Source organism: Dromiciops gliroides, chromosome 3 (assembly GCF_019393635.1).
Source record: "Dromiciops gliroides isolate mDroGli1 chromosome 3, mDroGli1.pri, whole genome shotgun sequence".
Lineage (NCBI taxonomy): Eukaryota > Metazoa > Chordata > Mammalia > Microbiotheria > Microbiotheriidae > Dromiciops > Dromiciops gliroides.
The window spans coordinates 451174011-451462368 of NC_057863.1; the positions used below are offsets into that span (position 1 = coordinate 451174011).

Below are 288358 nucleotides of genomic sequence, written 5' to 3' on the forward strand. Positions count from 1 at the left end.
CGGAACTGGTATTTCAGACTAGAACACAGCAGGAAAAAAAAAAAAAGTCTAGCAGCTGGACAGGGCAGCTAGCCCACAGCTGGCAGAGCTATGGAAGGACACCACCCTCCTCCCAGTTACAGGGTCTCAACTAAGGCATCAAGGCTTATGCCAAGGACCTGAAGGGCCCAAAAGAACACCACTTTTTCAGCTGACAAAGCAAGGGGCCAGTTCTAAGCTCCTTCTTCCCAAGGAGAGCTGGACTGGCTCCCAGGGAGGAGGAGAAGTTTTTTGATCAGCCGGGCCTGAACTAGGGACTAGAAGGAAGGTGCACCCACCCACCAGAGGGTTTTGCTCCGGCCCCAGGTGCGAGAATCGGAAGAAACACCTCCCTCCCCCACCCGGGGTCTTCCAGGAACCTCAGCTCTTACTCCTGACCTCCCCTCCTCCCTCTTCTCTCCTAGACCACGTGCTGGAGGAAGGCTCTGCAGCAGCCGCCCGGGCGGAGCTGCAGCGCCCACTCCGCCCACTCCCCGCCTTTCCCCGGTCCTGGCCGCCCACCTTGCCGCTCCGCCCCTTCGTCCGCCTCCGCCTCCCCAGGCAGCCCAGCCTCGAGCCTGCACCTCCCGCCCGGCCCGGCGAGGCTCCTGGTGAGCTCAGCCACCGCACCTGCCAAGCCCAGGGAGAGCCCAGCCGGGGTCGCCCCGGCTCCCTTTCTCCCTCTCTCTCCTCTCTGCAGGGTTTCTCATGACGCCTGAGCTTAGCCCCTCCACCTGCCAAGCATGACCACTTCCCTGCAAGATGGGCAAAGCGCCCCGGGGAAAGCGGCTGCCCGGGGCTTGGGGCTGGCCCAGGTGTGCAGTGCTGCCCAGGGGAGGGGCGACGCCAGCTCCCTGGCAGCGCGCCCTCCGGGGCTGCCCTGTCGGACGCTCCTGCCCCCTCTGGAGGGCGCCCATTTTTGTGCTGCAGACAGGTAGGTGGCTTCCGGGGAGGGGGAACTGGGCAGCGTCCCAGGGTGGGAACTGACCAGGGGTGAGGAGGACGGTCCTGGTGGGGAAGTGTGGGCTAGAACTCTGGCCAAGTTTGGGAAAAGTATCACAAGACAATCCCCCTTCTAGCTCACTCCTGGGATCGGTAGGACATTGCGATCTCACTGTGCCTTCTCATAAATAGCATTGTCCATTCATTGAGAGCTGCTTCTCTTTCTCCCTCCTGACACCCGCCTCTTCTCATTAGTGTAACCAGAAGGCAACGAAGACTCCAGGTTGATTTTTTTTTCCTTCGAGGCCCTGCAATTTCTTAATAAACACTCTTGGTTTCTTTAAACTAGCATAAATGAAACCTCGCCTCCCACACAGACATTACCGGTACCTAGCCAGAAAAAGCAATGCTCTGGATGGATATTTGATCAGTTTTGCTTCCCGCAGGCATAGGATGGAGTTGTTTAAAATATTCTCCAATCTTTATGCCATTCAGCATCAAGTACATTTGTAGTTGACTGTCTCTAAAGTAGGGCATTCCTTAGGAGAGAAAAGGCTGCAAAGGTATAAAGCCTACAAATCAAACCTATTATTGACCTCCTTCAACCCAGATGGCTCAGGTACAGCTTCTTCATTTATTTATTTATTTTTAGATTCAGAGAATTCCAAACTCTAGCAAAGTTACATTACTTTTCAGTATACCACAGTGTACATTTATACTAGCAAGTTCCATTAACTTAACTGCTTTCAAAGACTCAGTACTAGTTGCTGTTTTGTAGCTTAAGGATTTGAGAAGTCAACAGACTGTGTGTGGGCAACGTTTTTGAATGAAATTTGAAGTGAGATGAACCGCAGCTATAATTAATAAATATAACTTTCAAAATGTGATTACTAAAGTATAATAGAACAGGTTTCTCTAAATGCAGTAAAGATTCCCTTGGTTTCATTGAAGCTTTAAAAGGACTTTTTTTGTTTGTTTGCTTAGAGCAGTTTCCATAATAACCGCTTCTACAATTTTGGTCTACGTATTTTTGCTTCAGAAAAATTACCCCAAACTGCTGTTTACCCACATGCCTGATGGTTTGTGGAAGGTCAAAAGTGTAAAGGATATTACAAAAAGTTTAAGTTTCTTAAAATATTTTTAAAAATTTAATCCACAGAAAGTACACCAGAAAGCCTTTCAGGGTACTTTATATAATATTAGGTCTGTCACAGTACTGTTTGGCCTTAACAGTTTTAGATTCTGACAGCAATTATATTTTGCATTCTGTTTTATGTAAATTATATCCTATGTTCTGTTGGTTGCAGGAGAAAAAAGAAAGATCTCAATGTTCTAGAAATGCCATCTATTCCAAATCCTTTCCCTGAGCTTTGTTGTTCTCCATTTACATCTGTGTTTTCAGCAAGCCTATTTCCCAAAGCAAATTCAAGGAAAAAACAGGTATGAGTTTTTAGTTTTATTGTTATAACTCTTAGGATCGACAAAATCACATAACATCTTAAAAGACACATTCAATCTTCTGATTTAGGTTTTTGTGTCTGTGGATTATTTAACATGAATCATGAAAAAGAGGCTGACTTTCCTTATAGTATTAGCTTCGTGGCCAAAAAATTCCCCCCCAAAATATATGTGAGATCAATATGTATTTATAACAAATTGTTTTAAATGTAATATATTTAATAATAAAACCATATATATGTACTATGTATAAATATAATAACATATTTCCCTTTTCTCCCTTTTCAACAAGCATTTATTAAGCATGCAAAGCCCAAAATGCAGTGGTACCTGCAGCCAGAAGCTTATATTCCATTTGGGGATGGCAAGGGAGAAAGAGGCTTACAAGTATACACAAGTAAGCAAATGTAAAATATATGCAAAGTAATATGAATAATTTCAAGAGGGAGAAAGTGCTAATAATTGGCATGGGTGGTCAGAAGAACAAAATCTTTATGTAGGAGGTGGTACCTGCCTTGAAGGGAGTTGACCCTTCAAGGTGGAGATAAGTAGGGAGTACACTCTAGACTAAGAAGTCTTGATCCTTCGTCACCTTTGTCAGGCTTCTTTAATACTTGAGAACCTCCCTGTCCCCCATTACCTTTGTCACCATTTAGTAATTCAGTGGCAAAGTCAAGTGGGTTCCAAATCCCTTCCATTTTTCCCTCTTCAGCATTTTGAGTTCTTGAGGAAGGCTGTTTGGAGTGAAAACCTAGAAGCCTCTGGCTGCAGAGGGGAATGGTGGATGAGGAATTGAAAGGTGATATTTAGGCATTTAGGATTTATTCCTTTTCAAGGCATATAGTAGGTGCTTGATAAATGCTTGCTGATTTGAATTTCACAGTTCAGCTTTGGCCTTATGCATATGTATTTTGTGGGGAAGAAGGATTAATCAGCTTTACATCTCATTTTACTGATGACTCTTTCCACAGGCTTGGGGGTACATTGGGAATCAACAGGTTTCTACCCTTGGGCTTCTAGCCCAAGGAAGATAGGAAAGAAATAAAAAGTGTGAAAGGGGAGAGGAGAGATATTAGTTGGGGAGAAAAATTTGGGCTTAGTATCTGGAAAAAAACTTCCTAACAATTAGAGTTCTTCAAAAGTGCAGTGGGAGGGGGCAGCTTAGGTGGCACAGTGGAGAAAGCACCAGCCATGGATTCAGGAGTACCTGAATTCGAATCTGGCCTCAGACACTTGACACTTACTAGCTGTGTGACCCTGGGCAAGTCACTTAACCCCCATTGTCTCCCCCCCCCCCAAAAAAAAAAGTGCAGTGGGTTGCCTTGATCGATGATGAGTTCTCCCCTCCTTGGAGATCTTCAAGCAAAGGTTGGATGACTACTGTTTGGGCATTTATGGTGGCAAGTCCTGCTGAGTATTGGTTGAATTAGATGGTTGCTGAGATCCTTTTCAACTCTCAAATTTTATGATTCTGGTAGCAACAGAAGGGGGAATGCCAGCTAGCTTCCCTTCCCACTGGTAGGCATCTAACTGCTTTACTTCAACTCTTTCAGTACTCTGGTAAGGGCAGGTTATATTTCCTTCCAACGTCCATGTCAGCAGCTCAGTGCTATTTGAAAACAGAAAAACAGGAGTCTTTTGTTGGAAGGGGGGGGCGCAACATATTTTATTTTTCAGGAAATGCTTCCTTCTTAAGATTTCTATGTGTCTGTGCATATATTAGTATGTTGATATTGAGCAATTACTAGGGTATGGTTATTGGGGCTTCTCCCAGGGTGCCAACATGGGGGGTGTGGTTTTCAGTTCTTCTCCATGGCTATCTGGAGACCCTTGACCCTCAGTGAAATTGTGCTTTGTGTTCCTTACCAGTAGGACCTGCTCTCTTATTTGTTCCTAGTCCTAGTGTCCCTTTGACATGCAAGATGACACTGTTTCCCTTTCATGGCCCTATCCTGCTTCCTCCCCAAGCCATGAAAGGTGCAGTTGACTTTCTTTAGGGGATAAGCCTGTGCCCTTTTCTAGAACAAACACTTCCATGATTGAATTGTTGGACTGTGTTTTATACCAGTCCAAAAAGTATGGGTTCACTAAAATGTCTGGACCAAATTTTGACTTAGAAAACCACACAACACTATCTCTGTTCTACTGTATTTTAATTTACATGGTTAAATATTCCCCAAATACATTAGAATCTGCTTCAGGCTACACTTGGCCATGTGTTTGACACCTCAGTTCTATACTATCTTTTGCTGTGGTATACAGTGCTCCCTCACCTCCTTGGTGCTGCCACTCTCCCATCCTCATTTCCACCATTGTTCCCCAAGATCTTTATTCAGGAAGGAATTTCTAGTTGGCTATGTGTATATGTAGAGCCTGACTTGTGATTTATTAGGAAATTCCTTTTATCAATATAGATATACTGCTAGATACTATGACTTATTGAGTTACTTTGAGCACTTAAAGATTAAGAGACTTGTCCAGGCTCATATGACCAGTATATGTCAGAGTTGGGATTTGAACCAGGGTCTTCCTGGATTCAAGGCCAATTCTCTCTACTATGCCACACTGCTGCCTGTATAGTATGTAGGTAGAAAAGGCCAAAGTAATAGGCTATGACCCTATAATGATTCATTCACAGTAACTTAGAGGAGGAGTAGAGGAGAACAGGAAGGCATATGTAGCAATATTCCAAGGAATAATATCCTTTGATCAGTGTGAATTATATCAGGAAAAGGGATTTTCAAGCTCTTTGAAATTCCTGAGTAACTTGTTCATTTCCTAGATAATGGAAATCATTATCTTGAAGTAGGAAGTGGCAGTTGGAGGTGAGGATGAATACTACAGAATGTGAAATGGGGTCTTTTCTGGATTGGCATCCATGCTTTTTAGAGGAAAACTTAATATTAAATGGGAACTATGTGTCTTTAAATGGAAGATAGTAGTATGGAACAAGAAAAACTTTGTGCCTGGAGGTATGGTTCAGAATTAAGGAAAATGGATCCCAAAGAGATGGGTGGCTGTGAGGAAATGACTAGGTTTTGGTGTGCTGGGTGTTTTTGAAAAGGTTGGGGGAGAGGGCAATGAATATTAGATCACATTGCATTCTAGACTGAAGAATGTTCATTTGGGGTTTGTTTATATCTTAGGATGAGAAGAGGACTAGGTTAATGTTTGGATCCACAGGCAAGATATGTCTACTACAAATAGATGTCTTGAGTGGAGGATATTTCTAAGTGACAATCTCTGAGGCAATAGTGGTGGAGATGTCATGGGGGACAGTGACTAACTTATATTGTTTTTTTTTTTTATCTGAGTATTATGTCCAGTCAGAGGAGCATCTATGCCTGACAATTATTAAAGTGAGAAGTATTGCATTGAGGGGAGAAGGCCATATCTGTTGGTGTACTTGTTTCCCAAAGCAGTGAAAAGAACAAGTAGACTGAGACTGAGGAAACCTAGGTATGAGTTTGAGCTTTGCAACTGAGAAAAAAATTATTTAACTTTTCTGGGTCTTCTTTGAAGGAGAAAGGGTTTGGCCTGGATGACCTTTAAGGTTTGCTACAGCTCTGAGAGACAGTTCCTAGGGCTGAAAATGGGTGGATTTTAAGTGTAGGCCATTGTCCCTATCTATAAAAACTTATTTGGGGAAGGATGAAATGTTTGGGTTTTTTTTTTGTTTTTTGCAAAAGGGAAGAATGTTTCTACTGTCTTCATACTTGTTTCTTGCTTTGGTACTCTTCCCAGCCTCTGTGGACCATCTAATCAGGCAACTGGTTTCTGCAAAGATGTCCTTATTATTCAATGATCAGAGAGAATTCTCTTGGTCTGGACTAACATGCACTAGTCCTGAACATAGATCAATCCTGGAAGATGACTACTTGTACACTGTAAGCTTCATTAAGGCAAGCACCTGTCTCTTCATACATTTTTTCTCTCTCCAGTATAACTTAGTATTCCATATAGCATAGGTGCTGAAAAATAGTTTAATTTATATTTTTACATATTTTAATTCAAATACACACACATATAGTTATCAATATTTTGACATATGTATATATATGCATATATGTATATATGCACATATGCCTCTGTGTTTATATATATGTGTGTGTGTGTGTGTGTGTATTATGGGTAGAAAGAGGAGGAACTAAAAATTGATGGGGAGAGGCACAGCTAGATGGCACAGTAGATAACACGCTGGCCCTGGATTCAGGAGGACCTGAGTTCAAATTTGGCATCAGACACTTAGCACTTACTAGCTGTGTGACCCTGGGCAAGCCACTTAACTCCAATTGACTCACAAAAAAATTGATGGGGAGATAAGATTTCTTTTTTTTTCCTTCTTGATTCCATTTTTTTCCCTTGACCTTACATGTATAAGTTTTTTTTTAAAAATGTTTTTATGTGATCATTTCTTTGAAATTGGTTGACACATGGAAACAAGAATATGACAATATAACTCTTTAATGTTTACATGGTCTTTTTTCATGCCTTATTTTGTTTGAGTTGCAAAACAACCCTGTGAAGTAGATTCACCAAAGGTATTATTAGCCTGATTTTATTGGTAAGGAAACTGAGGCCCATGGTCACATAAGCAGTTAATGTCAAAGGCAGGCTTTATGATATCAAGTCTGCTATTCTTTTATCACACAGCCTTTCACAGGAAGAGAAGACCTTTCTCTCTCTCTCTCTCTCTCTCTCTCTCTCTCTCTCTCTCTCTCTCTCTCACCTAGGATGGTGTCAGCCATAGGTTCTTGAAATCTACATCTTTGGATTGCAGTATCTTCCAACCATTATCCAATTGGAAAGAAGTCAAGTATAGCCCTACAAGTGTCTGTCCTTTAAGGATCTGCATAGTATGGTTAGGATGCTATCATTTGATCACCACGTGATGAACTTTTAAAACCATTACAATTCATGAAGCTCCTCTGTTAAGGGATAGAGGAAATGGGATGTGTATTGGTGGAAGGAGTACCCATATGTATGACTTATATAGAGTCTTGCAGTATTGAAGTGTTTGTGTATAAAAATTTGTCTTAACTAGAATATCTATATAGTGTTATCCTTAGATTTTTTTTTGGTCAAGGCATTTGATTTTGTTAAATATGTGATATAAATAACTCAGGATGAAAGGTTCTTCTTATTTATATTTATAGTTGAAACACAAGAGAACAAATGTATGATTCTGTTGTGTTTGTTCTCTCATTTTCTATGTAATCACTAGTGTCTTTTTTTTTTTTGAGAAGGTAAATTCATTTAAATAAATATTAACTTAGGGCTTAAAATGTCCAAGACATTGTAGGCATTTTTCTAGGCATTTTCAACATAGCAAATTTTGAAGGATTCAACAGAAGATTTAACAGAAAGAGTTAAAAACTTGTTTGGCCATTCAAAACCATAGTCAAAATAATTTTACAGACCATAAGTATTTTTTTTTTTTTACAGTTTGAGATGCCTGCATAATGCATGAGAGGCAAAGCGTATTGAAGCCACAAATAGGACATGTTTCATCTTCCTTAACAAATAAAATACCCAAGTGTACAACATTACTGGTCTTTCTTTTTTATTAAAAAAAAAAGAGAAACTGGATTCTTTTCTCACTTTCTCTTTTTTATTATGCCAACAAAAAATATATTTCCTAGGCAAGTCCGCTCATGCTCCTCTATAATGTTTGTTTGAAGATTGCCTTTCATTATTTAGTAGATGTTTGTGAAAAGTTGTATACAAATGGTGTGTTTTGTAAGTTGACCAATATAACTCATTTATAGAGTAATTGCATATAGCCTTTATTTTATTTTTTCTGACCTTCATTTTACAATAACCCCTAATAATTCATTCCCTGGTGGGAAGAGAATAGAAATGTAAATAAAACTAACTATTGAATGTTCTACTATTCTGTTAGGTGGGGAGCCTGTAACTGAAAGACAAATCTGACCCTTGGTTTGGCTTTGTCTGATTCATGAAGTTATGTTGTACTTGTCCTAACAAGCACTCATTCTCAAGAATTTTCTAGGAGTTTGTGACCCTTGTATAGTTTTTTTTTTTAAAAAGGTTGTTCATCCCTAACTTTAAGTGACCTAATATGAATCCTTGTGAAGAATCATCTTTGTTCTCCAGATGTTTTTGATTGTGTACCCCATCACCAAGAAATTTTGAGTATATGCCTCTAATATATGCATATTTATCTCATATATGTACTATTTTATTGATACACATTATAAAATATATAAAGGAAAGTTTAAACAATGAGATAAAGATAAAAAACTTAAAATTTTATTTTATAAATAGTACAAAAACCCTTTTGGCTCTAAGACCAATGTAATTCATTATATTTTAAAAATTCGATGTGTGTCCTGAGGATAGAGTGAACTTTTAAATAATAATTGTTAGTAATTATTTAGTTTATTTGATCAATGTATGTAGCCAAGCTGGGAAATTTCTTCCTCCTCTCCCTCTTCCTCCCCCCTCTCCCCTTCTCCTTTTCTTCCCCCTCTTCCACTTCTTCCCCTTCCCTTTCCTCCTCCCCTTTCTCCCCCCTTTCCTCTTCTTCTTACTTTTTTTTTTGGAAATACTTTTTTTTAAATTGGAAAACAGAAAATAACTACAGTTAATTATTAGGTCATAACTGTTAACTTCACAGGTTTTTAGGAGTCATAGTTTTCTGTGTGTAATATATAATGGAACAACAATAAGCAAAAGTGAATTTTGACAACAATGAACAAAATGTCTCCGATTTCAACTGAACAGAAACTTTCCAGTATAAATCCACCCCCACCTTTTCTTTATGTGGTTCTGCTGAGTGAATGCTATCAGATCTTCATCTCCTCTTCATGTTTGGATATTTTAATTGTATTTTTGTACGAGTGTGAGGAACCGTGAGAAGGTGAGTTTGGCTGGACCACGGAGTTCAGGGAAGGAAGTATGCAAAATAAAGTCTAGAAAATGAGGTTAGGGACATAATGTAAAGGACTTTAATGTAAAACGGAGTTTATATTTAATCCAAGGCAATAGGAGGCCACTGGAGTTTGAGAAGTTTAATTGAGTTTCTACTGGGGAGGGACATGATTTAGGAAAATCACTGTGGCAGATGTGTGTAGGATGGACTGGAGTGGATTTCAGGCAGAGACAAGAAGTCGTCGGCCATTGCAGCAGTACATATGGTGGTGAGGACCTGAACTTGGATAATGGCTGTGTGAGAGGTGAGAAGGGGATAGGAGGTGCCAGATATTGTAGAGATAGAAATGACCAGATTGGACAATTGCTTCAATATGTGGGGCAAGAGAAAGTGAAGATTCTAGGATGACTCTCAGGGTAACGTGGGTGACTGGAAGGATGGTGGTACTCTGAACAGAAACAAAGAAGTTTGGAAGAAGGGGGGCATATTAAGGAGGTAGATAATGCCATATGATCTATGATGCAGATTACATCTGTATCTGTGTTTGCTTGTCCCATGTGATTTACTCTGTGCCAGCCAAAATGAAAAGGGAGGGAATGAGGTACAGAGTGCACTCTCAGAAGAGTGAGTGCCTTTTGCAACATGAGGTGATCTTGGTAGGTGGCAATTTGCTGGGGGGACTGGAATTTTTCTAAGGAAACATGTGCAGTTGCTGCTATGAGTGCCCACATAGTGGTAAGGTTATCAATGTCCCAAGGGGGCACAGTGGCAGTAATGGTGGTGGTGATGGTGAAAGTGGGAGAGTATTGGACTGGCCCCATGATTGGCAATGGTAGGTGTATATTTAGAAAATGTATTTTGTGTAAAGATGATGCAAATATTAGTTATTTTATTTCTTGACATTTTCTAAATTGTTTCCATGAAATATTTTGTGTAAAGATGATGCAAATTTTAGTTATTCCAGAATAGGAAATACTCAACATATACACTGGTTATGTTCTGTTCATTTTAAAAGTATGTACATTGTTTGGTACTTGAACACATTTTCCCTTACAATGTTATAAATAGTGGTTAGATTCCCAGGCTATCCCCCACAGAAGCCTATTTAAAACATAGTACCATACATTTTCAATGAAAAATAGTAGACAGTAATACTGTTGCAGTACTAGCAAATGAACAAAAGAACAAAAATATATAAGAAATTTTCAATTTTCATGAATGCTGGTGCCTGAGGAATATAGCAGGTTTAATGAGAGAAGAATGAAGTTACAAAAGGAGACCTTTATTGAAGTTTTAAAGGGAACTTCTAAGTTTCTTGCAGAAGTTTAGGATTTAAAAAAATTTATTCTGAATTAATACATCAAAATGAGTATTTCCATATACACAGCAGAACACAAAAGAATGTCCTTTTGTTTTTGTTTCCTCATTAAAAAAAGTTTATCAAGTCCCATCACTACTGCCAACCCTCCCTTCTTTTTCTTTTCATCAGACCTGTAGAACAGAATCAGTCTACCTACATGTCATATGTTTTTCTTCATTAACTCTTTCAATAACTTTTGAAGACATTAAGATTCTGAAAGGACACTTTTTTTCCCTCCTCTTGCAGAATATTAGCCATACATCATGCTTTGGCTCCTACCATTTGCTGAAATTAATTTACTGGACTTTAGTGTTTGTATTTCCAAGTACCTACTCAGCTCTGGACCTTTCATCAGAAATACTTGAAAATCTTTTATTTCATTAAAAGCTCCTCACCCCCTTATTTATTTATTTATCTATCTATCTATCTATCTATCTATCTATCTATCTATCTATCTATCTATCTATCTATCTATCTATCTATCTATCTATCTTTAAGTGAGGCAATTGGGGTTAAGTGACTTGCCCAGGGTCACATAGCTAGTAAGTGTTAGGTGTCTGAGGCTGTATTTGAACTCAGGTACTCCTGACTCCAAGGCTGGTGCTCTATCCACTGCACCACCTAGCTGCCCTCTCACCCCCCCTTTTTAAGGTATAGGATATACTATAGCTTTCTGAGGTAAGTTATTCTTGGTTGTAAGCCTCTTTATTTTGCTTTTTGCAATCTTGTATGCTGAGATCCCCTTTCATTTACAGTAAAAACTACTAGATCTTGTGTGAATCTGATGTGGTTCCTTGGAACTTCATTAAGGGTGCTTGAAGTCTTTTTCTTTCATGTGGGGACTCTGGATTTTGGCTATGATATTTCTGGGATTTTTCCTTTTGGGAGTACCTTTCAGGAGGTGATCAAAAGATTCTTTGTTTCTTTACTTTGCATTCTGATTTTAACAGTTCAGAGCAGTTTTTATTATACACCAGGCTTTTTTTAAAAGTCATGATTTTTTAGGGAATTCAATGATTTCTTTTTTTTGTTGTTTGTTTTTTGTTTGTTTGTTTGTTTTATTTTTGCAGGGCAATGAGGGTTAAGTGACTTGCCCAGGGTCACACAGCTAGTTAAGTGTCAAGTGTCTGAGGCTGGATTTGAACTCAGGTCCTCCTGAATCCAAGGCTAGTGCCCTATCCACTGCACCACCTAGCTGCCCCTCAATGATTTCTTAAAAATTAAATTGTCTCAATCATGATTCGGTCTTGTGCCAATTTTGAGTTTTTCTGGAGTAGTCATGTAGAAGCTTGGAGGTTTGCTTCCATTCCGCCAGCCATCTTGGCTAGAATTTTTAGTAGTTTAAAAGTTCATGACACTGATTTTTATCTAATTTACCTTGTAATTCATGGATATCCTGTAGGAATGTTGTTTTTAGGATGACCAGTTATGATTATAATTATTTTTTTGGCTCACTGATGGAGTGAGGTGGGGATTGAAGAAGAAAAGAGAGGTTTATGAGGTAAGACGGAAGAACAGGAGAAATAAACTTTAAAATTATGTTTGTGTTTAAAGGGGTGGCTCAGCTAGAATCAACTGAGTATGATGAGGCACTCTGAGATGTTGGATTACTTCCTCACGATTGCCACCGGGTGGCACTACTCTTCCATGACAGCTTGGATGTCATCAGACTTGATGACAGATTTGCAGCTGGAAGCGACCTCATTGGTCCTTTTGTGGTTCAAATCCTTCAGTTTTAGGGACAAAGAAACTGAGGCACAGAGATCACAAAAGCTAACATGGGCAGAAAGTGTGAAAGTCAGCATTTGAGTTAAAGTTCTTAGACTATACAGTTTCATACAAAGGTTACTTTTGGGAGGAGGTTTTGAAGCAGCTTTGATGTGTCTGAACTTTGGAAAGAACCATTTGTATATATGAATAATTTATACGCTTGGGGAATTAACTGGATGATGCTAAAGGTATAGCTTTCAGCACAAGATACCTATACTTTTTCTTTTTTGGGGGAGAGCAGAGCAATGAGGGTTAAGTGACTTGCCCAAGGTCACACAGCTAGTAAGTGTCTGAGGTCATATTTGAACTCAGGTGCTCCTGAATCTAGGGCCAGTGCTTTATCCACTGTGCTACCTAGCTGCTCCTATATCCCTGTACTTTTAATATTATCTCATTATGTGTTTAATATCTAGTTAATTAATTTGATCCATATTTAATAAGAAATGCTTATTGCGCCCTTAGAAATAACAAATTAACATTAAGTTAATTTCAAATGAATTATATTTGGTAAATTATATTTATACCTTTGCAAATTAAAAAAAAACTGAAATATTGAGATTTCCAAAAAAATTGTGAATACAAATACTTGGTATAGTATATTTACTTAAACATGAACTTTATTTTCTATTTCTTTGAGATATAATAAAAGAATAGCCTTCCATTTTTCTTGAGGTTATTATCTATCTTTGGAGAAGGACTTGGCGGTTGGGGAAGAGTAGGTTGAGTTGTTGTGCTTTAATCTAAATAGGACAGAGATAGGGGCTGAACCTGTGATTTCATTGATATAGGGAAGACACCGTTTACCAATGCAGGTTAGCACGTTCTTTGCAACTTATAGACTTAAAGTTGCCTAGAGCAAAGCTTCTTAAATACCCATATGGGATCGTGTAACTGAATGTGGGAGGTCATAAAAATTTGGTAACAGTAAAAGGTTGTGTATATGCATTTTATATACAGATATACTCAGGGTTGCGTAAAAATTTCTTGGGTGAAAAGGGGTCACGAATGGAAAACGTTTAAGAATCCATGGCCTAGAGAACTGAGAGGTTAAATAACTTACCTACAATCACAGGGGAAGTATGAAAGACTGGGCTCACACTCAGATCTTCCTGTCTCTGAGGCCAGATCTTTATCCACTCTGCCATGCTGGCTCTCTTCAGTATTAGTAGGAACCTTCAAAAATTTAAAATACCCCAGTGTATCTGTGATTTAATTAATGAAGGTATATTCTCCAACAATGAAAATTGCAGCTCATTCTTGTCCTCCCATAAATTTACGAAGTTTTCTTGACATTTTAAGGAGTGGGCAAGATATCCATCGGTTATTTCTTTCTTTCTTTTCTTTTTTCTTTTCTTTTCTTTTTTTTGCTATGTGACCAACCCCATATGTTTTCCAATCATACATTTTTTATATCATTTGTATCATTACTTCTGCAGAATTCTTTGTTTGTAATATGTTTTATCTTACTCGCACCCACGGTGCACAGCTCCAATATGCACTTTCAAAGCAACTCCCACAGATTTCTAGTATACTTTTAAAATTAAATTAGGATCCCTCAATTAATTTTAAAAGTGTGCCAGAAATCTGTGGGAGTTGCCTTGAAAAATGCAGATTGAATAGCAATGAAGATGCTGTTGTAAAGCATCTGAATGTACCTGAGAACAGGGGAGGAAGAGCTGGATTTGGCTACCTCTGCTCTGCCCTCTAAAGAAGGGATAAGTAGAAGAGGAACCTAGTCCAGGAGAAGGGGAGAGGTGGTATTGTGAGATGGACTGGAGAAAGGGGATTGAGAAAGAAGTTTGAATAGCAGAGGCTTCGTGGCACCATGCAGGAGAGGAGATGGATGACAAAATGGCAGATCTGCTGTGTGAGGGTCTGAGACTGAACCTATTCGAATAGCTTAGAAAGAGGTGGAAGAAAAGAATACTGATGATGTGTTAAGTTAAAGAGTTTCCACTAAAGCTTTACTTTGATGCCTCCATACATTATAGAAGAGACCCTGAATTTTTGAAGGCTATAACAGTGAGAGTACCAGCTTTGGTAGATTCTTGCAAACTGTGAAAACTGAGTAGGGGCCAGTTAGAGACTGTATATCTTTCTGAGGAGGACCAAATTATCTAAGGACCAGGCTAACCATTAACTAACCATCAGGCTAAGAGAAGGTCCATCAATAATGAATGCATTAATGTGCATGGATTTTTTTCTTTGGGGGGAGTTAGACCCACCCATTAAATTGTTTGATAAAGTATAAAATTGCATTTTGAATGATTGAAATTTCTTGTGCCCACCTGGATGAAATTATGTATCTTCTAAGGATTATGAATAAAAATGGCCAGCATTAATAAAGTGCCTTAAAGCTTGCAGAGTAGTTTACATTTATTATTTCATTCAGTCCTCACTATATCTCCAGGAGGCAGGTGCTATCATTATCTTCATTTTACAGATGAAAAAGCTGACACAAATGGTGGTTAAATGACTTAGCCAGGGTCAGGTTTCTGAGAAAGGATTTGAATTTAGAACTTCCTTATTCCAAGTCTGGTACTTTATCCACTATGTGTTTCCTATTTTGGAGAAAAGGGAAAATCTATGTTGTAGGCTAGTGAGAGAAGGATGAGTGAGAAGATAGGATTTCTTAGGGTAAGAGATAGGGAATTTCACTTTCGTGTGAAGGAGAGAGAGAGAGAGATAATGGAAGTACAGTTTTGACCAGAAGCCAGAGGACCAATGTAGAAGAAATCCCTCCTCTTCTCTAACTAAGAACAGACATTTATTAAGCACATGATATATGCGGAACATTCTTCTGGTTGCTGGGAGAAGTACACGTTTAGACAAAACATGGCCTCTGACTTTGGGGAACTGGTGGACTTGGCACCAGATGAGGTGGGATGACAGGTGAACTGAAGAGAGTGAGGATGGCTTTCACCAAGGTGAGATTTTCTAATGCTGTTTTAAACCTTGAGTTAAATGGACTGAATACTAGGAATCTATGTTGAACCCTGGAGATAATCTTTCATTTTTTGTGTGAAGGACAATAATGGACAAGGTTAGAGATAACAGTAATTTGAGGAGAGGGAGTGGTGAAGAGTCCAGGGATCCCAGGTTGTTCATCTGTATAAGGAATTCCATCCTTTTTATGGTGAACAATCCCTAAGAATGATATTAGGGAATCCTAAAATGAGAGACAAGAGAATCACCAGGATGTGGAGGGGTAGATTCTTTCTCTACTCTCCTCCCTGCCTCCTCTGTCACAGATATTTAACTTTCCCCTGCCCCAAACCATAGAGAATAATAGTATAAGGTTTGGCATATGTCATTACCTCCCATGGACAATAGAAGTCCCTCTTCACTTTGTGTTTGAGAGGATTGACAACATCTATCAAGATCTGTGTACTTAATTTTTTTTGTGTGTGTGTATGTGGGGAGCAGTGAGGGTTAAGTGACTTGCCCAGAGTCACACAGCTAGTAAGTGTCAAGTGTCTGAGGTTGGATTTGAACTCAGGTCCTCCTGAATCCAGGGCTGCTGCTTTATCCACTGCGCCACCTAGCTGCCCCCCTTAATTTTTAAAAATTACAGATTCTGCACACAGTTTTGACATGTTTTGGTTTTACCTTACAAATATTTCTAGATTACCCACACCCCATGAGAGCTCTCCTAAATAAAATAAAGCAAGCAAAACTTACAATACAATGACTTCAGATGAAAGTGCATGCAACATTCCACACCTGTAGCACTCACCTCTGTTTTTAATGTATTTTTTTAAGAAACAGAAATTTATTTTTTCCCTTATCATCAATATTCCCTAATATCATTGAATAAAAGACAAGAGAAAAGCAAAGCAAATGCTTTTTAAACAAATATCTATAGTCAAGCAAAAGAAAATCCCCCATTGACAGTATCCCAAATAGGTATGTCTCATTTTGCATCCTAAATCTATCAGGTCTCTCTCAGGAGATATATCTCATATTTCCTTTTTAGTTCTCTGGAATTATAGATGGTCATTTCATTGATCATAGTTCTTAGCTATTTAAAAGTTGTTTGTTTTTAGTGTTGTTATTGTGTAAATTTTTTGCAAGGTTCTCATTTAATTCTTTATCAGTTTATAAAAGCCTTCAAAATTGTTCATTTTTATAAGACTGATGGTATAGTATAAATTGTTTGTCAGGTCCAGCTCGCTTCACTCTGTATCAGTTTAGACAAATATTTTTTTACCTCTCTCTGAAATTATTTATTTCCTTAGGTTTTTTTTTTACAGCTTAATAGTATTCATTCACATTCATATACCACAATTATTCAACTATTCCTCAATTAATGATGAATCCTTTTTTTTTTCTTTTGCTGTCACAAAAAGAACTGCTATAAATATTATTGCTCCCATGGGACCTTTTCCTTTTCCTTTGTTCTCTTTTGGGTAAAGGCCTAGTAATGATAGAGCTGGGATAAAAGTCATATGCCATTTAGTAACTTTTTTGTGTAAAATTTCAACTTGTTTTCCAGAATGGTTATATCCATTTGCAGATTCACCAGCAATGCTTTAATGTGTTTGTTTTTCCATAGTCCTGACAACATTTGTCATTTTCCTTGTTAATCTGATGGGTGTGATATGGTACTGCAGAATTGTTTTAATTTGCATTTCTCTAATTAGTAATGATTTGGAACATTTTTCATATGACTATAAAATAGCCTATCCTTTCTTTCCTTCAGAACTGTCTTTTCATCTCCTTAGAATAGCTCTTATTCTGAAAAATTTGAGTCAATTCTTTAGTATATGTCTTTGAAGTGATACTTTTATCAGAGAAATTTGTTATAAGGTTTTTTTCTAGTTAACTTTTTTGTATTCTTAAAACAATTTGACACTAAAATAGATTGATCACTGGAACATTATGTATACAACATACAGAAGCAAATTGTATCTAGCAGATAGAGAAATGTAGGGAAAAATTACCTGTCAGATCTATAGATATAATAAAAACTCATGGTGAGACAAATTTTAGAGGATCAGAGAAGATAGAATGGATAATTTTGATTGCATAAAAATAAAAAGGTTTTGCACAAACAAATCTGATAAAGCTAAGATTAAAAGAGAGACAATCAACATGTACTTAATTGTCATGACTCTACATATTTTTCAATTTTGGGAAAAGATAGTGGTGAACCAGAAGGATGAACCTTAGGAGTTGAGAGGAATTGGCTAATTGTCAAGTAAGCGAGGAGCTTCTGTATTGTGTAAAGTAGGACTGTTTATCCCATCAGATTGTAAGCTCTTTGAAGGGAGTCACTGTCTTTTGCCTCTTTTTGTATCATTAGTGCTTAGCACAGTGCCAGGCACATAGTCTGCACTTAATAAACATTTATCCCTTAATTGATTAGTTTTTCAGATGTATACTCAGATATTAGGATTTTGCTATTGATGTACACATGTTGGATGGAATAAAAAAGGAACATTAAGTGGAGAAGATATGTATGAGCATCGTTAACAACAAAGGCTCTGTGTGAGCCTAAAACACTTGGCAGGCACTAGTAGATGAACACTGTTAATTTAATGTGTGGGAGAAACACTTAAGTTCACTAAAAAGGAACTGTATTAAATTGAAGACTATGCCAAAGATTTTTGGAATATAAGTGCTTTTAATAAAATTATTTATATATTTTAAATAAATGTTAATAAATGCTTTCTTAGATATCATTTGTTTAGTGGAGTTCAGAGCACTTCAGTCATTATTGATGTAGAACTGTCTGGTCTCATCAACTATATTGTGGGTGAGAGTGAGGACCTGAGTTCAAATTCTTTCTCAGACACTTATTATCTCTAAAACTATGGGCAAGTCACTTATCCTTTCTTAGCCTTGGTTTTCTCATCTGTAAAATGGGGATAATAATAGCCCCTACCTCATAGGTTATTGTTAGAACCAAGTGAGATAACATATAAAACACTTTGTAAGCCTCAAACTTCTGTATAAGTACTAGTAATTACTATAGCAGATTATTTTAGAAAAAGAAGTGTGCTTTGATATGATCAAAGTGCCTAGCATGGTGTTGGGAACATAATTGGTGTTCTTCAAGACACTTGATGAGTGGGTTAATGAATGAAGTGTGTAACTTACATCTTTGGCTACAGATAATATCTTTGCTATCCTTAGTAGGAGTCTTTTTTCCCCCCAATATGAGTCTTAGATAATATTGTAGCACTTGATCTTTTTTTCTTTTCTTTTGGACTTTTATTTTCATTTAAATTTTTTTCCAATTACATGTGAAGAGTTTTTTGGCTTCCAAATTTTTCTGCCACTCACCGTCTCCCCACTAAGGCTAGCAAACAATCTGATATAGGTTATACATTACAACCACGTTAAACATATTTCCACATTAGCCATGTTGTAAGAGAAGAATCAGAACAAAAGGGAAAAAAAACACAAGAAAGAATAAACAAGAACAAGAACAAAAAAAACCCAACAAAAGTGAAAATAGTAGGCTTCAGTCTTCATTCAGTCTTCATAGTTCTTTTTCTCAATGTGGAGAGCATTTTTTACCATAAGTCTTTTGGCATTGTCTTGGATCATCGTATTGCTTAGAAGAGTTAAGTCTATCACAGTTGATCATCACACAATGTTGTTGATACTGTGTAAAGTGTTCTCTTGGTTCTGCTCATTTCACTCAGCATCAATTCATCTAAGTTTTCCAGGTTTTTCTGAAATTCATCTGCTTATCATTTCTTACAGCACAATAGTATTCCATTATATTCATATACCACAACTTATTTAGCCATTCCCCAATTGATGGGCATCCCCTCAATTTCCAATTCTTTGCTACTACAAAAAGAGCAGCTATAAATATTTTTGTACATATAGGTCATTTTTCCTTTTTATGATCTCTTTGGGATATAGACCTAGTAGTGGTATTGCAGCAATTGATCTTTTTTTTTTTTTTTTTTGGTAAGGCAATTGGGGTTAAGTGACCTGCCTAGGTCACACAGCTGGTAAGTGTTAAGTGTCTGAGGCCAGATTTGAACTCAGATCCTCCTGACTCCAGGGCCGGTGTTCTATCCACTGTACCACCTAGCTGCCCCAGCATTTGATCATAATCAAATAGTTAAAAGTCCATTTTGTGATGATTGTAGTGACACTACCAATAATTGGGACCTTATTTTATCAAAATAGTACATTCGTTCCTTCTAAATTGGGGCCATCAATGAAGCATTTACCTATGTTGTAGAGCCCAACTGTTTTTTACATAAAAAGAGTTAAAATATTCTTAATTATTTCAAGAGCAACACACAAATCCTCCCCCTTTGCTTTTCCTATTTAAAATAAATTTTATATAATTTTAAAAAATGGTCTACAGGCTTAAATTTAAAAACTTGTGAGCCATTTGGAGCCTAGACTCAGTTGAACAGTAAGGAACCCATTACAGGAGTATTTGATGGGGGAATTGAGGAAGAAAGAGTGTTTGTTTTCTATGTGGAAATCTCCAGAGTTTCTCGGCTACACCCATTGGCCGAGTCCCAGATAAGGGCCATTGTAGGGTATTATAAATAAAAAAGAAGGATAACACTAAGGTTTGTGGGAAATATTGGGGATTTATAGACGTTGTTTAAGTGAGGAAGCAAAATTATGGGACACTAAAGAAAAACTATGAATATTGGTTCAGATCTCTAGAAGTGTAGCTTGGATTATCAGTTGCTGATAGAGATATTTGTCAGAAACAAGCTTGATTGCTAAGGAACCACTATTAACATTTATCCTAACTTTGGACTACTCAATCTCAGAATGAATTCTCTTATTTTCAATAATTCCCTTATTTGCTTTTCATTTCATTGTGAACATTATAAAAATTTATCAATTCATGCATTTTGATTTTAAAGTCTATATTTATATGAGGCTGCAGTATTGACAAACACTTATCAATTAGCCTACATTTTCAGCTTATGGAATATTACTTCGATTCTTGGGAAAATGAACACTGCTTGTAAAATATGGTTCAAACAAAAAGGATAGTGGTGGCATTCTCTCTGTATCAGCACAACTCTGGTCACTGTCATTTCCCTTTGGAGGTGTTGTGCTTTATGTTAGAGTATTTTCCCCGTGCATTTCCAGAGGAGTTAAGATCAGTCAATATATTCTGCAGATATGTCACTTGGAATCCTCAAGCATTGGGAACATGTGTTTTGTTTAAAAGAGACTCATTTGTATATGATACTTAGGCTGAACCCTGAAAAACTCTATTATATTCAGGTTTTAAGGTTGTAGGGTTATTTAAATCCTAGGTTTGAAGCAGAAAAGTCTAGAGAAATGTCTCAGTACAAATATATCGCCACTTTTTCAGTTTAAGTCATTCAAGATAGGGTGTGCTTCCTCTTTCTGGGCTAGGGGAACAGGTTACAATATCCATCACAGCTGGCATAGCCCCTTTAACATTTCCCTTCTGGTCTATAAAAGAGAAAGGATTTTTCATACATTTGACTCCAAACCCACATCTCTGGCATCTAGTCAAAACTCTACTTATAAAGAAGGTCCTATGGTTCTATGAAATTCTGTTTTTAAGAATGTCATATCATTCCAGTCCTAGTTACTTTCCCACTAAGCAAGCCCCTGGATCCTGATCCCTTATCTATGTTAGGGAAATATCCCAGAACAATGAGATTTCTTAACTTGGGAGTAGGTCAGTGAGTTTTATGGCTTGTCATAAAGTTCACTGACCCAAAGGGCAATTTAGAGACACATGTTGGGCATAAGAAGGTTGCAGCATATTACTGAAGATGATTTGTGTACAAGAAGGGGTATAAATATGTCACCTGGAGGATCCATGCTCTGAAAAGGAGGTAGGCTGGCCATGTAGTGAAATTGAGAGAGAATAGATGGATGATTCATATGCTGCATTGGTATCCACATATTAAAAGACATAGAGGAAGACTTAGCAAAATTTGGAGTAGACAGCCTATGGAATGCTTGTGGAAAGAAATTAGAGTCTCAAAGGATCAGAAAGCATGGAGAAATTATTATTTGTACTAGTGGAGAGAGCACATACAATGATAAAGTAATGGGTCCATTGAAGATTAAGGTCTTGATGCTTTTGACCAAAACATGAGGACAAACATAAGACCATAGGATTTTAAATATACTTTTATTTTTATTTTTTGTTTTTTTTTTTTTTGGTGAGGCAATTGGGGTTAAGTGACTTGCCCAGGGTCACACAGCTAATAAGTATCAAGTGTCTGAGGCCGGATTTGATCTCAGGTACTCCTGAATCCAGTGCTTTATCCACTGCACCACCTAGCTGCCCCAGATTTTTAATATTCTTAAGGAGGATCTAGAGCAGGATTTCTCAACCTTTTTTTTTATCTTGACTCTTTTGTTAGTCTCTACAGACCCCTTCTCAGGATAATGTTTTTAAATGCATTGAATAAAATATTACAAAATAAACCAATTGTATTGAAATATAATTATTGAAATATTTTTTAAGGAGGTTCGCAGATCCTGTGTTAAGAACTCCGGCTCCAGAGGTAGTATGGCAGAAAGTGAATGAAAGAATGAAAAAAAGTTTGTTAAGCATTTCCTATGTATAAAACACTGTACTAAGTGTTAGGGATATAAATAGAAAAGAAAGACACAATCCCTGCTCTCAAGGATCCTCCATTCTAATAGGGAAAATTACATATAAAGGAGGTTTCAGATATTAAATCAGATTAAAAGGCCCAGTGGTATTTAGGGTCCTGCCAAATCAACAAACATTTATTAAGCTTGTTGCTTATTAACAGGCAAGATTCTGGGGATAATAATAAAAGCAAAAAGAAAGATAATCACTTCCATGAAAGAGTTTACCTTCTTTTTTTTTTAAATTAAATTTGTTTATTTATTTTGCAGGGCAATGATGGTTAAGTGACTTGCCCAGGGTCACACAAATAGTAAGTGTCAAGTGTCTGAGGCTGGATTTGAACTCAGTTCCTGCTGAATCCAGGCCCGGTGCTTTATCCACTGCACCACCTAGCTGCCCCTAGAGTTTACTCTCTAATTAAACGATACTTAAGAGGAAGCTGAAACTGGAGGAGAGGAAGTAGGACTCTTTCAGGGCCACATTGAATAAAGAAGTCTGGAGAGTCAGGAGTGGGGACCTTGAGTAGAATAAAGGACTGAACATAGCAGCTAAGCAGATGGTAATACATTTTCTTGACTTTACCTGATAAAACCACATTTATTTCTGATGTTTGAACCATTATCAGGATCAAGGCCTAGTGGATATAGTGTTGAACTTATATTTAGGAAGACCTGGCTTCAAATCCTGTATCTAACTTAAGGTATATAATTTTGAGCAAGTCAATAAACCTCTTTGTGTCTTACACAAGTCCCTAGGACTGACTCACTAAATCATAGATGGTTATGATTTGATGGAGAGTCCCACATTTTGATAAAATTAGGGTATTTGATCAAGGGAATTAGTAACTTTACTGGAGGGTATACATGTGAATAATGATCCTTACCCATTTTCCATTTGTCCTAGGAAAGGATGGGAGAGAACATACTTTATTCAACCAAGTAAAGCACCCAAAGTAATTATTTAAACTTTATGTACTCCCAATTTAATGGTCCTTGGATTAGCAAAACTAATTGCCTGCCATGGAAGTGGATATTTGTTAAAGGATTTGTTCTAAAAGCAATGTGATCACTTATCAGGCCAAATACCATTAGATGAAATCTTGTGTCAGAAGTTTCAGCACACATTAGAGAAAATAATACTTTCCTTAGCACAAAATCAGAATATTGAGGTTCTATTTGTTATATTTACAGTTGGAGTTTATTTCCACTATGGCATCTTGAAGATGATCAAGCTATCTTGTTACTGATAATAAGATTTATTGTCATTTAATTTGAGAAAAGTATAATTCTTTATAATGTTTTAGGATATAAACTGAATGGACTAGGAATCTAAAGGAGAATATAGTTGACATAGTACTATAAAACTAGGGAGGATTATTTAAGGATGTAACAAAGGTTTCACATTCATGTACATAATTAGTTTTGTGTTTGTACTTGCTTTGATTTTATTTAAAAATGTCTCATGATTAAATGGTAACAGTTGCCTTATTCATGTAATTTTGTTTGAATTAGAAAAAATTTCACTTATTTAAAGAGGAAAGTAGTTATGGATTGATAAGTATTGTGTTTCCTGGGTTACTATAACTTTTCCCTAAGTAAAAGTTCATCTTTTTTCAACATTAATAGCCTTTCTGTGATTCTGTATGGCTGAAAAAATATGAAGCACGGTCTCTACAGAATTCAAGTTTTGGGGCAGTTAGGTGGTGCAGTAGATAGAGAACCGGCCCTGGATTCAGGAGGACCTGTGTTCAAATCCGACCTTAGACACATGACACTTATTAGCTGTGTGACCCTGGGCAGGTCACTTAACTCTCATTGCCCTGAAAAAAAAAAAGAAAGTTTTGAATCACTCCTTTGGCAGTTGAAAGATATGTGATAAATTTAAGTGGGCTACAATATACTAACAGTATCATAACTCAGAAGAAGTGACAGTAAGGATATTTTCAGAGATGTGTATGACCAGAAAGAGGAGGTGAGTTGGGTATGCTGTGTGAGCAAGGGATAACCAATGGAAAGATTACATGCTTGATTAGTATCTACCCAATGTCAAAGCATCTAGAGAAAGCCCCTCAGTATGTTTGGTGTGTCATGGAAGATGGGGGAACATGGATAAGAGTTGCACAGGTAGAGAAGGCCTGAATGGAGTGTAATCTGTACCCTTAGAGGGAGTCCCCTCATCAGAGATCCCTTGAAGTATTAAGTTAGGAGGTAGGGTCTGCATCTTATTCATATCCTATAAAGTGTTTAGTAAAGGAGGATGTTTAACATGAAAAATAAAATAATTAGGTTATATTTGAAAGTGACTCATGGAAGAGACTATGTGTTCAATAACAAAAATATTCTGTGAACTCCATGCTTTCACTATTAATTGATCTAGGTTTGTGGGTTTTTTTGCCATTAAAACTGTTAAATGATTGAAATATCTGACTGGACTGAGTGAGATAAAAATTTTATTGGAATCTAAGAATAAACCTAAAGTGAAGGTCATTGTAGTTTTATCACTCAGTGAACTGTGGATCAAAATATTTTGGAAAAAAATTATCTTGAATTTGTTTACTCCCTTTTCTTTGGGTAATTCCATGAGTTTTTCTTACTTTTTAGTTGGTTTTGTTACTTAACATCATATTAAAAATAAGACTACTTCTCAGATTCCCTAGAAGAATGGTTCTATACTCCACTCCTGGTGATCTTTTAGACTTGGCAGTAATACATCTTGTCAGATTGCACACACTAAATCACACAATAGATTTCTTTTTTAAAACAGAACAATATATTTATTTAACATACAGGTCTAAAATATGCATTGATGTTTTTACATCATAGTCATTTCTGGATATACTCATCCCACCTCACCCTACCCACTCACAACTGACACAGGCAGCATCTCACAAATTATATAATATTCCACACCCCTAGACCTCTACCATTTCAAGGAAAGGACTCTGGTGGATCCCCTTGCTTCATCTCTAGGCTAATGACTGATCATTATAACCACATATATTTCAGGTTTGTTTTATTGTCCCTTTCATGTACATTATTGTAGTGAATATAATGTTTTTATGCTTCTGTACCACTTTGCATCAGTTCATGCAAGACTTTCAACGTTTTTCTGAAATCTTCATAGTCAAAATTTCTCAAATACTCAAATAGAACACTGATCTCACTACTCCTGCTCTGCTTCTTTTGTGGTTACTTTTTTTGGCTTTACAAGGGTACCAGTGGAACATTGGCTGTCTACTTATCATCCTTCAATCTTGCCCAGTGACTATCCCATCTTCGCTTTAAGTCATATAATTCTTTGATACAGATTGAAACAACTTGAGATTCTACTTCACATCAGTCATATTGGAAAAATGACAAAAAAGAAAAAAGAAAATGACAATTGTTGGAAGACATGTGGAATGGGCATGAATTTGGTGGAGCTGTGAATTGGTTCAATGGTTTTGGAAAGAAATTTGGAACTATACTCCATCCCCATGCCCCCCAAAAGAATCACTAAACTCTCCATACCTTTTGATCCCTTAATACTGCTAATAGGCATAATATCCAAATAAGACAAGGAGGGGAAGACCCATATGTACTTATGCTAATTGCTTAGCTTATTAGCATCAGAGCTGATACTATATCCTAGGTCTTCTAATTTTCAGTCTACATGTTGTTTTTCTGAATCTTTCCCAAGCTTCCCTTACCAGATCTTCTATTAATGTGGACCAGAATATGGCACTGAGGGTCCACATTAAGGTCTGGCCTGGTTGTCTCTCTAAAATGGAAGGGTGTGGAAAAATGTAAGAAATATAACAGAAGGAGCAGAATAGGGGTGGTGACCAAGTCTAAGGTATGATTTTTCACTCGTGGTCTATAAAATGCAGCAAAGTGAAGTACTAAGAAGGGATCAGACTGATAATATAAATTAATTAGCGAATAAATCACTGTAGTACAGAGAACATGGGCAGTTCAACATCACCAGGATCTTTCCATGGAGTTAACAAGAAGCAAGGTTATGCTTTTTAAAAAATCCAGATATTATAAGAGCTATCTTCTTTTCAAGTGCATCTCTTCTAAGCAAGATTGGTGAGATTTATTTTTCACTCATAGCACTTGTATTGGGCATTAATGACACCCTGTACTGTATTATAGTTATGTCCTGTGTTATCTCCTCTATTGAATGGCAGTTAAGTTCCTTAAAGATAGGGGAAGACTATGCCTTATTCATTTTCATAATTACCACAGTATTTGAAATTAAGCTTTCTACACAGTAAGTACCTTATTTTTAAAAATGAATCATTCAGTATTTCTTCACTGGTTTATTTAAAAAAATAATATATTTTATTTTTCCCCATGTACATGTTAAAACATTTTTAAAAACTTTTAAAATAAAGTTGTGAGTTAAAAATTCTATCCCTCCCTCCTTTCCTCATTCCCCTTTCCCCTTCCTGAGATGGTAAGCAATCACATATTGATTATACATGTGCAATCATGTAAAACATTTCCATATTAGTTATTTTGTTCAAGAAGACTTAAATAAAAGATAAAGAATGAGTGAAAAATAACACGCTCCAGTCTGTATTCAAACAATATTAGTTCTTTTTCTGGAGGCAGATAATATGCTTAATCTTTAGTCCTTCGGAATTATTTTAGATCATTGTATTGCTGAGAATAGCTAGGTCATTCACAGTTCTTCATCAAACAACATTGCTGTTAATGTGTACAATGTATTCCTGGTTCTGTTCACTTCACTTTGCATCAATTCATGTAAGTCCAGCTTTTTCTGAAATCATCTTGCTTGCCATTTCTTATAGCGCAATAATATCCCATCACAATCATATACCATAGCTTATTTCACCATTCCCCAATTGATGGGCATTCCTTAGAGTTCCAATTTTTAGCCATCACAAAAAGAGCTGCTACACTGTCTGATTTTTAAATAGCATTCATTGGATTTTGCAGGTGTACTATGATTTAATTTTTAAAAAAGTTTACTTTTTAAAAACATTGTTTTAAAATTTATTATTTAGTTTTAATTTTACTATTTACAATAAAGTAGGATTCAGTTAAAGTGAGTGAAATAGTAAAAGAAACTTTTTGTAAGATAGTCTTCCCAACTGTGTTATCAAGTGGTATAGACTCAGTGATAATTATCCTTATTTAATTGAAGGAAATATAATTTATGTACTATAATAGATAAACTCTATGAAAGATAATTTTTTCTTCCTAGGTACTGTTTAGTTCTGGTCATTGTGACCAGGTGAATGGTGCTTTTTGTTACTGAATGAGCAGGCTCTGAGGGGAAGTTCTCTTCTACAGCAGGTAACTGAGTGACACAATAGTAATACATCTATTCTCTCATTTTTAAAAGAAAAAATAAAAATCTTTATTAAAAACAAAAGCATAAATCTATACTATAATGTTTAGATATGAAAAGAAACATAATATGAAAATAACTTTAAAATATGTTTTGCTGCTTTTATTTTTACACCAGCATCATTTCCTAATACTCCATCTCCTAATGGGATCCTTCCCTGTAACAAAGGAATATGTTTAAGCAAAACCCAAAAGTAGAATGACAATATTCAATTTCACATCACCTTATTTGGTAAATTTTCATTTTTCCTATTATTTAGTAATAGATTCCTTTTTGAGATGTCCTAAAAATTAATACCTGAATGACTTTAGAATTGTTACACATAACATAGACTTGCCTCTGCATATATTTTATCAAGTCTAGCCATTTTACGTTTTCTTGAGTGGTGTATCCCTTTCTAATATAGCATATTGGATCCTGATGTGTAACAAATGTAGTGGTTTAACCATCATCAATTATGAGGAAAACAACTATACAAACTCTGGCAGAGCTGTTCAATTTCACATCTTTTTGTTTTCTTCTTTCTAATTTTAACTATAAATGTGCTTGAAATGATCTGGCTCAGCTATATTTCATGCCCAGCTTCCTCAAAGGTCATTTTCCTCTCAACTCCTTTAAGTTGTCCTGTGAGGTAATATTTTTTATTGCTTTTGTTGTAATTTTTTATCATGTTTTGCTGAAGAATTTTTTTTTGACATGGCAAAGAGATCAGTTCTTTTTTTCTGGGTGTGACAATTTGGGTGGTCTTTTGGATTCACATTAATTATTTTATACTGATAAGGTTTTCTGAAAAATGGTAATAATTGGCCAAAGTCTTTTATACACTACTCATTTCTTAGATTTAGTAGCTTGTTTAAAAGTTCATTTTGGAGTTGATGTATTTGCATGTAGTATCTTCTCATTTTCATCACTCTTTTTAATGTAGTATTTATTTTAATGTTTGTTTTAATCAATGATCTGACTGCACAAGGGTAGCTTGGTTCCAAAATGACTTCCGTCTTGATAACCAAATTGTTTTTTGCTTGTTAAAGTACAGTCAATTTAATTTTTTTGTGATGATTTTTGGTGCTCATTTTTTTTTGATATCTTCTGACACTCTTTTTGAAGAACATATCCATGGAGAGAATCAAGAGAGACAAAACTGGTATGTTGGAAGAAGGGAGGGGATGAAGGGAACATTGGTCCATAGCCTAGTCAGCCCACTTTAGGTTGCCCTCATCTCCCCTCATTGCCATTTGCATAGTACCTAAAAACAGGATTAGGTGAGGTATGAACACTTTCCTTATCAGAATATTCTTCCCTTATCAAAATATTACCCAAGCATTTTAGAAGCAGGGGAGGGGATAGGGTCTCTGGGTATTGGTGACAGTACAATGGGAGACTCATCTCAGGGGAGATGATGGAGGATGTAGTGGATAAGGAGTTCAATTAATAGAAGAATGAAAACAGAAAACAAAGAACAGAACTGATGCAGATCTGGCTTCTGGGGTGTTTTGGCATTGCCATGGCTTAGAGGAAGAGAGTGTCACAGTGATAACAAAAACATTAAAAATAATATATTCAATATTTATTGAAAGCATTTGAGTTTGAGAAATCTCTTAGGTAACTTTTTTTGTTTTATATATATATATAATATATATATAATATATATATACACAAACACACATGTGTAATATATGTGTATAGATCCACATTCACAATGAAAGAAACATGATTTTCTTTAATGTTTATATATATATATATATATACATATACACATATACATATACACACATACATACATATCAACTTGGTGACACAGTGGATAGAGCGCCAGGCCTGATGTCAGGAAGACTCATCTTCCTAAGTTCAAATCTGGCTTTAGACACTTAATAGTTGCGTGACCCTAACCAAATCACTTAACCCTGTTTGCCTCAGTTTTTCATCTGTAAAATAAGTTGGAGAAGGAAGGTAAACCATTATAGTATCTTTGCCAAGAAAACCCCATTTTGGGGTCACAAAGAGTTGGACATGACTGAAAACTGAACAGCAACCATAAATATATGTACGTGTGTATGCACATACAGGTACATACATATATATATATATATACATATTATATGTATTTGTGTCTATACATATATGCAACACAGTCCTATTCTCCTTATGCATCATATTCAAACCAAGTCCCTTTAGTCCTCAGTATTTGTTAACAGCTTACTAGGTGCTAGACACTATGTATTAAGAGTGGAAATACAAGGAAAAAGAAAGACAGTTCTTGCCCTCAGGAAGCTTATATTCTAATGAGGAAGGGAGTTGAAAAGTGGGATGCAGGAGAGGGAGAAAGTACTGTTTGTTCTTAGGGGCATGGTGGAGAAAGGAGCAGAGCTTTGAGAAGGTTAAAGACACTGTTAGCCTGGGCACTCTTCATGAAGTGGAGGTTCTGAGAGGAACAGACCAATGAGAGTAAGCAGCCACAGTGGTGACTTTCCAGGATGAGATGGCTGCTGTGGCATGATGGAGGAAGTCTAGTTAGGAGGGGAGCCCAGAAAGGAAATGCTTTAGAGCTGTGGACCCATTATGTGAATGACCTGAATTGTGATAAAATTTCAAGTGTTTTGCTTTCCCCCTTTTGTACTAGATTTTTGATTTTTTACATATCGGTAACTCTTGGTATGGAAAACTCCCTCCATAGATACAGTTCAACAACTGTTCCTTAAGTTATACCTTCAGAGAGGTGAGTGGGGCACAAAGGACTTAAAGTGATTTGCTTAGCTAGTTTGTGTCAGAAGCCATCCATCATGTCACATTGTTGCTTAAAAATAATTTTTGCAATATTTGAAATAAGTAGATTTAAATATATTCTATAATTAGTAAACAATAGCATGTTAAATAAAGGTTATGAATTCCTAGAGACTAGAAGACGGTATTGCTTTATTTTTGTTTTGTTCGCAGTTAGTGTAATGCTGATAATGCAAAATGAGGATTTTCAATTTGCTTTACTGTTCATTTAAAAATAACTAAGCAGGTAAGGGTAGTACAAATGCAGTTGTTCTCTCCCCTATGTCTCCACTCCCCAAAAGGCTACCCTACACCTCTAGCAGTGTTGTTCTTCAAAGAAGCACATATAAGTTCCTGTAAATGGGATTATACATAGGTTTTTGATATCACAATGGTTGGGACTTTTAAAATTGAATTCTTAAAGAGAAGTAGGTAGAAAGAATATTAGATTTGGAATCAGGAAGACCTGATTTCACACTCTAATTTAGACACAACTCATTTCAGCCTCAGGTTCCTTATTTGTAAAATGGGGATGCATATATCTAGCATGGATCTCATGGGGTTGAAGATTAAAAGAGATAACATTAAAGTACTCTACAAGGTGTCTCAAAAGTCTTAATGCAATTTAAAGCTTTACCAGTCTAGGGAATATGTTACTGAAAATCTACAAAAGAATCCAATAAACATTTATTAAGCACCTACTATGTGGCATGCATTGTACTAAGCACTAGGGATACAATTAAAAGAAAGATAGTACCTGCCCTTTAGGAATTTACAATCTAATATAGGGCTGGGGGGGAGGGGCGGGGGAAGGAGAGACAAAACACAAAAAGAGGCAGGAAATGGTGAAGATTGTGGAGGGAGACACCAGGGAGTACACAGCATGGGAGTCTCTTATTCCTTGGAGTTGTAATCAACAGAGCAGCAGATGCAAAGTGGAATGAGCAGTCTAGTTTCTGCCCTTTATAAAGGAAGGCAATGGGAGGAGTTTGGTACTTTTTACCCTCCAGCCCTCCAACCAGAGGGGAGTTTGGATTTATAGCTTCCTTTTTTCATTTTCTTTTTCCTTCCTTCCTTCCTTCTCTCTCCCTTCCTCCCTCACCCCCCTCTATAAAATAACACAGGCTGTATTTAAAAATAAGTGAATGTCTCTTTCAAGTCTCTGTCTCATCCCATACTGGTACTTTTTTTTTTTTTTGGTGAGGCAGTTGGGGTTAAGTGACTTGCCCAGGGTCACACAGGTAGTAAGTGTTAAGTGTCTGAGGCTGCATTTGAACTCAGGTCCTTCTGAATCAGGGCTGGTGCTTTATCCACTGCACCACCTAGCTGCCCCCATACTGCTACTTTTTAATGTCGTGTCACTAGTTTCTGTCTCACCTCTGACTCTTAGAATGCTTACTTGCTCAAAGCATAGCTCAAAATTGACTTTGAACTTGAGGTCTTTTCCATTACCCCTTTGTTGCTACTACATCCCTCCAAAAATTCACATACGTGTATACATATATGTGGATATGTGTACGTATGCATTTATACATATTACACACATATTTCCCCCCCCCCCAGCATCTAGGGTAGTCTCTGGCATATAGTAGAGGATAGAGATCAGACCTTTGTTTATATTGGCAAAGGGAACTCATGAAGGAGTAATGTTTTTCTACCAGTGCCAGTCTGTATCTCCTCTGAAACTTACTGACTTAAGAGAGTAACCTAGAGCACTGAGAGGTTTCTTTGCCCATGTGAGACAGCCAGTATGTTTCAGAGGCAAAATTTTAATCTAGTTCTTCTGGTACCAAGGCTTTATATGTTGCCTGTGCCATTCTACATTTTATGGTACACAGTAGGTCCTTAATAAATGCTTGTTGATTTGAGTAACATTTTAGGGAGATACTCTAGTTGCAAGCATACTGTAACTATGAATGCAAATTTTGAATGAGATTGTTACTTAAAATCTAGGTTTAAGAAGATAGTAGTGAAATAGTGATAAAGATTGGGCTCAGAGACCATGATCTGTAATCATTTATCAGGCTTTAAAGGTGTGACAAATAATATTTAAAAGTGGATAATAAAATCCCCTAGACTAGAGTGAGGCTGAGAATAATGAATAGAGTGTTGACTTTGGTGACAGGAGGACTTAGGGTCAAATACTACCTATGACACTTACTAGCTATGTGGCCCTGGACAAGTCACTTAAACTCTATGTCCCTTAGACAACTCCCTAGGACTAATTTACTCAGGCTGAAAAAAATCACAGATCTTTTGCATTTTGTTATTAAACTCTCTCATGACCTTTTCCCACAGTTGTTTTACTTGGGGATAATGAGTTTACCTCTCGATAGGACAGCCATTATTTGAGTAGTGTAGATATTGTGGTTCCTTGCCAAATAGGGCCAAGGGACCTATTTCTCCAGAGGTATTTTATGATAAGGTAGACCGACGTCAGTCATCCTGGAATGGGTTAGATACTGCTTAGAATATTAGAGAATGGATATGGGAATTGAATGAGATTGCCAGACTTATGGAATGCGTTTACCTGCTTTTTTTCCCCTGTGAGAAAGGCAATAAAATGATTTTTATTATATTTCTCCTGATACATTAGGCTGATTCTAAAGAAAATAAAGCAATTTTTTCTAGGTCTTGAGAGCCTCTATATGCTTAGTTAAATGCGTCATTTTATTGTTAGGTATAGGTTAGATCAATGTCAGTAATTCGAACATCTTTGCTGCTTATATAAAAGTGATTTCATTTTGTGCGATACATGCTGAACAAATACTCTTGGGCCACCTCTCTGATGAGTGTGACTCCATGTCTGCATTATAAAATAAGGGGAATAACACTGGAAATAATGAGATACTGCTTGCAGAATAATGTGGATGCTTATATTTGGGGCATATTTCTCAACTTTGTCTTCAGTGCATATGTATGTAAAATTTAAAAAGTATGCTTTCTTTTGGAATCCTTCTTTGCTCTCCCCCTCTCCCCACCAATTGATCTTCTATTAATGTGACATGAGTGTCTTGTTTGATGCTATTGAACAATGACAGGGCTATGTCATGATATAGAAGTGTGGTTAACTTACTAGTAGTAAGGGAAATAATCTGTCATTAGTTGTTTTAGTCTCTTCTAGTCTGATTAAATACAGTTAGGTCTTTTGTAGTTTATTTCAGGGATTAAAGACTAGAATCTGTGAAAAGTTTATTTTATTCAGCTGCCTTTTTGATGAAAAATCTGTTGCATTTTAAAAACTCAAACAGAATAATTTGCACTGAGTGACAGCTCTTGCTTTGCTCAAGGATAAGACAAAAATTGTACTGAAGAAGTTCAAGGTAATTTTCAAGTTTAATGTTTCCTTGTTCTTGATTTGAAGTGTAAAAATAAGATGCCAAGAAGTCCCAAGGTGAAGAACATTTTATTCCACAAAAATGTTATCTTTGTGTATTTATCAGTTTTTTCTTTTTTCTTTTCTAAACTATTTGCTATTTTTATCTGGTTAGACCAAATGTACTTTAAATAACTCCAGGAGTCATCAGGGAGAACAACATAGTTATGAGAGAACCCTAGATAAATATTTCTTTGGAAACTCTAAGTAATCTGAAAGAAAACCTTTTATAAAAGATAATTTCAGGAATTTGGTTAACTTTTGGTTATGTACAGACTGACATTAAATGTTGGATCATTGACTTAAAATGATTAGATTGATTCTCTCTCTTTTGTTGATATTAAGGTTCAAGGTCTTTTAGCATTGAAAGGAAAAAAAATTTTCACAATTTTAGTATGTCTTCTGTATTCAGCGGTTCTGGGTAGTTTTCTTGTATTATTTCTTAGACTATGGAGTTTAGGTTTTTTGACTTGTCATGTTCTGGGATTCTTAAGTTCTTTTATACATCCTGTCTTTCAGGTCAATGTGTTTTGCTTGCATAGAGATCATGTATTCTTTTCACATTACTACTTTTTGCTTTTCTTCTGGATTGTTCTTCAGTAATCTTGTATTCCCAGTTTGTGCATCTTTCATTTTTTTTGGAGAGACTTGCCATGACGGATTTGAGAATTTCTATTCTGCTAATCATTTATGCTGTAAACCCTATGCATCTTGCTATTTGTTCCTTCTTTCAAGATTCTGATTTCTTTCTTTTACAGTTCCAGATGATGCTGCCCTAGTTTCATGCTCTCTTGGGATTCCACAGGTTTCTGTAGGTTTAATTTCCTTTGTCTTGTAATATTTATTTTGAGAAGCTTGAAAGTCTTGGCACTCATCTTCCCTTCCAATTTTAGTATCTTCTTTGTTGATCTATCTGCTTATGCTCTAGGTTTTTTTAACTAAACTTCCTCCTCTTCATGTCTTTTGTGGGTTTACTCTCTGGGGTTGGACTTCAAAGCTGTCCCAGCCTGCTCTCACTTTGTGGAATTTTTCGCTGTCCTTAGTCACTGTCCCAAGTATTTTGGGGGTGGGGTGGGACCTGGGGGGAGGTTTAAGACTGGTCCCAGATGGATTCTAGTCCCCTTTCCTTCAGACTTAGCGTAGCCCTGCAGGCTAACCCCCTTTTCCAGTTCCCTCTGACATTTAGTTCTTTGACTGGGCTGAGTCAACATCTGTTGCTTTTCATGGGAGATTGAGAGAGGATAGAGTGGGTGCTCTGTGCATAATTTCTGCTGTCTTTGGGTTTCCTAAGGGCTACTGCAGGCAATAGGAAACTCAATTCCTCTTGTACTGCCCCCCTCCCCCCGCCCAATCTTGTTCTTAGGAGCTGGAAAGAATTGAAGTCTGCTGCAGTTAACTGGAGGGAGTACAGGGTGTTCTAGTAGAGACTGTAGCTGAAGGGAAATCCCTTTTTAAACCCCAAAATAAAAGCCAGTGGGTTAGCTGTTGTACCTTACTAGAGTGTGGAGGCTGATGAGGAATCCTTATTAAGGATTAGCATTGTCTTCTTTTTTTTTTTTTTTTTTTTTTTAGTGAGGCAATTGGGGTTAAGTGACTTGCCCAGGGTCACACAGCTAGTAAGTGTCAAGTGTCTGAGGCCGGACTTGAACCCAGGTACTCCTGACTCCAGGGCCAGCGCTCCATCCACTGCGCCACCTAGCTGCCCCAGCATTGTCTTCTAATAAGGGAATTATCTTGTTGGGTTTCTTGCTTTTTTGTTTTATGGAAATAAACTAGCATATAATTCCTCTTTTTGGTGTTTTTTGAGAGTGGTAACAAGAAAATGTCTAGTCTTCCATCTTGTTTGTCATGGGACTCAGAAGAAGAATCTTAATATGTCAATAGAAAAAGAGCCAGATATTGTGTGATTGTTTAGTTTATATTAACCCTAATTTTTTTTACAAACTTGATGGAAGGTAACCGCTAATGCATCAAGTACTACACTGCCTAAAAACTTATGTTGAGAATTACTATACATAATATGGAATTGGAAATTTATAATGCACTCTAATTTTGAAGATCCCTTAGAAGTCCCCAAACAAATTTAGTCATATCTAGGCCAATATTGGTCACTAGTTCCCTAAAACATGACTATAGGGAGAAGTAAATTCTATAGCAACAGGGTTATAAATGGATTAGATGTTCCTGGACAATACAGGAACATAATACACATAATATAATCATAAAGATCAAATTGCATATATTTTATATAATGGTACTACAAACTCCCCTTCAACTCAGACCACTCCCTATGACTTTTCCTTTCCATAGAGACTTGGAACATTTTCAAATAGGAGCTTTGGGATAGGTAGGAAGGGGCAGATGATGGGAAAAATACTTTGGAAACAATGTAATTCAGTATAACCTTAAGCTATTATGATGATTATTATTATCTGATCTTCCCTCAATCATCAAATATTTATTAGGTGTCTACTATGGGTTAGCGGATATAAGTACAAAGAATGAAATAATACCTCTCTGCAATGATCTCCCATTATAATGGGGAAAACAGCAAGTACATATAAAATATGTTCAGCATAAATATGAAATTAATACACTCCCTCCTCTCCCTCTTAGAGAGAGGGCACAAGTAGTTGAGGGAGTCAAGAAAAGTTTCACATAGAAGATGGTGCCTGAGTTTTATCTTAAAGCAAAACAGGGATTCTGAGGCAGAGGCAAGGAAGGAGCACAATCCAGCCACAGAGAATGGCTAGTACAAACACATGGAAATAGGAAAAGGAATACCTGGAGTGAGGAACAGGGAAAGCCAATTTGACTGGATCTCAGTGTGCAGGACAGAGAATAATATTCAATGACGCTGGAAAGGTCAGTTGCATCCAGGTTGCATAGGGACTTAAAATCTGAAGAAATTATATTCTCATCTATTATTTATTATTATTATATTCATTCATTCATTCATCAATCCATTTATTTCTTTGTTTTTTATTTATTCTCTCTCTCTCTCTCTCTCTCTCTCTCTCTCTCTCTCTCTCTCTCTCTCTCTCTCTCTCTCTCTCTCTCTCTCTCCAATGAGGGCCAAGTGACTTGCCCAGGATCACACAGCCAGCAAGTGTCAAGTGTCTGAAGCTGGACCTGAACTCAGGTCCTCTTGAATCCAGGGCTGGTGCTCCATCCACTGCACCACCTAACTGCCCCCATATTTATTTTCTTTGATGCTTTTTTTTTTTTTGCAGTACTGTCATTTCCTTGCTAACTAGCCCTTCTTTCTAACAAAAAGTTAAGTAAAACTATTAACACAGCCACCATATATTCATGTATGTATATGTAAACACAATGACATATTAATTTATATATGTGTATACACAATACATACATACATGTATACATATGTATGTATTGCTAAGGATAGGCACTAATATTGAGGGGAACCAGGAAAAGCTTCTTGCAGAAGGTAAAATTTTAGTCAGACCAAACCAGGAAATCCAGGAGGTAGAAATGAGGGAGAACATTTTTGGCATGGGGGATATCCAGAAAAAATGCATAGATTCAGGGGTGTCTTGTGCAAAGTTGAGCAAAGAGGCCAGAGCCAGTGAATTATAGGATATGTAGAGGGGAGAAGACTAGAAAGGCAAGAAGGGGTGCCATTACAAAACACTTAATTTTTTTAATAGTAAATATTTTTATTTAAAGTTTTGAGTTCCAAATTCTATCCCTCTTTCCCCACTCCCTGAAGCAGTAAGTAATCAGATATATGTTATACATGTCCAATTATGTAAAAACAAAACACTTTAAAAGCCAAACAGATGAAGGTCATTTTGATAGTTGAGTGGTGGATGAAGGGAGAAAGGGGAAGGGAATAAGCATTTATGTGGTGTCAACTATGTGCCAAGTACTGTGCTAAGCATTTTACAGATACAATTTCATTTGATTTTCACATCAACCCTACAAGGTTGGTGCTGCTATTATTTCCATTTTACAATTGAAGAACAGATGTGAAATGACTTACTCATGGTCACACAAATAGTAAGTATATGAGCCAAATTTGAAGTCAGGTCTTCCTGACTCCAGGTCCAGCACTCCATCCACTGTACCACTACCTGCCTCAAATGGAGTGGCATGGGAAGAGACTTGGGATATGGAGGCCAACCAGAGGTCTGTTGTTTTCTATTCATTTCTTAAGTATGATCAGAAAAACACTAGGTAGTATTTGCATGGGAAATTTTAATAGGTGAGATATGGGAGGAAGATACCTACCCTTCTTCATGGACTAGAGATGTCTAGAATAGATCCCAAAGCCAGCTAACGATCTGGGCCAATGTGAAAGAAACAACTTTGTTTTAATAAATTCCAGAAATACATCTTCAGAGGAAGAAGCTTACTGATAAGTAACTGGGATTTCATCCATCCTCCACCTACATATATGACTGTTTAATTATGTCCACATGGGCTTTTTCTAAGCTTTTTGTTGTGGCCACTGGCAGGAATAGCCTAGAAGACCAGATGGTTTATTAGTGTGATTGATTAAAAAGATTCTTTGGTTCCCATCTAATTTAATAGTATTCCTTAGTCTGTTCAAGGGAATCTAAGGAAAGAAAGCATAATATGGATAAAAATAAGGCATACTAACAAAATTTCTACTTTGCCCCCTTGCCATTGGGCATTGTGATTAGTTTTCTATCAATGAGAAAAACATCAAAGCAACCCTTCCAATTGAATAATGAAAATCATTTTCAAATCACCAAAATCTTTATCAAGGTTTTCTGACAATAAAAGTACTATTAACTCTAGAGTATTTTTAAAAAGAATAAACTTGTTAGTATTTGAGATTTTGGAGTATTAGCTGAGTTGGATAGGTACCAACTATTTATTTCACTTGTCTAAAGTCTTGAGTAATGTTTTGGCTACTCTTGTGAAGAGAGCCCTGGCCGGAGAGGGATCTGAGGGATTCCTTAGGCTTTGCCTTTGGGTCCAAGAAGCAGATCTGCCATTATTAGTGCAGAAGTCTCCCAACAATCTAAAAACAATTTTCAATGTTGCCATGAACCCAACTGAATTCTTATCTTGCCTCTTTTTAGTGCTGCCTGGTGGTGATGTCATTGCACTTTTTCTTGGCTCAGACTGGTTTTGTTCTTCCTTCTCTGCATCTTCACACTTTAAAAATAAAATCTTAGCTATAGTTATGTCTCAGCTAACCAAATGTTTGATACAATGGAAAATATAAGTGATGTTTAAAATACAATTGTTTTTTAAATAATAATGTAATAGGAGACTGGCTAATCCTCACATTTTTATTTCTGATTTTATGGACTTTGCTACCATGCCTTTGGAATTGTCTCACTCTGAAACTTCCATCAGCATTTAGAGCCTTCTTGCTCAGAAGCATCCTTTTGGCCTTGCAATCGCCTTACCTTGGAATGCCTCTCACCTTATTGACCCCCTATTTCCATTGATTAGGTCCTCAAAAGACCTCCTACATTTTGGGAAATGGCTCAGGTTGGCCAACATTAATTTCCCTTCTGGCTCTACTATGGACTTTCTAGACTTTGTCAGCATGCTTTAAGAACCAATACCTTCCCTTCCCTTTCTTTCCCACAATTTTCACTTCCATATTGTGTGGTATCTTCCTCCATTAGAGAGTAAGTCCCTTGATGCCAGGGACTGACTTTCTTTTTGCTTATATTTTATACCTAGTACTTATTCCAGTACCTGAAACATAGTAAGTGATTACTAAAAGCTTGTTGTTTTAGCAGCATTGATGAACCTATTTTGGTACCTGGCACATTAGAGCCAGTTAATAAATTCTTGCCCGTTGATGGACTGATTGAATATTTCATCATAAATCTGTTTTACCTTCCCTTTTAATGAGAAAAACTATTAAAATGCACACACACACACACACACACACACACACACACAGCAACAGCATTTGACGACAGATGCTGCATTCTAAAGCTAGTTTCCCAACTCTCTACTAAGAAGAGGGCAGTGTTTTATCACCAGCTTTCTAGACCAAGCTTGATTATTACAGTTAGAGTACAACTGAAAATAAAATGTTATTTTTACTTACATTATTGTAGTCATTATGTATCATTTTCCCTAGTTTTTGCTTACGTTCTGCACTGGTTCATATTAATCTTATATTATTCAGGGGGCAGCTAGGTGGCGCAGTAGATAAAGCACTGGCTCTGGATTCAAGAGGACCTAAGCTCAAATCCAGCCTTAGCCACTTGACACTTAGTAGCTGTGTGACCCAGGGCAAGTCACTTAACCCTCATTGCCCCAAAACAAACAAACCAAAAATAAAAATCTTATTTTATTCTGAATTCCTGGTATTCATCTTTTCTTACAATGTAATAGGGATAGGGCCTAGATCTATGGTTTCACAGCAATAGAGAACTCTTAGTTGAAGAAACTTCCTTTAATGATGCAGTTTGCTACCTTTTTTACAACTTATGATTCTAGAGAGTTGTCAGAGACACTGAGAGGTTAAGTCAATTGTACAGAGCCACATAGCCACTATGTGTAAGAGGCCGGACTTCTATGCTGCCTCAAGAGATAGCAGCAAAGAGCAAGAGGCTCTTATAATAAGCTTCTCCTCTCTCTAACTCTACGTGTAAGGCAATAGCTGTCAGTGAAGTTCTTGGCCAATGAAACCAATTCTCTCTCTCTCACCAATAAGGAATCACTTAACTAAAGCCTTCTATCACCTGACTGCTTCAAACTGTCGCAGTTCAGACAGAGCAGTTTTTCAGCCTTTCTAATAAGGCATTTTCTTCTCTTCAGATTCCTTTGCCTGGTTTTTATCCCTATAATGACTTTAATGAGTCTCATGACTCTCTTTTAGCTAAAAAAGCCACAATTCCCCAAATTTTCTCTATTGAATCAATTGGCTTTAGTGTTTGTTTTCTCATTAAAAAAACAAAACAAATAAAACCTTAGTTTGACCTATAATAGATAAATGTAAAAACATTGAGGTACCATAATGCCCTACAGCTGAAGTTTTCAAGGTGTTCTTCCTAATCCCTTGGTGTCCTTGAAACAATTTCTTTATACTTATATTTCTCCAGTTTTCAATAAATGAAAAGATCATCAGACTCTTTAAAATGTCTAACTGTTCCCACACAAGTGTACTATCATTCTACATTGTTTACAATGTGATTTAAGCCTTTCTGTTTACATCATATTTCATTTTCTATCTGCATCAACAATACCTTATCTCTTTTGACAGTTAACATACACCTTTTCCTTTATTTACACAAAAAGTATCTTTCAGCACTAAACTGTTGCAGTTATCTTAAAGGGACAATGTAACTTGTACTTGTGATTTATAGTCCTGGAATACTACCTGGAGTACTGAAAAGTTAAGTGGCTTGCCCAGGTTCACACAACCACTGGAGGTAAGAATTGAACCCAGGTCTTCTTGACTTCAAGATTGGCTTTGTATCCAACATAACAAATTGCTTTTCAAACAGTTTTAACATCATAGAGATATTTGATGCAATTTTTTCCCTCATGCACTAGTTTCTTATTCTGGCTCAAATTGATTTTAATGCAAATATGTTTAAATTTTAAGTAATCAAAATTCCATTTCTTATTTTTATGATTTCTTCCCTATTCCTTTTTAACTGTTTTTCCCCCTGTAGCATAGCTATGAAAGGTGCCTCTTTCATACCTGTTCTATTTTATGCAATTTTTATACTTAGATCATTTATCCATTTGGAGATTATTGTAGTATATAGTATAAAATGTTGTTCTCAACCTAATTTCTGCCAACTACTTTCTCAAATCTTCTTAAAAGTTCTTGTTGAATAAAAAAATATATATCTGTATATGTAGATATCTGTGTGTGTATATCTGTGTGTATGTATATCTGTGTGTGGGTATACAAACATATACCCACACACATAGATACATTGATAATCTTTCCCTCAATAGTTCACATTCTTGGGATTGTCATATGCTATACATATGTATTCATCTGTTACTAGGTCTTGCTTATCTAATTTTGAGAGTCACCATAGGAAATAGGGCACTATACTTGGAGTCAGGAAAACATAGGTTTGAACACCACCTGAGACACTGACTGTGGGACTTTGGGGAAGTCATTTAACTTTTTTCGTACTCAATTTTTTATCTCTAAAATGGTGACAATAACAGCATCTACTTGAGATGATTATTATAAAGGTCAAATGAGGTTTTTTTTTTAATACACACATGTGAAGTGCTTTGCAAATATGAAAGTAACATCTATGTTGATTAGTCTAGTATTTTCTACTTAAATCATCATGTATTAAATCTAATATTAATACCTTTACTTTCTTCCTCTTGCCTTATTGCTATAGCTAGCATTTCTAAAACCATATCAAAAAGTGGTGAGGAAAGGTTATACCCTTGCTTTAATCACTGTTCTTATTTTAAAAAGCCTAATGTTTCACTATTATTGATATTACACTTCCTGTCTATCTGTTAATGATACAGAGTTTTCCCACTCCACTCAACAGTTTCTAGTATGTAGCACAGTTCCTGGCACATAGTAGGTGCTTGATAAAGATTATTCACTTGAAATTGATTTTCATGCAGAGTCCTTCTTAATGATTCTATCTCTTTCTTGTTTAGTTAAGGATTTTTCTTTACCAGTAATTGTGAAAGGTACTTTCTCCTGATCTCTAATTTTTATGATCTCCAATTTATATTTATGTTTGTATACACATAAGCATAGATAGGTAGTAAGTATGCAGGTATGCATATTTTATTTGTGAGAGGTAAACTAGCCTATCCAGAGTAGTGGATAGACTGACACCCTCTTTTGGATGACCCTGTGATCCTAGGCAAGTTATTTAACCTTTCAGTTCCCCTGAAGACTAACTTGCAGGGTAGTTGTAGAATTGTACTAGGAGAGGAAGTTTCTTCATTGGAAGTTATCTACATCATTGAAATCATAGGTTCTGTCTAAAAATCATCTGTTAAAGATATATTAAGCATCTTTGCCTTTGTTCATTTATTTGATTTCTTGGTGCCTCAGGACAGAGAAATATATTTAATTTTTAATATTCCCATTCAGAAGCGATGTCATAAATCTTTAAGGTCTAAATTCTTCAATAGTTTTCTTTCAGTTCTATAGTCTCCTTTCATTTATCTTTCTGTTAGATTTATCCAGCTTTGATAGAAGACTGAGTCAAGATATGGAGATGTGAGACTGGACTATATATGCTTGGGGAGTTGTTTAGTTTTGCTGTAGAATGGAGGGAAGTATATGAAATATATCTAATATATTACATTTTAAAGGGGGAATAAAAAGATGTGAGACTCCCCTTTTTCAAAAGGAATTTACAGTTGAGTAGCTGGGATAAAATAGTATATAGCCACATTAGAAAGCATGTGATGAGACACACATGAATAATTTCATACTCTTGTATTGTAAAAGGTGGATTATATTGAATAGGTATGTCATTACAAGACTATAAGTGTGAATAGCTGAGTATTATTATATCAAAAAATCTTCTAAAATGACAATTTTTTATTGTCTGAGGACCCTGTAAGATGCTGAGTTCCACGTATAGTTTAATGCCTCTCTGCATTTAAGAAACACATCACAAAAGCCCCAAATAGCACCTTGTGTATTTGTTAATAATTATAAAAAATTTAAAAATTAAAATATATCTTCTAGAATGCCAGGGATATATATTTGCAAAAGAATGATTTAAGTAATAATGACAATAAAATATTCTGGAATCTTATCTTTAAAAAATAAGGTCAGACTTAGTAAGGCAAAAAGTATACATAGAAACAAAGTACATCCAGGGGCCAACTTATAGGTGTGAACGACAAGGTTATTCCTTACAGGTTTTCCATCAGTGGAAGATGTTGGGATATAATAGTTCTCCCATTTCATATTGAGACTTTAGATGTCTCAAGCATTTATCAAAGCACTGATCTGGTTAGGAGCAGGTCTAATGCCAGTAACCTTTTAGTTCAGGTGAAAAGTGGGGTCGAAATGAGACACTCAGAAGTCCCTGAGCAGTTAACAAAAGTTTTTCTGCCGTGGTGACTTATGTAGTCTCTCCACTTTTATAGATGAGTAAGGTATACACAACTAACTGAAAGTCTTACAGAGTTGCCTTGGACACTGAGGGGTCAAGTGATTTACCCATGTTAACTCAGCTAGTATTTTTCATAGGCAGGACCCAAACCTTGATGTTTCTGATGAAGGGGCTGGCTACCATCCACTCCACTATGCTGCCTCTTAACTGTCAGCATTTTTTATTACTAGCAGCAGTAATACTTATCATCAATCTTTCTACATATGTATCTGTTTTAACTTCTTTCAGTAAATCACTGTGTTGAACATTTATATTTTTCTTCTTTTTAGAATTAGAAGCTACTTTAGAGAAAGTAGTCATATGATCATAGATGTATTTTTAGAGCCAAAAGGGTCTTTAGAGGAGTCCAACACCCTCATTTTATAGTTAAAGAAGCCAAGTCTCAGAGAAATTAAATGATTTGCCTGAGGTCACACAGGTAGTTGACAGCAGTATAAGCACTTGAACCCATGGCTCTTGTGTCAAAAAGCCAGTGTTCCTTCATTGACTTAAATGTGATAAACCTTAATTTAAGCTTGATGTTATTGAGAGATATAGAATAGAATTTATAGTAAATTAATTTCCATGTAGCTTAGGTTAGGTTACCATTCTTCTCAACTTGCTACTTGACTGATTACCTTATTCATTATCATTGCAGGTTCAAAGGCAATAAACAGCTATGATATTCCTCATAGTAAAATAGCAATTTCTTGATTAACTTGAGAAGGGGCTAGAATTTAAGAATACTTCAATGGACCAAGCTTCATCATTTGATGCTATGCATTTTTTAAAAAAAATCCATAAGGAAAAGAAAATAGAGATGATGGAAGTTGTATTTCAAAACAAAATTATATTTTTTGCATCAATTGATGAGCCTGTTCCTTCTATTGTTAGCTCTGATCCTTGCTCAATGCTCATAAGCTTCTACCCCCAATATGTGTACATATCTCTGTCCATAATATCAACTTCCATTCACTTAGGATTAAATAAACATCAGGGTTACTGGATATCCCATTTAATAGCAATACAACAAACACTAAAGCAGAGACATAGATAATTATTTACAGTGTATCACCAATGAGAAAGGTAACCAAAGTTACCTCTAACTAGTACTGCTATTTCTGACTACTTCTAAGTTCTGGAAAAATAATCCCATCATTTAGGTTTCTTAGAATAACAGCCAAAGTATCTCAAGATAAAGTTTCTTCTCAAGATTAATGTAAATTCATAATCTTAGGAAAGAATTCTTAGTCCTTTTCTAATCCTTTACTTTACCCAATAATCATCACAGTTAACTGTCTAGAATAACAGTTTTTATTTATTTATTTATTTATTTATTTTTTTAGTGAGGCAATTGGGGTTAAGTGACTTGCCCAGGGTCACACAGGTAGTAAGCGTTAAGTGTCTGAGGCCGGATTTGAACTCAGGTACTCCTGACTCCAGGGCTGGTGCTCTATCCACTGTGCCACCTAGCTACCCTAGAATAACAGTTAAATTAACAAATTCTAAAGATTTTCTTTCCCATCACCAAAGAGAGAGAATCATGGGAAGTAAAATGGAAAATTTTGAGTATATGAAGTTTAAAAGTTTTTCAGAAACAAAACCAATGCAGCCAAAATTAAAAAGAAAGCAGAAAACTGGGAGGGGAAATCTACAGCAAGTTTATCAGATAAAGGCCTCATTTGTGAAATATATAAGTAATGGAAACAAATTTATAAAAATAAGAGCCATTCTGCAGTTGATAAATGTTGAATAGATATGAGCAGGCAATTTTCAGAAGCAGAAATCAAAGCTATCAGTAGTCACATTAAAAAATGCTGTAAACCACTATTGATTAGAGAAATTCAAATTAAAACAACTCTGAAGTACTACCCTTCACACCTATCAGATTGGCTAACACAACAGAAAAGGAAGATGATAAATTCTGGAGGGAATGTGAAAAAATAGAGATACTAATGCAGTATAGAGTTGTAAATGGATCTAATCATTCTGGAGAACATTTTAGAATTATGTCCTAAGGGCTATAAAACTGTACATACCCTTTAATCCAGTAATACCACTATTAAGTCTGTATTCCAAGTTGATTAAAGTGAAAAAAAGGAGTTCTACATACAAAAATATTTATAGCATCTTTTTATGTGGTGGTAAGAATTGGAAATGGAGAAGATGCCCATCAGTTGTGGAATAGCTGAAAAAGGTGTGGTATATGATTATGATGGAATATTATTGTGCTATAAGAAATGATGAGCAGGATAGGTTCAGAAATGCCTTTGAAGAATTTTATAACTTGATGCAATGTCAAGTAAGTGGAACCAAGAGAACATTGTACACAGTAATAACAGTTTTGTACAAGGATCAGCTGTGAATTCTGATCAGTACAATGATCCAAGACAATTACAAAAGACTTATGATGAAAAAATGCTGTTCACCTCCAGAGAGAAAACTGATGAACTCTGAATGCATATCAAAGCATATTTTTTCACTTTATTTTTCTTGCTCTTTTCCCTTACATTTCTAATATGAAAATATATTTTGTATGACTTCATATATATAATTGATATCATATTGCTTGCCTTCTCAATGTGTAGGAGAGGTGCTGGATGAAGGAAAATAATATATTTTTTAAATGAATGTTAAAAATAAATAAGCAAAAAAAAAATTAAGCAATGGGGAAGGGAAAGATTTTCTTCCATGACATATAGTAGCACTGTCCATAGTCCCTGTGCAAAGGACTCTTGTGAGCTGGTGTTATAGATGTATTTCTGGAAAAAAAATTACGTGAAAAGAGTTAGGAATAACCAGTGGATACCCCTTATGGTTTGTTAATATCCATTCAGAGATGAGAAAGCTTCATCTTTCTCCTGGTTCTCCTGTGTAGGATTTATAGGAAGATAAGGACAAGAGTCATAGAGGAAGAGCAAGGAATCAATAGGTTTGATTTGTATTGTTGAAGAACCTAAATTCATGAGATCACAGATTCACTCAACCAGTAAAATGATAAAACTATACTTTAAAAAAACGAACAGATTGGCCTTTGAATAAATTTCAAATCTTGAGACTATATATGCAATGTTATTTCCTATCATCTCAGTTCTTGTAATAAGGCTAAAGAACTTTCCTGACATTCTCTCTGTCCCCCTCTCCTCCAACTCTTGCTGTTTGAAGACATAGAAAGTAACCAATGTATATTTGGAATCCAGATAGATACATTTTATGATATTAAAAATATCCCTCTATGCTTATACTTTATACAATTTTATTTTGTTTTTGTTTGTTTTAGCATAAATGAGTATCAAAGTACTTTGTCAAAGACTTTTCCCACATCTATCAAGATAATTATGTGGTTTGGGAAATTTTTGTTTTTAATATGATTATGTTTGAAAACTGTCTTTACATGTAACTGGAAAATAAAATACTTTTATGATTTAAAAAAAATTTAAAATATCATAGTAAAATAATATGACTATGTTGACTCTTTTCCTAATATTGACCCATTCTTGAACCCCTGTTATAAATTCAGCTTAGTTATGATGATTTCTTTGATGAATTGCTTTACAATGATAGGGTTTTCTTTACAGTTTTAGAATCAACATTCATTAGTGATACTGATCTATTATTTTCCTGTGCTTTATCATTCCCTGGTATTAGGTATTAGGACTATCTTGGTCTCATAAAAAGAATCTAGTGGGTAGCTTTCTTTCTCAACTTTTGGGAATAATTTGTGTGCTATGGGTAGTAATTATTCTTTAAAAGTTTGATAGAATTCTCTTGTGAATCTATCAGGATAAGTTTTTTCTTTGATTATTCCTTTTCTCTTTAGTTTTATTTCCTTTTCTGAAATTAGATTATTAATAATAATATTTTATTTTGTGATAGTCTGGATATTTTATATTTTTGAAAGTATTCCTCTTTTGTATTCTGTTTTGTCAACGTATATATGTGTGTTCTGATTTTTATTTTAAACAATTTTATTTCATTTTAAACAATTCTGGCTTTGTTGTGATTTTGCATTGCTATTTTGTTGATTTGTTGTTATGTTCTCTTTTTAATCACATTGGCTGAGTTTATTAGTATTTTCAAAGAACCATCTTTTTTGTTTTTCACTTCTAAAGGTTTTTGGTTTCTATATTTCACCCTTCATTTATATTTCTTCTTTGTGGTTAGTTTGGTTTGTTTACTTGTTGGCTTTTTAATTTTAAAAAACTGCTTATTCAGTTCATTAATTGTAATTTTTCCTATTTTGTTAATGTATGTTTTTAGGGAAACAATTATTCCACTGAGGACTGCTTTAGCTGCATCCCAGAAATTTTGGTATGTTGTTTCATCCTTATCATTTTCTTTTATATAATTATTAATTGATTCTATGATTTGTTCTTTGACCCACTCATTATTTGGAATTTCATTGCTTAGCTTTCATTTTTATCTGTCTTTTGTTTGTGCTTTATGGATTGATTATTATTTTATTTATATTATGGTCTATAAAGGACATATTTACTATTTTTGTTTTTTTAAAAACCATGCTGACAATGTCTGTGCTCTTAAAATCAATCATTATTTAAAAAATCATTTAAAAATAAAACAAAATAAAACACTTTCAAGTGGTGCTGAGAATTATGTGTCGTCCTTTGGTGGGCAGCTAGGTAGCACAGTGGATAGAGCACTGGCCTTGGAATCAGGAGAACCCGAGTTCAAATGTCACCTCAGACACTTACTGGCTGTGCGACCCTGGACAAGTCACTGAGCCCCAATTGCCTTAAAAAACAAACAAACAAAACAAACAAACAAACATTCGAAGCCATTTCCAGTTGTCCTGATATATATCTTGCCACTGGACCCAGATGGCTTTGGACAAGGTTGGTGACTTTGCACAGCCCTCTCTCATTTAAATCCAATTCAGTGCAAGTCATGTTGATGTCATGGTTCTCTTCCAGAATGAAAGACAAACAGCAATTCTTTAGCAGTCCTATTTAGAAGATTTACTCAGCCTTTTATCTGTAGTTTCTCCAGCAATTAATTTAGTTCTGTATTTCCCCTTTTGTTTATGTTTTTGTTATACATATCCAAAACTGAGAGAAGGGTATTGAAATCCTGGTACTATGGTGTTACTGCCTCTATTTCCTTATAATTCATTTAAATTTTCCTTTATGAATTTAAATGCTAAAGCATTTGGAGCACATAATTTTAATATTGACATTGTTTTGTTGACTATGGTTTTATTTAGCATAATATGGTGTCCTTGTTTATCTTTTTAAGTTTTGAATATTTGTTTTTGTTTTGTTTGATGGTATGATTACAACCCTTGGTTTTTTAAAATCATTTGATACATAGTAAAATTTTTCAGTCTCTCATTTTTTTCCAGTGTATGTCTTTCTTTTTAAAAATGCATTTCTTGAAAGCACTAAATTGTAGGGCTTTGTTTTCCTCTCCAATCTTTCACTCTTTTTTATTTTGTTGGATTGTTTTAATTCATTTACATTTAAAGTAATGAAAGTTAAACTTTATTCCCCATTTTTTCTATTTTCAAAATTAGAATTATTTTTCGCTGTAAACACAGTACTGTTTCTTTAATTTAGTGTAATATAGTTTAAGGCAACCCTGGTTCCATTGGCTCTCTTCCCCTCATTTTCTTTCTTTCTTTTTTCTTTTTTTTTTTTTTTTAGTGAGGCAATTGGGGTTAAGTGACTTGCCCAGGGTCACACAGCTAGTAAGTGTTAAGTGTCTGGGGCCGGATTTGAACTCAGGTACTCCTGAATCCAGGGCCAATGCTCTATCCACTGCGCCATTTAGCTGCCCCTCTTCCCCTTATTTTCAAGCCTTCTTCCCACCTTCTATTTGTTACTTCTTTCCCTTGTTTTGCCTAATTTTTTAGTTCTTTTTTTTTCTTTCCTGCTTTTATCTAGTTATTTAATTTCCCCCCTTTTTTCCTTTCAGTTAAAAGTAGTTAAGTAAATCTTCTCCTTCCCTCCTCCTTGTTTTTTAAAAAAAATTTACAATTTCATTTCTTTATCTTTTTCTAAAAATGATTTCTTTGCCTCATTCTCTTCATTATTTATTGTCCCTTTTTGTCTATTTTGCCCTTTGGGGTTCATAGCCATTATATTTATTTAGTCACTTTTGAGTCTCTATATTCCTCCTGGAGTTAAAGTTTCTAGGGTACTCATTTTGGGCCCCTTCTAAAATTTTTCTATGTTATTGCCTTGTAGATATTGTTGACTCCACCCTTTTAAGGCCTTTTTTTTCTGTTGTGCTTTACTCTTTAAAATACCCATTCCTGTAAATGGAAGAACAGGAATTTTCTACGTCCCTGATTGTCTAATTCGTTATTGACTGTCCTTCCTGTGGTAATTTTTCCCTAGTTGCCTTAAAATCTCTTCCTTGAGTCCATGTCCTTACAATCTTCACCCAGGAGCTTTGATTCCTCTTCTCCCAAGGCAGTATGAGTAGTCTTTCTAAGCATCATACCTTTGCAGAATATAACCATTTTATGGCCCTGACTTCCTTTTTTTTGTTTAGTTTAGTTTAGTTTTTTTTTTTACTGAGGCAATTGGGGTTAAGTGACTTGCCCAGGGTCACACAGCTAGTAAGTGTTAAGTGTCTGAGGCCGGATTTGAACTCGGGTACTCCTGACTCCAGGGCCGGTGCTCTATCCACTGCGCCACCTAGCTGCCCCCTGATTTCCTTTTAGAGAATATCTCTTTCCTCCCATAGGAACATTAATCACTGGCACCCTCTCCCACTGCTGATTCAAGATTTTCTCGTTTCTTTTCCTTTTTTTCTGTCCCTCCCTTTACCTCTTTACCTATTGTTATACAGGCTCTCTTCTTCCAGAGAGAATCCAGGAGTTATTTTTCCTTCGTTGTTGACTTTCACTTAATTAGAGTACCTCACATATGTTCCTCTTCTTTTTCCTCTTAATTTTATACACCCTACCATTCTATATTTTAGTCCCATAAATACCTGATTCACCTATAGATGGGGTGTTGTAAGTCTTAGTACATGATATTGCTTGCAGAATTTGTTTTTGTCAGTGAGATTGTTAAATATAACAACTATGGGTGTTGGAATTTGCAGCATGGAATTTTTTCTGCAGAAATATTTGTGGATTATTTCAGTTGCCAATTTGTCTTCTGTATTCAGAAAGTTTGGGACATTTTCTTTTTTCTTATATTATGGTGTTCAGATTTCTTGACTTGTCATGCTCTTCTGGGAGACCTATAATCTTTAAATTGTCTCTCTGCATGCTGTCTTAGTGATCAATACGTTCTACTTATATATTTTAATGTAATTTTTTTTTGCTTCTCTTCTTCCACATTGTTCTTCACTTTGTTTATTTGTATCCCAATCAATTATTCTCTGTTATTTCTTTGGTGACACTTGCCACTATGGACCCAAGTTTTTCTATTCTGTCAGTTATTTTTGATAAGGATACCATAAATTCAAGCTTTCACAATTCTTATATCTCTTTTAAACCATCTAGTAACATCCTGCTGTGGTTTTATACTTTCTTGGGAATACATGGGGTTCTCTGCCTCATTAAGTGTTGATTCATTTTCCTTTGTCTGGGATCAGCTGATTTGGAATCTACATTCCCTTCTGTTATTAATAGTTTCCTTTTTGGTTTATCTGCTTATGCTAAAGGTCTTTAATTGTGTTTTCTCACTCCTGAAATATTTGACAATTTCAGTCTTTTTTTTTCTTATATATCACTCTCTTACTTCTTTCTCTTCCAGTGTCGTTTCCCTAGCAGCTTGACTTCAAAGCCATCTCAAGCTACTATTATTCTGCGCAATTCATAATTCACCATCCTTAGTATCTCCTCTGAGTGATTTCTGAGAGGACAGAACTGACCTTAGCTGGATGCTGGGCTCCCCCTCCCCCCAGGCTTAGTGGAGGGCCATACAACCACACACATATGCCCTGCTCTAGTTCCATTTTTATTTTAATTAGAAATATATTTTGTCATAGTGTTGCCAACTGCTGTTCCAGCCTGAGCAAGCTTTTACCATTTGGATTTCCATGGCACTGGGAAGATAGGATGGTCGTGTAGAGTTGCTTTCTCTTGTAAACTGTGGGTAGGCTTGTGCAGCTCTGCTACTGGAGTGTAGTGAGTGAGGGACTCCAAATTAGTTGCCTTCTCTGTTAGTTGATGGGCCTTTATTGGGCTCATCAAAAATGATATTTTTACTTCATTTGATTTCTTGGTGTTCTAGACCATGGAGACAACTAGAATTGCTCATCTCTTCTGTATATTCCTATTTTGAACAGATTTGAGAGGTTGTGCATATCAGGGGAAATATCTAGTTCTCCATCTTGTTGGTCATGTTTAAATATTGGGGATCAATAAAATCTAGGCTTTAAAAAGTAGAATCTGATTTTTAGCATTTTATAGAGAGAGAATTTTATAGGGGTCTAGTTAGATTTGCAGATGCCATAACCAGGAGCCCACCACTAGCTTTTGCGCATCAGACAACATCTGCTACTACCATTATCTCCAATGCTATCCTTAGCCTGGTCAACCCTATCATATACTTCAACATCATCATTTATAACAAGCTCTTGGGATGAGTTATTTCTAAACTATTTGCAGATATGCTTCCAACAACTGTAGGAAGCTCTGGTGCTTTAGAGCAAAGACTGGCAAACTTAATCTGCTCTGCTTCCCATTTTTATATAGCCCACAAGCTAAGAATAATTTTCTGTATGGACTTGGCCCTTGAGCCATAATTTGCCAATCTCTGATCTAGAAGGAAGGGATTTGTTTATTAAGGATTCTACTTTAGCAGAATCATTTCTGATTTTACATGCCACAGTGGTAACTTCATATGTCATAATGGTATGTGGAGAAATTTGCTTCGTCCTGAAGGACACTGGTACTGCTCTTTTCCATGGTAGATGCCAGAACCAATCCAAATGGCTCCCAGTTTTTCACTTGTATTTCTAATACTTATTTGTTTGATGGCAAGCATGTAGTCTGACCACAGAAAATAAGTCATAAGCATTGTAAAATTCTTGAGGCATTTCAGATCTCAGAATCTCAATACCAGCAAGAAGGTCACCTTTGTTGATTGTGAACAACTCTTCAAGTTTGAGGGGATTTTTTTTTTTGCATTTTTTGTCTCAGCCTCCTAATCATAACTTTTTTGTTGGAGAGTCCACCCAGCTCCCCTAAGATCTAGTGTGTTGTTGTTATACTTAGTAATCCTTATGCTCTCTCTTGCTGTAGTTCTCTTTGAATTTATTTCATTTTCCCTTTCACATGAAGAATTAATTTTATTATAATGAAAAGTGCTAGAATGGCAAGAACAAAGAGCTAAATTTATTATTATGAAATATAACTAAACCACAAAAAAGGGATCTACCCCAACTAAATTGGCTATCTTATTTTGTCTCTCTTGTGGTGTATCTTATTTCCTATCTTTTATTAAAATACTTAAGGAACATGCAAAATTATTTAACTTAAGATATGTTACCAATCAAAGATATATAAAATTGTTATTATGGTTTCCAATTATATAATAAAATCATAACCTTTTAGGAAAAATGTATAATCATTGCCAATAGGTAAGACTCAATGTTCCATTCTTTGCTTTGCAAGGTGGTGATGGTTGTAAAAATAGACTCAATACTAGGGTAAATCATTAAAAGATAAATTTCACACATTAGTCCAAGAGAATTTTTTGATTTCCTTATATATGACATAGTTCTAGGTACTGTTAGCCATTGTCCTGAAGTTGCTTATGTTTATAGGAAAGTAAGATGGACACAAATAACTATACTGGTTAGAATACAAATGCCATAAAAGAAAGGTGATTTCTGATGAATGGGATCATGGAAGGCCTTATAGAAAGAGTAGCATTTAAACTGGGCCTGGAGTTTTTGTAAATATTCCAGAAGCTTATGTGTCAAGAACTATATTACCTGTGGGTGACCAAAACATCAAAACCATATAAACTCTGGGAAAGTAGGAAAGAAACAAGTGTTTATTAAGAGCTTAGCATGTGTGACTGTGACTGTGCTAGTTACATTACAAATACCATCTCATTTGATATTTCTAACAACTTTGAGAGGTATCTCCAATTTACAGTTGAGGAAACTGAGACAGACAGAGGTTAACTGATTTACCAATGGTCACATAGCTGGTAAGTGTCTGAGGCCAAATTTGAATACAGATCTTCCTGACTCCAGATCCAGTGATTTAGCCTGGGAAACATTAACCTGTCACACTTGCAAAAATAATAAACTTTACTTTGTTTTTTATTTTTCTGTATGCTTGCTCTACTTTCCTTATTTTCCCTAGTAGAATAGGAAGTCCTTGAGGGTTAAGAACTATTATTTAATTAATGAAGGTTTTATGTAGTATCTGCTGAACAACTAAAATAATTAACAATTCAAGAACATTGTTTTGCAACAACAATTATACATTTGTTGAAGGAAAATATAGGGAAATTTGTTATTTTTCCTTAAATAAAACAATTTGCTGTCTGTTGTTTTTGGTACCATTTGTTGTCCTGAGAGAATATGCCAAGTATCCTCATGACTAACTTGCTGTATTAGAGCTGCTTTCCTTCCCAGTGACTGCAGACATTAGTATCAGTTATCTCTTTAAAATTAAGTAATCAAATTATTCACCTTTCTACTATACCTGCCAAATTAATCTACAAAAAGAATGTTTAAATCACCCAAAAATGTGTAGTTTGTCCAGTGTGTGTCAGTTTCAAAGAAGACATTAAGCTTACCTATTTAACTCATGCATTAAAAAATAACTTAGGTTTATAGAATTTGGAGCAGGAAAACACCTTAAAGATCATCAATTCTTAAGCCATCCCCTAATTTTACAGATGAGAAAATTGAGGCCCTAAGAGTTTTTGACTTTCCCAAAGCCACCTAGGTAATAAGTGGCTGAACAAGAATCAGAACCCAGGACTTTGGACTTCATATCAAATGCCCTCTTGATATGCCTCTTAGGACCTGCAGTGTGCAAGGAACTATAAAGAAACACACTATGGTTTCTGCCCTCAAAGAATTTACAGTTTCCTAAGGGATATAAGATCAATACAAATAACTTTCATAAACACAGAACATCATAAATGTCTATTAAAGAAGCACAAAGTTATTTCCTAGTTCAGAGGAAGAACTCTTTTGACCAGTAGAATCAAAGTGCTATTTGAGCCTTCAAAGATGAATAGGATTCAATAGGGAGAGATAATAGGATGAAGATATTTTAGATATGGGGACAATGTTGTGTGTGTGTGTGTGTGTGTGTGTGCATGTATGCATGCAGGCAGACAAAGCCTTGTCCTTGTCCTTGAATATGAGAGGAGGAGAAATGTGAGAAATACTTTGAAGATCTGGCTAAAAAGTTTGAACTTCAGTCCTGTCAGTCAATAGGGAGACACTGAACATTTTTGGAGAGTGGAGTTATATAATTGTAATGATGCATTAGAAAGTGTAACTTGGCAGAGATGTTTTGGAGAGATTAGATTTAGGGTGAGGTCAGAGGTGGGAATTTAAATGTGGAGTCTTTTAACAATAATCTAAGTGAGAAGTAATGAATGCCTGGGGTGGGGTGATGTTACTGGGTTAAGGCATATAATGAGAAGATAGATGGGAAAGAAATTGTGATGATATTAAGACTTAATGACTAAAGAACATGTCTTTGGGAAAAACAGGAAAAATATACCTCAGGAAAAGGAGTTGCTTATTAATAATTTATGATGAGTCTCAAATAGCAATTTAAATAAAATTAACTCAATTTTTACTGTAGGGGATCAAGGAGGAGTAAAAAAATTAAAATAGTTTAATGACCATTTATACCAAACAAATGAATCCTAGAAAATTGTACCTATTGAAAAAAATCACAAAATTTATATCTTAAAATAATTTTAGTATATTTTCCCCTCACCACTACCTCAAGACAGACATATGTGAAAGTTAAATAAATAAAGGATGTCTGTATAGTCTGGATTTAGGTATGTTTTTATGTTAGAATGTGCGGTTTGAGAAATTATTTTTGTCTAGTTCATTGATATGGGCACCTGAAGGATTTTGTATTGTTAAATTCAGATGAAACAAAAATACCTGGAGGGGGTGAAGGAGGAGTGTGGAATGACTTTTATGGCCCAAAGATTCCATTTAACTTTTTAATGAAACAAAAATGTCTATCCAGACTTCTGAACTTGAGAAAAATTACCTCAGAGAGAAGAGAAATCAAACAGAAGCCAAAGGCTAGAGGAAGAGAAAGTTACAAGGGGTTTTGAAAGTTGACTAGTTTAGGTTAGCAAAGAGAAAACCCTTCTTGTACATCTAAGAAAGAGATCCAACTTGAGATTTACTATGTTGTAAATAGTTGAGAATGAATTTGAAAAGAATCTTGCTTGTATGTGAGACTTCATATTTTGTTTCTTTAGTTGATGTCAAATAAGTCATGCTTAAAACTTTCATATTTGTATTTAGCAATTTTGACAAAAAGAAATCTACTTTTGATTTTTAAAACATTGTGATTTGTGATTTTGTATTCAATCTTAGTTCCTTAAATTTTATAATGGCATTTCCAATCACCAGTCCCTAGACTGCTATACATCTAATTAAAATTTATACTATTTTACCGAACCTTTGTTATTAAAGATACATATCTTGATTAATGGATATTTGATCTCTCACTAGCTTCCACCATTAACTGTTATTGAGTCATTTGAGTTGTATCTGATTCTTCGTGATGCCATTTGGGGTTTTCTTCACAAAGGTACTGGAGTTGTTTACCATTTCCTTTTCCAGTTCATTTTACAGATGAGGAACTGAGGCAAATAGGGTTAAGTGGCTTGCCCAGGGTCACATAGCTAATAAGTGCCTGAGTCTGGATTTGAACTCATGAACATGAGTTTTCCTGATTTCAAATTCAGTACTCTATCCATGTCACCACCTCTATGCTCCACCACTTGTAAAACCTAATTTCATTCAACAAGCATTTATTAAATTCTTACTGTGTGCAAGGCAGTTTTCTAGGCACTGAGAATATAGAGGGAAAAAAAAAAGTTCCTGCCCTCAATGAGATTACACCGTGGGATATAATAGATAAGTTAAATACAAAGTGATTCGACAAGGGAGCAAACACTAACACCTGGGGGGATTGAGGAAGATACCCTTATTTTCTCATCCTGTGGGATTCTTGACCATGCCCTTGTATGAATCCTGCAGAAAAGATTCTCAGCACACTACAGATTCTCCTTAAAATCTTTTAATATTTCATGTAAAACTTGGACATTGCATGTTTTCCTTTCAATAAGTCACTGGGCAAATTCTTCTTCAGGTGATAGACATCCTTGCTGTATTTTACTGAAAAATAGAGCCACATCAAGGGCAAGGACTTTATTTTTGTGCTTGTGTCTCTGGGGCCTAGCACAATGCTTTGCTTGCACATAAGTAAGTGCTTACTTTTAATTGATTTTAACAGAATCAAATCATGTATCTTAACAATAGTCACATAGGCTATCTGCCCATAGGATGGAAATAGGATAGGATAGGATGGAAATGCAGATTTTTAGCTTGATATTCTGTTCCCTATATATTTTAGAAATGAGGCCTTTGTCAGAAATAGTGGCTGTAAAAATTGTTTCCCAGCTTTCTGCCTCCTTTCTAATTTTGGCTGCATTGCTTCTGTTTGTACAAAACCTTTTTAATTTAATGTAATCAGTCATCCATCTTCCATTTCATAATATTCTCTGTCTCTTGTTTGGACATAAATTATTTTCTTCTTCATAGATCTGAGAGGTAAACTACTCCTTCCTTTCCTAATTTATCTATGGTATCACCTTTTATGTCAAAATCGTGTACCCATTTTGACCTTATTTTGTTATACAGTGTAAGATGTTCATCTATGTCTAGTTTCTGCCATACTATCTTCCAGTTTTCCCAGCAGTTTTTGTCAAATACTGAGTTTCTATCCCAGAAGCTAGAGTCTTTGGGTTTATCAAACAGTAGATTACTATAGTTATTTATTACTGTGCCTCCTGTCCCTAACCTATTCCATTGATCCACCACATTATTTCTTAGCCAGTACCAAATAGTTTTGATGATTGCCGCTTTATAGTATAGCGTCAGATTTGGTATGGCTAGCCTACCTTCCTATGTATTTTTTTCATTAGTTCCCTTGATATTCTTGACTTTTTGTTCTTCCAGATGAATTATTATTTTTGTAACCATATAAAATATTTTTTAGGTAGTCTGATTGGTATGGCACTAAATAAGTAAATTAATTTAGGTAGAATTGTCATTTTTATTATATTAGCTCGGCCTATCCATGAGCAATTGATAGTTTTCCAATTATATAGATCTGATTTGATTTGTGTGAAAAGTGTTTTGTAGTTGTGTTCATAGAGTTCCTGGGTTTGTCTTGGCAGGTAGACTCCCAAGTATTTTATATTGTCTAGCGTTACTTTAAATGGAATTTCTCTTTCTATATCTTACTGCTGAACTTTGTTGGTCATGTATAGAAATGCTGATGATTTATGTGGATTTATTTTATATCCTGCAACTTTGCTAAAGTTGTTAATTGTTTCAAGTAGTTTTTAGTTGATTTTATTTTTTTTTAGTTGATTATTTAGGATTCTCTAAGTATACCATCATATCATCTGCAAAGAGTGAAAGTTTTGTTTTCTCCTTGCCTATTCCAATTCCTTTAATTCCTTTTTCTTTTATTGCTAAAGCTAACATTACTAGTATGATATTAAATAATAGAAGTGATAATGGACATCCCTGTTTCACCCCTAATCTTATTGGGAATGCCTCTAATTTATCCCCATTACATATAATGTTTGCTGATGGTTTTAGGTAGATACTGCTTATTATTTTAAAGAAAGCTCCACCTATTCCTATGCCCTCTAGTGTTTTTAATAGGAATGAGTGTTGTGTTTTGTCAAATGCTTTCTCTGCTTCTATTAAGATAATCATATAATTTTGGTTAGTTTTATTGATGTGGTTGATTATGTTGATAGTTTTCCTAATGTTGAACCAGCCTTGCATTCCTGGTGTAAATCCTACATGGTCATAGTGTATTATCCTGGTTATCACTTGCTCTCCTTCCTAATATTTTATTTTATTTTTTATTTTTTGGCAGGACAATGGGGGTTAAGTGACTTGCCCAGGGTCACACAGCTAGGAAGTATCAAGTGTCTGAGGCCTGATTTGAACTCAGGTCCTCCTGAATACAGGGCTGGTGCTTTATCCACTGTGTCACCTAGCTGCCCCCTTTATTTAATATTTTTGCATTGATATTCATTAGGGAAATTGGTCTGTAATTTTCTTTCTCTATTTTGGCTCTGCCTGGTTTAGGCATCAATACCATATTTGTATCATAAAAGGAATTTGGCAGGACTCCAATAGGTGAACTATTTTCCCAAATAATTTGAATAATATTGGAATTAATTTTTCTTTAAATGTTTGGTAGAATTCACTTGTAAACCCATCTGGTCCTAGAGATTTTTTCTTTAGGGAGTTCATTGATGGCTTTTTGCAATTTCTTTTTCTAAAATGGGCCTATTTAAGGATTTTATTTCCTCTTCAGTTTACCTGGGTGATTTGTATTTTTGTAAATATTTTTCCATTTCATTTAGATTGTCAAATTTATTGGCATATGGTTGGGCAAAATAGCTCCTAATTATTGTTTTAATTTCCACTTCATTGGTGGCGAATTCACCCTTTTCATTTTTGATACTAGTAATTGGTTTTCTTCCTTCTTTTTTAAAATCAAATTAACCAAAAGTTTATCTATTTTATTGATTTCTTCATAAAACCAGCTCTTAGTTTTATTGACTAATTCTATAGTTTTCTTGCTTTCAATTTTATTTATTTCTCCTTTTATTTTCAGGATTTCTAATTTAGTATTTAATTGGGAATTTTAAATTTGTTCTTTTTCTAGCTTTTTTAGTTGCATGCCCAATTCACTGATCTCCTCTTTCTCTTTTTTTTTCATGTAAGCATTTAGAACACTGCTTTGGTTGCATCCCATGGGTTTTGGTATGTTGTCTTATTATTGGCATTCTCTTGGATGTAGTTATTGATTGTTTCTATGATTTGTTGTTTGACCCACTCCTTTTTTTTAATAGAATTTTATTTTCCAAAATATATATAAAAACAAAATTTTAACATCAATTTAAAAAAAACCTTTGTGTTCCAACTTCTCTTCCCCCCTCCATTCCACCCCCCACCCACAAGAACTCAAGCAATTCAAAATAAGTTATACATGAATAGTCATGGAAAAATTCCCATATTAGCTAGTTGTGAGAGAAAACAGTCAAAAAAAACCAAAACTTCAGATTAAGGAATTGTCAAAGAGGAAATGAAAAAAAAAATTTTTTAAATGTGTTTCCATCTGTTTTCAGATACTATCAGTTCTTTCTCTGCAGATGAGCTGCAATCTTCATAAGTCTTCCAGGGTTATATTGGATCATTGCCTTGCTTAAAATAACCACATGCTTCCCAGCAGATCATCCCCACTACTGCTATTATTTTGTATATAGTACATTTCACTCTGCTTCAGTTCATGTAGGTCTTTCCAGGTTTTTCTGATAGTATCCTGTTCATCATAACCTTTATATAGTACCTTAAGCTTGACAGAAAACTTTCTTCATAAAAGCCCAGCAAAGTAGGTACCATACGTTTTGCCATTATAATCAATCATCATAACTATTTCCCTCCATCCCACTCCCTTCCCATGACATTTACTCTTCTTTTTACCCATTCCTCCTCAGAGGTGTTTTACTTCTGACTATCCTCTCCCTCCCTCTGCACTCCCTTTTTTTGCCCTTCCTTCCTTATCCTCTTCCCCTCCTATTTTCCTGCAGGGTTAAATAGATTGCTCCTCCCAATTGGGTATGAATACTATTCCCTCCATGAGCCCACTCAGATGAGATCAAGGTCCCTGAGCTAATTCTGTGTTCTAAATTTTTCTTCCTCCCTCCCTCCTCAACCCTCCATATGAGATCAAACAATTCAATATGTCATACTGGTGCAGTAATGCAGAACATTTTCAATTCTCCTTGAAAGTGTTTTGCTTTTTACTACTCTCTTCCCCAGTATGCCCTTTCCTCCTTCCCTTTCTCTTCCCCCCCCCACCCCACCTTTTCTCCCTCCCCCTCCGCTTCAGGGCAAAAATGTATTACTATACCTACTTGAGTATGTATGTTAGTCCTTCTTTGAGCCAATTCTGATGATATTAAGGTTCACTCACTCCTCAACTCCTTCCCCCTCTTCTACTCTCCTCCATAAGCTTTCTTCTTGTTTCCTTCTTGTGAACTACCTCTCCCCAGACCATCTCTCCTCTTCTCCCTCCCCCAGTTTATTCCTCCTACACCTCAACCCTATTTTAATGATGTCATCATGGATAGGTGGCACGGTGGAAAAAGCACCAGCCCTGGACCCAGGAGGCCCCAAGCCCAAATCCAGCCCCAGACATAAGACACCCCACCCTGTCTGCCCTACAAAGAACAAAACATAAATGCTTTACAGATATCATCCCTTCATATTCAGTTCAGCCCTGTCTTCTGTGAATTTCTTATTGAGATAGTTCTTATGTTTTCAAAGTATTATCTTCCCATGTAGGAATGTAAACAGTTTGATCTTTTAATATCCCTCATGAAGTCTTTTTCCTGTTTACCTTTTTATGCTTCTCCAGGATCTTGTATTTGAAAGTCAAATTTTCTATTCAGTTCAGGTCTTTTCATCACAAATGCTTGGAAGACTTCTTTCTCATTGAAATCCCATTTTTTCCTCTAAAAGATTATACTCAGTTTTTCTGGGTACGTGAATTTTGGCTGAAGTCCCAGTTCCTTTGCCCTCTGGAATATCATATTCCATGCCCTTTGGTCCTTTAACGTAGAAGCTGCTAGATCTTGCTTTATCCTTATTGGAGCTCCACAGTATTTGAATTCATTTTTTCTAGCTGCTTACAGTATTTTCTCCTTTACTTTGGAGTTTTGGAATTTGGCTATCATATTCCTAGAGGTTTTTCCTTTTGGGATCTCTTTCAGGAGGTGATCAGTGGATTCTTTTTCTACATCTTTTTTCTATTTCTCCTACTTTCTCTTCAAAGTCCCTTTTGAGAGCTTCTGTGGCCTGAGACCAGTTCATATTTTTCTTGGAAGCTTTGGATATTGGAACTTTGACCCTGTTATCTTCTTCTTCTGAGGTTGTATTGTGGTCTACTTTATCCCCAAAGAAGTTTTCAATGGTCTTCTGCTTTCTCTGCCTACTCATCCTGGCTTACTGTTTCTTGGCTTTTAATTCCTTCTTAAGTGTGGTGCTGCTTCCAGGACACACTGTTCAAGCTACAGTGTGGCCTGAGGGATGGTTGGGCTTCTTCTCAGCCTGCCTGGCCTTGTTTTCATTTGATTTTAAACTCTCCACTGTGGGGTGGTGGGGGTGGTGGGGCTGCTTCTTGCTCTACTCCTGTTCTCAGCTTCAGAGGGTCCCAGGTGTTTTGGGTTGAGGGAGGGCAGGCTTTAATCTCACCTGGCCTGTTCTCAGGTCCGGAGATAACCTCAGGCCTACTTTACTAAGCAACCAACCGCGCTCAGTTCCAGAAGATGCTGGTGCTACAGCCGATTCAGAGGCACTGGGGCAAATTCCTCTGGCAGGGGTGTGGTGTGTTGGCCCCATTGTGGGGTTAGGCTTTATTCATGGCCCAGCAGGACCCCCTGAAATCTATCTATAGCTGGAGAAAACTCTCAACCCGTATTTTTGTGTGTTTTTCTGCCCCAAGGGTTCTTTTATTGCTATTTTTGGGGTGATTGTATCAGGAGGCCTGTGGGTTTAATGTCTTTCCTTCACCCTCTTGGTTCTGCCCCCCCACTCATTCTTTAGGATGAGATTATTTAGTTTCCAATTAATTTTCAGTCAGCCTTTCCATGGCTCTTTATTACATGTAATTTTTATTGCATTATGATCTGAGAAAGATGTATTTACTATTTCTGCCTTTCTATATTTGACTATGAGGTTTTTGTACCCTAATATATTGTCAATTTTTGAATATGTGCTATGTACCACTGAGATAAAGGTATATTCCTTTCTATTCCCATTCATTTTTATCCAGATAGCTATCATATCTAACTTTTCTAACATTCTATTCACCTCTTTAACTTCTTTCTTATTTATTTTGAGAGGTGAAGGTTCAGATCTCCCACTAGTAGTTTTGCTGTCTATTTCATTTCCTCTTGTAACTCATTTAACTTCTCTAAGAATTTGGATGCTATACCACTTGGTGCATACATGTTTAGTATTGATATTAATTCATTATCTAACATACCTTTTAGCAAGATGTAGTTTCCTTCCTTATCTCTTTTAATTAGATCTACTTTTGCTTTTGCTTTGTCTGAGATAAGGATTTCTATCCCTATTTTTTGATTTCAGCTGAAGCATAATAAATTCTTCTCCAACCTTTTACCTTTACTCTGTGTGTATCTATCTGCTTCAAATGTGTTTCTTGTAAGCAACATATTGTAGGATTCTGATTTTTAATCCATTCTGCTATTTGCTTCCCTTTTATGGGAGAGTTCATCCCATTCACATTCACAGTTAAGATTACTAACTGTTTATTTCCCTCCGTCCTCTTTTCTCCTTTGTTTGTACTCTTTTCCCCCCTTCTTTCACCCTGTGAAAATATTTTATTAACTAGGCCTAATTTGAGGGCTAATTCTACTGGAGGACTAATCTGGGGACTTTTGGCTATTTGGCTATCTGACTGCTGTTAATTTAATATGGGCCATTTATAAAGTTCCACCACACAGGATTAAGAGGCCTCTTAACCAAATAATCAAAGCAGAGCTTATTTATGAGATACTATTTAAAATTATGAATACAGGGAAATAAAATGTACAACCTGACTGCTTTCCTGAGGTCTCTTTCCACTTCCACCGCTGTGCTTCGAACTTTTTTAATACAATAAGGGCCTTAGCCGCCTCTCGCCTCAGGGTATTTTTACTTGCTCAGCTACTTTCACTGACTCTGTCTGTACCCTTTCACTTTGTAAATCCCTCTGCTTCTAACTTTCCTCTCCTTACTGCCACTGCTGAACCCCTGTGTTTCTCTCTCACCGACCTTCTATCTGTCTGTCTGTCCCGTCAGTCTGCCCTTTGGCCTCTCTTTTCCCTGCTCCTAGTCCTTCTCATCTTCTCCTGTGTCCTTGTAGCTCCGTCTCTAGTCTGCCACTCTACAACCTTTCTAATCTCATCAGCTGCCACTTGACCTCTTCTCCACCTCATCTCATCCATCCGAACCCCTTGCTGTCTCACTCCCAGGTCTATATATACCTTTTCTTCTCTCCACTCAAATCTCGGGGCTTCCTGCACCCCCACAGACCAAGCTAATCCTCCAGCCAGGGCTGCGGCTGGTGGGGGGGGGGTGCGCTCCAGTCTCATGTGCCTCAGCACAGGCTATCCGGGATCTTTTGGATAGCTCCGCTCAGGTCAGAGGGAGCTGGGGCTTCCCCCTCCCCGCCCCAGCTGTCTGACCTGGTGTCTTGTACAGCCCACGGGGCTTTTTGGCTCAGCTGAAGCAGAGGGGGAGGGGCACTAGCACCTCCCACACAGAAGAGACCCTGAGGGCCTAAGGCTTTCTAATCTCAGCCTAAAGGAAGGGTCCCCAAATCAAAATAAATTTCCACAACCCTATTCCTCCTGACCAATGTTTTGCTTCTGACCACTGCCTTCCTCAATCTGCCCTCCCTTTTATCAGCTGCCCTTCCTTTTCTTTCCCCTTTTTTGCCCTGCTTCTGCCCTCCATTTTATCAATACCACCCTTACCCCTTCCCCTTTTGCTTTCTTAAATAGTAAGCTAAGTTTCTTTATACAAATGGAAGGATGTGTTATTCCCTTCCTGAACTAAATCTGATGAGAGTAAGGTTGTAACAATGCTCACCCCTCTCTTTCCCTCTATTGTAATGGGTTCTTTTTGTGCCTCTTCATATGATGTAATTAACCCCATTACACCTCCCCCTTCCTCTCCTCCCCTTAGTCTCCCTTTATTCTTCCCTTAAGTTTCTTTATATTATCACATCAAAGTCAATTTAATAACAGTACCTTAATAGAGAGACAGATCCCTAGAGTTAAAAGTATTTTCATTCTTCATAGGGATGTAAATGGTTTAACTTCATTGAACAACCTTCCTCTGCGCCCCCCTCCCCTTGTGAGTTTTGTATTTGGAGATCAAATTTTCTGTTTAGTTCTGATCTTTTTTTCAGGAAACTTTGAAAGTCCCCTATTTTACTAAATGTTCATCTTTTTCCCTGAAAAGGAGTGATCAGTTTTACTGGGTAGTTGATTCTTGGTTGTAATCCAAGCTCCTTTGCCTTCCTGAATATCATATTCCAAGCCTTGCAGCCCTTTAATGTTGAAGCTGCCAGGTCCTGTGCAATCCTGAATGTGGCTCTATGATATTTAAATTGTTTGTTTCCTTCCTTCCTTCCTTCCTTCCTTCCTTCCTTCCTTCCTTCCTTCCTTCCTTCCTTCCTTCCTTCCTTCCTTCCTTCCTTCCTTCCTTCCTTCCTTCCTTCCTTCCTTCCTTCCTTCCTTCCTTCCTTCCTTCCTTCCTTCCTTTCTTTCTTTCTTTCTTTCTTTCTTTTTGTTTTTAGTGAGGCAATTGGGGTTAAGTGACTTGCCCAGGTTCCACAGCTAGTAAGTGTTATGTGTCTGAGGCCGGATTTGAACTCAGGTACTCCTGACTCCAGGGCTGGTGCTCTATCCACTGCGCCATCTAGCTGCCCCTAAATTGTTTCTTTCTGACTGCTTGGAGTATTGTCTCTTTCACCTGATAATTCTGGAATTTGGCTATAATATTCCTTGAAGTTTTCCTTTTGGGGTCTCTTTCAGGAGGTGATTAGTGGATTCTTTCACTGATGATTTTATCCTCTGATTCTACAATATCAGGGCAGTCCTCCTTGATAATTTCCTGGAATATGGTGTCTCGACTCTTTTCTTGATCATGGCTTTCAGGTAGTCCAATAATTTTTAAATTATCTCTCCTGAATTTATTTTCCAGGTCAGTTATTTTTCCAATGAGGTATTTCACATTTTCTTCTATTTTTTCAGTCTTTTGATTCTGCTTGACAGATTCTTGGTGTCTCATGGAGTCATTAGCTTCCATTTGCCCAATTTTAATTTGTAGAACACTATTTTCCTCAGTTATCTTTTTCACCTCCTTTTCCATTTGGCCAAATTTATTTTTAAGGAATTGTTTTCTTCAGTCAATTTTTGTGCTTCTTTTCCCAATGTAACTCATTGCTCTCATTTGTTTTTCCATTTTTCTTCTACCTCCCTCATTTGGTTTTTAAAAGCTTTTCTGAGTTCTTCAAAGAAGGCTGTTTGGTCTTGAAACAGGAACATCTTCCCCTTGAGTCTTCACTTGTAGGTATTTTGAAAAACTCATCTGAGTTTGTGTTTTCGTATTCCCTTTCACCATAGAAGCTGTTAATGGTAAGGGTCCTTTTTTGTTTCTTACTCATATTGTAGCCTATTTTTAAAAAAAAATTATATTTTTTTAGTGAGGCAATTGGGGTTAAGTGACTTGCCCAGGGTCACACAGCTAGTAAGTTTTAAGTGTCTGAGGACGGATTTGAACTCAGGTAATCCTGACTCCAGGGCCGGTGCTCTATCCACTGTGCCACCTAACTGCCCCTGTAGCCTATTTTTAAACTTATAAGGTTGAAGACTAATTTGGGGGTACAGGGGTCACTGTTGCATGCTTCTTACAGCTCTTGGGTGCATCACTCTTGGCTGCATCAAGCTGTGCTGAGCTACTTTCACCCAGGTGAGATAGACCTTTCCTGAAGTCTTCTCAATTATCTGAAGTGAGAGGATTGTGTCTCTCTTTTTGTAGCTTCTGTGGTTCCAGAATCTGTGTATAGGCTTGATTTAATGCTGTTTTTGAGGGACACACGGGAGAGAGAGAGCTTAGGTAACTTCCTGGCTTTTCTCTGCCATCATTTAGCTTGATATTCTGGAATTTCAATCATGAAGCCCCAGCCTGACTTCCAATCCTTTTCTCATGTTAATTTTACTGTCATACTCAACATTGTAGTCAAGAACAGCTATTCACTTTTTTTCACATGTACTGAGATATTTTTTAGTCCATGACTCTCCTTATGTATCTGTATTGATTTCAAGGCCAAATAAAGGCAATATTTTATATCTGTTCCAATCACTTTCAGCTTATTAGATAAGTAGAAGCCCTTTGATTTAATTTTTTTTTCACGTTGTCATCTAACTCATTACATTTTTCTGAAAATTTAATAAGCACAGCCTTCTTTTAATTTTATCCAAATCATTGGTAAAAAAACAGATTCCTGGGCCCACTCCTCTAGAGAGCTCCCCCAGTTCATTCAAACCCTTTCACATCCCTGTACTTGATCCGAGCATCTAGCATCAATTACAGACTCCTATGGCCGGCACCTGGTAAGGGCTTAGTTAACACTTTCTTGCTTAATTGATCACATGTACTCTGCAATGCAGCCAAGCTGGCTAATTTGCTCTATCTGTTAGAGGACATTCCATCTGTCATCCTGTGCCAGGAATGCTCTCCCCCCTCACCTCTTCCTCTTGAGACCCCTAGGTCCCAGACAAGTACCTCTTTCAAGAGGCCTTTCTTAATCCCACCTCAGTTGTTAGTAGTCCTTTTTCCATTTTTGGATAATGGGACACTTGCCAATTTCTAGCCCTGAAACCTCTGTCCTGTTCCCTGAGGTTTTTTCAGAGATCACTTAGAGTGATTAGAGATTTATGTCTGGGACCTGATAAGTTGAACTCCTTGAGTACAGCTAGGTCTTTTTTATTCCTGCTTACCCTGAGTTTCAATTTCTTGTCCAATATTGTTATATCCAAAGTTCATGAATGGAACAAGTTTTCCAGAGTATCACAATATATTCTCTTCAACAGTATACTAACATTTCTATCTTTAATTGTCTCCTAAACAGGGATATGCTTCTTATAGTTTCAGCATGCATATGATCAGAACTCATGGTTAACTTAGGAACCACACATTGAGGCTATTTTTTTCCTTTAAATAAATGAGGAACCTTCCATTTCCATTTTCAATTTAAAGTTATCTTAATCTTATTTATAAGACTCCAGGAAAATACATTTTTGCTCACTTTTGTTAGATCTACTCCATCCCTTTCCAAGAGCCAATCATTCTTTATATATATTTTTATCATTATATCTTAAGTTGTTCAGAAATCCAAATCCAATTATGATACACCATGCTATAAACTAATTGTTTATGTCCCAAATTCACCCTCATCTTCTGAAGTCTTTTCCTTCTATCAGTAGCAGCAATGAAAATGAAAACTTTGAATCTAAATTATGTTCTTCCTCTTCCTCCTCCTCTTATTCCTCTACCCCGCCCTCCCCTTCCTTACCCAGGTGCTGGGATGTGAAGTGGCTACTCAACATCCCATTACCTTGTGATGCCCCACCACCTCACCCACAGTTTGCCATATTGGTGGCAGACAATGTAAATACCCAATAGGTCCAGTTCACTGTGACTCCAGACTCAAGAGATCTACTACACTTAGCATCCATGGTAGCAGGGATTATAAGTGCTACACTGACAGTGTTAAGATTCTTACATAGGACAACATAATCCCTAACAATGCCTTCTAAGATTCCTTCTGGCAGAATTCTTCAGTCAACACACATTTCCTATCAGGCACTGTATTAGCACTGTGGATGTGAAGAAAGGCCAAAATGTGGTTCCTTCCCTGAAGGAACTCACATTCTAATGGCCAAGTAAATATGCCAATTGCTATTTCAAATGCAAGATATACAATCTGGAATGGAAGAGAATCACCCAGGGAAGACTCTAGTAGTAGGAAAGAGTAAGTGCCTCCTGCAGAAGGTGACATTTAAGCCGAGTTTTGAAGGAAGCCAAGGGAATCAAGAGACAGGTGTGAGAAAGAGAAATTTACAGGAATAAGTATAGCCATTGAAAAGTCAGAGAAGGGGCAGCTAGGATAAAGCACCAGCCCTGGATTCAGGAGGACCTCAGTTCAAATCCAGCCTCAGACACTTGCCACTTACTAGCTGTGTGACCCTGGGCAAGTCACTTAACCTTCATTGCCCTACAAAAAAAGTGACAGATATCATTCAATATTATATTGGAAATCCTAGCAATAGAAATAAGAGAAGAAAAAGAATCAGAATAGGGAATGAAGTAATAAAACTCTCTCTCTTTGCAGATGATATATTTCACAATAATATTTCACAATAATATAAATCACAATCAATTCTTACAAAAGTAAATCCACATAAATTATCAGAATTCCTATATATCACAAACAATCCTGCAAGAATTGATAGTAAAATATACATTATTTAAAATAACTCTAGACAGTATAACATACCTGGAAGTATACCTGCCAAAATGAACTCAGGAACTATATAAGCAAAATTATTTTAAAAACTTTATATGCAAATAAAATCATATTTAAATAATTGGAGAGATATTAGTTGTTCATGGGTAGGCAGGGCCAATATAATAAAAATGACAATTTTACCTAAGCTAATTTATATATTCAATGCTATTCCAATTAAATTACCAGAAAAGTATTTTACTGAATTAGAAAAAAATAACAAAATTCATTTGGAGGAACAAAAAGTCAAGAATATTAAAGGAACTAATGAAAAATGTCAAGGGAAGAGTTTTAGCAGTACCAGATCAAACTATATTATAAGGCAGTAATTACCAAAACTTTCTGATATTGGCTAAGAAATAGAAGGGTACTTCAATGGAACAGAGTAGACATATGATGTGGTGCAGCAAATAAGCACAGTAACTTTGTATTTGATACAAAATGTTTGTTGACTTGTTAACTTCCTCCCTTTCATGTACTCTATGATCCAAATACACTGGTCTCCTTACAGTTCCATATACAACACTCCATCTCCCATCTCTTTTACTTTTTTAAAATTTATGTAATAAAACAAGCATTTCTATAAAATGTATAATAAAAAGATGATTGCACATGAAACTGTAAATCTATTATATACAACTTGCTATTCCTTTTAAATATAAAGTTATCAGATATATTTTTTCTCCCTTCCCCCACTTTTCCCTAGAGATGGCTACCATTAGATTGAAATAAGCGCATGTGTGTATGTATGTATGTATGTATGTATGTAAAATGTTTCTATACATACTTCTATTTATCAGTTCTTTCTCTGGATGCAGATAGTATCTTTCTTCATACATTCTTTATAGTTAATCTGGGATTTACTGTAGTCAAAATGACTTATTTGCTTAAAGTCATTCTTAAATCGATATTACTGTTACTGTATACAATAGTTCTGCTCATTTCACTCTTCATTATTTTGTGCCAATATTATAGGCATAAAATTATATCTCAAGGTTCTTTTAATTTGCATTTTTCTAATCAATAGTGATTTGGAGCATTTTTCATATGACTATAAATTGTTTTAATTTCTTCATTGGAAAACTGCCTGTTCATCTTTTTGACCATTTATCAATTGGGGAATGACTCATATTCTTACAGGTTTGACAGAGTTCTTTATATATTTGAGATATGAAACCTTTATCTGAGAAACTGTCTATAACATTTTTCCCAATTTTCTACTCTGCTTCTGATTTTAGCTACATTTGTTTTATTTGTATAAAATTTTTTAATTTAATATAATGAAAATGATACATTTTACACCTAACTTTGCTCTCTATCTCATTTATTCATAAAATTGTTCACCTATTCTTAAGTCTGATAAGTAATATGTTCCATGTTTTTCTAATTTTCTTGTGATATTTCTATATCTAGGTCATATCCATTTTGACCTTATTTTAGTAAAGGGTATAAGGTATTGGTCTATGTCCAGTTTCTGTTATACTGTTTTCCAGTTTTCCCAACAATATTTCCCAAATAATAAATTCTTATCCCAAAATCTTTATCAAAACTTAACTCATCTTTTTCACACTCCTCACAGTCTCCCCTCTTCCTAGCTTGCCTGTGGAGGGTACCAACATCCTCCTGGTTTCCAAGGCTCACAGCCTAGTTCTCATACTTGAGTCCCCATTCCCCACCCTTTCCACACCCAATCAATCAGTTGCAAAGTCCTGGTTTTTTTCAGCCTTTATAATATCTCTTATATATGATTCCTCCTATCCTGGGACACTGCCACCACCCTGATTCAGCCACTTCATGATCTCATGCCTGGACTATTGCAAGAGTCTGATGGTTGGTGGGCCTACCTGGTCTCTTCCAAGTCCAATGTATTCTTCATTCACTTGTCAAACTGATTTCCTTAAAGCACAAGTTTGATTATGTCACACACAACCCTCTTCTACTACCCCCTATACACCTGACTCCAATGGCTCCTTGTTACCTCTAGGATTAATTATAAAATTTTCTCCTTGGTTTTCAAATCCCTCTATAACCTGGCCCTTTCCTACCTTTTCAGTCTTCCTATACCCTCTTCCCACTCCTATCCCCTCATCATGTACTCTGTGATTTAGTGCAGGGCTTCTTAAATTTTTTCCAATTGTGACCTCTTTTCTTTTTGTTACTAAGGTTAAAGGAGAGAGGGACAAATTTTGTAGGCAGCAGGAACTTTTTTGTCAATAAATGTAGAGACTGAAGACTAGAGAGTGTGTTGATAGAAGTCCATCTTCCTGAGAAGACAGGATGAGATGGAATCAAGGGTTTGTGTAGAGAGAATGGCTTTGGTAAAGGGACATCTTTTATTCTGACGTGTGGGTAAAGGAGATAGTAGACAAAGATACTCAAGTGATGTGAGAGGATGAGTAGGAGAATAGAGAGAGCTCTTGACAAATGGACCTAATATTTTTGGCAAATTATTAGTTGAGATCCTTAGGTGAAAGGGCAGCTAAGTGGTTCAGTAGAATACCAACCCTGGAATCAGGAGGACCTGAGTTCAAATCCTAACTCAGACACTTACTAGATAGGTGACTCTGGGCAAGTCACTTAACTCCAATTGCATCTTTACAAAAAATCCTGTTTCAGCTAGGTGGCATGGTGGATAAATCAGCAGCCCTGGATTCAGGGGGACCTGAGTTCAAATCCAGCCTCAGACACTTGACACTTATTAGCTATGTGACCCTGGGCAAGTCACTTAACCCTCATTGCCCCCCCCCCCAGAAAAGATTAATGTTATGTATTAGAATTATACAGGATGAAGATTATAAATGAGGTAGAGAAAATTTTTATTGCTGCAGTGAAATAATTTGCCTCAAAATCTAAGTGACTTAGAGGACTTTTTTTTTTTTTTGGTGAAGCAATTGGGGTTAAGTGACTCGCCCAGGGTCACACAGCTAGTAAGTGTCAAATGTCTGAGGCTGGATTTGAACTCAGGTCCTCCTGAATCCAGGGCTGGTGCTTTATCCACTGCACCACCTAGCTGCCCCCGACTTAGAGGACCCTTAATGAAATCTGTTATCTACCTCCTGATGGAGAGGTAAAGGATTTAGGGTGCAGATTGAAATATATATTTTTGGATATAGTCACAGCAGGAATTTGTTTTGCTTGACTATGTAACAAGGGTTTTCTTTTCTTTTTTCTCAATGAGGGAGGGAGGTGGGAGAACAAGAAATTAATTTTTTCTAAATTAAAAAAATAATTAAAATATCTAAGCAATTTCTTAATCCATGGATAACATTTTGCAATTTTGCTATTGTTCTGCATTGATTTCAATTAGGTTGTAAGGTATTCTGTTACTGACTATTAACAGAACTCTGTCAGATAGCAAGAAAATACCCTAAGGTTCCCATGGAGAAGTCATGTGTTTATGCCTAGAATAAATCATATAGCTGACAGTTGTTAAGAGAACAGAATTTTTATGTCCTTTAAAATCTTAAAGAACTTTCACAGAATAACAATATCTCAGTTGGAAAGAAACTCAGAGCCCCTCCAAGTCCATCTTGTACCTGAACAGAAATCTCTTCTTTACCATACCCAAATGGTCATTTAGCCTTTGCTTGAAGACTTCATTTTAGGCCAAACCTCTTACCACCAATTCTACTTAGAGATAAATTAGAACTTAGGTTGTTAGGAGGTTTTTCCTTACCCAATCTACACTTAACTCTTTGCAGCATCCATTCATTGTCCCTAGTTATGTCCTCTTGGACCAATCAGATTGAATATAATCAGTCTTGCACAGGGTAACCCTTCAGAATCTTGAAGACAGTTGTCACATTCTAAGTCTTCTGTTCTCCAATATGAATCCCCACTTTCTTGAGATAATACTAATATGTCAAGACCTTGATGCCTTTCAGCACCCTACCTTCTTCTGAAAGTTCTTCAGTTTATGAGTCAATGTGTTTCCTAAAATGTGAAGTCTTTGCAAAGCACTGTTAAATTAGGTATGTCATTTTAAACTCAGGGAGCAGTACAATGTGAGGTCCACTTGGTTCATTCCTGTTTGGCTTTAGGAAGTTTATTTTAGATAAAAAGTCATGACTTCAGTTATTGTTGCTTCGAGCCTTTAGTTAGGAAACTTCCTATCACCTGAGCGTGGGCTGGGCCTAACCTTATGTAACATGGACTGGTAGTTCCTAGAATTGAATAAGAGGAAGAGATAGGGATAGAAACTACAGCTGTGATTTAAATGGCATAGGGAACTCTCAGGTGAGGCATCTCTCTCCTAATGCAGATCGACATCTTCTGTGCCTCATAGGCTTAGGTACTTGCCTGGAGCACTGAGACGTTTGCTAAAGTCACACAGTCAGTATGTGCCAGAGGTAAGGTTTAACCCAGCTCTTTCTGACTTTTAGGGTGGCTTTCTATCCATTCTTATATATAGCTTGGTTCACTGGAGGACATACTGGCAGAATGAATAATAGAAGCAGAATTTTTAAAATCCTGGAAATTCCCTAACTGGGAAATGATTTGGAGGCAATGCAGATAAAAGTAATGGATCCAGATGTCCTGGATACTTAAATTCAAAAGGAGAAGACAATCCATAAAAGGTAGCAGAAAAGGGGAGGCAGAAGGGGCCTGAATGGTAGAGAAAGTCAGGGAAATCAAGAGTGGAACTTTTAAGAGTGACTCCTTTAGTCCCAAATAGAATCTGAGCTAATAGAGTGCTGGCATTAGGCTCACCCCTAACATGGCTGGCTTGGGTATTTTCCTTCTCTGGAACCCAGAGACTTAGATAGTTGGCTAAAGAACTGAGAACTTATATGATTTGCCCAGGGTCATGCACCTGGGAGGTGTTGGAGATGGTACTTGAACCCACATCTTCTGGTTCTGAGGCTGACTCTCAAGCCTTTAAAAATTTTCAGAAAATACAAGATGAGCCTTTAGAAATGCTAAATAGATGGCATGGGTACAGGATTCCTAGCAGAGAGGGTTTGCTGTGGGGGAGTCTGTTGTGTTTAAGAAGGGCTTTATGGAAAAGGGCCATTGTCTCAACTTTCTCCCCTCCCACTTGTTTTTCATCCCTTTGAACTCTGACCTCTGTACTCCTCCATCTCCAAAGTAATTTCTTTGTTCCTTGATTTCTTATGCTTTTCTCAGTTCTCATCTTTCTTGACTTCCCTGCTTGCATTTGCATACCCTCCAACATCTGCATAATCTCCCTTCACTAGGTTTTCATGGCATAGCTGTGGTGATTTTCTTCTTTCCTGTACAACTGACTGATCCTTTCCAGTTTTCTCTGAAGGATCATCGTGCATGTCCAACCCACTATGTGTAGATATACCCCGGAACTCTGTTCTAGACCTTCTACTCCTCTTGTTCTAGACCCTCCACTCCTCTTGTATACACTCTCTCGGGGATATGCACACCTCCAAGGGAATTCAGCTGTCATCTCTGTGTAGATGACTCCCACATTAGTGTATCTCACCTTCATCTCTCCTGAGTCTCAGCCTTTCTCCTGGACGTCTCCACCTGGATTTTTTATAGGTATATCAAACTCTCAACATGCCCATACTGGAACTTATCCTTCTCATTCCTCCCTCCACCATTTCCCCTTCTATTTCTTTTAAGGGCATCACTGCTTTTTTGGGGGTGGTTTTGTTGTAGGTTTTCCTAAATTTTTACTCTTTAATCCCACTCACTCATAATCAATCAGTTGCCAAGCCTTATTTTAGTGTTTCAACATCTCTTGCATTCATACCTTTGTTTCCGGTTAGACCAACCATCCTTATTCAGGCCCTCATTGCTTCTTGCCTGGATTATTGCAATTGCCTAATAATTTGTTCTCCTTTCATCACACCCTCCTCCTCCTCCCCCTCCCCTGCCCCCTAACCTACCATTAGCATAGCTGCCAAATTGACATATCTGAAGTGCAGGCTGGGCCACATCTCCTGATCAAGAAATTTCAGAGGCTCTTTATGACCCCTAGGATAAAAAGCAAAATCTTTATGATATTTAAAGCCCTTTATAATCAGGTACCAGCATTTCTTTCCAGGCCAGTACCATGCATGAAGCTCCCTCCTTGCTGTTTCCTGTACAGGGGCTCACCTCTTCAACCTCTAGGTGCTCACACAGCCATCTGCTCCCTCTTTACTGACGACTTGTGGAATGATACATTCCCTTCCCTTCGAAGTTTAGCTCAATTGAAACTACTCCAGGAGGCCTTTCCAGATCATAGCAGCTGCTAGTTTGACCCCCAAGAAATTACTTTGTATCTCACTTCTAACCTGGCTCAGCTCCTGACTTTCTGGATTTACCAGCCTCCATGCCAGCTGCTTTTATCACACTGCAGATGCCTCCACCCTAATTCCTCCCCAGAACCTCCGTTTGAGGAAGTGCCTGTGACAGCCAGTGATCACTCTTAACCCGACTCAGCTCCTTCCTCTTGACTCCCCCCCCCCCAACTTGCCCTCATGCATCCTCACCACCTGTTACCTTGTTTTCTCTCATTAGAATGTAAACTACCTGAGGGCAAGGACTGTCTTTCTCTTTGCTTGCATTTTTATTTCCAGACATGTGTTTAATAATTGCTTTAATCTAATCTAATTTGTCTATACTTATATTTTTATATATATTTTATTTATATAAATAAAAATAGATATGCATAGATATAGCTATAATATCCATAAGAATCTATAATATAGATATATCTATAAAAATCTATTTAGAGATACATCTATATTTATCACTTTATATTTATACCTGTATATTTATACTATATTACATCTTATATATATATATACAGAATATCTTTATGATGTTATAGATATCTTTATAGTATATCTAATCTGTATGTTATATATAGAATATCTTTATATTATAGCTATATATAGCTAGATGGCTCCGGAGATGGAGCACTGGTCCTGGAGTCAAGAAGACTTGAGTTCAAATTTCACCTCAGACAATTACTAGCTGTGTGATCCTGGTCAAGTCACTTAACCCCAATTGCCTTAAACATCCAGGGCCATCTCCAGTTGTCCTGATCTATATCTTGCCACTGCACCCAGATAACTCTGGAGGAGAGAGTGAGGTTGGTGACCTTGCACAGCTCCCTCACTTAAATCCAATTTGGTGCAAATCATGACATCACCCTGACGTCATGGTCATCTTCGAGAACAAAAGACAAACAACAACATCTATCTATATTTATATAAAATAACTTATAAAATTTGTTTCCCTTGATGGAATATGAGCTCTTTGAGGGCTGGGGACTGTTTTATTTAATTTTTTTTTTCTTGTATCCCTAGCACTGTGCCTGGCCTAATAGGCACAACTTTGTATTTACTTTGTAGTATGATCATAAATAATGATGATGATGATGATGATGATAAAGCTAATATTTATATAGCACCTACTATGTGTCAGGCACTGTGCTGAGTGCTTTACGAATATGATATCATTTGATCCTCACAAAAACCCTGTGAGGTATTTGCTATTATTATCCTCATTTTACTGTCATGGAAACTGAGGCCAAAAGAGGATAAGTGACTTTCTCAGGGTCACACAACTAGTAAAAGTTTAAGGCTGGACTTGACTCCAGCTGCCTTAACTGGGGATTATTTGGTTGGGGGCAAAATAATCAGAAATTCAAGGGATGATGCCTCAACTGGCCTGGTTACAGCAAGGGTTTGTGTTGATTTGTCGATGGAGATAGACTATAATATTAGTTGGAGGCCATTTATGTGAGAACTCAGATGCCTGGTTTAGTATTCTGGTATCGGATTCTGTTGGCATTGGAGAATCCTGATAATTTTTTAGTGAGAGTGACATGATTTGGTTGGCATGATGTTGGCCGTATTGTGATTATCAATGACTAATTTTTTCTTCTTTCTCTTGATTTGATCATCTCAGCCATGGCACTTTTTCATTATTGTTTTTTTTTAAGTACATGGTTTTTCAAAGGCAGTTTCAAAAGTAGTTAACTTTCTTGTAGCATTTAGTCAGATAAATGCCACATTTAACTTTGGAGAAAGTTCATGAAAAAGCTGTAAACTTCATTTTTCAAGTGTAGAGGGCATAAAACATTTTGCTCTCAAGTTAACTGTCAAGTACTTATTTAGCTGCAAAAAGTAGGCTCATTGAACTTTAATCAGAAAAATTAAATGTTATCTCAATTTTAAAAAATTCATTTGGAAATTTGTTATTAAAACATGAAAGCAGGCTCTAGCTGCTATGGAGCCCAGATTTAAAATGACATGTCAGGACATGTTTTTCTATGGAATATTCAAAACTCATATGGAACATAAAGAATTCAATTCAGCATATATTATGTACCTATTGTAGGCAAAGTACTGATTTTAAGGTGTTAGTGAAACAAGAATAAAAATCCAACAGTGTCTGGTTTCAAGGAGCTTAAGTTCTACTGGGTCACAAGCTATAAGCTGTTTTGAAGTGATGTTTGCATATGGTACAGGAGTTGATCTAGATGCCCTCAAGAAAAAGTTTTGTTGCTTTGGTTTGCCAGGAAAATGATCCAAGTTTGTTAAAACTGAGTAAATTGTTTATGTCACAGACAGAATGATTCTCCTGTCAACCTTTAACAACTTTTCTCTTTCCCTCCTCCCTTTCCCACATTTATACGTTTTGGAGTAGTTGTGTGTGCTTTTATTCTTTTTAAGCTCATGATTAAAGTTAATTCTGTAAGGATCAAATTCCTGCCCCCAAACCAGATCAATTTGACTTTACATTTGGTTAAAGAGCCATTTCTCCCTACCCCCTGCCCTTCCCACAATCAGAGATAACTTGTTTTGAAACAGCATAGGAAACAGCCTGAGTTTTCATTTCATATTTTTTGATAAGTCTGCGCTTGGCACACATTAGAAAAAGACATAAGTGTAAGACAATAAACTAAATCCTAATGGTACTTTAGTTGCGGAAATGATACCTCTCTCTTTTCCAGGGGATCTTCCATGTTACTAAAATAGTAATGTTATAATCTTGCAGCAATGTAGGGTATCTTTTACACTGAACTTGTATCTGCTCTCAGTTTATGACTGAGCAAGAAGGTGTTAGGGTTAATAAAGAAATTTAAGTAATTGTGAATTTGTTTGTACTTGTAAAAACTCAGATTGCAATTAACATTTCAAAATGCTTTCTTATTTGATATGACTGAGTGTTTGCTTTAACACCACTTTACAGAGATGTCCTTGAAAACTACTTGTTGGTGTGTCCTATTTTCAGCCCCTTACTCTAAAAAACAGTTATTTTCATTTAGTTATTATAGAAAAAGAGAAAAAAAAATGTTTAGGAGGTTTGAGACCTAGCTTAGTATTCTAAAAGTTTCTACTTCAAATAATATTAATAATGTACAATTCTGTGCTGTTTTTTAAAAATATAAACTTTAGGAATGAATTTATATTGCATCTCAAAACCCTCCATATTCATTAATCCCATTTTTTGTTTTTGTTGAATTAATCTCTAAAGTGGTATTTGGCTGCCTGGAACAGTCTGAGATTAACCCTAAATGTAGGATTTACCATTTACAAAGGACAGAGTGTATTTATATAAAATTTAACTTTCTTAATGGAATATACATAAGAATCCTTTTGAGAGCTTTCATTTTAATCTGATTTGCAAAGTCCCCAAATTGACCCAATTACCCATTTTATGAGCAGCATAACTATTGAGTAAATTTAGTTCATCTCCATATTTACATACTTTAAATAGACCAGTGTAAACAATCTCTTATCTGCCATATGTTAAATTGCTTTGGTAAAATAAGGATATAACTGTCTAATCAACAAAGATGGCATTGAATTACACTGTTTTGAGGAGAAAAAAAACCCAGCCCTAAGTGAGCTAAATGCCTGTTAATCTGGTTCCTTAAATATCATAAACAAAAGTATCAGAATGTGTTTCCAAGGACAAAGGAGGCGTTTTCAAGAATATGATTGGTTGCTGCTTGTCCTGTCCCATAGTCATCCTTAATTGGCTTTGGGTAGAGTTAGATTCACATAAACAGGATGACATTTATTACTTTTTTAGTTGTTTCTTCGAACTGAGAACAGAAACTCCCAGGAGTAACTGCCGATTTCATTTCACATATGGTCTACAAGAGGGTAGAGTTCTATGAAGAAAAGAGATGAGCTTGTATGCAAGAAGGGTCACCCTGCCTGCAATAACTCCAATAGTTCTGCAGAAAAGGGTAGGGTATAAAATCCTCTCCTTTCTCTCCCCTTAACCCCTTTATTCAAATGTCTGGGAAACTTTAGTCATTTATTCTGAGAGATTATTTGCTGAGTTTACTGAAAGTGTTACTTGACTTGAACTGAAAAAATAATTTATGTCAGAATGAAGGTATTGTACCATGTGGAAATAGGAGTTTCCATTTTAAATAACTGGCAAAGTGTAGAAACCTTTTATTCTTATATTATACATATTTACCTTTAATTCTATTTGCCTTCATTTTAATTGCCAGTCCATTCTTGCTGAAGTGTTTTATATTGGTTTATAAGAAACAGTTTGTTTCCCTGTAATATAAAATCTCTATTGCTAAAAGGAAATAAGTAATTGCTTTCTTGTTAAATATACATTTTCCAGTTTATAATTCCAATTTCTACCCAATTTAGTTGATTTTTATTTTAAATCTGTGTGAATGTTGTGATCATTCCAAATATTAAAAAAAATGCATATTTTGTCAAATAGTTTTCTACAAAGGCTTAGCTTTCTGCATCATTTGCAACATTACATTTTATATTTAATGTAAAAACTATATTTTAATTCATAAGTTAGAATGATAACTATGATATATAATCTGAATGTACTCCTTTAATGTTAAAGTGTGGTAACTACATAACCGAGTTCATTGTTGGTTAATTAAAAATTGAACTCATCATGGCTACTTAAATGCTGCGGTCACTATTGTAGCTCATATATTTCATTTAAACTTGAACATTCTAGCTGCCTCTTTAATTCGATTATTCTGTTGTTCTCTTCCCACCATGGTATTTACCTTATATAGGTTTCATTTTAAACTGCTTGTTCCTAAGGTCATTTTTTTATTTCATAAGTTATTCATTAAATTGCATATTGAAAATTAATGTGCAGGTTTTCTTTCCCATTCAGAAAGCTCTGGATCTCCATTCTAAGTTAACCACTCTGTATGTTTTCTTACCCGTAAAGTGAGGGGGTTGATTTAGCCCCTTCCACCTCTAAAATGATGTAAATTTGAATGTTTTCTTTTAGAATGATGCATTTTTAAATTAGTATTTATTTTGTTCATTCCTTGTTTTAAAGCACGATTGGGAAATGTTAATAAAAAGTGCTATCATTTTCAAGGACTTTTAAAAAAAAGCAGTATAGGGATAACAGTTGGAGCAAAACTTGCATAGCAAGTCAGAAGAATGAGACTACTTTGGAAATAATGTTTGTACTTACTAAATGAGATCTGAGGTTTTAGTTGACAGCATTTTGAGGTTTTTTTCAGTTTTTGTAATAAGCTTCCTTAAGATTTTCCACTATAGGTATTAAGTATATGAGGCCTAACTCTATGGCTTTCTTTTTCAACAAACAAAAAAAATAAAATTATTCATAAACATTGGCACATTGCATATGAAAGTACTCCTGGCCAACTTCCACGATATTATAACCTCACAGGGCTCAAATATCTCTTAAGCTATTCTGCCAAGGCTTATACCATTTACTTTAGGTACTGGAGGTTTTTTCTTACTGTTTCTTTCACACATTGGATAAGACTTTATTAGGTGAGAAAAATGATTCTCTGGAAACATCAGGAACTAACATAACTATTTATTGAAAGCAGCCTTGCAAATAAATACCCCAAATAACCTATACACTATGTATTTTTTTATGCACAAAGTTGCCTTTCCTTCAAAAAGGGGCACAGACTAATCTCACAGCTCAGTGTATGGCTTCTTTATTTGCCTTGAACAGATCAGTGCTGGTTGTAACAGAAATTTAGTAGTAGGCATCCAGTTTTTGACAAAGTGAGTACAGTACATCTCTAAAACTATCTGGCTTCAGTAGAAAGACGTTTCCCTGTTAGTTTCTTATCTATCAGGATTTAAGGCTTGTATCACTTTTGTCATTGTATCTCCAATGCTTTGCCCAGTGTCTAGTAATAAATAGTAAATGCTTAATAAGTGTTTGTTGATCAGTTGGTTCATTAAGGCTGTTTTATAATTTGCTCCCTTGTAGAAACTTGAATTTGTAGTGTTTCTCTTTTAGTGATGAGATTTGCTATTTGAAAATCATCAAGATAATTAGGTAGATTCTTAGAGGTACCTAGAGATGGGGGAAAAGGGAGGATGCTTTCTTTCACTAACTTCATCAATCATATGTAGTTTTCTTGATTTTAGAAACATGAGTTCTAAAATATTTTTCCTTTAAAAGTTAAATTTTATTTTTTCAATTGACTAGCTTTTATTTTCTCTTCCTTCTGCCTCTCCTTATTTCCATTTAGCAGGGGAAAGACTTTGTAACAAAGATGTAAGCAAAACAAATATCCAAATTAGCTGTGTCCAAAAATGTATATGTCATCCTGCATATTGAAATAGTCTAAGACTGATTTCATCATCCAGAATCAGGATTGGCTATTGCATTGAACAAAGTTCTTAACTCTAACATAGTTGTTGTTGTTGTTGTTTTGGGGTTTTTTTGGTGTGAGGCAATTGGGGTTAAGTGACTTGCCCAGGGTCACACAGCTAGTAAGTGTTAAGTATCTGAGGCCTGATTTGAACTCAGGTCCTCCTGAATCCAGGGCGGGTGCTCTATCCACTGTGCCACCTAGCTGCCCCTGTTTGTTTTTTTATAGTATTGTTATTGTGTGAATCGTTCTCTGGGTTCTGTTCACTTCTTTGAATCAGTGCACATAAGTCTTCTTAAGTTTCTAAGAAACGATCTCTTTAATAATTTATTATGGTACAGTATATCCATATGTTATAATTTATTCAGCCATTCCCCAGTTGATGAGTGCCCTCTTACTTTCCAGTTTTCTATCACCTTGAAACAACTTGCTAAAGCATTTTTGCATGAATAGGACCTTTTGAAAGCTCCTTGATTTCTTGGGGGGTATAGACCTATTTTAACATTGCTTTCCAGAATGGTTGGACCAATTCACTACTCTTCCAACAATGCATTAATGTTTCTGTCTACTCCAGTATTTGACATTTTCCTTTGTTGTCAACTTTGTTAATCTGATAAATTTAAGGTGGGACCACAGAGTTGTTTTAATTTACATTTACCTACTTATTGGTGATTTTGAGCATTTTTTCACATGGCTATAGATGGCTTGAATATGGATGAATTTCCAGTAGACCCATGATCTCTAAACTAGCACATTAAGGGATTAGGGGAAAAGAAACAATCTTTTAATATACACCTGCAATATGCAAGTCATTGTTTTAAATGCTTTGCAAATATTATTTTATATCAACCAAGAAAATATTTTAAGGCTCAATTAAAGTGGTAAAAGAATCTCATAATCAAAATTTTTGGAATTTGAGCATATTCATCTTCTTCTGAAGAAAGGTTAATAACAAAGATTCAGTTTTAACTATCAATTCTTTCCAGTTGTACAGTAAACTATTACCCACTATTCAACCAGCCAAGAATATGACATCTGAAGTATAATTGCGGTAGCTAATATTTATATAGCACTTTCTGTTAAGCAGTTTACAATTATTAGCTCATTTGATTCTCAAAAAAACCCTGGGAGGTAGATGCTGTTATTATCTTTATCTTACAGATGAGGAAACTGAGACAAAGAGAGGTCAAGTGACTTGTCCAGGGTAACACAGCTAGTCAGTGTCTGAGGCAGGAGTTGAACTCAGACCTTCCTGATTTCTGGTCTGGTGCTCTATAGGAATATGGAAACATGTCAAGATGTTTGACATTATCAAAGAAAGAAGAAATGAGGTTCAGAAATTTTCTTTAATACTAGGTTTTGATGTTAAGAGTAGTTTTCTTATATTCCAATCTTTTGAAAATTGATAATCCATGTAGTAGATAAATGGACTCTGTTAATTATAGCACTCTATTTCCCTGTCCACATCAAATGTTAAAGTTTATTATATGGACTAAATTTGGCAATGTTTAGTAGATAAAGTGCTTGGATTCTGACTCTATTACTGGACATTTGACCATGGCTCAGTCACTTAATTGAGCCTTAGGAAACTAAGACTGAAATAGAGTCGTAGATCTTTAGAGTTGAAAAGGACCTTATAGATCAACAAGTCCCATTCCTTCAGTAATACAAATAAAAAAGGAGGCCTAGGGAATTGTGATTTTCCCCCAAAGTAATGTCAGCTAATATTTATCCATTTATGTACCCCCCAATCCCCTATTGATTATAAACAACACACACAGTATACATTGCCCATGTGTTTGATATTGCCAATGTAATGAAACATTTTTTTTTTATGTGAGCAAATCCTTCTAGGCTATATAGGTAGAATATTTGTGTTCTTGTCCTTATTAGTATTATTTACTATCTCAGGGATTTTTAACCTTTTTTGCATCATGGTGAAACATATAGACCCCTTGTCAGAGTAATATTTCTGAATCAAAATCAAAGGAAATACTAAAGTTCAGTCAGATGCTAGTGAAAATAAAGATGTATTTCCCCCTCCCCCATTCAAGTTTATAGACCTCTGAAATCTGTCCATAGAACCTTTGGTGATCCATGGACCCAAGTTCAGAATCACTGCTCTTGTTCCACTTATTTATTTTTATTTTTATTTTTTTGTGGGGCAGTTGGTGTTAAGTGACTTGCCCATGGTCACACAGCTAGTAAGTGTTACGTGTCTGAGGCCTGATTTGAACTCAGATCCTCCTGAATCCTGGGCCGTGTTCTATCCACTGTGCCACCTAGCTGCCTCCAGTTCCACTTATTTATAAAATGAACAACATTATACTAATCTGTCCAACAAAGAACATTCAGGGAGTGACAGATTATTGTCAAGGCAAGGTAGTAAGCCTTTATTGAGCACTTAATGTATGCCAAACACTGGGAGGGGTACAAATATGAACAAAAAAAGAAATTAAATCGAGCCCTCAGGGAGTTTACATTCTAATGGAGAAGAAAAAAATGAAAGGAAGCTGAAAAGCAGGAAGGAAAGTCTACAGGAGTGGTCACTCCCTATGGAGGGGGCGGGGTGGTGGAAAGGAAAGTGTGAGGAATCATGGGCAGAGTCAAAAAGGGAATGAAGGATGGCCCACCTGAGATCCTTCCAGAAATGGAGGCCTGTGGAAGAACTCACCAATGGGAGAAGGTTTTGGGGATGGATGTTCCAAGGTAAGTACCCTCAGGTGCTAAGGGATGGAGGGGAAATCTGGAGAGTCAGAAGCAGATCGAGAAGGGCTTTCTCATGCCGATTCCCTGTTCTTAATTTTCAGTAGTATTCTACTGACTGCAAGAAAAATCCAAGTGATTTTTCTGGGCATTCAGGACCTCTGCAACTTGACAAACTACATTTCCAGTTCTTCTTAGAAAGGATTTTTTTCCTTTTAATCTATAGCTTATGATTGATTGATTGAGATGTGTTCTCATGTGGCTAGGGTGTCATGGCTAAAATATGACAGGGCAGTTTCAATCTTATCCTTATATTGCTAGCAACTTATTTCTCATTCCTTTTTAGGAATCCCCTTACATGGTCTTTATCACTTAACATGCATACACATATCCACATATATGTGTATTTTCCTTTTATATAGTGCTTGCATTTTGGTCTATTTTGACTATCATCATCATTGTCACCCAAGTTTTCAGTCTTGATATTACCTCACATATTTGATCAGTTACCAAATCTTGTAAATCTTCTAAACATTTCTTACACATATACCTTCTAATTGCTATCATCCCAGTTCAGGGTTTCATCATCTCTCACATGCACTGTTGCAGCAGAATTTCTAATTGGGCTCTCCAACTTAAGTCTCCTCTCCATCCATGCAGCCAAAGCATTTTTTCCTAAAAGGTAGATCTGACCATCTCACCCCTGCCACTCCCCTTACTAAACTCCTATCACTCCTTATTACCTCTAAAGGTCAAATATAAATTCTTCTGTTTGGCATTTAAAGTTCTTAAGAACCTGACTTTTTGCATCTTTTGTCTTTTTAAAAAAAATGTGCATTTCTTTATTCCTTTCTACAACACTTTATAGTTCATATATCCTCATTGTTGTTCACAGATGTGACACTTCCCACATCTCCATGCACTTGCACTAGCTATCCCTTTGGCCCAGAATGTTCTTCCTAATCTTACTCTTTTTTCGTGGGGCAGTGAGGGTTAAGTGACTTGCCCAGGGTCGCACAGCTAGTAAGTGTCAAGTTTCTGAGGCTGGATTTGAACTCAGGTCCTCCTGAATCCAGGGCCGGTGCTTCATCCACTGCACCACCTAGCTTCCCCCTAATCTCACTCGGAAAATCCCTGACTCCCCCACCCTTAGTGGCTGATACCCATATAAGGCAGCTTCCATCTGCCATGGATTTATCTGGTATATTTTGTTTTTTGTATATTTTGTCTCCCCCATCAGAATGTAAACTACCTGAGGGTAGGATGTATGAGGTGTTAAGGGAGGACTAGCCTCTCTGGCATGAGGGCTTGATGAACCCTTTTCAGGGCTGCTCATCCCCCTTTAGTGTCCTGCTCATCACCCAGCTCTTGCCTCTGGCTCTAAGAAACTAAGCTGGCTCTTAGAGCCTCTGGCTCTAAGTAGCATGCACACCTTGGTAAACCATATCAGCAGATGGGCTAAACCAGGTTGAAGTTAACAGAATGGCCTCAAATCCGTTGGTAAGTTAGGGGAGTGTCTACCCCAAGCATGTGAAGACTTCCCTCATGGAATGGGTAGATGAGAACAATTTGTTCCAATGGCAATGAAGGTGGCTGAAATTGGTGCTGTTGAGCACTTAGAGTTTGGTCAGATATCCCAGACACTAAAATCATCCACTGCATCCTGCACCATAGCAACTTTGCTTCACTTAAATCCAGTTCATTAACAAATCAAGACATTGCCCCATGATGCCTTGGTACTCTTCAAAAATGAAGGACAAATAATTGTCAACAAGAGATCACTAGTTGATCTGTTATAATTCTCTTTAAATGAACATCTTTGGTGAAGGGGGAATCATGTTTTTGGTATATTCCAGTATATAGGGGATTTCATTGATGAAGGGATTCCCTTCAAAGGTACAATCTACAATCTGTTTATGTGACTACAATTAACTTCATGTGACTCATTTTTACCCTCCCATAAATTTGTTCTTAGTATGTAGCCTGTAGACAATACTAATACTTCATTGGATCTATGAGGGCATCGATATGGGTATTTTTTCCGGTGATGCAGATTGCAAATCAGCTGTGTCTACCAGTTCATCTTGTCCTATAACTTTACCACAAGGGATCTACTCTTTACACTGGAAGCCTTCCTCCAATTTTCTTTACATTGCATGGATACTATTTGGTATGTGAGTGATCCTTCTATTTTTCCTGTCATACATTTCTTTGACAACATATTTTATGTTAATTCATCTGGAAATTCTTATTTGTCTGCTTCATCCTATCATCTCTCTTTTTTGTTGTTGGGTTTTACCCCCCTGAACTCCAGAGTTTTAAAAGGTGGGTCAAGAGTCACGATGTTTTAATAACTTTTTGAAAATTATTTTTCCTTTATTTTTCACTATTTATGAGATTTGATTTTTTACATGTAAAGAAAATTCATTTCCTATATATACTGCATATGATCCTATGGTATTATAAATTAAAAACAAAAAATAAAGGAGTTATTAAATATTGAAACCCTTTGTTTCTTTTGTCCACCCTTTAGTTCTTTGGAAACAGTAGTGTTTCCTGACTTGGTGTAGATCTTCCCTAGAAGAATATTGATATTAAAAACATTATACTCTCAATTATTAATACAATTGCATTATTGGATCTGATTATTTTATTAACTCTTACTGTACACTGACAAATTCTTTTCCAAGAATACTCCTCCAATTTGCATTTGTATCAGGAGTGTAAGGGGGCATTTATTTCCACATAATCCTACCAGCACTGAAATTTTGTGGTCTCTTTTTGAATCATTGGGTTATCTTTTTATTAGATACCTTTTTGGTAAGTAAACTTTTCATATATGTATATCTTGTTTGCCCTGTTAGGATGTAAGTTTATTCAGGGAATGAGACCTTTTTTAATATACTTTTTTGTTCAGTTGTTTTAATTGTATCTGATTCTTTGCAATTCAATTTGGGATTTTTTCTTTTTGGCAAATATATTTTAGTGGTTTGCTATTTCCTTCTTCAAGCTTATTTTACAGATAAAGAAAATGAAGCAAAAAGGGTGAAGTGACTTGCCCAAGGTCACGCATCTAGTGAATGTCAGAGGCCAGATTTGAACTCAGTAAAAGGAGTCTTTCAGACTCCAGGTCCAACACTCAATCCACTGTACCACCTAGCCGTCCCATATACTTTTGCTGCAGTGGGGGTTTTTTTGTGTGTTTTTGTGTGTTTTTTTGGGGGGGGGTTATTGAGGGCAGTGGGGGTTAAGTGACTTGCCCAGGGTCACACAGCTAGGAAGTGCCAAGTGTCTGAAGTCAAATTTGAACTCAGGTCCTCCTGAATCCAGGGCTGGTGCTTTATCCATTGCACCACCTAGCTGCCCCCTACTGCAGTGTTTTTAATACAATATAGTTTTCAGAGTAGCTGAATCATTCTTTATCACCAAGGTCCACTCTTCCTAGAAAATACTTTATGGTTTTGTCTGCCAAAGGCATATGGACATTATGTTCCAACAAATGTTCCTTGAGATCTCAGTGCATTAGACACTTACTTTTTTTGTTGTTCGATTTTAACATTGACGTATTCCAAAGAGTTGGACATTCAAGGGCCCAGCTTGCCTTTTCAAACTTTCTTGCTGTGAGGTTCACCTTGAAACTTCTTCACTAACTAGAGTGTTTTATTCACTGATTCTCCAACATAGCATCCGCATTCCCCCTCCTGGGCCAATGATGTCAGTCTGTCTTCCCAAGATACTTTCTCCATTCCTTTCTGCCTGCCCTGATTCTACAGTCCCATGCTACTCTCTTGCCATGTAAGAATATGAAAGATACCCCTTATGTTCTGGTCCAGTCACCCGTTTTGCATTTCTTATCTCTGTAACTGAATTGGAAATTCCACGAGTAGGGATCATGTTGATATCTTTATAACATCCAGTGCAGTGGTTTTTTTGTGGATTGTCAAAAATATGTGCCTGCTGATTATCTTGATTTTAATGTATTATCCAGAATGAAAATTGCTGGGCTGATTGGCAGATTCATGTATACATGGTGACAAAATACAGAGATGTCTCCGTACTCCAAGCACATTATAGAGTCCAGGTTGTGCGAACTTTAAAAAAAAATAGATTTTGATAACTCTCTTCCAATGTATTTGGTTTCTTTGTAATCCCTTGTTATTTACTTTATTCATTTTAAAACATTGTAATAAGGATTCCACCAGGCTACTAAAGTGTTCCGTACCATACACATAAAAAAAAAAGTTAAGAACCTCAGCCTCAAGGGAAAGAACATGTTTTTAATAGAGAACATAAGCAAAGCTTTATAAATGTTTGATATGTTTCTTCTAGGAGCAGCTAGGTTGTATAGTAGATATAGAGCTGGGCTGGCAATCAAGAAAAGCTGAGTTCAAATGTGGCCTCGAGCGCTTACTGGCTGGGTGATCCTGGTCAAGTAACTGTCTCAGTTTCTTCAACTGCAAAATGAGGATGACAAAAGCACCTATGCCCCAGAGTTATTGTAAGGATCAAATAAGACATTATTTGTAGAATGCTTAGCAGAGTGTCTGGAAAATAGTAAATGCTTAATAAATGCCTGTTCTTTTCCCTCTTCCTTCTCTCTTCTAGTGTAGGTGACAACTTGAAGGTCATCTTGACTTATGGTTTTAAATAAATTCAGGCTAGTTATGGAGTGGAGTATGTTATATATTTTGTCAGATATTTTTTGGGTTCATTTGCATCTGGCCATCTAACACATTGGTACCTCGTTATCTGTATCTGTACTTCTGGTGTGATCCCTGATAACCTTAAACTTGTTTGTGTTTTCAAGTTATGATTTATGGGAATGCAGCGATTGGATGATATCTTAAATGAGTCATGAAATGCATATAGTTATGGTTAAATATATAATCAATATAAGGAAAATGGGCATAGAGACTTTTAAGGGATGAGTAGAGGCTACGTGGTGGAAGTGGAAGAATCACAGAAAGTTGGGACACAGAGGAAAAATCATTACACAGCACAGTGGAAAGAACATTGGACCTAGGAGTCACAAGTACTTGGGCTCTGGTCCTGGTTTTGCCAATAACTAGCTTTATTACAAGTCACTTAATCTCTGAAGGCTTCTGTTTATTCATCTGTAAAATGAAGGTGTTGACTTAGATGATGTCTAATAATATGCCTTCTAGCTCAATGACCTTTATAGCCCAGATTAAACCATATCCTCAGGTACTGAAAGAACTGGCAGATATGATTAACAAAGCTGCCCGATGATCTTTGAAAGATTATGGGGACTGGCAAATGTACCACAGAAATGGAGGAGAGATCTCCTGACTAAAAATAAATGAATAAACAAATAAATAAAATAAAGGTGAGACCTGCAAACTAAAGGTGCTGAGCATGATTTCATTCCCCAGAAAGATTTTAGAACACATTATTAAAGGGATAGTGAACATTTAAAAAAGAAAGTGGTAATCACTGAGAGTCAGCATAGCTTCATCAAAAAGTGGTTATGAGGGGCAGCTATGTGGCGCAGTGGATAAAGCACCGGCCCTGCATTCAGGAGGACCTGAGTTCAAATTTGGCCTCAGATACTTTGACACTTACTAGCTGTGTGACCCTGGGCAAGTCACTTAACCCCAATTGCCTCATCCCCCCAAAAATATTCAGAGTTGGAAGAGACTTCAGTGATCAGTTCATACCAGAAAAATTACCCTTTTTGCAACCAACCAACCAAATATTTAGACTTTGCTTAAACTCTCAACAGTGAAAGAGAACCCACTGCATCCTGAGGCAGCTCATTTCACTTTTGGATATCCAAGCTCCAATTCTTTAAGATCCAATTTTATTTTCAGTTATCATGAATTTGATTTCTCTCCTACCTTTCTTCCACAAAAAAGAAAAAAAACACCCTTGTAACAAATATACATTGTCAAACAAAACAAATCCCCACATTGGCCAAAAGTGTGTGCCCATAATTGCATTTCTGCATCATCGGTCCTCTGGCATTGTGTTGACCAGAGTTCTTAATTCTTCCAAGGTTGTCCATTTTTATAGTTTTGTTTTGAGTGTATAAATTGTTCTAACATATCCTTTTATATAATTTCCCCCAGCTTTTTTTTTTTAACTTTTTGCGGGGCAATGAGTGTTAAGTGACCTGCCCAGGGTCATACAGCTAGTAAGTGTCAAGTGTCTGAGGCTGAACTTGAACTCAGGTCCTCCTGAATCCAGGGCTGGTGCTTTATCTACTGTGCCACCTAGCTGCCCCAAATATGGTACTTCTTTTTTAGATGAAGGATTTTTTTTTCAGGGCAATGAGGGTTAAGTGACTTGCCCAGGGTCACACAGCTAGTAAATGTCAAGTGTCCGAGGCTGGATTTGAACTCAGGTCCTCCTGAATCCAGGACTGGTGCTTTATCCACTGTGCCACCGAGCTGCCCTCCCTCAGTTTTTCTAAAACCATTCCTTTTGTTGCTTCTTAAGGCACAGTAGTATTTTTTTTTATGTTCACATAACATAATTTGTTCAGCCATTCCCTAGTTGATCGTCATCACCTTAATTTCTACTTCATTGCCATTGCTAAAGAGCTTCTATCAATTCTTTTTGTACATTGTACATTTTTGTACATTGGCCTGCTCTTTTTTATTTGATCTCTTTGGGAGTGGGGGTAGTAGTGTAGGTAGTAGGTGTAGTAGTACTATTGCTGGGTCAAGATTATTCACAATTTAGTAACTTTTCAGACATAGCTCCAGATTGCTTTCCAGAATGGCTGTACCAATGTTACAGGTCACAAACAGTGCATTAATATTCCTGTTTTCCCCCAATGCCTTCATCAATTGTCATTGTCTGTTTTTGTCAGATTTGTCAATTTGATGAGTAAGGTAGAGCCTCAGTCTTGCTTTAATTAGCATTTTAAAAATTATTAATGATTTGGAGCATTTTTTTTTTCAGATGACTACAGATTGGATTTTTTTCCATTGAGAACGTGTTCTTCACATAAATCTTATTGTTAGGAAGTTCTCCTTTACATTGAGCCTAAATTTGTTCTTATTTTGTGGCAGTTTCCAACCCATTACTTCCAGTTCTGCTATCCAAGCCAATTTTAGTTTAATACCTCCTCTATATGACAGACAACTCATCAAATCCTTGAATAATACTATTCCCTTAAGTCCTTCTAACAAGTTTACCTATCCTGATAGGTTTTTGAAAAAATCAGTCATCCCACTGTATTTTAAAAAGTGATGTTTTCTAATATGCTTAATAATTTTTCCCAGTGTTTTCTCACCAAAAACTACCATTGATATTATTTGAAAGACATTCATAATGCTTACAAGAGCACTTTCATGTTGCAAAACTCCACTTGAAGGGAATGTTCAAAAGTTGTTTCCTGAAATCAGAAAAAAACATGTTTAACTTGAGTCCAAATGATTTTCAAGTTGTGTGGATTACATGAAACAACCAGAAAAAAAAGGAAGAAGAAAAAAACCCCACTTCTTTATGATAGAAGATATAATCGTAAATATTTTAAATATAGAATCCCTATGAATTTTTGACTCAATTTAGACTTTGATCCTGTTTGTTTACTTAGTTTGAACTCTGCAATTTTTGCCCAATTGAAATTTAGGTTATTAGGAGCAAAAAAGGATTTGTTGTATCTGTAGGGATGTGAAGGCTCCCTCTGGTGGCCATTTAGTATTTGAGTCTTGTCTATCCATTTAAGGTAGAAAAGCAAAACTTTTTTTGTAAAGTAATTCAGCATTAGGATTCTTTAAATATTAGTTTTACATTTTAAATTCATTTAATAAGATATTTCTTATCAATGTAATATTGGGATGTGAAAAGTTACTTGTGCATATATATCTAAACATACACACTTAAAATAAAAAAGTAAGATGCCATAAAAGAGCAGTGTGACATGTTAGTTATGGGTCTGGTCATGAATTCAAGGGAAGGCCTTTTTCCAAGGCCTGCCTCTGACACATACTAGAGTTTAACCATGGAAAAGTTACCTAACTTCTCAGTGCTTCAGGTAACACCCTAAGATTATATCTTATAAATAATTACCACTAGTTGCTCTTTTTGAAAAATACCTCCTTCCAAAAAATATTAAGTCAATAACATATCACTTCTCAGTAAGGAAAGAGGAATCAGGGAAGTATGAGAATAGTCTGAGGGATTTTGATGAAAAGTGTAGTTAGATAATAGAATGAAGAAATCTCCTTCAATAAGGCTTTCTCTCTGGGCCTTTTCCCCATGCACAAAGGCAAAGTTAGTTTTTTTTTTTCAACTAACTTTCTTCTTGTATTTCCAAATACTGATCATAGACTTTCTTAGAGCTCATGAATTAAGCAATTTGATATTTATACTCTAATTTCTTAGGAAATAATATATTTGATGGTACTAATCTCACTCTCTAAACATAAGCTTTTTTCCCATAAAAGTATTTTATTATTTTCCAGTTACATGTAGAGATAGTTTGCAACATTTGTTTTTATAAGATTTCTAGTTTCAATTTTACTCCTTCCCTCTCCTCCCTCTCCCCTCCCCAAGACAGCTAGCAATCCTGTATAGGTTATATATGTACAACTACATTAAACATATTTCTGCATTAGTCATACTGTGCAAGAAGAATCAGAGCAAAAAGGAAAAACCTAAAAAGAAGAAAAACAAACAAAAAATAGAGATAGTATGGTTCAACCTGCATCTAGATTCCATAGTTCTTTTTTTTCTGGATTTGGAGAGCATTTTCTATCATGAGTCCTTTAGAGCTATCTTGGACCATTGTATTGTTGAGAAGAGTCAAGTCCATCACAGTTGATCAGCATGCAATTAAACATAAGATTTTAATTGTGTCATAGCTTATAGCTAGAATTCTGTATTTTAAAACCAAAGATTTTCTTTCTTTCTTTTTTCTTTTTTTTCTTTTTTTAGTGAGGCAATTGGGGTTAAGTGACTTGCCCAAGGTCACACAGCTAGTAAGTGTTAAGTGTCTGAGGCCAGATTTGAACTCAGGTACTCCTGACTCCAGGGCCAGTGCTCTATCCACTGCACCACCTAGCTGCCCCAACAAAGATTTTCTTAATAGCTGTTTTTGATGATAACCTGTGGTATTTGTTGAACATTTCATAGTATTAAAAGTTATATAATTTGGAAAAATCAAATAACAAGGCATCCTAAACCACTTCCATTTAGAGAAATGAATGACTTTATCTTATATATGTCTTATAAGCACAGTAAATGCATATACTAATTTAAACAATAATATTTGCTGTCAAACACAAAATTAATGGGACTTGTTCTGCTTGTTATTTTTAAAATCATTTTTTGAGGAACCACTTAAGTGAGCTCACATATCTAGGTTCCTTCCATATATGGGTATTCATTTAACAAACACATGCTGAGCATCTCTTGTGTTTAAGGCATCATCCAGTCACTATGAGGAATAAAAATGAGATTCTAGGCCTCATAGAATTTCTCTACAGTTGGAGAGAGAAGCCAGATATAGATGAAACAACTATAGAACACAAACCCAACTCCTCAATAACAAATCTATTACATAATGAAGGTAGAAATCTTTTGCATAAATGAAGTACTGGAAATTGGAAAAAAGGGTATGGGACATCATTCTAGGTAAGTAAAATAACAAGATTACCCTGACTAGAGCTGAGAAATGAGATTGAATAAGTAAGATATGACTTTGGAGTTGGACATATGACCAACTCAGTGGAATACTATAATTTATAAGATTCCAACTAACAACCAGCTTAATATAAAAGATCTTTAGATACTATATTCCTTATTTAGCAGAATTTTTATTTGTTTAAATTAGGGCCACGGTGACCTCTATAAAATCCTTCTTAAATTTGAGAAGCATCTCTTGGAAGTAATAAAATGAGTATTTGGAAACATAAGAACAGGGTTAATTGAAGACTGCTTACTCATCTTGGAATTAAGATAGGGAATAAGAAAAGAATTGGGGCAGCTACGTGGCGCAGTGGATAGAGCACCAGCCCTGGAATCAGGAGGACCTGAGTTCAAATCCAGCCTCAGACACTGGACACTTACTAGCTGTGTGAACCTGGGCAAGTCACTTCATCCCAATTGGCTCACCAAAAAAAAAAAAAAAAGAAAAAAGAAAAAAGAAAAGAAAAGAATTGGACCTGTGATTTCATGGATAGAAGGGACTTCCAGTGAGGAAATTTCCTCTACCAATGTAGTTCAGTACCATTTGGACAATGTATAACTTTGGAGAATTGTGGAGAGCATTGAGAACTTATAATTAACTTGCCCAGAGACACACTGTCAGTGCAAGTCAGAGATCTGTTGAGGCTTGATACCAGCACTACTTTTATTTTAAACTTTTCTTATTTCATGAAATTTTAAGAATGTGGTTTATGGATCAGATGCAAAATCAAGTTATGTTATTCAGGTACCCTTGAGTAATTTTTTAATATCAAAATAATCTTTGAATTTTAAAGAATACAATTTTGAGAATGTTAAAATTGTAATATACAAAAGAAGTATTCTTTCCTAAGTACAAAATTTGACTTAAACCATTAATATGCAGCCCTTTTTCTTTATTGTGTTTTCCCTTCCCCTCCTCTTGTTTTTGGCTCATTAATCCTTGTATTTTGTTAGTGCTTATTTTTTATGTAGATAGCTATATTTCTGCCCTTTCCTCATTCCCTAGAGAAAAGAGAATGATGGAACTGAGTAGGGAAGACCTTGTTATTGGCTAGAACAGGTGAGAGTTCTACTTTTATTCCTTGGTATTGTATTACCATCTTTTGAAATGCCCAGACTTTTGGAAAAAAATTTTTGGAATACTTAGAGTTCTCTATTGCAACTCCAGATTGAAAAACGACCTGGAATGTCACATCGTTCCATTTCATTTGGAGAAAACAAAAAAGGGGACCTGCATTTGGTTCATGATAATACTCTTGGTTAAAGTCCTGTTTTATTTTGTTTCTTTAAAGGCTTTCTAAAATATTTTGCCTCCATAAGATTTTTAGCCATATTTTCATTTTCATTTTCCTTTGAACATATAGAGAATGACAAACAGATTCATTTTATAGATTATCAAGAAGATAATATATGTTGGATTGACTTTCATATGTTTGTTTTTCTTTAATTTCGTTGTATGTACTGTTTCATTTCTTTGACTAATTGCCATTAAAAAAACTTAAGCAGAGTTCCATTAAATCTGTGTTTATAATTATTTTCATTATGAATAGGAGTTTAAGGGCCTTAAACTTTTCCTAAATAATTACTGTTAATTTTACTTTCTTTTTTTAACATTGTTGTCAGGTGTTTTTTTTTTTAAACTAATCTCCTGTAAAGCGTCCTTTTCATCTCCTTTATTTGCATTAAAATTTTTTATTCCTGGATATCATAGTCTTTACTGCAGCTTTAAAAATGAAAAAAAAAGACCTAGCAAAGCATTACAAAGATCAAGGTTATTATGTCTATAATTACTATGACTTTATGAGAAATACCAAACATAGTCAGTGGATAGTCTGTCTGGTGGCCTTTGGCAGTGATTTTATTTACACTGATTATCCTAGTTATCCTAGTCAGGCTGCTTTCATGGCCCTGCCTCTCTCCAAAGACTAGTTTCATTTCACTGTTTCCAACAAGAAAAGTTTATTCTCCTTTAGGTGAAATCCAAATATTTGCTGGGTAGTTTTCTCCTGTTAGTCTACAGTCTCTGATAATTTAAGGGAAAGATTAAAATTAATTTCTTCTTACACTGCAGCATTGTATAGAGCAGTCTAGGTTACTGTATTGGAAAGTACATGATTACTTTTTATTATATGATGTGATTGAATTAAAATTAAGCATTTTTTCCCTTTTTGGTATTTTATATACCATGGAAATAGAACAGAAAGTTTGAAGTGGGTTAAAAGTAGAACAAAACTACAGAGCTTTCTAATTCTGAATAGTCTTTGTGAAAGTTTGAACCTTTAAAATATGTTGCCAAGATTTAGGCTATTCCTGATTTCTGTGTGAATGTACTGTATTACAACTCCAAGGAGACAGTGGGTGTTTGTTCACATTTTCTTTTATCTTTTTCTTCTTAGAGTGACAAGAAGCTGCAATGAATATGTTTCTATCAAAGGCGTGCTCTTAAGATGATAGTTAACCATTTATTTCTATGGAATTTAACTGGAATAGAATTTTATCTTTAAAAGAGAGAATTATTCCTTAGAATAAGCATCACATATGAACACAGCTGTACTTCATATAGAAGTTTTGATGTAGTGACATATATGTTCTAACCATAATCCAAATAAAAGTCTAACTTTTCCTTAACATCTTTAGCCCCTATTCTTGACAATTTCAGACAGAAATTTCTCTTTCTTGTTTTTTGTCACTTTCTGTCTCTGTCACTCACTGTCTCTGTCATGCTGTCTTTGTCACTCTATGTCATTCTCTCTGACCCCTCTTTGTCTCTGTTGCTGTCTTTGTCCCTCTCTTTTGTCTCTCTGATCCTGCCTTTTTTATCCTTTTGCTTCCCATCCCTCTTCTCTTTTCCTCTCATTCTGTCTTTGTCACTTTTTCTTTCTGCCTCTCTGTCACATCACGTCTCTGCTTCATATACATACATACATACATACATACATACATACATATGCAGAGATGTAAATATGTGTGTATGTAGTCAAGATGGCTTTGAAAACATGGCAAGATTGGTGCCAACTGGGAAATGGAATGCTTAGAGGAAAAGTAACCCACCCAAATGTAAAGCTGAAACTTCAATCTCTTATTTTGTTCATGTGGGTGTCACTTAAGGTGGAGCAAATAGTAGCCATTTTATATGTTCCTCTATCCATATTGTTTTTGTTATGTCCTACCATAAATCCTGGGTTCTCTAAGGGGCTATTGATAGAGTTAGTGGGTCTAGCAAACTGTTAAGTCTTTTAGTACAGTATCAGTGAGAGACTATGGTGTTGTCTGAGAACCAGCCTTGCTAAGTAGGGAAAAATTCATCACGTGTGGCTTGGCCAAGAGATGATGAATTCTTTGGCCATGGCAGAATATGAAAATCACTAGTCCAACAGCAGAAAACTTGTGGACTGACTTATGTTAGAGCTTATGGTGGGCCTCAAATTGAATATATTATAGAATTTTATATTCTATTATAGAATATTGACATTATAAAGATAATATATAAATATAAGAGAGTATATTGTAGTACCTTTTGAATGATTTGTGATCAGTGGCATGGAGGACTTTGAAACAATATACTGACCTTATATGAAGGATGAAAACAATTTTTGTTCAGTGAATAGAAAGGCAATCTAGCAAAACATTTTGGTTCTTTGATTTTTTTTTTTGTACTTGTTACCAAAGAAAGGTGTACTAAACCTAAGCAATTCAAGAAAAAACAGAAAAAGAATGCTGTACCTTTTACTTGTTCCTTCCTCTTGTATTAAAGAATATTTACTACCTAATGTTCCATTAAAATTACACCCCTTAGATTATCCTAATAAAATTAGGTACCATTGAATTTGACAAGTAAGGGTATTCAGTCTTTTGAAGTCTTGTTTTAGAAGTGCTTAAAGGTTATATTTGACAAAAAAAGGAATATTTGACAAAAAGTAGAAGTACCTAGGTCAGTTTGCAATATAACACAGAATATTATTTTTTGTTGGAACTTTAAAAGTACATATATACAGTAAGTATAGTTATAACTCGTGTATGTGAGGCTTTGAAAGGCTGAAAGAATGCTTTTACAATATTATGAAGTGCAGATAGTCCTTATTTTATAGATGTTAACTAAGGCTCAGATGTGGAATGAATTGCTTAGTCAGGTGACTAGGAAACATAATTAGCCAGGAAACATAAAGTGTTAACATTACATTGTTAGGCAAAAGGAATAATAAAATATACTTTGAAATCTAGATGGATTTAATTTTTTTTTTGTCATTCAGTTGCTTATTAGTCATGTCTGACTCTCTGTGACCCCATTTGGGATTTTCTTGGCAAAGATACTGGAGTGGTTTGCCATTTCCTTCTCCAGATCATTTTACAGATGAAGAAACAGAGACAAACAGGGTTAAGTGACTTTCCCAGGGTCACATAGGCAATAAGTGTCTGAGGCCACATTTGAATATTCCTTACTCTAGGACCAGGACTCTATCCGCTTTACCACTTAGCTTCCTGTTTAAGGGAATTTAAATTTTGGAATTTAAATTATTCATTGGTCCCTATGTGTTTAGTATATTTTATGGGCTACAAATGTGAAATTCTCACCTTATTGCTTTATATCACTAAAATGAATTTTATTAAAAATGATCATTGCCATATCTACCCAGTTGTGATACAAATGACAAAATTGAAAGGAAAATAGGTAGAAATCAAACAAAATAGTTATTTTGCATTTGAATATTTTTGAATTAATTCTTTTGATTTCTTTTTTTTTTATTATTTTCATTTTGAGGGGAGTAGAAAAGAAAATAGTGTTAACCACAGTGTCAGGTAATATAACTTCTCCTTGTTTTGCTGTACATTTTAAAAAACAATTTCACTGGTGGCTGATATTTTTATGGTCTTTCTTTAATAGGGAAAAACCTCTTCTCTTAGTTGCATGTGTGGAATAGACAAATCGAAGCATGAAGAAAGGAATAGGGATAGGAGCCATTATTTGATTGGCAAAGGGAATTTCCAGGGGAAGACACTCTACCAATGTAGGTTATCATCTTCTCTGTAACTTATAGTCTTAGATGATTGTTTTAGGCCCTTCTGGTCCTGGAAGTGTGCTCGGGGTCACACAATCTGTCTCTATCAGAGGCAGGATTTTAACCCAGGTTTTCCTGGCTTCAAGGATCTCTCTAGATCAACTTTGCCAAGCTGCTTCTCTGATTTACCAGCCAAATGCATTTTGGACAATTCTACTTCTTTTTGGTGGGTTGCTGCTATGGAGAAATCTTTTATGTGAAATAAAATAATCCAGATGATGGTAACAAATATTATCTTTTAACCTTTTGTAGTAATCAGGTCTGTACATAAATGAAATCTTGTGGTTAGAGAAATGATCATTCTTGGAAAGTATGTCTAAGAGTACCATTTTAAATAAAGTCTTAAATATACAAAATATACAAAAATATACAAAAACAATGTGAGATGAGCCCATTCTTTGCAACACACTTGATGTAAGTCTTCCCGTGACAGTTGCTCAGCCACATGTCCCCTTTTCTGCTTGCACAGGTAATTAAAGTGTACAGTGAGGATGGCACCAGCAGAGCATTGGAAGTACCAAGTGATATAACAGCCAGAGATGTTTGCCAGTTGTTAATCCTCAAGAATCATTACATCGATGACAACAGCTGGACTCTTATTGAACACCTTCCTCATATAGGTTTAGGTAAGGAGATGGAGCTGGATTTCAATTTAATTCAACGAATATGATAAGTTTTCAAGGATCTTCTATCTCACAAATACTCTTTTTTAAAATGGTGAAGATTCTTCTTCAGGAAAACACAATTGGTGGAAGGTATGGGCTGAAATCAGTTTCTTTTCTTAAAAGCATTAACCAAAAGTAGCATTGCTATCGGTAGAGGATTAATACATTGTAAAATTATTTACCATATTTTCTTTTTTCTTTCTTTTTCTTTTTGTTGTGTGGGGCAATGAGGGTTAAGTGACTTGCCCAGGGTCACACAGCTAGTAAGTGTCAAGTGTCTGAGGCCATATTTGAACTCAGGTCCTCCTGAATCCAGGGCTCGTGCTCTATCCACTGCGCCACCTAGCTGCCCCTACCATCTTTTCTTTAGAAGAACATTTAGCAACTTGAATTACTTCCTTGAACCAAAACATAGACTTGTCCAGGGACATTCTAGACTGAGGGATACTTATTACTAATATTAAAAACATCTGGGAAAAGAAATTTCATAGCCTCATTTGGTGATCTAGTAAGACTGTGTAGGAATCTAAATGAGATAAGCTATAATTTGGACATTTGTTGTATTTATCCTAGTGGTAGATGTTGGGACATCTGAAGTATGCCTTCTATTTTTTTCCAGGGCAATGAGAGTTAAGTGACTTGCCCAGGGTCACACAGCTAGTAAGTGTCAAGTGTCTGAGGCTGGATTTGAACTCAGGTCCTCCTGAATCCAGGGCCGGTGCTTTATCCACTGTACCACCTAGCTGCCCCTCTATTTTGGTTTTAATACATGAAATAGCCATCAAAGTCAAGTCTGTTCTTTTTTTTTTTTTCAAGTCTGTTCTTGAAGGTATTTTTTTCATACTGTCAAGTGAGGCAATGGTTTCCCCATTTGAAAATCTTTTTCCTTAATTTTTACATCTGGAGAATGTCAGTTAATCAGGAAGGATTTATCAAGCATTTACTATGTTTCAGACACTGTGTGAGTCACTGGGGATAAATAGAAATGAAACCATCCTTATTCTTCTGGGCAATATATGATAATACAGGGATTTTTTTTGTGGGAGAGAACTATTGGCAGTGAGATCAGGAATGTTACTTAAGCTGAGCTTTGAAGGAAATGAGGGATTTGAAGATGTGGGGATGAGGAGGGGGTACCTTCTAGGTTTAGTGAGAACAGGCTGTTCAAAGTCATGGAACAGGGAGCTAGTGTCATATGTGAGAAATAGGCCAGTTTTGTGGAATCTGTAATTTGGGTTAGTGGAGAATAACATATACTAATACTAGAAAGTTAGGTTGGGATCAAGTTGTGAAGGGCTTTAAATTCCAAATCAAAGGAGCATAGATTTAATCCCAGGAGTATAAAAGGAGACAGTGGACTTTATTGAGTTGGGGGTGACATGGTGAGATTTGTTCTTTAGTATTTCCACTTTGAAAGCTGTTTGGAGCATGCATCAGAGAGAGGAGAAAATTGAGGCAAGGAGACCAATTGGGAGGCTATTGAGTAGTCCTGGGGAAAGGTGATGAGGGCCTGAACTAGACTGGTGGGAGAAGTTGGGGGAGGGAATAGGAAGGGAAAAAGTATTTATGTAATGACTATTATGTATCAAGCACTGTGCTAAGTACACACATTTTACAAATATTATCTCCTTTGTTCTTCACGACAACTTTATAAGGTAGGTGCTGTTCTTATTCCCATTTTACAGATGAGGAAACTGAGGCAAACAGCTTAAGTGACTTGCCCAGGGTCACACAGCTAGTAAGTGTTTGAGTTCAGATTCAAACTCAGGTCTTCATGACTCCAGATCCAGGACTCTATTCACTGTGCTACCAGCTGCCTCTCTAGAAAAGATGGATCAAGGAATATTGTGTAATAATTGACAAAGTTTGGCAACTGATGAGTTATATGGGGTGAGGGAGAGTGAAAAGTCAAGGATGACACCAAGGTCTCATACCTGATTGGAAAGATAGTTGTGACCTCATCTGTAATAGAGATATTCTGAAGAGGGGTAGGTTTTGGGAAAAAATGAATTATGTCTTGGATATACTGTGTTTGAGATGCCTATGGAACATCTAGTTTGAAAACACCAGTAGACATTTGGTGAGCTGAAGATCAGAAGGCAGGAAGTGAGGTCTGCATATATTGATCTTGGAATTAACAGCATAGAGATGAAAATCGAGCTCATGGAAGTTGCTGAGTTTAATGAGAGTGGAAAGAAAGAAGAGGGCCAAGGACATAGCCTTGTGGTAAACCCATAGTTAGAGGTAGGCATGTTGTTTACAATCCGGCAAGATACTGAAAGTGAGTGACCAGACAGGTAGGATAAGAATCAAGAGAAAATGGTGACATGAAAACCCCTAGAGGAGACAATCCATCAAGAGGAGGTTGTCAGTAGTTTCAAGCGCTGCAGAGAAGTCAAGAAGACTGAAGATTGAGAAAAAGCAATTTGGCAATATAGAGGTCATTGATAGCTTTGGAGAGGGCAGCTGCAGTTTAGTAATAGAATTGGAAGCCAGATTTCAAGGGCTTGAGTAGTGACTGAAAGGTTGAGGCAGTGAGTGTTGACAGTTTTTTCCTAGAAGTTTGTAAAAGGGAGGGGAGGAATGTTGAATGATACATAGGAATATAGAATGATAGTTTGGGAGGATGGTAGGTCAAATGAGGTTTTTTAAGGAGGAGAGAGACCTGGATCTTTATAGTTGGGGCGGGTTAAATCAGTAAATGGGGAGAGATTGAAGATTAGAGAGAAAGAGGGGGTGATCATGTAGGTAGTGCAATGGAAAAGACAAGATCTAGAGTACAAATAAGAGAGGTTGTCTGGAGTGGGTGGGTGATGGAGAGAATATTTATATGTCATGTATATACACACCCTTAGTTACTCACTCTCTGGTGAGAAAACTCCCCCTGCTAATACAGAACAAAACCTGCATTTCAATGTATAGTCTTTTAAAGTTGCCTGGGCATTGAGAAATTAAGTGACTTTCCTAAAGTAACTTAAGCAGTATGTATCAGAGACGAGGCTTAAACCCAGGTCTTCCTGCCTCAAAGGTTGGCATTCTACCACTGTTCCACATTTCTTCAAATTGTGTGTGTGTGTGTGTGTTTAAGTAGACCATTGCCATGCACTTTTGAGATTTTAGTATGAGGTAAAGTGAAAATTAAATTCTTCTTGTAGGTATCAAGTGGGAAGATAAATATATTTAAACATTTTTGCTTTTTTTCCTGGAAAATGCTAAAAAAGGATATGAACCAATCATCTTTTCTAAAATGTCACTTGATACAGGTCTTGGAACCATACTTAATTTATTTTAATCAATCTATCAGTAAACATTTATTAAGTTCCTACTATGAGCCATGCACTGTGCTAGGTCTGGGGTTATAAACAGAGACAAAAGACAGCCCCTGCCCTCAGGGATCTTATAATCTAATAGGGAAGACAACATGCAAAACAAATACATACAAAGCAAGTATATACAGCCTAAAAGGAAATAATTAGAGAGAAAGCCCTAAATTAAGAGATTTTTGCAGAAAAACTTTCTGTAAGGGATGGGATTTTAGTTTGGATGTAAGGGAAGCAGACACAGTTGAGGAGATAGAGTGTTCCAGGCATGAGGGGCAATGAGAGAAAATGCTCAGACCTAAGAGATTAAGTGTCTTATTCCTGGAGTTACCAGGATGTAAGTATTGTCATGTTCATCTTGTTTTTTGATTCAGGTTAAAACCTAGGGGAATAAAATTACAGATGTTTTGATTGTAATCAAATATAACTAGTGATAAAGGATAAAAGGTTTTTTTAAGTAGCCTGTACTAACTTGTCACTCACCTTCTTGCCAAATGTAAAACTGATATCTATTAGTTCTTCTTCATGCCTTATAAATAATCCTGCAGACATCTTCCAGGATGAATATCTGTATCAAATGACATTCTTTTCCTATTTCTTTTTTGTTGGATGGAGATAAATTATATATTTTTCTTAGATGTACTTCAGTATAAACAACAGACAATGCCCTTGAACTAGATAATGAACTCTTGGTTTGTTCACCTATAAATGAAATTTATTATGCTAACAGTCTATTGAACTAAAGATTGATTATTTGCCAAAAACTTCTCTGATTAAGTGTTATGTGTTCTGCAGAACTTTTGTTTAAAATTTCTGAGTCAAAAAGTGCTTATCCAAACACAAACTTTCAAGATTTTGGACCATTCCCCCTCAAATCTAGTCCAGTGCTATATCCACTAGCCACCATTTTGCCTTTTAAATGAAAAATGTACACAAACAAGTATGAAACTCAAAAATTGAGGAAGAGAGCACTTAAAATGGTGGGGTAGTAGTGATGGCAGAAAATGAGAATTAGGGAATGCTTCATGGGTGAAATAGCATTGAAATGAACACAGCCTTGGATAGGTAGATAAAATATTTATTAAGCTGTTATCATGCTCCAGGCATGGATAGAAATACAAGAAAGAAGGGCAGTCCCTGCCTTCTAGTAGTTTACATTCTAAAGGGAGAAAATGATGTATAAATGGGGAGTTAGGGGTAGCAATAGGGTGTTTGCTAGCTTGCTATGGAAATAGACTAGAAGTGTGGAAGACATGAGGCAAGATAAGACCAAGGTTGGCTTGGCAGAATCCAGGTTAGTTCCAGTAGCAGAGTCCAAGATTCCAGTGGGGAAGAAGTGGAGATGGCCCCAGTAGGTCATGGCATGTAATGGCCTTGGAAGTGTAGTGGAAGGCTGATTCTGAAAAGTAGAAATGAATATGGGATTACATTCTAAGCATGTGGGACAGCTTATACAAATTCAAGGAACCAGAAATTAGAGTCTCGATTTTGAGAAATAGCTAGTATTCCAATTACGCTAGAATATAGAGTTCAGAGTAGTATGAAATGAAGTTTAAAAAATGGGTTGGAACCAGATTACACAGAATCTTAAATGCTAACCTGAGAAATTTGCATTTTATTCTATAGGAAACTGGAAATAGTTGAAGTTGTTTCAGCAGGGTTGGGTAGTAAAGTAGACAGAATTTTTATAAACTGATATTTGAAAATCCTGCTGGTCTGGCATTGTTCCAAATTGCTTTCCAGAATGGTTGGACCAATTCCCAGCTCCACCAGCAGAGCATTAATATGCCTGTTTTCCCATAGTTCCTCCAATATTTGTCATTTTCCTTTTTTTCCCTAAACTTTACCAATCTGCTGGAAGTGCTAATTTGCATCTCTAATTATTAGTGATTTGGAGCATTTTTTTCCCATATGGCTTTGGATAGATTGGATTTCTTCCCTTGAGCCCTGTCTATTCATATCCTTTGAACATTGATCTATTTTGAAATTATAAAATTGAATAAATTCTTTATATATACATACATACATACATATACATATATATAATCTTGTAAGTGAGACTCTTATCTGGTTGGTATGCTTCTCTTTTGGACAGCGCATAAGGTGGACCTTCCATGTACCTTTTCTTACTTAGGTGATCGATTCTTTGCTCTGATAGGTTCATAATGAGGTTTTAATCTGTCTGGTACTTTAGCATTTGAATGAAGAAACTCTACACACACACACACACACATATCTACACATACATGCATGTATATATGCATGTGTATACACATATACACACAAATATATATATACATATGAACATTTCAGAAGTTTGAATTTCTGATATGTCTAAATCAACTCCTGCTCCAGTAACCTGGGTTGGAAACAGGGCTGTGTTACCCCATATCCACTGGATGTCACTGTAGTTCCCTGGATGCACATTCCTGCTCTTATTTAGGAGTACACAAGGAAGGAGAACTTCAATCTCAAAGAAGTCATCTGGAACTTAATGAGATCCATATTTGCCTCCCTTTAGTTTTGTTTCCTAATTGAAGCTGCTGTGTGAAACAGAGCCAATTAGCCCGAGTTATCAAGCACATATATTCAGACTGGTCAGGAGTCACTTGAGGAGGAATTCATTGTAACATAGGGACACTGTGAACTTCTTAGCTTACTGATTTTAAAAGCCAACATGGATTACTGGATGCTTTTCCTGTAATAGGTTTTGTTTGTGTAGTTGTCTGTGTACCACCTTTTTAAGACAGAAAAAATTCACAGAAATGGCTGACAGTTAGACCTGTCTATTGAAATTAGTATGCTAAGTCCCTACATGTACAAATAGAGTGGAATTTTATCATGTATTTCTTAAAATGATTTTGTAGCTTTCTGTACCTCTCATGTTTCTGACTGCATGATCATTACCAGCAGCAAAAATAATAAATGCCTATTTATTCATGGAACTGTGTTTACATACAAAGATAGTCATGTATACCTGGTCATTCTATCCTAGATTTTAGCCTCTTAAAAAAACCATTACAGTTATGTAATCCAGAATATTGCAGACAAGATGAGAAAATATTAATCTAGTACTTGAATAGATAGCAAGGTATATATCATGTCAAATATAAATAAATCTTTATCAGGAATAGTTAGTATTTAATTGAGGGTTCCAGGGAGTATAAAGCCTTTCTAGACTAGACAGTACTTAGCTCTTAACAGTCAAGAAAGAAGGGGTTCAAGGAGGAGGAAGTGGGGTTTGTAGCATGCTTTTTTAAGGCACTAGTACTGTGAACCTGGTTACAATGCCTGAGTTGAAGAGAGAAAGTTGTAGACAATTTGCCAAAGAATAAACTATACAATTTTTTTATAAAGAGCAGTTCTCAGCATAAAGATTTCCCGACCACAGCAGATATACAGCTAAATTTGACAGTGGCAGTTTTCCTGGTGATATTGCCTCTATTAGAAAGTACTGTTGGGTTAAGAATCCCTTCAGAAATTGAACCCTCTTTTGTCCATGGTTCTCTCATTTTTGTTTTGTTTGGTAGGTGGCTGTTCATTTTTATCTGAAAATGAGACTGAAAAAAAATTTATGTAGCTTTCCCCTAACATATGGGAGTACAAGGACCATTTGTCTCCTGGAGTTTCCTATAACAAAGGTGTAAGAAGAATTGTTTTCTGGGGGAATTAGAGGTAAAAAGCCACTTTTGTTTCTTCTCTTATCAAGTGAGGAGAAGAGTGGGGACTCAGATTTCTATTTGAGCTCCATGCTGTACTTTCAGTAGATTCAGTGAAGAAACCCAGGCAGAAGGTCACAGGTGAGCACTTTCTATTCCTGGAGGATTGAGGTTTAAAAAAAAAAGACTTTGAAGCTAAATCAACAGCTTCAGAAGGAACAGGTTTTTGTTTTTTAAAGAAAAACTCTGCTCAGAAATTAAATAGAAAACAGAATTACATATAGTTACTTCCATTTGATAGTGTTTCCTTCTGTTGCTACAAAACTACAGTAGATCGTGAAACATCAAAGTAAATTTGTTGGTGCTCCAGAAATAAAATAGAAACTTTTCACATTTTTATACTGTTGTTAAATTGGTTAGAGATGTCTATCATTCATTTTTTTTGCCTATACATATATATGTATACACATGTCTGTGTCTACACACACACACACCCACACACCCATGCAACACATATATAGAGAGAACAAATATAGTTTTGTTTTGAGTTTATATTGAAAAAACCTGTATTTTTCTTTCTTTATTTTGCCAGTGCTTAGCATTTTAGGGTTGCTTTGTATCTGTGAAGTTATCAGAATACATTTTAATATATATAAAATATTGAATTTCTATATTATATTTAAACCTAAGGTAAGATAATTTTTTTACAAATAAATCACAAAATAATGATGATAAATTTAAATGAGATATTCTTGTGTTCATTTTTTCAGTGATTGATCAAGATATTTATTTTGAAGGGTTGTAATTTAAAACAATATGTTTTATCTATGCTTTTTTGTCTTTACATCATATTCATTTCACATTGTAGCTGTCTCTAGACTGAACTATACCTTATGACAAAAAAATTAACAGAAACATCTGACAGCTTTCTGACTATGCATGCAGCATTATTTTCCTTGTAATTTTCTGCCTGTGGGCCATGAAGCAGGAGACATGTTTTAATATCTCATATGGAGGACCCTTTTCATTGGTTTTCCAATACTTGAAGTTCAACTTTTTTCTAGTGATCTTTTCATCAATCTTCTGGTAATCAAACCTGTATTTTGTTCTTTTGGTTCTACTTATTTTGCTTTGCATCAGTTTATACAAACTTTCCACATTTCTCTTAATTCCTCATGGTAATTCTGGATCATGTTTTATTTTTGTGTTCAAGTAAATAGGTGCCTAATTGTGATAATTAATTTGGCATCACACATAAGAGATATTCCCCATGTTTGTTTTTTAGTTTTAAAAATCACATTTTTAAACCTTTTTTAGTTGATTAAAATTGACTTGAAGTTTCAGTAGGAATTAAGGAGGAAAAAATGGGGAGGGAGAAGGATTTAGTGTTAGAGGTAGCCCTGATTATTTCCTTTTATTGACCCTTAGGATTAGGCCTAGGTAAAAATGAGAAGCAGACAAATTTTGCTAAATTTTGCCCCTTGTCTCTCTTTTCAAGGTGGTTCTACCTTCTTTGATCCTCTGTGTCTTCATGTTCTCTCTATCTCTCCATGAGTCAGAGTCAGTGTTAGATTAGTTGTCAGTTGTAGATAATATTAATAATGATAATTTAATTTATAATAATTTACATGTATAAATGACTAAACATGTAAATGTATGAATACATGCACACACCTATTTTTTTCTTTTTTTTTCTTTTTCTTTCTTTCTTTTTTATTTTTTTACATATAAGGTATTTTATTTTTTCCATTACATGTAAAGATAGTTCTCAACTTTTGTTTATACAAGCTTTACAATTTCAGATTTTTCTCCCTCCCTCCCCTCCCTCCCCCCTCCCCTAGACAGCAGGTATTCTGATATAGGTTATATCTATATATCTATATCTATATCTATATCTATATACACACATATACATATACATAATAACATTAATCCTATTTCTGCATTAATCCTGTTACAAGAGAAAAAATCAGAGCAGTGATGCAAAAACTCAAAATAGAAAAAAGAAAAAACAACAGCACCCAAAACAAGAGAAATAGTATGGTTCAATCAGCATCTATACTCTACAGTTCTTTTTTTTTTTCTTGGATTTGGAGATCCTCTTCTGTCATGTGTTCCCTGGAACTCTTCTGTACCATTGCATTGGTGAGAAGAATATAGTCCATCACAGTAGGTCAACACTCAATGTTGATGATACTGTGTACAATGTTCTTCTGGTTCTGCTCATCTCACTCATCATCAGCTCACGTAAGACCCTCCAGGTTTCTCTGAACTCCTCCTGCTCATCATTTCTTACAGCACAGTAGTATTCCATTGTATTCATATACCACAACTTGTCCAGCCATTCCCCAATTGATGGGCACCCCCTCAACTTCCAATTCCTTGCTACCACGTAAAGAGCAGCTATAAATATTTTTGTACATGTGGGTCCCTTTCCCCCTTCCATGATTTCTTTGGGAAAAAGAAAAGGCACACACCTATTTTGAAGATAAATTGGAATGTTTACCAAACCTGTTAAAAGCTCAGTACAATTTGTGGTTGCTGTTGCTTCTTATATCCCCAGAAGCCAACCTGCACATTTCTGTAGCATATATATTTCACGAACACAGATTTCCATGAAAGAGATACCAAAGGCAGAATGCTTGCTTTCTTTCAGACAGGCTGCTTGATCACATATAATATTGATGCTGATTACCAAGAACCTAATGGCTAGTTCTATAGTATTTTAAGGCTTTCAGAGTACCTTACCAGCATTGTCTGATTTGATCCTTACAAAAGTCTGGGGAGTTAGGGACCTTGAGGTCTGTTTTTACAGATGAGGACACTGAGGCTTTGAGAGATTATACAACTTTCCCAAGATCTATTAAGTGACAGAGTTTAAAGGTATGTCACAAGATTTCAAATAAGCTTAGACTAGTCATCCATCCCATTTTCACTGTAACCCATAGCGATACTTTATCTGAGGCATTATTGATAAGCTGTTCTAGAAAGTGAAAATTTCTAGATAACTGAAGCTTCTTCATGAGCTTCCAAACCATGTTTTACAGAAATGTTTTTCAAGTATATTCTGTAACAGCCTGCTTTATTTGCAGTATACTAGATATAATTGAAATTTGCCTGATTGAATCAGGGCCATTATTAAGATTTTTGGGAGGGAGAGTTAGGGGTCTGAGCTGTGATAGAATGATACCCTGGAAAGCTTTTGCTTCCAGATTAAATTGTCCAATATCGTACATTGGCTATTCCCTCTTAGCTGCTTTTTCAAGTGTGGGAAGATGAAAAGTTAGAAGATCTGGGTTGGAAAACTAGCATTGTGCACCCTATAAAACTTCCATATAAAGTCACGGGCAAAGTAACCCAACCTTTTTGAGCCAAAGTTTTTGTCATCTGAAAAAATGGCAATATGAATACTTATATTAGCGGTCTCTGTCATAAGGTTGTTGTGGGGAGAAAACTCTATAAACCTCAAAACACTTTATAATTGTGAGTAGTCATTCTTCTCAGTGTGCTTTGTTTTAGAAGGCCTGCCAGATCGTAAGAGTTAGAGTTGGAAAGGTATATTAGAGAGACCATCTAATTCAAACATCTCATGTTTCAGATGAGGAAAACTGAGACTCATGAAGTGGCCTGTCATATTTTAGTAAGTAGTAGAATTAGGATTCAACTTAGGACTTCTGACTTCAAATCTAGTGCTGGTTTTTATGGATTCAAATATATATTTCTTGAGATTTTATGTATTAATTTTCTTTCTTTTACACACACACACACACACACACATGCTCATCTATGGCTTTAATTTAGAACCTAAATATTGACTTCTGTTCTCTAAGAATGACTCTTGGAATTTTGCACCTTTTGGGTAATTATAGATCATAGATTTAGAGCTGAAAGGGTACTTAGAGGTTGTCAAGTCCAACATCTTCATTTTACAGATGAGGAAACTGAAGTGAGGTTAAGTAAATTGCTTGGGGTCATACAAATAGAAAGGGTTTGAAGCAGAATCTGATGTGATATTGACATCACTGATATAGGTTGATATAAGTAAAGTATGAGCCTTCGTGACTTGTTTGGACCCCAGGGACTACATATCTAGAATTGAGGAGTCATTAAAAGGTGTGTTTTGTTAGGTAGTGTATAGATTTCTTGCGCAAAAGTTTTTCCAGCCAATGTCTCTAGAGAGATGGATCCACTTTTTTTTTTATAGGTAACTTAGGTTATTTAATATAACTGCACAAATATTAATAAGCATGTAATTTCTATAAGGGTTTTAGGAAATAAATTAATTTAAAAGAAGATTCTAGGCATTTGGGATGCCTGATGCCTTTCTCAATTTTTTCCTTATAAATTGTTACTTCTGTTATTTAGGTTCTAGCTTAGTTTTCCCATACTGTGGGATAAGGCATGGCCTTGATTAATTTTCTCTGCCCACATATTGTTGCATTTTCTTGAGGCTTGCTGGTTCAGAGGTAAGTGTGAAGTCTTTTAAAGTGTCGACGTCTTTGAACTAAACAAGCTGGAAAACTCAGCCTTCTTTCTCTATGGAGTTGCTATTTTTCCTGAGATTCACTTTACAATTAAACACCTTTGTAGCCTCCATGTTTAGTATATGATGGAAATATATAGCTTTACTATGCAACCATCCAGTCATCTAACACCTTCTTTTTAAACCTTATAATTCTATCTGATTAATAGTAAGAGCTGCTTGCTATTTTGCTGAAATTGTCAAACTTCCTGACAGCCAGATTTTTATTATTTTCTTTTTGCAAACTTTAAAAAATGTGGCTTACATTCTTAATAATTTTAAAATTAACTTGAATATAGCATGTTAACTGTGACTATAAAATAATGAGTGATTTTACAAGTGGCACATTAAAGGCACTCATTACTTTATGAACAGCTAAATAGTTGTTTCCCTGTAACATTGATGGGTATAATCTTTCATGCTTATAAAACTGTAAAAATAAGTGTTTTTCTTCTTTCATATCCAGAATGACCCCTGTAAATCTACACCTACCCTACCATACCTGGCAAGAAAGAGATTAATTCTGACCTTCCCTAAAGTCCATGTAAAGTTTCCTTTTATATGTTTTTGACCTCTGAAGGGTCCATGAATTAGGCTGGATCAATTTCAAATCACTGCCATTTGACCTGAGTTCCCTCTTTATTTACTATTGCAATATGATTTGCTAATTTTCTTAATAGAACCTCAAAATCTAATTGTATGATTCTTCATCTCTGATACAGTAAAGGGTGTTAGATGTCTGCTAATCTATCAGTCTTTGTTCCATTTTCCTATTACTTTTATACACCACTTCCTGGCACATAATAGACTAGTTAGAAGTATATTTTTACCTTAGGACTATCTGAAAATTGTTCTGATTATCAATAATATCACTTAAATATTTCATGCAATAATGACTTTGAAACTTACAATATCTCCCTTCCCCTTTCCCCCTCCAATGATTTCCACATTTTGGACCATTACCCTGGCTTTTTTATGTACACAGTAACCAATACTCATTAATGCAAGTTTCTATGGTGTTCCCATAAGGTTTCTGCACACAGAGATTCACCCTTTGAGATATATTGTAACACCTACTAAATGTAGCTCATTAAAAAATTAAAACTTTCTATTTCTTCTTTGATTGAATGTGAAATACAGTGAATTATGTAAAATTAACATCAGGCTACAGTTTACATGTTTTGGCATCTTGCCTAGTTTCAGTTAGAATCCACATTCCTTCCTTTTTCTGTTTCTGTACTTACATCCTTGCCAGTTTTCTTGATAGTAATCTGTGGAGTTTTTCCCTTTTGAATGAGTAAATCTGCAGATATTTGTTCGGTGTCAGTATGAAATGGTCTTTCCTTTCAGGGAGGATACAGTCTACCTTGGATAGGAAACATTGAAATATAGTAATTGTAATGAGTGATAGAAGGTCGCATCTAAGTATCAAATTATCCAACCCTTAAGTGCTATAGAGAGTTCAGGAACATGATTGATCATTTCTGGCTGGATGAGGTAATTCCCCCCACCCCTCCACACACCCAGCTGAGAAGATACAGTATTTTTATGAATGAGTGAAAAGTGAAAGAATGCTTGGCTGGAGCAGAAAAATGTAAAGGAAGGAGACAGGACTAGAAAAGTTGTTTCTCTTAGGTGTTGGAGAACCTTGGAAGGCCGACTGAGAGGTTTGGGTGCGTTCCTCATCCTTGTTGACTTTTTTGTGGCTATTGCAACTACTTGACTGCCTTCTCCTCCTAGATATTCTCTCCTGATTGGGTTTTTTGTGACTTTTATCTCTTGGTTCACCTACCTGTATGTTTTTTTTTTCTAGCTCTCCTTTGTTGGATCATAATATATATCCTTTCCTCTAACTGAGGTTACACCCCAAGGCTCTATTCTTGGCTCTCTTTTACTTTTGCACTCATAGTGATCTCATCAGCTTCCATGGATTTCATTTTCATTTCTGTTCAGATAATTCCAAGATCTGTATTTTTTCCTAGTTTTCCTTTTGAGTTCCATTCTTTTGTTGTTGTTGTTGTTGGGAATGATTTGTCTCCATTTATTTATTTATTTTAAAGTAATAAAAATTTTTATTTATAGATTTGGGTTCCAATTTTTATTCCTCCTTCCCTCCCTTCCCTCCCCCCTCCCTGAGGTGGTAAGCAATCAGATATGGGCCATACATGTAGAACATTGCTATATTAGTCTAAAAAACTTGAATAAAAGAAAAAAATGAAAGAAAGTGAAAAATAGCATGCTTCAGTCTGGGTTCCATCAATATCAGTTCTTTCTTTAGAGGTGGATAGTATGTTTCATCAATAGTCCTTTGGGATTGTCTTGGATCGTTTTATTGGTGAGAATAGTTAAGTCATTCAAATAATATTGTTGTCTCTGTGCACAAAGTACTCTGGGTTCTGTTCACTTCACTATACATCAGTTTGTACCAGTCTTTCCAGGCCTTTCTGAAATCATCCTGCTTGTCATTTCTTTTTTGTTTGTTCAGTATTTTATTATTTTCCAGTTACATATCAGGATAGTTTTCAACATTTGTTTTCATAGGATTTTCAGTTCCAAATTTTTCTCCCACCCTCCCTTCCCTCCCTCCTCCCCAAGATAGAAAGCAATCTAATATTGGTTATATATATGCAATCACATTAAACATATTTCTGCATTAGTCATATTGTGACAGAAGAATCAGAGGACAAGGGAAATACCTCAAAAAAGAATAAAAAACAGCCCAAAAGCAGAAACAGTATGGCTTAAACTGCATTTCTAGACCACAGTCCTTTTTTCTGGATCTTGAGAACATTTCCTATCATGAAGTTCTTTGAGAAATAGTTTTGGACCATTGCACTGCTAAAAACAGCCAAATCTGTCACCATTGTTCATCACACAATGCTGCTGTTACTGTATACAGTATTCTCCTGGTTCTGCTCCTCTCAGTTAGCATCAGTTAATGTAAGTCCTTCCTGGTCTTTTCAAACTCCCCCTGCTCATCATTACTTTTCACATTGATTTTTTAAAATTTTGTGTTCTAAATTTTCTTTTCCTTCCCTCCTCATACATCCCTACAGAATCCAATAATTCAATATAAATCATACATGTCCAATTATGCAAAACATCTTATCATTAGTCAGGTTGTGAAAGAAAATAGACAAAATACCTTCTATCTCTGTTGATGGTTTGCATTTTTCTTATGGCTTCTAATAGCATCCTGCTCATCATTTCTTTCATGGTTATAATTGTTAACTGTATTACCCTCCTTCTTAATCCCTCTCTTTGATATTTACTCTATTATCTATCTTCCTTCACCCTATCCCTCCTTGAAAGTGTATTGCTTCTAACTTCCCCCTCCCCCAATCTGCTCTTCCTTCCATTGCCTCCCCCTCCCCCCTTATCCCCTTCCCCTCCCAATTTCCCACAGGGTAAGATAGAATACTATCCCCTCTTGGGTGTATAAATTATTCCCTCTTTGAGCCAATTCTGATGAGACTTAGGCTTACCCACTCCCCCACTCCTTCTCTATTGTCCCCTCTACTCCACAAGCTTTTTCTTATATCTTTTATATGAACCACTTTTCCACAATCTACCTCTCCCTTTCATTTTCCTCCGGTGCATTCCTATTACCCCTTAACTTTATTTTGAAGATGTCATCATGGGTCAGCTAGGTGACACATTGAACAGAGCACCAGCCCTGGACCCAGGAGGCCCTGACCCCACTGTCCCCAGACATAAGCCACCCCACCCTGCCTGTTCCACAAAAAACAAAGATAAACAAAAAAATGCTTTACAGATATCATCCCTTCATATTCAATTCACACCTGGGCTCTCTAAGTATATTCTTTTCAGCTGCCTTAATACTGAGAAAGATCTTATGAGTTAGGAGTATTATCTTCCCATGTAGGAATGTAAAAAGTTTAATCTTTTAATATCCCTCATGATTTCATTTTCCTGTTTACCTTTTTATGCTTCTCTAGGGTCTTGTATTTGAAAATCACATTTTCTATTCAGTTCAGGTCTTTTCATCACAAATACCTGAAAGTCCTCTTTTTCCTTGAAGTCCCATTTTTCCCTCCGAAAGATTATAATCATTTTTGCTGGGTATGTGATTTTTGGCTGTAGTCCAGTTCCTTTGCCCTCCGGAATATCATATTCCATGCCCTCTGATGTGTTGTTTATCCTTACGGTAGCTCCACAGTGTTTGAATTCTTTTTTCTAGATGCTTGCAATATTTTCTCCTTGATCTGGGAGCTCTGGAATTTGGCTATAATATTCCTGGAGGTTTTCCTTTTGGGATCTCTTTCAGGAGGTTATTTGTAGATTCTTTTTCCCTGACAATCTCTTGGAGGATGGTGTCTAAGGTCTTTTTTGGTCTTGGTTTTCAGGTAGTCCAATGATTTTCAAATTATCTATCCTGGATCTGTTTTCCAGGTCACCTGTTTATCCAAGGAGATATTTCATATTGTCCTCTATTTTTTTTATTCAATTGGATTTGCTTTACTGTGTCTTGGTTTTTCATAAAGTCACTAGCATCCATTTGTTCAATCCTAATTCTGAGACAATTATTTTCTTGAGAGAGCTTTTGTATCTCCTTTCCCATTTGGCTTTTTAAGCTGTTGACTTTTTTCTCCTGACTTTCCTGTAATGCTCTCATTTTTCTTTCCATTCTTTCTTCCATCTCTCTAAATCTTCCTTCTATCCCCCCTACTTTCTCTTCAAAGTCCCTTTTGAGCATTTCCATGGCCTGAGACCAATTAATATTTTTCTTGGAAGCCTTGGATGTTGAAGCTTTGATTTTGTTATTATCTTCTTCTTCTGAGGGTGTATTCTGGTCTACCCTTCCCCCAAATAAGTTTTTGATGGTCTGCTGATTTATCTTCCTACTCATCCTGGCTTACTATTTCTTGGCTTTTACCTCCTTCTTAAAGTCTAGCACTGCTTCCAGGACATCCTTCTAGTCATCCAAGTTTACAATCTTGGAGTCACCCCTGATTCCTCTAAAAGTTTCAAATTTTTATTCTTTTTTCCTCAAAAAGATATTTATTACAATATGTCCTTTTCTCTTCATGCACACAGCCACTGATGGTTCAGGCTCTTTTCACTTCTTGCTTACACTATTACTAGAGTCTTCCAGTTGGCCTTCCCGCTCCAATTCTCTCACCTCCAATATATCCTTCACATAGTTTCCAGAGTGATTTCCTTAAGTTAAGTGTAGGTTTGATGATGTCACCTCCCCTACTCAACAAACTCCATTGACTCCATTTTGCCTTCAATTGCAGGTATAAAATCCCAACTTGAATCCTTCCAATGTTTCAAACCTTACATTCTACTCCCCAGCCTACTTGCCTTTCCTTGCACATAGCACTCCATCTTTGTGCCAGCTCTTGTTCCCTTTGCCTGGAAAGCCCTCCCCCACCTCCAACTCTAGGAATTTGAGGCTTCCTCAAGTCTCAGCTCAAATGCTCCTCCCTTCATTGGTACTTTATTGATTGCTCCTAGCTTCTAGTTCCATCCCCTCTATTTTGTGTGGTCTTATTTGTATATACTGCCTCTCTCACTAGAATGTAAACTCCTTGAGGGTAGGATTTTTTTTTGGTCTCTTTTTTGGGGTAGATATCCAAAGTACTTAGTGCACTAGCTAGTGCATTGTAAATGCTTGTTTAAACAATTTTTAGGAAGATTAATCTGATGATGTCATGTAAGATTTTTTTCTGATAAAAGTATTTTTTTCCAGTTACATGTAAAAATAGTTCTCAACATTTGTTTATACAAGCTTTCCAATTTCAGATTTTTCTCCCTCCCTCCCCTCCCTACCCCCTTCCCTAGACAGCAGGTAATCTGATATAGGATTTATATATATATATATATATATATATATATATATATATATATATATATATACATACATACATACATACATACATACACATATATATATACACACACACACACATATACATAATAACATTAAACGTATTTCTGCATTAGTCATAAGAGAAGAATCAGAGCAATGAGGATAAACCTCAAAATAGAAAAACAACAGCACCAAAAGCAAAAGAAATAGTATGTTCAATCAGCATCTCTACTCCACAGTTTTTTTTTTTCTGGATTTGGAGATCCCCTTCCATCATGGCTCCCCTGGAACTCTTCTATACCATTGCATTGGTGAGAAGAATCTAGTCCATCACAGTAGATCAACACACAATGTTGATGATACTTTGTACAATGTTCTTCTGGTTCTGCTCATCTCACTCATCAGCAGTTCATGTAAATACTTCCAGGTTTCTCTGAACTCCTCCTGCTCATTGTTTCTTACAGCACAATAGAATTCCATTACATTCATATACCACAACTTGTTCAGCCATTCCCCAATTGATGGGCAACCCCTCAATTTCCAATTCCTTGCCACAACAAAAAGAGCAGCTATAAATATTTTTGTACATGTGGGTCCTTTCCCCTTTTTTATGATCTCTTTGGGGAAAAGACCCAAAAGTGGTATTGCTGGGTCAAAGGTATGCACAGCTTTATATCCCTTTGGACATAATTCCAGATTGCTCTCCAGAATGGCTGGATCAGTTCATAGCTCCACCAACAATGCATTAATGTTCCAATTTTTCCACAGTTTTTCCAACATTCATTATTTTCCTTTTTTGTCATATTAGCCAATCTGATAGGTGTCAGGTGGTATCTGAGTTTTTTTAATTTGCATCTCTCTAATCAATAGTGATTTAGAGTATTTTTTCATATGTGGATAGATAGATTTCTTCATCAGAAAACTGCCTGTTCATATCCTTTGACCATTTCTCAGTTGGGGAATGACTTGGATTCATATAAATTTGATTTAGTTCCCTATATATTTTAGAAATGAGACCTTTATCAGAAGTACTGGTCATAAAAATTGTTTCCCAGCTTTCTGCATCCCTTCTAATTATGGATGCATTGCTTCTGTTTGTACAAACCCTTTTTAATTTAATGTAATAAAAGTCATCCATTTTGCATTTCATAATATTCTCTATCTCTTGTTTGGTCATAAACTGTTCTCCTTTCCAGAGATCTGAAAGGTAGACTATTCCTTCCTCTCCTAATTTGCCTATGGTATCACCTCTTATGTCTAAATCATGTATCCATTTTGACCTTATTTTAGTATAAGGTTTAACATGTTGGTTTATGCCTAATTTCTGCCATACTGTCTTCCAGTTTTCCCAGCAGTTTTTGTCAAATACTGAATTCCTATCCCAGAAGCTATAGTCTTTGGGTTTATCAAACACTGCATTACTAATGTCATTTGCTGCTGAGTCTCCTATGCCTAGCCTATTCCATTGATCCTTCACTCTATTTCTTACCCAGTACCAAATAGTTTTGATGACTGCTGCTTTATAATATAGCTCCAGATTTGGTACAGCTAACCCACCTTCCTGTGCATTTTTTCCCATTATTTGCCTGGATATTCTTGACTTTTTGTTTTTCCAGATGAATTTTGTTATTATTTTTTCTACCTCTATAAAATAATTTTTAGGTAGTCTGATTGGTATGGCGCTGAATAGGTAAATTAATTTAGGTAGAATTGTCACTTTTACTATATTAGCTCTGCCTATCCATGAGCAATCAATATCTTTCCAATTCTTTAGATCTGGATGTCATGTAAGATTAGAGAGTGAGGTGTCTAAAAGCACGGTGATTCACTTAGAAGCTACTATAGTAGTCTAGGTTTGAAGTGATTAAGGCCTAAGCTAGCATGGTGAAAGTGCAATGGAAATGAGGGGAAGAACATAGGTATTTATTTATTTATTTGTTTGTTTGTTTGTTTATTTGTTGTTGTAGGGCAATGAGGTTTAAGTGACTTGCCCAGGGTCACACAGCTAATGTCAAATGTCTGAGGTCAGATTTGAACTCAGGTCCTCCTGAATCCAGGGCTGGTACTTTATCCACTGTGCCACCTAGCTGCCCCCAAACACAGATATTTAGAAGGGAGGATTGATGGGGATGGTTGATTAAATTGTGTGTGTGTGTGTGTGTGTGTGTGTGTGTGTGTGTGTGTATGGGACACAGGGAACAACACATTATAGATTACTTTGAAGAATAGATGATTGTGGGATAGCTAGGTGGCACAGTAGATGAAGTACTGGGCCTGGATTCAGGAGAACCTGAGTTCAAATGTAGTCTCAGACACTAACTAGCTGTGTGACCTTGGTTAAATCACTTTAATCCTGATTATTCCCCTGATTGAGAGAAAGGTGGTACCATTGACAGAAATTGACAAGACAGAAAGGGCGCTATTTTGTCAGAGAAATAGATTGAATTTAGTTTCATACATGTGGAGATGGAGGTGACAGTGGAACTTGGAACTGAATATGTGTGATAGGACATTGGAGATATGGCGCTAGAACTCAGGAAAAAGACAACCTCTGCAGATGGAGAGGAGAGAACCATTTGCACAGAGCTTGGCAATTGAAACCTTGAAAGTAGACTAAAGTCCCAAGGGAGAGTATAGACAGAGAAGTAAAAAGGGTGAAGAGCTAAGTCTTAGGAGGGAGTTTTGGTACTCTGGGTAAGAGGAAGAAGAGGAGTGAAGGAAGGAAGACAGAATAGTAAATGAAAGTTAAAAAGAAAATCCTGTTATCTGTATTTGCTAAATTCAAACTCATTAGTAGGCAAGGCTCATTCTCTCAAGAAGTTCTTTTTAAAGGAGTAAGCTCTTAAAGAAGCCAGTGCTCTAGGTGAAGGATTACTTTTGGTCTACCCAAATGTTGGTATTCTGGCTTTTCAAATATGTCTTAGGAACAACTCAATAGTAGATAGTTCTACCAGCAATGCCAATGTTTATTTTACAAGTAGAAATTTAACCTCATATCTCTTTGTTGGAAGTGACCTCTTCTTGACCCTGCTATTGCTTCTTCCCTTTATATCTTACCATTTTTTATTTTTGTTTTCTATTACTCTTTTCCCTCTATCTTTCTCCCCTGACTATTCTTTATTTTAACATTAAAAATTTATGTTATTATACTTACATTATGATTATATATTTACATAGATTGAATCTGTTTATTTTACTTAATTTAAAGTATCTATACAATATGAGTGCAGATCATCAAATATAATTTTGTTCAACTTTTCATTTCTGTCAAACATTGCATTGATTCATCTCGCTGAGTCTGGGGGCCTTTATAGTTGTGAAAGTGTGGAGTGAAGTAACAACTTGGAGTCTTACGAACCATTTAGTAATAAATTATGCATCATGCTTATTAGGAAGGTTCCTTATAGTATTTAATTCATTTTTTGTAGGGTTTAAGTTATGTTTCTTGGACTTGGTGCAATGGATAGAATGCTGAGCCGATAGTCAGGAAGACCTCAGTTCAAATTTGGCCTTGAACATTTTCTAGTTTTGTGACCCTGGACAAGTCACTTAAGCTTTGTTTGCCTTTGTTTCTTCAACTGTAAAATGGGGGTAATAATAACACTTACCTTGTAGTGTTGTTATGAGGAGCAAATTAATTCGTATTTGTAAAGCATTTCTGTGACCCATAGTAGATGCTTAATAGGTACTAGCTTCCTTACTTTCCCTCATATATATTAACCTTGGAAAAAGTTATCATCTTTTCATGGTGTGAATTGTTAAAGTATAATACATTTACTTTAAAAGAAACAACATTTTTATTCTGGGATGACAAAGGGGTAGACAAAAGTATTATCTGTCTGTTTCCTATACATTTATATTTGTGATCAGATTTATTTTATAACTGACACAGCAATAAAATTTAAAATAAACTGACAGCAAAAGACATGTTAATTTTTATTCCACCTCCTCAGCCTCAGTTATATTTTACATTGATACGAAGATTAATCTGCCAATTTTAGAATTGAATTAAAATCTTAATATCACTATCATTATAAGGAAGCTAGACTATAGTGAAGGCTATATATTTATTCTTTTTCTTTACAGAAAGAACAATAGAAGACCATGAATTGGTGATTGAAGTTCAGTCAAACTGGGGAATGGAAGAAGAAAATAAGCTATACTTTAGAAAAAATTATGCCAAATATGAATTCTTTAAAAACCCAGTGGTAAGCATTATCTACAAGTAGAACAAAATATTGCAATGGAAAATGAGTGCTTCATTTTAATTATCTTTTAATGTCATTTTAGAAAGTGAACATTTTAATATATACCCCCCAAATTAATTGTATTATTAAAAAATTATAGATTCCTTAGCTTTTTGAAAGCAAACCAGCGATTTTAATATGCTTTAAATATAAAAAATATTTGATTCTTCTCATATTAAAGACAAGAGACAGTTTGCATAGTGGAAAGTACATGGGGCAAAGAGTCAAAACCTGTGTTTTTGCTCCAGTTCTGCCATTAATTAGCTGTGTGGCCTTGGGCAAACACTTAAATTTGGGGCCTCAATTTCTTCATCTGGTAAATGGGAAAGTATTGTGGTGATGATATTCTAAGTTTTAAAACTATTTTGTGGATATTTCCATTTGGATATTTGGCTGATACAAATTTTTGTTTTGTTTTGTTTTTGGTGAGGCAGTTGGGGTTAAGTGACTTGCCCAGGATCACACAGCTAGTTAAGCGTCAAGTGTCTGAGGTCAGATTTGAACTCAGGTCCTCCTAAATCCAGGGCCGGTGCTCTATCCACTGTACCACCTAGCTGCTCCTCTGCTGATACAAATTTAATGTGGCAGAAAGAATTCATCATCATAGCAGAATGGGGAAAAAAGGGTAGAACAAAAAGGACTAAAGATATCACTTACACAAAGTATAGCATTCGGGATGAATTTTGCAATGACCTACATGGAGTACACTTGATTGTGTCAAGGCAATTCTTATCTATGATCAAAGCACAGGCTGAACTCCTTCACTGAAAAGAAGGTAAATGGGTCTTGAAGAACATCTCTTTAATAGGGAGAATGAAATGTTCCTTAAGTAATAAAAAGAATGGCTTCAATGTGAAAACAATAAATAAAAAGGTGTAGGTAGTACAGTGAGCATTCATTAAGTGCTTGCTGTGTGCCAGACACTGTGTTAAACACTTCCCAAATATTGTTCACTTGATTCTCATGACAATCCTGCAAGGTAGGTGCTGCTATTATCCCATTTCACAAATGAGGAAACTGAGGCGATAGAGGTTAAGTGACTTTCCCAGGGTCACACAGCTCCTACATTTCTGAGGCTGCATTTGAACTCATATCTTCTAGACTCCAGGTTCAATGCTCTGTCCACTGAACTATCCACTAGCTGCCTATCTAGTGTAATACTGACCTATGTGAGGAGATCAGAGGGTAGGAGGATAGATGGAGGGGAAAGGGAAGAAGAATCATTCAATACTGAGAGCTAAGGAACATATATAGCTACATCTTATCTTTAGAGGAGTCAGGTGTGTGTACCCTGTAAGGAGGAAGTAGCATATCCTCCTCCAAAGAAAGATGATGTGTTAGTGCTATTAAGTGTGTATTCAGTAAGTGCCAGAGGAAGAAGTGAGGAATGATGGCTGGTGACTTCCTGTCTCTATTCATCTCCCTGCTAATACAGTCCAGAAATCTATTGTTTCCCAGTGTATGTATCCAGAACATCACAGAAAACCTCCCAAGACATTTCAAACTGAATGAGTTCCATATACTTCTTTCTTTTTCTTCTTTTTTGTGTGGCATTCACTTCTGATAAACTGTAGTTGCAATCAGTACTACCAAAAAGAATCTAGAAAGATTTCGAAGTATTATAAAGTCTTAGGCAAGAAATCTAGTATTTAAGAGAGTATTGGGGGGCAGCTAGGTGGCGCAGTGGATAGAACACCGGCCCTGGATTCAGGAGGACCTGAGTTCAAATCTGGCCTCAGATACTTAACACTTACTAGCTGTGTGACCCTGGGCAAGTCACTTAACCCCAATTGCCTCACAAAAAAAAAAAAAAAAAAAAAAAAAAAAAAAAAAAAGAGAGTATTGGTGATATTTTTATCCCTGTTGCCTTCACAAACAGGATTTGGGATGTAAAAAGCTAGATAAGATATTATTTAAAAATGGATTGTGGGGAGGAAGATCAGTTGGAACACAAAGTTTTAAAAAAATTGATGTCAAAATTTGCTTTTACATGTAATTTGGAAAATAAAAGTCTAAAACATGGATTGTGGATTCCTGGACTGCTGTGCCAAATATATCACTACATAGGGATAGGATAGAGTGAAAATAACAAAGGTTAGTAAAAATACATTTGGTTAGTGTCTTGGCAAATCTAATAAAATGGATTTAAATGGAAGGGAAGAAAATTGTATCTATTAAGCTAAATACTGTAAAAAGTAGCTATAGTGTTTGAAGAAGAATAGCAGTAGAATGACAATAATCCACAGGAAAAAAGCAAGAAAAAGAATCAGCAAAAAGAACCTTATCCTCAAATTTGTTGTTGTTGTTTAGTCGTTTCAGTTGTGTCTGACTCTTTGTAACTCCATTTGGACTTTTCTTGGGCAAAGATACTTGAGTGGTTTGCCATTTTCTTCTCTAGCTCATTTTACAGATGAGGAAACTGAGGCAGGGCAGCTAGGTGGCACAGTGCATAAAGCACCAGTCCTGGATTCAGGAGGACCTAAGTTCAAATCTGACTTCAGACACTTGAGACTTACTAGCTGTGTGACCCTGGGCAAGTCAATTAACCCTCATTGCCCCACAAAAAAAGAAAAAAGGAAACTGAGGCAGAGTTAAGGGACATACCCAGGGACACACAGCCAGGAAGGGTCTGAGGCCATATTTGAACTTAGGAAGATGAGTCTTCCAGACTTCAGGCCCAGTACTCTATCCATGTACCACCTAGATGACTTTTGTCTCAAATGCCTATGCACAAAATGTATAAAGTTATGGTAATATGCAAGAAATCCCAGTTACAGGAATCAAATTTGATATAACAGATAATATTGGGAATTGGATGATTCAGGTGCTGGTGGCTCCTGTTTACCTTAAAAGAACTCTCTCTTTAAAGCTTTTTACAACTTAGTTTCATCCTCTTAAAGACAGGATGATATAGTGGACAAGGCACTGGATTTAAGTTAGGGTGACTTGGGTTCAAATCCTGCCTTATATACTAGCTGTGACCCTGGAAAAAGTCACTTGATTTCTCTATGCCTTATTTTCTTTACCTGTAAAATGAAGGGTTTGTAGTAGACAGCTGCTAATCAAGGATCCAATGACCTAGCTTTACAGCTTGTATAGATAGTCCCCTGTAGTCCAGTTAGACTGCCTTTTTTTCTTTTTCTTTTCCTTTCTTTTTTTTTTTTTTGGCAACAAACATTTTATTTTTTCCAGTTACATGTAAGGGTAGTTTTCAACATTCATTTTCATAAGATTTAGAGTTCCAAACTTTTTCCCCTCCCTCCCTTTCCAATTGCTTATTTTCTTCTTCTTTTTTTGAAGGGGAGTGAAGCAATTGGAGTTCAGTGATTTTCTCAGAGTCACACAGCTAGTAAGTGTCAAGTGTCTGAGGCCAAATTTGAACTTGGGTCCTCCTGACTCCAGGGCCAGTGCTCTATCCACTGCCCCACCTATCTGCCCCTGGGCTTCCTTTTTTCTTTTCAAACCATTCCTCATACATGGGAACTGAGATACAAATTCACTATTTTCATTGATATCAACTTTAATATAGGAAAAATAAATGTATACTATATAACATAAAAAATTATTTGGCAAATTGGGAATATCCAGTGTATTTTAAATTGGTTTGTTTCTGAAACTGTGCATATTTCTGCTATAAGTTTTTCATTGTTAGAATTATCCTTTAGAAAATGTTCATACTATATATCATAATTGAGCATTACCAGTATCCTGAAGGACCCTTTTTACATTCTATTTTCTTTTACTATATTGTTTTACTCATCCACCAACCATTTTAAGTGCCTAGTATATGTCAAACCCTGTGCTAGGCAATGGGGGAAATATAAAGATAATCAAGATATGGTCCCAACTCCATAGGAGTTTGGATTCTAGCAGCATGCCTGACTTGGCATTTGGAAAATAATGGGATGATTCTTAATAAAGAAAATAACAGTTGCAGTAAAAATTAAATGGGAGCATAATTTTAGTGGAAAGCATTTCCTTGGTGTGCATCTTTATTAAAAACAAGAAATTAAAACTCACGTCTAAAGAGATGTACCACAGTGATGATAGTAATGCAAAAATGCATGCTTTAGATATGTAGTCTTTTATCCCTTAACTAGCTGGTATATTTGATTTTATATTCCTAGAAGAGAAAAGTTAAGATCATTTAGTTATATTTCTATTTAGGCATGCCAGACGGTTGATGTCTAGGTTAGTAACTTAGAATAGGATTTCCCAGTCTGCTTGATGGTGGGCCTTCTACTTAGTCTCTCTTTGGGATTGTTAGCATTCACTCCTTCCCTGACTAATGCAGAAACTTAAGGATCCTGAATAACCAATTTAGTTCAGCAAAAATGTATTAATGCCTTCTTTGTTTAGGGTGCTATTTTAAATGCTTGTGGATACCAAGATGGAAAAGAAACAGTCCTTACCATCAAGGAATTACTTGGCCAAGAGTAGGAGGGATTTTGCATTATAATGTTTGTATGAGTGCTTTTGTAGGGAGACCTAAATTCCCTCAAGAGAGTGTTTGCCTTGACCTGTGATTTCACTGCAGTAGGGGATGCCCCAGTGAGGGTACCCCTCTACCAATGTGAGTAGGTACCTTCCCTTAAAGTGATGGACTTAGAAGGTTGCTTAGAGCACCGAGAGGTTAGGAAGTGTTGGGGTGACATAGCCAGTGTGTCAGAGGCAGCATTTCAACTCATTTTCTTGATTCGGAGGCCATCTGCTGTACCATGAGTGTTGCTCTCTGAGCATGGGGAAAGATAAAAGGTTTAGATAAGCTATATTCCTTGTCTTTAAGAGCATTCAATTAAGGAGGGATATAAGGCACAAATGAAGATCATAATACAGAGTATTATGCAACATCAACATTGGAGTAGTGTTATGTCTCATCATAGTGCAGAAATAACTGAGGGTTCTCATAGGGCATGCTGGAACACAAAGGCTGTCCAAACCTATCAAGGTGGAAAGGTTCTTTGAATACAGACTGAGTAACTGAGTATTTGTTAACCAGGGACTAACCTAGTTAAGTTTTTTGGCATCATATGTTGGACCCATTCAGCTACATAAGTAAATAATCCATTGGTCACACACTACCGGGAAAGAGATTGTGATCTTTTTCTCTTTTTCCTGTGTCTGCTTCGGTTACTCTTGCTACTAAGAGTGATTTCATTTTTAACATGTTTCCCTTCCCTGTGATAGACAGTTGTTGTTCAGTCATTCAGTAATGTCTGACTCTTTGTGACCCCCATGGGATTTTCTTGACAAGGATACTGAAGTGGTTTGCCATTTCCTTCTCCAGTGGATTAAGGCAAACAGAAGTTAAATGACTTGCTCAAGGTCATATAGTAAGTGTCTGAGGGTAGACTTGAACTTAGGTCTTCCTGGATCAAGACCCCACATTCTATCCACTGAGCCACCTAGTTCATCTCCCATGCAAATAGGCATTAAGTGACTTGCCCAAGGTCACACAGCTTGTGTCTGAGGGTAGATTTAAGCTTGGGTCTTGTTGACTTCGGGCTCCTTCCAGTGAGCCATCTAGCTGCTATTTTTTAAACAAACATTTGGTCGTCTTTGGGAAAGATTGAAGGCAAAAGGAAAAGGGGACAGCAGAGGATGAGATGAATAGATAGTGTCATGGAAACAATAATGTGAACTTGGACAGACTTCAAGAGATAGTAGATGATAAAAGGGCCTGGCATGCTATGATCCATGTGGTCATGAAGATTCAGACATGGTTGAATGACTTTCAGCAGAAGTCTCATTTCTTATGAGATACCTTCCTAGGGACTCTCTTTTTAGACCTTTAATTATTTTTCTGATTCTTCTGAACCCTCAGCATTTTTACTTCCTATTCTAGTTAGTTATAAAGTTAGAGCTCTGTTTAGAACAAATAGACTCAAATATGGTGAAAGGTTTTCCTCACAATTTCTGGTGTGTTATTTCTACTAAAACATGTCACCACCATATTTAATTTTTTTGTCACTACTATATTGCCATCTGCTTTTCATAATTACCTCTCACCTGCCTGGGGATAGCCACTTAACTTCTTTGGGATGTAGACTAAACAGCTTTGCAATATCCCATCCACCTCTGAGTTGGGTGTCATTGGGTTGTTGCAGGCCATCTTTGTAGGAAGCTAATTATATTATCTCCTTTTTAATTACAGTATAAGACGGTCTGACATTTGTCTTTTTTTTTAAACAGAATTTTTTTCCGGTGCATATGTTGTCTTTTGCAACTGAAAACAATGGAGAACTCTCTCAAGCTCTGATTTTACAGGTATTGCCTATTTTCATTGAACTAGGTCAGCAACAATTTCATTAAACTATTGGTTTGAGACATTTGCTTGAAATTGCCTAGGTTTTAAAAACTTTTTCCATGGGTGATTTCAGTTTTTCAAGAAATGAAAAATAAAAACCAAATAAAACATTAATAGATTATGAGAAGCCAGTGGGTTGATTTATTTTGTTTGATGATTTATTTATTTTACAAAAGAAATCTAGAATTACTAGGTGTTGCCAAACCCATTGGAAAGAGGAATAGAGAGAAGGAAAGATGAGTAGGGAGAGGGATTGGGGAAGAGCATCAGAAAGAGAATAATGAGAGACAGAACATTTTAAAAAATAGGTAACTTTGGATGTTCTAAATCAGCAAATTCCATGTATTGCAATTAGTACTACTGCTGCCAGGTAATATGTTCTCCTGGTTTGTCAGTTTTCTAAGATATTAAGATATAATATTATTATCACTATGACTATGATTTTGATGATGACAACCACCACTGCCACTGCAACTGTTTTTTACCATTAGTGGAAATTAGTGATATATGCTGAAGGTTTATCTTTAGTTCGTTGTTCTACTTTCCTGGTGGAAAATAAAAAATAAAGAAATACTCAGAAGTAGATTTCAAAAATAGTACAAATATAGTGAATGAACCTTTTACTAATAAAAAAACATTTTAAAAAATAAAATGAAAGAATGATAAAAGAGCATAAAAAGCCTATAAAATATTTTTCTAACATGCTGATTCTTCTTAGCTGAATCTGGAGAGCTTTAATGAGAATAAGAGAAAAGATTATTTAACTAACAACAATATAAAGATATGTGTCATGAATTTTGTGTATCCATTAAGTTCATTTCTTCTCCATGTAATATTGGCTTATGATGTTCATTCCCCAGAAATTGGACTTGAAGGAAAAGTGATTTGAGTTACTTTTCATATAGATTAGTTGATTATAATGCTATAGATCTGCTGTTACTTCTAACAAACAATTTCTCTGGAACTGCTGGAGTTTCCAGTGGGTGAACTACAAACAGCTAAAAAACACTTTGTAATGTTACTTTTTTTTTTTTTGCTTTGAATTGCTAGTTTCTTTTAAGAACAGAAAACAGCATATTTTTTCTGATTTGTTTTTTGTTTCTAGAACAAAGGTCAGATGTATAACGTTTATTTTTACCAGTCTTTTGGAGCGGTATTATTAGTATGTTTCAGTTTGGGGTAAATCTGAAATCTTTTGGAAATGTGCTTTGTCATCAACAAATACTTAGCAAGCATGGTACAAGATAGATTTGCAGACACAAGGAAATACCATGTACTCAGCACTCGAGGAGCATATAGTCTAGTTAGTGGAAAGATATGTTCTTTTCTCTGGAAAGAAATGAATAAATATAATTAAATAAATAATCCTTCTTAATCTGAATCATCTTTAGGGCTATTCATTCAGTAGAATGATATTTCATAATTGCTACTACCTTTACTCTTTTAAAAATTATATTTGTAGCCCAAATAATTATACTTCCCTTATAATTAAATTTAAATATAATTAAATTTATTTTCTCACTGATTTTCAAAAATATATTGTGCTCTGATGTTTTGGTTAATAGCCACAGTTTAAATGACTTTATTGATTATTGTCAGATAATACCACCTCCTATGCTCTTGTTATTATCACTTCCGTTATCACCAAGAGAGTCTGTCTAAGATAAAAGAGGTTAACTAAAACCATGAGATACCTCTTGGGGGAAATGTGTGGCAACTAAGGAGCAGAAGGAGAATTCCTTAGTACTTTGAGCAAAAACAAAATTTTATCTCCCTTATTTTTCATGGGAGGAGGAAGAGGACCAGAATATCACATCTGTGGTGAGATGATAGACACTTATAGCCCATTGACTGACACAGCCACCTTTGGCTTGATTAGTTCCCTATATCTGACAAAACTCAGAAACTTCCAAGAAGATGATTGGGACAGTGGAAACAACAGTGCTCAGTGAAGAATCAGAAGTACTTTCTGACTGATTTGGAATTTTTACAGGTGGTCTAGATATCCAGGTCATGCCTATTGTTTTACTTGTCTCTTATTCTGTAGGGAGGCATCAACTTTTCTTAGCATCTCTTCTTCTGTTTCCCATGTTTTGAAAGCACACTGGGGAGACGGGATAGCAATGACCTCTCATAGCTTCATGTGCGATTTCCTTCCATATTGGTATTGAAATTTGTCATTTCCTAGAAAGGCCTGTGAAATTCCTTTGGCTTGGGAACCTGGTAACCATCACTTCCTCCTCTCCCTCTATATACACACACTAATCCCAACCCAAGTAAATAGTAACCAAGACTCAGAAGCCAGAGAACCCTTCCCGGAGTAACTATGCTTGCCAATGTCTGGAATTGGAGGAAGATGTAGAAGAAATACAGGGGGACAAAGAAATTAGACCAAATCATCACCCAGCTTCCTTTCAAATATAATATTTTATGATACAATAGCAAGAGGAAGTCATTACCTTAGGGCTAAGGCAGAGACTCTGTAGCAACTTGAATTCACTTAGGCTTCCAGCGGGCACTGGTGATATTACCACCATCAGTAATTCTACAACACAGTAGCAATGGTGGAGAATATTTGCAAGTGGTAGCATGTTTCCCCTATTCTCACAGTTTATTGTGAATATTGATAATATTGATATTATCAATATTTCTATTTCTATTGATATAACTTCTATTTATATAATATTTTGTCATTTATAAATTGTTTTCCCTGTCACCGTATATTGTACTTTAATACTATAAGTCTTATCTCTGTTTAATAGGTGAGGGAACTGAGGATCAGAGAGGTTGCCATTTTTTTTAAAACCATGGTCACTTAGCTTAGACAGTGGCAGGCTCAGAAGTTGAACCAAATTCTTCGGGCTCCAAGTTCACTGCTCTTCCTACAATACCCTACTGCCTCTTGTCTCTCATCTAATCGAATATTTTTTAAAATAGCCCTTGCAGTGGAGCCTCGTCAAAGGCTTTTTTTCAAAGTCTAAATAAATTATATTCCCATCTACATCCAGAAGCAAAACTCAATTTTTCTAATGGATTCATTGGGGATAACAGGTACGTTACATGGCTCTGTCACTATTTTATTACTGTCTTGGTTAGCTTACAGATATTTACATTTAAAAATTCTCTCTGAGCTCTTCTATGTGGCAGTGTACTTAATGACTTTTGAGGGGGTTATTTTTTTCTTATTAAAATAAACTGCCATTTCTGTGGCTTCATGAGGACAGGCAACATCTTGCTTAATATTTGAAATATATACAGAAGCTCAGATTCTCACTTGCTATAAAAAAGGAAGTTCAGCCTGATCTTCAGTCGGGAATAACTTTAACATTTTCTTGCAGAATTTTCTGAGTTCTAGTACATATCCTGAAATACATGGTTTCTTACATGCAAAAGAACAAGGGAAAAAGTCCTGGAAGAAGATTTACTTCCTTCTAAGAAGATCAGGTTTATATTATTCTACCAAAGGGACATCAAAGGTGGGTAGAAATAGGAGTGATATCTAATGTGCCATGTGGTCATTATAAGGTAAAGTGTATCTTTGTTGGATCTTTTAATTTGATTACATGAAGCTAAAATAATTCATGTTTATGCTTTTAGGATCATTTATAATTTCTGAATGAAAAATATGGTCACATAGAGGTACATTCATCAGTAAAGAAATAAGGAGAAAGAAAAGTAAATCATTAAGGAGAATTTAAAAATACTAGAACATGTTCACTCAGTAAATTGATAGTAAGAAGGAAATAGTGGTTTAGGGTTATGGGCAAGAGCAATGCCTATCTTGAAAAAGATACGTATCTATACTGCATCATCTATACACGTCAGACACTCATTATCAGGCACCTTACTTTTTACTCTAATTGCTCTAGATTGGGGTTGGCAAACTATGATATTTAGGCCACATCTGACCCCTAGGCCACATCTGGCCCATCATTTGTTTTTGTACAGCTCTAGGTCATCTATTCAAAATTGCAGTAAAACATAATGAATAAGCTCTGCTCTTGGATCAGACAACTTCATTTAATAACTTATATTTATATTTCCTTAGGAATTCGATAACAATTGATTCAGCTCAATTAAATTAATATTTATTGAATGTCTGACTTGTACAAGGTGATTTGCTAGTGATATCTCTTGTCCTCACGGAACTTACAGTCAAGTGGGAAACATAAGGCATATACTCAAATACCTTCTTTTTTAGATGAAACAACATATCTTTAGTATATACACCTTAAAATATACTTAATTCAACATATTAGTTGCAAAGATGTACTGCTTATATGTTTCCTTTCCAAACTGCTCCTGTCCTCTATGATTATAAAAAATATAATGACTCTTTCCTTCTTTCCTTTCCTTATTTATGTCATCCCTATTATTAGTTACTCTCCTGCTATGACCCCCCTCCAGTTAAAAAACAAACAAAAGTTTTTCCTAGTAACAATTAAGCATAGTTAAGCAAAATAAATCCACACACTATATCCAAAAAATGTGTATCACTTTCTCTCCCTCAAGTCCTCTACCTGTTTCTCCACCTCTTGAAATAGTGACTAGTTATTGCACATAGATCTCAAATATTTTAAGGATGTTTTTTCCATATAATGTAGTAGCTATTGTATAAAATGTTCTGGTTCTGATCACTTCACATTATATTAATTCACATACATCTTTTCAAGCTTTCCTGAATCCATACCTATCATCAAATCTTTTTAAAAACTTACTTTTAAAATTTAAATTTTTTTCATATATTTTTTGTCCATTCCTCTCACTATCTTGTCTTGCCACACTCACAAAAAATCCAACCTTAAGCAAATACCTCATTATATATTTGCATAGTCTGGTAAAACGAATTTTCACATTAACTATGTCTGAAAATGTGTTTCTCTTTCTGAATTTTAAGTTCATCACTTCTTTGTCAGAATGTGACTTGTGTTGTTTGATCTTCATTCTTTTAGAATGTTAAAGTTTCTCAGAGTTGTTTTCTCTATAATGTTACAATTCTATACAATGTTCTCCTGGTTCTGCTTACTTCATTCTGCATTATTTCATAAAGGTCTTCACAATTTCACTTGAAATTGTCTATTTAATTATTTCTTATGGATATTCTATATCAATGTATATATATATATGTATATATATATGTGTATATATGCAGTATATCAATGTAGTTATACTGCAATTTGTTTAGCCATCGCCAACAGTTGTACATCGCCTGGTTTACAATTTTGGGCAATCATGAAAAGAACTGCTACAATTATTTTTGTACATATAGAAAATTTCTTTTTCCTTTGAATTCTTTTGGAGGGGGAGGAAAGGCCCAGTAGTGGTATCACTTGAGCAAAGAGTGTAATGGATGCTAATGCTCTGTAATTGAAGTGAACTGCTTCTGTTACTTTATTCTCTTCTCCCGGATCCTGGTCATTGCTTCTTGCCATTCTTTTTTTCCTTTAAATCCTTCTTCACAATCTGTGCTCTAAAGTTGAAATTTGTCTTATTTAGAGGTTAGGCTATTCAAGTGCTCCACAGCCATACGTCGTCATTATTGGAAGAATGTTTATATTAAGAAATGACCTTTTTTTCAGGGAGAGGCTTGGGTATCCTTAACAGTGCCCCCAAATTTTCCAAACACAGTCTTGCCTACTACCCTCTATCTTCTCAGCTTTAGGCCCAGTTCATTAGATCTCTCTCTCTCTCTCTCTCTCTCTCTCTCTCTCTCTCTCTCTCTCTCTCTCTCTCTCTCTCTCTCTCTCTCTCTCTGTGTCTCTGTCTCTCTCTGTCTCTCTCTCTGTCTCTCTCTGTTTCTCTCTCTCTCTCTCTCTCTCTCTCTCTCTCTCTCTCTCTCTCTCTCACACACACACACACACACACATACACACACACAGAGTCCCAAAAGTCTTATTGCAGTTTTAAGTTTTAACAGCTTAAAACTTCCTCAGCAATAAAATTTTTAGAGTACTCTATATATCTCTGTCTCTGCCTCTCTGTTTTTCTTCAAATGCATATGTACCACTGAAGGACCAGCTCCCTGGTTGGTTAGTTAGTCAGTCAACAAGAATTTATCAATGCCAGTCATAGTACCAAGTACTGGAATACACATACAAGCAGAAGGAAAGATAACTCCTGCCTTCAGTGAAGTCACATTCTAATGGAGGAATACACCACTGCCTAAAATGGAAAAAGAAGGTGGATAGGGTCGACAGTGAAGACAATCTAAATGCCTTGGGACATGGTTAAAAGAAAGTCCTGAGGGGGCAGCTAGGTGGTGCAGTAGATAAAGCACCAGCCCTGGATTCAGGATGACCTGAGTTCAAATCCAGCCTCAGATGCTTGATACTTACTAGCTGTGTGACCCTGTGCAAGTCACTTAACCCTCACTTCTCTGACAAAAAAAAAGTCCTGAGTGCAGCCTAGAGAGGAATAAAGATATGACTGGCCTGGATGCCTTCTTTTTTTGTGAGGCAATTGGTGTTAAGTGACTTGCCAAGGGTCACACAGCTAGTAAGTGTCAAGTGTCTGAGGCTGGATTTGAACTCAGCTCCTCCTGAATCCAGGGCTGGTGCTGTATCCACTGTGCCACCTAGCTGCCCCCTGGATGCCTTCTTTAAATGGAAGTTCATGGAAGAGCCATCCTATCAGAGGGAGAGGTCATGGGGCAGGAAGGAAGGAAGTAAGCATTTATTAAGTACTTATTATTTGACAGCACCAACTCCACCTTTCCACTTATTTCACTCTCCAGTTTTCTCTGGTCTTTGTCTCCTGCTTCATGATCCTAAGGTTGGTGGCTGGGATTGAACTCCACAAAGGCCACAGTTGGGCTGGTTTGGGTCATTGTTGTAAAGTGATGATATTCTGGTGAGTCACATTCTGTGCTCCTCCTTTCTTCTTGTTAACAAAACGTTTCATCCTTTTGAGGAAGTAGTTCAGCTTCCTCACTGGTGGAAATTGTTAATTCTCTGTTCAGTGGATTTGCCTTTTTTATACTGATCTCAGTGCCAGGGTGTCCTGCTTCAATTGTACTGGGAGACCACCCACTCTGGCCACATCTTCAAATCACTGAGATCTAGTTAACAAGAAAGGAAATGTTGCTGTTGTATATTACCTTTCTTTTTTCTCCTCTTCTGTGCCATTAAAAGTTTTTTCCATTCATGCTGACTTTTCCATCTACTGTAGAGGTCTTCAAAACCCACTGCATGTTTTTGGCTTGTGGTAAGGCTTAGCTGTCAGCATAGGCACTGCTTTTGGAACAGCAATTTTGCTAGGAGACATATTGCCTGATGAAACAATGGAGTCCAGTTTACTGGGGTGAGCAATGGTAGTTTCAACAGTGGCAGTGAATTTGGGAGAAGGTATTGACTGTTGCCACAAGAATTTCATGGGATTTGGGTGTTTTAAGGAAGATGAGTTTGAGTTTGTTGAATGGCTTCTTTCCAGAATTTTTGGCATCTCTGAGCAATCCAGGAGAGACTTACTAGTAGTAAACCTTTTGATATGTTGCTGGAGGATCCCTTCTGCCTCCTCATGGGAACGAGCAATCTTATAAGTCTCATATAGCTCTCTCTCCCTCTGCTGCAAAGCCAAAGTCTCCAGAACCAAAAGTTGTTACTGTACCTGAACCAAGTACCAGAAACCAACCAATCAACTTTGCCAAATCTTTATTCGCAATTGGAATCTAATAGCAGTGAGAAGTCACCTGCAAGTATACCTCATTTTATCTTTTGGGGCCTGGGATCCAGAGGAAGCATTCAGTAGAATCCAGAAGCAGGAGAAATGGAACTTGAACAGGAACATTTGCTTCAGCAGAGATAACAGAAGAAACAGGACAAACTAAAAGAATGGGAGAAAGCACAAAAGGAAATAGAAGGGGACAGCTAGGTGGCTCAGTGGATAAAGCACCAATCCTGGATTCAGGAGGACCTGAGTTCAAATATGGACTCAGAAACTTGACACTTACTAGCTCTGACCTTGGGCAAGTCACTTAACCCTCATTGCCCCACAAAAAATCAAACCAAACCAAACCAAACCAAAACAAAACAAAACAAAAAAGGAAATGGAAGAAGATTGTAGATATAATGATGAGGAATACAAGATCATTGAAGACACTGTGGTTCCCTTCACAATTTCTTCAGGTTCAGCTGATCAACTTTCCTTCTCTGGGCCCACAAAAAGATGGAATTAGAAGATTGTAAAGAGGATGAAAAAAGGCAAATCATTCAGGGAGGAAGAAAACAAATTTCTGCTGAAGAATAAGTGATGTTTTAGAGGAGACAAGGAGCAGTGTACCACCAGTGACCCCAGCACATCCAGAGACATCTATACCAAAGGAATTCATTAGGACCATCAGATGTCAACAGCAAAGCTTGGTTTGCCAGACCAAAGGCTGACCATATCAAAATCTGCTACTGTCACCCGCACTATCACATATTAGAAGATGTGAAACAGAAAACCCTCCCAGTGGATCAAAGAATCAACAATCAGGTTGCCTCTATAAGGAAATCTGTAAGCAGAAAGAAGTGATGCTCTGCTTGTGGACTTCCTCTAGGGAAAGGAGTCTCCATAATCATTGAAATGCTTAGCCTTTATTTTTTATTTTATTTTATCCCCCAGGGCAATGAGGGTTTAAGTGACTTGCCCAGGGTCACACAGCTAGTAAGTGTCAAGTGTCTGAAATTGGATTTGAAGTCCAGTCCTCCTGTATCCAGGGCCAGCGCTTTATCCACTGTGCCACCTAGCTGCCCCCTAGACTTTATTTTCATATCCAGGTCTTCAGGTGTGGAATCTGCAAAGGACAGCTTGGAGATTCAGTGAATGGAACAGATGTTAGGGTTCTCAGTGGTTTGCTAAACTGCAATGATTTCTACATCCAATGCAGAAGTGCTGGTTAGCTGACAACATTTTGACATGTTTTTTACTCCTACAGATCCCCTCCCACTGCTCCCTTTGGGGGATGTCCTGTATAATCACAATAGGGCATCTTGTTATATATTAAAATTTTTAAAAACTATACGAAAAAAGTACTTACTGTGTGCCAGACACTATGCTAAGTGGTTCAGATATCTCATTTGGTCCTCAAAACAGGTGCCATTATTATCCCCATTTTAATATGAGGAAACTGAGGCAGACAGATTTTAAGTGACTTGCCTAAAGTCACAGCTAGTAATTGTCTGAGGCCAGATTTAAACTCAGATCTTCCTGGCTCCAGGCTCAGCACTCTACCTTCTGTACCACTTAGTTGCCTCTTAAGGGGTGAAGAGTTCTGATGTGTGATCCAGGGCTGGAGGGATCTTCCACTATGAAGATGTTTCTGGGACATGGTAGAGAGAGTCCTGAGTGAAACCTGGAGAAGAATGAGACTCTCATAGTCTTGTTTTTCTTTCATAGTTAGGCCAAAATCTTCTGAGTGATTATGGATCAAATTCAGAGGGCTCTATGGTATTTCAAGCTTTAATTTATATAGCATTGTCATCTACAAACATGATAATCTGGATGTCCTTTAGGAAATACTATTCTATGTGGATTCTGCTCTCATTGTACTCTATGAAAGAGGCAAACACCTTGGCTGTACCTGTTTCTCTGAGACTCAAGGAACATAATACTTTGGAAAATTAAAAAATGTTCTTTACGTATTAGCTATTTTTCCCCAGTTTTTTTGTGATCATTTTTTAGCAATATGGGAGAAAAAATGACACAGCTTTCAGGAAAATTTTAAACCTAAGACTTATGTGCTTTAGAATTTAAGATTTCTTACTTTCTGTATTTCTATATGAATAATTAGAGAGCTGGAGGTTTTCAGTACTGTTGAACTGAGTTGATAGCATCTGCAAAGAAACACAGTTATATTAGTAATTTTGCTTTTGTACAGAGAATGTACTTTCTATCATAGGAAGTAACCCTGCTAACCAGTAGTTCCAAAATACTCTCCAGAATTGTTGGATCAGTTCATAACTCTAGCAAGAGTGCATTAGTATACCTATTCTCCCTCATCCCCTCCAACATTCTTCATTTTCCTTTTCTTTCTTTTTTTTGGGGGGGGGCGGGGCAATGAGGGTTAAGTGACTTGCCTAGGGTCACACAGCTATTAAGTGTCAAGTGTCAAGTGTCTGAGGCTAGATTTGAACTCAGGTCCTCCTGAATCCAGGGCTGGTGCTTTATCCGCTGTACCACCTAGCTGCCCCATTTTCATTTTCTGTTATATTAGCCAATCTGATAGGTGTGAGATGGTACCTTAGAGTTATTTTAATTCACATTTCTCTAATCAACAATGATTTATACCATTTTTCTATGACTGGCTAGTACAGCTTGGCTTTCTTATAAATAATACTTAATCTAGTTGCATTGCAAGGTTATTGTGAGGAAGCAATTCATGAACTATAAAACACGATATCAGTACGAGTTATTAATATTCATCCATCCTGTTCTCTCTGCCTTGGGAAGTTAATTTGTTATAGTCAGGAAGATTTTCTTTGTTTTGCCTGACCAGAAGAATTAGTGAGCATTAAACTCTGTTTGAAGATTTTCTTTCACTGAGGTAATGAAGGACATTGCTTTGCTCAGAGTATTGTGGTAAAAATTATTGGAGTTTTAGCTGACTAATTTGGGAGGGCCCACACTTGGCCCACCCTGAAGTTACTTATGCTACTGAGGTCAGAAGAAGCACTCTACATAGGCAGTTTTGGAAGGACCTCCCCTTTTGGGGGAGGGAGATTGAACGCTCCCTGAGGGGAGGCTAGAGTTGCTTCCAGAACTCTCTCATGCCTTTGCCACTCGCTTGCTCTCTCGGTTTTTACCTGTGATGTGAGAAACTAGCAGATGTTCCAGGTGTGGTGAGTGAACATAAAAACCCTGCATTCCTTTGAATTAGCTTATTTGGAAGTGATCTGGGGATTGTATAGACTTAGGTTAGAGTTAGGAGAATTTATCTGTATTTCTTTTTTCCCTATTTCCTTATCTTTGATATTTTAGTTAATTTCACCTTGGCTGTTTAATTAATTCCCAAGTAATAAAATCTGATCCTTTTGTGGAAAAGAAGCTGTAAAGCTCCTTTCTTATTTGCCTGGGAGAAATATCTAAAAGGGAAGTTTGGAGAGGAGGGAACTTTGAACCTAGAGGTCCCTCATTTCTGGGACCCCAATATTTCGGCGAGTCACCCAATTAATGCTCCATATATTAAATTTGGGCCCCACAGTTTGTACCTTAAGCCTCTTCCCCCAAAAGCATGTGTAACTTTACTTCCTACAAAGATATTCTTCTCATTCTTCTCCATCCCCTTTCCTCCCTTGTGGGATTACCCTCTATAGCCTAAAAATGATTTATGTCATAAGTTAAAAATAACAGCAGCAACTATTTAAATTTTCTGGTATAATCTATTCCCAAAGAACTTTTTGTCTTGAAAACTGATTTTCTTTTTCCTCTGCTCCTCGGTGGTCAGATTTTTTTTTCAGTTCTCCCAATTTCATAGGGATTTTCTTCCTTAAGTTTGTACCTATAGCTACCTGATTTTCCCCCATCCTTCCAAAATGCATTACTGTTATTTGAATTTAGTTTACTACTGAAAAGTGCAGTTCAATTTTCAAGTCATACAACAGCTTGACTTCATCACTCACCTCTCAGTAATCCAGTTCCTTGGTGACCTATAGCATCATCAAAGAAGATTCCATCTTTAAAGATTCCATCTTTAAAGAAATCCAAGTTATTTACCAGTAGGTATGCTTATTTCTTTTCCTCAGAAGACCTGTAGCTTCTGATATCAGGTAGAGATTTTTTTCTCTTTTTCTTACTGGCAAGTCCTAGGCTAGGCCATATCTAACAGTTTTAGTCATTGTCAGATCTTCAGTCAAGATATAGACTGTGGACATCTGTGGGGCACAAAAAGTTTTTTTCAAAAATTATTTATTTTAAATATTCTTTACTTTTTAAAATTTTGATTTTCAAATTCTTTCCCTTCCTCCCATCCCTTCCCCACCAACTGAGAAGGCAAGCAATATTGCATGTGAAATCATGCAATATATTTACATATTAGCTATATTTCAAAGAAAGCAGGAAAAACAGAGAAAGTGAGAGTTATATTTAAATGTACACTCAGAGTCTATCAGTTCTCTCTCTGGAGGTGGATAGCTTTTTTTTCATAATGAGTCCTTTGGAGTTGACTTGGATCATTGTATTGATCAGAGTAGCCAACTCTTTTATAGTTTGTCATCATTACAGTATTACTGTTATTGTGCACAACAGTCTCCTTGTTCTTCACACTACCTTTTGCATCAGTTCATATGGGTCATGCCACGTTTTTCTGAATACCTTCCATCAGTATACCATAATAGTACTCCATCACAATCATATGACAAAATTTGTTCAGCAATTGCCCAGTTGATGGGCATCGCTTTGATTTCCAATTCTTTGCCACCACAAAAAGAGCTGCTGTATATATGTGTGTGTGTGGGGGGGCAGCTAGGTGGTGCAGTGGATAAAGCACTGGCCCTGGATTCAGGAGGACCTGAGTTCAAATATGGCCTTAGACACTTGACGCTCACTAGCTGTGTGACCCTGGGCAAGTGACTTAACCCTCATTGCCTCACACAAACAAAAACAAAAAAAGTTATTAAAGACTATATATGTGTGTGTATATATGTGTATGTATGTATCTATCTATCTATCTGCATCCTATTCCCTTTACATTGATCTCTTTTGGATATAGATCTAGTAGTGGTATTGCTGAGGGTATGCACAGTTTTATAGCACTGTGAGCATAAATTCAAACTGTTTTCCATAATGGTTGGACCAGTTCACTACTCCCTTAGCAGTTCATTAGTGTACTTATATTTTCCCTCCATGATTTGTCAATTCTGATAGGTGCGAGTACTTCAGAATGTATTTTATTTGCATTTCTCTAATCAATAGGGACTTAGAGCATTTTTCCACATGATTATAGATAGCTTGATTTCTTCTTCTGAAAACTGCCTGATCATATCCTTAGACCATTTATTAATTGGGGAATGGATTTTAATTTTTAATAAATTTGACTCATTTCTCTACATAGTATATATTTGAGAAATGTTATCTTTATCATAGAAATTTATAAAAATTCTTGCTGTTATTTCATTGTCTATGGTACCTTTTAGCAAAATGTAGTTTCCCTGATTATCTCTTTTAATTAAGGCTATTTTTGCTTTTGCTCTGAGATCATGATTGCTGCCTCTGCTTTAATATGCTTCAGCAGAGGTAGAAAATAGATTCTGCTACAGCCCTTTATTTTAACTCTGTGTTTCTTTTTCTGTTTCAAGTGTGTCTCTTGTAAACAGCATTGTATGATTCTGGTTTCTAATCCATTCTGCTTTCTGCTGTTTTCTGGGTGAGTTCATCCCATTCACATTCACAGTTATGATTAATAACTGTGTATTTCCTTCAATTCTGTAATGTTCTATTTCTTCCTTTTCCTTTTTTATCCTGCTCTGCAAAAGTCTATTTTGCTTCTAACTACCACCTCTCTTAACTTGACCTCTTCTTTATCATCTCCCCTACTTCTCTTATGCCCTTCCCCTCCTATTTCCCTATTGGGTTAGTTATATTTCTATATACAACTGAGTGTTTATTTTCTTCCCTCTTTGGGCCAATTTCAATGAGAGTAAGGTTCAAGCATAGCCCATCCCCATTTTCCAATCCATTGTGTAAAGGATCCTCATTTCATGACTCCTTTTTCCCCTTATAGTTCAGTATTTTATTATTTTCCAGTTTCATGTAAGGATAGTTTTCAACATTTGTTTTCATAGGATTTTTAGTTCCAAATTTCCCCCCTTCCCTCCCTCTTCCCCAAGACAGAAAGAAATCTAATATAGGTTATATATGTGCAATCACATTAAACAAATTTCTATATTAGTCATATTGTGAAAGAAGAGTCAGAGCACATGGGAAAAACCTCAAAAAAGAAGGAAAAAAACAGAGAAAAAGTAGAAACAGTATGGTTCAATCTGTATTCATAAACCAGTTTTTTCCTGTATGTTGAGAACATTTTCTGTCATGAGTTCTTTGAAATGGTTTTGGACCATTGCATCGCTAAAAAGAGCCAAGTCTATCATCATTGTTAATCATTACTGTGTACAATGTTCTCCTGGTTCTGCTCCTCTCAGTCAGCATCAGTTTATGTAAGTCCTTACAGGTTTTTCTGAACTCCTCCTGCTCATCATTACTTTTCACATTGATTTTTTAAAACTTTGTGTCCTAAATTTTCTTCTTCCCTCCCTCCTCATCCCTCCCTACGGAATCCAGCAATTCAATATAAGTCATACATTTGCTGTTATGCAAAACATCTTCTCATTAGTCAGGTTCTGAAAGAAAATAGACAAAATACCTTTAGAAAGAAGAGCTAACTGGGGCAGCTAGGTGACGCAGTGGATAAAGCACTTACCCTGAATTCAGGAGGACCTGACTTCAAATCTGGCCTCAGACACTTGACACTTACTAGCTGTGTGACCCTGGGCAAGTCACTTAATCCTCATTACCCAGGAAAAAAGAGGAGCTAACAAAATTATACTTCAATCTGTATTCAGATACCATCAGTTATTCCTCTGTTAATGGTTTGCCTTTTTGATACGTTCTTCTGATATCCTGTTCATCATTTCTTTCATGGTTACTATTGCTAACTGTATTACCCTCTATCTTATTCCCTCCCCTTCATATTTACTCCATTTTCTATCTTCCTTCACCCTATCCCTCCTCGAAAGCGTTTTGCTTTTTACTGCCCCCTCCCCCAATCTGTCCTTTCTTCCTTCACTTCTTCCCCCCCCCCTTATCTTCTTCCCTTCCCACTTTCCCTAAGGGAACAATTACTACAAGAACTTGAGTGTGTATGTTATTCCCTCTTTGAGCCAGTTCTGATGAGAGTAAGGTTCACTCGCTCCTCTGCTCTTTCCCCTTCTTCCCCTCCACTCCATAAGCTTTTTCTTGTTTCTTTTATATAAACTACTTTTCCCTAGTCCACTTCTCCCTTTCCCTTTCTTCCAGTGCATTCCTCTTACCCCTTAACTTTACTTTGAAGATGCCATCATGGGTCAGCTAGGTGACACAGTGGACAAAGCACCAGCCCTGGATTCACGAGGCTGCAAGGCCATGTTCGGCCCCAAACATAAGACGCCCCACCCTGTTTGCCCCACAAAAAACAAGGATAAACAAAAAAAAATAAATGCTTTACAGATATCATCCCTTCATATTCAATTCACACCTGTGCTCTCTAAGTGTATTCCTTTTAGCTGCCCTAATAATGAGAAAGATCTTATGAGTTAGAAGTATTATCTTCCCATGTAGGAATGTAAACAGTTTAATCCTTTAATATCCCTGATGATTTCTTTTTCCCGTTTACCTTTTTATGCTTCTCTAGGGTCTTGTATTTGAAAATCACATTTTCTATTCAGTTCAGGTCTTTTCATCATGAATGCCTGAAAGTCCTCTTTTTCATTGAAGTCCCATTTTTCTCCTGAAAGATTATACTCATTTTTGCTGGGTATGTGATTCTTGTCTGTAGTCCCAGTTCCTTTGCCCTATGGAATAGCATATTTCATGCCCTCCAGTCTTTTAATGTAGATGCTGCTAGATCTTGTTTTATCCATACAGTAGCTCCACAGTATTTGAATTCTTTTTTCCTAGCTGCTTGAAATATTTTCTCCTTGACCTGGGAGCTCTGGAATTTGGCTATAATATTCCTTGAGGTTTTCCTTTTGGGATCTCTTTCAGGAGGTGATTTGTGGATTCTTTTAATTTCTATTTTACCTTCTGCTTCTAGAATATCAGGGCAATTTTCCCTGACAATCACTTGGAACATGATATCTTAACTCTTATTTTGGTCATGGTTTTCAGGTAGTCCAGTGATTTTCAAATTATCTCTCCTGGTTCTGTTTTGTAGGTCAGCTGTTTTTCCAAGGAGATAGTTCACATTGCCCTTTATTTTTTCATTCAATTGGATTTGCTTTACTGTGTCTTGGTTTCTCATAAAGTCACTAGCTTCCATTTGTTCAATCCTAATTCTTAGGCAATTATTTTCTTGAGAGAGCTTTTGTATCTCCTTTCCCATTTGACTTTTTAAGCTGTTGTCTTTTTTCTCATGACTGTCTTGCATCACTCTTATTTCTCTTTCCATTCTTTCCTCCATCTCTCTAAATCTTCCTTCTACCTCTCCCACTTTGTCATCAAAGTCCCTTTTGAGCACTTCTATGGCCTAGCACCAATTCATATTTTTCTTGGAAGCTTTGGATGTTGAAGCTTTGACTTTGTTATTATTTTCTTCTGAGAGTGTATTCTGGTCTAATTTGTTCCCCCCCCCCAAAAAAAAAAAAGCTTTCTATAGTCTGCTGCTTTCTTTGCCTACTCATCTTAACCCTGAAGCAGATGTCTGATTGAAATTTGATTCTCTATGTTTGAAAGCTTGTTGTGCCTGTGCCCCTCCCCCACTGGGCCACCACCATTTGATTCGGCCCACTGGTTCAGACCCAGGTTACTTTGCCCCAACTCCAGCAGCTACTATAGCTACTTCACCCTGGCCAACCACTTCACCCCTCACCAGTGCTATTTTCTTGAGTTTTTTTTGTGTGTACCTTGTCTACTAAGCTGTTAATTCTCTTTTCATAATTTGCTTGCACTGCTCTCATTACTTTCCCCATTTTTCCTCTACTACTCTTATCTCTTTAGTTAATGCTTCTAGTAATTCTTGTTGTGTTTGGGTCCAATTAGCATTTTTTCTTTGATGATTTGTTTATATCTATTTTACATTATTGTCTTCTCCTGAGTTTATGTCTTGGGCTTCCCTACTACAATAGTAGCTTTTTATGGTTGTTCTTTTTGTGTGCTTTGTTCATTTTTCTAGACTATTTATTGTCTTTGAATGTAATGTTGAAGTTGGGCTCTTTTTCTCTGAGGGTGGTGGGAGGCACTTTCCTAAACTTTGGCCTTTTTTGTGCTACTGTTATTAAAGCTAATTCTGTGGGACTGTAAGTTTTTGGTACTTTCAAGCCATTGTGATCTAGGGAGAGATGTGGTTATTGCTCTCCTGTTCTGTACTCTTATAATCACCCTGTTCTCCTGCAGCTACAAATGTTAGCACTCCTCTTGGCCATGGAACTATGACCAGGGCCCCTACTCTTCTGCAGCCACAAGTGCTAGTGCTCTCCTCTGACTTGGATAGACCAGGGCCCTTGCTACCTTGTGACTGATGACAAGCACCCCATCTCTACCCTTGAACCATTACCAAGAACTATGTATTGGCAATAGAGTTGCCAGTCAGAGCAAGTTACATCTAGTGCCAGAAGAGGGTCTCCCATAATATCTTGCTGACCAGTTGTCAGCCTCCTTAACATCTCTCTGGTCTGAATGTTTCTGAACTTCCTCTTGCTGCTGTTGTCACCTCTAAGATCCATGGCTGGTGCTACTTCTGTACTCTAGGCTGATTCCCACCCCAGTCTTGCAGTGTTCTCTTGCTGATCTGCTAAGTTGTCTTAGGCTGCAAAAATGTCTCACTCTCACTTTTAGTTGTCTTTTCTGCTCCAAAATGTGATTTGAGGAATTATCTTAAAGTTATTTGGAGGGGAATGTTAGGAGAGTTCAGCTGGTGGCTCCCTCCAATCTACCTTTTTGGTTTTGCCTTCTTGGTTATAAGTTGTTTGAGCCAGATGAAACCTTAGAGATTATTGATTTCAATACATTATTTCAATAGATAAAAGATTAATAGACCTCTAGGGCCCCTTCTAGTTTCAAAGGCCTAAATGGATTGAAAGCTAATAATGTTTGTTGATAGGATGCAAAAAGACTTCATTGGGCCAAATCTGAGAATATAAAATTAATAAGATTGCATATTGAGCTCCATACTTGGATTTAAAAAGTCAACTGTAGAAATAGAAAATGGGGACAATGTGGCTTACTTAGCAAATTGTTTGAAAAAAGGATTGTGGATTTCAATGGACTAAAGTTCACTGAGTATGTTTTAATAGTATTATTTAATGGCAGCAAAAAAAGCCCCTAAAAACAAATGTAATCTTAGACTGTATCAAGAGAACTACAGCATCCAGCAAAAGAAAAGTGTTAGTTTTATTATATTGTGCCATGGTCAGACCACTGCTGGAATATTATGTTTAGTTCCATACTGGATAATGCCTGGAGGAAGAAAACCAGCATTTAGAAGGACCTTGCAATCATGCCATGTCACAATTAGTTTAAGAAATTTTGATTAGAGAAGATTTAGGGAAGACATAACTGCTTTCAAAGATTTAAATGACTACCATTCAGAATAGGGATTAGGCTTATTCTGTTTATCTTTAAGAGCAGAACTTGGAGCAGTGGGTAGAAGTTATGGAGATAGATTTAAGCTCCACATTAAGAAATAATTAGAAGTGTCCAAAAGTACATTGACCTGCATCAGAAAGTAGTATATTCCTTCTTGTTTTAGAGATCATCAAATAGAAGTTGAATTAGTATTGTAATTAGTAATGTTGTATAGAGTGTTCTAGAAGAGACTTTGGAGGTCTCTCAACTTTATGATTCTATAATGCTCTTCTAAGAAATCAAGGGCCAGACAAGACCAGTGCTGTGCTAAAGGTCACTTAGTTCCGTGGCAGAGTTGAGACTGAAACTCTTATAACTTGAATCTCATTCCAGTCTACTTACTCTTCTCTTCAGGCTTCCTTGTTTATATTGCCCTGAGTGTAGTCTCTAGAGAGATAGGTGAGTTTGGACCATCCCTGATTAAACCTTCAAGCCCAAATTCCAGCAGTTCTCTGTGTTATTAACCTATCAGAGAAGCAAAATGACCTAGTAATTTTCCATGACCACATCCTAAATATCATTGATTTCCTAGGGAAGAAATAATCATTTAAGATTCCACTTTGCCTTTAAATTCAGACATAGTTCCTTATCCATTAATTTCATTGAATTTACCAATGTGATATGTCTTTCCCCATGTAAAGGAATATATAGTTATATAACTTACATTGATGTTGTATACAGTGTTATTTTATTTTGTAGCTAAATGTGAGAGTTGGTAAACCCTGAAAGAAGCAGGAGCAATTATCTGTTTCCTCTCTTGTGAAGGTTTTTGCTTTCTCTATTTTTACTTATTCTTTTATATTTAGCTGCTGAGATCACCAACCATCTTGGTTGTCATTTTCATGTAAGAAGTATTAGAAAAACTGGTTAGGGAAGAAATTTCATCCAATTTGGTTATCATTTTTTCCTTACAGAAGGTTTGATCTAGATGGTTACAGAATTGGCAAAGCTGTATTTTACATGATGGGATTTTTTTTTTCAATTGTGAATGATAGATTATCAATTTGCAGATGAAAAGCATCTTTTCCCTGGTGCATTCTTAGGCTTTTGAAATAAGGCAGGGGTTGAAGGATTATTTAATCCATGAGGTCTTAGACTGTTTTGTATGCCACGAACCCTATTGGTAAGTCTGGTGAAACCTATGTACCCATTCTCAGATGAATATTTTTAAAGGCATAGAATGAAATATAAAAGATTACGGAGGAAACCAGATCTATGAAATAATACTTTTTTCCTTATTCAGGTTCATGGACCCCTTGAAATTTGCCTATGGGCCCCCACAAAGGGTCTCTGTATTTTATTTAAGAAGCCTTGATTAAATGATGCCATGACCTAGTTTTATCTGCTTTTGTTTGTTTGTATCATTTTTGTTGTTGTTGTTGGTGGTGGTGGTAGTGGTGGTGGCAGCGGTGGTGGTTTTTGCTTTGGTGGCATTAGGGTTAGATTTTGTCCTTAATCTCTTGATATTTTAAAATTCTGCCTCCATACTACAAATTAGGCAATCAAATTAGGGGGAAAAAAATTCAAGCAAGCTGAGGGCCCTAAAAATGTTTCCATTTCCTTTCCCTTTAGGAACCGAGGCATTTGCAGTTTTTCAGTGAATTTGGCAACAGTGATATTTACATGGCATTGACAGGCAAAAAGACCCATGGAGCTCCAGCCAACTATGGATTCTGTTTAAAGGTACAGGCTTACTATTTTGATAGATGCATAAAAGCAGGCCACGGCTTCTTTAGGTAAGCTATAGTTTCTTTTGACATTTTCTTAAGATAAAAAAGAAGCAGCTTTCTCATAAATAGGAGAATTTTAGTGGCTTTTATTTCAACAGGTCTTACCTTCAAGATATGCATTAATGCTAAACAATGTGCTGTGGCCTTCTAGCCTAACAAAGCAGGAGGGAGCCGAGACCTGAAACTGCTCTATGCAGATGAAGAGCAGAGTAGGACGTGCTGGGTGACCGCGATTAGATTGCTTAAGGTACTCTTTCTTGTGGAGCTAATTCTTGTCAAATACTTTTACCATATAAAGTAGATGAATTTTCCAACATTAAATGTTACCAAAAGACACAGCACCCTTTCCTGCCTCTCCCCACTGTGTCTGTCTCTATCTCTATGTAAGAGGTCATCTTTACATTAAAAAACCACCACAAAAAAAACAACAACAACCAACACCCCCCCAAAAAAACCCCAACCTTATAGATGTTAAAAGTTTCATATTAATTAGAATATTATGACTTTGAGTTTATCCTTTGTGTAGGAGTATTCCATTTAAGGCCAGTTTGATTTATTTCTGCCTGATATTAATACAACACAAATAATGGTAGTCTTTGGCATTGTAACTTTCTATGATAAAATGTATTCTTTAAAGCATCTGTCTTAACAGTGCTTCCTATGCATTTATAAAAATGTTATTAATATTACAAATGATGATGTCTACAAAAATGTACCTGGCTACTAGTAATATAATACAATTATTTTAGATTTTCTAATTATTAGGATAAACTCATGGGTTCCAAGCTCCCTTCCAGTTCTAAAATATTCAGTTTTCAATTCTTTGATAAATTTTGCTTTGAATATAGTTTCTTAGCTCTGTATTTGTACTACAGAAGAATCACTACTGCAAAGAAGGCAGTTCTTAAACTTTTCAGTTTGTGTGTCCATTCCTTTCGAGATCATGAGGAATTCTGTTAGTTGAATGTAGACACAGAGAAGAATAGAAAAAAAGTTAGAGATACATCACTTGGATACAAGGCAGTTTGGTGCTTCTTTGAATTTGTTTACCATTTTTCTTTCTTTCTTTTTTGAGAGGCAATGGGGTTAAGTGACTTGCCCAGGGTCACACAGCTAGTAAATGTTAAATGTCTGAGGCCAGCTTTGAACTTGGGTCCTCCTGAATCCAGGGCCGGTGCTCTATCCACTGCGCTACCGAGCTTCCCCTGTTTACCATTTCTTACTAAAGACCCTTACTTTGGAGGCAATGACACAGATGACTTAAAACCAATTCTTTTAGTAACTATGGTCTTGACTTGATTAAAAAGGGGCAGCTAAGTCATACCATATTTATATCTAGCAAAAAACCCCTAAGCCTCTTAGGAACATAGATTTTTAGAGCTCAAAGAGACTTTAGAAGTCATCTAATCTACCCCCTTCATTTTACAGGTGAAGAAACTGAGGACAAAAGAGGTTAAATCACTTGTCCAAGGTCACTGAGGTGTAGTTAAGTGGCAGAACAGTACTTGAATCCAGAGTCTCTGTAATAAAATATAATGCTTTTTTTTTTACATGGTACAACATAGATCCATTCCATGAGTATTATTGCTCTTGAGATGTGACATTTCCATAAACAAAAAATGTAATTTATCACTCAAAATTAATTTGTTATAGTTTTTGTTCTTAAAAATTCAATGTTTTTCAGAATACTTAATTTCCATACTACATGCAGTTAGGCTTCTTCTGTTGATATTATTTTGTAATTTTAACTCATCCAAACTTTATTGGTGAGGACATCATTAGTATTGTGTGAGTGTTTAACAGATTTCTGTTAATATGTTTATAGTAAAGTTAAAATAAGCCTGCCAATTTAATTTATAATGTGGACTATAAATATGGATAGGGCTTTGTGATCATTTGGTATTGTCTTCAGATAGAACTACCATATGTGTGTGTCTATGTGTAGATATATATCACATTTTTCCATATAAAGCTATTTTTGGGGTACTGTAAATGTTTACTGGAATTCAGTATATTGGACATTTAAAGATCTGTGCTTCTTTTGCATTCTTCTAAAGATTTTTTTTAACTTCTTGTTAGCAGCTCTGGCTCGGTGATCCTGACAAGTCACTTAACCCCTCCTTGCACCTGGCATCTCTAAATTCTAAACATTGCAAAATAGGTGCAGCTCTGCATTGGTAGAAAAAGTACATTATACAGCTCAGTCCTGATTATTGCAATTAATAAATCCACCTGAAGTGGTCGCTTTTTTAGAATTTATACTGCATATTTCCATTGTCCTGGAATAACTTGCTATTTTTACATAATTATGACTTCTAATAGTAATAATTTGAATACATGCAACCACTTCAGGGAATTCATTCCAAATGATCAGATGATGTTTAATAGGAATAACACTAAAGTTTTATATGTAAGTTAAAAAAAAACTGAAAAAAAATAGGATAGAGAATGCATGGCTAAGCGACAGTTCATGTGAAAAAGATCTAGGAGCCTTAATAAACTGTAAGCTCAAGATGAGACAGCTGACATGAAAGCCCAAAACAAACCAAAAAAACTTGAGGCCATTTTTAGCTGTAATAGTAGAAGCATATTCCCCTGAAAAAGAGAAGTGATGGTTCCACAGTGCTCTTACCTAGGTACCACATTTAGAGAGGACATTGACAATCTGCGTCATGTCCAGTGGAGGGCAGCTAGGTTGGGAAGGTGACTGTAAACTGAACTGTTGTAGTGTAGTAGTTATGAAGCTCACTAAAATATTCCCATGGCTTTTTGGGCTAATCAGGTATCATTTCTAATTGAACCACGTAGATATCATCTATGAGAAATTTCTCTTCCATTTAGATACTGTGCAGGATATCCTCTGTGACCCTGGGGAGCACCTACATTTCCTCATTTTCTTCCTAGCTTGATACTGATAAGCAGAGGATCATCAGTTATCTCTGAGTTTTGCTACCAAGAAATCTTTTATCATCTTAATATAATCATGGAGAGAACCGATGCAGGATATTACCTAGCAATCTATATAGGAAAAGAAACATCAAGTTAATGACAAATACATATTATTCAGAACATGACATACTTTCTGATGGTCCGCCTATTGAATTAGTTTATTAGTACATGTATCTTAGGCACTACAAATGGACAATCATGTAAGCCTTAGAATTCAAGAGAAAGAAGCTAGTGGGTTGGATTAAATTTGGAAATTTTGGTTGCATTTTCAGTAATTCTAATTTTATGAAAACACATATTTAAAAGCTATTAAAACATTTAAAACATATTTTTAAAACATTTAAAACACATATAAAAAATTTCAAAACTAGTAGTATTATGTGGATACCCATCTTGGAATGTTAGAATCTTAGAATACAAATTACAGATGACCCAAATGGTAATCAAAAGACATATTATGAATATAAGTAGACTGTGTCCTAATACAAAGAATAACTTTTTTTTTTACTTAAGAAACATTTCACTATGGCTGCCAATCCCCCACAATTAAAACATCATCAAGAGGAATGCATGAATACAAAAGAAAATGGATTGGTCATGCAGTGACAACAAGGGAGAACATGGACAGCAGATTAGCCTACCATGTATTGCATTGGTGACCACAAAATAATAAAAGACCCAGAGGGATAGCCTCCAGGGCATTGGATAAATCTTTGATACATGTGTAAGAATCTTCATGAGTGAGAAGGCATGGACAGGTTGACATCTGTACCTTAGAAGAAAATATACAGAAAGATGAGCTCCAATAATCATTTTTATTTAAATAATAAAAGAAAAAATTGAGAGAAATTAAGATTGAAAAAGGAATTTAAGGCAGATTTTAAAATAAAGCTATTTATTTATATGTGGTAAAAACAAAACCTTAAAAATTATGTTTTTTCTTTGACTTAAAAATAACTTGGTGCATGCAATATAAAATCATTTCCCAATTTGAAGTTAAAAAAATGTCTCTAGGAGAGAACCAGTTCTTCTGAATAGTTTCAAATATTTCCAACAATATACATCCTGAGGGTGAGATTTTCATTCCACTGCTTACTCTAAATATCTCTTTTAAGTAAATTATAACTCTTTGAAAAGAAGATAATTTAACAGATGGCAGAAAGAAATCTTGTCTCATTGATGTTTCATGTATAAAATACAATAAGCCTAAGGGAATATATTGCTCCCAGTTTCAGGAGAAAACTACTCAAGGACAAGTTTGTGGAAAGTAGTTGCATGTTTCACATATTTCAAACCACAATAGCAGTTATACTCTAAATCGGGGATTTTGTGTATGTGTATTATGGAACCCTTTGGTATTCTGGTGAAGATTATGGATCCCTTCTCAGAATAATTTTTTAAATACACAAAATAAAGTATGAAGTATTACAGAGAAACCCAATTATGTTGTAAAATAGTTATTTAAATATATGTATGCATATATATATATAAATTTATGTACACATGCATATACATATATAAATATATAAAGTTCCCAGATCTCAGATTAAGAATTTATGTTGTAGATTGAAGCTTCTTAAAACTGTGGGTTATTGGGGCAGCTAGGTGGCACAGTTGATAAGGCACCAGCCCTGGATTCAGGAGTACCTGGATTCAAATCCGGCCTCAGACACTTGACATGTACTATCTGTGTGATCCTGGGCAAGTCACTTAACCCTCTTTGCCCTGCCCCCCCAAAAAACAAAAACAAAAAACAAACTGTGGGTTATGACCCCATGTGGGGTTACATAATTGAATGCGGAGATTGCGAGAAAACGACAACTGTAAAATATTATGTATGCCTATTTTATATACTTCTATTCCCGGGGTCACATAAAAATTCCTCTGGTGAAAAGGGGTACCAAGTAAAAAAAGTTTAAGAAACCCTGTACTAGATTAACTTTTTAGGTGTTTTCTTTCTGCTTGACTGTCTATTGTGTTAACACCACCAACATGGATAATGTATAGATTAATGTTGAAGGTAAGCATTTTTTGCTCACTTCCACATATTTTGTGTATTTTTTTGTTCTTGTGCTTGAAGGTGGTGTGTTCCCTACTACTATTTTTTTTTTTTTGCGGGGCAATGAGTGTTAAGTGACTTGCCCAGGGTCACACAGCTAGTAAGTGTCAAGTGTCTGAGACCAGATTTGAACTCAGGCCCTCCTGAATCCAGGACTGGCACTTTATCCACTGCACCACTCAGCTGCCCCCCTCCTTAATACTTTGAATTCCGGGAAATTTAAGCAAAAAATTAAAGAAGTGACTTAATACTGTTGATATCACCAAGGTATTTGATTTTGCTTATAACACATAAAGTCATGACCTCTGGGGTCTTAGTTATATGAGAATTTGTGAAATACCCTAGTAGGGACCTTGATTCATTGTTCTGAATCTTATGTTTTTCTGAAGGAACCTTCTAAAGGTACAGCTAGGTCCCAATTAGCACAAATAACTAATTCTGTGAAGTGGTAACATTATTTGAATTTGAATTGCATATTTCCATTGGACTGGAACCAGTTACCGTATTCTTACATAATTATAACTTTAATGCAGATTCAACTATATGCAACCACTTCACAGGATTCACTGTTTGGAAAATGGGTTTTTCTCCATGTACTTTTTGTGCCCATGGATTTTTAAGAGATTTGGAACCAAACTGTGTAGCAAATTCTAAGCAAAAATTTGGTTATCTAATAATTTGTTTAAATAAGTTTCCCAACTGGCAAGCAGTGTGTTTTACTAAATAAGAGTCTGTCTGATGTTTCAATAAGTAATATAGAAATGATATTCTGTGATTTTGGTGGAGAAATAATGGCTTACATTAAGTAGCATTCCAAGGCACTTGTTAAAAAAATCACAACTCCCAATTTTTTTCTTTAGTAAAGCCTCTGATTTAAAAAAATATATATATTTTCAGAAGTTATTTTAAATTAAGAGTATCAAATTCCAAAATATTGTGACAAATTAAAGTCAGAAGTAAAATATGAAGACCATATTTTTGCATGACAGAGACATTTCTTATTTATAATATGTGAGATGGAAGTGATGAAAATATTTATTTCTCTTTGCAGTATGGGATGCAGCTGTACCAGAATTATATGCATCCATGTCCAGGGAGAAGTGGTTGCAGCTCTCAGAATATGTCACCTATGGTAAGTAGTATAGTAGTATACTAAATTTGTACCTTACTTTAATGTGATGCTATTCAGTTTGGTATTTTAAGTTATTTTGTTTCAGTAGGAAGAAATAATGCACTGACATGTTTTGTTTCTTTTCTCTAAACTTATCACAGAAATCTTATATGATGAAATACCTTATCTGTTTCATTTTATTTTTGTAATGCTTTACAATTTATTTTTTAAAGTTTTATTGATGCTTTTTGTTTTTATATGTTATTTCTTGATATACCCAATTCCTAGTTAAGCCTCATTTGTTCATTACAAGTTTGCTAAAACTGGTTGTTTTTGAGTCGCTTGATTATTAATTTGAAGTATTTGAGAAAACTTTTTTTAAGAACCAGGTCTCAGTAGTGAAATTGCAGAACCTTTCCCTCAACAGTGTAGATCATATTAATTTCATGAATGGATTTGTTTGATTGTGAAGGTTTTATTTTTTAATTTAGGCAGTAGTTTGGATCTGGGAAGCGTAAGACATGACATTGTTTCAGCTCCTGGCTCATGACCTACAGTACAATATGTTTATAAAACAATGAATTCAGATCTCTTTAAGTGCAGATTACCTTCCAGGAAAAAAAAATTGAATGTACTTTAAGAGCAGCATATGAACTATAAGGCCCTCTCTCCCTGATTCATCATAAATGCAACCAGGCTTTTATTCATGCATGCATTATAGTGTGGGGTCCTTTAAAATATGTCACAATACAAATATCTTTTTCTCTTCCTCAAGAGTCTGACTTTAATTTCCTGTATATTAATCCAAGAAACACATTCCTGTACTTTAAACATATAGCATGCTATCTTGGAGGTACCCCATAATGATAAATATATTTAGAATTTCAATTTCCATGCTAGTGTTACAAGTAGGTTAACTTGTATTTTTGAAACCTGCATTTGCACTTGGATTTAAAATATTCTCTTCATGGCTGTGCCCAAGGAAAAAGAACATTTACCCTACGTGTAATGTAGCAGATGAAATGCTCAGTTCTAGGAATGAGGCATGAAATAATGTTGATTGGAAAGCTTGATAGACTATATAGGAAAAGAGCTCCAAAGCAGTTAGTGATGTTACTTTAAGTTACAGAAGAGTAAGTTTCCATCATTGTATTGTTCTGCCTGCAAACCACAAACCAAGATCTACATGTCTTGTTGAATTTTCTAAAAGTGACCACTTTAAAATGAGCATTTTTTTGCAAATAACTTGACCACTTATCTTTGTATTTGAATTTATGTACAATGAGAAATAGATTTGTGAGTTCAAAGATTATTGTTTTCTTGCGATGTCAGAGAATGTAGCGCATCATATTGGCTAGATCACTTTGGGGATCTAGGCATGTGCCTGGGTGATGCTGACGTAGGGTGGGAAGGCATTAGTAAACTAATCCGTATCATTGGGAAGAGATGCTTACATCAGTAAGATCTTCTATCCATTGGAGTGCAGTAGATACTGCAGACCTAATCTTCAAAGGGTTGTGTGTGTGTATGTGTGTGTGAACACACAAAGAGAGCCTAACATCTTCCTTTAGTAGCTGCACATTCTTTCAAAGAACTAAATTTATGCTATTTAAGCTATGTGAGAGCACCTTTATTTCTTTTTTGGTGGGCAGTTGTTTAATTTTTAGACAATATGTTACTATCCATCTGTCCTCATGTTTCAACAGTAACAGTATACAGGTATGATATTGTCATCCTTTCAATTTGAAGGTAGTACAACTGATGACCATCTTCTGGTTTATTTGTGAATGAAAACACTGGTATGGGATTTGTCCTTTCTACATTGGGTCCTTTCATTTATGCCTGGCTCATCACCTAACACTACAATATATTTATAAAACAATGAATGCATATTCCTCAAAGTGCAGATCGCCTTCCAGAAAATACTTGAATGAACTATAGGGTCCTGCCTCTGATTCATCATAAATGCAACAAGGTCATTTATATGTCCATATTCTATAGATGGGTTGAATGTTTGGATAAATACAGGGACATTCATGAAGGCCTGATTTTAGGTGTAACATTGCTTTTCTCTACTATTTTAAAATTGTGCTTAAGAATAACTTAAGAATATATCAATATATATCTATACATATCTAGATCTAGATATATAGATTTTTTTTAGTGAGGCAATTGGGGGTTAAGTGACTTGCCCAGGGTCACACAGCTAGTAAGTGTTAAGTGTTTGAGGCTGGATTTGAACTCAGGTAATCCTGACTCCAGGGCCGGTGCTCTATCCACTGCACCACCTAGCTGCCCCCCAGAATATATCAATATTAATAATAACCTAAGAATATATCAAGGTTCTGTCTGGTTCCTTTTGCTTACATAGAAACCCAGTGGCATATTTAACTGAGTGCTTTGTTTCTTCCCTTTCAAAATGTTCATTAGGGACTTTTCAATAACAACCAGACCAATAGTAATAAAAGCTAGTAATATAAAACTCTTTAAAGTTTGCAAGGAACTTTAAAAATATCTGATTTTTATCCTTACAACAACTCTGAGAAGTACAGTAATAACATATATATGTATGTATATATGTATGATTATCATATATAATATTATAATTCCCGTTTTACATATGAAGAAGATGAGGTACAGAGACTTTGGATAGCTTGCCCAGAGTCATATAGCTTGTAAGTGACTGAGGCAGAATTTGAACTCGGTTCTTCCTGACTCCAGGTCTTTCATGTTATCCATCTTGCCACCTAATTGCCTAATGAGACTTACCAATAGATTATAAAAACATTTGAGAATGTCAGCTGAGGTATGAACATTGCGAATCTCTGTTTCTTACTAGTATCTGAACTGCTGACCCCAGTCAACTGGATCACAATGGGGATAAAATTAGGAATAGTAGGTGATAATAAATATTTCCATTTTTTACTAGTCCTAGGGGAAAAAAAGAGAATCCAAATCTTATTGATATTGGGATATCCTGATGCAAAAACCTTATCTTGCTGGCTTAGGATTTTAACCAGATGGTTCCTGATGAAGCCACAGAGCCTTCAGAAATATTCAGACTTCTTTACAGGGAGCACTTTGCCCATTCCACAGAGGAAGGTACTAGAAAAAGGAGATTTTTAAAATTCAACTTCACACATTATAATAATGTTTTTACTGTTTCTTTCCTGTGTGGTAGAATGAACAAGCCGAAAGCAGCTGTTTAAGTCAGATTATCCCTCATTTCTGTGTTAAATTGTGGCAAATTCTTCAAACTTTTAATTTCCATTATGCCAAAGGAAGTAGATACTTTATATATTTGTGCATTTGTTTTCTCCCACTAATTAGGGAGTGCAGAATCTTGTTTTTTCATTGCTGACTTATGTACTTCAGGAGAAAAAGAAACACCTGGTTGTGTTTATTTTTCTTTCCTAACAGTATTTCTGTGTTATCAGGAACTTTAGATTACATAGCCCATCTTGGCATGTGAAGATAGAGATATTCTAAGGATAAAGCTATCATTATGATGGAGGCTAGATACTCAGTTCAGACCTACTTGTTTGAGGCAGGTGGAGGCGTTTCATTAATGTCAGCAAAGCAGAAGTACATCTGGCTGGTCGACAGCCGTGCCCATAAGATCACGGGGTGAAAAGGGCAAACTAAGGTGTGACAGCAAATAGAGATTACAGAGACATCATCTGTCTGGAAAGAGCAGCTGTCAGTTATAACATAAAGGAGCCTCTAACAAATGGAAGATTGCATGCAGGATCTCTAGAAATAGAGATGAACCATAAAAAGATGGTTGAGTGCTCCAAGATGGTTTGAAGAGAACATCACAATATGGTAATAGACTCTGAAGTGTAACATGGCACAAAGTAAGTCCTAAGTTTGTTTTTTTTGTGTGTGGGGAGTGTTTTTATCCAAGCACATACTTGACTGTGATCTGTTACATGAAACAAGGACTGGCTGGATCCAAGAAGACAGATCTATTAAAAGTCCTTACTGAGCCATGGGGTCCCCCAGATGCAGGTAGGAAACTAATTTACCATTAGATCTTCATTTTAATTTTTGTCCTTCCTTATTAATGGGAAATGACTGTTAAACACTCTATGTCCTTTTGGAGGCTTATCATTTGGGTGGGGGGGAGAAGGTGTGTGTACTTCTAGTATAACCTGAATTGAGATTTTTCTGACTCTGGTTTTTATTTTTTGTTTATAATAATTAGCTAGGCTAAGGATAACTAATTCAATATTTGTTGTTGGCAAGGCAAATCTCAACTACTAGAAAAATTGATAATTAGGAATCAGGGTTTCTGCTTACAACTTTGGAGAAAAGAAATGGAGAAAGTTGTTGGATTAAATCAAAATTTCATATTATCTTTTTAGTTCTTGCTGGCATGAGACGTCTCTCTCATCCCTTTGTTTAACATTGAGACCTGCTTTTAGAGCTTTTACATTTATTTGTTCTACCTCACAAAGTGAAAATTGTCTTGTAAAGTTACAGGATAATTTTAAATTAACACAATTTAAATAAACACAGTTTTCCCTTTGTGAGGTAGAACAAATAAATGTAGGACCTCTAAAAACAGGTCTCTTAATGGTGAACAAAGGAATGAGAGAGACGTCTCATGCCAGCAAGAACTAAAAAAGATTATTGAAGTCCAATGAAATGATTATTCCCTGAGTTATATTTTTTCAACCCTAAATGAGAATGTGAGCAGATAGTATTGCTTCTCTTGACAGATGGATTCACTCTGTACTGTATGTTTTTAATCTTTGTAGTGTATCAACTTAATTTTATTGTACTAACCACTCAAAATAATCAAAACAAATATATTTTTTTCTGTTTTAGGACCTCCATAATTAAAAAAAAAAACCAACACAACAAAACAGGTGTTTTAACTTCTTAATTTCCTGGAAGGTTTTTGGTTTGTTCATCAGCCTTCATTACTCGGTGGATCATCATGCTCTAGAATGAAGAATAATATTGGAAGACAATCTACCAAAAATATTTTAATATTTAAAAGTGAATTTTTTTTCAGAGAAGCATCTCAGAAAATTCCCTTGTTGCAATGGACTTCTCAGGCCACAAAAGCAGAGTTATAGAAAATCCCACTGAAGCCCTTTCAGTTGCTGTTGAAGAAGGATTAGCATGGAGGGTATAATAAACATTTTTAAAAGATTTATTTATTTATAATTTTTTTTTCTCTATTCAAAATTTGGAAATTGTTTTTCCCTTCCCATGCTCAGAAAAAAGGATGCTTACGATTGAACATACACGGTAGTCCCACTGCTTCTCAAAGTTCCTCAACAAACTTAGGTATGTTTGTTTATGTTACTGGAAATAATGTTTCTGTGTAGCTGAACTCAGGATAGATGCAGTAGAGACTTTCCTTGACTCTATGCAATTTTAAGAGCAAAATCTTCAAATATATTCATGTGATTTCTTCAGCTCTTCATAGGGCACAACCATGGTTTCATCACAGAATTTCCAGAGATGAAGCTCAGCGTCTGATCATTCAGCAAGGACTTGTAGATGGGTAAGTAATGTTACCTAACAGGAAGTGAAAAGACCAGAATCCATCCCTGGATTGAGTGTTGCTCCTCCCACAGTTTAGAGCTGACCTTTTCATTGTCACAAGGAACAAAACAGATGAAGGGAAAAACAAATGAGGAAGATTCTGCTCAGTGGATTCCTCAGCCATCAGTTACATTTCCCACTATGTGCCAATTTGAGAAAGTTTATTGTTGGCCACAGATGTTAATTATTGAAAAAAACAGAGTTTGCTTTTTGGGTGCCAGTTAAATTGGCAGTGGTGGCTGGGGAAAAAATGACAACAAACAACATGTTTTGATTTACGCATACAACTAATTTGCTATGTTAGTGTGCACATATTTTTTCCTCAAATTTATTCCTACTAATTGCATTTTTCAGGTAGCTTTTTTTTTTGGATAAAGGGATAATTGTCCCCTATTCCAACCTTCACCCAGAGAAGGAAAGGGAAGAGGTGGGACTTGTGTGAACAAATTAAATGCTGATTCTTTCCTGTTTTTAATACAGATTTTCTGCTTATTTTTACTGTTAGCTTTTAATCTTCTCCAGCTCATTTATATTCCTAATTGGAAGAGATTATGAGAAATGTTAAGTGTGATCTGAGACCAGTTTTTGCAGTTATATTCCTACACTTCCTTTGGTGCTTTGAAGAACCAGATAAATTCAAGCAAAGAAAGTTATAAAATTTAATATGTGGGTAATACTCATGAGACCTTTATTTTTCTTTAGTCAAACCAAAAAAAAAAAAGCTTTATGTTTTAAGATACCAGAAGGTACTTTGTGGACAAAGTTTGCCTTGGTATAATGCAGTTTTTAATAGGAGTTTTTAAAAATAACTTATTTTGGTATGATGATGTTGTAGTATTATCTGAATTCCCAGAATGCATATGGGTATTTCTTACCTATCCCTTTTGTCCTAATTTTAATACTTTAATAAAGGTAGCCAAATAATTGAAGAATATTTAAAATTTACTGGGTTTCCCAACCCAAACTGTCTGTGGACTGGTAAGATGCCCACCATTGAATCCAGAAAGCAAGCATTTATTGAAGCACTTATTATGGACCTGCCAGTATGGAGGCCTTGGGGATACAAAGAACAAAGAACGAAACAATTCCAACTTACAAGTACCTTATAGTCTAATGGTGGAACCAAGTACATATAAAATATATACAGCCTATTTACAAAGTATGTATTTTTGCATATATATATATATATACATACATACACATACATATGTGGGGGATGTCTCTATACAGAGAGAGCTGAGAGCAAGGGAGGTAAAGTATGGTACTATGGAGGTGAAGGAAGGGAAAGGCTTCATTCAGACGATGATACTTGAACAGTTTCTTAAAGAAGAGAGAGACTAGGAAGCAGATATGAGGAGATAGTACATTCTAGGGTAGGCATGGGGTATATCCAGTGCAAAAGCATGGAGATGGGGGATTGAATTTTGTGTATAAGGAACAGAGAGAAGTCCAGTTGGGCTGGATGACAAAATATAGGATGGGTAGGTCTTTAAAAACTAAGTTGAAGAGTTTATATTTTATCCTATAAGCAAGAGGGAGACAAAGATACATCCTTGTGTAAGGATGGCATATGGTTAGATCTTTGCTTAAGAAAAATTGCTTTGGCAGCCTTGTATAGGATGGATTGCAATGGGAACAATTTGAGGCATAGAGACCAGTTAGGAGGCTGTTAAAATAATCTAGGTAAAGGTTGCCCGAAAGCTGAAATAAGATGGCAGGTATGCTCATGGAGAGGAGTCAGAAGCAAGAAATATTGTGAAGGTAGAAACAAGAAGAATTGGCAACTGATTGGATATTCTGGGTGAAAGGATAATGCTAAAATTACAAACCTGGGAGCCTGGAATGATGGATGCCTTTGTCATAAGGTGAATTGGAAGAGAGGAGATTTAGGGGGCAAGATAAGAAGTTAATATTTGGACATGTTGACTTTAATATTTCTCCAAAATATTCAGTTCAAAATGTCCAATATACAATTGGTGATGCAGCATTGAAACTTATATATGTTTGAGAGTCATCTGCATTGATGATTAAGTCCATGGAAGCTGATAAGGTTACTGAGAGAGAGGGAGAAGAGAAGAAGGCTCAGGGAAGAACCCCATGGAACAACACACTTCTGGGTATCATCTCAAAAGGAAAAAAAACAAAACAAAATAAAACTAGGAATAATTGAGCAGGAGAGTAACTTTAAAAATTTTAAAAATTGAAATATGAGCTTCAAGAACAAGAATTTAAAAATAAGAGTTTTTCAAACTAATACGTTTTTCATGGATTGACAGTTGGAAAACACTAGATGGGGAATACAACATATGACATGACTGGTCTCCTGCTCTCAAATTGCTTAAAATCTGGTTAGAGAACTGTTTTTCTTAAAATGTTGAGTATTTCAGAAATTGTCATTAGTTCTGATTCATGCTTCTAGTTATTCTAAATAAGCCCTTATTGTATGTAGAAAATAAGATAATATTGTATATACAAAATAAGAAAACATTTTTACATTTCTTCTTAGCCAAGTGATTCTGGTGATTTACTATCAAAGATATTCTAATTTTAATAGAAAATTTTGTTGGGACTTGATACTAATATCTGGGTAAATGAGGAAATTACTTTATTAACCTCTTAGCGAATTATATAGATGTGAGTGAGTTATGACACTTACTTTATTAGAGATTAATATTACATTTGAGAGACTACCTGAATTACAACCTAATGGGAGCAAAAAGCATATAGGACTTTAAAAAAGGGCTAAAGATGATTTGAGGAGGACTTCTGTATTTTTTTTCATCCACACCTTCAGTCTTATGTCCTTCTGATACTACAAAAACATACAAAGATATACCTTTGTTTAACTTTGTTCTGCATCACCTTGGAAAGAATTGGTCCACTAGGTGGTGGTAGTGTTCTACTTAGGAGAGAAAAAAGATTTACAACTTGATTTACCAATAAAATTCACTTTTGTCCTATCTGCCAATGATGTAATGTCTGGAATTTCACACTAACACAAATGAAATGGGACTATCACTGGACAGGCACTGCAGCTCAAATCTAAATGCCTTTCTAACTAAGGACCAGGAAAAGTAGCATAGGATTTGCCAGTGAGGTTTGTTGAAAACAGGCTGTTTGCCAGCAATTAATACAAAACTGGTTTTGTGCTGTCTTGCCAGTAAATAAGGATCCATGTCTGGCAGCATTTTTCTTTCAGGCCATTAGGCCATGTCTTGCTTTCTAGCTTGATATATCAGAAGTTTTTTTTTTTTTTTTGCCTCATCTTTCAAGGTTAAAGTGAGTTTTGTTTTGTTTTCCAAATCTTTTTTCTATTGTCTTTATGGTCCTTGTGTTTTTCCAACTTTATTAAATTTTCTTCTTTTATCTCAACAAAAAATCATTTCAGGATTATGGCATTTCATCTATTCTTTTCCTACTATTCTTATTATATGTCTGTAACATTAGCACCAGACTAAAAAAAAGGGGGGGATTGCAAATAACATACAAAAGTTTAAAAGTAAATAAGGCCTCTTTCTAGGTGAGAATTTTTCTTTTTCAGGACTTACCATGATTTATGAGGTAAAATAATAGGATGCCAATGTCATTTCTTCTAGTTAATAGAACATTCACACCTAGGTGTCAATACTCAATTTCCCCATATGAAAAACACATGTTGCCAGTTGTTGATGCTTACAAGGCATTTTTTGGGGGTGGGGGGGTGGGGGGGGAGCAATCAGGAATGAAAGACTGAGACTGTTAAAAATGACATAGTTTAACTTAGATGACAGTTGTAGTTCATATTTCCTGAGAATAATTGTGCAACATTTCTTGACCTTGCTCAGTTTATTTCATACCATTGAAATACACATGAAAGGTATATATAAATGGGTTTACTGCATTCACACATAACTGGCACATTCACTTCTGTGTTAGGCTTTCTATTTCTTTGAAGCCCATGCATTCCTCAGAAACAAGCTGAACTGCCTTCTTTCTCCTCAGAGTTTTCTTGGTACGGGACAGCCAAAGCAACCCCAAAACCTTTGTACTTTCATTGAGCCACGGACAAAAGATAAAGCATTTTCAAATTATACCAGTAAGTAATTTATCATTGCACATTTTCATATTGGGAGTTATCTTGATGAATACAGTTTTGGGAAACTTTTTTACTCTTTTATCAAATGCCATTTGGAAGCTTTTGTTTTGACTGGAGCTATGCTTGGCACAAATATCTTTTAGGTCTAAATTAATAGAATAGAGAAAATGTTTGAAGAACAGAATTTCCTTCAGTTATATAAAATTGATTTAGCAATGTTGTATCCTCTGCCACCTGTTGTTAAAACACCCCTTAAAGAAACCTTCTTCTGAATTTTATTTAGTTCTTTCTCTCTGAAACCATTATTTTATAGCTTCTGTCTCTTTAGTTCTTTTAAATGCCCTGTTTTATGGGTTTTCAAGAAAATATTGTTAAACTTTGGGGATGTGTTGACACACACATTTTCTGGACTCAGGTCAATTTTGAAACTACATTTTTGAATAACATATTATTATGATTATTATTTTATAATTTTTATCTTTTTTTTTTCAGTGAGGCAGTTGGGGTTAAGTGACTTGCCTAGGGTCACACAGTTAGTAAGTGTGTTAAGTGTCTGAGGCTGGATTTGAACTCAGGTACTCCTGACTCCAAGGCTGGTGCTCTATCCACTGTGCCATCTAGCTGCCCCATTTTTATCTTTTTTTAAATTGGGTTCAGATAGAAACAGTCCTAAGTCGAGTTGCTATCCTGCTATTTATTATTTCTTTATAGTTAATGTTCCATGGACTTATATAGGTAGATTAAAAATTCCCCTGATTTTTATAATTGAATAAAAGAATTGTGATGTAAGCTCAGCCTCTGTAGGCTTACTCAAAGCATCCTTGGTATAAATGCAGGAGTAATACTTGGAATGATATATTACTTCAAACTGTTCTCACATGATCTTCAACTCTTTAGAGAGTTGGCATTATAAACAATGCTTTAGGCATCTCCTGTTCCCACATGATTTTAATCTATGCCAGGCTATTGCTGCTGCTGCTACTACTACTACTACCACCACCACCACTACTACCACCACTACCACTTCTACAACTACTACTAGTAGTGCTACTACTAATTATAAGACATTTTTTTTTCCTTCATCTTTGAGGACAAACTGCTGTCCAGTGGTAAGGATGAGGTTAGAAATATTCTCTCTTCTCAATCAAGGACATTAAAACTTCCAGGAAGAATGTTTCTTCATTCACTAAGATTTATAGCTTGTTGCTTGTATTATTCCTGAATTGTCCTTACTTCAGAATTATCTGGTGCTTATAAATTGTGCTCTACTTTCTTGATTATATGATCAGTATTTTCCTACAAGTGTCAACTTTTTTTTTCATTTTTTTTTTTGTGGGGCAATGAGGGTTAAGTGATTTGCCCAGGGTCACACAGCTAGTAAGTGTTAAGTGTCTGAGGCTGGATTTGAACTCAGGTCCTCCTGAGTCCAGGGCCAGTGCTTTATCCCCTGCACCACCTGCACCCCAAAGGGTCAACTTTTTAATGCCAAAAAGTTTAATGCAAAAAAAGAGACTTTCTATTAGGTTGATGTTTCACTGCTTCAGAATGAATTTAATGATGTGTACACTGATTGGAAGTTAAGAGAGAAAACTTTAAGTCTGGAAATGTGTTTTCTATCAGATATAGTCAGTTGCATTCTTTGTTTACTTTGACAAAGTATTAATGCTTACCCCATTGTTAATATGTCTCAGCAACTGTGGCTGTGGATGTGGCAAATAGAGCTACATTGTTTGCTAGAAATACTTAACTTGAGTATGCATGTCTGGTATTAAAGCTAGGAAGTAAACTCTTCCTCAGTCTGCTTCCAAAGTTGCCTTTTATCTGTTGGGCCATAAATTTGGGTGCCTAAACTCTTACAGGTGTTATGGGGAAATGGGGGAGGTTGGGATAGGGGTAAGGGTTTGCAGTAGTGGTTTAGGATAGGGGTCGGGGTCCTTAGGAATTCCTCTTTAAAAAATTACAGGGGGGGGGCAGCTAGGTGGCACAGTGGATAGAGCACCGGCCCTGGAGTCAGGAGTAACTGAGTTCAAATCCGGCCTCAGACACTTAACACACACTTACTAGCTGTGTGACCCTGGGCAAGTCACTTAACCCCAATTGCCTCACTAAAAAAAAAAAAAAATTACAGGGGGTGGCTAGGTGAGGGGTGGCTCTGGATCTCTCAAGCCATCTCTCTGCTCCTCAAGCCACAAAGGCAGCAGCCACACCCAATCTTATCTCTCCCCACCCCACCCCCAGGGGTGGGGGAGATTTTTTAGGTGTGTCTGTCCTTTGGTTTAGTTTCTCAAGGAGAAGGTTCTTTTGATTTGCCCCACAAAACTTCTGGGGTACCCAGGGCCATTCAAATGAGGTAACCAGATCCATAACACAGGAGAAGATATGATATTGTGTGGGCTGTTGTTTGTCTAAGTAATTTGCCTTTTTGCCACCATTAAATAGTTTATCATTTCCCTTGCAGCTAGAAGATAATGGTGAAATGTTTCATACCCTGGATGATGGTCACACAAGATTTACTGATCTCATCCAGTTAGTGGAGTTCTACCAGCTCAATAAGGGTGTACTTCCTTGCAAGTTAAAACATTATTGTTCTCGGATTGCCCTTTAACTAAAATAGAAGTTACCCCACAAAGAGTGGAGAGAAAAGAATTCGAGAATGATTTCCTGAAGTCCATGTGTTTGTGGAAAACCTGCCATTGGTGAGAAGAATAGTTCATCGATAAACTACAAAAAATAGTCTGTGAATCATAAATTAGAGGCCACCTTCAATTTGCATTGAGTTCAATATTTTAAAGTACATTGTAGTCTAAATTAACCATAAAACACTTATTTTTGTGTGTTCTGGTAGAGTGTCATAGTTCTGTTATCCTTCTTTCAAACAGGAATATTTTAAACACTTTTGGGTTTATTTACTCTAATTATGTTGCTGCTCTCTTACATACGAATATAATAAAAGAAATTCCTTGAGCTCCAAGACAATTGTTTGCAGACTCAGTTCTTCACTTCTGTGGTGTCTTCTTTTCATGGTGCTGCACACTCAATCATTCTCTGATTCTGGGGAGGCTGAGATTGCTGGGTCTTTTGGACTCGTGTTCTGAACTGGATTGGACTTAGCTGACTGGGTGCCCATTTGAAGTCTGGCACCAATAGTGAGTCCCAGTGGGAAGGGGAAGAAGGGGAGGCTGTCTAAGGAGAGACAACCTGGCCCAGATTAGAAAAGGTCCTGGTCAGAGCTTCCATGCCACTCAGTAGTAGGATCAAGCCTATGAGTAGCTGCTGTACTTATTACTGGAAACGAGATAAGGGAGACTCCAGACTCAAAACAAATCATTGTAAAACAATGAATGGTGTGACTTTTACTTCTCAATCAGATACACTGCAAAATATTTGTAAATCTAATTATTTTGTACTATTACTTAACCTAACTTTTTGACTTTTTTGTGAAATTCAGATCTATTGCTATTCTGCAAGAAAAGTCTTTCAAATTGAGTATTATACATTGATTTATGCCAGGTAAATAGTATTGAATAATTCAGTATACTGGTGTTTACTCTGGCCTGATTGTTACTGAGATGTTAGCACGTAAGTTAGTCAACTGTGGCCCATTTCATTTTTGTGTTGATTCTATAATGATTGACTAGAGCTACTAAAAAACCAGCCAACTAACCAACCAACTCTGATGTTGAGGTGGTTTCCATATGTATAAACATGCATATGTTTTCTGGTAGCTTATAAGCTGTACTTAACATTTTCCTAGGATATACTATTTAATGTGGCAATCACCAGCTCAAGTTATGAAGAAAAGTTGCATGATTAAACTATTATGTTTTTGCCAAATATCTAAATGCCCTCTTACCAGAACAATTAATGCTAAGGAGTAAACCTCTATTCTTCCCTTTCCCTGTCTTGAAAGTCATTTACCTTGTTACTATTGTAATATCATTAAAATGGTGACTTATGAAACTGGAGACAACTTCAGCACTTAGCTTAGTAATAAATGCTCATTGACTGACTGACTGACTGTGGTCTACCTTTTCTCTCTAAACAGACTTGAGGTGATGTTGGTGGGGTCAGGTTACTTTGCTTTATCTGTCCTTTAGACCATGGTAGCAAGTGTCCTTGAGAAGGACTCAAATATTCTTGCCTAATAAACTGGACATTTCATCTTATGTATCTGTAAAATACTGAAATTCTGAAAAAAAATGCCCTTCCGATTACATTATAATAAGTAGAAAGCTTTTGTCTTTCCAGGATATATAATTTTATTTTAAAAAAGATTAAATGTTATTTTTATTGACTAGCATTTAAGATGTTAATGAAATCCTATTAACACTTAGGAAATACTGCAAAGAATCATTATTCATTGTTGTTGTTTTTTTAATACAAATTTTAGTTACAGTTATGAGAACAAATCCTTAGAACACAGCTTTTTCTTTCTCTTTTCCTTCCCTCTCCACTTTGCCTCTCTTCTTCTTCCCCTCCTTTTCCTTCTCCCTCCCTTCCCCCTCCCTTTTCCAACTCCCTCACCCCCAGGATTCACATTTATATGTTAATACCTAGTTTACCCATATGAAAACCACATTATCATTTGATAATGCCTACATAGTATAATGGGCACTTAGGTGGTGCTATGGATAGAGCACTGAGCTTGGAATCAGGAAGATATCTTCATGAATTCAACTCCAGTCTCAGAGACTTCCTAGCTGTATGATCCTGAGCAAGTGATTTTTTTTTCTTTCTTTTTTTTTTTTTCAGTGAGGCACTTGGGGTTAAGTGATTTGCCCAGGGTCACACAGCTAGTAAGTGTTAAGTGTCTGAGGCTGGATTTGAACTCAGGTACTCCTGACTCCAGGGCCGGTGCTCTATCCACTGCGCCACCTAGCTGCACCCTGAGCAAGTGATTTAACCCTGTTTGCCTCAGTTTCCTCATCTGTAAAATGACCTGGAGAAGGAAGTGGCAAACCACTCCAGTATCTTTGCAAAGAAAACCCCAAACGGGGTCATGGAGTCAGACATGACTGAAACGCCAGGATAGCCTAGTGTCAGGTTTTCATGGGGCAAGCTATCTGAAGGGGTAGACAAAGTCTGTTAAAAGTGACATACTTTAATGTGGACATTTGCATTTCAGGTATTCTGAGAAAATTATGCAAAATTTCCTGACTTGCTGTGTTTATTTCATACAACTGAAATAAACATGAAGTGACAACCTTCAGGAAAGAACTTAGGTGCATTTCAGACATAATTGTGTAAACTCCTAACACTGGTGCAGATCAGCAGCTCATTTGTAATTAGAGATTCACCCGGGGGGGGGGATGGGAAGTGACTTGCCCCAGCTACAACTGCTATGTATCAGTCAGAAGTTGAACTCAAATCTTCCTGACTCTAAGATAATCCTTCATCCACAACTCTACTATTTTTTTTTCAAATAATGAGTGGCATAATGCAAGTGTGATATGAACATAAAATAACATTTAGATTTTCCAGAGAACCCTGGAACATGGAACATGTGAATGGAAAAACGTAGGGAGGGAGGGAGGGAGGGAGAGAGAGAGAGAGAGAGAGAGAGAGAGAGAGAGAGAGAGAGAGAATATGAACAAACAATTCCTATAAAAATGGCAGTGTTTCAGTTTATAAAGATGGCCCTGTGTGGACTCAGCTGAACCTATAATGAAACTGGCAACTTTGTTCCTTGTTCAAATTGGCACTATCAGTAGGTGTAATTTAAAAAAATTGGTCCTGGATCACCAGTTTGTCAGTGTCTTTGATATTTGGTGACTATAACTTATTCTTCATTACACATTGCTTTGGAATCAGATTGCTATTGAGGAGACTGAGTTTAGTAGACAGTTGCTTACTTTGGTCAAGGAGTGACTTGCAAGGAAAATTGAGGAGGAAGGTTGAGAAAGGGAAACTAGACAGCTTTCTCATTTACTCTTTATTTTTAAGTCTTTACAGTGTGGTTTATTTACTCGGAATCAAATCATCAAACTATTATAGATACCAACATTAAAAGGCAATGAATATTGAAAAGATGAAGGAAATAGAGTTGATTAAGGTAAGGTAGACAAGGTAAAAAATGTAAATGTTTTTAAGTTATTTGTCATATTTGATTATCTGTTTCTCCACTATCCTCTGCCATTTATATAATTGACCAAATGAGGATAGATTTTCCTATTATGCTTTTTTATCATAAAACTCATTTTAGTTGATATTTCATATTTTCAGAGGAGAAACTTTTTAAAAATAATTTTTAAGTATTAAAGGTTGTTGTTGGTGGTGGTGGTGGTTTTATAATTCTGCTCTCCAGGAAGATAACACTGAGTAAAGAAGAAGGAATTATTAATTTATATCAGGCAAACAGCTACTGAGTTGGGAAGTAGCAGAATTAGGAAGAGGACTAAAATCTATTGAAAGAAGGCATTAACATTTCCCTATTTAAATTTATATTTAAATAAACAATTATAATTAATCAAAGGCCCCTTTAACTTATGAATTTTCAAAGTATGGGAATTGCATAGTCTCTGAATTCTTAAAATGTCAAAAAAACCCAATATTACAGTGTTTACACTGTTCTGTAGGGCTATCCCAAACATCTGATTTTGATTAATCTTCCTTAAATGCTGCTTTTGTGTTCTCACTCTCCTGGTGAAGAACATCTAGTCCAGATATATGGACCTCATTACACAAGAAATGAAAAAGAGGGTACTATACTGTAACGATTGGAATGACACCACCTGCTGGATACTTACTGTAGAAGATTTCTGCCCATGAAGCGAAAGTCTTTGAGGGCAAGACCAGGAGTCTTTTCTTAGGAATCAGGAAGTGACGCGGGCTAGTGGGAGGAGGAAGGAAGAGACTGGCGCTCAGTCTCGCTCTCTTTCCTGGGGACGCTGGCGGAGAAGGGAGCTAGAAATGTGCTCTCCCTTTAATAGATAGGAATCTAGGCCTTTCTCTCTCTTTACCAAATTCTTATTCTCCTTAATAAATGCTTAAAAGTCTAACTCTTGCTAAAGCTTATAATTTATTGGCGACCACTCATTAGATATTTTAGACAGACTAGCTAGAATTTTAGCCCTTAACAATGCAATAATTTGGGACTGCATACAGACCCAAACTGGGAACTTCCCTCACCACCTGGGACTTTATCTGCCTAGGGCCTTTCTCAACCTGGAACATCTGTGGATAAGGACTACCTCTTTAGAGTGGTGAGTTCCCCATGGAGCATCCATTTTGTGAAATGATACAGGCTGGATTTCATTCCCCTTCCCACCTTGTTCCTGGCTTCTAGACTTCAAAACCATGTTCCTATGGAGGACACCTTCTTTGTACTACCACACTTCCGCTCCCCTGGCTTTGCTACTCCCTTTTGTGTATTGTCTTCCTAGGTTAGAAAGAAAGCTTCTTGAGGGTAAGGACTAGCTATTTGCTTGTATTTGTGTCCCCACTGTTTAGCACAGTGCCTGGAACATAGTAAATGTTTACTAAATACTTGTTTCCTTCCTTCTTCCTAAAACCAATTGTTATTACTCCATTTCTCATCAAGATCTCACTCCTCTGATTCATAAAATCTGTCAACAATTCTCTACTATCACATAATTTAGGAAGTATGTGTTGTTTTATATTCAGCATTATTTTAAACGTGTCAGCTCGTTTGCATTAACTGTACTGTAGGCACCTTTTGTTTTCATTACAGGATCTTGTGTAGCTTGGCCGTCCAATACGTGGGTGTTGGTCAAGTAATAAATAATCAGTGCATGACATAATCAATATATAGCATGTTTAAGTTGCATCTGAGTGGCAAATCTGCCTCATTTAATTCCCTGAAATTGTTAATTACTCTGTGTGTGTGTGTGTGTATGAGAGAGAGAGAGAGAGAGAGAGAGAGAGAGAGAGAGAGAGAGAGAGAGAGAGAGGGCAAGTTGGTAAACTAATTTTTCAAACTCTGTGGCTTTGGCAACTCCTAGCATAGTGCTTTGCAAGTAGTAAGTGCTTAATAAATGCATGGTAAATAAATACATGAAAGAATGTAATTGCCTTAATTTACAGTGTTTACTATGTTTAAAAACTCCAATATGCCAGTACTATATGGTGAAGTTTGTAGCAGGCATTACTGGTACAAATCTACAGAACTTTTTTTTATGCTCATTACTCTTGAGGATAGAAGAGACAATAGTATCATGATATTTGAAAACAAGTTAAAAAGTTTCTTCATTTGATCAGAGCATTGCTAAGACTAAAAGACTGATGAAAGTAATAAGGTAGATTTTTTGTTTTGTTTTGTTTTTTGTTTTGTTTTCTGGGGCAATGAGGGTTAAGTGACTTGCCCAGGGTCACACAGCTAGTAAGTGTCAAGTGTCTAAGGTCAGATTTGAACTCAGGTCCTCCTGAATCCAGGGCCAGTTCTTTATCCACCGTGCCACCTAGCTTCCCCCTAGGTATGGTAGAAATTAAAGAAACTCTCTTCAGCTTTGCATGCATATAGAATATGGGTATGTTTAAAGTTTATGTACAGGGTAGACCAAAAGTCACAAAGGGGTTTCAATATTTAATAATTGTTCTATCTTTGTTTTTAGTTTACAATACCGTAGTATCACAGTATATATAAAAATGAATTTACATCAAATCTCATAAATGGCAAAAAATGAAGAAGAAATTATTTTCAATGATTTTCAAAAAGTTATTAAAACATTGTGACTTTTGGCACACCCTGTATAAGGTAAAGTTCTTGATGGAATTTATCTTTTAGGAGCCTGTAGTTACACAGAATTGAGAAGCAGACAGTCAACCCTTTTTTTTTTTTTAAGTGAGGCAATTGGGGTTAAGTGACTTGCCCAGGGTCACACAGCTAGTAAGTATTAAAGTGTCTGAGGCTGGATTTGAACTCAGGTACTCCTGAATCCAGGGCCAGTGCTCTATCCACTGCGCCATCTAGCTGCCCCGTCAACCCTTTTTCATGGAAGGAACAGCTGGATGATGGTAATGAAGATATTAAAAAAAAAACATTTTTATTTATAGTTTTGAGTTCCAGATTTTATCTCTCCTTCCCTCCCTCCTCTTCCCCCTCTCTGGGGGGGGGGTAAGCAATCAGATATGGGTTATACATGTGCAATTATGTAAAACATTATCATATTAGTAATTTTGTACAAGAAAACTTGAATAAAAGAAAAGATGAAAGAAATGCTTGAGTCTGTGTTCAGTCAATATCAGTTCTTTCTTTGGATGTGGATAGTATGTTTCATCAGTAGTCCTTTGAGGTTGTCTTGGATCATTGTATTGTTGAGAATAGTTGTCTTTCACAGTTCTTCATCAAACAATATTGTTGTCTCTGTGCACAATGGTCTCTTGGGTCTGCTCACTTCACTATACATCAGTTCATACACGTCTTTCCACACCCAAAGAAGAGATTTTAATGCATTTTGTTTCAGTAAGTATTAGCTTTAGATTTGTATTTGTACTAAACATGGATGGCCCATAGTTAACAAAACAGGAGAAATCAGACTTTTCTATGTAGTTGAGAGCACACAATGAAACCTGTTGTAACAGCAATTAAATTATCCAATACAATTTCTTTTCTAAAAGTTATTTCTTGGCTTCTTGCCTAATGAGTCAAATTTAGAATCTGATTCTGTCTTGTAATTATCTACTCAGTTATTTGTGGAGTGATTTGAAATATTTTCCAATGTACTTTTCTTTCCTGAGAGTAGTTTATATTTTTCCCCTAAGGATGTTCTACCCATGAGCAATGGGCTTCTTTGGAATATTCCAAATGTTTCCTTTTCTTTTCCACATTAGCACTTCTGACCAAGAACATGATTGTGCTTCAACAATTTTCATTCTTTGACCACAGTTGCCAGGTAGTTCCTAATAATGTGGCATGGCATTATACAGCATAAAAACAGAAACTACCAAGTGCTGTGTTTAGCAAAGACAAATCAAATACCTACTATGTATAGGGCATTTTGGGATTGTTGTTGTTCAGTTGTTTCATTGATGTTCCTATTTGGGGTTTTCTTGGCAGCAACAACAACAAATGTGTGGGGAACTTTGGAGCTGTTATTGTTGTTCAGTTGTGTCCCTATTTGGGGGTTTCTTGGCAACAATAACAACAACAAATGTATAGGGCACTTTGGGGATGTTATTGTTGTTCAGTTATGTTTCCTTTTCGGGTTTTCTTGGCAACAACAACAACAGTGTAGGGCACATTGGGGATATGAAAATAAATGAAACAATCCTTGGCCCCTTAATATTCTCTGGGGAGATAATATGTCCATAGTTATGTAAATAGAAAATATATGGAAAGTAATCCAACATAATTTAAGTAACTGAGAAGGTCACAGACAGCCTCTTCTAGGAGGTGTTACCCGAACTGTGCTTTGAGGGGAGCTAAGATTTCTTAGAAGTGACATTGATAAGCAGAGAATATCTTCCAGACACCCAAAGGTTCAAACACAGAAGATAAATTGGAAATAATTAACAAGGGGAAAGCGCTAGAGTTAAGAGGGATTGGGTAAGACCAATGAAGTCTATAAAGGTGATGTTGACTTTCTGACCCTTCCCAATAAGTTTATGGCTTACCCTTACTGGAAATTCCTTGTTTATGGGGAATACCTAAAAGCTACAATCCCTATCAAAGGGCAAGGGGAAGGGGGCAGGCCTGAATGTAGAATGAATGTGTTGTCTCCTTAATTAAATCATGTGCTCTTTAAGGGCAGGGACTTTCACTTTCCTGTGTAGCCCTAGAACTTAGCACAGTGCTCGGCACTTAGTAGGTATTTAATTGATGTTTACTGATTGACTCACTGACTGTGACTGTCTATAACTATTAGGCCTCAGACACTAGGCCTGTAGCCACATGGACAAAAGTTTCAGCCATAGGAATAGTGAGAAAATATAGACTAGAGCCTTCTATTACTACTTAGGTAGAGTGGCTCCTATAGGAGCATTCTAGGGAGATTAAAGTCATCAACTATCCTACAGCTAGCAAATTACCTTCTCTTCTCAATACCCTGTGATTCAGTCTTAGGCTTTCTAGGCAAACGATTCTTCCGCTGTTCCTAACCTCCGTTCCTTTATATCCATCCACCTCACTCAAACCTTTCTTGAGTTCCTAACCTGTTCTTCCCTTCCTTATATAGTGCCCTCTGTAATTCCTCTTCCAGTTAACAAACTGCCTTTCATATTTGACCTCTTCATTACATGCTCCTTCCTTCTTCTGGGGCTTACAGAAAGCTGGCTCCTCAGAGAAAACACTGCATCCCTGGCACATTCTTCAGAGCTGCTTACGGCTTCTCTCATTGATTACATCTACCCCAATCCCCCTGGGACTGGAGGGAGGAGTAGGCAAACTCCTTCCTTCTCAGTTGTCACTCCCAGACCCTCCCTCTACTGCCATTGCTCTCCTTTGAGATTTACTTCATTCATCTGTAACATCAGTGGATGTGGGTGTCTTTGCGGAGGATGCGGGTGACCTTTCTTTCCTACCCTCTTTGTCTCAGGAGATATAGTCTGCCATACCCTGTTATAATAATTAGTCCATTTTAAGCCTAGGTGCAATATGATGCTCCCTCAGGCACACATGGTTCCTTCCTCTGATGCTTTAGGGAATTTATATTAAATTTAAAGTTAGGAGTAGAGCCCCTATTGCTCAGAGCCCCTAGTTAGGAAAATTCCTGACGTTTAGCTCTGCTTTAATTTAAATTTATATTTATTCCTAGATTACCCCTGGTCTCTGTCATTGAGGCAAAATTCAGATTACTGGTAACATTTGAGGAATGAAGCAAGCAGAAAATGTTGCCATGTTTGTTAACAGACAGGACTGGGGTGGGGGTGGGGGCGGTGTTGATAAAGCAGATGAACTTTACTTTGAACTTCCGTAAATCCTTGATGATGTGGATTAAAATCCTGACTTTAGCCAGAGTGTTTTCTCCTGAGATGTCTAGAAGGCTAGTGGACGGCTTAGACCTTTTTTCATTCATAGCAATTCAACTCTACCTTCTTGCTCTCCTTTTGCGGGTTACTCCTTTGCTGCTGATTCTTTCCGGTTGTGGTATTGAGTTCATATATGCTTCTGTTTCCCCTGCTAAACTCTCAGATTCTTGTAGGAGGGAAGGAGAGAGAGAGATGGGGAGGGCGAGAAAGGGAGAGGGGACAGAGGGGGAAGTGAGGGGAAGAGAGAGGGGAAGTGGGGAAGGAGGGAAGGAGGGGAATGGAGGTGGGGAGCGGGAGAGGGAAAAACCCTCAAACAATTCCTAGGGATAAGTCTAAACCTTGTTCACAACTAGTTCACAGCTGTGATTGAATCAATCAAGATGTGTTCTCACCTGATAGAGGTATCAGACTAAGTGTGGGAGGTGGGGAGGGAGGTGATTCATTGATTGGCTCAATCAACACCCATTAGTATCTACTATATATCACCCTGTCCAGATCCTGATTATTGTTATCTACCAGCCTGTAAGCCATTCTTCTTTCTCAAGGAGTTCAACACCTGTTTCATAGCCATCTATTTCATAGATTTGTTTTGAGAATACAATGAGAAAATATTTGTTAATGTACTGTGCAAACCTTAAAGTTCTATATAAATGCTAGTTATTATTATTTTATTAAATTATTATCCATTATAAAAATTATTCAATGAAATCCTTTTGTTCAAAGTCAGGTCAAGAGAAGTAAGCAGCAGGATTTAGTTGTTTTCCCAATTGGAGACAATGTATTCAGAGAAGTTAGATATTCAAAGTCAGTGGGAAAAATAGTGCTTTCCAAATGACAGTATAAGCCAAAGGCAAAAAAACATCCCTGCTAGAAGTCATTCCTTCCTAATCATCCTGTGAAGATGTTATAACGAGACAACTACAGAACTTGAATTCCAGTTCTTCTAGTTCTTTTCTTTGTGACTTTTGGCAAGTCTCTTTGTTTCTCTATAATAAAGAGATTAGAAAAAATGGTTTCTGATGCCCTCCCTTGCTCTTATGATTCTATGGCTCTGAAGGTCAGGCGGTATGGACATATTCATTGCTGTACACTCTTACATCCAAACTATTCCTAAGGCAGGATGGTGACTGATGACTAGGCTGGAATGAGGCTCTTCTCTTCCTCACTAAGGGATTGAGGAGTTTGGCCAAAAGGGCTTCCATCTTAAGCAGTTAGACACTCAAATCTTGGGTTCTGAATCATCTTGCTATTTTGGAAATGACCCATTGGGTATAACCAAGTTACCTCAACCACTACCAATATATTTCCTATGCAAGGTCACTCCTTCTCTTCCAATGACTTTCAAGGGCTTCTAAATTGATCAAGGACTTTTTTATACTTGTCCTAAGGCCTATGGTTGATTGATTGATTGATTCAATTAAATATTTAGGTCTTGTTTATACCTAATTTGCATCTAGGATTGATTGTTCAGTTGAGAATTAGGTATCTTGATATATCATGTGCCACTTTAAATTGGGTAGGGAATTCATTGATTCAGCCCAACCCTTCACCAATACACCTTACATTTAAATTTTTTGGTAATAAACATTAATGTTTATTAAGTGGCATATTCTATTCTTGATAACTTTTAGTCTATTGTGTGACTGTTAAGGTATGATTGGCTGGAGAAGATCATCACTAAAAATTTGCCTCTTCACTTCTTGTGTTTTCATAAGGCATCCTCAATGGTGCATTGGCCATTCTCATAAAGATTTTATAGAGAAGATATCGGGGAAAGGCAGTGATCTCTCAAACTCATGACACAATTGCTCCAAAAAACATCCAAATAATGACAAAGGACAATTCCTGGAGCAGGAAAACCCACAGAAAAATGTGCTGAAATCATCTTCCAAACAAGGAGAGTGTGGAAGATCAGAAGGAAGGACCTGCTGTCCTGAGACAGAAGTAGAGCCCAATGCCACAGTCACCCAGAAACAGACCTAGTTCCAGGAAGGCCTTACCACAGAAAGAGACCCTCAGAGCCTCTGAATCAGCTGAAGCACCAGTGTCTTTTGGAACTAAGCTCATAGTCTGGTGAGAGGGCTGAACCCTTGACGGGGGGGGGGGGGAGATTACAGGGATCTATGTGGGTGCTGAGGCAGAACTTGGGTTTTTCACCCCTGCTGAGAACCAGGAGGTAGACTTGAGTAGCAGTGGCCCAGGTAGGGGAGGGGCACAGGCTCGTTGGAGCTGAGAACCACAACACACAAAGCTGGTTGATTAGCAAGTTGGTCTGGGGTCATCTATAGACCAGGGAACAGGCCAGGTGAGTGAAGAACCTGCTCTTCCTTAAATCATACTACCTGGGACCTTCTGAAGCTTGGGATACTGCAGCCTGGAAACAGTACCCCACTTTAAGGAGCTAAAAGTCAAGTAAAAGAAAGGCAAGATGAGCAGAAAGAGAAAGGTGACATAGAAGATCGAGGTGTACCCTCAGAGGAAGATGTCAAAATCAGGGTCCCTATATCTAAAGCTTCCAAGAAAAATATGAATTGGTCTCACACCATAGAGACACTCAAAAAGGACTCTGAAGATAAAGTTAGAAAAGTAGAGGAAAAAATGGAAAGAGAAATGAGGGTGATGCAGGAAAGACATGAGAAAAAAGTCAACAGCTTGAAAACCAAATTGGTCAAATGTAAAAGGAGGTACAAAAGCTCTCTGATGAAAAGAATTGTCTAAGAATTAGGATTGAACAAATGGAAGCTAGTGAATTTATGAGAAACCAAGACACAATAAAGTAAATCCAAATGAATAAAAAATAGAGGGCAATGTGAAATATCTTCTTGGAAAAACTGCTGACTTGGAAAATAGGTCTAGGAGAGATCATTTGAAAATTATTGGTCTACCTGAAAATCATGATCAAGGAAGGAGCTTAGACATCATCTTCCAAGAAATTGTCAGGGAAAATTGCCCTGATATTCTAGAAGCAGGAGGTAAAATAGAAATTGAAAGAATCCACCTATGACCTCCTGAAAGAGATCCCCAAAGGAAAACTCCTAGGAATATTATAGCCAAATTCCAGAGCTCTCAGGTCAAGGAGAAAATAATGCAAGCTGCCAAAAAGAAAGAATTCAAGTACTGTGGAGCCCCAGTCAGGATAGCACAAGATCTAGCAGCTTCTACAATTAAAGGACCAGAGGGCATGGAATATGATATTCTAGAGGGCAAAGGAATTGGGATTACACCCAAGAATCAACTGCCCAGCAAAACTGATCATAATGTTTCAGAGGAAGAAATGGGACTTCAATGAAAAAAAGAGGACTTTCAGGTATTCATGATGAAAGTACCTGAACTGAATGGCAAATTTGACTTTCAAATACAAGACCCTAGAAAACCATAAAAAATTGGAGTTGGGGGACATACCTGGGGTCTTGTGTCTGAGGCCGGGTTTTGGCTGGGATCCCCCTGGCTCCAGGATGGATGCTTTGTTCACTATGTCATCTAGTTGCCCTGTGATGACATCTTTAGGGTTAAATTGAGCAGTGAGAGGAATGTACTGGGTAAGGGGGAAGGGCAGAGGAAGGAAGGGGTGAAATCCCACATGAGAGAAACAGGATAGGGCTTATGGAGTGGGGGAAGAGATGGGGGTGGAGCAAGGCAGTAAATGAGGTTTAAACTTTTACTTATCAGAATAGGCTCAAAGACCTTAAACTCATCAGAGTTGCCTCAAGGAGGTATTAACACACACACCCAATTGGGTAGAGTAATCTATTTAATCTGGGCAGTAAATGAGCCTAAATCTCATCAGAATTGGCTCAAAGACCTCAATCTCATCAGCATTGGCTCAAGGAGGGAATTACATATACATGTAATACATGGATGGAGTAATCTATCTAACTTTGCAGGAAAATAGGAGGGGAAAGGGATAAAGAAAGAGGGGCAAAAGAAGGGAGGGCAGATTGGGGGAGGGAACAGACAGAAACAAATCCCTGTTGAAGAGGGATAGGGTGAAAGAAGATAGATAATAGAGTCAATATCATGGGGAAGGGAATAGGATGGAGGGAAACAGTTAATAATAGTAATCATGAAAAAGTGAAAAGGAGGAAATTTGTACAAAAATATTTATAGCAACTCTATTTGGTGGCTAAGAATTGGGAATTATGGGAATGTCCATCAACTGAGGAATGCCTGAAGAATCCCCTTAGTCTTGGCTCAGCAGGCTGGTGAATCAGCAGGCCAGTTGTGAGACGCACCCAGCCCCAGGTGAGAAGGCAAACTGCCAGCTAGAGAACCACCTATAGGACAGGTGTGACTAGGCCAAGCCATCCAAGCTCAGAGAATAAGGCTAGGGCAGTGAGGAATCTGGAAGCCACAGAGGCCTCAGAGCAGAAAGTCAGTGAACCAAGGCCCTCTCCCCCTGCACAAGAACCTTGCAACAGTGGACCCTGTGCCCCAGGAGCAGACCTCAACTTTAAAAGTAAAAAAATAATAGGCTACAATATGAATAAGAAACACAAAAGGATCTTTACCATTGAGGGTTTCTATCATGACAGGGAAGACCAAAACATAACTTCAGATGAGAACTATACTGTCAAAATGCCTACATGTGAAGCCTCAAGTGGGAAGATGAACTGGTCTCAAGATCAAAAAGCCTTCTTGGAAGAGCTCAAAAAGGCTTTTAAAAATCAAATGAGGGGCAGCTAGATGGCGCAGTGGATAGAGCAATGGCCCTGGAGTCAGGAATACCTGAGTTCAAATCTGGCCTCAGACACTTAACACTTACTAGCTGTGTGACCCTGGGCAAGTCACTTAACCCCAATTGCCTCACTAAAAAAAAGAAAGAAAGAAAGAAAGAAAGAAAGAAAGAAAGAAAGAAAGAAAGAAAGAAAGAAAGAAAGAAAGAGAAAAATCAAATGAGAGAGGTAGGAGAAAAAATGGTAAAAGAAATGAGAGAAATGAGACTTACACAATAAAATTATGAAAAAAGAGTCAACAGCTTAGAAAAGAAAGCCCAGAAATTGACTGAAGAAAACAGTTTGTTAAAAAATACAATTGGCCAAATGGGAAAAGAAATACACTGAAGAAATCACCCCTGTCAAAACTAAAATTGGCCAAATGGAAAAGGAGGTGCGAAAGCTTACTGAATAAAATAATGCCTTAAAAATTAGAAGGGGGGGCAGAGCCAAGATGGCAGACAAAAAGGCAGTGACTTGCCTAAACTCTCCCCAAGACCCCTGCATATACCTTCAAATAATGCCATAAGACAATTCCTGGAGGAGCAGAACCAACAAAAAGAAAGAGGGAAATAATTTTCCAGCCAAAGACAACTTAGAAGGTCGAAAGGAAAGGTCTGTTGTACCAGGGTGAGAAAAGAGCACAGCCCAGCACAGCCATGCTCAGGGCAGACCCAGCCACAGCCACAGCAAACCAGGAGTAGGCCTTGGTATCCTCTGAATCAGCAGCAACACGAACTGCTTCTGGAATGCAGCCCATGGTAAGGGGGGTCAAAAAATTGTCCAGAAATCAAGAAACAATAAAGCAAAACCAAAAGAATGAAAAAATAGAATGCAATGTGAAATGTCTCATTGGAAAAACAACTGACTTGGAAAATAGATCCAGGAGAGATAATTTGAAAATTATTGGACTACCTGAAAGCCATCATCAAAAACAGAACGTAGACATCATCTTCCATGAAATATTCAGAGAAAAGTGCCCTGATATTCTAGAAGCAGAAGATAAAATAGAAATTAAAAGAATCCACCAATCACTTTCTGAAAGAGATCCTAAAATGAAAATTTCCAGGAATATTATACCCAAATTTCAGAGCAACCAGATCAAGGAGAAAATATTACAAGCATCTAGAAAGAAACAATTCAAGTATTGTGGAGCCACAGTCAGGATAACACAAGATTTTGCAGCTTCTACCTTAAAAGATCAGAGGGCTTAGAATATGATATTCCAGAGGGCAAAGGAACTGGGATTAGAACCAAGAATCATCTACCCCACAAAGCTGAGTATAATCCTTCAGGGGAAAAATGGGAATTCAAAGAACAAGGGGAGTTTCAGGCATTTTCGATGAAAAGAACTGAGTTGAATAGAAAATATGACTTTCAAATGCAAGATTCTAGAGAAGCATAAAGAGATAAACAGAAAAAAAGAAAACAAGGGATATTAAAATATTTTTTTGGCCAGGGCAATGGTGGTTAAGTGACTTGCCCAGGGTCACACAGTTAGCAAGTGTCAAGTGCCTGAGGCTGGATTTGAACTCAGTTACTCCTGAAACCAGGGCCAGTGCTCTATCCACTGCACCACCTAGCTGTCCCCGATATTAAAATCTTAAACTGTTTATATTCCTACATTGGATGATGATACTTTTAATTCATAAAATCTTTCTCATTATTAGGGAAGGTGGATGGAGTATATATAGATGGGGAGCACAGGTGTGAGTTGAATATGAAGGGATGATATCTTTAAAAATAAAATTAAGAGTGAGCTCCTGAACTCATGACATGATCACTCCAAAAAACATCCAAATAATGCCATAGGAAAATGCCCAGAGCAGCAAAACTCACAGAAGAATGTGCTGAAATCATCTTCTAACCAAGAAAGGCTTGGAAGGTCAGAAGGAGGTAGCTGCTGTGCTAATACAGGAGTCGGGCCCAACCCCACAGTCACCCTGACACAGATCCTGTCTCAGGAGGTCCTCACCAGAGAAGGAGACACCCAGAGCCTCTGAATCAGCTGAAGCACCAGTGTTATCTGGAACTAAACTCACAGTCTGGTGAGTGGGCTGAGCCCTGGCCAGGGGAGAGACTACAGGGGTCTATGCTGGTGCTAAGGCAGGACTTGGATTTTACACCCCTGCTGAGAACCAGGAGGTAGGATCGAGTAGCAGTGGCCCAGGTGGGGGAGGGGCACAGGCTCGTTGGAGCTAACAACCACAACACACAAACCTGGTTTGTTTAGCAAGTTGGTCTGGGGTCATTTAGGACCAGGAAACAGTCCAGGCGAGGGAAGAACCTGATTCTCCTTAAATCATACCACCTGAGGCTTCTTAAGCTCGGGATAATGCAGCCTGGAATCAGTGCCCCACTTTAAGGAGCTAAAAGTCTAGTGAAAGAAAGGCAAGATGAGCTGACGGAGAAAGGTGAGGACCATAGAAAGTTTCTTCAGTTACAAGGAAGGCCAAGGGGCACCCTCAGAGGAAGATGTTAACATCAAGGCCCCTATATCTAAAGCTTCCACGAAAAATATGAATTGGTCTCAGGCCATAGAGACACTCAAAAAGGACTCTGAAGATAAAGTTAGAAAAGTAGAGGGAAAAATGGAAAGAGAAACGAGGGTGATGCAGGAAAGACATGAGAAAAAAGTCAACAGTTTGAAAAGTCAAATGGAAAAGGAGGTACAAAAGCTCTCTGATGAAAATAATTGCCCAAGAATTAGGATTGAACAAATGGAATCCAGTGACTTTATGAGAAACCAAGACACAATAAAGCAAATCCAAATGAATAAAAACATAGAGGGCAATGTGAAATATCTTCTTGGAAAAACTGCTGACCTGGAAAATAGGTCCAGGAGAGATCATTTGAAAATTATTGGTCTACCTGAAAACCATGATCAAGGAAAGAGCTTAGACACCATCTTCCAAGATATTCTCAGGGAAAATTGTCCTGAAATTCTAGAAGAAGAAGCTAAAATAGAAATTGAAAGAATCCATTGATCACCTCCAGAAAGAGATCCCAAAAGGAAAACTCCTAGGAATATTATAGCCAAATTCCAGAGCTCTCAGGTCAAGGAGAAAATATTGCAAGCTGCCAAAAAGAAAGAATTCAAGTACTGTGGAGCCCCAGTCAGGATAGCACAAGATCTAGCAGCTTCTACATTAAAGGGCCGGAGGGCATGGAATATGATATTCCAAAGGGCAAAGGAAATGGGATTACAACCAAGAATCACCCACCCAGCAAAACTCAGCATTATCTTTCAGTGGAAAAAATGGGACTTTAATGAAAAAGAAGACTTTCAGATATTTGTGATGAAAAGACCTGAACTGAATGGAAAATTTGACTTTCAAATACAATACCCTAAAAAACCATAAAAAAATTGGCGCTGGGGGACATACCTGAGGTCGTACAGTGGGCAACTGTCTTGTGTCTGAGGCTAGGTTTTGGCTGGGATCCCCCTAGGTCCAGGGGTGATGCTTTGTCCACTGTGTCACTTAGCTAGGTGATCACATCTTTAGGGTTAAATTGAGGGGTGAAAGGAATTCACTGGGGGAGGGGGAAGGGCAGAAGTGAAATCCCACATGAAAGTAACAGGAAAAAGGCTTATGGAGTGGGGGAAGAGATGGGAGAGGAGCAGGGCAGTAAATGAGTTTTACACATCAGAAATGGCTCAAAGATCTTAAACTCATCAGAGCTGCCTCAAAGAGGGACTAACAGACACACCCAACTGGGTGGAGTAATCTGTTTAACCTGGGTAGTAAATGAGCCTAGTACTCATCAAAATTGGCTCAAAGACCTCAATCTCATTAGAATTGGCTCAAGGAGGGAATAATGTACACACTCAATTGGGTGGAGTAATCTCTATAACCCTGCAGGAAAAAAGGAGGGGAAGGGGATAAAGAGAGAGGGGCAAAAGAAGGAAGGGCAGAGAGGGGGAGGGGACAGACAGAAGCAAATCCCTTTTGAAGAGTGATAGGATGAAAGACAATGGATAATAGAATAAACATTATGGGGAAGGGAATAGGATGGAAGGGAAACAGTTAACAATAGTAATCATGAAAAAGAGAAAAGGGGGAATAATTGTACAAAAAATATTTATAGCAACTCTTGGTGGAGGCTAAGAATTGAAAATCAAGAGAATGTCCATCAATTGAGGAATGATGGAAAAATCTGTGTTATATGATTGTAGTGGAATGGACTTGTGCTACAGGAAATGACAAACAGGATGATCCCCGAAAAACCTGGAAAGTCTAATGAACATCGATGGATGAATATTTATAAAAAATATCAACTGCCCAGCTTGAGAGAAGAATTAAAAGACCTGTATAGCCCCATTTTAGAAAAAGAAATTGAAAAAGCCATCCATGAATTCCCTAAGAAAAAATCTTCAGCACCAGATGGGGTTACAATTGAATTCTACTAAACATTTAAAGAACAATTAATTCCAATATTATATAAAATATTTGGAAAAATAGGTGGAGTTCTACCAAATTCCTTTTCTGACAGAAATATGGAGTTGATACCTAAACCAGACAAAGCCAAAACAGAAAGAAAATTATGGACTGATTTCCCTAATGAATATTGATGCAAAAATTTTAAATTAAATATTAGCAAGGAGATTACAGCAATTTATTACTATGATATAATACACTATGACTAGGTGGGATTTACACCAGGAGTGCAGGGCTGGTTCAACATTAGAAAAACTATCAACATAATTGACCACATCAATAACAAAACTAACCAAAAATCATATGATTATCTCAATAGATGCAGAAAAGGCTTTTAAGAAAATACAGGCCTCATTCCTATTAAGGACCCTAGAGAGCATAGGAATAAGTGGTGCTTTCTTTAAAATGATAAGGAGTATCTACCTAACACCAACAGCAGATGTTATATGTAATGGGGATAAGTTAGAGGCATTCCAAGTAAAATTGGGGAGAAACAGGGATGTCCATTATCACCTCTATTATTTAATATTGTACTAAAATTAGCCTTGGGGGCCCTGAATGGGCCACCCCTTCCCCAGTATAACTGCTCTCCCCAAAACTTCCCAAGGCACATAAGCCTTGTGCCCCCCTGCTCAGGGGGGGATATGCATGGGTTTCTCTTACAAACTAGCTAATGTGGGGATGTTTTCCATGACTACTCATGTATAACTTATATTGAATTTCTTGAGTTCTTGGGCGTGGGGGTTGGGGAGGGAGGAAGAGAAGTTGGAACACAAAGTTTTAAAAAATTGATGTCAAAATTTGTTTTTACATATATTTTGGAAAATAAAATTGTAAACAGAAAAATAATGAATGCAAGTCATTCTCCAATTGAGAAATGGTCAAAGGATATGAACAGGCAGTTTTCAGATGAAGGAATCAAAGCTATCTATTTCCACATGAAAAATGCTCTAAATCACTATTGAGTAGAGAAATGCAAATTAAAAAAACTCTGAGATATCACCTCATACCTATCAGGTTGACTAATATGACAAAAAAGGAAAATAATAAATGATGGAGAAACTGTGGAAAAATTGGAACACCAATGCATTGTTGGTGGAGTTGTGAACTGATCCAACCATTTTGGAGAGCAATTTGGAACTATCACCAAAGGGCTATAAAACTGTGCATACCCTTTGACCCAGCAATAGCATTATTAGGTCTATATCCCAAGGAAATCACTAAAAAGGTAAAAGGACCCAGATGTACAAAAATATTTATAGCTGCTCTCTTTGTGGTAGCAAAGAATTGGAAATAATGGGGATGCACATCAATTGGGGAATGGCTAAACAAGTTGTGGTATAGGAATGTAATGGAATACCATTGTGTTATAAGAAATGATGAGCAGGCAGATTTCAGAAAAATCTGGAATTAAGTGGACTGATGCTGAGTGAAGTGAGCAGAACCATAAGAACATTGTACACAGTAACAGCAATATTGCATGAAGATCGATTGTGATAAACTTTGTTCTTCTCAACAATACAATGATCCAAGACAGTTCAAAGAACTCATGATAGAAAATGTTTTCCACATCCAGAAAAAGAACTATGGAATCTGAATGCAGATTGAACCATACTATTTTAACCTTTTTGGGTTTTTTCTTTCTATAGGTTTTTCCTTTTTGTTCTGATTCTTTTTTTACAACATGACTAATGCAGAAATATGTTTAAAGTGATTGTACATATATAACCTATATCAGATTGCTTTCTTTCTTGGGGAGGGGGAAGGGAAGGGAAAGAGGGAGAGAGAAAAATTTGGAACTTGAAATCTTATAAAAAGAAATGTTGAAAACTCTCTTTACATGTAACTGGTAAATAATAAAATACTTTTATGATTAAAAAAAAGAAATGAGAAAGTCAGCACATGGTTCAGTAACTTCTTGTATCTTCTGTCACCTCTTTTGTGTAATAATACCATTTATGATCTTTTCCATTTTTGTTCAGTTTTCCCTTGGAGATATTTTAAAAATCAAATTCTAAGTTCCTTTTAAATTGTACCACAGCCAGCAGTTTCCTTCTTATGCATTTGGTCTTGTCCAGCAAATCTTTTTTACTTATCTTTTAAACATTCTTTCTCCTTCATTCATAGAGCAAACATGTATTGAAGTGGTAGAATTCTTATGTTGGGTTTCTACCATCCTCGAGGATGAGTAGATTGCTACAGAAGAATGAGCAATTCTGTACTATTTAATATATGTTTGTTTCCTTCTTTCCAGTTTCATTTATTAATGTTGTCAGAATGATTTGGCTTTGTTGGGTCTCATATAAATCTTTTTATAAGGAAGCATTTTTTGTTATTCTCTTTTTTTGCTAATATGTGAGTTAATATTTCTGTTCTTTTATATATATCAAATGCTTTTGTACACTTATCCAGTGCTGCCCTTGGCTGTCATTTTTTTCTGACTTATGTCCATTTGATTTCCATGTAGTAGCCTAACTTTTGATTATGGGCAATATTAAGTGATAATTGACATCAAACATATTCTTTTTTCAATGAATGAGACTAAAGAAAAATGAAGTTTTGGTGATTTTGAGCGGTGTGATTTTTGTCAAGAAAATCAGAAGTAAGGTTTTGGGAAGGAGATTTGACTATTTACCAGTCAAAGTAATGGATAACTGAGGGCAGCTAGGTGGCACAGTGGATGAAGCACTGGTCCTGGATTCAGGAGGACCTGATTTCAAATTTGTCCTCAGACATTTGACACTTACTAGCTGTGTGACCCTGGGCAAGTCACTTAACCCTCATTGCCTGGCCAAAAAACAAACAAAAAAAGAAGTAATGGATAATTTAGGAAAAAACAGTTTCAGTTGAATACTAGAGTCAGAAGCCCCACTACAAAGGATTGTGAAGTGACTAAAAGGTGAGAAAATGGAATCAATGACTTTTGATAAAAAACAAAAACAGATTACATAGATAAATGACAATAGTTTGAAGGAATAACAAGGCTGAGTGGATTTTATAAGGATTTGGGACACCAAGGTGTGTTTGTATCTAGGAAGTAAGGAACCAGTGAATAAAATGAGAATGTAATCTAAGAGAAAGAATGATGTCTAATGAGCAAGTTTCTGGAACAGTTTGGAGGGTGTGGGATCAAGGACATAAGTAGAGGTGTTGGTCTTGGTAAAGAGATGAAGAGGAAAGGATGGGGATAAAGTTAAGGTGGATTTTTTTTTTTTGAGGTTTAGAATTGGGAAGAATATGGAACTTGCGATAGAAGGCTTCTATTTTCTTAAAAAAAGGAGGGAAAGTCCACTGCTGAGAGGGAAAGTGAAAGGACAGTGCAAGTGAGTTGAAGAGAGAAAAGTAGGTTTGGAACCATTGTGTGGGGGAGTGTGGTGAAAGTAGAATAAAAGAATTGACATGTATCAATATGGGTTCAGCTGAAATTAAATAAGATAAATTTGTGGAAGACAAATGATTGAGGAAAATCTGTGCAAGGTTGGGTATGGCAAGGCATGACCATTAATGGTACAAGGGGGCAAGGACTCAAGAGTAAACAACAGCAAAATTGTATTTGCATGTTAAAAGTCAAGGGGGAGAATGGAGGAAGGTGATTGCAGAGCAGAGGATGGTATATTGGGGGAATGAAGAATGATGAGTAATTCTACAGTAGATCTTAATCTGGGAAACATGAAATTTTTAAAACATATTTTGATGACTATTTCAACAAAATTGTTTTCTTTTCCACTCCTATGTATTTTATACCTTCAGAAGCTTTATTTGAGCAAGATCCATAGCAAAAATATAGCTTAAGAACCCCTGATTTAGAAGGAATGAGGATGAGGGAGAGCTTACACAAAAATAAGTTTTGGTATGTAAGGAATTTTAGATCTCTGAATCATGAAGAGTAACTTGTCATTGATGGTGAAATCAAGGATATGATCATCTCTAGGTATGAAAACAGTGACTAAAAACATAGAATCTTTGATGGTTAATGAACTATGTTTAAGGAGACATTAACATGTTGGCTGAAATACTCAAGTATAAAGGCAGAATTTGGTATGGAGAGGAAGAAAGTGAGTCTGATACATCGTAATAGTATTTTTTACTGTTTATACTATGAGCCCCAGTGTATTGCAATGGATAAGCTGGCTTCAGAATCAAGAAGACCTAGGTTTCTTCAGGTAACTGCGTATCATCATAAGTTGCAGAAGGAGGAGATCAGTCTACATAGGTAGAAAATGTTCAACACCACAGCTCACTAATAAAATCACAGTCTTGATAAAAACAGCAACAGTAACATGAAAACTATATGTATTAGGGACATATGTTTCAGTAAATGAAAGACTAAGGCTTGAGTTTCTCCTCTGACACATTAATAGTGTGATCATGGTCAAGGACTTAACCTTTCAATGTCCTCTGCAACACTCTAAGAGTCTAAAGGAAGTCCTGCATCAAAGAAATCATAGGTTTCGACAAAAACAACAACAAAACCAAAGGCACCCTAGTGAAATGAAAATAACTAAAGGAAGGTCCCCAGCACAGTGGGTTGATTGTCAATGGAGGATTTACACATAGACATGGATAAAAATTATACTTGAGAAGGACCAGGGTTGTGTATGGTATTATACCATTGAAGGGAGGCTCTACAGATCCATACAATACTGCTGCTGCTGCTACTACTTCTACTGCTGCTACTACTACTACCACTACCTCCTCCTCCTCTTCTTCCTCTTCTACTACAACTACTATAACTACTACTACTACTACTACTACTACAACTACAACTACTACTACTACTACTACTACTACTACTACTACCCTACTATCACTGCCACTGCTAGCACTACAACTACTACCACCACTACCACTACTACTACTATTACTACTGCTACTAGTACTACTACTACCACCTGATATTTTTTATAATAAGAATTAATATTTAAATAGTACTGACTATGTTCCAGATACTGTGCTAAATATTTTATGATTATCTCATTTGATCCTCACAACAACACTGGAAGGTAGGTACTATTATTATCCCCATTTTACAGATGAGGAAATGTAGGCAAACAGAGGTTAAGTGGCTTAGCCACAGTCCCACAGTTTGTAAATTTCTGAGGTCCGATTTCTACTAAGGTCTTCCTGCCTCCAAGCCAAGCTCTCTAGCCTCTACAGCCACCTACCACTGAATTTGTTTTATGTCAAATTGCAGTGTCTAGAATTGCAGTGAGCAGCCTAGTAGAGTATGTATAAAATTATTTTAATCTCCAAGTTTCAAGCTTTCAAAAATTAAGCACTTGCTGGACTGAACACAATCATTATACAATAATCGAACTAATGTTAAAATTAAGGACAGGCATGCATATTTGAAAGTTAATGATTCCTACTTTATAAGCCATGCACTACTATAGCTTTAAGGATTCAGGACAATGTGAAAGGACAGCCTGTGGATGTCAGCAGTGTACCATGAATTCATAAAGTCAACCATGACTTTTACTGTTACCTTTCAGAAGTAGCTATGACTTGTGGTCATCTTACACCTTCTGAACACTCCTCACTTTTTTTTTCTTTCTGTATAAATTATTCACTTATTCTGTACCAATTAGTTTTTACCAGTTGCTAGGTTTGTTATCAAGTTAAGCTTCAAGACAAGAACCTGAACTCAAATTATGAAAAATTTATCAGCAGTTGATTAAATATGCAGCTATTCTGCGAAGCGACTTCTTGATACCATTATCTTACCTTTTAAATACTAATGATTTGTATAATTATTTTTTTAAACAAGCCTGAATGAATTTAAGAAAGCAGCACAACTTTAAAGGGAAGAGGGTTAAATGCAGCTAAGTTCGTGAGCTTTTGGATTAGAACATATTTAAATTGTATGTGGTAATACTATTTGGTTAGAGAAATATTTTCCTGTTCGCTCACCCACCCATCCCCCTTACTTTTTGAAAAAGACCATATTGTAGAGTTCTAAACTTGTTTTGGAAATTGTGTCTGGTGGATCTGTACTATGAGGACTAATTAAGTACACTTTGTGAATTGTGTGCTTTTCATCCAATTAAAAATCTTAATTACTCCAGTGAATTTTCCAATTTGAAGGTTTGTTGTGAAGTATAAGCACTGAAGCGTGGATGTCCAGATCAAATTGGGACTACAATGGAGTCCCCCTAGTTTACTATAAAGCTATTTCTAGTTAATTATGAAATCGCTCTAGGTAACCTGGGCTCCAAAATTCTTAGCAAAGAAAGACATTTTTCTGAAGTGCATGAACTCTTCTTGCTATGGTTGTAAGAAAAGGATTGGAGGCACTCCTTTGCTTCTCTTTTGTCTCTATTATCTATTGTCTTCAAAATGGCTCTTCAGCTCCTCATGCTTCATTTTCCTTAGCCGTGATCAGATCTGGGAACAACAAAAGATGCTCAGAACCATATTAGGGAAATTTCCAAAAAGAAATTGTCTCAGTGCACAAGCTTTATGCTACTTTGCCATGAGTATTAAGGTTCTTTTAAATGTCAAAGGAGATAGAAATGATGGTGAATGCTCTTGGTCAGAAGCATCACCTAGAGTTACTCAGGGGATTGGAGAATTCAATGTATGCCTCTTTGTGAGAATGACTGCATGCTTTAAAGTCACTCTGGGGGCAGAGACATAGAAGCAGTTATAAATTTTTTTAGCAATGTCTTTTTTTTTTTCTGAAGAAGTTACAGCTCTTTATATTTACTGTCCTCTTAGGGAAAGCATTGGGGAAAATACTATCAACTCCACTTTGCACATGCAAGATTGAGCAACTTTGTTAGGGCTATTTAAAGAACTGATGTTGAATTCAGTGATGGTTTCCTCTAATTAATTCATAGTTAATCAAATCTATATTTTGATGACTGGTACTTTTCTAAAAGTCAGTTTCTTTTTTAAAAATTATTTTTTTCAATTATTAAGCATTGTGGGGACGAATTTTTAATTGGGGAGTGCTAGCTAAGTGGCTTGCCACAATATTGGGGCAAGGAAGGAGACCGGCATCCTCCCTCAAAACAGAACAAGATTCATTTTAACAAGAATGAACTTAAAACAAAACAAAACAAAACACAAACAGGATCAGTAGGATCAAGGGAAAGGAAATAAAATGGGGAAAGGGAAATTATAATACCTGAAAAAATACCACCACCCAGGAATCAGTTGAAAATATTCAGCAGAACGCCTGTCGCTTTCCAGCTTCCACCTTCCAGCGAGTGGTGATGACTTGAGGTGCCAGAGCCCTGGCAATGGCTACAACCAGTGGGTGGAGCACCATGCGGTTTGCACCCCAGGCCAGTGCGCGCCAAGGCATAAAAACCTCAAATAACAATCAATTCTTTACAGCATTTATTTTCTCTCCCTCCCACCACAAGCCCCAAATTAAAAGAAAATATGGAAATTAAAAACAAGTCTTATAACAATTATGCATAGTCAAACAAAACAAATTCGTGCTGGGTAATTGATTGATGGATTCAACACACCCCTATATTTACATGCAGGGGCCATCTCTGATTGTCCTGATCTTTATCTTGCCACTGGACCTGGATGACTCTGGAGGAGATACTGAGACCAGTGACCTTGCCCACTTAAATCCAATTCATAAAAGTTAGTTTCAAATCTCACTTTTTTTTTCTCTAGAGCATCTCTAGGTTTTGTTCTGACATCATCTCAAACTCAACCAAGCTTAGACATCTTCGCCACCTACATCTGTGTTGCCATCATCGTCTTACTTATCTTACAAATTCAATGTCTTTGTCTAAAAGAAGAAAGACAGAAAATCTCTTATTCGTACTTCACCTATTCAGTTGGGTGGTAAGTTCTGCCACTTAATAATACATCTTAAAACTTTTCACTGTCCCCACCATTTTTTTCCATCTATCTCCCTCCTTCCCTGAAAGGTTAGATAAGACAGTCCTATCTTCATAGAGATTACATTTGAGTAAAGAGATAAGACACAAACACAGGTAACTGTAATTCACCCCATGAAAGTAGGGGAGAACGAAGAGTCAAAGATAAGGTTTTCTCTTATATGGTCAATGCATTAGAGGGCTACAAAACAAATGTGAATTCTGAAAAGGGAAAAAAAGGTGTTAATGACCTTGGAGATCTAGGAAGGCTTCATAGAGTATCTTGTATCTCAGCATGGATTTAAAGGGTGAGTGGGAATTAAATAGGTGAAGGAGAGGCAAGTAGACCATTCTAGGCATAGGGAGCAATAGAAATAAAATCTCTCAATTGGGAGAGTAATGATATGTTTAGGTGGCATAGACTGGTGCAGTTAGGTTGGAGGTACAGAGGGGAAAAATTCAAAATAAAACTGGAGAGGGTTATATTACATTATAGAGGTCCTTGAATATCTTGCAAAGGAATCTAAATTTTACATGGTAGGTTTTAAGGATCCATTAACTTCCTTCCTTCCTTCCTTCCTTCCTTCCTTCCTTCCTTCCTTCCTTCCTTCCTTCCTTCCTTCCTTCCTTCCTTCCTTCCTTCCTTCCTTCCTTCCTTCCTTTCTCTCTCTCTCTTTCTTTCTTTCTATATTCATTCATTCATTTATTTATCTATTAATTCATTCATCTATTTATTTATTTATGGGGCAATGGGGGTTAAGTGACTTGCCCAGGGTCACATAGCTAGTAAGTGTCAAGTGTCTGAGACTGGATTTGAACTCAGGTCCTCCTGAATCCAGGGCTGGTGCTTTATCCACTGCACTACCTAGCTGCCCCCAATCCATTAACTTTAAAACAAGATTAGACCCTTTTGATTTGTCCTAAGTCAGGTTACTGAAGCAATAGCCATAATAAAATCTTTACTTTTTTTCTTTCTATAGCCCCCAAAAAGGGAAAAATGAAAACAAAATAAAAATTAACTCATTTTTGTAGGAAAAATTGTTTTCTACATGGTGTATGTAACATTATATACTCAAGAAAACATTTTTTTTTGGGGTGAGGCAATTGGGGTTAAGTGACTTGCCCAGGGTCACACAACTAGTAAGTGTCAAGTGTCTGAGGCCGGATTTGAACTGAAGTCCTTCTGACTCCAGGGCTGGTTCTCTATCCACTGTGCCACCTAGCTGCCCCTTCAAGAAAACTTTTAAACAAAAAGGCCAACTCCCATATCTATCACCTAAGTCTTTTTTTTTTTTTTGCGAGGCAATTAGGGTTAAGTGACTTGCCCAGGGTCCCACAGCTGGCAAGTGTCAAGTGTCTGAAGTCAGATTTGAACTCAGGTCCTCCTGAATCCAGGGCTGATGCTCTATCCACTGTGCCACCAGCTGCCTCTATCACCTAATTCTTTTTTTTTTTTTTTTTGCAGGGCAATGAGGGTTAAGTGACTTGCCCAGGGTCACACAGCTATTAAGTGTCAAGTGTTTGAGGCCGGATTTGAACTCAGGGACTCCCGAATCCAAGGCCAGTGCTTTATCCACTGTTCCACCTAGCTGCCCCCATCACCGAATTCTTAAAAAAGTTCAAATGAAACACCTATTTAGTCCAAAACTGCATACTCTCTCTTTTCAAATGTCATCTGGGTTTTTTTTAAGAAGCCCTCTGGAGTGCATATTCACCTTGGAATGTCCTCAGAAGGCTCTGTCAATGACAGGACAAACGCTCCAGAATCTCTTCAAATAGAAGAGGAAAAAGAACATGGTCAGGAAGGTTCTCAAACTTTGTTTTCTTTCCCTAGGGCTTGAGGTTTCCTTCTGTGCCTCTCTGAAATTTGTCCTGGTCTCCAGGAGTTTCTTTAGCTTCTGTTACCAAAGCCTTCTTGACCTCAAATGCCTCTTCTATCACCCAGTCCTCCTTGAGGCACCACCACTGCCTCTAAAGCTGACTTCAGATTTAGGTTTGGCCCTAAGGTTGAGAGTTCCTTTGTTTCCTTTGATCTCTCTACCATCTATGGCCTCATTGGAAACTTTTTTCTCCTTTTATATTGAAGTCTACCAAACCAAACACTTTAGTTGACCCAGTTTCCCTGTCTTTCTTTGATCAACTTTGCACCAAGAGAGCCATAAAATGATTCAGTGTTTCTTCTGTGGTGGCTTTTATTCAATCTTGGGGGGTGGTGGCAGGATATATGACTGGCTCCTTGCATTAGTTGTTTTCTGTCCTTTTAAATCCAATCTGATTGTTCTGCCCTCAATTTTCCATTTTGCTACCAGAATTCAAAGGTTCTTTTGAATCTTCAGTAGAGAAAAATCCAATGAATGCACACCTGTTAGATCTGCCTTGGTTGTTTTGGGATACACTGATGAAAGGTGCCTTCTCAAACACTTTTTCTAGACTTTCTTTAGTGGCACTGCAGGCAAGGTTATTTAGCAGAAATGTCTTCAAGTCTCATGCTGAGTTGTTACCCTCAGTCCAGAAATTATTCTCTTACCTTTTGAATATATTCATGTCCTCAACTTTTCCGTCTTGTATAGTTCAGAATCAAATATCAATCTCTGTTCTTTGTTTCTATTCTAAGGCTTCATCCATATCTGCTTTTGTATCAAATGCAGGAAATTAAATTCCTTTGGATGTCCCATCCTTAGAGTAGACTTCAAAAGCATCTTCAAATACTTCCTTTAATTCCTCTCATGTAATTAATAAGGTAGGTTCTTGATGAAGTATCCTTACATCTCAATCTTTCATACTTTTCTTATTTTCCCTTTATTTTTCCTGTTTAAGAGTAAAGGAGTTAACATGCCAGAAAAGGAAAATAATAAATTCTGGATTATATGTGGAAAAATTAGGACACTAAAACATTGTTGGTGGAGTTGTAAACTAGTCCAACCATTCTGGAGAACAATTTGGAACTGTGGCCTATAAAACTCTGCAATACCCTTTGACCGAGCAATACCTGTTCTGAACCCCAAAGCGGTCAAAGAAAAGAGGAAATGACCTATTTGTACAAAAATACATATGCAAGTTCTTTTTGTGGTAACAAAGAATTGGAAATCAAGGAATGCCCATCAATTGAGGAATGGCTGAGCAAGTTGTGGTATATGACTGTGATAGAATTATATTGTGCTATTAGAAATAACGAGCAGGAAAGTTTCAGAAAAACCTGGTAACACTTATTTGCACTCATGCAAAATGAAGTAAACAGACCCAGCAGAACAGTGTACAGAGTAACAGCAGTATTGTATGATGAGCAACTGTGAAAGAGCTACTTTGACCAAGACCCAAAGGATCCATGATGAAAAATACTATTTACTACCAGAGAGTGAATTGATGAACTCTGAAGTCAGATTGAAGCATATTTTTTATGCTTTACTTTTATTGATTTGTTTGTTTTCTTTTGAGATGTTAATATAGAAATATATTTTGCATGATTTCACATGTATAAATTATATCAAACTGCTTGCCTTCTCAAGGAGGGAGAGAATTTGGAACTCAAAATTTTTAAAAGAGGATTGTTAATAGTTTTTTTACATGCATTTGAGGAATATTTAATGAAATAAAAAAGATAATTTAAAACAGAGTAAGAGACTTTTGAGCCATAGAGCTCCAGAGCTTTTTCAAGGATTTTGGTGGATTGAAATCCCACATATCTAAACTTCCTGGTAGTGCCAATTTAGACATCAACAACCACAATATTATTTCTTGCTAATAAGTCAATAATAGTAGCTTTTAGTTCAGAAAAGTTTTTTTGTTGTTGCAATTAATCCTAGTGAAGGGATTAAAAGCTATAGATGGTTCAACTTCTAATTTCTATTTCTCAGCTTTAGGGACTTTGTTTTCTTGTTTCCCCTTTTCCAAGTGTTATTTTGACTAATGCTTCCTTTTCCTTCTTTTCTTCCTTAACATTTTTCTCATCTTCTTCATCCTGATCTTCATCATAATCCTAACCCTAACCTCCTCATTCTCTGATTCCTTAGTTTTCCCAGGAACCTCCTTACTGTTGGCAGGTGTGATAATCATGGTTTCCTCTTAATCATTCTCACTACCCTCTTTCTCTTTATCCTTCCCTCATGCTTAGGGTTTGGTTGGAATTACTCCCATTTTTATCACTTTGAGTAGCTTAAATCCTTCATCTTCTTCTTCTTCACTGTCATCCTCTTTTTCAGATTTGAGGCATTCTTTCTTGGAATTTTTCCCATTTTTTTTGTATGGGGCAAGGTGCTGTTTTAATTAGCATGACTCCTTTCTTTCCTGTTATGATAACTCCTTTTACCCAGGTAGCCACTTTTTGGGCAAGAGAAACAGCTTCCATCTTGTTGGGAGTCACAATTCCTTCCCTGGAAGAAGGTGTGACCACAGGTTTTTTGACTGGTTGTACCTTCTTTCTGGGAATAGTTGCAGTCTTCTTGACCTCCTTCTGATGGGCCACAACCTCTTCTCCCTTGCTATCTTCTTCATCTTCTGACATATATATATATATATATATATATATATATATATCTTCACTGTCTTCTATCTACTTTGAGGGAGGTGCCATTTTTTTTTAGTTCACCTTGATTTTTAGTAGTCTTCCTTGGCTTTATCATGGTTGCAGCATGGTTAACTATGGGGCAGAGAGTTCTAACCAACCAGTAAAAGCCCAGACAGTGTCTAAGGTAGCTAATAGTGATAGTGACTTCCATCTGTGTACACCTTTTTGTTGGAAGAAACTGAGATGGAAAACTAAGTCTCTCTCCTACCTTAGCATACCTTTAAAAAGCAACTGGGAGGAGGCAGCTATGTGGCGCAGTGGATAGAACACCGTCCCTGGAGTCAGGAGTACCTGAGTTCAAATCTGGCCTCAGACACTTAACACTTACTAGCTGTGTGACCCTGGGCAAGTCATTTAACCCCAACTGCCTCACACACACAAAAAAAGCAACTGGGAGGTAGGGGAGTGTTAAGCCCTGACCAAATTCTTTTTTAATTTTTAATACTCCCACAGACAAATTATTTCCCTACTCTTTAACCAACTCCCTGTTTTACCAATTTTCCCACTGCTCAAATAGTTCTTATCAGTATAATCAGAATGCTTGTGACTGAGTTACATAGATATCCTTCTCTTGAAAACAGGCATTCTTTACAGATGGACCATATGGCATAAGGAGATTAAAAGAAGATGACATCTTTCAGAAAAGTATCTGTTTAGAGAGGATATGAGGGCCAGGGTAGGAAACAAGTCAATGTCTGATGAAGAAGATATGGAGTATAAATAAGAACAAGAAACAAGAAATTCAGATATGAAAGATACAGTTTCCACGGTCATTAAAGGGTGAGGTCATGGTGTCTACAATTTGACTATAATCAAGAAATCAAGATGTGGGAAAGTCACTCAGATTGATTCAGTATGCACATTTTTATTAAAGTCACTACCACTTAGAGATGGTCATTCCCAATGAAGAGGAATGTGGTTGGCAGGGGTTGGAGCTTTCCAGTTACAGAATATTCAGAAAAAAGATTTAAGGATGGACTAAGAATCTTAACCATTGCTTATCATAAAACACTCATAGGTTTAAAGAAATTTGAGTAGAGGAAATGGACAAAAGTATTTTTGTTGTTATTGTTCTTGATTTTCTTTATTCTTAGTATCCATGATTGAAGCCTGACTCTTCCCCATGTCTTTTTTCTGGAACTAGGCAATGATTACACATAACCATGGGAAACTCTCAGTTTCAGCTCAGGGGTGTCAAAAGAAATAGACGTGAACCTAATTCAAGTATTCATCTTTTATTTTGTGATTATTATTTTTTTAAATTATTGACACATTTTGTTCTATTCATTGTGTATTCTCCTCATCCAATGGAACCTTCCCCAGTAATAAATGTTAACAATTAAATGCTAAAAAAGTGACCATGACCAAGATTCTGAGAAAAATTCTGTACCTGTGGGTTCCTATCTCTTTCCTGAGACAAAAGTGTGTTTTATCATTTATGCTCAGGAATTAGGATTGGTCATTGCAATTAGTCTGAGTTCAGCTGCCTTTTAGTGTTGTTTTTAATCTATATTATTTGTAAAGCATTTTGGAATAGTCATCCTGTATAACATTCTTTTGGTTTTGATTTCTGTGCTGTACTTGGCAAAGTCTTCATATTTTCTCTAAATTTCTAATATTCACAATTTCTTATGGTACTGCATTACCCTTGTAGCATGGCGTTAGGGATCTAACACCCTTATATATAACCTAGGTGAGATAATCATCTTTCTACCTGATACTTTCTCATTTTTCTATTTATTTGTATCCTGAGTTTAAGATAATCAAGGCATATGTTCTGATATTTTTGTGTTAATGATTAAAACGCACCATTTCTCTCACTAAATAACCAACTGTATCAATTAGCTCTAAGCATCCCACCCCAGTTTATTAACTATTCTTTAAAAAACTGGAGAAATTTCTTTTCCCATAAGCATTTACTCATTTTCTCCAAGGTTTAAATATAAAAGGCTTTGTTTGGCATTCAAAGTTCTTCATAATCAAGCCCCTCCTACCATTTCAGTCTTTTAACACTTGCTGGCACAGGCCTTTTGATCCAGTGATGTTGACATCCTGGCTGTACCAAAAATCAGATACTCCTTTTGTCTCAGAGCATTTTCTGTCTATCCCTCATGCCTGGAATATTCTCCCTCCTCTTCTCTGGCTACTGGCTTTCCTGGATTCCTTTAAGTCCGAACTAAAATCCTACCTTCTACATGAAGATTTCCTGGATGCACTTTAATGGGTAGGAGGTAGGAGATGAAGTTTCAGAGTATGCCACTGTCTGGAAGCCATTCTTGTTTGTTTGTTTGTTTGTTTTTTGGTGGGGCAATGAGGGTTAAGTGATTTGCCCAGGTCACACAGCTAGTAAATGTCAAGTGTCTGAGGCTGGATTTGAACTCAGGTCCTCCTGAATCCAGGGCCAGTGCTTTATCCACTGTGCCACCTAACTGCTCCCTGGAAGCCATTCTTACAGGTTCTTATCTGCCTACATTAGTAGACAGTAATCTTCTCATCTGTGATGGGACCTGGACAAGATCAATGAATTTAGAAGTAGGAGGGGACTTAGAGGTCAACTGGTTTAACTCTCCCATTTTACAAACAATGGGGAAAAATTGCAATGTTAAAAGAAAGGTGATTAAAAATACATTTGGAGTACAGGTGTCTCATCTTCCATATATATATATATATATATATATATATATATATATATATATATACACACACACACATACTTGCTTTCTATAATTTCATTGGAAGACATTTCATTAAAGGATATTTAAAGAAATATCAAGGTGAACTATGAACAAAGTAATCGCTACAATATCTATATCCAAGCATAATGAGGGTTGGTGTTGTTAGAGTTGTGGGAGACTGTTAAACAATGAACTTAATCAGGATGAATGTTTGCAGAAAATAATGGAATTTAATAATAAATATTCCAAGAGGCTTCATTAAGCTGGAACATTATCATCAAAGTGAATATATACGTTGACAGCTGAACCAATAAATTTTAGAGCTGCAAACATGTTACACAGAAAATGCAGAAGGCCCTCACAGGCTTGGATGCCCCTGAATTAGGAAAAAAAGGGATTACCTGGTGATGCTCAGTGGCTCTACATTGCCTCCATTTACCACAAAGGCAAATTGAACTCTGATGTTTCTGCATTCCTGAGAGGTCAGATTAGGAAAATAAATGCAATCAGTTAAAATGACCTCCAATAACATCAACTGTGGAAAGTTGATCATAGCTGCTAGCAACATTGACTTTAGGTGTGGCAGACCAAAACCATTTCTTCTAAGACTGTATTTTGTCATATTACATTGGAATTTCAATAATGAATATTCAAGACCTTTAAGGGGCTAACATAATGCCCAGATTTTGATTCTAAGTACTGACTTTGATGCAACCCGATTAGATAGGAGTGCTGTGTCAAACCTAACAAAATTACAAGCAAGTAATTAGTGAGAATAGATTTATGTTGTTTTGTCACATATCATTCACTACTTTTTCTAAGAAGACAACAGACAAGTGAATTCAATTAGATTTATGTGAAATCTTGTGTGGTATTATGTGGGAAGATCTCTTGCTTTCAGATCACCTTAAACTTTGCTGTATATAAAGAACAATGTCATGGTGATTAAGGCTTAGTTCTATCAGTGAAAGATCAAATATATTGTAGAAGGTAAAGTATATTAATGAAGTGGCAAAGGAAGCCACCCTAATGAGATTAATTTCAGACATAATTGTACTATTTCCTGGAATTATTCAAAATAACCAAATATAAGCTCCTTTAAAAGGATATTTTTTAAGAGAAGACAAACTGAAACATGTGTTTGATGGAATACACACTGTACAAATGTTTCTTTATTCCTCATTATGAGCTCCATATTGTACTATAGCATGAGTTCAATTGATAAAACAAATAATAAATAGCTAGCATTAATATAATATTAATTATTAAAATCAATAATGACAATTAACATTGAGATCCACAAAATATTTACAGATATGATCTTATTTATTCATTGATGGGAAGAAATAAAAAAATTGGGAGAGAATTTGATAATTGAATCAATCTGGTCTTTATATTTTTTTATTCAATGTAATTGAACCATAAGGTAGCTTTGTCCCTTGTCTCCCCTTATGTATTCCTTATAGTAACTGGAGGAAAAAAGACTTGAGCTTTGGACAGGCTGAGAAGTGAAATAAATGTCCTTGACTAGGGGCCAAAGCTGCCATGGAGATGGCATTTTAGTAGTTTTTATTATGTACAGGGATTGTCTACTAAGGAGATTTCATTTATTTCCATAAGAATATTGAATATTTGCACCTGGTGAAGAGTACTGCCTCCCAAAACATTTATTCTTTCATTTATTCATTCATTCATTCAATCACTCAATGAATGTTTATTCTAGGCAATGAAAGCAGATGGTGGATAGAGGGTTGGACCTAGGGATAGGAAGACCTGAGTTCAGATCCAGCCTCAGACACTTAAGAGTTCTCTGACCCTGGGCAAGTCACGTAACCTCTATTTGTCTCAATTTCTTCAATTATAAAATGGAGACAATAATAGTACCTACTTCACAGGGTTGTTGTGATGCTCAAATGACATAATATTTATAAAAATCACTTGGAATAGTATCTGGCATATAGTGAACATTATATAAATGCTTATTCCCCTCCCCTTGCTTTCATTGCAACTTCTTTAGTGCTAGGCACTAAAGAAAGTAGAAGGCAAATAAAACACAGTACCTATCTTCCAGGAACTTATAGCTTTGTGGGGGCAAAAAGGTATATACATCACAATAGATAGATAGATTGAATAAGAAAATAAAGATTTTACAAAGGCTCATAAAGGAAAAAGTCTCTTGTAGCAAGGATGACTAGGAAATGCTTCATCAAGGAGATTACATTTGAAATGGATTTGCAGTGGTATGTATATGATGTGCAGGCAGAGATGAAAAAAGGTATTCTGGGTGTAGGAAACTAAGCAGAAATCTGAGCACACAGTAGTGTGACATATTTTGAGGATAACAAGTGTGAGTAGAGTATAGAGAGGGGTGAGGACAATGAGAATGGAAAGATAAGTTTCTTTCAGATTATTGGGGACTTGACTACTACACCAAAGAATTCAGTGAAAGGAATCCATTGAAGAAATTTAAAGAGTAGAGTGATGTGATGAGAGTTGTACATTAGAAAGATTAATGTGTAAAACAAATTGGAACTGTTTGAATTGCAACAGCTTGGAAATAAATACAAAGGTTCTGGTGAGAGGGAATGAATTTGGAATGGTAGAGAGTAGAAGGACACAAGAAGTATTTTAGAAATAAAATTGTCGGCGTTTTATGAAAAATTGGATATGAATTGTAAGGAAAAGTAATGGGTCAGTGATAGTTAAAAGCTTTGAATATGGGTGGCTGAGGGAATGCCTTTGCATTGAAAAACATATCTGAATGAGGAGTATGTTTTGAAGGAAAGATGAGATGTGATTCAGGCATTATATATTTATCATGAGAGACAGAATTCGGATAGAAAATAGAGAGCTGACCTCAGATTCAGGAAGACCTGTGTCAAAGTCCTGCTTCTGACACATTCTTGTTGTGTGACCCTCTCAAGGTGGCCAGGCAACTCCCTGAGACTACAAGTTGATGAGCAGGTGCCTGTCCTCAGTAGGGAACATTTCTTCTTTGGGACCTCTTTATACTGATAAAATTGCCAGATCTGCCTTAAAACAAAAAGCTAGCAAATGGAGAGGCAAAGGGACATCAGGGACATGAGAGGCATGAATTGCTTTGGCCACATGTTTCAGGTGACTTGTTACAGTTACCTACCCTTACATCCTATAATTTCCTCAACTGGTCTGGGAGGAAATTGACTGGTAAGAGTTTTCCTCCTCAACTCCCTCCCTACAAAATGCTTTTATATCATTGATTCAATTCAATTAAGCAAACATATTAAACATGGGATAATTTAAAGAGGGAGAAGGTATTAACAACTTGAGGAGGAGGCTGGAATCAACGAGAGCTTCCGGGTGGACATCATTATCCCATTTAATCATGATAGGGACCTTATGAGGGAGAAAGTAAGAACAGTGTGCCACTTTATAGAGGAAGAAGTTGGTACTCAAAAATTCAATACCTTCCTCATAGTAAGTGGGAGAACTGGCACTACAGCTCTTACTATTTCTAGTGTTCTTTCTGTTATGCCAAGTGACATTAATTTGGGCAGGGTGCCCTCCCTGAGACCTCTCAAATCTCAAGCACGCAAATATTTAATCAAAAGGCCTTCCTGTACCCCAAGACTCTTTAACACAGAATCACTGACCTCGGTGACAGAGGGATGAAGGAAAAAAGTATTCATTAAATGCCCACTATGTGTCAGGCTTTCTGCTAAGCACTTTTCAAATATTGTCTCATGTGAGACTTAACCCTGGGAGGTAGATGCTATTAATGGCCCCATTTTACATTTGACAAAACTGAGGCACTGAGCAGTTGAATGTCCTGTCCAAAGTCACACAGCTAGGAAGGTCAGCTTTGAACTTAGGTCTTCATGACTCTAAGCCCAGCATTGTATCCATTGTGCCACCTATCTGCCTCTAAAGAGGCAGTATATTCGATCAATATTTAAGTCTTGTCAAACCCATCTTTGCAACATTATCTGTATCCATGCATTCATATATCCATTCATTCAGAAAAGTCCTATTTCCTTTCCACTCCCATTTTCCCCACTCTTATACAGCCCCTATTACTATCCACATGGATGGTTATAATCAGCTTGAGAGGCCCTCTCACTTCCACTCTGCCTCTTCAATGTACTATTTGTCATCACAATGGCTAGATAGGGAGGTGGCGGCGGTGGTGGTGGTGGGGAAGCAGCCTACCAGCAGATGTACTTCATTTATATCACCATTACCACCAAGTAGGATGAGGAGAAGGAAGAGAAAGGGAAGAATGGAAGTGATAATGGAAAGGAAACTGAGCACTGACTCTAAGACCTATGCTGGGGAAGGAGAAACAAAAGCAATAATTCTATAGTGAATGAGATATGAAGGAGGAGGAGGAGGAGGGAACAATTACCCAGGGATAATTGTTTGACTCCTCAGTGTCTTAAAATGAAAAGTTTTCCCATTTCTTTTAAAGAAAATGATCATTCCTGTTAATAACCAATAAATTAGATTAAAAAACCCAACCAAACAATTGCCAAGTACAGGCCCTGGTTTAAATTGTCTATGCCAATGTCTTATAGGTATGTTTGTCTTCTCTATGCGAGCTAGGATCCTGATGGAGAACATCAGTGTGTTTCATTGCAGCTTGTTATAAATCATACTATGGAATGATATATAAAACAAAGACCATTCCTATTTTTTGTTTGTAGCTAATAAAATGGCTTGAATGATATCAATATTAATGATTTACATTAATTCCCATTTATGAGACAATTATAATGTATGTAAAGTACTTTTTGACTTTGAATTATATGATATATGTTTGTTTATTCATTCTTATTTCATTCATCTCATCTTTTTCACTGGCCTTCAGTTAGAAATGGTGGTCATGGGGCATGTCTCTATTCCTATTATCTTTTATATATAATGTCCTACAAATTTTTGCACAGGTTGATAAAATGATTCCTTTTAATAATTGAATAGGCATATTGGGATGTAGACTCATCTTCTGTGAACTCACTAAAAGCATCTTTGGGACAACTCCAGGAGCAGACAGAATGACAAGGATGACATCATGGACCTCATCCTCTTCTCACATAGTTTCAATTTCATCTGTTACTCCTCTACATTCAGAAAGCTTTTCATGCAAGCACTGCACTTTATGAGGGTACCCCAGAATTAGCCCAACCAAGACCCACCATTCTGATGTACTCTACCATCTTCATGCCATTCTGCCACCCATTATGCCCTTTCTCTACTCCCATTACACCTCCAGCTTTGGGAACAGTAATCAAATCAACACTACCACTCCTGGAAAGAAGATACCATTAAATTTCCTTATGGTATCATTAACCATCCCTGTGTGTTCCCAGTTCAAAACAACACTCCTTTGCTGCCACTCAATTATATGCAGTGTCTTCCCTTATTAGAATGTAAGCTTCTTGAGAATAGTGGCCGCCATTTTGTTTTTTATCACCAGAGCTCAACCTAAGGGCTTCCACACACACAGCACTTTAGCAATGCTTTTTCTTTCTTTATTAATTTCTTGTAGTTTGGAGATGATCATCACAATGACCAGGGTGCAAATTCCATTAATGTCATAGCTAGAGCCTAATTTGGTAACATTTCAAGGTTGCTGCCAAGCCTTTATAACTCCCATAATGAACCCTGAAATTGATGTTGTAAAACTCTTAAGTTGGCATTCTACTTCTTTGCCATTAACCCTCTGAATTATGGGGCAGGCTTTGAGCCACCGATTGTTACTTTTTCTTCCTTTTCTTCCTTCTCCCTCTCTTCCTCCCTTTCCTTCTTATTTTCCTCCTACTCATTCTCCTCCTTTAATTTTTCCTCCTCTTTCTCTTCCTACTCATTTTCCTCATCTTCCTTTTCTTCTGCACCCTCCTCTGCTTCATTTTCCTCCTCCATCACTTTCTTTTCCCTTTCCTATGAATATCTCCCCACATTCTAGAATCTCTGATGGATGTGGGACATTGGGTCTACAAGGTATCTTTTTTAAAAAAGGACTCATGTATTTTACAATATGTACAAAGTGAGTTTACATTTTAATTCACTTGTGCTTCTGTAGGAGAAAGCAAAACAAAACAAATTGATACCAGGGGAAATGTCAGGAACACTGCACAGATTTGTTAAATAAACATTACTGTGTGTGGCATTAGTTAATGTTATTACTTTCTGTCCCTGGTGCTTTAAAAATTATCTATATTTCTGAAGAATGTATATATTTCATGGAATTTAGTCAGAGAAGCCTAAGGGGCCAATATAAAACTGCCAATATTCAGTTGAAAACATTTTTTTAAAGTTTGGGGCTATCGACTCATGTCAAATTCATGAAACCTCCATATATTAGAAGGATATTGGCTAGTTAAGCTTAAAGATGTTGAATGTATAGCAGCTATCTATACCAGTCATGAAATAGACAGTGTTTCTCTGGAAAACCTGAGTTTTGTTTCATATTTTTGACTAACTATGTGATTGAAAAGGTATTTCCTTCTATTGTGCCCAATTTTTCCTTTGGTTTTTATCTAAGTCCCAATGACCAGTATTATGGTCAGAATGGAAATGACCAACTAGTTAGTTTTGATGTGGGTATAAAAATGAATGAAAAGATTAAAATACTAAAATGCTTGGACCTAGAAGGGATTTGCGAGATTTTCAGTAGGTAGAGGGCCAACCTTGGAGTTTAGGTAGAAAGACCTGGATTCAAATCCTGCCTCTGTTATTTAATTATTTGAGTGACCCAGTCATTCCATTGGCCCACAATTTAATAACAGCTAACAGTTATATTGCACTTTAAGAGATGCAAAGTGCTTTGGAATTATTTTTGCCTTCACAACTCTTGGATTTAGAGTGAAACACCTGGGAGGTATCATTATCCTCCTTTTTGTAGATGAGGAAACTGAGGTAGAAAGTTAAAGAGATTTGCCCAAGGTCACAAAGCTCTGAAGCGCCTGTGACTGGATATGAACCCAGGTCTTTTTGACCCCAGATCCAAAACTCTACTATGCCACCTGGTTGCAAATCTGCATCAGCAATGAGAGTTTTGTCACTGAGGTGTTCCCTACACAGATGAAATCACAGATTTAAAAAAAAGTTCTAAAAATATTTATTGAGTGCCTAGCACTGTGCTAAAATGAAAAGTTTGAGCTGCTCAGTATTGTTCTTCCTTTTTATTATAACAGTTATAACATTGGTTTATCCATAGGGGACAGAACTACCATATTTTCCCAAATTGATTTGTTCATTCATTTTCAATTTCCTTTCCATGATTAACTATTAGTTCGAGCAAGTGTTTGGGGTCCTTTTAACCCACTCACCCTAAGCTGTCCTCTTGTTTCCAAGCAGGTCTGTGATTTCCCAGTGTAGCATGAAGCTCTGGTGCAGAGTCCTTATCCTGAAGAAGCAGGTTCTGCTGGGGGTTCATGCTTGAGTCCATTTTTCTTATCTTTCTCAAATGACCAAAGTTAACTGATTTGAAAGGTCCTCATTTTAAATTACATTCATTCAGTGAAAACAGAAATTAACACTTAGAGACATCTATATGCTAATGATTGCAGCTCAGGGAATACCCTTCCAACCTTTTCAAAAGGCTCCGGTGAAAAGCCATTTCACTTGAAAGTAACTTAGTAAAACTGGTAGATTAATTAAATACCATAAAATTTCCCTAAAATCTTTATTTCATTTATCATTTATATCATTATTTTTCTCTTTATGAGGGCTACCTTAGCCTAGACTCTGCCTTCCTTCCAGAATGGTGTTATTCAGCTCCTATAACTATGGGTAGGAGAATCCAGACTAGGTAGGCCATGTGCTTGGGGCATAGCATAAAAACCAAACCAAACAAAGGGAACTGGCTTATTGCACATATAGCTTGCATCTCTGATAGCTTCTAGGGGGAATAAGCATTTATATTGTGCCCACCATGTAACAGGCAATGTGCTAAGTGCTTTTACAAATATTGTCACAACAACCCTTGCAAAGTAGGTGCTATTATTATTATTATTATTTTTGTGAGGCAATTGTGGGGTTAAGTGACTTGCCCAGGTAAGTGTTAAGTGTCTGAGGCTGGATTTGAACTCAGGTCCTCCTGAATCCAGGGCTGGTTCTCTAACCACTGTGCCACCTAGCTGCCCCAAGTGCTATTATTTATTATCTCCCATTGTGCAGTTGAGGAACGTGAGGAAAACAGAGGTTAAGTGATTTGTCAAGAGTTGCAGAGCTAGTAAGTGTTTGAGGCTTGATTTGAACACAGATCTTTTTGACTCAAGTCCCAGTCCTCTGCCTTTCTGTGTACTGCACGGAAAAAGCTGTCAAAGGTCATTCAATTCAGAGGGACCATTGTAGGGAAATTGTAGGTAGAGGAAATAATGACCTTGAAGAACACAACCTGCTGAAGATGGTGAATTTAGGTAAATATATAGACTGGCCTTTGATTTGAAGCATGCAGTTTGTCCCCCTTGAGCAAGAAGGAAAAGATCCAGGGTGTAATGGTTAATAGGACAAGTGAATGAGAAGCACTTCTGGGGACACATTTAGCAGACAATGGACTCTCAAGGCTGAGTAGAGGCAAGCACAGTCAATGTAGAAGACTGGTCTGTATGTTGACCAAAGATCTTCATTTTTTGTTCTTTAGTCATACCCATGATTTCACTGGTTGAGTGAACTCCAGTGGGGAAACGTCATCTATGTAGATGAACAATCTCTCTACAATTTAAAATCCTAAAGGGGTCTTTAGCTTTTTGTGTGAGTCATGGGACCTTTTGGCAGTGTGGAGAAACCTTTGGATCTCCTCTCAAACAATGTTTTTAAAGGCATAAAATAAAATACATAGGATTACAAAGGTCATAACATATTGAAATACAGTTATCAAAAACAACCACAGATCCTAGGTTTAAAAAACTATGAGAGGGCACAGTGGATAGAACACTGGCCCTGCATTTAGGAGGACCTGGGTTCAAATCTGGCCTTAGACACTTGACACTTACTAGCTGTGTGACCCTGGGCAAGTCACTTAACCCCAATTGCCTCACCAAAACAAAACAAAAACTATGAGAGAAGTAACTATGTCATTGAGAGAGTCAATGGCTTGCCCAAATTCTTATAGCAAGGTCTGAACTTGCCTTCCTGACCCTAAGGCAGGCCTTCTTTCCTCTATACTCCATTAACTTCTTGTGTTTTCCTTATCTTACCTTCCTAAATGTTAAAATACAAAAACGATTGAGGAATTGCCTACTACAATGCAGATTGCTGCCCATCTATGCCAGATCTTTTCTGAAGACTCTCATCCATGTCTTCCCAGAAGTTCATCAAAGGGGATCTATCCAATGTACTGGAGGCCTCCTTTATTTTCTTTCAACATTATGAAGGGGCCAGTAGAGCCTTCTAGTCATCTCATTGTTATGCCTTCCCTAGCCATGAGACCAACCCATCTTTGCTTTCTGTTATATAGTTTTTCAATGACAGCTTTTCCTCTTGTTCTTCTGAGTTCTTCACTGGTTAAATAGGCAGCTAGGTAGTACAGTGGATAGATTAATGGATTTGAAATCAGGAAGACTTGAATTCAAATTTGATCTCAGGCACTTACTGGCTGTCCAAATCACTTAACTTCAACCTGCCCAGTTTACTCATTTGTAAAATGGGGATGCTAATAACACCTACTTCTCAGAGTTATCATGAGGATCAAATGAGATAATATTTGCAAAGCACTCTGCACACCTTAAAGAGCTATATATTTGTCATTGTTGCTGTTGTTATATTGCAGCCCACTCACACCCACCACACACCTCTGCATTGCCCTCTGTGTGATGCTCATCTTTAGTTCTTAGGAAGAGGTGGCATTCTTGGTCTCACTGCCAGATAGCAATACTGGTAAAATCTTTGTATTGAAAAGGTGAGCCTTTGCTTTTATGTTATAAGCTTGGGGTCAGTAAAAGTGCTTTGCAATTTCCCCAAAGCAATCCAGCCCTCTTTCCTTTTCAACTTGCAGCCCAAATTGCTGTCTATATGTATTTTCTGTCTTAGCTTTTCATACTATTGGAAGGCTCCACAATGGCTTCATGCAGATACATGTTCAAATCTAGGCAATAGACATAAACCCCTCCCCCCAAAATAATATATCTCACTTATACAAACGTTTCTAGCTTTTCAAAGCACTTTTCTTCCAACACTCCTGGAGAGAAGATAGTACAAGTATTATTATCTCCGTTGTACAGAGGAGGATATCGAGGCTCTGAGTACTTATAATAAGTGGCTCACCCAGGGTCACCATACTGCTATTCAGTGTCTGAGGCAGAATCCAAGCTTAGGTCCTGTGATTCCTGTTCTAGGACTCTAGCCCCTGAACTAGCGTCTGTCTTCACAATGAACTTTAGATGACAACTTTCTCCTGAATCCCCACAGTGATTCAGTCTGATGACCAAAAATGACTAGTGTGTTAAGCCATTGAATATTTGTAACATTTAATTAAATTCAGATTGCAAAAGGAAAAGGAGGCATAGTGCTCATATAAGAAAGGGACAGAGCAGATAGACAGCCGAAATGATACACTCAAATCCATAAAATATTAAAAAAGACCCAGAGAAAAGCCTTCAGCATTTTGTCTTTTTTTTTTTTTTTTTTGGTGAGGCAATTGGGGTTAAGTGACTTGCCTAGGGTCACACAGCTAGTAAGTGTTAAGTGTCTGAGGTTGCATTTGAACTCAGGTCCTCCTGAATCCAGGGCCAGTGCTCTATCCATTGCGCCACCTAGCTGCCCCATTGGGTAGAGTCTTTACAAAGTACATATGGAAGGACATAAATGAGAATCCTAAAAGTAGAAGAAGTTGTGGATAGCCGATGATCTGCGTCAGTGGAAGGAGTGTTTATAGTGAGGAAATTCAAGCCAAATCAAGCATTTATGAAGTAATCAATTTAATGGTGGAGAGAGCATGCAAACAGCTGTGTAAAAATAATATATACGCACACTTGTATATATGTACATACATGTATATATGCATATACATGTACATACATGTGTATATGTACATATGTGTATATGCACATACACATATACATACCTACATACATGCATTAACATTAGAGAGGGCACTAAGATTAAGGAGAACTGGGAAAGGCTTCTTGCTGAAGATGATACTTTAGCTGAGACTTGAAAGAAAGCCAGGGGAGGCAGGAGGCAGGGATGAGGAAGGAGAGAATTCCAAGGCGGGCAAGAGTGGGGTGGAGTAGGGGACTGGGGGGTAGTCAATAAAAATGCCTGGAGTCAGGAGATGGAGTGCCATGTTTGTGGTTCAACAAGGAAGTCAGTGTGACTGGATCCCAGAATATGTGAAGGGGAGAATCAGGCATAAGAAGAAGAGAAAGATAGGAAGGAGCCAGGTTGGGAAGGGCTTTAAAAGTCAAATAGCATCATATCCTGGAGGCAATAGGGAGCCACTGGCAATAGAGAGGCAGAGACCTGGCCAGACCCGCTCTTTAGGGATCCTTAGTGGTGGATAGACTAGAGTGGGAAAATACTTGAGGCAGAGAAACTAGAAGTCTGTTGCAATCTTCCAGGTATGAGGTAATGAGGGCCTGAACTAGGATGGTGGCAATGTTAGAGAAGAGAAGGGAACATAAGTGGGAGATATTACAGTAAGGTAGAACCCCTGAGAACAGAGTTTTCTTAGGTATGCTTTCACTCAGGCTACTGATAATGATGGACGGAGCCTCAGGGGAGCTGGTACATGGTCTGTTTTGCAAACTTAAGCCACCAGTCAGAATTGTTCATCAGTAAAGCACAGCCCTGATGGTGTTATCAGCCCTAATAGCTGCAAGCTGATTGGTGAGCACCTTGTTGATGCTAATGAAGATATTTTTACACTGATAGCTATATTATTCCCAACAATTGTCATGGTTACAAGGACAAAAGGAAAGGCTTAATCAGAAACTTTCTGAACAAAGATGATGGCATGAAATTTGAATCATTCAGTCATTTACTCTAACAACAAAAACAGGTCCTTTCTGGAATGAATTAATGAACCCTCTGTTATACTGAGGGGTTGGGGGAATCCAGTGCTTAAAACAGTTTCCCCATCTGTCAAATGAGGGGCTTGGGTTAGATGATCTGTAAGGTACCTTCCAGTTTAAAAGATGTCTATGAATATCTAGTCTCTCAACCTATTTTCTTGTCTCCAAGCACTTTGCATTTGTATCCACTACATAGAAAAGGAGAATCAAAGTACATTTTTACTTACCAATTTGAAGTTTTACTTGAACAATGAATTGTATTTTATAGAAGAGTGTAATATGCTGAGAATCCTTGAAATTGTGGTTACACAGAGAAAACAATATTATCTTAAGGATAGCTCATAATATGTTGTGGGTGTTTGATATAGCCATAAGAGAGATGAACTTGAATATAGGAGAGACCTGGGTTTGAATCATACCTCTGACATTTTGTAGCTGTGTGACTCTGGCCAAATCACTTAAATTCTCTGAATCTTACTTTCCTTGTTTTAAAAATGGAAATGATACCTGTACTTACCTTAATAGGTTGTTGTGAGGATTAAATGAGATAATGTATGTAAAACACTTTGTAGGCAAACCATGGATTCTGCAAATCAGTCCAACTGGTGGGATATTCACATTTTACATCACTTCTAAACTCACAACCATGCTGCTAACTCAAGCCTTCATTGACACTGCCTCTCTCAGCCTCCTCTCTTCTTGGAATGGAGGGCTGGAGCTGAGTACCAAATTCCTCCCCATGCTTTCATTTACAGAGGGCAGAAACTGCTCATTTCACTTTGCATTGCAGTCCTGCCTGCTTTCTTCTCCATGAAATGACATGACCTTGGAGTTTTGGATATCTGATCAAACTCCAAGCACTCCATGGTACTTGATTCATCTGCCTTCATGGCCCATGGAATAAAATTTTCTCATCAGCCCATTCTCCCAGGGGAAAGGGTAGATAGCTCCCTAAATCACCAATGGTTTGATGTCTGTTGGCTACCTTCAATCTAGTTTAGCCTGTCTGCTGAGATGATTTTATAGGAATGTGGCCCCTACACATGCTACAGTATCTTGGAGCCACAGGTAAAAGTTGGGTGAATCAGGTGGGCACAAAAGGTAGATGAGCAGCCATGAAATGGGCTTGGCAAGCCCTCACTCCAGAAGGGCTAGTCTTCCATGAACACGTCATACACTCTACTTACTCAGTGAACAGGAAAACTGAAGAGAGGCAAAGGTTCTACAAGGGTTGATTTTATTTGTTAGTCTTGCCCAATTCCTTTCAGTGTCATGACCACACAGATATAGTACTAGAATCTCAGGGCTCGAATAAACATGGCAGAGTCAACATACTTGTTCTCCAATTTCTAGAATGAACTCCCTTAAAATATCAAAGCAGTGATGACAATCCAGAAAAGCGTAAGGTGGTGGATTATATGGTGTACAAATGACCATTTAACAGTCTTCCACCTGGTACTCAGAGTAGGTAGCTGACTGTTTCAATCAATATTAACAAGTATCTATTTGGTATTATGCAGACAATGGTCTGCTAGATCCTGTGTTGGATGCTTTGAAATATGAAACAGTATTCCTTCTTTCAAGGATCCTGCAAGCTAGTTGGGGAGATAAACCTATGCAAAAAGGCAATGTAGGGAAAGGAGGGTTCAGGGTTCAAATATGAAGCTCTGATATTTACTGGTTTCATGCCCTGGGACAATTTACCTCTCTGAGTCTTACTTTGCTTATCAGTAAAATGTTGTGTGATGAATCACTTGTAGCCCCTGCCTCCCAGGGTTGTCATAAAGCTGTAGGTAAATGGAAACAGCTATTATTCCTATGGAGGTTGCTAGGTGGCTGGCTCAATGCATAGAGCATTGGGATTGGAGTCAGGAAGACCTCATTTCAAATCTGACCTCAGATGCTTATTAGCTATGTGACCTTGGGCAAGTCATTTAACTTCTGTTTGCCTTAATCCACTGGAGAAGGAGATGGCGAACCACTCCATTGTTTTTGTCACGAAAACCTAATACAGTATCACAGAGTCAGATACAACTGAACAACTGTCACTATATTCAAAAGGATGGTGATCACAGGTATGCTCTGAGTGGTATGAAAAATAAGACTGTATGAATTCAAAGATCATGATGGTTTGAGTATGTCAGGGAAGGCTTCTTAGAGGAGGTGAGACTTGGAGAACTGGTAAAATTTGTATGGAAGGAGCAGAATGGGGAGGAACTTAGGTAGAATGGATTATATAAGCAAAAGTGCAGACAAATGGGGAAGCTGAAATTCATTTGGGGAATTTTGATCAGCCTGATTGCTGTGGAAATTTGTTCTGGGAGTGGTGAAAGATGAAATTTGAAATAGAAAAATATGGGGATTAGATTGTAGAGGGTTTTGCATGCCAGGTTAGAGATTGGATGAGGTTTGATTTTGACATATCAACGTTCTAAGGTTGGAATCCTATGATCTTTATGAAGGAAAGATAGTTACTCCCATCTGTGTTGAACACGGGCCTATAGGACATAAGTGGGTAGTTTATGATGGTTCAAAGCCCTTTCTTATTTACACTGCCTGAGTAGTCTTTCCATGTTTCATTAGTTGCCAATAAGATATTCCTTTGTCTCTGTGTTTGGTTTTATGGATTCCATTGTTGTAATGATAGGAGCACAGGGGAACCATGTAATGACAGGGAGAAGTACTCGCAGGGGGAAAGAAAAAGCCACTTTGAAGTGTTGGGTCTCCCACGTGGCACCTGGGCACACTGCCAACATTCTGCTGCTGCAGACGGAGCCACACAAACAGGTGACAAAGAGCCTGTAATCTGTCCACAATAAAGGAAGCTGACATCGACACAGAGAACCCAGCTCACTGATCAATAGTTTAATAATTATCTCATTGAAACAATTCATTTGACCGAATTTAGGGAATTTGTAATCCATCTGCAGTAGCTGGCTTCTTTTAAAGATAACCTAAGCATCCTGAACAGAATTTCAAGGTTCTCTCTTGTATGTGGATTGTGAAACTCTTGGGCTTGGCTATAGTATACTACAATGTTTTGGAAGATTTCATAGTTTAGAACAATATTTTTCTCTCATTTAAAATATATTTTTCTATTTATTTATTCATCAATTCATTCATTGATCTATTTATTTAGTTATTCCCTGTTTGACAATTTTCTCAATATTTATGAAATCACCTGAAAATTCCAAAAAATGGTTAGAGCTCTTTCTCCATATATGTGTTTGCAGATTACTTAATATGAGCCATATGAGATCACAGGCTTCGGGGCTGCCAGGGACTTTAGAAGTTTTCCAGAATAACTTACTTGTTTAGTTTTTACAAGTGAGGAAACTGAGGCCAAAAGAGATAGAGGAACTTTCCCAAAGAAAATATGAAACCTTTATCCTTTAAAATGTTTCATCACCTCAGGGCATCTAGGTGGTACAGTGGATAAAGCACTGGCCCTGGATTCAGGAGAACCTGAGTTCAAATCTGGTCTCAGACTTGACACTTACTAGCTGTGTGAACCTTGGCAAGTCCCTTAACCCTTGTTGACCTGCAAAAAAAAAAATCGTGACCTGGCCTCTGCTTACCATTCCAGTCTTCTTATACCTCACTCCCTTTCATGCACTTTTTTTTTTTCAGGGGGTGGTGGTGGTGGTGTGTGAGGCAATTTGGTTTGAGTGATTTGCCGAGGGTCACACAGCTAGTAAGTGTCAAATCTCTGAGGCTGGATTTGAACTCAGGTACTACTGACTCCAGGGCTGGTGCTCTATCCACTGTGCCACCTAGCTGCTCCCCCTTTCATGCACTTTTAAGTTTAGCTACACAGACCCACTTGTAATTCCTTCAAGGAGACTCCATCTGGAATGTCCTGCCCCTTTACCTCCACCTTGGAGTTTTTCTAGTTTCTGTTGAGACTGAGTTTAAATGGTACTTTTTGTAGGAGGCTTTTCCTTAGTTCCCCTCTCTCTGAGCTGCTTATTTTACCCCTTTTTAGAATACCTATTACCTGCTCTTTTTTGCCTTTTTTTGCATGGCAATGAGGGTTAAGTGAGGGGTCACACAGCTAGTAAATGTCAAGTGTCTGAGGCTGGATTTGAACTCAGGTCCTCCTGAATCCAGGACCAGGGCATTATCCACTGGGCCAGCTAGCTTCCCCTTACCTGCTCTTGTATATACCTTGTATGTATGCACCTGGATATCAAAACATTCTTTCCCCTATTTGAATTATACTCCTTGGGAGAAAGGGCTTTGAGCTGGTGAGGTGCTTTTTAAAAAAAAATTAAATGTATTTGCTTTCACAGCACTTAGCACTATCTGGAATATGGTAAATGATTAATATACGATTGTTTAGTAACTGACTGAGAATGGCCAGCAAGTAACAGGGTTGAGGATTTGAACCCACACTGTCAATCTATATCTTAATCTTATATCTTCCTACTGTACAACAATTTAATCCAATTGCAATTATTAGCTCCTGAGCAGTTATCACACATGTTGAACTTGGAAGCATAGCTTTAGATTTTTATAATCCCCTCCCTCCAGGAAGTTTGAGAGTTTAAAGGTTAAATAATTTTGATTTCCTAGTCAGCGGTAGATTTAAATCTTGATAGAATTTCCTGCACTGGATATGAGGATTATTTTTAAAGGAAGAATGGAAGAGGGGAAAGACTACTAAATTTGGAATAATTCACAGGAACTGGGTCTCAATCCTAGCATTGCTATTTACTGCCCATGAGCCCTAGAGTAAGAAATTTTATCTTTCTGTGGCTCAGTTTCCTTATCTGTCAAATGAGAGAGTTGGAGTAGATGATTCCTAGCTCTATATCTATGACTTTATGACCTTATAAGATCATAGATCACCTAAGTGACCTATGTATCTCCTGGTGTAGAAACTGAGGGGCATCATACCTATTACTGTTCTGGGAAGTCCAACCTTATTGAACATTTACAGGGTTTGGAGCAGTGGCTCCAGACCCAGAGTCAGATCCTGCTTTAGACATTTATTATCTGTGTAATCTTGGGCAAGTCACTCAATCTAACTAGTCTTAAGGTTTTTTTGCCTTTAAAATGGTGGGAGAGGAAGACAGAGACTTCAACTGGATGGTCTTTTATGTATGTCCCAGTTATCCATTGGTGTCAATGCTTCTTTTGCCCAGCCTAATTGCTGAAAATCTACTTAAAATGATATCTGTAGGGGCAGCTAGGTGGCACAGTGGATAGAACACTGGCCCTGGAGTCAGGAGGACCTGAGTTCAAATCAGGCCTCAGACACTTAACACTTACTAGCTGTGTGACCCTGGGCAAGTCACTTAACCCCAATTGCCTCACTAAAACCAAAATGATATCTGCAATCTATCTTTCATTACTCCACCACCAATGGCCACTTTCATTCTACTTGGTTGCAGCCAATGTATCATTGATTTTGAGTGATTTCCTTGATTTTAGATCTTCATGTCTCTCTTGTCTTGCAGACTTATGTAGGACAGATAATTATTTGTAGTTTTAGATGTAATTATGTTGTACTGGGCATATTGTGCTCCAAAATTATGCGGACAAGAATATAATTGTTGTTGTTCAGTTGTTTCAGTTGTGTCTGACTCTTCTTGACCCCATTTGGGGTTTTGTTTGAGCAGTGTTCCATTTCCTTCTTTAGCTCATTTTACAGATAAGGAAACTGAGGTAAGCATGATGAAGTGAATTGCCCAGGGTCACACAGATAGTAGGTGTCTAAGGTCAGATTTGAGCTCAGGAGGATGTGTCTTCCTGAATCCAGAGCTAGCACTCTATCTACTGACCCACCTAATTCTAGGTCATTGAGTTAATGTAGAGGTTATCTTTTGTTCATTGAGTGTTTTCTACAACCATTGATATCTCAAATGAGATCATGTATGGAATTCATTAAGCCAACCTTAAAGCACTATATAAATCAGTTAATCAATCAATAAAAAATTATTAAACACCTTCTATGTGCCAGGAATTTTGTGCTAAGGAATGAGGGTAAATAAAGAGGCAGAAGACAGTCCCTGCCCTTAGGGAGATCATAATCTAATACAGGAGACAATAATTATAATGATATACATGTAAATATATATATAATTATATATAGTTATACTTATATACATACATACAACAGGTGATATAAGGATAAATAGGAAGTAATTAATCGAGAATAGGCACTAGAATTAAGATGGATTAGAAAAGACTTTCTGTAGAAAATAGGGTTTTAGTTAAAACTTAAAGGAAGGCAGTAGGTGGAGCCCCCAGGCAAGGGGGACAGCAAGAAAAAAAAGTCAGGAGCCAAGAGATAATGTGTCTTCTTTATGGAATAGCAGAGAGGCCAGTTTAACTGGATCAGTGTCATGGAATAAGTTGTACGAAGATTGTAAAGGTAGGAGGGGGCTAGTTTATGAAGGGTTTTTAATGCCAAACAGAAATTTTTGTATTTGATCCTGGAGTTAATAGGGAGCCACTGACGTTTATTGAAGTGCACAATCAGTCCTGAACTTTAGGAAAACTCCTATAGTGACTGAATGGAGGATAAATTGGAGTGGCTGAGGCAGACAGAACTTTGTTGTTGTTCAGTCAGTTCAGTTGTGTCTTAATTCTTGGCAAAGATAATGGAATGTTTAACCATTTCCTTCTCCAAGGCAGACTTACCAGCAGGCTATTTTAATAGTCCAGGCATGAGGTAATGGGGGTGGGGTGTGTGTCTATTCAAGGGATGTTGTCAAGGTGAAATTGACAGCTCCTAACAACAGATTGGATATGGAGGGGTTATAGATAGTGAAGAGTCCAGGATGACTTCTTAGTGGGGGTGGAGGGAGGAGAGAAGATACAAAGACAAATTTGAATCCCTGCTCCCAAGAAGCTTGTATTCTAGCTGAGTGAGAGAGACAACATGTATGGATATACATATAAACAGAATGGATGCCAGATAAGTTTGTGGGGAAGATACTAGCATCTGGAGAGATCATGAAAGGCTTGATGTAGGAAATATATTTCATCTGAGCCTTGGTGATGATGATGCATGTAATTGATTAATGAACTAAAATAGGTTAATTCCAACTGATATTCATATGTAATGATATTCTTATCTGATGCCTTCTTTCACAGAATGTGGACTCCTCTATTTTTGAACTCTAGGGAAAACAGCGGATGTAGGCAAAATTTGTCTTGAGCAGCCTTCCAACTTTCCTTTTAATATCTTTCTCCCCATTCTTTCTTAGTCCCTAGGTACTTACACAACGTCTCATTGCTGAAGGACATTTCTCTCAGCTCTCTGTTGACTTGTTTTTCCTAAGGTGTCAGCCCTCCAGAGAAAAACTGTATTTTAATAAATGCTTCTGAAGATGCAAAGGAATACAAAACCCCAAAGCAAAATAGCGTATGCCTATGTGGCACTATAACATTGATAAAGCCCTTTTGCAAGGTTGCTAATGAAAAACTCATCATCCCCTATTTACAGATAAGAAAACTGAGTTTAAGTAACTTGCCCACAAATCCTACAATTAGTAAATGCCATAGCTGAGGCTCAGACTGATTCCAAATGCAGCGAATGCCCTTTCCAGGACACTAGCTTCTTGGATTGTAAGCATGGGGAAAGGTGAGGGACAATCAACCTTCACCTGATTGCCCTCAAATCACCCTCTAACTCCCAGTTCTGGCTGTAAGATGAATAGATAAAGTTTCTTTGGTTTCCTTTCTTTTTTGTAATTTTAACATTCTTTTTGTGGTGGAAAGCAGTTGCTACTTGATATACATTATGTATTGGAGCCTATTTTATTAAGGCTCTAGAAAATCCCTTCCTCCATGGCATATTTAGAAAGTGCTATTGGCATTCCGTCCTACCATGTTACCAGTGAATGACATGTCAATGTCTTGATGCCTGATGTTAATTATTCACTCTCTGCCATTTCCAGAGCACAGAGATGACTTTTGTCTATGCTGACACGTAGAATATTGCAAACAGCATTACTGGATTCTAGAGATGAAGGTGAGACCTGGGTGGAGGAAAAAAATAATATGGTCAGGTAAAAGCTGATTGGTCAAACAGACTCTATGGAACCTTAGTGGGAGGTCATGACCCCACCCTCTCCAAACATGAAACATCAATGACTTTCCCTTTCTTAGCATCCCACAAATGTGCAGAGTGGAAATATTAAATCTTATCTACTCATATTCATTCAATGTTTGCTCTTCAGTGGTTTATATAAAGAAATCACAATAGGTGTGAAAATACTTAGAACAATTGAAAGCATTATATAAATGCATGGGATTGTAAATCTCATCACTGTTTGCTCCTATTTATCTCTTTGGTGTTTTGGATGAGATTCAGAGAGAAATTTCTGACAAAAGTCCCTATAATGTCACCATTCTTTTATAATGTTCTGCTGACAATTGAACAGGTAGATAAAATAACAGTTTTTTTATAATTGAATAAATGGATTAGGATGTGAGCTCATCTTTTCTGGGGTCACTGAAAGTGTCTTCAGGACAAGTCTAATAGTAGATTGGATGAAGGGAATGATGCATACCTTATACTATTCCATATAGTCTTGAGGGTTTTTTTCTGCTAGGTTTCTATATTTCAAACATTGTTCATTCCACAAAGGTTAGAGATTATAAGTATTAGCTAGCCACAATGTCATGCTTGCTAGTTAATTGGTTGGTGCTTTTTAAAGCTCACAATGATGTCTTATTTCTATAATTTCCACACACAATCTGAATTGATCAATAAGTAGAAGGCTCCTGGATTAACTTTAAATTGTGGGCCACAAACTGAAAAGGGCCCTTTTTTGATGGGGAAAGTTAGTCCCCAGAAACAAAACCTATCCTTTGATGAACCACGGTCATAGGTTGCACCTATAGCTTACTGCAAGCTCAAGGTCTGCTTCCTTCTTCTGCTCCTTATTGAATATTTCTTCTTCTCAACTGCGAGACACTTGGGAGCACTGTTGACTGAGAGGTGAACTCTGTTTCATGGGGGACTGGATTTTTGTGTGAGGGAGTGATAGGAATTTGCTAATATTGAAAATGTATCCTATAATGCCACTCACTGCCCAAATTAACTTCCACCAGACTCATGAACAATGGGGCATTATGAAGTGTGTCAGTAGAACTGGTAAAAACAAAATAAAAGCAATAAATCTTGATAATTAGGAAATCTTTTGTTGAGTAATAGGTGTTTTGTATGCTATGATTATGATGACAACAAAAAAAGTAGTAGATGATGATAAACCATGAAGTAGAGTTCCATGATAGTTCCAGTTCCTTGAGAAAAATCAAGGTTAAAGAGAGATAAATTCCTTGGAAAATAGCTGGAATTTTTTTTTCTTTTTTCTTTTTTTTTGCAGGGCAATGGGGGTTAAGTGACTTGCCTAGGGTCACACAGCTAGTAAGTATCAAGTGTCTGAGGCCGGGTTTGAACTCAGGTACTCCTGAATCCAGGGCCGGTGCTTTATCTACTGCGCCACCTAGCCACCCCCCTGGAATTTTTAAAAGAGGTTTTCTGGTCTTGGGTAGAAGGCAAGACTAGACAAAATTGCTCCTATGAGATATGTCACTATTCTTGAATGGTGCCCTTCATGACATAATAGCATTTGATTTATTCTAATTCACATAAAATAAATGTATTACACTTTTATATACAAGAAGGAACATATATGCATTGAGTTTACATTAGGTATAGTTAAAAGAAGAGTAATATTAAAATTGATGAAGGTATAAAAATACTGAAAATGTTGACTGTGCTAGTTATCTCTGATTTTTCATTTGAATACTGATATTTAAATATGAATTTAAATTTGTTAAAACTCTAAGAAACATAATTATTATTAAATTTACCTATGAGGACAATTAGCCAAATGCAAAAAGAGAAAAATGCCAAATGACATATAAAAACAATCACTTTTTCTGTATCTCAGAAACAATATACTTGTTTTTAAAGTGACAATTTTTCAATTAACAAGCATTTATTTTTTACTTCTTCCCACTTCTCCCCACTATATGCACTGAAAAAGGAAAAGAATAATATATACATAGTCAAGTAAAACAAATTTCCATGTTGGCCAGGTCCCAAAATGTATGTCTCGTTCTGAATATTCTAAAACATCATTCCTCTGGAGGTGGGCTAACATTCTTCAATGGTACTATGGAATCATGGTTGGTCATTGTGTTGGTTAGAATACTTAAGTCTTTCAAAGTTGTTTATTTTTATAATGTTATTCTTGTATACATTAGCCTCCTGGTTCTACTCATATTCATTTTTAGCATACTTAATTATGTGTTTAATGGGAATTTAAAAAATGATGTTTGAATTGGTTAATTTACAGTTTATTAAGAATTATGCACAACAATATCCCATACAAACATGTAACATAATTTGCTTAGCCATTCCCCAATTGATGGTCAACTTCCTAATTTCTCATTTTATGTTACTCAAACAAGAGCTGTTATAAATTTCTTTTATGTATGGATTCTTCCTCCCTCCTTCCCTTCCTCCCTCCCTCCCTCCTTCCCTCCTTCCCTTCTTTCCTTCCTTTCTTCCTTCCTTCCTTCCTTCCTTCCTTCCTTCCTTCCTTCCTTCCTTCCTTCCTTCCTTCCTTCCTTCCTTCCTTCCTTCCTTCCTTCCTTTCTTCCTTCCTTCCTCCCTCCCTTTCTCCCTTGCTTCCTTCCTTCTTTCCTCCAATAGTAGTATATAGGTTAGTAATTTTGGAGCCATAATTTCAAATTGTTTTCTAGAATGGCTGAGCCAATTAAAAACTCCACCAACATTGTATTAATGTGCTTAAAAAATACTTCTTAATAAATTGTAAATTAACCAGTTTCAAGTAGAATTTTTAAAAATTCCCATTAAAATAATAATTGAGTATTCTAAAATAAATCTAATTTTTCCATTTTTAGGGGGAAATTTCCATTTAAATAATGTTTTAGCTCTGGTTTTCATCACCATCTAGCTTTGGTTAGATTTATTTCAAACACTGGGTAAAAGTAGTTGTTTATTTTTTTCATCTTCAAGAAACAGAAAAAATGTTAGAGGTATGTCATATATCACTTGGGGGTAACAATAAAGCAGCTATTCAGTCTTTTTTTCTTGCTGGTTTCAGGATGAGGTATTTGAGAATTTTTTGATTCTTAGATAAATTCCTATTTTTAAACATATTCTCAAACTTAAATGATGTTGTTCCTGTTGCAAATTTGCTCCTGTCTGCAATATCAATGCTGGTTTTAATGGATGCCATAGTGCTGACCACCTAAAAATGATTCTTACTGTTGTCATTGTACAGTTCACAGTCAAGACAAGGGTATCTTGTAGATGTTTGACACCAGTCTTTGTAGAACATGCCTTCTTTTTATTTTTACAAAGCATCAAATTTGAGAGTCAGGATAATTTTGAGATAATTAGGTTTGGAGATCTATCTACAAGCATCTGACATCCCAACTTCAGCTGTTATCTTCTTTTCAGATGTTTTTCCTTTTCAAATAGGTGTGTCTGATTCATTCAGACATGAGACAGAATTTTTTGATAAGGAATGTCAATATAATCACCACCAATACTTCTGCCTTGCTTCAACTTGGTTAGAATTAGCCCCCTCTGCTCTTCAAGTTCTTCCGGGGTAAAGGCATCTTCATTAATACTGGAGCTCCAATTTAATGGTCTGAGCATAGTCATTGGGAGTTTGGGGTGGGCACTCTAGGGCAGAACAGGAGTACATTCAGGTGGGGTACATAGAAGAATTGTAATCAGTGAAGATTTAGGAGAAAACAGGGGCTGAAAGTGAAATGCTTCACTATTATGAGAATCAGGTGGCATCACCATATCAAAATCCAACTCAGTACTGATCATTGACATTGTTGAGTTTTTTTCCATGTTTTGTTTTGTTTTATTTTGGACAGTAAGGATTAAGTTGACATGCAGTTCTTTTACACTTTTAGGATTCATCCTTTGCAAATCAGAAGAGAAAAAAGCAACATCCTTTTGCTGAGATGCTTGAATTGGTAAAGGACCAAATATCTTCCAGTCACCTGAAATTCCTTTGGGAATTAGAGAATTTACCAATATAGAGAGATTATAAATCATACACTTATTCTGCTGCAACTCTTTTGCTTTCATTTCACCACCAGTAACATCTTTTCTAGATTCTCCAATTCATTCTCCTTGAGGCAACGTGGTAGGTATCCCAAATATCACATATAGTGTATAAATGGTGTCAGAATCACATCAGTCATGCCAAGTGCATTCTGAAATATTGTCTACTTCCTACAACAACTTCCTCCTCCTCTTCCTCTTCCTCATCCTTCTTCTCCTTTTCCTCTTCTTCTTTTGCCGTTCTGGATATTTTCACTATGTAGACTTCTTGAAGTACAATACTGGAAGAATGGGACAACATTTAAAGGAAGTGTTCTCTATTTCATCTTTATTGTTTTGGTAATTCTGCAGCTTCTTCAAGGTGTCCTTGCACTGCTATTCAGGCAACTTCCAGGGTTTGATGTCTTTTGCTATTGGTTTCATGGCTGTATAGTCATGTTGCTGGTGATAGCTATAAGCTATGTGGACAGTGTAGGCAAGATGATTTGTCATGTTGTTCAGAAAATGATCATACTATTTAAGTAAAACTTTATGTGATTGAAGGTTGTTCACATCCAGAATGTCATCTGAGCCCAGTAACTCTCTAGGGATGCTTGGGGCTCCTACAGATCCTGGATACACCCTAAAAGTTTTGTTTTGGGTTACCATATCCAGGTCTTGTGATGATCCACCCAAGCTTGTGTTTTGAGTTCCCTTGTGTTTTGGTCAACTTGCCCTCTGGACAAATTGTTTTACTGTGTACATGTGGTTCATGTGCAGGCACCCTTGTCTAAATCCTTTATAAAGTAAATCTTTCAGAGCCTGAGTGCGAGGGAGTCACGCCTCCTTTCCAGTTTTCTCTCCTCTATCAAATGGCCTAATAAATTTCTAAAAACTGGATGTTGTGTGGTTTGATCTCATTATCAAAAACAGACTTTTTGGAAGCTTTGCCCCTGTTTCCAAATTTCTCAAACAGTTCTCAATCACTGAAGTCTGCTGCTGCTACTGCTGTCTTGTTTTTGGTGCTTTGGGAAAGAGTGAGAATCAGTCCAACAATTAAATAGAAGTAGAAGGACCTTAGAGATGATCTTGTAAAGCCATCTTATTTTACAGATGAGGAAATGGAGGCCCAGAGAGATTAAGTGGCAGAAGAGCTACATTCAAATCCTGCCTTTCTCACTTAATATATTACCTTGGCAAAGTTATTTAAATTCTCTGAGTTTCAGTTTCCTTATCTGTGAAATGAGAGACTTAGACTGAATCACATCCATATTTCCTTCCAGAAATATATGATACTGTTTTTAGAAAGTGACTTACTCAAGTTTATATGAATTTGAAGTCACCAAATCAGTATTTGAACCCTATGCTACTGATTTTTAATCCAAGACTCTTCCTATACCACATTGTTAAATCATATATCCATTATGTGCCTGTCTTGCACATGTCAGTCTATGAAAATTGGTTTGGATTTTACTCTAACTGGAAAGGTGATATTAAGTAAACACTTTAAAATCTATGAAATTTCACCAGTTTTATGCTGACTTGACTTCAACTCACTGTGGAAAAAGCAGATTTACCGATCTCTGTGAAAAGGTTAAAAAATAAATAGGTGAGGTGAAGGGTACAGTGATTAAACTTGAATAATGTCCAGGTTTTGTTTGTCCATTTAAAAACAACTATTGATTTTGATCAAATATTCTTCCAAACCTTGGTCCTTGGACTTTTTCTTATGAACAATGCATTACTGATGAGATTGCTGATATTTCTCAAGCAAGGTATACTGCATGAGAGTCAACTAGGTATTTTAGCTGCAAGTGCTTTAGAGAACTATTGAGAGTTAGGTATAGTAATTTGAAAATACTGTGTCTCCATATAAGATAGTACCAGTGAAGATACCCATAAAGTTACCCAGTCTCTGGATATTATAAAGACTAAGTGGGGGGCCAGCTAGGTGGAACTGGATAAAGCACTGGCCCTGGATTCAGGGGTACCTGAGTTCAAATCTGGATTCAGACACTTGACACTTACTGGCTGTGTGACCCTGGAAAAGTCACTTATCCCCCATTGCCCCACAAAAAAGAGAGAGAGAGAGAGAGAGAGAGAGAGAGAGAGAGAGAGAGAGAGAGAGAGAGAGAGACTAAGTGGGACACCCTGACAGTTTTAAACCTCTGAAAATTTACATCCTCCAAAAATCTTACTCTAATGTGTCCTTGTGGCATGTAGATCAATTCCAGTAATCTTCACAAGCCAACAACTATTCTGCCACTTACAGAATTAGAGATTTGCCTGGGGCCACTAAAAGGTTAAGTGACTTGCCCAGAAACATGCAGTTAACTTATGTCAGATGTGAGACTTGAGTCTAGTCATGATTCTAAGATCACTTCTCCATTCATTGGCATGCTGCCCCTCCTATATTCTTCTTATCACAAACTTGACAGGAAGATATAGAGAATACAAGAAACTACTGTGCTCATTGCTTGTTTATTATAAAAATAGTGTTTGAGTTAGAGCAAATTTCTACCTTAAAAGCTGTTTCAACAAGGTGTGTCCTGAATTTGCCTCAGTATGTTTGTTTTATTCCATAAATTAAAAATAAAACTTAAAAAATATATAAAATTTATTTATAGACATAACAAAATAAATGATCTTGTTCAATGATTCTCTGACACTAATATCAAGCAAGGAATAAAACAGGGAGATGCATGCTTGCCAAGTGTTCACTAGAGACATGGAGAAGCTCCAACATCGAGTCCTGATATAGATATTCCTTATGGGTGGTAACATGTCACAGATCTTCCTGTTTGCAAATAACATTGGTTGCATAAAGCCTATGAACCTTGTAAAACTTCTTAAATGTGATTTGTGACTACTTAAAAGAATTTGCCCTAGTCATCCATATAGGAAAATCTAATGGATTTATAGTGCCTTTTGTTTACTTTATGGTATACAGTTAGATAAAGAATCTATAGATTTTGTTAGTATATATGTATGTGTATCACATACATGCATATATACACAAAACAAATTCATAGATATCTTTATGTAGACACACATATGTTTGTATGTATGTCTGTCAGTCTGTCTCTCAGATAGAAACTGCCAATGCAAAAATGTGTTGGCCCTAGAATTGAACAGAAAGAAAATCATTTGATTACTTTAGCAAATCAAGAACTCTTTTAGAGAAGCCTAAATTTGTTCATGAGAAAGGCCTTTCTTTTAAAAAAAATCACTAGTATTATTGAATGGCTTTGAGCCACATAAACCATATAATCCAGGTGTTCTTAACCTTTTTATTTCATGGGCTATTTTTCTATTCCAGTGAAGACTATAGACATTTCAAAATAATATTTTTAAAACATAAAACAAAATACTAAGTAATATGAAGAACGTCAGTTATATTGAAATAGAGTTATCAAGATATTTTAAAAACCACTTTCATGTACTCCAGGCTAAGAACTGCTGTTGTCTCTTAAAAGTTAAAATTAAGTATCACTTAGAAGGCAACTCCAAGTCAGGGAATGCATAATGGATATGAGCTGGCCAAATCACACAGTGCATAAGGAACTGGGAAAGTACCAGGACTAGAGAAAAAAATCTCATTTACCAGAGGAATTTTCAGGACCACGGACAGCTCACTGCTTCCTTGACCTTGGTTTTGCTGCTGGAATCTCTGCTCTAGCATCTACAGTTGCTCTGGGAACATAATCTTAGTTATTGGATTGGTATCTATTCTCCCACACCTATCTTTTCTGCTCTACCCATGATATAGAAAGACAATTCCTCAGGCCTTTTCCTGTTGGAATGATATGTTGCTTGGAAGCAAAAGAAGGAAGGAGAGTGGAATCACAGAATTTGAGAATTGGAAAGCACCTTAGCACTTTAGTGGCTATCCAGTCCAACCCATGCCATTAAGAAATCCCCATAATGGCAAAGCGACCTGGGTCTGAACCAGTGGACTGAATCCAGTTGTGGTGGCCCAGTGGGGGAGGGGCAAAAGAACACCAAGCTTCCGACCATAGAGAATCAGAGTTCAATCAGACTTCTGTTTCCCAGTCAGAGAGAAAGTGTCTGTGATTATTCACTAGCCAGGCAGGCTGAGAAGAAGCCCAATCACCTCTTGGGCGACACTGTAGCATGAACAGTGTGTCCTAGAAGCAGCGCTACACATTAAGAAGGAGTAAAAAGCCAAGAAATAGTAAGCCAGGATGAGTAGGCAGAGAAAGCAGAAGACCATTGAAAACTTCTTTGGGGGAAAGGTAGACCACAATACATCCTCAGAAGAAGAAGATAATAATACGGTCAAAGCTCCAACATCCAAAGCTTCCAAGAAAAATATGAACTGGTTTCAGACCATGGAAGCTCTCAAAAGGGACTTTGAAGAGAAAGTAGGAGAGATAGAATGAAGATGTAGAGAAAGAGAGGAAAGAATGGAAAGAGAAATGAGAGTGATGCAGGAGAGTCATGAGAAAAAAGTCAACAGTTTGAAAAGCCAAATGGAAAAGGAGATTAAAAAACTGTCTGATGAAAATAATTGCCTAAGAATTAGGATTGAACAAATGGAAGCTAGTGACCTTATGAGAAACCAAGACACAGTAAAGCAAATCCAATTGAATGAAAAAATAGAGGACAATGTGAAATATCTCCTTGGAAAAACATCTGACCTAGAAAATAAATCTAGGACAGATAATTTGCAAATCATTGGACTACCTGAAAACCATGACCAAAACAAGAGCTTAGACACCATCCTCCAAGAGATTGTGAGGGAAAATTGCCCTGATATTCTAGAAGCAGAAGCTAAAATAGACATCGAAAGAATCCACCAATCATCTCCTGAAAGAGATCCCAAAAAGGAAAACCTCCAGGAATGTTATAGCCAAATTCCATAACTCCCAGGTCAAGGAGAAAATATTGCAAGCAGCTAGAAAAAAGGAATTTAAATACTGTGGAGCTCCAATAAGGATAAAGCAAGATCTAGCAGCTTCTACATTAAAGGACCGGAGGGCATGGAATATGATATTCCAGAGGGCAAAGGAACTGGGACTACAGCCAAAAATCACATACCCAGCAAAACTAAGCATCATCTTCAGAGGCAAACATGGAATTTCAATGAGAAAGAAGACTTTCAGGCATTTGTTATGAAAAGACCTGAACTGAATAGAAAATTTGACTTTCAAATACAAGACCCTGGAGAAGCATAAAAAGCTAAACAGGAAAAAGACTTCATGAGGGATATTAAAAGATCAAACTGTTTATATTCCTACATGGGAAGATAATATTTCAAACTCATAAGGACTATCTCAGTAAGGAATTAACAGAGGACACCAGTCTGAACTGAATACAAAGGGATGGTATCCATAAAGCATTTATGTTTTGTTCTTTGTAGGGTATCTTATATCTGGGGCTGAATTTGGGCTTGGGGCCTCCTGGGTCCAGGGCTGGTGTATTGTCCACTGTGACACCTAACTAACCCATAATGACATCTTTAAAATAGGGTTGAGGTATAGGAGAAATAGACTGGGGGAGGGAGAAGGGGAAAGATGGTCTGGGGAGAGGTTGTTCACATGAAGGAAACAAGAAAAAACATTATGGAGGGGAGAGGAAGAGGGGGAAGGAATTGGGGAGTGAGTAAACCTTAATATCATCAGAATTGGCTCAAAGAAGGACTAACATACATACTCAAGTAGGTATAGTAATATATTTTTGCCCTGAGGGAGGGGAGGGGAAGGAGGGAAGGGCAGAATGGGGGAGAGAGCAGTAAAAAGAAAAATACTTTTGAGGAAGGTAAAGATGTTCTGCATAACAGCATAAGTATGACATATTGAATTGCTTGATTTCATAGGGAGGGTTGAGGAGAGAGGGAGGAAGAAAATTTGGAACACTGAATTAGCTCAGAGACCTTAAACTCATCAGAGTTGGCTCATGGAGGGAATAACATTCACACCCAGTTGGGAGGAGTAATCTATTTAAACCTACAGGAAAGTATGAGGGGAAGAGGATAAGGAAGGAAGGGTGAAAAAAAAAAAGGGAGTGCAGAGTAGGGGAGGGGACAGTCAGAAGTAAAACACTTTTGAGGAGGAATAGTTTAAAAGAAGATAGAAAATAGAGTAAATATCATGGGAAGGGAATAGGAGGGAGACAAATAGTTATGATGATTGATTATAATGGCAAAACGTATGGTACCTACTTTGCTCAGCTAATATGAAGAAAATGCTTTGTCAAGTTTAAGGTACTTTATTTAGGTTATGATGAACAGGATACTATCAGAAAAACCTGGAAAGACCTACATGAACTGAAGCAGAGTGAAATGTACTGTGTACAAAATAACAGCAATAGTGTAAAATGATTTGCTGGGAAGCATGTGGTTATTTTCAGCAAGGCAATGATCCAATATAACCCTGAAGGACTTATGAAAATGGCAACCCATCTACAGAGAAAGAAGTGATAGTATCTGAAAATAGATGGAAACACATTTTTTTTTTTTGGTGAGGCAATTGGGGTTGGGTGGCTTGCCCAGGGTCACACAGCTAGTGGGTGTTGAGTGTCTGAGGCCGGATTTGGGCTCAAGTGCTCCTGGTTCCAGGGCTGGTGCTCTGTCCACTGTGCCACCTAGCTGCCCCTGGAAACACATTAAAAAAATTTTTTTTTTCCCTCTTTGACAATTCCTCAATCTGAAGTTTTCATTTTTTATTTTTATTGTTTTCTCTCACAACCTAGCTAATGTGGGAATGTTTTCCATGACTACTCATGTATAACTTATTTTGAAATGCTTGAGTTCTAGTGGGTGGGGGAGTGGGAATGGAGGAGGAAGAGAAGTTGGAACACAAATTTTAAAAATTGATGTTAAAATTTGTTTTTACATATATTTTGGAAATTAAAATTCTATTCAATATTAAAAAAGGAAATCCCCATAATAATCATAGAATTTTAGACTTGCAAGGAACCTCAGAGGATATTGAGTACATATGGCAGTGTTCTGCAAACTTTAAGGGGTTATATAAATGTTATTTATCCAGTCTCTACTACAATATCTCTGGTGATGGGAAATGGACTAACTTAAAAAGTATCATATTCGCCTATATCTGATTGCGTACCATTTCAGGGAGGGAGGAAAAGAGGGATAAAATTTGGAACTCAAATCTTTAAATAAAATGGCATCATATTCCATTTTAGACAGTTATAATTTTGGGGAAGATTTCCTTCTTTTTGTGCCTCCAAAATCTCTTCTTCAATAGGAATCACCTCTACAATATCTCTAGCAAATAGCCAGCTCAGTCTCTGGTAGAAAGTTTAATAGGAAAAGTGATCAAAGAATTCCTTAGCATTTTCCCCTCACTTGAAGGGGGTGCAACCCATCAGAAAATGCCTGAGGAGGCAGCTAGGTGGTGCAGTGGATAAAGTGCTGGAACTGGATTCAGAAGGACCTGAGTTCATATCCAGCCTCAGACACTTGACACTAGTTGTGTGACCCTGGGCAAGTCACTTAACCCTCAAAGAAAAAAAAGAAGAAGAAAAAGGAAAAAAGAGAAAAGGCCTGGGCTACATGCTATTTCACTTTATTTTACTTCACTAAATTCTCTAATTGATTATAATAGCTTGATAAGAAAGCTAAGGCAAGTGATAAATAGTGGAAATAAGACTATTTCCATGAATGGAAAAATATGTATGTTACGCTCATGATTGGCTCATTTTATTTTTGGTTTGAGTTTTATGCAGTTGATATCCTAGGATACAAAATGAATACCACATCTCCACCTCTAGCAAGACTCTTCAAAGTAGGGGAAGGGAGAGGATCTTTTTTTTTTTCTTAGAAGAGCAGAAAAAGCATTTGACTAAAAGTCAGGTGATCTGGGTTGAATTGTATCCCTCATATTTCTATATGTGATCTTGACAAAGTCATTTAAGGTTTTTGAATCAGAGCATCTTCATGCATAAAAGAGAAAAAATACTCATTTTTCCCTCCCTCCCTTCCTGAATTGTTATGAAGACAAAATGACATAATGCATATATAACCATAAAGCACTGCATAAACTTAGCTATTATCTATTGTGTGAAGAGGTGATCAAAGCAGGATGGGTTTAATTGCAGCATCAGAGTTGGAAAAGACCTCAGAGGTCATGGAGTGCAATCTGTTCCATCTATAACATTTCCAGCTTGGGCTTAGAGTTGGAAAGACCTGAGTTCAAATCTTACCTCAGACATTTACTAGCTATGTGACCCTGAGCAAGTAATTAGACTTCTGTTTGCCTCAATTTCCTTATCTATAAGACTGGAATAATAATAATAGTATGTATGTTTCAGGTTTTTTTTTTTTGTGAGGATCAGGGGTGACATGTAAGTTTTTCGAAAACTTTAAATGACGATATAAATGTTACCTATATTGTCCCTCCTGTAATATCTTTGGTGGTAGGGAATGGACCACATCCCAGATAGTATATTCCATTTTCAACAGCTATAATTGTTGGGAAGTTTCCCTCCTTATGTGTCACCAAAATCTGCCTTTCAGCAATCTTTACCCACTGCTCATAGGTCAGGTCCCTGGTGCTAGGAAGAAAACAATGTAGACTCCCTTCTATATGACAGTAATTTATGTAATTGAAGATGTCTATCATGTCCTTTGCTTTAAGTTTTTTCCAAATACAAAACTCATATTGGCTTTGCTGTCTACCAAAATAACTCTTGTTCGTACGGACTCTTATTTAGTTATCTCTCCCTATCCTATACTCTTATTTTATTAGAGTCTGCTACACATTTCAACTTGTTGAGATCCTTTTGTATTATTACTGTCACACACCATGTATACTATCCCTACTAACTTTAAGTCATCTTGAAATATGGTAAGCATGGCATCTATGCCTTCATTTAAGTTAGTGATAAAAATGTTGAGTAGCATAGGACAAAGGACAAACCTCCATTAGAGAACCCCCTCTAGGTCTATTCATTACTATCCTTAGTTTAATGCTTCACATTTTTTCAAAGACCAGTGGCAGCAGTAACATTTACTAATCATTATTATAGTTATTATTGTTACCTAAAGATGTAGCTCAATCATAACTGGTTAATTGAACTTATTGAGGTCAGTAAGATGATTTCTTACCATATCCCATTTACTGTACTAATTGGCACATAGTTAGTCTGGTGGAGAAAGCATTGAACTTCAAGTCAGAAAGATGTGAGTTCAAATCTGGATTACTACACTTACTATGTGCGTTCTGAGCAAGTCCTTAATTTCTGCCTGCCTCAAGTTTGCCACCCGTAAAATGGGGATATAGTAGCATTTAACTCTTGGTATTGTTGGGAGAATTAAATGACAATATTTGTAAAGCACTTTTCAAACTCAAATTTTATCTACGATTATCTTCTATTTCCTGTATCTGTGAAACATTTTAAAACAGTGTTTAAAATTCTTAAACATTTTTATTTTTCCTCAACTTAGAGATCTTTTTCTTGTCATTGAAAAAAGTAGTCAAATAAGAGTAGTCCTTCCCTCTCTCCATGTTCTGTTATCATTACCCTATATATCCCAAGTAGGATTTCTTTCTTTAAGATTTCTTTTGTTTCAATATCATCTAATGATAAAACAAAATACACATTTTGTTCTCCTATTCACTAATTAATCTTTGTTCACTTAGTGTTCATAACTTAAATCTAATAGGATGATTCTGTGCTTTTCTATTCATCTTTCATTCACTGTTTCTTGCTTCCTTTCATCTTCTTTGCATTCCATTAAATAATATCCAGCTAGTTAATGAGTTTCCTGTGCTCCCATATCAGTTATTCTATTTAGACAATCCACCATTTATCATTAGAATATTTGTATTTGTACTCTTGGTGAAGACATCCTATAGGAGATCAGTTTTGAGTTGTATCTTGAAAGAAACATTTTCAAATCACTAATTTCTTTTTTTAGGTTATGCAGTACAATAATGTTAAATATGATTCCACATTATTCATGTAATGAAAGGAGAATGAGAACAAAATGGAAAAACCTATAGAAAGAAAAAACCCCAAAAGGTTAAAATAGTATGGTTCAATCTGCATTCAGATTCCATAGTTCTTTTTCTGGATGTGGAAAGAATTTTCTATCATGAGTCCTTTTGAATTGTCTTGGATCATTGTATTGTTGAGAAGAACAAAGTCTATCACAACCAATCCTTATGCAATATTGCTGTTACTGTGTACAATGTTCTTATGGTTCTGCTCACTTTACTCAGCATCAGTCTACTTAAGTCTTTTCAGGCTTTTCTGAAATTGGCCTGCCCATCATTTCTTTTTTTTTTTCTTTTTCAACATTTGTTTTTATAAGATTAGTAGTTTTAAATTTTTTTCCTCCCTCCCCTCCCTCCACCCTCCCCAAGACAGCAAGTAATCTGATATAGGTTATATGTATATACAATAACATTAAACATATTTCTGCATTAGTCATGTTATAAGAGAATAATCAGAGTAAAAAGAAACAACCTCAGAGAAGAAAAACAGCACCCAAAACAAAAGAAATACTATGGTTCAATCTGCATCTATATTCCACGGTTCTTTTTTCTGGATTTGGAGAGCCTTTTCCTGAGGCCCGGAAAACTTCAGCATGTAGTCTGAACCAGATTAAACTGTAATTTGGAAATACTTAAAAAAATAGATAAAAATACAATAGAACATAGAAAATTCTAATATATGGCTTTCTAAGTAAATATTTGGCTGGTGGGAATCCTTATGTAAGATTTAGTGCCACCTTCATTTCTATTTGACTTTGACACCACTGATCTAGAGGATCCTTTTTCCTGTTTGCGGTAATGGGGATTCTTTTTGGTTGAGAACTGGAGTAGATGACTGCTGAGGTTCTTTCTGACTTTAAAATACTGTTACTTTTGTGGATTTACAGAGGACTTGAGAGTCTGGAGTCATCAAAGCAAGGAGCCCTGACAAGTATTAAATATGCTTGAGAGAAGGTAAATCAACTTGCATTCTTCCAGGGCCTCACCATAGACTGAGCTTCTGCACTAAGAATTTGACAAGGACAATACCGAAGGTAGAGCAAGGAAGGGCAAATGCCATTAAAAATGGAAAAGAAAAGGTTCTGATGGATGGTGAAGGTCCATTTAGCAAGTCAAGAAAAAATGTGCCATTGCCCTGTTTTACCTGAGTAGAGCACAGGGAAATAGCATATAAGTGATGCATGGCATTTAATGAGTCAGGACTGAAAACTTTAATTAGCTTGTAGGCTTTTTATTATTATTATTTTTGTTCATTATAGTTTCTCCTCGGTCTCTGTGGATGTTCTGCATTTTCATCATCAAATGACTGGCTGGCTATTTTTGTCAAACAAGAAGCCTGAAACGATCAAGTCTGAGTGCTGAGACTGTCTGCCCATTCTGTCAACAGGATGAAAGTGAGTCTCAGGCCTTTTTAATTACAAGGATAACATGTTCGCTCATCTAATAATGAAGATGGTTAGCAATTTTAAATTTTAATAATCAATTACTGAAAGTAATTCTCCATTAAACCACAAGAGAGCCATTAAATCTCAAAAGATGGAACATGCTGTATGTAACACTAGCAAAATTTCTATTTTTAAATATCATTAGGGAATATCTGATTGTTTCATTCCTCTGCATTTCTTTTACCTTTTTCCTCATGCAGACCATCTCATTTTCAGCAGGAAGACAGCACATGATCTTATAAATAATAAAAGAAAACCCTTGCAAGACTTGATCCAGGGGTGTGAAATATGTGCTAAGAATGTAATTTATTTCAGTCTGGCATATTTTGACTGAATAATAAGGAAGGTGACTAATTAATATTATACTATGCTGTGGGCAAGGCAGAGCAGTGGGCTAATCCACTCTCCTTTCACCTCTGGAGACCTGCATTCAAACATTATAGATGTCACTTCTGCTGAACTAGGTTTTGGTGGGGTGTAGGTCTCCAGTGCCTTCCTGGTAGTACAGATTTGGCCCAGGTTTTACAACCTCACTTTATATTAGCCTATGTGGCAGGCTCTTCTAGAAGAGAATGGGGAGGGACAAGGCATTGCCCACTGAAACTGGGGCAGTTTGACAGTTTTGTAAGGCAGAGATATCATTTCACAGGCTTTGGTTATTTCTTGCCCTGGTCCAGCTGAGCTAGCTCACTTTCATCCATTTTCAATATTAGCCAAGAGGTGAAATGAAAAAGGAAAAGAAATGGGAGGAGGGACATGGTAGTGGAATGAGAGCCCCCAAATAATGGAACACCTGGGATCAAAATGATGTAGGTGCCAGTACAAAGCAACTGATTCCACTTCCATAGTATCTAAAGCTCAAAGAATCAAGGGGCACTGGGCTTCATTCCTAAGACAGTCTGAATGCCTTTCAGACCATAGGAATGCTGCTTTGATTCTAGCCAGCAGCATAGTGCAGTATACCAACTGCCATCTTGCCTGTGGGTGGCACTCTCTTAAATACCGTGAGCAACATTCGTCGTAAAGGAGGTTTCTGTCATCTCTGATGGTTTTTTTCTGATGGAGAACTTGCCTGTGCTTCTGAACTCCACTGACCTTTTCAGTGGGCAGCACTGTGCCATCCCTAAGAATAGGTTGCACAGATGCTATGACAAACCGTGGGTTAAAGGAAAGGAGATTCTCACTAGACTTCTAATTAAAAGGCAATTCATTCAGGGCAAATGCATAATTTCTGTATATCCCAGACCCCTTGTGACTCCTCTCCCACCCTCTGCATTTTGGTTATATTGCTGATCATTAGCACATCTACTAGAAAGAGGCAAGTCAGGTGAAAATAAAGGAAATTAACCTAAATGGAGGCAGATTTCCTCCTTGTTGGCCCATCTGAGAAATGGTTTAGTGAACAAGGAGTGATACTGTTGACTAAAAATACTTCACTACTCCAATGAATTTCTGATTTCACCAGTGTCAGTATTCTCTCCAAAGAATGTAGGTCCCAACCCATCCATCCATACCTGCTCATCTTGTGCAAATCTCACAAATCCCTTCCCACAAATTCACCAAAGGATGCCTGCCTGTTGTGGGGAGCCTTTTGGATTCTATTTATATCATGCAGTTGCTAATGTAGCACAATACCTGGCCTATCTATCAATTATCCTTGTTTTGACATTGTGGCTAGATCACATGACCATTTTGATCCTATATTTCTTTAATAATATTGCTTTAGTGCCTCTTCTATGTAAATGCTACATATCATTTACAAAGTTACCCTCATTTCCTGTGCTTTCTTTTAAGTTTTCTTTTGTTCTTTTCTGTGCACTTTAATTTTTTTTTCTCCCTCACACCATACATCACCTTGGAGGTTACCATTAGATGCAAATATGCAAATATGTGTGTATATATATAACACACATCTATAGTATATAAAGATATAGTATACATTTATAGTATGGTTTTAAATATATACACACATACACAAACATATACATATACACGTACACACATATCTGTATATATAGAATATAGAATATATATTTTCTATATATTCTATATTTATATATATGTACAACAGTACTATAGAAAGTTCTGGTTATCAGTTCTTTCTCCGGAAGTGGATGACATCTTCCTTTATAGGTCCTTTGTAGCTAATTTGAGTATAATGCTTAAAATTACTTAGTTGACAAAAGTTGTTCTTAGAATAGTATTGCTATTACTATGTACAACATTCTCTTGGTTCTTGTCATTTCATTTTTCATTATTTCATGCATGTTTTACCATGTTTTTTTCTAAAATCAACCAGTTCACCATTTATTATAGCGCAATCATAGATCAAACCCTCCCCTTATTTCTGGAAAAGTCAGTATACCATGGCTCCACTCACCATCTTTATGACTTCTCAGAAAAAAAAGACCCTTCTCAGGCCACTCTTTCTTATACTACCTTCCTTATTACAATGCAAGCTCCTCAGTGGCAGAGATTGTCTTTATTTTGTATTTGTGTCATTAGTTCTTAGTATAGTGCTTGAGTATAGTAAGTGACTTTTTCATTCATTTTTCTTTTCTTCTAACTCTTCTTTGGAAGAACCACTCCTGGCTGCTTAGCACAGAAATGAGGGGAAAGACAGTGTCAAGTTTTACTGTTTCCCCCAGTGGATTTTCCTTTTTCTTAAAGAGATAGGTAAGGTCATCCTTGGCATTATTGAAGGAGGACTTATCCAATAGGGAAGACATAAAAAATGTCAGGAGAGAACACTTAGAGGGAATATTTGATTGCTTGGTGAACAGAGTAGAAAAGAAAGGGAGAGGCCTTATCAGAGACCTAATCAAATGTTCAAGAGAGGACCAAAAGTGGAAGCTATTTGAGAAGTCTTTCTAGAAGACACCTGATTGGAAAAACAATTATGGATTGATTTGAGACCATAGAAGATTTAGTCCAACTATCTTATTTAACAGATAAAAAAATTAAGGTCACAAAGATCCTTAGGGGAAGAGCAAAGACCTTGATTCCTTTTAGTTATGTTTTGCCCCACGTTGAGGAGAGCTGTGTTTAACATTTGGGGTGGGAAAGATGTTTGTAGTTAATGTTCTTACCATACCATCTTACTAAATGTCTTTCTTTCAAGTTAATTGTACATACTATGATGGGTGAAATCTGAAATAACTGAGCAAAGAAAGGTGCAAGCTTCTGAGCATATCAATTTATTAAGCAATGCTTGCCAATTGCATAACAAATCCAGACCAGACTTCCTCAACTTGTTACTGGACCTTAAATACAGGGGAAGACATATTTTTATACATTAGAAGAAAACAATTAACAGGATATAAACAAGAATGCAATATTAGGTAATCCAATTTCTAATTGGAGGAAAGATTAGGGGCTTTCCAAGCTGGGAGGAGGAAAACCAACAGGCACAATTCCCTGAAATCTGAAAGAAGTATCCCCCAAGTGTCTGTATTTGATAAAAAAAAAAGTATAAGGAAGCAGTAACTGACCAGTATGGGGAAAGTTTCAGATAAGATATATGGGTAGCTTGGGATGCATAACTGTGAGAAGTCTCCTTGCATCAGTCTTCAGATCTGAGTGAATTTCTGGTCAACATAGCCCATGTCCTTAGTTAAGGGTCTCTAAGCAATAGGCAGAGGTAGTCCAGCTTCCCAGTCATGCAGGGCTAGGTTCAAATAATGCAATAAAAATTTCTCATAATTACCAAAATTGAATAAAGTTTTCTTTCAAGATAGAAAGTGGACTAAATTAATAATTGATTAGAAAGGGAGCTGAGCTAGATCCAGAATTGAATCACAAGATGGAGTCAGTGTGGTTCACTCATTTCCCACAAATCCCTCAATACTGGCTGACTGAGGACTAAACTTAGTCCTGTTCTTTCTATGGGAAATACCCTGTGATGATTTCTCCAGGCATCAAGATAGTAATGGCCCTAGAAAGATATAGAGGGAAGAGGCCTTGGAGATCCCCAATCCTCTATATCCCTAGCCACTTTAAAAACTTATTTAATTTGTTGGTAGTAGGGGAAGGTAGCAATAGTCTTTGAGATTCTGGAGTGAGAAAACTGGCCTTTACCAGAAGTGAATCATCAATATTCTCAAGTGACTGATAGATTAGCTGAAAAATACTAGTTCAATGGCAATAGCTTTTTTCAAAAAATATTTCTTGATTAACTATGATGCACAAAGCACTCTGCTATACTTCATAGAGGTATACAGTTGTATGAAAGATGTTTCCCTATTGACCCACATGAAATACAATGTAGGAAGGCAGGTAAAACATGGACATTGTATGGCCTATACCAGGGACAGCAAATATGTAGCCCTCGGTCAGTACTGCAGTCAGCAACACTCCGAGTAAAGTGTGAACTAGATTAAAATGTAATTAGGAAGTATTTAACAAAAGAAAATACAGTGGAACCTAGATGATGTTAAAAACTAATTTTATAAGTCAATATGTACCCTTCTGGGATCCATATGTATGGTTTAACATCCTCCCTTTTTGTTTGAATTTAACACCACTAGCCTACACCAATTTATGGCTATGACTCTCCTGATTCCAAGAGGGATATTCCCAGTAGACTTCAGGGAGAATATGTAGGAAGGGCAGGACTGAGCTGAGCCCATTGTTCATTCTAAGATGACAATTACACATTCTAATGATAAAATACATTTTTGGTTGTATAAATCTGCTCAAAATATTCTTTTTTGGATAGACATTCATTTCAGCTTATATTAAAAATGCACTCTTGGGGGCAGCTAGGTGGCGCAGTGGATAAAGCACCGGCCCTGGATTCAGGAGTACCTGAGTTCAAATCCTGCCTGAGACACTTGACACTTACTAGCTGTGTGACCCTGGGCAAGTCACTTAACCCCCATTGCCCCGCCAAAAAAAAAAAAAAGCACTCTTAACCATTATCCAACTGATAAACAGTCAAAGGATGTGAACTGGCAGTTTTCAGAAGAAATCAAAGATAATAACAGTGATATGAGAAATACAAATTAAAACAACCCTGAGGTACTACCTCATACCTATCAGATTGGCTAACATGATAGAAAAGGAAAATAGCAAATGCTGGAGAGAAAATGGAAAAAAAAATAGGCACACTAATGCATTGCTGGTGGAATTGTGAACTGGCCAACCATTCTGGAGAACAGTTTGCAATTATACGCAAAGGACTATAAAACTGTGCATACCTTTTAAGTCAGCAATACCATTTCTAAGTCTGTATCCCAGAGATCAAAGAAAAAGGAAAAGGACTTAATGTACAAAAAATATTTATATAGCAGCTCTTTTTTGTGGTACCAATGCATTGGAAATTGAGGTGATACCCATCAGTTGGGGAATGGCTTAACAAGTTGTAGTGTATGATTGTGATTGAAAATTATTGTGCTGTAAGAAATGATGAAGGCGGGGTAGGTAGGTGGCACGGTGGATAAAGCAATGGCTCTGGATTCAGGAGGACCTAAGTTCAAATCCGGCTTCAGACACTTGACACTTACTAGCTGTGTGACCTTGAGCAAGTCACTTAACCCTCACTGCCCCGCAAAAAAAACAAAACAAAAACCAAACCAAAACAAACAAACAAACAACAAGAAATGATGAAGGGGATGGATTCAGAAAAACCTGGGAAGTCTTATTTGAACTGATGCAAAGTAAGTTGAGCAGAACCAGGAGAACATTGTACATAGTAACAGCAATATTGTTACAACGATCAACTGTGAAAGTTTTAGCTACTCTGATCAATTTAGTGATCCGCAATGTTAAAGAACTCATGATGAAAAATATCCACTAACAGAGAAACAACTATGAACTCTGAGTGGAGACTGAAACATTTTTCCATTTTCTTTATTTTTCTTATGTTTTTGGAATATGGCTAATATGGAAATATTTTTTTGCATGACTTCAAATGTATAATGATATATTGCTTGCTGTCTTGATGGGTGAGTGAGATGCTGAAGCAAGGAAGAAAATTTGGAACTCAAAATTTTTAAATGAATGTTAAAATAAGCATAAAATAAAGTAAATAAAATAAAATTGTCAAATAAAATTACACAAAAAGTGTTCCTAGCATCTTTGTAACAAAGAATATTCACTTGTTCTAATGGCATAATCTGGTGGCTGGGTGGGAATTAGAGCTGTGTCAGTTTTCCATGCACATGAATGCTTCATCATGTTTAGCTGTCACTTGATATGACATACAGTAACACAATTCTTCAGCTGGCAACTCTATCTTCTTTTATGCAGTAATTAAAAAGCAAATCATACAGCACAATCCACTGTCTTGGCTTCAAATCAGACTCTACCACTTCCTCAGCAAAAAGCAAACTTTGAGCTACTAATAAGAATAGGCATGACTAACCAAGGTAATTTCCTCCTGCATTAATCTTAAACTCCTTAAGAGTCATCATGGTTTTATTTCATTGGCTCTAGATTGAATTGTTGGGATGTACAGAAAGCATTAAAAGTCACACTAGAGAGATTGAATTAAAACAAAAGACATCAGGGTCATTAAGTCAACATTAAAGATTTCACATATGTATTAATACAGACACACACATATACACACATACATACATATATATATATATATATATATCTTCTAGGTTTTAAATAGAAAGGGAATATACATGAAGCTAAGTTGGTGCTAGAAAAATGTTATGTGAGTTATGCTGGTTTTTCTCTCTCCATCTCTTCTTTCTTTCTTTTTTCTCTGTGTCTGTCCTTGTCTCCTCCCTCCCTCTGTCCATCCTCCCTCTCTCTCCTTCTTATCCCTCCCTTCCTCTCTCCCCATCTCCCTGTCTTTCATTATTCTTTTTTTCTTCCTCCCTCTCTATTCCTTGCTTTCTCTCCCACACATTGTTCCCTCTCCCCTGCCTTCTACTTCTGATTTACAAAGTAGCGTGGAGCTGATAGGAAGAATAAAATATTAAGCATATTTTAATTAGTAAAACTTAGATGAAGGCCATCAGAATGCTTATTATACTTACTATGTGCCAGGAACTGTGCTAACTACTGATGATAAAAAGAATAAAAAAATTTTAATAGTCCTGGGCTGCTAGGTGGCACAGTGGATAAAGCACCCTGGATTCAGGAGGACCTGAGTTCAAATCAAGCCTCAGACACTTGACACTTACTAGCTGTGTGAGTCTGGGGAAGTCACTTAACCCTCATTGCCCTGAAAAAAAATTAACAACTCTTGTCTTCAAGGAGCTTATGTTCTCATGAGGAAGATGATATGTGTCTATATTTGGTATATTAAAAAATACAAATAAGGTACCCTTGGGGCAGAAGGTACTAGAATCTAGGAGAACTGATCTTTCATAGCATGCTGTACTTGACCTGAGTCTGAAGGAGTCCTAAGCACCGTCTTGCAGGCTAGTCTAGTGAACAGTTAGGAAAACTTGGGTTCATGTCCTCCTTCTAATACATAGTATCTGTATGACCATTGGCAAAGTTACCTATCTCACAGGGTTGTTGTATGTATAAAGTGAAAGAATCTTTGAAAAGATTTTGCAAACTTTAAAAGCTCAATAGAAATGCTAGCTATAATTGTCATCATCATATTCACCACCATTATCATCCTTTTATCGTTTCATTTTTATGTTTCATCTCTCCAGGCAGACTGTTCAGTGTCAGAGGACAGAGACTGTCTTTTACTTCTTTGCATTTCCTCCTCATATTACCTAGTATGTTGTTGTTGTTTGTCTTTCCATTTCAAAGAGGACCATAACATGGGGGTGATGTTATGACTTGCAGTGAATTGGAGGGCTGTGCAAGGTAACTAACCTCCCTCCTCCAGAGACACCTGGGTCCAGTGGCAGGATATAGATAAGGATGACTGGAGATGACCTTAGATGTTTGAGGGTTAAGTGACTTGCCCAGGGCCACGCAGCTAGTAACTGTCTGAAGTGAGATTTGAACTCAGTTCCTTCTAACTTCAGGGCCAGAGCTCTATCCACCTCACCAGCTAGTTGACCACCCAGTATATTAGTGCTCCTCACACAGTAGACACTCATTAAATGATTTCAATGGATTAACCAATGAATGTTGAATACTAAAGTGTATCTGACTAGAAAGCAATATTTCATTCAGAGGAACTTAGTCTAAGAATAAAAATAAATAGCATGTATTTACTACATTATGGTTTGATATAACATTAAAACTTCAAGAATCTTAAAAGTAGTTATAACATGAAGTTGGATAATAATGAACTAAAAAGCCATGTTGGATCAGTGCCATTTAAAGCAATGGCCCATCCAGTCCACAGTTCTTTCTGCACCCTGTGGTATTTCAGGCAACTAGCACCATCCCCATTTTGCAGATGGAGAAACAGAATGGATAAGTGACTCAAACAGGTTATAAAACTCAATGAACAGTACCAGGACTGTAATTGGAATTCCTTTTTTCCAATTTCCACAGCCGCTCTCTGGCCATACAATGACTCCAAGACCTTTTCTCTTCACAACAAAGACGCTCCAGAGATTTTTGTTTTCTCAGGGCTTTTTTCTTTTGGTTAAGTGTCTTGCTTGGTGGTACTTTTTTCATTAGCCAAGTGCTTTAATTCATCCAAGAATAATTTTTGACTGCTGCATTTTGGACTAAATATCAGTGCTGAATTGACAATTATTTTCAAATCATCTTGGTTTTATTTGTCAATCTATTTATTAACAGACACTTTCCAACAAAGAAACAAACCCTCGTACAAAGTCCACCCCCTAAAAGTTTATCAGTTGTTCAAAGAAAGGAGAGTTGTGTCCTTTAACTCTGATAGTAGGTTTTCTTTGTAAGGATACTGGAGTGGTTTGCTATTTCCTTCTATAGTGGATTAAGGCAAATAGACATTAAGTGACTTGACTAGAATCACATAGCTACTAAATGTCTGAGCCTAGGTTTGAACTCAGGTCTATCCATTGAGCCACCTAGCTGCCTCATGTAGGGTGCTAACTTTGACCACTGTATTTGACCAGAATTTTGTTGCTTCTCCACCTTAACTTTATTTACACCATATTATTTTTCTGGCTTTGATTTCATCACTCTGAATTATTGCATGAAATCCTTCCCTGTAATTTGTAGTTCTTCATATTCATAGAATCATTGCTTGAGTCACAGATTTAGAACTGGAGAGAACTCAGAGGTCATCTGGCTGCATCCTTCATTTTGAAGATGAGGAAACTCAGATTCAGAAAAGTTGGGTGATTTGACCAATGTCACAAATTAAGAATCAGAAGAGGGAGGTTTTAAACCCAGATCCAGTTATGCCAAACCAGAATTCCCCCATTTTACCATGATATATTTCCCAAAGTGAAATAATATTCAATCACTTTGACACCATCCTCCCACCCATCCAGTCTTGCAACCTCAGTGCTATTTTTGACTCCTCATTCTCTCACCTTACCCTCCCAATCTCTTACCAGCACAATATCTCTGGTCTATAACTCCCTTCTCTCTATTCCCACAGCTACCGTCTTAGTACAGTCCATCATCACCTTTCTTTGGATGCAACTGGTGGGACAGTGGGTAGAACCTCTGGGCCCAGACTGAGACACTTAGCAAGGTAATCTTGGGAAAGTCACTTAAATCTTTCTTTACCTCAGTTTACTCATTTGTAAAATGGGGATAATAATAATATCAAACTTCCTGGATTGTTATGAGGATCAAATGAGATAATATTTGTAAAGCATTTAGTATACCACCTGGCACATAGTAGGTACTAAATAAATGTAAGCTAGCTAGCTAGCTATCTCATTTCTGGACTATAGCAACAGACTGCCCTTTCTCCTCCCTGCCTTGTCTCTGCTCACTCTATTTCACTATCCACTGAACTGCCAAAGTGAGCTTCCAAATGGACAGATCTGACTTTGTCACCACACCTCCCATAACATTATGATGGTTCCCTATAACCTCTAGGATCAATTATAATACCCTTTATTTGGCTTCCTATTTTTTACATTTTAATTTATTTTTTATTTTAAATATTATTTTCTTTTTAAATTTTGAGTTTGAAATTCTCTCCCTTCCTCCCAATGCCTCCTCCACCCACTGAAAGGCAAACAATATATCAATTATATATGAGAAATCATGAAAAACATATTTCCATGATAGCCATATTGAAAAAAGAAAGAAAAATAAAGACTAAGGAAATTATACTTTAATTTGCACTCAGAGTTCATAATTTCTCTCCCTGGAGGTGAGTAGCATTTTTCATAATGAGTCCTTTGGAATTGTCTTGGGTCATTCTATTGCTCAGAGTGGCCATGTCTTTCATAGTTAATCATCATTACAACATTGCTGTTACTGTGTACAATTACCTCCTGTTTCTTTACACTTCACTTTGCATCAGTTCAAACAGGTCTTAACATGTTCTTTTTTTCTAAACTGCCCCCCTTCCATCATTTCTGATAGCACAATAGTACTCCATCACAATCATATGCTACAACTTGTCCAGCCATTCCCTAATTGATGAGCATCCCCTTGATTTCCAAATCTTTATCACAAAAAGAGCTGCTATAAATATCTTTGTACAAATCAGTCTCTTTCCTTTTTCTTTGATTTCTTTGGGATACTGACCTTATAATGGCATTGCTGGGTCAAAGAGTATGCACAATTTTATAGTCCTTTTGGCATAGTTCCAAATTGTTCTCTAGAAAGGTTGGACTAGTTCATTACTCCCAACAGCTCATTTGTGGGACTATTTTCCCCTCATTTTTTCAAGGCATTTGTCATTTCTGATAGGTGTGAGGTAATACTTCTGAGTCATTTTAATTTCTCTAATCAATAGTGATTCAAATATTCAATTAGATTATTGGTTGTAATCATAGCTCCTTTGCCTTCCGGAATATCATATTCTAAATCCTCTACTACCTTAACATGGAAGGTGCAAATCTTGTGTGATCTTGACTCCATGATATTTGAATTGTTTCTTTCTGGTGGCTTGAAGTATTGAAGTACCTTCTCCTTGATACTGGAGATCTGGAATTTGGATACAATATTCCTGGGAATTTTCATTTTGGGTTCTCTTTCAGGAGGTGATTAGTGGATTATTTAATTTCTATTGTACCCTCTGTATCTAAGATATTGGGTCAGTTTTCCTTGATAATTTTTTGAAATATGATGTCCAGGCTCTTTATTTGATCATGACTTTCAAGTAGTCCAATAATTCTTAAATAATCTCTCTTTAATGTATTTTACAAGTAAGTTGTTTTTCTGATAAAATATTTCAAATTTTTTTCTATTTTTCATTCTTTTGACTTTGTTTTATTTCTTCTTGATATCTCATGATGTCATTAGCTTCCAGGTACCCAATTCTAATTTTTATTTTTCCCCAATTACATGGTAATTTTAGCATTTGATTTTTACAAGTTTGAGTTCCAAATTCTCTCACTCCTTACTTCCCTTTTCCCTTCCCTGAGATTGTAAGAAATTTTATATAGATTATATGTGCAATTATGCAAAACATATTTCCATATTAGTCATATTGTGAAAGAAAACAGACCAAAACAAACCCACAAAAAAAAGAAAGTAAAAAAAGTGGTATGCTTCAATCTATATTCAGACTTCATCAGTTCTTTCTCAGAAGATGAGAGCATTTTTCATCATGAGTCCTTTAGAATTGTCTTGGTTCATTTTATTACTGAGACTTGTCTGATCATTGTACAATATTGCAGTTACTATGTACAATGTTCTTCTGCGCACTTCACTTCACATCAGTTCATGTAAATCTTTCTAGGTTTTTTTGAAATCACCCTTCTTGTCACTTCTAGCACAATAGTATTTCATTTCAATTACATACCACAACTTGTTCAGCCATTCCCGAATTGTTGGATATCCCCTTAATTTCCAATTCTGTGTCACCATGAAAAGAGCTGCTGTAAATATTTTTGTATAGATAGGTCCTTTTCCCCTTTAAAAAATTTCCCTGTGATATAGACATATTACTGCTATTGCTGGATAACAAAGGTATATAGATGTTCATATAAAGTATATATAAAGTTTTATGGCCCTTTGAGAATAGTCCCAAATTGCTCTCCAGAATGGTTGGACCAATTCACAGCTTCACCAACCATAAATTAGTGTCCCAGTTTTCTCAATCCACTCCAAACATTTATAATTTTCCTATTTTATGTCATATTAGTCAACCAATTCTAATTTTTAAAGAATTATTTTCTTCAGTGAGCTTTTGTACCTCTGTTTAATTTTGTCAATTCTGCTGTTTAAGGAGTTGTTTTCTTCAGTGAATTTTTGTACCTCTTTTACTATTTAGACAATTCTACTTCTAAGGTATTTTTTTCTTCAGTATTTTTATGGCTCTTTTACTAAGCTGCGAATTCTCTTTTCATAATTTTCTTGCATCACTCTCTTTTCTTTTCCCAAATTTTCTTCTACTACTTATCTCTTTCTTCAACTCTTCCAGGAATTCTTATTGGGTTTTAGTTCAACCATCTATTTTTTTTGTTTTGTTTTGTTTTGTGGGGCAATGGGGGTTAAGTGACTTGCCCAGGGTCACACAGCTAGTAAGTGTCAAGTGTCTGAGGTCAGATTTGAAATCAGGTACTCCTGAATCCAGGGCTGGTGCTTTATCCACTGTGCCACCTAGCTGCCCCTCAACCAGCTATTTTTAAGGCCTTTTTGGGTGGCTGTTTTCACATTATTGTCTTCTTCTGAGTTTATGTCTTGGTCTTCCCTTCTACCATAGTGCCTTTTATGTTCTAATTCTGTTATCTTACTGTTTTTTATTTTTTCAGTCTATTTTTTTTTACCTTGAACTTTATTTTAAAGTTGAGCTCTGCTCATATGTTAGTGGGAAGGCACTGTCCCAAGCTTCAGGCTTTCTCGTGTTGCTAATTTCAGAGCTATTTCTGGTGGTCTGAAAATTTTTGGTGCTTCCAAAGTGGTGTGATCCTGGGAGAGGTGTAGTCACTGCTCTCCTGGTTTGTACTCTGGTTTTTATCTAGGAAGAACCCCCTGTTCCGATGCAGCTGCAAGTGTTAGCACTCCTTGTGGTTTTGGTCTATTTGTTTTTTGTTTGTTTGTGTGGGGCAATGAGGGTTAAGTGACTTGCCCGGGGTCACACAGCCAGCAAGTGTCAAATGTCTGAGGCCAGATTTGAAGTCAGCTCCTCCTGCATTAAGGGTGAGTACTCCATCCATTGCACCACCTAGCTTCCCCCTACCCCATTTCCTTTTTAAAGTCCTTTACAGGGGTCAGCTAGATCGTACAGTGGATAAAGTTGTGGTAAAAAATTATTTGTGGTAAGAATTATTGGATTTTTAGCTGACTCATTTGGGAGGGGCCACACCTGGCCCACCCTGAAGTTACGTATGCTACTGAGGTCAGAAGGAGAACTCTCCAAAGGCAGTTTTTGAAGGACCTCCCCAAGATTGAATGCTCCCTGAAGGCAAGTGGAAGCACTTCCAGAATGCTAGCTCTCTCTCTCTCTCTGGCTTCTCTCCTGCCTGTGGCATGAGCAACTCCTGACTTTATTTTAATTACCATTTAAATTCCATTCTTCCAGATGAGGTAGTAATAGGTAAGGAGAAAAAGGTAGGCATTGAATGATGTGTTCCCTAAATATCTGGCAGTGTGAGTTTCATAGTGTTAAGAGAAATGATAGGTAGGATCCCAAGTCATAAAAATTCTACAGGTGAAGCTGCCCAAAGAAGAACAGGAAATTTTTAATAATGGAATTTTGAATAAATTAATAAGAATTGTTCCAATGAGGAAGTAAAGCAGAAACTATCTGAAAAGACCCTGTGGGGAAACAAGGAACTTACTGGACCAACTTAGAGTTTTAACCAAAGGGTGTGGAAGAGGAAAGCAAGTGAAGGTGATGGAGGTCCATTAGTTCTCAAGGCTAACATCAGGAATGCTAAAGTTAAGAAAATGCTAAAGCCTGAGACGAATGCTAAGAGTGGTACAGTGTTCTTTTAGTTATGTTTTAAGCAAGAGGAAGGTAAAATAAGAGATAGATCAATGACAGAAGATGATGGACATAGGGAAAATTATTCAGTTCTTATTTTTTTTTAGTTAGGCAATTGGGGTTAAGTGACTTGCCCAGGGTCACACAGCTAGTAAGTATTAAGTGTCTGAGGCTGGATTTGAACTCAGGTACTCCTGACTCCAGGGCTGGTGCTCTATCCACTGCACCACCTAGCTGCCCCCAGTTCTTATTTTTAGCCTGTTTTCTCTCACTAAGGACACAAAAAATTACTTAACAGGAAATTGGAACCCCATGCGGAAAGTAAAGGATCACCTGACTACATTCAATGAATTTAATTCAGTATGGTCTGGCTGAAGTATATGCAAGTGGACTCAAAGAACTGGTAGTTGGGGCTATTAAACTACTACTAAAGGCTTTTAGTAAAATGTGCAGAATTTGTGGCTTCTGGGGAAGGAGTGGGAGAAGAAAGTGGATTTGAGCTGAATAGAGAGAAGGAAATTGCATATGTGACTTGGAGGGGGTTGAACAATTGAAGAAGATCAGAGGTTGAATTTTGGGAGGGGAAATTGGGTGAAATTTGGGAGAAATTAAGAAAGTTTGAAGGAGAACAATCTCTTGATCCATATGTTGCTTCAGCTCCTATTGCTAGGTTGAAAGAGGAGCAAGATCAAGGAAAATTAAGGCAGACCTATGAAGTAAAGAAATATGGACCAGGGCAAAGGAAAAATCCAAACAACTAACTATGTTAGGAAAAGCAGCATCTTGACAAGAATGATGTAATGTTTGGTTGAAAGTATTAGGTAAGGCTTCATGGAGAAGGTGGCACCCAAACTAAGTTTGGAAGGAAGGTAATTATTTCAAGAAGCAGAGGGGCTCATACTGTGTAAATACCTGGAGGTAGGGGAGGACAGGGCTAAGGTTGGGGGAACTGCAATTAAAGTAGCCAAGTTTGGCTGTAATGGAGAGTGTCTGAAAGGGTGTAGTGTCAAATGGAAAGCTATATTGGAACCAGATGGTACAGCACTTTAAATTCCTGACTTAGAAAAGTGTATTTTATACTAAAGTCCATAGGGAGCCCTAGTAGGTTTTTGAGAAGGGCAGTCACATGGTCACCTGTTCATTAGGAAAATTATTTTGGAAGTTTTAAGGATGGATTAGAGAGGTTAGAAATAGGAGACTAGAAGAAAGCTCAGAAGGCTGTTGTTATAGTTTATACAGGAGTTGATAAGAAAAGGTTTGAAGCTAATTGTTTGGCTATTAGGTAGGAATAGGAAAATATAAACAGTAAATGAATTTTGAAGGGTGAATTACTGGAAGCACATTATCAATAGAAACTGGGCAGTTGGGAAGACATATTTAGAAAGCAAGATGTTAGTTCTGGATATGATGAGTTTGAATTAACAGTTGGATATGCAGGTTAGGATGTTTAGCATCTTGCACACAGGTTGAAATAAAGCACTGGAGCTGAGTAGAGATTCACATCATATACATATACATATATATGTGCATATCCATAATGTATACATATCTGGAGTCAGCCTTCTTTTCCATTCTTAGTGCTCATTACTCCCCTCCACAATTCTATATTCAAGCTGTACTGGCCTATTTGTCATTCCTCATTCACAGCATTCCATCTCTTATTTCTGTGCTTTTTCAGGAGTTGTCCACCATGGGTGTTTTCTCTGTGTATGTATACACATGCATGTGCATACATATACATATATCCTAAGGGATGAAAATATATAATGTATAATTAATTATAAAATATAGAAATCATATATATGAAAGTATCCAAAAGCATTTATTAACTGCTTATTATGTATCAAGCACTGTTTTAAATTCTGAGGATACAAAAAGAGACAATTTCTGATTTCAATGAGTTCCCATTCTAATAGAAGGAGACAATACTTGTATTCTTTTTCGGAGTCATCACTTGAGGTATTCCAGGACGCCTTGTGCCTGAGAACACAGGGAATAGCAACATTCCACAACCCACTAGTTCTATTTCAAATCATAGTCTGTTTCAGTCTCCATAGCCACTTTTTTAGGAGAGAAACCCCTGTGGAGAAACTTCTCCACCATCCTCATCATAACTATTATTAACTAACAACTGCCACAGCAACTGAGGACCCACGAAAGAAAATTCTTGCCACCAAAGTCCCTTTCACTGGCAAGCATTTCAGCATCAGAAATGAATGTGATTTTTATCAATGAAAATAATATTAGAGTCAATGAATTACCCTCTGCCAGAGAACCAATAGAATTTTCCATCAGTCCTGTAGCTGAAACTTTCTATCTACGTTGTCTGTTTGAATGTGAGACTTTTGACTATCTCACTTCTTTTCTGAATGCCTAGCTTTAAGCACATAGTGGTTGCTTGAAAAATGCATTCATTCATTCATTCATTTACTATCAGCATTGAGATGACAAATGAACCAATAGACATTCATGAGATCACCAAAGCAGATCATGTACAGAGAGCAGAGAAATGGGTAGAGGAAAGAACAAGTGGGGGATAATAATAAACCGGTGAAGGAAATTGAGAATGAGTGGGCAGGAGAACCAGAAGAGAGATTAGTTTTACAGAAGCCAAAGAAAGAGAAAGTTTCAAGAAGGAGGGGCTGGTCAATAATGTGAAATGCCACAGAAAGGTCAAAGAGGATGAGGACAGAGAAAAGACCATTGAATTAGGCAATTAAGAAGTCATTGGTGATCTTGAAGAGGGCAGTTTCAGTAGAATGGCAGGGGAAGCCAGACTGTAATGGGTTGAAAAGTGAGTGGGTGTTAAGGAATTTACAGGAACAAGTAGAAACTACTCTTTGTAGAAATTTAATAGAGAATGGGAGGAGATATATAGGCTGATAGCTGAAAGGGGTAAAAATCACTGGAAATTTTTGTTGTTTTTATTTTGAAAATAAGGAAGACATTAGTCTTTGTAAGCAGTTAAGAGGGAAGAAGTCATAGAAAGTGAGACTGAAGATGGGAAAGAAAGATGATTAATGTAGCAAGGTCCTACAGAAGATCAGAGGGAATGGATCAAGGGAATATGTGAAGAGTTTATCTATGGCAAGGATCAGTGCTTTTATAAAATTTGAGCAAAAGAGGAAATGATGTGTGAAGAGTAAAAGGGGCTTTAAACTATTGAAGACAGGAAATCAAAAGATCATAAATTTAGAGCTAGAAGAGAGTTTACAAGTCATCTAATCATTTTACAGCTGAGAAAACTGAGGCCCAGAGAGGGTAAGTTATTTACTCATGAATGCACAGTTAGGACATGACACAGTTGGGATCCGAACTTACTGTAAATTCTCTGACTTTTTCTTTCTTTCTTCCTTTCTTTTCTTCTTCTTTTTTCTTTCTTTCTTCCTTCCTTCCTTCCTTCCTTTCTTTCTGTTATGGGGGAAAATGGGGTATGGGTTGGGTTAGGGAGTGGGGTTCTTAGGAATTCCCCTTTAAAGAATTGCACCCTCTTGCACACAAAAGCAGTTAGAATAAGGTGGTAGTTTATTTAGGGGCAAGCTAACAGAAGGGGGGAAGGGAAACCATGAAAGAAATCCTTGGACTTCTCATGGGGAGATAGGTATGGAACAAACCACGTGTCTCTGAGGTACCAATCTCCTCAAGCAGGAGGCTGGTAGGTACTTTAAAAGGAGCTGATTGGGGTGAACAATCTGCCTGTGGAAAGTTCCTTTAGTGAGGGAGGACCATCCCCCACTGGTGGTGGCCAGAGGAATTGGGTGAGGGCTGGCTCCGGATCTCTCAAGCCATCTCTCTCTTCAGGATGCAGAGGCTTCAGCCAAACCCAAAGTTATCTCCCCAGGGGTAAGGGAGATCAGAATGAAGGGTGGAGGTCCGGAAGCTACCTCAGTCCTATCTGGTTCTGCTTATTTCTCTAGGCGTATCTGTCCTCTGGTTTAGTTTCTCAAGAAGAAGATTCCTTGGTGTGCCCCAGAGAACTTCTGGGGTGCTCTGCACCCTCAACATTCCCCACTTCTCTATATATAAGGAAAGGGGATGAAGATTCTTTTGAAACTGATTCATGCTGACCAGGGGTCACAGAAATCACGGCACAAGGGAGGGGGAGGGGAGAGAAGTGGAGAAGGCCTGGTCCCAGGTGAGGAGCTGTGAGGTCCAGAGGTGACACGTAGGCACAATGGATATCCGCCATGAATCCTTGAGCCTAGATGGAACAGACAAACAAAAAATTAAAACTGACCAGAGCAAAAACGAAAAGGGACTTTATCAGATCAGGAGTAAAGTGTGACAGCTTTTTTTTCCCAGTGGAAGCTGGAAAGGCTTAATGCAAAACAGGGTGTGGTCTGCTTTACAGGAGTTAAGTAATCAGATCAAAGCCTAGTTCTGTGAGAGGCAGTGTCTGTCTACATTTTAGAGTGCTTTTACTTCATCCCCACTTTGTGCCTTGATTGAATGCTAGGACCTGAACCAGAGAGTAAGACAGACTGAAATCCACTGCCAGTGTGGGCAGAGCTCGGCTATGGAGGCCACAGGGGATCGGTTGCTAGATCAGACGGTAGACAAAGAGAAGTCTCAGTCACAGAACGCTGGCAAGGGGTAGACACACAAGCACAAAAATTCTAACCCAGAAACATGGAGTCCAAGGGTCCAACTGACTGTGGTTCGGATATCTAGCTGAGCTTTTGGCAAGGGAGGAAGACCCTGGCTGCCCTCAGCTGTCCCGTGCAGAAGCTGATCGTCTCTACCTCTCTGTGATTCAAACAGGAGGTTGAGTCAGGTGGGAGAGGGAGAAGAGAAACCCAGAAGGGAGGGTCCTACCTCCAGGTTTTGTGTGCCAAGCGTGGTCCAGACATCTGGCTGAGCTTTTGGCGAGGGAGGGAAACCCAGGCTGCCCTTCACTGTTGTGGGCAAAAGCTGATCCTCTCTCTACCTTTCTGTGACTCGAATGGGAGGTTCAGTCATGTGGGAGGAGAAAAGAAACCCAGCAGGGAGGTTCCCACCCCCCAGTTTTGTGTGCCAAGAGGAAAGAGGGGGTTTCCTTTTTCTCTTTTTCTCCATATGGGCCACCAAAATGTTATGGGGGAAATGGGGTCCAGATTAGGTTTTAATAGTTGGGGTTCTTAGGAATTCCTCTTTAAAGAATTACACCCTCTTGCACACAAAAGCAGTTAGAATAAGATGGTAGTTTATTTAGGGGAAAGGGAAGGGAAACCATGAAAGAAATCCTTGGACCTCTCATGGGGAGATAGGTATGGAACAATGCATGTGGCTCTGAGGTACCAATCTCCACGAGCAGGAGGTACTTTTATAGGGGGCTGATAACCCAAAGTTATCTCCCCAGGGGTAAGGGAGAGCAGAATGAAGGGTGGGGATCCTGAAGCTAGCTCAGTCCTATCTGGATCTGCTTATCTCTAGGCGTATCTGTCCCCTGGTTTAGTTTCTCAAGGAGAAGATTCCTTCGTGTGTCCCAGAGAACTTCTGGGGTGCTCTGCACCCTCAACATTTCTTCCTTTCTTCCTTCCTTCCTTCCTTCCTTCCTTCCTTCCTTCCTTCCTTCCTTCCTTCCTTCCTTCCTTCCTTCCTTCCTTCCTTCCTTTCTTTCTTTCTTTCTTCCTTTCTTTCTTTCTCTCTTTCTCTCTTTCTCTCTTTCTCTCTTTCTCTCTCTCTCTCTCTCTCTCTCTTTCTTTCTCTCTTTCTTTCTTTCTTTCTTTCTTTCTTTCTTTCTTTCTTTCTTTCTTTCTTTCTTTCTTTCTTTCTTTCTTTCTTTCTTTCTTTCTTTCTTTCTTTCTTTCATGCCTATTATATACCAGATGAGAAAATTGAGGCCCGAAGAGGTTAAGTTATTTACATACAAATGCACGGTTAGGACATGATACAGTTGGGATCTGAACTTACTGTAGATTCTCTGGCTTTCTTTCTTTCTTCCTCAACTATTTATTAATTGCCTATTATATGCCAGTCATTGTACTGAGGTTAAAAAGACAAAAAGCAAACAGTCCCTGGCCTCAAAGAGCTTACTTTCTAATAGAGAAAAATACACATGTCATTAAATGTAAAATTTTTACAAAGGAAGTTGAAGGTAATCTTTGAGGTGAGCCTTGAAGGAAGCTCGGGTAGAGGTGAGGCAGGAGTGCATGCCAGGCATAGGGGACAACTCCTTTGAGGAGGCACAGAAACAGGAGAATGTTGTGAACAAGGAGAAGTGAAGAGGCCAGTTTACCTGGAGTATAGAACACATGCAAAGGAGTCACATGCAGTGCAATCAGGTTGGACAGGTAGGCTGGTGCCAGTTTCTGAAGGACTTGAAATGACAAACACAGGACTCTAAGTCCAGTTCTCTGGCAGCTCATTATCAATCCCTGAATCTCTCCTTCCTCGTGTCAACAACTGTGAGCCTATTTAACCCCCACAGCCTCTTTAGAAAATGAACTGTGTTTGAATGTTGTGACAGCCCTTCCTCTGTAAGCCCTTTAGAGATCTAACTATGGGAAGTTCTTATGCTTAGAAATCTAAAAGGGATGCCAAGAAGCCTCATTCACTGGGACTGTAGCCATAATCAGTAAGTAGCTATTTAAGTGTGGATATGCATCCAATTACTGTACTTATTCATCACGAAGGTTGTTACTGCCATTCCCTTCATCATCTTTTTTACTTTAAGGATGCAGGCCATTTATTGCCTACAGAGGCCTTGCTTCGCCACTCTCAGAGATGTCGGTGGATCGGGGGCAGTCAATGATTGAGAGAGCAAGCGAGGGTTTTAAATCTTTGTGCTTTCTGGCTGTTGTTCTTCTGTCATATCCTTCTTTTAAAAGGGTTTGGGGTTCTCTTCTCATTACGTATGCATAACTTCCATTAGTGTTAATCACATGCTCCATTTTAGAGCCATTTTGGCCCCTCCGGTTAAATGGGCGTTTAAGCAGTTTTTAATGCATTATATGTGCTTATTTTTTAAACGAGTATTATATGCCCAATTGACTGGAATGAATGCAAAGTCCATCAGGTGAATACAGATTTATAATTGTTTTTAAAGCATGTATTATTTACTCGACAGACCATGACAGCCCTTTTGGAATCATTCCAGCTGAGAGTAGAAATACTTGTTTATGTCAATACCAAATAAACCCTCATGAAATCTCCCATAGATGTTCTCCTTTTCCCTGAAAAGCTCATCTGAATACTTCTTTTCTCTGCATGTGTGTTTGTTTTATGTGACCAAATGAAATAAAAATATCATGTGTTATTTTTTCCTTGCATTCCCATTGTATGTAAAGTAAGAAGAAAAAAAAAAGTTAAACATGGCATCATTAACAGGATTGTAGATTTACACCTGGAAGAATCCTTCTAACTCATCTCCCTCATTTTCCAGATGACAGACTGAAACATGGAGAGGTTAAATTACTTGCCTGTTGTCATATAGTTAATAAACAGCAAAGTCGGGATTAAAACTCAAGTCACCGTACACTCTTTCTACAATACCAGCCTGCTTCTCTATTTAATCTTTATTTAAACTATTAGGTCAATGGTGTTTTTCAAAATAAAATAAAAATAGGGCCACCAAATTGGACACAAGCATCTCTGTGAGCGGTATATTGACTTAGAAAACTATATATTAGCATTATATATGTTCTATTGTGTTTTTGTTTATTTTATTAAACATTTCCCAATTGTATTTTAATTTGGTTCTGGCCCCACTTCATAGTGTTATGGGTTGCATGCTGCCCATTTAATACCTCTGGGCTAGATTATAAACTCCTTGAAGGCAAAGTCTGTGTCTTTCTCATTTTTGAATCTCAGTGCCTAACACAATCCCATACATGTGATGCCTTACATGGTAGTCATAAAGTTAATTTTTTTGCCCTGAATTATTGTCTTTGAAGATACATCCATACAGTCTTTATGTTTTTGGATGCTCATGTGAACCAAGAAAGCATTTCTGTTTTTATGTGGTTTATTAGCTAATTCTGGAAACAACAGAATTTCTTAAGGTATCCTGTGTAAAAAAATAAAATTAAATAAAAATCATTTGATTGTCACAGTACAGTCAATGAGTCCATATGCCTCTACTTTAGAGAAAATTAGGTAATGTGCCCCAGTAAAATGAAATTTATTTTGCCTCCAATTCAGTTATGTTGATTTTGTATTTTAGGTTTTTTCAGGATTGGGATGTGGCAGGGGGTGGTGGAGAAGGTGGGGGGAGGTGAGGGAAATATAGAGACTGAATTATATGGGAATGGTCTGGAGAGACATTCTATCCTCAAATGATACTGTTGCCTACATTTCCTTCCTGTCTGGTCCAAAGAGCAACCTTTCTTGTCCCGTTTAAAAGTGATAATAACAGTTGGGTGGCCTGAGGGAAATGGTGAGAAACCCTTCTTGTTTACCAGTAATTCCACAGTATTCTGTAGTAATACTATTAATTATCAGTAATTGATTATTTAGTGGCAATGATTTGGTAAACAGTACCTGATAGGACATTTCCAACATATAATTTGCTCCTTTAGCTTAAGATACTGTCTTTAGATAGTGATTCTCAGCCTGGGGTCTGTGAACTTTTTTGTTTGTTTGTTTTGGTGAGGCGATTGGGGTTAAGTGACTTGCCCAGGGTCACACAGCTAGTAAGTGTTAAATGTCTGAGGCTGGATTTGAACTCAGGTCCTCCTGAATCCAGGGCCAGTGCTCTCTCTATCCACTGTGCCGCCTAGCTGCCCCTCTCTGTGAACTTATTTTAAAAATTATTTTGATAACTGCATTTCAATATTTTTGTTGTTCGGTTGTATCTGACACTTTGTGATCCCCTTTTGGGGTTTTCTTGGCAAAGATACTGGAATGATTTGCTATTTCCTTCTCCACATCTTTTACAGGTAAAGAAACTGAGGCAAACAGGGCTAAGTGACTTACCCAAGATCACACAGCTAGTAAATGTCTGAAGCTGGATTTGAACTCAGGTCTTCCTGACTCTAGGCTGGGCACTTTATCCATTGAGCCACCTAGCTGTCCCTTATTTCAATATAATTGGTACCTATACTTGATACTTTCCTACCTTCTCCCTGTTCTTCTTTCAGATCCTTTGTATGTGTGTGTGTGTGTGTGTGTGTGTGTGTGTGTGTGTGTGTGTGTGTGTTACATCCCTCATTAGAATGTTACCTCCTTTAAGGCGACTGTTTTTCTTTTTGCTTTTATTTGTCAGTGGCATGTATTAAGTGCCTAATAAAACCATGTTTCCTGACTTCCTTTGTAATCCTATGGATTCTATTTTATGCATTTAAAAATCTTATTCTGAGAAGAGGCCCATAGGCTTCATCAGACTACAAAGGGTTTCATGACACAAAAAAAGGTTAAGAATTCCTGTGGTCATAATTAAAATGCACACATTACCCAGGAGGGGAAGGTTAGGCAAAGGCATTAGCCCTCTCCCATTAAGAGACCTGATTATGCTCTATGTGCCCCTGTCATTTTCTGGCTTGTTATGATGTGCATAGCTTCCTCCTCCTCCTTCTTCAATTGCCTTCTCCCTCCCTGACTCCAGCTTTCTATGGTTTACTCTAGGAACTGTAATCAAATGAATTGTAATCAATTATACCCTACCACTGTTTCTGGTAAGGACATATTAACTGCCTGCTCTATTGTTCCACTCATAATGCCTGTGACTTCTCAGACCAAAACAAAGACCCTTGTATATGTTATCTGCCCCATTACAGTAGACTCCAAAGTGAGGTCCTTGGCCTGATCCTATGGGGTCAACTATTTGGAGAGTGGGAATGAGTCCTATCGTCTCAATTGTTGGCTGGTCTCCAACAAAACTGCTGCACCCTTTCATCCACACTTAGTTCGACATCTCCTCTTACCACCACCCCTCCCATGACCACACTCTGTTATTAGGTATTGAAAATGGTTATAATAACCTATTTGGGACTGGTTATCCACAACACCTGCAAAATCACCCACCTCCCCCCTGCTCCTAGTCTCTCCATATCTTGCATCCCAGATCACCTTTTGGCTGTTTCTGGCATCATTTAGCTAGCAAAGCCAGTACTCAGGGGCAGACCCCATCTCTTTTCCCAGATTTTTGTTTGTTTGTTTGGTTTAGGTGGGAGAGACTGATTAAGTAGCACAGGGTGAGCAGACATGGGTGTCCTGTGATATTAATTGTTAATACATTATCTTCCCCCTGCAAAATGACCCATCTTCCAAACTTTTTATTTCTTCTGAGGGTACTGCCATCCTTCCAATCTACCAACTTCTCAAACTCCTTCTTATCCCTGGATAAGAAACACCAACAATGTCTTATTTGCCAAATCTGAAAAATAAATGCAATGATTTAGTATGCAGACAACAAGACCTTTCTTCCAACCACCAGTCATTAAAACCAAATATGGGAATAAACTGAACTTAGAGACAGGGTTTTAAATTACTGTTTCACAAAGTGTTTAACAGACTTTTGAAAAAGAAAATAAAGCCTATTCTTACCAAAATATTGTTATTAATACTTTAGGAAGAAGAAAGGTTTGTGTACTGTTAACAAATGGAAAATTATTCTCAAAATATCATTTCATCTTTTCCTTTGTCATTTATATTTGTGTGTAATATTTATAATTCATAGTTATTTGTGTAGTAGCAAATGCATTTAGTTTATAAATAAGTTTTAAAATAATGGATAATAATGTACAATAATTTATAAATACATACATTGGGTCGCATGCTCAACTTTTAAAAAATATTGATAGGAGTATATGATCAAAGAAGCTTAGATACCACTACCCTAATAGAATGCAAATTCCATAAATGTGGAGGCTGCCTCACTTTTGAATTTGTATTCCTATTCTTGCTGTTCATCCTTTGTTTTCTAAGAGGGCCAATAACATTAATATATTGGGGTAAAATAGTATATAATCAGTGATGACTTGACTTGTCCCTGAATTGGATTTAAGTGAAGCAGACTTGCACAAAGTTCTCAGCTTCATTCTTTCTTCCAGAGTCATCGAAGTTCAGTGACAAGACAAAAGTCAGGATAACCGGTGATGGCCCAGGATGCAGTGGATCACCTTGGCATCTTTCATGTTCTTGTCTGCCCGTTTTGCTGGGAGAAGTCTTCACATGCTTGGGAGGCCCTTCAGTTGCCACCAGTCTGTATTAACTCATCTGCCAAGACGATTTTACTGGGGTGTGGCCACTGCCGACGATACAACTTCTTGGAGCCACAGGTGTGAGTTAGGTGACAGTGGACATCAAAGTGGATGAATAGCCCTGAAAAGGGCTGGCATATAGTAAATGACTGGCATATAGTAAACATTTAATAAGCTCTTTTTCATTCATTCATCTATTCGTCATGGGTTCCTTTGTTACACTAGCTGTTGTCCCTTGGGAAAGAAAAAAAAACAGCACTGTGAGACAGTGAGGCAGAGTAGGGAAAGAAAAAACAAACAAAGAAAAACAAGCAAAGCACTGGACTGAGGGCCAAGAGCCCTGACTTTGCCACCAACTAACTGTAATCTTAGGCATGTAACTTAACCTGTCTCAGTTTCAGGTCCCTCATTTGTAAAAAGAGGAAATTGGTCTAGGTGATCTCTAAGGCCCCTTCTGGCTTACCATTCTTTGAGACAGTCACAATCCAGATAAATATTCAAGGGCAAGACAGAGGTAGGGAGAATCAGGCGTGTGAAGAAGTGTGAGTTGGAACACCTGGGGAGGGAGACAGGATTGTAATAATAACCATACCTTATACTTGCCCTTACACTATCTCACATGATCCTCACAATAATCCTGTGGGGCTAGGAAGGACAGATATTATCCTATTTCATGTTCTATTTTTTCCTCTCTGTAAAGAGTCTTCATAGCATCTTCATAACTTTTTGCTAAAAGGACTATGGGTTAAGGCTATATAAGGCTAGAAATAATTTGTAAATGACATTTAAAAAACTAATTTACCAAAGTTTTGAACAACTGCATAACATAGTTATGTACAATGTATTCTTATTTCAGGTCCTGTGACAAATGAAAAATGGTTCCCAAAGACAAGTAGGTAAACTGTGCCTGTGGTTAGCTGAAGGGGAGTCCTTATCAGCCAGGAAATGAAAAATCACCACTTGTTACTAGAAAGATGCCCTGCATAGAAATTCAGTTTCTAGATGGATGAAGTTCAAATTTTAAAACTGCTAAGAGCTTTAGCTGGACTGTGTGTGTGTGTGTGTGTGTGTGTGTGTGTGTGTGATTATAAGACACACATTCACATATAAGTATATATTCCTGCTGTCCTTTGTAATTAGATGATTGCAGCACTAGGCTCTCTATCCTCTGTCTCTGTCTCTCTGTCTCTCTCTTTCTCTGTCTCTCCCTCCCTCCTTCCCTCCCTCCCTCCCTCCCATCTCTCTACAATCTCTTTATCTCTCTGTCTCTCTCTTTTGAAAATGAACAGATCTGTTTTCCACACTGTGCACATGAGAAAGTTGTATTTTGGTCAGTGGCTGTAGCCTCTATTTGCAAAATCAGGACTTATTTGCCCATCTCTCTGTGGCAAGACTTGAGGTCAGCCCGAGGCCTTTTTCTGAGGAGAGCCAGCCTATTCCTGATTGCTGCATGCCGGTTCTGCCTGTCTGCTGCAGCTGTTCCCCCTGGTTCACAGCTGTACAGCAGTAGTTGAAGCGGTTCATCAGAGCCTCCTTGAATCATTTCTTCTGTTTTTCATGTTTACTGCTGTTCCACATCAACTCACCACACAGAAGCAGTTTAGAGGCCCTGCTGTCAGCACTTCTTGGGAGCTGTACTGTGCAGACCATCACAGACAGCTGTGTTGCAGTGACCACAGCTTCAAGTGCTGGTAGATTGACTTATTTCTAGGGCCTCATGGTTAGAGACTCTAAGGGTGGGCAAGGCATGCTAGGAAAGGGTAAAGGATAGAGGAAAGGACCAGCAATGGACTCCCAGCTCCAGTAGGGCCAGATAAAATCCAAGGGCATTATCCAGCCTGAGCCAGAGGTCTGAGTCACAGAAAAGAGCCTGATGGAAGATTTTTGACTAAGTGATATCATGTACTTTGCTGGTGGAGGCAGTCTTTCATCTGCACTGAAGATACCTACCCACACCATGGGAGAGATTCTTTTCTTTTTTTTTTTTTCAGTTTTGGAGAGGGAGAATAACATATTTTTAGGTGAAAAATAAAACTCTATTTGTATGTGAAACTGTATTTGTATGTGTATTTTTTTATTCCCTGTCCCTTTGGGAGAAGGTGGAGAAGTCACTAGTTAGCCAAATGATAATAAACCTCTTGGCATTTACCCACATTTGCGAACCTAGAGTCATTCTCAACTCTCACACTCTACTCCCCACCCCCCACACCACCAATAGCTAATCATTTGCTAAATCTTGTCCATTATATCTCCAAAACATCCTTTGTATCCATCCCCTTCTCTGTTCTCACATGGCCAACCCCATTATTAAGACCTGACTCACTTCTCTATTGGGCTATTACAATAACCACCTAATTGATCTGCTTTCCTTGTCTCTCCTCTCTCTGAACTACCTCTAACCAAATGTCAAAATAATCTTCCTAAGACCCAGGCTTGTTCACATAATTGCATGACTCAAAAAGCTCCAGTTGCTTTCTCTCGCCGCTTCAGGTTGGCATTTAAAAAACCCTTCAGAATCAGACTCTAGCTTACCTTTTGAGATTTTTTCTCAAGTTACTTCTCTTCACAAACTTCAGGTGCCAGGCAAATGGAATGGCTTACTTGCCATTCTCTAGACTTTGAATTTCATTTGCCCCTCATGGAAAATGCTCCCTTCTCACCTCTGCTTCTTAGAACACTTCTCTTCTTTCAAAGCTCAGCTCAGTTTCTGCTTCTTATCTGAAGCCTTTCCCAATCCTTCTAGTTCAAGAGCTCTTAATCAAGGGGTGTGTGGATAGATTTCAGGGGGTTCTTGAACTTTGATTAGAAAAAAAAATTACATCTTTATTTTCACTAACCTCTGACTGAAATTTAGCTTTTTCTTCAGTTATTAACTTAGGCAAAACAGTATTCTGAGGAGTACGTAAGCTTCATCAGACTGTCACAGGGGTCCACCACACAGAAGAGGTTAAGAACCTTTGCTTCAGTTACTGCTCTCTCCCTCCTTGAATTATCTTTTATTTAACTATTTGAATACATGCTGTATCTCCTCAAGAGAGTGCCCTGTCATTGAGGGCAGGGACTATTTTTTACTGTATTTGTGTCCTCTTTGCTTAACCCAATGCCTTATATCTAGCAGGTATTTTGAATTGAATTTAATAGAATACTTACCTTTTCAAATTTCTTCTGATATAATCAGCTGGTAATTTACCAATATAATTCCTACTGAGTGTTTTTAAGCCTCATTCTATCCCAAAACCTTGATATATTTTGAGCGTGGGAGAATCAGACTTTGATCAGTGGACCAATAAGTTTGAGGATGAAGAATGAGCAGCATTCTAGAGATCCCTTCCTCATTCTCTTCAGCTGAGGGCAGAAGGTAATGTGAAGACTCACAAAATTAAACAACTTTTGAGCTGGTGACTTCTCTTCCTCTTTCTCCTCCTCCTCCTCCTCCTCCTCCTCCTCCTCCTCCTCTTCTTCTTCTTCTTCTTCTTCTTCTTCTTCTTCCTCCTCCTCCTCCTCCTCCTCCTCTTCCTCCTCCTCCTCCTTCTTCCTCTCCCTTCTTCTCCTCTCTTCTTCTTTGAATTTGGTATATGCTCTCAGTACCAAGCTCAGACTACAGGGCAGACCTTTTATCCACTACAACATGTTTTCTTCCCATAGCCTTTAGGAACTAAGTACATTTGAGTTGCTATTATTAGTAATATTGATCATGGAAATAGAAGGAGAAGAAGGAGGAAGAGGAGGAGGAGGAGGAGAAGAAGAAGAAGAAGGAATGGGAGGAGGAGGAACAACAATAGCTGCAGCAACAGCAACAACAACCACCACAACAATCAACAACCACAGAGACCACCACCACCACCACTACCACCCCGCCAACAACCAAAAGAATAGCAAAGACAAGAAGAGCAGTTTTTGGCTTTCTTGGTGCAGCCCATATATGTGACCTCAGGTCTGATGATAGATCATGGATCTAGAGCACAAAGGGTCACGTAGTATAACCCTGTCATTTTTGAGATGTTAACCCAGAGAGGTTAAGGGCCTAAGGTTACATGAGGAAAAGGCATCAGGGAAAGGATATGAACCTAGGTCTACTGATTGTAAAACTATTGCTCTTTCTACCACTATTCTACATTGATTCCAAAACTTCCAGTAGGCTTGGTGCAAATAAATCAATAAAGTTAAAAACAAAACAACCCAACAGTGAAGTCAATTTGTCCTTTGAACACCTAATAGATAAAACAAATTGGTTGATGGACAAAATCTCTACCCTTTGGGGGGTTTTATTTGGCATCAAGTAGACAACAGCCTAAATACTGTTGGCATCTTGTTTCATATTCTTTAGGTCTGGCAGTGTGGGAAGGATTAAGATCAAGTCAAAATTGGCAAGGATTGGAAGGGACTCACTGGTGCCTGGGGCAAAGGCAGATTTTGAGAGTTGAGTATAATTTTGTCCACCTAATGATTTTTGAAAAGTATTCTCCCCAGCTGCATGATTCTCTTGTGTGACAGCTTTCAGTTAGGAATGAAGAATCCACATGGCTGAGTTATAAACCCCTGTAAGTGGACTTTAAAATATGAGTGCTGACAAAACTTAAACTCCAGCGATGTGAACATGCTGCTGTGAGCTCTCAATGTCTCCCGAAGGAATGGAGATGTCTTCTATCCGATTTTTACCTAACTAGCCATTGCATGTCACAGTTTTTCCACATTAATCCAGTGGAAAGGCCAATTATCTGGCAGTAAAAATGTGCCTTTCCCAGAGGAAAGTTAGTTGTGATACTGCAGTTGGGACATGTTGGCAGGGTTAGTGGGTAAGTGGGTTGCTGTATCTTTTTAGTTAGTTTCAAAAAGACAAATCCCCCCCCCCGTACACATCTATAAAGATTTTGGGGTAAATGAAGATAATGTTGATAATGTAGGAAGAGAAGAAAATAATCTCCTGGTTGAAAACCTTATTCCAGGATGAAACTTGCCTTCCAGCAGTCATTTTTAAATTGATTTTATTTAATTACAAGTATGTTTCAGCAGGCACCTAATTCACAAGAACAGTTCCAGTTTACTCATAAAAAAAGGAAAACAAAACAAAACGACAACAAAACCCATCACGCAGACTTTTCTTTTTCCCTACATTTATCTTTTCCTTCCTATCATTCCATTCCCTGAAATCATTAATTTTAGACATTTCTCACATCATGTTCCAGATCTGGGGAATATATTTCTTAGTGTGGGAGGGAGGGGGAAGAGAAGGGTGGAGTGAGGGTGTGGGAGAAAGGAAATCTGATATTAATTGGAGAAGCTGTGAGGGGAGATCCAGCAGGAGAGCCCCTTTAACTGCTGGCCTGAGGTATTATTGTGTTTCTTGATTGAGACTTTTCTTTATAATGATTAATCTCTAGCAGTAGGAATATTCTTACTTTAAATTGAAGAAAGCCTAATACCCCTGGCAGTACCAACAAGTATAAGTGCAAATTTAATGACTAGATAAAATAGAACCTTTTGGGCCATGCCTAGGAATTGAATGCCTTAGGAAAATTAATGTAGATTTTTACCTTCTGCAAAAGGCCCTTGGTGGAAAAGTGTGCATTTTCAATAATGTCAAAATTTGAATTTATTTTACAAATACCATACAATTAAAAATCATCACATAGCACAATGAGGGCTTGATGCAACATTGCAAAATCTTTTTATTTTTATTTTTTTATTATTACCCACTTGTAAAAGTAGTTAAGAACTGGGAGACAAAATCACAGAACAAAACTCAATGTTTCCTTGGTAGCACCTTTCTATGTCTCATGATTACTTCCATTCAGGGAATGTTCTGGACCATTTTGCAAGCAACTGATCATTTCTTCCTTCACCAGTACTGTAGCACTGACTTCCTTCTGAATGGTCTCTTTTATACACCAGTTTTGTCCCAATCTGATCATTCAATAAGACACGCTGATTATCTAGATCTTTAATTATTAAGTTTGAAGCATTAGACAGCTAGGGGACACAATGGATGGAGTTCTGGGGCTAGAGCCAAGAAGACCCGAATTAAAATCCTGTACTAGACACTTTTTAGCTGTGTGAACTGGGGCAAGTTTCTTAAACTCTGTTTGTATCAGTTTCCTCATCTATAAAATAGGGATAATAATACCACCTGTTTCTCAGGGTTGTTGTGAGGACCAAAATGAGATAATACATGTAAATCATTTAACACAGGAACAAGTACATAGTATGTACTACATGAATGTTAGCTGCATCATTATCATCATCATCGTCATCATCATTCTACATCATTCTACATACATATTTCCAATCCAACCAATAAGGAGCAAAGTTACAGGGATTAGTACCATCTCTTCTTTCTTTTTGCCTTCATTAAACTTATTTTTTAAAAATTCTAGTTTCTTCCCCTTGAATTACAGAATTAAAAAAAAAACATCTTCAAGGAATTTTGTCAGAAATACCTTAACACTTTACCAGAATTACAGAACCTCCTGCTTCTGGACTTCCTAAATTTAGTGTGTAAGGAGCTGAACCAACATCTTCCTCCTTATCCCCATTCACCTATCATTAAGGCAAACATTAAAATGAAAATTCATCCAATGGCTTAGAGTGCCAGTAGGATAGATAGATAGATAGATAGATAGATAGATAGATAGATAGATAGATAGATAGATAGATAGATAGATAGATAGATAGATATAGGCTTTGAAAGAAATGCAAAGGAAAAACAAGAATTTATTTCTGTGATAACAATACTCCATTTTTCCAAAGGGTCTGCAACTTCATAAATGTGGTCACTCTCTCCAGTGATTCATATTGCAGCTCATTCATGATGTCTATCTTCTACAACTCTTGTCCATATCCTGCCCCCCACCCCAATCTAACACTAGGTCCACTTAATTTGTGGGGCCCTTTCCTAAGCATGCATAACAATGGAACATGCAGGCTGACTGCCTTCACTCTCACAACGTGACCAGCCTCCATCTGTTTTTTTTCCCCTTTTTTCCCTGTCCTATTTCTCTGATGTTATTCTTTACACCTCATCTCCTTTAATACATGGTGGATTTTCCCCACTATTTTACAGAATAACTTTAGTGAGAGCTGTACTGGCCCAAAAGTCTGTCTAATTGTTCCTTAAATATAATTTTTAAAGCATGATATAAAATTACGTGTGGTGGAGTATTCTCTCAGGATTAATAAGGAGCAGAAAAATAATTTGCAGTGTATTTTGCTTCTACTTTTATCTCACCTAGATGTTGTTATTCAAAGATAGATACTCTTCTATACTGTTCCTAGAATACAATGAGCACTTTCATATAAACCTATCAATCTATTTTTAAACAATTCTAACTATTTGTTAAAGTATTACAAACATATGGAATCAATTCAAACAAAATAAATCATTTCGGCATGGCAAATATATAGCTGATAAGTAATTTCTCAAAGAAATAAGAAAGCGCATTTCAGAGGAAAGAAATAGCAAATGCAGTCTCTCTCTCTCATTTTAACTCTCCCTCTTTTTCTTTCTCCTTCTTAGCACCCCAGAAATCTGAAATGCAGCAGAGCTGACTTCATGTTAGGAAGCTGTCCTAAATACATACTGACAGAGGAACTCTGTGAGTAGACTCAAAAATCTCTTCTCACACTCTCACAAAGCCTCACACATTCTTGGGTCTCAGCACTGTTTAAGGAGCTGGTGCAAGCAGTACATGATTATTTAAAAATATAGTTTGGTCAGAGATGCATTGTAACTCTGTGCCCAGACATGTGTCTGTCTTGAGGCTGAAAAGCTATTTCCCTGATGTCTAGTCTAATGTCCATTAGAAATATTATAGAACCATCGTCTGCATCTTTATCGGGTATTTAACAGCAGTAGTGAATATTCTGATTGATCTACACACAAAATGTTAGCGTAAAGGAGAGTGAAATGCTTTAACTCTGTGTAGGCAATGTTTGGCAAGTGATTGCTTAATTTCTTAAGGTAAAACGAAGAGCTCTGCATAATGTACAGATATATTTAAAAAAATAAATCCTATGTTTCTCTATTGAATGTGACACAATATAATCAAAGAATACACATAATTAAATGCTGCAGCAAAACGCATCTTTGAAGCAGGAATTCTGCTGATTTTTTATTTTATGTGATTGCTTACAGATTAGTTCCCTATTTGCTCCTAAAGAATACACTTAAACACTCAATCAATGAATAACCTACAGCAGTTTGTTGTAGATTCAATAATGGGGAATGGTGCATTGTACCAGGATAGTCAGATATACCCATAGGGAGTGTCAGTGGTCAAAATGCTTCCATTGCCAGAAGGTAGTCTGAAAATGGTCTGGAAATTCAATACAGCATTGACCCTACATTGTATACATGATCCACAGTCAGTTTCTCAAGCTTACTTGAAGTTTTAAAAAGAGCCTTTTTTATTTATTTATTTATTTTTGTGTGTGTGTGTGTGTGTGTGTGTGTGTGTGTGTGTGTGTGTGTATGTAAATCCAGGATTCAGAAAATAATCTATTTTAAATGAGTTTCTCCTCATTGAAGTTACAGTTTATTAAATAAATAAACTGATTCAAACAAAATTAAAAGGCAAAATGTAAACGTTCAGATTTCAGGCTAAAATACATCCAACTTGTATATCAAAGATACAGATTATTAAAATCACATGCTAATTCTTCCTATTTGTCCAAAGCTTATCCATGAAAATACATGTTCTAGTTAAATGCTTAGGTATTTCATCCATTTACAATCTCCTAAAATATCAAACAATCACAGAATGATCTGCTCCCTTCCTAATATCTTACTGTGTCCGTTTGATCTTTGTTACTCTAATTCTTATCTCTATTAAGTCATTGATTTGGGGACAGGATAAGTGGCAGGATTTCTGAGTAAACAGATTATAGCCATTTGCCAAATATCATCAAGATGTGTTTGCTTTCTCCTATATTCTAGATATTACTTATATACCCAGCTTAGAGCTGATTATTCCAGACAATAGAACCCATACGTTTAGTTATCCTAAGTTAATTTAATGATGTCATCTCTCAGCCTAAAATAATAAATATGACTTAAAATGGGAATTTAAAAAATATATGGAAATTCAAATGAAATCTAGCATCAATAGTTTGGGAAGTTACAAGATTTGGGAGAATAAACATTCCTTGACATTTCATATTTTCAACTTTATTAAAAAATTCCTTTTCAGATTTATAATAATTGGATTTCATAACTATAGCCCTAGAGTCTATGTCTTAGCATGTTTTGCAAACCACATTAATTTACTTCTCATTTTCACTTATTTCCTTTCCTGTGTTCACATGTTGAGCCACATGTGTTTTTTAAGTGAGGACCAACACATGGTATATGGTACATAGTACACACTTACGTGTGCTTTTAATATCTTACCTTTATCAAGTAAATAAATAATCTGTGGAGTCAAAGGCACATTGCAAGCTAGTATTTTGGTTTAGATTTAGTGTTGTTACTAAATGGCATATTCGAATATACAGAATGAGACTGTATTTTAGAGATTAAAAAGAGTGAGCTGTCATTTGTTATGTAAAGTGTGGGTGTTCAGGAATGATGCTTATTGATAATAACATCTCTTTGAATTTACAAATAACCTTTTTTAAAACAAGTTGAATCTCCCAGGACAAAAGGTACTGTAGATTTGGGGATCAATGAAGTATTAATGAACAAATTTTAGTTCATAGTAAAATGTGGAACAGAACATGCATTTATTGAATGCTTACTACATTCCAGGCACTGTGCTAAGTGTCGGAGGCCAGATTTGAATGCAGGTCTTCCTGACTGCAGGCCCAAAACTCTATCCCCTGTACAAACCACCTTCCTTCATGACATTTTTGTGGAAATAGGGGTTCTTACCTTCATATTATAGATGGAAAATGAAATATTAAGCACAATTTCCTATATTCACATAATAAGGCAGGAGGCTAGAGAAAGAACTGTAACTCAGGTTTTGTAATTGTCATCTAGTCCTTTTCCCTACAGACTTTCTTTAATTTAAAGATAATTTTATTATCATGGAAAAAAATGAACCCATCAATGAGAGTCATTGTCATTAATGAATAGCAGTGCCTTTTGTCCATGTAGGCCCCTTGATGGATGTCATAGTCATGTTTGTTTGTATGCTAGGAAAATGTTCTGTTCTATATAATATGCTCATTTCATTCAGACCTTGAATTTTGGGACCCTACCTCAGGATATGAAAATGCATCACAGTGGCTTAGTGGGTAGTGCGATTTTGCACTTGGGGTTAGGAAAACCCAAGATCAAATCTTACCATTGAATCTTATTAACTAGGTAACACTGGGTAAGTTACCTAAGCTCTTGCAGCTTCAGTTTTCTCAACTATAAAATGGAGATAATAATACCAATAGGGCCAAAATCACAGAGTTATCGAGAAGCTCAAATGAAATAATTCATGTAAAGCATGGGGAAATGCCAGTTTATGTTAGCTTTTCCAATGGTGAAGGAATTAAAAGTTTATCTTAGATGCTACCCGGTGGACTAGAAGGACCCCATTTTAGTACTTATACCCTTATAACACAACAGCATCATGTGAACCCCCAAGCAAGTCTTTACAGGGATGCTCCAGCACAAGCCAGTGTTATATGGTAGAAGTATATCCTAAACCATATGTTCAGCAAAAGATATATAATGGTTTGAAAGGGGGGGGGGATGAGGGGAAATGGAATGGTCTTGTCTGGTGGCTGTTAAAATACTCCAATCTTTCCTGTTTAAAATTGGACTATTAACTCCACAGCATTTTCCCTAAAAATAATGGTTTTGGACTAGCCCATACCATTGTTTTCTTCCCTCCCCATAGTCCAGATTCCTGTTTGTTTACTGATTGGCTGATGGCTGGACCTGACTGATAGAGGTGATTTAAATGTAAATACCAATGCAATCCAGATTCCATGTAAGTGGTTCTTTCTGGAATAGATAAGTTCTAAGTACTAAATACTTATACTATAGCCTATGTTCAGTTTGCCCTTTGAATGAATCTGCCCCCCCCCCCAATAGAATGCTATATCCACTTAATCATTCATTTACTCCTGAAAACATTTTTTTTCAAATTAGCTGAGTTCCTCTGAAAAGTAATTTTTTTTTTCTAATCAAAATGATTGATTGGGTCATAGTGCTCATGCTTCTATGCTCATCTGTAGAAAAGGAAATAATTCCATGCTGGTTACTTAGAAAGAGTATGTCTGGATTTTGACACACTATTGTACTGCAGTATTGTATTTAGCACAGTTTTCCTACCTTGACTATGTTGGCTATAAATGTTTAATTATCTTAATTAAATAGCTGATCATCAACTTTTTGCAGGCATTCAGCTTCCAAACAAAGACCTTTTCCATTGATGTTTGTGGGAGGGACTGATGAAAGCACACTTCACATACCTAGGTACTATCACAGGCTGTACTTTAAGAGATGCAAACATTTACTAAAAGCAGAAAGAGAAATAAAAAAAAATAACCTTTCAGTGTTTTTCTTTTTTTTCCTCCTAAAACCTAAAAGTGTTTTGTTTTTCCAGCTCTCTATGAAAGTCCAGTGCATAAAAGGTTAGGAGCTTGACTTTTTTCTGTCTTGTATATCTTTGAAAAATTGGTTTATGAAGAGTCATACATCATGTAGCCAGACATATGGGAATAGTTAAAGATTAAGGTAAATAGACAAATTGAACTGCTTTAAATCATTTTCCTGGTTTCAGTTTTATGAAAGAGCTTATGAACAAAAGCTGACATTAAGCAATCACAATAGGCTATTCTATATGTTTTAGACAGTGGTAAAGACTTTAGTGTCAGAAAGTGTTGCATCACTGAGAGTTACATCAATTTGATTGGTGTCTAGATTTCAAAAATGTTACCTTGTCAAACCATAACCTTTTCCAAGTCTTTCATTTGTCATTGTTTTGTGGATTATATCATTTATTTTACATTACCTGTATCAGAAAACATGGATCATGGGTTATAAGATTAAATATATATATATATATATAATATATATTGTTTTCTAAAAAAATAAAATTAGTATGGTAGGCATTTTGGGGTTCAGAGGGACTAATTAGATATTTTGGAAGAAAGTTTGATTTCAAATAACAAATGCTGCTGTCACTTCACCCTAGGAAATATTTGATTCTCCTTTGCTAAAATAGAAATTCTTGGAACCATTGGGAGAGGACTTGCAAGCAAAAAAGCAAATGCATTGGATTTGTTTTAGGACCTTGGTATGAAAATTCCTTTCAGAGAGATGCTAGCTACTTCAGGTAGGCCTAGGAATTTGCTTCTTATCATAAGTACTATAGTATCTTTAATGTCCCTAAAGAAGCAAGATCTACATTTCTATGATCTTATTTGACAACCCCCCCTATATAAGTGGCTAAGTCACCACTGTTCTAGTCCAAAAGAATATATGAATAGATAATTTCATATTTATGAAATAGTTTTCATCTTTAAAATAAAAACAGAAAGAAAACTAACTCTCTACAACCCCCACCCCAGGAAAAACCCCAAACCTCCTAAATTATATGGGTAGTGATCAGGCATCTATAAAGAAAAAAAAATAGTATTAACTTTTTGTCATTGTCATAGCTCTCCTATAAAGGGTCAGATGTTCATGAGGTGGTTCAGCCTCTGCCCCTATGGTAGTTGGTAGGTGGGGGAGAGAGAGATAGAACTCTTTTGAAAAAATACCTTTCCTGGCCTGAGTGTGTGAATGTCTGTCATGGGTTTGGAAAATACTAGATGGCAAAATATGTTATTATCAATGTGCCAAACATTAGACCCTGTTAATTAGTCCTTGATTGGTCCCTGTTTGGGAGATGCCTAGAAATCTCTATAGTCCATTGCAAAAGAATGGCCTTTACATTCAGAAAAGAATATTATTTCTGGGAAAAGATGACATATCCATGTTGTATTTGTTGGACAGTTTGCTGGTAACTTTTCTAATATTTTAACTATGAGAGGAAAGATTTCTTCTTAAAAGATATTCTGGGGGAGTTTAAGATATTTCTAAAATTCCTCAGGATGTCCATTTCCCTTTGAGAAAGCAAGATTTCTTTTGAGAAATCAAGATTCAGTGAAGAGGATCTAACATTATCTTCTGTAGATTTTGGGGGATTCAAAGAAACAAATTCCATCATGGTCCATTTTGCAGCTTTTGAGTCATTCTGTAGGGAGTGGCAAGTTGTTGGTCCATTTGGATCTACTGTTGATTGTACCTGTGCTTGTGCCTATATGTACACATTGGCTTAATGATTTCTGCAAATCTAACTAGTCTGATTAGTATGAAGACCTTAGTCAAGCCATTAAGTTGGTTTTTGTGTTTAAATACCACTCATGAGATTCAGAGCTATTATCTTACTATTAATTTGTAACCTTTCAAAATTTTGTCACATATCTTCCCCCCTCAGTTTTTCTTCTCAGTATCATAGGATATTTATTACCCCCTCCATTATAAATGAAATACAAATTTGAATACATAAAAGCAATTGGGAACACAATGATGATGATAGCAGTCTATCATCCATCCATCCATCCATCTATCTATCTATCTATCTATCTATCTATCTATCTATCTATCTATCTATCTATCTATCTATCTATCTATCATCGATTTATCTTATCTATTCATTCCAAATGTCTTAGTGAAGGTTTTTTTTTTGTGTGTGTGTGTGTGTGTGTGTGTTTTAGTGAGGCAATTGGGGTTAAGTGACTTGCCCAGGGTCACACAGCTAGTAAGTGTTAAGTGTCTGAGGCTGGATTTGAACTCATGTACTCCTGACTCCAGGGCCGGTGCTCTATCCACTGTGCCACCTAGCTGCCCCCTTAGTGAAGTTTTAAACCTTAAGTTACTATGAATTTCAGAACATCTTGTAGTGTTTTTAAGTTACCAAAGCACTTTGCATATACCAACTTATTTGATCACCTTAAAAAAATATGAAGTAGGTGCAATTTTTTTTTTACACTTTACAGATGAGGAGATTGAGGCTCATGGAGGGTAAGTGATTTGTCCAGGGTCACAATAGCTAGTAAGTTTCTGGGGCAAGGTTTGAACTCAGGTCTCTCTTTATTTTCAATCTCTTGATCTATATACTACAAAATCTAGATGCTCTCTGGGATGTGGCTCTGTCCTGGAAGAATTTCTAGGTTAGTAGTTCTTTCTATGAAAATCTATTACAAACTATAATTTTCACAAAAAATTTTATGGGATTCAGAGCTGGAAGGAACTTAAGAGACCATTGAGTTCCACTTCATTTTATAGATGAGAAAACTGTAACTCAGGGTGAAATAACTCTCCTAGGTTCACTAACATGTGAGTCTCCATTTCACCCTGGCCGGGTCCTGTGACTTCCAACACAGTTTTCTTTTAACTGTACATATATATTCAGTATTTTACAAATCTTGTTTCAACAGTTATTTACTCTCTTCAAGGTATTTTCCCCACATTTCCTATAGGAAAGGCTAAAACATGATTTCCTTGTGTCAAGAATGGAGGGAAAACTGGGCAGGAAAGGAAAACAATAATTTCATGTCACATATGATTTTCCTTTATCATTTTCTTATTAAAATGAGGCATTATTTTATGAGCGACATAGTGGCACAATGCATAGGAACAACTAGGAAGACCTGAATTCAAGTCTCATTTCTGATACAAATTATCTGCTTGAATCTCTGATCAAGTCTCTTAGTCATTCAGTGCCCTTGGCAGCTATCCAAGACTATAAGTTACATGGGCTGGACTTTGGTAGTTCGAAGTTCTTTACTGGGAGTCCACTCTCTTATCTTGTCTTTTTTTTTAACCTAAATTTTTCTTAATGTGGGAGTTCCCTATCCCTTGAAAACACAGGCATAGTACCTATTCCTATCCTATTGTCTAAGAATGAGGATATAAAGATACATCATATCATTGGATTCTTTTTCTATTGTTACTGGAAACAGTTTCAACTCACTATTTCATCAGTTTCTGGTACTGAGTATGAGGCAACCTTTCTCGTGAAGGGGTTGCCATTAGTTAAATCTTCCCCCAGCCATCACAGCAATTTAAAACAATTAAAACATCCCAAAAGATCCATAAAATTCTGAAATGAATCGTTCAAGTGGTACTTGAATAAAGTTAATGCACCATTGTACCGCTTTAAAAAAAATTCTTAAATCATTCTTAAATTTCTCCATTCTGATCATAGAATGAAATTAAAACATTTCTAAGTTTAAAAGGGACATTTGGGTCACTTCTGATGATGGATTTATTTTTTCTAAGTTTCTTAATATTGCCTATAAAGTAAGTGTCAGTGAGCAGGGGCTGCATACAAATGCCATTCTCCTTTCCCACAGAACTCTGCAGTCATGAGCACAAGAGGGTGCTGTTGGAACTGAAACTGACAAGGAGACAGCCTAAACTTTCTTTTAATCAATATCATTGAGCTCTTAATATTTATCTAATGAAATGCTTTAATCATTATTAGTTCCTTGCCTCATCCTGTATGAATGCTGCCGACACCAACTTTCAAAACAAATGACAAAAATAATAATTTAAGTAAATAACCCTATAAATTGATAATTATTTTTTTAATGGTAGTGTCTCTTCCCCCCAACCTTCCCCCCCCCCACTGCCTTCTCTCTGTTCCCCCAGCCTTTCTTCAGAATGTCTAGGTTGGTGACACATTTTTACACACCAAGAGAAAAACAGGCTTGTCAGGCAATTAGCATTTCTTTGGAATCAAAACGTGCATTGCCAAAAAGGTTGCTTCTTGAAATAAATGTGTCAAAAGGCGGCAGGACCAACTTTCCTAATGGCGTTAGGGAGCAAATACACACTGGCACCCGGGTCCCCATCTCAGAGAGTGTTGTTTATATGGAAATCGAACACTGATCTGTTTCCCCTCTCTGTAGTTATTTATAAAGGCATCATTGGTAGTTGCCTTTCTTAGACCTTCCCTACAGGCATGATCAGACTCAAGCAGGCAGCTATTTTCCTTTAATTTTCCCCAGCAAGCCAGTAATGCTTATGATTATTGTGAAGTCAGGAAAAGTTTAGTTTCATCAAGTGACATGTAGTGATACAATTAGTTACTTAAGCACTTCTCATAAAATGTTCCGCCATGGAACCTAGTTTGTCAGATGCAGCTAAATATTAGCATCTCATATTAAACTGAAGAGTAAAACATCAGAGCAGAAAGTGCAGCTGACAGCTCTCAACACGAGCTGAATGATCACTCTCAATTGTAATCGATTCTGTAAGTACTGAACACAAACCCCCAGGCAATTGAAGAAAATAGGATGATGAAGGACTGCAAACTAATACGTTACACATCTTCATTGATTAGTCATTGATTAACCATTATTTTCCTGAATGACAAACAGCTAGTGGTAAAGTAACTGAGGCTTGTGATTTATTTACATCTTAGACAGCAATGACTTCTTTATTCAGCTGCTGGTGAGCTAATGTTAAACCAGGAGGCAGCAACAGTTTAAGAAGACAGGCTGGTTTTTCAGACTTCTTCCTGGGCACTGCTCTTGGGTTTCTAACATGTTGTTGTTGTTTTTAAATTGAAAGCAAATAGGTAGATTTTTAAAAAATCAACTGAATTCAAATACACATAACATGTACCTGTTGTATAACTACATTTAAAGAGAAGATCATTTTATAGACTCAGTATTTACAAGCATATTGATCAGTGTTTATTGAACTTTTAATTTAATTCTCTGTTCTGTGCAGTGCCTTATTGGCAATTATGCACTACTGTAGAAGGGGCCAAATAAGAGGTTTTACATAAGAACTGCATATTTTTCTTCCCTGAAAGGTATCTGGACCAGAGGCAAGTGAATCTATTGAAAGAGGATAAAGATAGGCTAGAGATAATCTACAGTGTCAATAATTGTTAGTTCAATGAAAATACTAGTGTTACCGGCAAACTTGTACCAACATAAGGAGAAATTTGATTGCAATGCGGTGAGCTTTCTTCGGGCAACTTGAGATGCAGTTAAAATGTCTAGTGGATCATTTTGATCTCAATTTTTCATTCAGCCTCTGGTTTTGTTGGGGAGTTTTGTTTGGCTTTGCTTTTTCAGTGTAGAGGACAGAGCTATGTCCTCTCTGTCCCTGCACAGATCACTACCCGAAGCAGGTTAAGATGAGCTTATGTTCCTCTTCTTTGAACCATTCTTTTGAATTTTAAAGATTTGTCAAAAACATCTGTTATTACAGATGAAATCATTAAGGTGCTCTGCTATTCTCCTTTATAGCAATCATGATATTCTCATAGACATAAGACATTTCACAGGAATTCTGTTGTAAATTGTAAATTAGCATTAATTAATTAATGTATAACTGTGATCAAAACCAGCTAGTTAATAAAATGAATTTCTATGGAAAACATGGTCTATCAGAGTATAAGAATTTAGCGGAATTGTTGGCTCTTCATTTTTAAAAAAATGCATATTAGAGAAATCTATCACCATTGCTAGTGGTACAAGTCAATTAGAGCTTTACATAAATTAGAAAAAAGAAAAATGTTAGTATACCATATTATTGCAATTAATGTACAGATGTACTCAATGCCTCTTTTAATAATTATTGAATTATTAGACATGTAATTGTTCAATTTCATTGTCTTTTGCCCTCTAATAGATTTTAACTCTGTAGGTTAATAAATCAAATCTCTTTTTTTAATGGACTTTGTTAGCTCTTCTTATATTAGACACATGAGGGTTGTTTCCTCACAACAACTTGTATGAAGGCTCATTGAAGACCTTGTGTTTTCTCTCTTCTAGATATTTTTTGTTGTTGTTAAATAAAGCATTTGGGTTAAAGATCTTTTGGATGACAGCTCTAGGCTTCTAGGGGGATTGGAGTGGACTGGCTGGTGGTAAGGAGGAATATGTGAAGTATTTATGCTCCTGTGTCATTAATTTTAACAACCACGAACCAGATCCTTGACAAATTTATTAAAGAAACGGAGCACTATTTTGTGGGAGCAGGCATATCAAGTTTTAACAGGCAAATAATATTTAGTTGGCAACTTTTATAAACCCATGCAGTGCTCAAATTTTTAACAAAAAGAGCCCCACCAGTGATTTCCCTTAGTTTAGAAAAGCTCAGTGGAACCATCTTAATTATAAATCATTTCTTCATCATCAGTTAATCAGGACTGTGTATTTCTAAGGGCTCAGACAAACTGTTCCCTTTACTATTAAGGTTGCCTCATACTTCACTTGGGATTTAAGGGAAGGGACCATGCTGATTGGCCAATGGAGCATGAAGAAAGAACAAATGAAAAACGAGCCAACAGCCAAATCCCAATGGGGGCTTGGAACCCTAAAAAGAAGCATAATGGTGTGATTTCTTTCTCTATCTATGTGAATGTGGGTTCTGCACTGTGGAGGTCTGTGTGAAAATGTAAAAATCCGAAGGCCAGATATTTTAAAGCAGCTATGGCAATGTGATATTTGCACAAAAATTCCCATTTGGAGAAAGAAAAATAATCCTCCTTTGGTTTTTTCCTTCTTTCCTCCTGAGTGGCCATGTATGTAAGTACACATAAACATACATACACACCCCCACAGGCTTATGTGGGATAGAATATGCTTCAGTTTCTTCAAGCATATTTAATATCTTTAAATTTTCAAATGAAAATGTAGCTGTCAATTTTAAACTAATTTGGATGGACAGCAATAAAATGCAAACCTCACTTCAAATTAGAATTTTCAGTGAGGATTTCTAATGGAAAGTAATTGCTGACAATAGGAAATGACAAATTACTAATTACTTAGTTCAATTAGACTTTTGTGCCTTTGGTCCTAAGTGGCAAGCATACAGCAAATCTTGCACTTTTATAACAATTAATGACACTAAAACTATTGAAACTGCCAACAGATGTGAGTAAGAAGACATGAATTGAAACTTACTTAATTTACATACTATCCCTATTTTATATCAAGTAAATGGTGTTTAATTTTTATGCTACAATTAAATATTACTGGTACAGGATAATTTCTGCAGAACTTTGGAGGGCAAAATATCACTATTCAAAAAACCCGTCAGTGTTAATGTGCCTATTTCTCTTATCACAGCAGTATTTCTCTTTAAAAGATTCTTAGAGGATAGATTTGTATCCCTACTATATTCATGGCTATATAGCAATGTTAATTAAAACCTGCTTCTTCTCTGCTTTAATATTTTCCTCTTTTTCTTAATTTCTTTTCTTTACTTCATCTATCCTTTCCTTCTTGAAATTCCTAAATGTCTATTTACCCCATATCCATGTCTATGTGTGGTATATGTATATATTTATTCCTCTTCATTTTCCCTTTAAGACTAACAGCTATTGTTTGGGGAAAGGAAGTTGTTTTGATGGTTAATCTCAATAACTGCTTCTATGCAGTGAACTTTTGGTTGTATTCCTAGGGATTTCATTTGGTTTTGCTATAATCATTGATATAGTTTAGATTTCTTGCATATATACACACAAACATATGTATGTATGTATATGTTTATATGCATGCATATGTATGTATACACATGTGTGTACACATACATACATACATACATATATATATATTCCTTTTTCTTTCATTGTTATTTCTCTGAGCAGTCAGAAATGTACTTTTCCCCCCCTCTGAATGTCTGGAAGCTCAACAGACAGATTGTAAATACATTGCAGAATAGAAAAGAAAGGTAAAAAAAGATTTGGTTACATTTATAATGATCATTCTCCCATTAAGACTTTCTAAAAATCTATTTCTCCATATATATACAGATATGTATCTGTATATATTTGTATATGCATATATATATATATAGTATGTGTTTATATCTAATTTTCAAATCATGTAAAAAATATTCAGTCAGTAATATGGAAAAATACTAATCAATGAGTACATAAACTCACCTGGCATATTGTGTATACAGAGAAGGCAAAAAGCTTCTACAAGAAGTTCAAAGCACAAGAAATAAACATTCAAAGATTTTCCAGAAAAAGATACATAGAACAATGTTGGTAAAGTTAATGGCCTTAAAATTGTCGTGCATCTTAGCTGTGGGTAGAGCAGAGAGAGGAAAGCTAAACTGGCTCTATTATTCCAAGGATCTCCTCTGGGAAATTCTTCAACCCAAGAGATTCTCTTCTTGTCACTACCAGCTCTGGAGTAAAGCACTCTGTCCCCTTCCCTAGTGTTCGGCAAACACCACTGAAAGCATCCCATTAAAATTAAATGTTCATTCTTATCAAAATCATTTACATTTGAAGGTGCTACGTATGTCAAGTCATATTGCCATGGAGAGTTCATTACCAATAGATGAAAGACAGCTTTTTGGTCTAGCTTCATCGTAAGTTAATAATAATAATAATAATAATAATAACAACAACAACAACAACAATAATGCAAACATACTGTTTTATTATCAGTGGCGGGGGGGGGGGACTAAAAGTGATGGCAAACAGATTTTCACAACTGCATTTTTCCCTGACTTTTTCTTGTTTTTTTGCAGTTTTCATGATGTGTGCAATTAAACTCTTGTTTTGGGACAAAATAGTAAAGGAGAGTCAAATAACCAGAGGTAGTTTTGGACAAATCTCTGTTGTTTCACCACAGCTGTCGTTTTATTTCCCCACAAGCTCTGTGAACTTTAAGGGCTAGAAATATAACAGAGAGCATATTGGATAATAGAGGAAAAAGGAAAAGCTTAGGCAGGGGGTAGGAGGCCTGGGCAGGGACAGAGGAAAGAAAGAGTTTCACAAATCATAAGAAAAATGGCATTGGCATTGTGCTTAGAAAAAGATAATGTGGAAAAGAGGTGATAGCAGGGATAGAAGTAGCAAGTATACCTGGAGCAAGAAGGACAGAGAAAAAGAAGTGGCCTAATTAGAAGAAAAAAGAGAGACAGATGATGGGGGGAAGCAAAAGAGGGGTCAGAGATACTAGCAAGGAAAAAAAATAATGAAGCTCAAGAAAATTAGCAGGACAGAGATGAGGCTAAGAATATGGCATCTTTACTCATGCCACTATGAATCATGAGAGTAGAATGTTTAGACTGATTTAATCGTCCGAAGAATGTATCATTTCCTTCCTAGTTTCCATCATCATTATTGAGACACAAGGACCAGATAAAATGTCACTGGTGGTGATCTGGACTTCTGATTCCAGTATACATGCTTTCCTGAAAAACTGAACGACATGCTTATGCCTCTGACTTTATCCCCATCTCTGTTTCTCTCTTTCTCTGCTATGTGTAGAGTACACATGCCTCATATATGTCTCATGTCCAGTGAAGCTTCCTTGGAGAATTAGTTTTGAGAACTGAGTTTGTTGAACACTCTACTAAAGGCAAATGATACTGGAATGACCTCTCATTACAAGTATTGGTAGAACTGAGTTCATGTGTTTATACATGCCTTTAAAATAATCTTAGGATGAGAGATACATTCTTCCATAGGACTGCTTGAAGCACACACACACACAAACACACACACACACACTTATATTGTTGATTGTGACTCTTTTTTTCATTTATCTGCATTTCATTTCCAGAAACATATGAAAAAAATAGGGTTCTCTCTAGTAGTCCAATGCTTCTGTGACCTCATCAATCTGGGTGCTCCTTTTAAAGAGGCAAGTTACAGTCCATCCACTCCTGTTCAGCCTCTTCAGGTCCTCCCATAAATCAGCTGCAGAGGGTTTTCCTGTCATTCTCAGAGAGCACATGGGTTGGCCAGTGGCTATCCCTTGCTCTCACTGCCATTCTACACCCCCCCACCCCATCAGTCAGAAAAGAAGCATTAATTGTGTACCTACTATGTGTGAGACACTGTGCATATAATGCAAGGCATGAAGGTTAAATGACTTGTTCAGTTACCCAGATAGTAAGTACCTAAGGGTAGAATTTGAACCCAATTCTTCCTGACTCCAAGTATAGTGATGGATCCTCTACACCAAGATGCCTTTGCATTCTTGCTCTGTACTATATCATAGCCCTTTCATGCTCACCATGTACCTCATCATCACCCTTTAAGTAATCTAAGGTTATTGAAAAAGAAAACTGCTTGAAGATTCATTGTAATTACAGGGTGTTAGTACTTTTATTTTATGGATGTGCAAGGCCTTTCGGCAGCCCTGTGTGAACCTATATAGAAAAGGTCTACATTGTAAATAATAATAATAGTTGGCATTTATATAACACAAGATTTACATAGCAATTTTCATACATGTCAGACAAGGAAACTGAGGCTCTAAAAGATGAACTGGCTTACTTCAAATTTCATAACTAGTGAATGTTCAGAGGTTCGATTAGAACACAGTCTTCCTGATTCCAAGTCCAGAAATTGGTCTACCCTGCGACATAGAATCTCCATACTTTACTGAATAGGAATATGGAAAGTGATAGAGTTTCTCAAGGATCATTGGCAGTGCTTCAAGATTCATGATAATCTTATAGAGCAGGGACAGAATTTCTCAGGCAGGTAGTACTTTGGGTCCCCAGAAAATCTTAGATAAATGAGTGCCTGAGGGCTGGGTGTAACTTCAAAAGATGCATATGAGGAGGGTGATGAGGGTGGCATAATAGATGTGAGGCATTCTTTAATCTGAGATAGTCCTTGGGGAGACAGTTTGGGAGCAGAAATTGTAGGGAGGTAGGCAACAATAGAAACCTTTTTGGAAGAATATTTGCCTGATGAAAAATACCTTTTGATGCACCCATCCCTTGATGTGCCAAAGGCTAAAAGTAATGTCAGGGAATAACATCCTTTAAAATGGGCTGCTATTTTGTGAAAGGAAGAATTCATTTATACATACATACATACATACATGTATACACACATGCACATGTACATATATACATTGTATATACATACATGTATATATTATTTATATATAAACAAATGTATATACAAATGTGTATATATGTATGCATATGCTTATGTATATATATGTGTGTGTATGACTTTCCAAGTCTTTTAGTTTTTCTTGAGCTTACTCTTTGTCAAATAATTTCTAATTCAAAATATTTAAACTAATAACCTCAAATGATTATCTTCATTTATTTCCTAAGAGAATTTGGCTTAGTAAAATGTACTGTCTATAGACACTGGGCTCAAAATTCCAATTTCCTTTGTAACCTTATTCTGTGGGGGCCAGACTTTGTAACTGGTGTGGTGCAAACATCTCAGTAGGGAAAGATGTGGATTTATAAACTGAGCAAGGGGAATTTGACATTATATGATAGGTACTTTGTAAGTACATTTTCCCAGTTTCTAGAGATTCATAGGCTTCAAAGGAATCTCACAGAGAACACCTATTGTGACAGCAACTTGTATTTATATCATATTTTTATTCATTCCTGCTTAATAGAGCAAGTTAGAAAAGTGATCATATGCCTGGGTAGACACACAATGCAAGTGTTATTTTATAACATAAAAGCAGTTGGTCTTATATGTTAAAAAAAAAAAGGCATGGGTAGCTGTGTCGTACAGTAGATAGAGTGTTTGGAGACAGGAAGACTCATCTTTCTGAGTTCAAATCTGGGTTCAGACACTTGCTGGTTATGTCACCCTGGGCAAGTCACTTAGCCATTTTTGCCTCAGTTTCCTCATCTGGAGGAAGGAAATGGCAAATCACTTCAGTATCTTTGTCAAGAAAACCCCAAATGGAGTTACAATGGATCTGACACTACTGGAAAAAACAAATCAACAAACTGAACAACAATAACAAAGGGGAAAGAAAGAAGAAAAGAAAAATATAGTAGAAAAAACTAGAATAGCCTGAAATATTGGAAAGAGCCTTCACTCTGGAGTTAGTGTTCTGGAGTCAGAAGATCTCGTTCAAATTCTATCTTTCCTGTTTATTACCTGTGAGACCTTGAACAAGTGATGATTTTCCTGGTCTTCAGTTTCTTCACTGGTAAAATGAGTGGATTGGAGTAAACAACTTCTGAGATCCCTTCCAGCATTAGAACTCAGATCCTAGTACTTGTATTTTTTAAATAAGTCAATTAGGGGCAGCTAGGTGGTGCAGTGGATAAAGCACAGGTCTTGGAATCAGGAGTACCTGAGTTCAAATCCGGCCTCAGACACTTGACACTTACTAGCTGTGTGACCCTGGGAAAGTCACTTAACCTTCATTGCCCTGCAAAAAAAAAAAAAAAAAGTCAATTAAATTGAAGACTGGTAGCATGACGATTCAGTCCCAGGTGGGAATTTTAAAAGCCTTGAGAGAGAATGGAAGGGACTCCTGTTTTACAAGAATCTAGCTTAAGCCTACCTTTCTAGGTTTTTCAAACAGTTTTCTTTCCAGTCAAATGATCCTACTTGCTGTTTCTTATACAAAACAACCCACCTACCCAACTCCTTGGCATCGTATGGGCTTTTCTGTAAGCTTCGAATGCATTTCCTTTTCAGCTCTACCTTTTATCATCCATGCTCCCTCCTATATGATCTCATTTTTTTAAATAATTTTTTTCTTATATTTTTTATTTATTTTATTTTATTTTATTTTATTTAGTGAGGCAATTGGGGTTAAGTGACTTGTCCAGGGTCACACAGCTAGTAAGTGTTAAGTGTCTGAGGCTGGATTTGAACTCAGGTACTCCTGACTCCAGGGCCAGTGCTCTATCCACTGCACCACCTAGCTGCCCCCGCCACCTAGCTGCCCCACGATCTCATTTTTGATCTCCACAGCTATGTGTCACCCCTGACATCTCCCAAATTTTATAATATTTTCTTTATATGTATCTTAAATTTACAATGCATATGTGTATACATCTATACATACACACATATATATATACATGTATACATATGTAAACACATACAGACATGCATATTCCCTTTTCGCCAAGAGAATATGTTTCTAGAAGGCAGAGACAGTTTCATTTTTATCTCTAGCTCTAAAACCTAGGACAGTGTCTGGCACATAGTAGGTATTTAATAAATACTGTTTAAAATGAACCGAACTTTAGTGACCATGGAATTAAGTGTCTCTGGAGAGATGATTGATTCTGCTGTTTCAGGTTATTTCAGTTTAAAAATGAACCTGTGTATTTTTATCAGGAGTTTGACCCGACTATCTAGATCATAAATCGTGAATCTATTCACATTTTCAAGGAACATGAAATATATTCCCAGTAGGCTAAAACTCTGATTTAGGAAAAGAAAGTAAGTTTATCCTAATCCTTTTATAAAATGAAGGGAATGTTGAAAAAAATCTTCTTCAATCGTGATTATAAAATGTACAGATCATTGAGATAGGGTTCAAATGATCTTTCCAGGTCTGCTACTATTTGTGTCACTTTACACAAATCAATTAGCAAATCACCGAGATACCCATTTGAGTGTCAGTGTTGTAATCTACAAAATGAGGATCATGAATCTTGTCTTTCTTATCTTGAGTGGGATAATGTAAAAATACTTTGAAAAAAATCAAGTACTTGGTTTTTATTAGCAGTACTATAACAGGCTACATATATATAGAATATAATATGCATAATTGATATGCATACACTTACATATACATCTTAACCTATAACATGCCCATTGTCTTTTCATGTAATAAACTGCTTCCAGTAAACTGCCCCTTCCTCCAACCTGAGAAGCTTCATTTGTCATATGGTCATATATGACATGGTCTGACTGAAGGCACTCCAACAGATAAATCATTATGAAATTGAACATTTCAGGCCTGATTTAATGTATTTCTCATCACTGGCTGTTGTGATGCAAATATATATCTCCCTCTAGCTCTCTCTCTCTCATATATACACACATTCATATACCTATAGATGTGTATAGATATTTATCTGCCTCCATATTTGTATATATACACATACATATATATATATACATACATACACATGCACAAATATATGTAATTAAGAGGCAAAATTTTATACCTTGGCTAAACCCAACAAGATGAAATTTAAAAGAACGTGTCTTTGAATATGTGTGTGTTTGTATACACACATGAATATTTAACAGGAATATGTAGGAATATGTGTGAGTGTATAGATATATATTCAATAGGGATACACACATGTTATATATAATATTAATTCTTATCAATTAAATAATTATTAATATTATTATATAATATATTATATTGTTATATATTCCTATTGAGTTTTATCTTTTTTACTTTGGCCTATGTAGAAAATGTTGTCTCTTAATTATGACAGTATCCACTGTATTAGCTCTCTGTTATAGGTTGGTCATAGGAAAATTTGATAAGCATATCTTCAGTGTCTTCATCTGAATAATTCATATGTAGGTTTCAAACACAATAAACACAAACAGCATTCCTCCAATTTGATATTTTTGTTGTTCAGTTGTGTCTGGCTGTTTATGACCCCATTAGGGTTTTCTTGGCAAAGATATTGAAATAGTTTGCCATTTCCTTCTCTAGCTCATTTTACAGGTAAGGTAACTGAGGCAAACATAGTCATGTGACTTGCCCAAAGTTTCATATAGGTTGCACACAGCTATTAAGTGTCTGAGGCCAGATTCGAACTCAGGAAGATGATTCTTCTTGATTCCAGGCCTGCTGCTCTATTCACTGTACTACCTAGATGCCTCCATTTGATATGGAGTCCCTAATCAATACAGTTTGGTACAATTGATAAGCCAGTCATTAGTGCACCATATTTTATGATCTTGACCATAAGTTAGATTAGCAAGAGAGCTACAGCTACTGAATTATACCTAGTCTTTGTAACCTTGGGCAAGTGACTTAATTTCTCAGTTACGGCAGTGCTCTAATATTAGAAGTTGAACAAAGATTGCTTATCTACATTGGTAGAGGTAGTTTTCTCATCAGCGGCCCCCTAAATTACTGAACTCACAAGCATGGCCCATACACATGTAACAAAATACATACATGTTATCTGTAAACATACTACACACATATATGCATGTATACATACAAGGACATAATAAGCTTTCATTAAATGTATTGCTAAATCAAGATATAGTATTTCTATCGAATTCTCCAGCTCTACCAACCTAATAACACAATCAAAAAAGGAAATGAAGTTAGTTTGGCATGACTTGTTCTTAATGAACCTACCTTGGCTCCTAATTATCACTACATTTTTTTTGAAATGGTCACAAATCATTTGCTTAATAATCTGTTCTAGAATTTTATTGGGGATAAATGTCAAAATTACCAGTCTGCAGTTTCTAGGATTTATCCTTTTCTTTTTTTTTCTTTAGTCTGGGCAATTATTTCTGGGCTCCTACTATTTCTCCTTTCCTCCATGATATTTAACCCGGAGTAGAGAATACTTAGGTAAGATATGGTAACTGTCTTCAAGTACTGAAAGAGTAGAGTGGAAGAAGTGGATTTTTTTTTTTTTTTTGCTTAGATCCAACCCGAGAACTAAGAGCAAAAAGCAGAATATGCAGAGAAGCAGGTTTGAGCTTGATATTAAAAATGAAACAAACAAAACACTCTCCAAAACACTCTCTGCCCACCCCCACCCCTGAAAACCACACACACACACACACACACACACACACACACACACACACACACACACACACACGCACATTCTTCTCAACAATTAGAACAATGCTTTAAGAAATGAAGGATTCAAGGGCAGCTAGGTGGTGCAGTGGGTAAAACACCAGCTCTGGATTCAGGAGAAGCTGTGTTCAAATCCAGCCACAGACACTTGACACTTACTAGCTATGTGACCCTGGACAAGTCACTTAACCCTCATTGCCCCGGAAAAAAAAAAAAAAAAGGATTCTCCATTAAGAGAAGTTATCAAACTGTAGCTTCATGACCACACCTTAGGGAAGTTGTAGAGGGGATTTAGGATGGGACTAGATGACTTTTGAGTCTCCTTCCATAATTGAGATTCCATGATTGCTCAAAGATTGCCAGCAGTAGCTCTGTAAATTATTTCAGCAACCTACAATGTAATTATTCTGGACATAGAAACTCAAAACACATTAAAAATAGTACAGTGTTTTCTCTTCTCTCTTTACCAACAGACTTAGGATTGTCTCATTAGTCCTACTGCTTCTGCTTTGAAAACCTTTTTGGGGGGATGTAGAACAGAAATGTAAAATAGGAGCATTGTTTTTCTCTGCCTTCATTATCATTGCACTATTCAACTTCAAGCAATGAGTCAATCTATTCCTTGTTCCTCTTGCCTCCAAAATAGCCTTTTTACTGTTTTGAGAATGTCTTAAAAGCTCAGCTTATTCTAGACTTTAGTCTTCCTAATGCACATACTATAGATCTAGAACATTCCTTTGTATTTTTCCTTGACTATGTTCCCCTCCTCTCTTTTGTACTTATCCTTTTATGTGAGTTCTTAGAAGAGATCTCCCTGTGTTGCTCTACAGGCACC

The 288358-nt window shown here is 36.8% G+C and overlaps 1 protein-coding gene across 1 annotated transcript; it reads left to right on the top strand.

Annotated features, from left to right (window-relative positions):
* The first annotated feature begins 320 nt into the window (after positions 1–320).
* On the top strand, positions 321–166284 carry GRB14 (growth factor receptor bound protein 14). Its single transcript, XM_043990584.1, has 15 exons — positions 321–345; positions 444–952; positions 2268–2400; positions 99462–99618; positions 121081–121202; positions 127434–127508; positions 130887–131024; positions 147412–147522; positions 147721–147816; positions 153629–153709; positions 158712–158828; positions 158920–158989; positions 159122–159209; positions 163232–163325; positions 165784–166284. The coding sequence occupies exons 2-15, from the start codon at positions 762–764 to the stop codon at positions 165928–165930; spliced, it is 1620 nt and encodes a 539-aa protein (XP_043846519.1). The 5' UTR covers positions 321–345; positions 444–761; the 3' UTR covers positions 165931–166284.
* The last annotated feature ends 122074 nt before the right edge of the window (positions 166285–288358 follow it).

Bases quoted from the DNA above. Each gene is read 5' to 3' on its own strand.
- GRB14 (XM_043990584.1), top strand. From the start codon at position 762: ATGACCACTTCCCTGCAAGATGGGCAAAGCGCCCCGGGGAAAGCGGCT. The intron at 2,401-99,461 runs GTATGAGTTTTT...CTGCTTGCACAG, and splicing joins CAAATTCAAGGAAAAAACAG to GTAATTAAAGTGTACAGTGA. The intron at 158,829-158,919 runs GTATAATAAACA...TCCCATGCTCAG, and splicing joins AAGAAGGATTAGCATGGAGG to AAAAAAGGATGCTTACGATT.